The 288358-nt window shown below is 37.4% G+C and overlaps 1 pseudogene across 1 annotated transcript; it reads left to right on the forward strand.

Moving 5' to 3' along the window:
• On the forward strand, positions 151463-154825 carry LOC102174037 (annotated as a pseudogene). Its single transcript, XR_001918745.1, has 3 exons — positions 151463-151468; positions 152037-152872; positions 153102-154825. The product of XR_001918745.1 is annotated as a heat shock 70 kDa protein 4 pseudogene (transcript).

Below are 288358 nucleotides of genomic sequence, written 5' to 3' on the forward strand. Positions count from 1 at the left end.
GAAAAGAGTAAAAAAGCTGGCTTGAAACTCACATTAAAAATTATAAGATTGTGACATTTGGTCCCATCACTTCATTGCAAAACAGAAGTGGAAAAAGTGGAAGCAGTGACAAATTTTATTTTCTTGGGCTCCAGAATCACCATGGACAGTGATTGTACCCAAGAAATTAAAAGATGTTTGCTCCTTGGAAGTAAAAAAAGAATGCGAAAGTCACTCAGTCATATCTGACTCTTTGCTACACTATGGCTTATACAGTCCATTGAATTCTCCACATCAGAATACTGGAGGGGGTAGACTTTCCCTTCTTGAGGCGATCTTCCCAATCAAGGTATCCCACATTGCGGGAGGATTCTTTACCACCTGAGCCACAAGAGAAGTCCAAGGATACTGGTGTGAGTAGCCTATCTTTTCTCCAGCAGATCTTCCAACCTAGGAATCCAACTGGCTTTTCCTGGATTGCAGGCAGATTCTTTACCAACTGAGCTATCAGGGAAGTCCCTTGGAAAGAAAGCTATAACAGATCTAGACAGCATATTAAAAAGCAGAGACATCACTTTCCTGAAAATCTCCATATAGTCAAACTATGTTTTTCCAGTAGTCATGTATGAATGTGAGAGTTGGACCATAAAGAAGGCTAAGTGCCCAAGAATAGATATTCTCAAACTGTGTTACTGGAGGAGACTCTTGAGTCCCTTGGACTACAGGGTGATCAAGCCAGTCAGTCCCAAAGCAACTCAATTCTGAATATGCATGAGAATAACTCATGCTGAATCTGAAGTTCCAATAGTTTGGCCATCTGATGCAGAGAGCCAACTCATTGGGAGAGTCTCTGATGCTGGGAAAGATTGAAGGCAAATAGAGGAGGTGGCAGAGGATGACATGGTTAGATAGCATCACTGACTCAATGGACATGAATTTGAGCAAACTCTGGGAGATAGTGGAAGACAGAGGAGCCTTTAGTGTTGCAGTCCATGGTGTCACAAAGAGTCAGATACTATTTAGAGACTGAACAAGAACAACATATAGGTTCTCCTGTGAAATGTTTGTATTAAGGAAAATTGGATAATAATGTAGAATTTCATAAAAAGGTCACAAAAAAGTAAGCACTAGAAAGACTCCCACTGTATATAAGACTTTGGTCTGTGTTCTTCCTAAATTTAGAATTGGTCACAAAGTTAATATTGCAATAACAATTTTTTAAAAATACAAATTAGAAAAAAAATAATAAAAATATGAATTAGATTACTTTATGCATCTCCCTCCCCACAGTTAATAAAAACTCCCTAATAGTTTTCCATATCTTCTAAGACATTGTCCAAATTCCTTAACTTTACTTATTATGAGGTTTTTCACTGGCTCATCTCTCCAACCTTATTTATCAACACTTGTAAGTAATATGTCTTCTTCTAGTTCTTTCCCTATGTGTAATATTCATCTGTTAATAGTAATATTTCCTCCCCATCCTAGTCTGCCTTAAAAATTCATCCTTTAAACCATACTTGAGAGGATATTTATCTTTAAATCATGTTTTGTATCCTCAGGTCCTACTAGCATTAATTGCACTGTTTTCCTTCCTGCTACCACCTTCTACCCTCATCCCTCTAATTACAATGTATTCATCATTCTTTATATTTGCCATCATAATATACTGCAAACTCTTTAAGAGCATCAATTGTGACTTATTAATCTTTGTATCTACAACATTTAGCATGATCCCTGGCATATAGTAAGCATTTAATATATATTTGTTGAATGAATTAAAAATAAATGAATGAAAAATAAATACATGAGAAAGTAACTGCTCTTAAGGACCTTGAGGAAATAAAATGAGTTTTGAAGTAATGCAAGTTGTATGAATAGCACACACAGTTTGATCTTCAATGTTCCTTTGCCACAAAATTTGATTTAATGTCAGTGAGGAAAGTAGCTATGGTGGCTTATTTCTTTGACTAAGCATTTTGTGGGCCAAAAGAAAGCAGATGTGACCATTTAGGAGGGTATTTATCTTATAAAGGGCATTAAAGCTGTAGAGAAAAGGCTATGAAATTACTCTTTTCAAAGAACACAGAAGTGAATTGATGAGGAGTTTAGTAAGTGGCAATTTTGTAGCTGGCTGTATTCCCCCAGTTTGTCATTGTCACTGGAGAGGTTGCCAAACCACAACTCTATCTCAAGATGAAATTAAATGTGATTTGGATAACTGAAAATATTTAAATTCACAAATGCATAGAGACACATCACTAGCCCAAGTTAAAACACAAGATCAATTGCATCCTAATCATAAATTTAAAAATGTTACTATTAGTTGTTCCAGTAAAACAGAATTTACATCACCCTGCATACCAAGCAATGCTGTCCAAAGAATAAAGTCTAAAGGTAAGAAAGTATTTTTTTTATGCTCTAATCTTATCATCAACAAAAATTTTTAGAGAATCAAGAAGAGTATCATATTTTTAAACAATATTGATATAAAACTAAATGTTTTATGTAAAGTATTACTGTCAATATAGAAATAGAGATATGGATGAGGACTTTTGGTTCTGTTCTCTCTCCCGTTTTTTTTTATCACTCCTAACTAGTTTCCTAACTAGTATTTTTAGCTAGAATCAATAAAGAACTAAAATATAGTAAATGCTGAATCACATTTATCACATTGATTTATCACATTGTTTTATTTTTCTTTTGGTTAAATCTTCTATGATAGACATAAAGTCTCAGCATATTGCATTTTTCCTTTCTCACAAATAAGATCAGGTAAAAGAATGTTGCATTTTCTTGGGACTTCTTGCTGCCTCTTTTCTAGGAAGGGTGAATAATAACCATTCTACCTATCCATATGATAAATTGCAATGTGGAAAGATAATTTACTGAAACATTAATGTGTGTGTATTTTTTCTTGCACTTCTTTTGCCTTCCTATCAAAAAGATTGATGGACCCTTTTGGCACCCTTACCTGTGAGAGTGTGTAGGTCTGACAGGACTCAGGGATTATGCTTATAGATGGAAGGAAATAGACAAAAATGTACTAGTTGGATATTTCAGAGACCAAGTAGGAAATTCTGTCTTCAAATTCTGTGTGCAAAGAGGCCTACATGCCAGGTCCAGGACCTGATGTAAAAGCACAGTTTTAGAAGTGCAAGAAAATTTGTGTGATACGCCCTGGAGGTGACATCATAATTTTTTGCTCAAGCTCATTGTGGAAGCAGCATAGCTCCTTAAACAAATCTTTTTGATGTTTCTATCTTAGACAAGATATCATTAGCAACTGTGGTGAGTTAGGAATGCATGCAGAACTTCAGGAAGGAAGAAAAGTTTCTAAAAGTTATAAAGCACAGATAATCTATTGGAAAGACTATTCAAGTATCGGGTTTCTCAGGTGGTTCAGTGGCAAAGTATCTGCCTATTAATGCAGGAGACTCCAGAAATGTGGGTTCCATCTCTGATTCAGGAAGATACCCTGGAGAAGAAAATGGCAACTCACTCCAGTATTCTTGCCTGAAAAATCCCGTGGAATGAGGAGCTTGTCAGACTACAGTCTATGGGGTCTCAAACAGATGGACATGACTGAGCAAATGGGCACATTCATGTATCAAGAATGCTAGATATTGAGGAGTCATATGCTTGAGGTAACAGGGAGTACTGCGAGGAAGTTTGGAATGTGTCAGGGTAAGAACAAGTTAAATTTTTACATTGGTGTTAATGAAGATGGCAAAAATGCAAAGGAAACTTCTAACACAGACATTCTCCCTTTCCTGTGCCATAGTTCCTATTTTAAGACTTTATACCTATCTGCTTTCTGTGAGTTTAGACTCTTCTGGATTGGGGGATCCACAGTATTTCCTGCGTAACACCAAATAACTTTGTAAAGAACTTAGAAATATGTTAGAACCATGCCCCAGGAACTGTATCCAGAAAACTTGTAGAACTGTCTTTAGGAGGCGTATTGTCTTCTTGTTGCTTTTCAGTCACCCAGTGGTGTGCAACTCTTTGTGATCACATGGATTGCAGCATGTCAGGCCTCCTTGTCCCTCACCATCTCCTGGAGTTTGCCCAAGTTCATGTTCATTGCATCTGTGATGCCATCCAGCCGTATCTTCCTCTGATGCCCTCTTCTCTTTCTGCCCTCAATCTTTCCCAGCATCAGGAACTTTTCCAATGAGTCTTCTGTTCATATCAGATGACCAGAATACTGGAGCTTCAGCTTCAGTATCAGGCCTTCCAACGAATATTCAGGGATGATCTCCCTTAAGATTGACTGATTTGATCTCCTTGCTGCCCAAGGGAATTTCAGGAGTTTTCTCCACATGACAGTTTGAAGGTATCAGTTCTTTGGCATTCTCCCTTCTTTATGGTCCAGCTATCACAACCATACATAACCACTGGGAAGACCATAGCCTTGACAATACAGACTTTTGTTGACAGAGTAATGTCTCTCCTTTTAAACACGCTGCCTAGGATTTTCAAAGCTTTCCTACCAAGAAGCAATTGTCTTCTGATTTCATGGCTGCAGTCACCAACTGCAGTGATTTTGGAGCCCAAGAAAAAGAAATCTTTCTTACCCCCTCTATTTGCCATGCAGTAACGGGGCTGGATGCCATGATATTAGTTTTTTGTTTGTTTGTTTGTTTTAATATTTAGTCTTAAGCTGGCACTTTCATTTTCCTCCTTTACCCTCATCAAGAGGCTTTTCAGTTTATCTTCACTTTCTGCCATTATAGTGGTATCATCTGCATATCTGAGGCTGCTGACGTTTCTCCCACCTGTCTTGATTCCAGCTTGTAGCTCATCCAGCCTAGCATTTCTCATGATGATCTCAGCATATAGGTTAAACAAACAGGGTGACAGCAAACAGCCCTGTCATACTCTTCTTGACCCGATCAGTTGTTCCATACAGGATACTAACTGTTGCTTCTTGACCCACATACAGATTTCTCAGGAGACAGGTAAGATGGTCTGATATTCCCACCTCTCTAAGAGCTTTCTACAGTTTGTCATGATCTACATAGTCTAACCCAGAGTTTTGGAATATGGGTGGGGAACATTTTTACTCTGTTGGCACATATGTGTAAATAAATTTAAGCAGATAAAAATATTGAAAATATGCATATGTTGTTGTGCCTGTGAGTTGTTCTGCATGAAAAACACAATATATACAAATAAAAATGTTTAGTTTATAATTATATAGATATTTTATTATAATTCTTATGATTTGTTGATTTAACTGTTTTTAATGATTTCTGGTCCATTTAAGTAATATAAGGAAATTCAAACGTAAGGCTAAAAATGTAGCACCCCCAAAGATATAGATTTTAATAAGACCAAATTATTTATTTAAGTAATTTTTAAGTCACTGTGTCCATTTGGAGCACCAGAATTTCAGAACTGAAAAAGTCAGGATTCATTTTTTTTCAGACATTGATATTTTCTGAACAACTAAAGAGCCATGTTCTGTTTTAAAGAATGACAAAATTATGTTGTGAAGATAATTGTTAACAAATTCACACTTGGCAAGCCTAATTTTATTCAACATATATTTGTGATCAACTAACCAGGAGAAAGGAATGGAAAACCACTTCAGTATTCTTGCCTTGAGAAACCCATGAACAGTATAAAAAGCCAAAAATATAGGACACTGAAAGATGAACTCCCCAGGTTGGTAAGTGCCCAATATGGTACTGGAAATCAGTGGAGAAATAACTCCAGAAAGAATGAAGAGATGGAGCCAAAGCAAAAACAACACCCATTTGTGGGTGTGACTGGTGATAGAGGCAAGGTCTGATGCTGTAAGAGCAATATTGCATAGGAACCTGGAATGTTAGGTCCATGAATCAAGGCAAATTGGAAGTGGTCAAACAGGAGACGCCAAGAGTGAACATTGACATTTTAGGAATCAATGAACTGAAACGGACCGGAATGGGTGAATTTAACTCAGATGACATTTTATCTACTACTGTGGGCAAAAATCCATTAGAAGAAATGGAGTAGCCATCATAGTCAACAAAAGAGTCCAAAATGCAGTACTTAAAGCAATCTCAAAATGACAGAATGATCTCTGTTCATTTCCAAGGCAAATCATTCAGTAGTACAGTAATCCAAGTCTATGCCCCAAACAATAATGCTGAAGAAGCTGAAGTTGAACGGTTCTATGAAGACCTACAAGACCTTCCAGAACTAACACCCAAAATGGATGTCTTCTTCATTATAGGGAATTGGAATACAAAAGTAGGAAAGCAAGAGCTACCTGAAGTAACAGGCAAATTTGGCCTTGGAGCACAAAACAAAGCAGGGCAAAGGCTAACAGAGTTTAACTAATAGAACACACTGGTCAAGTAAACACCCTCTTCCAACAACACAAGAGAAGACTCTACACATGGACATCACCAGACGGTTAATACCAATATCAGATTGATTATATTCTTTGTAGCCAAAGATGGAGAAGCTCTATGCAGTCAGCAGAAACAAGACCAGGAGCTGACTGTGGCTCAGATCATGAGTTCCTTATTGCCAAATTCAGACTTATATATAAGAAAGTAGGGAAAACCACTAGATCATTCAGGTATGACCTAATTCAAATCCCTTATGATTATACGGTGGACATGAGAAATCGATTCAAGGAATTAAAGCTGATTCACAGAGTGCCTGAAGAACTAGGGACAGAGGTTTATGACATTGTACAGGAGGCAGGTATCAAGACCGTCTCCAAGAAAAAGAAATGCAAAAAGATAAAACCGTTGTCTGAAGAGGTCTTACAAATAGCTGAGAAAAGAAGAACAATGAAAGGCAAAGGAGAAAACAAAAATATACCCATTTGAATACAGAGTTCCAAAGAATAGCAAGGAGAGATAAAGATTCCTCAGTGATCAATGCAAACAAATAAAGAAAAACAATAGAATGGGAAAGACTAGAGATATCTTCAAGAAAAGTAGAGATACCAAGGGAATATTTCATGCAAAGATGAGCACAATAAAGGACAGAAATGGTATGGACCTAACAGAAGTAGAAGACATTAAGAAGAAGTGGCAAGAATCCACAGAACTCTACAAAAACGATCTTCATGACCCAGAAAATCATGACGGTGTGATCACTCACCTAGAACCAGACAACCTGGAATGTGAAGTCAAGTGGGCCTTAGGAAGCATCAACAAACAAAGCTGTTGGAGATGATGGAATTCCAGTTGAGCTATTTCAAATCCTAAAAGATGATGCTGTGAAAGTGCTGCACTCAGTATGCCAGCAGATTTGGAAAACTCAGCAGTGGCCACAGGACTGGAAAAGGTCAGTTTTCATTCCAATCCCAGAGAAAGGCAATGCCAAAGAATGGTCAAATGACCACACAATAGCACTCATCTCACATGCCAGCAAAGTAATGCTCAAATTTTCTAAGATAGGCTTCAACAGTACAGGAACCATGAACTTCCAGATGTTTAAGCTGGATTTAGAAAAGACAAAGCAACCAGAGATCAAATTGCCAACATCTGGATCATCAAAAAAGCAAAGAGTTTCATAAAACAACTACTTCTGTTTTGTTGACTATGCCAAAGCCTTTGACTGTGTGGATCACAACAAACTGTGGAAAATTCTGAAAGAGATGGGAATACTAGACCACCTGACCTACCTCTTGAGAAATGTGTACACAGGTCAAGAAGCAACAGTTAGACCAGAACGTGGATCAACAGACTGGTTCCAAATCGAGAAAGGAGTATGTCAAGGTTGTACATTGTTACCCTGCTTATTTCACTTATATAAGGAGAACATTATGCATAATTCTGGGCTGTATGAAGCGCAAGTTGGAATCAAGATTGTCAGGAGAAATATCAATAACCACATATAAGTAGATGACACCACCCTTATGGAAGAAAATGAAGAAGAACTAAAGAGCCTCTTGATGAGAATGAGAGAGGAGTGTGAAAATGTTGGCTTAAAACTCAATATTCAGAAAACTAAGATCATGGCATATGGTCCCATCACTTCATGCCAAATAGATGGGGAAATAATGGAAAAAGTCAGAGACTTTATATTTGGGGGCTCCAAAATCACTGCAGATGGCACCTGCAACCATGATATTAAAAGACACTTGCTCCTTAGAAGAAAAGCTATGACCAACCTAGACAGCATATTAAAAAGAGACATTACTTTACCAACAAATATCTGTCAAGTCAAAGCTATGGTTTTCCCAGTAGTCACGTATGTATGTGAAAGTTGGACTATAAAGAAAGCTGAGCACTGAAGTATTGATGCTTTTGAACTGTGGTGTTGGAGAAGACTCTTGACAGTCCCTTGGACTGCCAGGAGATCAACCAGTCCATCCTAAAGGAAATCAATCCTGAATATTCACTGGAAGGACTGATGTTGAAACTGAAACTCCAATACTTTGGCCACCTTATGAGAAGAACTGCCCCTCTAGAAAAGACCCTGATGCTGGGAAAGAATGAAGGCAGGAGGGAAAGGGGATGACAGAGGATGAGATGGTTGGATGGCATCACCAACTCATTGAACATGAATATGAGTAGGCTCCAGGAGTTTGTGATGGACAAGGAAGCCTGGTGTACTGTAGTCCAGGGGTCACAAAGATTCGGACATGACTGAGCAACTCAACTGAACTGCACTAGGTGCTAAACTCAAAGCTGGAGTTTCAGTGGTTAACTTACAGATCTTCTGATATGCAGTTGGAAGTTTAATAAGAAGTATAAATGTAACTTTAATCATAAATTTAATAATTATAAATATATATCAATAAAACTCTGGCTGTAATTTTGGCTACAATTATTCCTATAATTATAGCATTTACTATTTAAAACTATTCTTTCAAATCATCCCACCATCGCCTTCTCCCACAGAGTCCAAAAAGCTGTTCTATACATCTATGTCTTTTTTGCTGTCTCACATATAGGGTCATCATTAGCATATTTCTAAATTCCATATACATGCATTAGTTTACTGTATTGGTGATTTTCTTTCTGACTTAGTTCACTCTGTATAATAGGCTCCAGTTTCATTCACCTTGTTAGAACTGATTTAAATGTATTATTTTTAATGGCCGAGTAATAGTCCATTGTGTATATGATTTAATGAGATGAGAGAATGGCATGATTTGAGAGAATAACACTGAAACATGTATACTATCATATGTGAAACAGATTGCCAGTCCAGGATTGATGCATGAGACAGGGTGCTCAGGGCTGGTGCACTGGGATGACCCTGAGGGATGGGATGGGGAGGGAGGTGGGAGGGGGGGTTCAGGATGGGGAACACATGTACACTCATGGCTGATTCATGTCAATGTATGGCAAAAATCACTACAATATTGTAAAGTAATTAGCCTCCAATTAAAATAAATTAATTTTTTTAAAAGAAAAAAAAAAAAAAACTTTACAACTACCAGTAAGGATGACAGAAGATTCTTGCGTCTGTTGTCTCTCAGGAGGAACCAGAGGTAATCATTAATAATGGGGTAAGGGCACATTCTAGTTAGGAAGATTTCTGTTTGAAAAGAATTTTCTCCCAAGGAGGGTTAGTCCTCTTCTATATACTTTATCATCTTATCCCATATGTCGGTGAGTAAATATTGACTTCTTATCCAGAAACCTCATTACTAAGCATGGATGACATTTGAAGTGAAGTGATAGTTGCTCAGTGGTGTCTGACTCTTTGCAACCCCATGGACAATACAGTCCATGGAATTCTCCATGCCAGAATACTAGAGTGGGTAGCCTATCCTTTCTCCAGTGGATCTTCCAAACCCAGGAATTGAACTGAGATTTCTTCCATTGGAGGTGGATACTTTACCAACTGAGCTCTCAGGGAGTCCCTAAGGATGACTTTTAGGCCTTCCTTGTTTAATTCTGTGCATAACTCTATGAGATACTATGTAATAATCACAGATCAGTTCAGTTCAGTTCAGTCACTCAGTCGTGTCCGACTCTTTGCGACCCCATGAATCGCAGCACCCCAGGCCTCCCTGTCCATCACCATATCCCGGAGTTCACTCAAATTCACGCCCATCAAGTTGGTGGTACCATCCAGCCATCTCATCCTCTGTCGTGCCCTTTTCCTCCTGTCTCCAGTCTCTCCCAGCATCAGAGTCTTTTCCAATGAGTAAATTCTTCGCATGAGGTTGCAAAAGTACTGGAGTTTCAGCTTTAGCATCATTCCCTCCAAAGAACACCCAGGACTGATCTCTTTTAGAATGGACTGTTTGGATCTCCTTGCAGTCCAAGGAACTCTCCAGAGTTTTCTCCAACACCACAGTTCAAAAGCATCAATTCTTCAGCACTAAGCTTTCTTCACAGTCCAACTCTCACATCCATACATGACCACTGGTAAAACCATAGCCTTGACTAGACAGACCTTTGTTGGCAAGGTAATGTCTCTGCTTTTCAATATGCTATCTAGGTTGGTCATAACTTTTCTTCTAAGGTGTAAGCGTCTTTTAATTTCATGGCTGCAGTCACCATCTGCAGTGATTTTGGAGCCCCCCCAAAATAAAATTTGACACTGTTTCCCCTGTTTCCCCATCTATTTCCCATGAAGTGATGGGACCAGATGCCATGATCTTTGTTTTCTGAATGTTGAGCTTTAAGCCAATTTTTTCACTCTCCTCTTTCACTTTCATCAAGAGGCTTTTTAGTTATTCTTCACTTTCTGCCATTAGGGTGGTGTCATTTGCATATCTGAGATTATTGATATTTCTCCCAGCAATCAATTCCAGTTTGTGTTTCTTCCAGCCCAGCGTTTCTCATGATGTACTCTGCATAGAAGTTAAATAAGCAGAGTGACAATATACAGACTTGATGTACTCCTTTTCCTACTTGGAACCAGTCTGTTGTTCCATGTGCAGCTGTAACTGTTGCTTGCTACCTGCATATAGGTTTCTCAAGAGGCAGGTCAGGTGGTCTGGTATTCCCATCTCTTTCAGAATTTTCCACAGTTTATTGTGATCCACACAGTCAAAGGCTTTGGCATAGTCAATAAAGCAGAAATAGATATTTTTCTGGAACTCTCTTGCTTTTTTGATGATCCAGTGGATGTTGGCAATTTGATCTCTGGTTCCTCTGGCTTTTCTAAAATCCACTTGAACATCTGGAAGTTCACAGTTCACATATGCTGAAGCCTGGCTTGGAGAATTTTGAGCATTACTTTACTAGTATGTGAGATGAGTTTAACTGTGCAGTAGTTTGAGCATTCTTTGGCATTGCCTTTCTTTTGGATTGGAATGAAAACTGACTTTTTCCAGTCCTGTGGCCACTGCTGAGTTTTCCAAATTTGCTGGCATATTGAGTGCAACACTTTCACAGCATCATCTTTCAGGATTTGAAATACCTCAACTGGAATTCCATCGCCTCCACTACCTTTGTTCGTAGTGATGCTTTCTAAGGCCCACTTAACTTCACATTCCAGAATGTCTGGCTCTAGATGAGTGATCACACCATCGTGATTATCTTGGTCATGAAAATCTTTTCTGTACAGTTCTTCCATGCATTCTTGCCACCTCTTCTTAATATCTTCTGCTTCTGTTAGGTCCATCCATTTCTGTCCTTTATCAAGCCCATCTTTGCATGAAATAGTCTCTTGGTATCACTGATTTTCTTGAGGAGATCTCTAGTCTTTCCCATTCTGTCGTTTTCCTCTATTTCTTAGAATTGATTGGTGAAGAAGGCTTTCTTATCTCTCCTTGCTATTCTTTGGAACTCTGTATTCAGATGCTTATATCTTTCCTTTCTTCCAGTGTTTTTTGCTTCTCTCCTTTTCACAGCTATTTGTAAGGCCTCCCCAGACAGCCATTTTGCTTTTTTGCATTTCTTTTCCATGGGGATGGTCTTGATCCCTGTCTCCTGTAAAATGTCACGAACCTCATTCCACAGTTCATCAGGCACTCTGTGTATCAGTTCTAGGCCCTTAAATCTATGTCTCACTTCCACTGTATAATCATAAGGGATTTGATATAGATCATACCTGAATGGTCTAGTGGTTTTCCCTACTTTCTTCAATTTAAGTCTGATTTGGCAATAAGGAGCACATGATCTGAGCCACCGTCAGCTCCCAGTCTTATTTTTGCTGACTGTATAGGGCTTCTCCATCTTTGGCTGCAAAGAATATAATCAATCTGATTTCTGTGTTGACCATCTGGTGATGTCCATGTGTAGAGTCTTCTCTTGTGTTGTTGGAAGAAGGTGTTTGCTTCAGAGTATATTATGTCTAGGGTCTCTGTGGTAATAACAGTGTGATTTTAGTGTTAACTGGTTCCTGTGTGAATAGGGTATAAAAAACTCCTTTGGAAAGAGAAGAACCATATCCTATCTAAAGGCAGAACTGAAAACTAATTTCCTTGAGTAGCAGAGAGATGCCTCCTGTGTAACACTAATAAAAGGCGTTCAGCAGTATTAATTTGGATGGTATTTTCAATAATGCTGCTGCTGCTAAATCACTTCAGTCGTGTCTGAGTCTGTGAGACCCCATAGATGGCAGCCCACAAGGCTCCCCCATCCCTGGGATTCTCCAGGCAAGAATACTGGAGTGGGTTGCCATTGCCTTCTCCATTTTCAATAATGATTTCATTCCAAACATTACTGAGGGTCACATGTACAGTCTGGGTTTATTTTAGACTTCATAAACACAATTTTACATGCTTACAACCTCTGATAAAGAAGATGGGTTTCAGGTAAATTAACAAAACATTAGTTCATGTATATTTAAAGTAAAAGCTTAATTATCACAGAAGAATACATATTGAAAGATCTATTTGCTTCCAAGACAAAACATCAAATAAAGGAGGAAGCTGATAAATGTAATGACTGAAAGTCATGAGTTGACAGTGATTAAAGTTAGAAAGAGGGAAAAAAAAATCATAATAATTAGTTTCTGTTTAAAGATCTTTTTACATAGCATGCTCTTCAATACAAAGAGCAAGAGAATATGTGAAATGTGGCAATATAAAAATATTATGGAAACACAAGAGAGAGACCACATTGTATGGAGGCAGTCAGGAAAGCTGAGATAAGTTTAGAGGAATGAACCTATCAAGTAAAAGAGAAATGTGAATAAAACCCAAAGCAGGACATTAAGAGTATAAACAGCAGCAGTGAATGGTACAGTTTACATAGGATTTTATAGATTATATAAATAATAGGAAGCTGATATTAAAATTGACACCAGTGAAATATGTCAGGAACATTTACTTCAGATTATTTATAGGCATGAATGTCTGACGGAAGAATTCTCCAGGCCAGAATACTGGAGTGGGTAGCCTTTCCCTTCTCCAGGGTGTCTTCCCAATCCAGGGATCAAACCCAGGTCTCCCTCATTGAAGGTAGATTCTTTACCAGCTGGACCACAAGGAAAGCCCAAGAATGCTGGTGTGGGCTGCCTATCCCTTCTCCATTTGATCTTCCCCACCCAGGAATCAAACCGGGGTCTCCTGGATCGCAGGTGGATTCTCTACCAACTGAGCTAGTGGAGCTTTAACACTGCATAAAACAGTTTGAAAATCACTTCTATAGGTAATCTGAAGTTTTTGCATGGCGTCATGTGCAAGGAAATTTACTACAATTAATGAAATTAAAACATAGATGTTCTAAGGCCAGTAAGAAAAGAGAAATTCCTAGGGGACTTCATATCTTCTTTTCAAATGGACTAATTGTACCTGCTGATGGGCCAGCCACTTCTCAAATATCTGCTTTATAAAGCCACAGCAATGACAAAAGCTCATTCTCTGAGAATTTGATGCTTAATTTTTTTGAGGAAGAGAGTATAATTCAAGAGAAACCCATGCAAATAATGATTTAAAATCTGTATGCTTTCACTTATAATATGACTCTAATTCCATTTGGGCCTTTTCTTTCCTGGCTCCCCATCAGCCTTGCAGTTTATTCCATTTTATACCCTCACAGGATGGCACACATCTGAATATGTCTCCCTCAAAGCGCAGAGAACTCCCAGAGACAGTAAAAGCTCCAGAGAACCAGAAAGTACACTGCTCTTACTTCATACTGCCCACCTTCTCGGTTTCCATTTTATTCTCTCTGAGACATTAGTACTGAGAATTTATTTCACAACTGCAGAAAATTGTTACCGTTAATAAGGGCTATTCATGGCACCATGTTACAGGTTCTTCCGAGGCTAACCATTATCTCAATATGATGAAACATTCCAAAAATTCATTCGGCACACAAAATGCATATAAATTAGAAAATCTTATTATTAAATAGAGGCAGCAGAAGGCAAGGGAACATTGTTACAAAAAAAGACTATAGTCCGAAGAATCAGGAATATAAACCAGGGTTTTGTAGCAGATGTGGGAATAAGAGATTGGGCAGAGTTATACACCCAAGGAAGACAGGACAGATTTAATGACGGATGAGACATAAGATGCAAAAGGAAAATGGATGGCTAAGATAGTGATGTCACCTTTACAAATAAGAAATTCAAGAGGGCAAGAATGTTGATACAAAAGGCAAGTTTAGCTTTAAATATGTAGATGACTTTGAAGTGCTGATGAGAAGTTCAAGCAGATATTTCTTTCAAAAATGGGAAATAGGAATTAGACTTCTTGAGGTAAAGTAAGAATGGAGATTTACCTCCTGAGAATTTCATTTCAGGAAAGACATTGAATGACCTCCATCTGGATCCTCTAAATAAGGACTCTATGACTCATGGCTCTAATCCATTTATATTGCTTAATTCATATTTTCATATCTACTTTCCTTACTAAAACATTCAAATCATCACTTTAAACATAACATAAAAAGAATTTTAATTTAGTGCTTGGAAGGAACAATGTGCATTGACCATTGAAATCTCTCTCAAAAGAGCTATGAGAACTAAGGAAATGCATGATTTGGAGACGCTAGAGAAAATTGATTTTTTTACTTGCTAAGGTGGAGTGCACAGTTTTGCTGAAAACACCCATCAGCTTAGCAGCACAGTGGTAGCAACGCTTTACTCAGACTCCCAGCGCTTTAGTATCCATCAGCCCAGACAGCAAATTTTCAGGAATTTTCAAGATCCTTTCCAATTAAATTTTCCACCTTAATCTAATCAAATGTTTCTCTTTCTGTGCATCTGCAGATTCAGGACTTTTGACTCTTTAATACTAGATCTTGGAGATGGTAGGGAACAAGCAGTCTCTGGCTTAGAAGGCTCTGTGCTGTCATCACATTTCATTTACTGATGCCGATTTTTAGATGGATTCCTGTCCCATTGAGTAATGAAAATGCGTAACTGAGTGCTGGTCTCTTGCTTGCCTCTTAGAATACTGATATCTGTGATTAGTCTTTGACATATTGGATTCTTATAATAGTGGCCTTAATGCCACCTTCTTCAAAAATTTGAGAAAATGAGATTAAATAAGATTTGAGTTTCTATTTAGGTATTTTTTGCAGCCACAGTATATTTCTGAACGCTTTACAGAGAGTTGGCCATGTTTCAGTTTCATCTGGAGAAAAAAAGCCTTGGCAATAACCTGAATCTACTCTGGAACAGTACTTCTCAAATTTCTGTGGTAAGAGATGAGTTTTATTTACTTTCCAACCCATTACAGATTGATACTTTTACAAAATACTCTGTTCAACAAATCCACTAATCACATGCTTGAATGACATGGCAAGGTCAGTTCACAATATACATTTCTAAAAATTAGTCTCAATTTCTAGAGTAATTTCATTGTGTATGAGTAACAAACATTTTTTTGGATTGCACCAGTCCGTGGGCCAACATTTGAGTGGCATTGCTATAATGTATGCAAATATATTGAAGTTCTGGCAATCTCCCTAGTGATTTAAAGGGTGAATAACAATAAATTACATCTAAGATCACTCAGAGCTATTAAGGTTAACCATATGATTAAATGTCATTGTTTAGCCACTCCATTCCTCTTTGCATCCTTAATCCTCAGTATTTTTGAATAAAATAAAATAATAAACAATAATTATACCATACTCTACTTACTGTGTGCTTACTAGACATCAAGGAGCAAGATAAGCACTATTGTATTTAATTCTCACATCAATATGAAGTAAGTAATTTACAGATGAAGACTTGCAGTCCAGTGAGGTTAATTATCTTTTCAAAGTCACATAACCTCACTACTACATGGTAAAAACCAGCCAAAACTGTGGCATCTCCTCAAATAAAAATTAATTAGATCACAACCTTGTATCTCTTCCAACTTGAGAATATACTCTGGGTATTGCACTGGAATCATAGTTCTTAAGTCTCCCATAACAAATTATTGCAGCCTCAAATTCCAACTGTAGGTCATCATACTATATTCTTCTACATACTCATTTTAAGTAGTAGGCTGATAATGACTTTGCAACATAACCAAATACACAAGACTGCAGAAAGTGCAAGAGTCCCATGTGCCCATATCAGTCATGAAAAATCATGGAGCAAGGAAGAAAATATAGTTAAATTAATCTTGCTTAAATTTCCATAATTTCCCTTAAAAAGACAGAAGCAGATTATGCAGTATTTTATAGTAGTCTTAAATTTTGACAATGCATTCTTATTTTCTCAAAATGTGCTGAGCAGGATTATTCCTTTTAATAGTTGATAAAGAGTGGGACCCTTAATTTTGTGAGCTTCTTTCATAGGAAACATTGAATATAGTGAGAATGAGACTGCTTTTTGTTGTGCTTCACTCCTCCCTAACTGTGGGATAAAACTGCAATAGTCTGGACCCCTGTGATAAGTAACAAAGTTTTAGCAGTGAAGTGAAAACGATGAAAACATTTCACTCCCCAAATTCTGTCAGGGAACACTGGGAGGATATTCACAACTAACAAAAAGTGTGTTTTCCAAGGTTGACATTATTCTGCTTGTGTTTTCATAGACTCATAAAATCACATTTTTAACTTGTTGACACTGATTGTCCAGTCTCCTACAGATATTTAATAAAAACAAAATATTTAAAAGCATCAGTGTATTGAGGTAATTCTACACATTGCATTCATCTTTGTTAAGGGTTTCATAGAGTAATTTCAAACTTAAGGTTCATCAAACCAACCATGTGTATTTTAAATGTTTTACAGATAGATGGCCTCCTATATTTATAATAGTTCTTGGCAGACTTGCAGTTCACAACAGATGTGGGTGATAAGTGTTATGCTGACACATGCAATCAATCTGTGAAACAGTGGTGCAAGGACAAAGGGACATGCAGTGTATACTTGGCAATCATGGAAAAACTATTTTATCTATTAATTTTGTCACTTCCTTCTGCTGGGAGGTAAATTGGAGAATAATGATGTGTATGGAATGACCACCAACTTTCACTGAAATCCAGTTATCAAGAATCAGGATAGGAGTCCAGGAAGTTATGCTAAGGTGTACAATTACATGTGCATATATTATTATGCTCATTAATATCGACTCCTCCCTTTTCTCTGCCTTATTGCCAAGCCTCTCCACATTCTTCTCCCTGTGCCAATATTTTCTTTTTTAGTATGCTTGGCATCCTTTCTAGTTTGGGACATCACAGTTGCATTTAGATTTCCAACTACTTCTCATAAAAATGCAAACTATCTTCTTAACAAAGTCCTTAATATAATGTACATGTATATACACATTCATGTATAATACAATGTGAATCACATTTAAAGATTTGCATTCCTTTTTTGGTTGTTTAAAAATATATCCACAGATTCTGTGATGCTCTCCTTTTTAAGCACTCTTCATAATTCCCCTCCCCTTAAATGTAGACTATGTTTAATGATTCTGTCTTAACAAGTAGAATGCAGAAAAGAGACTGTGTGGTGTTCAAGTTTAAGACATAAATGGCACCATGTCTTTCTCCTCACTCTCTTTCTTGGATGCCAGCTGCCATGTCAGGAGGGCACTCAAGTAGGCCTATGGAATAGAGCAGACACAAGTAGCCAGTGGAGCAGGATACTGAGGCCTCAACCTAATACTGAGCAGGGTACTGAGGCCTCAACCTAATAGCCATGTGGATTACTATCTTGGAAACAAATACTCCAGCCCTTGTCAAACTTCAGATTACAGCATCCTTGGCCAAACATAAGAGATTCTGCATTGGAATTACCCAGACAGGCCACTGTTGGATACTTGACTCTCAGACAATTTGTGAGAAAATCATGTTTCTTGTTTTAAGCTGAGATAATTAATTCTGAGGGAATTTGTCTTGCAGTAATAGATAATTAGTGGGACATGCTCTTTACAGAATTGGACTGGACAGTGCCCAAATCTGTTTCATCCAGGGTGGCTAAGCCATTATGATGCACTTAACAGAACAACAAGAAGAGATGTAAAGTGATGGTAAGTGCTGCAGACACTAAGACTTGCCCAGACATATGTCCCAGGTACTGCATTTAGTGACAATTTATTTTTATAAATTATTATACACTTAGTGAGATTCCATGCCTAAGTATGAATACTAGAATATGTGTCATTCTGTACTGTATCTATTGTATCTTGAACATATACTATATGCCAGGTCAGTTCAGTTCACTTCAGTTGCTCAGTCGTGTCCAACTCTTTGCAATGCCATGGACCACAGCACTCCAGAACTTCCCTGTTCACCACCAACTCCTGGAGTTTACTCAAACTCATCTCCACTGAGTCAGTGATGTCATCCAACCATCTCATCCTCTGTTGTCCCCTTCTCCTCCTGCCTTCAATCTTTCCCAGCATCAGGGTTAGTATATATTCTAAATATTGGGGTTTTTCCCAATATTTAGCTAGTAAAGAACTTGCCTGCAAATGCAGGAGATGCGAGATGCTGGTTTTATCCCTGGGTTAGCAAGATCTCCTGGAGAAGGAAATGGCAACTTGCTTCAATATTCTTGCTTGCAGAATCCTGTGGACAGAGGTGCCTGGCAGACTACAGTCCATGGGGACGCAAAGAGTCAGACACAACCTAATGCACAACACGCACATTCTAGATATGATTGCTCCAAAGACAAACAAAACTGAGCCCCTGCATAGAAAGATGGTTTACTTAAGGGATGTGAAAAGCCAGCCAAAGTATTTTTGTTTAGAACATGCAAAATATAATCGGTATGTTGTTGTTCAGTTGCTCAGTCATGACCGACTCTTTGCAACCCCAAGGACTACAGCATACAAAGCGTCCATCGCCAAGTCCTGAAACTTGCTCAAACTCATGTCCATTGACTCAGTGATGCCATCCAATCATCTCATCCTGTATCGTCTCCTTCCCCTTTTATCTTCAATCTTTCCAAGCATCAGGGTCTTTTTCAGTGAGTGAGTTCTCCATATCAGGTGCCCAAAGTATTGGAGTTTCAGCTTCAACACTAGTCTTTCCAATAAATATACAGGACTGATTTCCTTTAGGATGGACTGGTTGGATCTCCTTGCAGTCCAAGGGATTCCCAAGAGTCTTCTCTAACACAACAGTTCAAAAATATCAGTTCTTTGGTGCTCATTCTTCTTTATAGTCCAACTCTGACATCCATACATGACTACTGGAAAAACTATAAATTTAACTAGACAGACTTTTGTCAGCAAAGTGATGTTCTGTTTTTTAGCACACTGTCTAGGTTTGTCAGAGCTTTTCTTCCAACAAGCCAGCGTCTTTTAATTTCATGGCTACAGTCACAGTCCACAGTGATTTTGTAGCCCAAGAAAATAAAGTCTGTCACTATTTCCATTGTTTCCCAATCTATTTGCCATCAAGCTTCCCTGGTGGCTCAGAGGGTAAAGCGTCTGCCTGCAATGCAGGAGACCTGGGTTCGATCCTTGGGTCAGGAAGATCCCCTGGAGAAGGAAATGACAACCCACTCCAGTACTCTTGCCTGGAAAATCCCATGGACAGAGAAGCCTAGTAGACTACAGTCCATGGGATCGTAAAGAGTTGGACACCACTGAGTGACTTCACTTTCACTTTCAATGGGAAAAGATGCCATGATCTTAATTCTTTGAATGTTGAGTTTTAAACCAGCTTTTTCACTCTCCTCTTTCACTTTATTCAAGAGGTTCTTTAGCCTATAAAGAGATGTAAGAGCTATAAGAGCTATAAAACTATAAAACTCTTAGAAGAAAATACAGTCAGAACACTCAATGACATAAATCAAAGTGAGATCCTCTAGGACACACTTTCTAGAGTAATGGAAATAAAAACAAAAGGAAACAAATGGTATCTGATTAAACTTAAAAGCTTTTGCAAAATAAAGGAAACTGTAAGCAAGGTGGAAAGACAACCCTCAGAATGGGAGAAAATAATAGCAAATGAAACAACCGACAAAGGATTACTTTCCAAAATATACAACCAGCTCATAAAACTCAATACCAGAAAAACAAACAGTCCAATCAAAAAGTGAGAAAAAGACCTAAACAGATATTTCTCCAAAGGAGACATACAGATAGCTAACAAACACATGAAAATATGGTCAACATTGCTCATTATTCAGTTCAGTTCAGTTAAGTCACTCAGTCACGTCTGACTCTTTGCGACCCCATGGACTGCAGCATGCCAGGTCTCCCTGTCCATCACTAGCTCCTGAAGTTTACTCAAACTCATGTTCATTGAGTTTTTATTATTAGAGAAATGTAAATCAAAACTATAATGTCATATCTCATCACACCAGTAAAAATGGTCATCATCAAAAAGTCTACAAACAATAAATGCTGGAGAAAGTGTGGAGAAAAGGGAACACTCTTGCACTGTTGATGAAAATGAAAATTGATACAGCCACTATGGAAGACAGTATTGAGATTCCTTAAAAAACTAGGAATAAAACCACCATATGACCCAGCAATCCCACTCCTAGGCATATACCCTGAGGAAACCAAAATTGGGAAAGACACATGTATCCCATTGTTCATTGCAGCACTGTTTACAATAGCTAGAACATGGAAGCAACCTAGATGTCCATTGACAGATAAATGAGTAAAGTTGTAGTACATGTACACCATGGAATATTACTCAGCCATAAAAGGAACACAACTGAGTCAGTTCTAACGAGATGGATGAACCTAGAGCCTCTTATACAGGGTGAAGTTAAGTCAGAAAGAGAAAGATAAATATTGTATTCTAATGCATGTATACGAAATCTAGAAAAATTATACTGCAGAATTTATTTACAGAGCAGCAATGAAGAAACAGACTTAGAAAACAGACCTATGGCCATTGGGAGAGGGGAAGAGAGGGTGAGATGTATGAAAAGAGTAACATGGAAACTTACATGACCATATGTAAAATAAATAGCCAATGGGAATTTGCTGTATGGCTCAGGAAACTCAAACAGGGGCTCTGTATCAACCTAGAGGGATGAGGTGGGGAGGGAGATGTGAGGGAGGTTCAAAAGGTAAGGGATATATGTATACCTATGGCAGATTCATGTTGAGATTTGACAGAAAACAACAAAATTTTGCAAAGCAATTATCCTTCAATTAAAAAATAAATAAAATTTTAAAAAGAGGCTCTTTAGTTCCTCTTTGCTTTCTGCCATAAGGTGTCATCTGTAGATCTGAGTTCTTGATATTTCCCCTGGCAGTCTTTGATTCCTGCTTGTGCTTCATCCAGCCCAGAATTCCTCATGGTGTACTCTGTGTATAAGTTAAATAAGCAGGGTGACAATATAGAGCCTTGACATATACCTTTCCCAATTTGGAACCCATCCATTGTTCCATGTCCAGTTCTAACTGTTGCTTCTTGACCTGCAAACAGGTTCCTCAGGAGGCAGGTCAGGTGGTCTGGTATTCCCATCTTTTGAAGAACTTTCCACAGTTTGTTATGATCTACACAGTCAAAGGCGTTAATGTAGTCAATGAAGCAAAAGTAGATGTTTTTCTGAAATTCTCTTTTTTTTTTTTTCTATGATTCAACAGATGTAGGAAATTTGGTCTCTGGTTCCTCTGTCTTTTCTAAATCCACCCTAACATCTAAAAGTTCTCAGTTCACATACTGTTGAAGCCTAGTAAGGAAAATTTTTAGCATTACTTTGCTAGCATGTGAAATGAGGGCTATTGAGTGCAATAATTTGTATGGAATGTACAATAGCTAGCTAAATTGAAAAATTTAATGAAAACACTGGATCTGTGCATGTGTGTATGGGTATGTGCATGTACAGAATCCTTTATGTACTGTGATCCATCTACTTGTTCTGTCATTTCCTATTGCCTGTGGATGTGATGTTGGATGAACCGACATGAACAAAAGACTAGAGGTTTTATATGCCAACTATTCTCCAATTCTACCCTTGACTAGGTATATATATTTTTGGGAGAATCATGAGTGTGTCTAGGAAATATTTATTCAATAATGCTGTGATCCTCTGGTCTCTCTCTCAAAGTGTTATGGTTAAGCAGGAAAGGGTACAATTACTCATAATTCCACCTAGTGTTCTGATTTCAGGGCTCCTTACTTGCCTAAAACTAAAGTGCAATTGTTCATAAATCTCTATATTTTAAAGTATGCCTCTTATTGTCCCTTGTGTCCAGACTATCTCCATCTTTTCTGTTTATAATGGTGTGTACAGTTTCTTCCCTCTCCTTTTTTCCACTCTCAGGAAGAATCTCATGGGATAGAAAAGTGAACTGAATGGTGCAGATGTGCCCTTCTCTACAACCTTACCCAGTACCACAACAAATGCTGACATTAATCATAAACTGGATTTCTCATCCTCAGTCTTCCATCTTTAAAATGGGGTCATGTTCCCTGTGAGTCAATCATTACTAAAGTTTTATATTCATTGTAAGTTTTCCTTATTCCTAAAACTGTGCTATGATAGTATGAAAAATCCAATTTGTCATTTGTGCAATTGTGTCTCCAGCTGTGTACTATAAGTAATGCTCCTGGTGTCCATCATTCTAATTAATGTGTTCCTGAAAACTGCTCTCAGATTTGCATTTCATGTTTACTATTTACATACACTTATACATTCCCTTGTGGCTCAGTTGGTAAAGAATCTGCCTGCAATGCAAGAGACCTGGGTTTGATCCCTGGGTTGGGAAGATCCCCTGAAGAAGGGAAAGGCTACCACTCCAGTATTCTGGCCTAGAGAATTTCATGGACTTTATAGTCCATGGGGTCACAAAGGGTCAGACATGACTGAGAGACTTGCATTTTCACTTTCATACATATTTTGCATAGTTGCCATCATAATTAGAAAAAAGTTTTGTACACAGTTATGCATCATATTTTCCTCATAGCCCATATTCTCTTAATTATGATTCATTAGATTAACAAGATTTCCGTATTTCACATGAAGTGAATGACACCTCACCAACTAGTGACCCAATTCTCAAGAATAAATAGTCAAGTATTAAAATATAATGAGGCATAACAACTTGAAAATAAGAAATAATAAAGTTTATAACAAAAAATGACTATTGTGATTTCTTTATAAAATAAACTAACAGAGTCTCAAAGAAATCTGCACTGCAGATAATTATATGCACAGAAGTTAAGTAAGGGAATAACAGAGGCCAGGCTGAAGTTGTTGCTCTATCAGGCCAAAAGAGACTAAGGGAATAGTCAGTGTGTAATGGGTAGGAATCAACAAGTTTGTAAATTATGCCTGAATGCCTCACATGCCCGCCTCTGACAAGAGATGACAAATATTCAATGTTGAATTACTTTTTACTATGGAGAAATCATTCATTTGCTTGATATACTCTCCCACAAAGGGGCCTTCTGTTATTTCACCTCTTCAATTTAAAAATTTATAGTGAAGTTAAATTCTATTACTTATTGTGGATGTGCACCAACTTAAATCACAAAGGCAGAAAATACAAAGGAATAATTTCAATGCTAAGTCTTTGGGGATAGAAAGGAAGTAGGAAATCAAATGCAAAACTGGAAACAATAGGGGTGAGACAATGACAAGAACAGTAGAACCATGTATTTTGAGACCTTTTATGTTAAAAGTTTTAATAAATTACTCTGTAATTCAGAGCATATGTAATTGAATTTGTAAAATATTATTTCAGGTAACAAAAGCAGAATTTGATTATGCAATGCTGTGTTAGTTCTACATCTGACACTATTGTTGGCAAATTTTTTTTAACTTAATAAGAAAAATGATCTAATTGGACTTATTACTAAGTGATGTTTTCATTTAGAGTTTTCACTTTGTCTTCTGGTCTTCCTTGATCACATTGAAATGGAAAAGTGCTTGACTGGAAGAAGCCTTGTATTATTGAAGACCTGGGGTTCACCACCTGCTCTCTGCATGTTACACTTTTAAAACATGTCCACAAACTCTTTTATACTCCTCCCATCAGAAAGAGATTTATAACCCCTCCCTTTGAAAATGGACAAGTTTTTTGATGGTTTAGAGAACTAGAGAAAGGCAATGCAGTTTCTTGTTTGTTTATTGAATACTCATTGTTGACAGTTTTCCTGCCATGTAAGCATTTTGTATTGTCATGCTGACATGTTGTGGGGCAGCCAAGCCCAAATTAGCCAACCTTAAGAGAATACATTGAAGAATCACTTATGGAGACTCTTAGCCTGCATGAGGAGAAAGTGGTGCCTGGCCATGCTCTGCTGTGTGAGGAGTCCATCATTCTAGCTGTGGCCGTATTTTATGTGCAATAGAATGAAAGAACCAAGCTGTAACCATCTAATTGAGAGTTCTCAGTTCAGTTCAGTTCAGTCTCTCAGTCGTGCCCAACTCTTTGCAACCCCATGGACCTGCAGCATGCCAGGCTTCCCCATCCATCACCAACTCCTGGAGGTTGCTCAAACTAAAGTCCATCGAGTCCGTGATGCCATCCAGGTATCTCATCCTCTGTCGTCCCCTTCTCCTCCCGCCTTCAATCTTTTCCAGCATCAGGATCTTTTCCAATGAGTCAGCTATTCGCATCAGGTGGCCAAAGTATTGTAGTTTAAGCTTCAGCATCAGTTCTTCAATGAATATTCAGGACTGATTTCCTTTAGGATTGACTGGTTGGATCTTCTTGCAGTCCAAAAGACTCAAGAGTCTTCTCCAACACCACAGTTCAAAAGCATCAATTCTTCAGCACTCAGCTTTCTTTATAGTCCAACTCTCACATCCATACATGACTACTCGAAAAACCATAGCTTTGATTAGATGGAATTTTGTTGGAAAAATAATGTCTCTGCTTTTTAATATGCTGTTTAGGTTGGTCATAACTTTCCTTCCAAGGAGCAAACCTCTTTTAATTTCATGGCTACAGTCACATTCTGCAGTGATTTTGGAGGCCCACCCTCCAAATAAAGTCTCTCACTGTTTCCATTGTTTCCCAATCTATTTGCCATGAAGTGATGGGACCAGATGCCATGATCTTCGTTTTCTGAATGTGGGGTTTTAAGCCAACTTTTTCACTTACCTCTTTCACTCTCATCAAGAAATTCTTTAGATCTCCTTCACTTTCTGCCATAAGAGTGGTGTCATCTGCATATCTGAGGTTATTATTATTTCTCCCAGCAATTTTATTCTAGCTTGTACATCATTCAGCTCAGCATTTCTCATGATGTACTCTTCATATAAGTTAAATAAGCAGTATGACAATATACAGCCTTGAGGTATGCCTTTCCCAACTTGGAACCAGTCTGTTGTTCCATGTCTAGTTCTAACTGTTGCTTCTTGACCTGAATACAGATTTCTCAGGAGGAAGGTCAGGTGGTCTGGTATTCCTATCTCTTTCAGAAGTTTCCATAGTTTGTTGTGATCCACACAATTAAAGGCTTTGCATAGTCAATAAAACAGAAGAAGATGTTTTTCTGAAACTCTCTTGGTGTTTCTATGATTCAGCAGATGTTGGCAATTTGATCTCTGATTCCTCTGCCATTTCTAAATCCAGCTTGAACATTGGGAAATTCACAGCTCACCTAATGTTGAAGCCTGGCTTGGAGAATTTTGGGCACTACTTTGCTAGCGTGTGAGATGAGCGCAATTGTGTGATTATTTGAACACTCTTTGGCATTGCCTTTCTTTGGAATGGGAATGAAAACTGACCTTTTCCAGTCCTTTGGCCACTGCTGAGTTTTCCAAATCTGCCAGAATATTGAGTGCAGCAATTTTATAGCATCATCTTTCAGGATTTGAAATAGCTCAACTGGAATTCCATCACCTCCACTACCTTTGTTTGTAGTGATGCTTCCTAAGGCTCATTTGACTTTGCATTCTAGGATGTCTGGCTCTAGGTGAATGATCACACCATCGTGGTTATCTGGGTCATGAAGATATTTTTTGTATAGTTTTTAAAGCAGTATATAACCAAACACTCTCTAAAACTCAGTATGGCCAAGTTGTCTCCCATATTGTGAGAAGTGTGACAGTTGCAGATATGTGTGTATCAGCTAACACAAAGCAGGTGTTCAGGAAATTAGAGCAATTATACCAGCAGATTTCTATACTGTATGAAATCTTGATAAATACAGGAAAACATTCTGTCAAAATTTCATTCTCCTGGTGCAACCGGAATGGAATTCTCCACAATTGAGTTGTTTCAATTGAATTTGATTTGTCTAAATCAAATTAAATCTATCTCAAACCATAAATGCCTGAATTGGGTAAGTAATTCTGTCTTAATCAATAAGGGCTTTCTCTCTATCTTGGGTAATCCCAGTGTCACAGTGAGAGTGTTTTGTTCTGAAGATTCCCCTCTTCATCAGGAAAGGCCCTTGTCTCTTGATATCCTATTTATTCATATGCTTCCCTGTCTCTTTCTATTGGAGCTACACATGGCAGAATTTTACAACATTTACTTGCAGTGGTAGTTCCCATTCTCCATGGGTCCTCCTTACCCAGAATAGCTGCACAAAGTAGGACCTTTTGTGGAACCCATCATCTTCATTACCTTCTCCAGCATGTCCATGAATACACTTTCACTCAAAGTATCAAATATTCACATTATTCTTTGTTCTCGTGATATATTCTCAAGAGAATCAACTGGAGGGTTATGGCTAACTCTATGGTCAGGCCTTAACATATAGAATAATGGAAGAGCCCCCTTCCAGTAAAATTAATCCTAGTATCATATCTTCTAGTAAAATATAAATTCACTTAAAAATTAATAGTAACAAAAAAGATCTTAATGACCCAGATAACCATGGTGGTGTGATCACTCACCTAGAGCCAGATATCCTGGAATGCAAAATCAAGTGGGCCTTAGGAAGCATTACTAAGGACAAAGCTAATGGGGGTGATGGAACACCAGCTGAGCTATTTCAAGCCCTAAAAGATGGTTCTGATGAAACGCTGTATTCAATAGGCCAGCAAATTTAGAAAAGTCATCAGTGGTCACAGGACTGGAAAAGGTCAATTTTTATCCCAAGTCCAAGGAAGGGCAATGCCAAAGAACATTCAAACTGTCGCATAATTGCACTCATTTCACATGCTAGCAAGGAAATGCTCAAAATCCTTCAACTTAGGCTTCAACAGTACTTGGGCTGAGAACTTCCAGATGTTCAAGCTGGATTTAGAAAAGGCAGAGGAATCAGAGATCAAATTGCCAACATCCATTGGATCACAGAAAAAGCAAGAGAATTACAGAAAAACGTCTACTTCTGGTTCATTGACTATGCTAAAGCCTTTGACTGTGTGGATCACAGAAAACTGTGGAAAATTCTGAAAGAGATAGGAATACCAGACTACCTGACCTGCTTCCTGAGGAACCTGTACGCAGTTCAAAATAACAGGCAGAACCAGACATGGTACAACAGACTGGTCCCAAATTGGGAAAGATGTATGTCAAGGCTGCATATTGTCATACTGGTTATTTAACTTATATGCAAAGTACATCATGAGAAATGCTGGGCTGGAAGAAGCAAGAAATGGAATCAAAGATTTCTCAGAGAAATATCAATAACCACAGTTATGCTGATGACACCACTCTTATGGAAGAAAGGGAAGAGGAACTAAAGCTCCTCTTAATGAAGGTGAAAGAGGAGAGTGAAAAAGCTGACTTAAAACTCAACATTCCAAAAAGTAACATCATGGCATCTGGTCCCTTCATTCCATGGCAAATAAATTGGGAAACAATGGAAATAGTTAGAGACTTTATATTCTTGTGCTCCAAAATCACTTCAGACAATTACTGCAGTCATGAAATCAAAAGACACTTGTTCCTTGGAAGAAAAGCTATGACAAACCTAGAAAGCATGTTAAAAAGCAGAGATACTACTTAGCTGGCAAAGATCAGTGTAGTCAAAGTTATGGTGTTTTCAGTTGTCCTGTATGGATGTGATAGTTGGATCATTAAGAAAGCTGAGAGTCGAAGAATTGATGCCTTTGAACTGTGGTGTTGAAGAAGACTCTTGAGAGTCCCTTGGACAGCAAGGAGATCAAACCAGTCAAACCTAAAGGAAATCAACCTTGAATATCCATTGGAAGGACTGACGCTGAAGCTAAAACTCCAATCCTTTTCATTTGATATGAAGAGTCAACTCATTGGAAAAGATTCTGATTGTGGGAAAGAAGGAAAGTCTGAAGGAAGGAAGAGAAAAACATGACAGAGGATGAGATGGTTGGACGGCATCACCACCTCAAAGGACGAGAGTTTGAGCAAACTCTGGGAGATGGTGATGGGCAGGGAAACCTGACCTGCCACAGTCCATGGGGTTGCAGAGTCAGACACGACTGAGTGACTGAACAACAACAAACTGCTTCATAGTTTACATTTATCTCAAAATAAAAATGTATTCCACTCGTGTTCTAAAATAATTTTCATACATTTTAAGTATACTGGTTTTTATATTTTAATATATAATTACAAAAAATGGATGTATAGAGTTATTTGGGGTGTATTATTGTGGAAAAAGGCAAAAATAAAATATCATTGTGATTCAATGATTTTGATCAACTTACCTAGCTACCATCATTCTTCATTCTATACGCAAACATGTATATTTATATGTCAGTATATTTTATATATGTGTGTATATGTTTATATCTATATAATACTTATATTTGTATATGAATAAAAATTTAGTGTGCTGTATGTTACTGACACCATACAACTTACAATGAATGACTTCAAAAAATCGGAAGTTTCCAGTGAATCTAAGTAGTAGGAAATAATATTATGTTTCATTAATCAGTTGTTCAGCTCCTGGGAAATATTAATTTGGATTTCAATGTTGTGTCATGTGGCAGTTTTACTGCTAAACAGCTATTAACAATAACTTAAACTTCTTTCAAAGATTTGATATGTCAATTCATTATTAAGAAATAATTTCTTGTCATTAAAAACTCAAAGACAAAAGTTCATTATTTCCCCAAAGCAATATAAAAATTTAAGACCTTGTTATGATTTGTTGATTGTTAATTTATTCTGTTTTCTGTTTTAGCCTCAGGAGAAAGATATGGAAACAATTGCTGTTTACTGTTCTTATTCAAATTTGATGTATGTTTATTTAATGTGATTTCAAGAAAAAAAATGATACAAAGTGGGCAATTCTGTTTTCAGAGTCCCTTTGGAAATCAGACATTCACATAAAATATTATTTCTAATTTTAGGGAAAGAAGCCTTTCTTATTTTCCTCAAGTTTCACATTATGCAAAAACACTTCCTTAGAGATACAGAATTTTTGGAAACACTGGCTTAGAATTCAGTCCTGACATTCTGCTGCTGCTGCTAAGTCTCTTCAGTCGTGTCTGATTCTGTGCGACCTCATAGACGGCAGCCCACCAGGCTTCCCCACCCCTGGGATTCTCCAGGCAAGAACACTGGAGTGAGTTGCCATTTCCTTCTCCAATGCATGAAAGTGAAAAGTGAAAGTGAAGAAGCTGCTCAGTTGTGTCAGACTCTTAGTGACCCCATGGACTGCAGCCTACCAGGCTCCTCTGTCCATGGGAGTTTCCAGGCAAGAGTATTGTTGTGGGTTGCCATTGCCTTCTCTGGTCCTGACATTAACTACCTGCAAATAATTTTGTTTGCCATTCTCCTCAATGTTGTACATATCTAATCTCACTTTTAAGCAATGCTTATATTCATCATGACTATGGCCTATTGACTTCTGGTTAGAACAAAAGAGGAAGGGAGTAATGAGATGTGGCAACACAAGCTTATTTTGCAACATATTTTAATGCGACATTTTGTTGTGCCTTTCTTCTCATCCTGATAAGTTCTTCAACTGCATAGAATTGTATGAGGTCTGGCATTCTTTGACTTTAAGATTTTTTAAAATAATATATGCATTTCTTCTTGTCTATTCCCCTGGATAATGCCTGTATCTTTCACTCACAGAAATAGTGAACCATATAAATAATGAAGTAATGTGGCTGCTTTCTAGAGTCACAGAAACATGGAAATGTTATAACATAGCTTCTCATTATATTAGGTGGCAGAAAAATTGTTGCTCACCCACAGGCAAAAGGCTAGTTGGTGGCCAAGCCAGATTTTGAAATTGAATTCTTTTTTCCATAAGATACTGTCTTTCCCATAATATTGGTAATAAATAGGAAAGCTGTCACCTATTTGGCAAAGCATATTAAATTAAGAACAAATAAATAAACTTCCTACATTCTTGAAGTGTGTTCTTTTGTCTGAAACTTTTGTAGTAAAAAAAGAAACTGAAAAATTAACAAGTGGAGACATTGATCCTTACCTAAGCTCAGTTTATTCAATAATTTTTAGCTTCTTTGTATATTTATTGAATTATCATCATTTGTTGTAATAGAAATGCTTAAAATCATAAATTTCCATTTTTATTGATTTTAAAATTGTCTAATATTAGACACACATACACAGACATATATACATATATGCTGTATCATAAATGAATATCTATTGATGGAGATATATGTTCAATGATAAGTAATTTATAGAATTAAATTTCAGTATGTATAATTTGTGCAGCTGGGTTATTTTATGCTTTTTAAAGTTAAATTTTATTTTTTAATCATTCTATATTTTCTTGATTTTTTTCTTTTATTAACAAACATAATGGCACTCTTGTGGATTTTTTATTTCCAGGAGGGAATGAGCTGTATTTCTTTTTCAAACATCCTGTCTCAATGATTAGCTCTGTACTTCCCAAATAGCTATGTACCAAATATTTAAAGCATCAAATTGAATTCTCATACTTTTAAATATTCAGTACACAAGACTACTGATGGTTTTGAGAACTATGACTCCAGAGTATCTCCATAGATTATGGACAATACCAATTTGACATGTTCTTAACACATTTTCCTTATAAACTCATAAGTATTACCCCACACTGGAGTTTAGACATCTGGCCACATGACCTAGGGTGATTCCACAGTGAAAGTCTATGGGATTCTGAATTAATTTTCTAATAGTTCTTCTGGTAACCAAGCATTCCTTGATTGGCCAATTTTGAGAAAATTACACTGAGATGACATGGGATATGAGATTTCTACAGGAGTTGACAGAAATCATGCAAATTCTAAATACTCTGAAACCTTTGAGTAAGCATAGACCCAAGGAAATGCTGCCATTTCAGACAGCAAAATTGCTGCCATGTTGATATGTCAAATATGGAACGATTGCCTCTACTCACAAAAGAATCATCATTGTTGGAAGCTGCTGTTCCTGAGGTTACTATATTGAATTTTCAACTAGAGTTTAACTGCCCTACCTCACTCTTGTCAGAGCTGCCAGATCTCACCAAAGCTGCATTGCTGCTGATTTTTCAACCCAGAGGGTGTACTTTGCCAGTTTCCAGGCCAAATATAACTTTGCAGTATTTCAGCAGTCTCTGCCTCTCATTTATTGGGATTCAGTCCTAAAGGAAATCAACCCTGAATTTTCACTGGAAAGACTGTCACTGACTGAAGCTCCACAGAAGCTGACCATCTGATGTGAAGTGCTGACTCATTGGAAAAGACCCTCAGACTGACTGGGAAACATAGAAGGCAAAAGGAGAAGGGGATGGCAGAGGATCAGATGGTTAGATATTATCACCAACTCAATGGACATGAATTTGAGCAAACTCTAGGATATAGGAGAGGACAGGGGAACCTGGTCTGCTCTAGTTCATGGGGTTGCAGAGAGTTGGGCATGACTTAGCGATGGAACAACACCTTCTCTGTCATTTATCAGAAGACACATTCTGTAATTCACCACGTGAAGCCCCTGGATTGTGATCATTCATCTCTAACCATTGATTCCTTTCATTGGCCCTAATTTTCACACCTGTTTCACATATCACCATCATGTTACAGTTACCTTTTAAACATTCCACACCTACTTGTTACAATAATGGATTCTTCATATCCTAGTACCCAAAATCCCATTATATGTGTTTCAGTTCATCAAGGCTATGGTTTTGTTCATGCCCCTGTTTAACAGAGTAATTCAACTTGCTTTCCTCCTGTTCTGTAATTTTTATAACTGTGAGCCACTTTCTTTTAACCTCTTAGAACATTCATTGATTTACTATATTATATAGAGGCACATCTTTGTGCTATTCTTTGGTCATCATACAAATATATCATTTTACATTGCTGTTGATTGTTAATAGCTTTCACACTATTCTTCACATTTGTTAAAAAGTCTAGTGCTATGTTCTGATCATTCATAATTTATCATCTGCCTTTTTCTGGTGTGCATAATGAGAGACAGGATGCACAAATGACTAGACAATATGTAATTGTCCATGGCCAGACAATATGTAAAAATAAGTCTGCCTCACAACCTGCAGCAATCAGCTCAGGAAGCCTAATTATCTAGGCTAACCACTCTGAAAAGCCAAATGATAACTTCTATAGATACTAGCCATAAATGTCTAGGACTTGATTAATAACTGAGAGCTTTCCTAATTTTTGCACTGCTTCCAATATAAGATCTACAGAAAAAAGCCAAATATGCACTCCTAACCTATCACATTTAATACTCCACATCCAGTTAGCCCATTATAGCATTCCCTTGCCAACAGTCTCTAATCAGAGCATAACCAACATCTTCCTTTTTTTCACTATAAAGCTGTTCCATTCTTCTCACTGTCTTGAGTCTCTGTCAAATTCAATTAATGGAGATTTGTTTCCTTGATATAGCAAGCTTTGAATAAATTGCCTTTGACTGTTTTATTTGGGTGGCCACATTAGGACACATTCTCACATAAGGCAGAGATGAGACCATTTGGAGATGCCTTGAAAACCCAGGCAGATTCCTTTGACTGGGCTCATCACTGTGGGCAATAGGCATGAGTAGGTTTCATCATCCAACACTATACATCACTTTGAGCCTTAAATGTTTCATCTGAAAAAGAAAGATAAAGAAGCTACATTATAAGTCAGTTAAGTAAAATAAGTAAAATGATGATTATAATTAAATACCATGGCGTTCCAAAATATTTCTTTTTTTCTCCACTGAAAGGTTTCTAATGCCTAGCATCACAGAAATACAGTGTTGTACTGTCATTCCTCCAGACGCAATTTCTGCTTGACAAATGTATACCTTTACACTCCTTTTTTCTTCAATATGTTAATTAACTTATTTAGCTCATTTTTTATTGAGTGCTTGCTATATACCTGGAGAAGGCAATGGCACCCCACTCCAGTGTTCTTGCCTGGAGAATCCCAGGGATGGGGGAGCCTGGTGGGCTGCTGTGTATGGGGTCGCACAGAGTCGGACACGACTGAAGTGACTTAGCAATAGCTATATACCAGATTCTTTCTTGAACACGTGCTAGAGAAGATGACATACATGGTTCCTGCCATTGCACAGTAGCAAATTTAGGTGAAAAGCTAATGCACAAACTGATATGAGTACACACAAGGATAAATTCAAGATATTATAAGGCTTTCTATTTGTGACACCCAGTTCAAAGCAGCACACTGAGAATATGTGTCATCTATGATGGAAAAAGCTCTACTATTTCTGGAAAATAATAAAGCATGCCATTTTCTTAAAAAGAAGATTGAGAGTTGAGTAATTTACTGAACAATCGAATAGGTAGGATAAAATTAGTAGAAGTATCAAAAAAAGAAAAGCAGCCCCAAGAGAGCAAATAGTTGTAGTTGTTTGGTACCCTCTACAAGGCTATTTACATGTATGAGGTTGTTTAATCCTCAGTGAAATAGATATAATTATTTTCATCTCATTGTTATAAATGATGAATTGACTCCCAGAGAGATGCTGCCTAATGTCAGACAGCTGAAAGTGGAGAAGGCAGGTTATGACACTGGGTAGTTTGGTTCAAAGCCTGTGCTATTAACCCTTGCATTTTATTGGCTCCTGATGTAAATAAAATACAAGCAGAAATCTAGCCAATTTTCTTCCAAAGAGAAGCACAAATTTCAAAATAAGTAAAGAGTAGGAATTTTCATCAGGCTTCTGCTATGGTAAGTGAATAAGCATTCATGATAAAATTCTGGAAAAGATGTATAGATTAATTTTTTTAGATTAGGAAGAGGTTTAAGTGTTTTATCCTCTATTGTTAAGTCACAGGAAATCATAACAATAATAACGTTAATGCTCATAAGCATTTTATCACAGTAAATGTGTAGTTTTCATTATGCTGAATATCATATCACCTAGGAGCTAATTATCATGGCTGTTAGTGCAGCACTACTTATAATATAACAGATATGAAAAATTTTAGTGGATACTCTCTTAGGAAGAGCCAATAATCATTACATCCAGAATACATGGTGAGGAGAGGGATACAGGTCTCAAAAGATTTATCATTCTACTGACACCTTAGTAAATAATCACAATGTTTCCATTATTTAGGTAGATTATGTTGAATTATATTATACCATCCTTTTTGTCCTATGCAGTATTGGTATTTTAAGAACTCAATAATTTAGAATTAATTATAATCTATATTTATTTAAACAAAAATAAGCAGATACTAGTAACCAGATTTTCTAGTTTCTGTTTTGATCTCTATCTTTTTAGTTTCATGAATTAGATGATATATAGCAGTGTTTTGTTTAAAGTAGACAACTCTACCATTACTGAATTAATCATGTTTCTGAATTATTAGTGACTCTTATGTGCTATTTATTTAACCTTCTGTCAAGTCATTGACAATTTCCAGATAATACTATTCAAAATTGAGGAGCTTTAAAAATTTCAAGGATTCTGGTGGCTTAGAGGGTAAAGCATCTGCCTGCAACGCAGGAGACCAAGGTTCAATCCCTGGGTCGGGAAGATCCCCAGGAGAAGGAAATGGCAACCCACTCCAGTACTCTTGCCTGGAAAATCCTGTGGATGGAGGAGCCTCGAAGGCTACAGTCCATGGGGTCACAAAGAGTCGAACACTACTGAGTGACGACACATACATATATTTATAGACACAAACACAGGCTTATATTTTCTAAACATTTTTAAATGTCATTTTGATACCTTAAATATTATTCTGGAAGTATCAGAAATCTTTTGTTTGCTTGTTCCTTTGTTAAATATACTTTTAGAAATCTGATTGAAATTTTTGTCCGAAGTCTTAAAATAAAGCAAATACAACTAAAGTAAATTGAAACAAGCAGGAAGTATGACAGAAAATTTCTATGATTTTAATTCCCAAATTTTGAAAATATTTGGTTATTTTCTTCATTGCAGAGAAGATGGGAAACATACATTTTTACAAAGAAAATATGCAGACTATTATATTAGAACTGCATTAGTTTTGTTTCCATAAACATCAAGAAAATAATGTGATCCAAACTTAAACAACTTGAATGGAAAATAGGTGGTATTAAATTTTTTTCATTCTTGGACATTGCATATATGGTTTGGAATTATTGAAATATCATTTGTCGGATGATTAAATCAATCTCTATATTCATTCTTGTTGTTTTACTTGAATAAATAGTCTAAAATATTTAGAACTTTCAGAAGTCCTTTTCCTTTGCACACTTTTTACGGAGATTTTCATTTCTCCTTTACCTAATTAAAAGGAAATCAAAGATAGATTGTTTTAATATAATTTTTCTTTGACAGATAATATGAAATATTTCATTACTTTACAAACATGGACAAAAGTATTTATTTCTAAGTAACTAAGAAATATGATTCTTCACAGTTGACATTTATCACAAATAAAGTCAGTCCAGTTTCTTTCCCCTACTAGTGATGGTCCATTGTCTACAGAGCTGCTTATAAAATGAAGGAGACTGATAGTGCTTTATGGTCTATGTTCATTAAAACAGGCCATGAATAACAAATACATATGTATCTATTAAGATATGTTCCCATACAGGAAATGGAGTAAGCAAGGGAAAAAGATTGATAGGGGAAATACAATTACTGATAATTGCTTTTTGGAAAATAGAGAATTTTAAAATTAAAAAGTTGTGTCACTCACTGCTTAAGTGTGTGTATTCAAGAAAATAGTCTATCTTTTAGTTTTGTGGTCTTCTTATAGTCAGCTCATAAAGTTTTAGCTATCAGGACATGTGTCTTGTTTGGTCTTCTGATCTCTTCAAGTAGAATGTGGGGCAAATTGAATTCCTCCCTACCCACTTTCTAGCTCTTTAATATACAGAGTCACTGAAGGATTCTATTTATTTATTATGAAAGTGAAAGTCGCTCATTTGTGTCCAATTCTTTGAGACCCAGTGAACTATATATTCTGCAGAACTCTCTAGGCCATAATCTGGAATGGGTAGCCTTTCCCTTGTCCAGGTGATCTTCCCAATCCAGGTCTCCTGCATTGCAGGCAGATTCTTTACCAGCTGAGCCACAAGGAAAGCCCAAGAATACTGGAGTGGGCAGCCTATTCCTTCTCCAGTGTATCTTCCCAAGGCAGGAATCAAACCAGGGTCTCCTGCACTGCAGGCCAATTCTTTACCAACTGAGCTATCAGGGGAGACCCTTATTTATTATAAATATATATCCTTTTTATGTATCATAATATATTGTTTTATATTATATTATATATTATAATATTATAAATGTAAATACTCACATATATTATATTATTTACTATTATTATTTATTCTTCAATGAGCCACTGTGACCACTGTTAATAATTCAAAAATGATTGACCCATCTTCCCCACCCCATTGAACGCTTTGGCTACAAATACTGTGAACAGAATCTTGTTTTTCATTTTCTCCCTGTAATAAGGAGGTGGCACTCTTCTTTGGCAGAGTCTGTGGGTGGAGATTTGCCTATCATCTTTGCCATGTAATAATGAAGTGGTATTCCTCATACTCCTCATTTCACTATGGCCATGAAGACTGCCTGATGAATCCCAAACAACCATCCTCACTTTGCACCAGCAAGAGCAGAGATCACTTCCACCATCTACTTGCTACTTTAGAGACTGTGTGTGTGTGGGGGGGGGGGAGCTTTGTTCTTGATAATACACAAACAAGGCAGACTAGAGTAGCACTACCAATGGTTTGTAAGCCTAAATTGACAATTGAACTACAGCTTGCAAAACTTGGCTAGGAAATGCAGTTTGACCTTAAATAGGCTAACTATCTTCTTTTTTTTTTTTTTTTTTCACCTTTTAACTATCTTCTAAATGAGAAAATTCAAATAGGAATCAAAGTTTCAAAATATAGTTATAAAGGTATCTAAGATATAGATCCAAATTACGTGTCAAATCAGAAACTGCCCCCCCCCCAAAAAAAAACACCTCAGGTGGAATTATACAAGGAAACTAAGAGAGAGCAAAAGAGATATAATAAAACATGTTAGAATGAACAGGCAACAGTTTTAAAGAATCTATAAAAAATTATCTAGAATGGAATTATAAATACTTCTAAAAAAATTAAAATACAGAAAATCTCAGTAAAGGAACAAATAAATATATGCCAAATCAAAATTTTAAAACTGAAAAAAATGTACAATATATGTATCTGACTCTTTGCAACCCGTGGACTTATCCCACCAGGCTCGTCTGTCCATGGCAATTCTCTGAAAAAGAATACTGGAGTAGGATCCTGTGCTCATCTCCAGGGAACATTCCCAACCCAGGGTTCAAACCCAAGTCTTCCGCATTGCAGGTGGATTCTTTAACATCTGAGCCACCAGGGAAGCTCAAGAATACTGGAGTGGGTAGCCTATCCCTTCTCTAAGGGATCTTCCTAACACAGGAATTGAACTGGGGTCTCCTGCACTGCAGGCAGATTCTTTAAAAACGGAGTTACCAGTGAAGCCTGAATTAATAAATACATGAATGGAAATCATGAAAACTTCAGTTCAGTGAAGTGGAGCAAGTGAAACTCTTTAAAAAGCAGAGTCTCTCTGTTGTGCCCAACTCTTTGCAACCCTATGTACTGCAGCTCACCACGTTCCTCTGTCCATGAGATTTTCCATGCAACAATACTGGAGTGGGTAGCCATTCCCTTCTCAAGGGGATCTTTCTGACTCAGGGATTGAATCTAAGTCTCCCATGTTGCAGACTGATTCCTTACTGTCTGAGCCATAGGTGAAGACCAGGATACATGCTGTTTTACTCTTTTTCTTTAGGAAGGCAGGCCAATAAAAGAAAAACAAATATATTCAAATTTTACTAAAACAAACAAGCAAACAAAACGAGAACAAAACAAAATTGGAAAACCACCCTATGATATGAACAAGTTTAGAAATACACAGTTAATTAAAAAATGATTTTTGTTTTATTTCCACAGGATATTCAATTTTGCTGATCAAATAACGAGTTTGATTAAACACAATTGGTTTTTACTCCATTAAAATAGTCCATTAATTCAAAGAAATACATATTAGTTGCAGAGAATACATTTGAGTTTGAAATGTGTCTTTTTCAGTCATTTTTCCCCTTTTGGAATATACAATTGGATTATGCATGAAGATAATTTCCCTAATGGGTAAGTGTTTATATTAATATTTAATGTATTTTATAAATATGATTTTAGTAATTACAGACTAAAAGTTTGCATAGAAAATAAAAATATCTTGTGTATTTATGATATTTAAACATGATACTTTCATACAATTTCTGTGAATATCCTTCACAGAAATGTGTTCACAAAGTGTACACATTTTTATCACTGCTACCCCACCAGGATGAAGAAAGAGAATGCTACAACATTCACTACAACCACTGTGACCTTGTTATGACTCTTGTGACTACACATTTCTTGGCCAAATGCTATTGCTAGTGCTAAGTTGCTTTGGTCATGTCCGACTCTTTGTGACTCTAAGGACCATAGGCTGCTGGGCACCTCTGTCCAAGGGATTATCCAGGCAAGAATACTGGAGTGGGTTGCCATATCCTCCTCCATGAGATCTTCCTAACCCAGGGATCGAACCCACATTTCTTACCTCTCCTGCATTGGCAGGTGCATTCTTTACCACTAGGGCCAGTTTCTTCACATAAAGTAGCTATTATTCATAGCCCTGCCTTCATAGAAAAATGTTGCTTATTTGTGTATTTACTAAGTGAAATTGCTATGTGTTTAGATCTTTTGGTTCAAGATTATGTTTATGAGATGCAGCTATATTTTTGTTGCCTATAGCAATAATTGTGCCATTGCCAAGTGTATTGTGTTATATACCCAACGTTCAGACATATATACTCTTGAAGGGTATCATTAATGTGACCAAGACTGACCCATGGGCTGGATCTGAGGAATGAGAGAACCTTCATAGCCTTCCTTTGTCCTTGGAATGTATGTTAAACCTCCATTTCTATACTAGAAATTGTTTCAAGGACATAGCCTTGAAACAGTAAGGTGTTGTTGAGACCATCTAAACTGAAAACATGACTAAATCCAGACAAGGCTTCTATGCAGACTTAAAAGATTCTGACAGGAGAGTATGGAGACTTATTTTTCTTGTGGTCATCCAAGACAAAGCTTGTATGTAAATACCCTTTCTTGTTAAATCTGCCTCCCATCAATATAAAGCAGTTTGCCCCTTTCTTCCTTCTCTCCTTGCTCTCCATGTATGAGGATCCATTTCAAATTTCACCCTGTGAATGCCAAAGGTTTCAAACAAATGCATAAATATGTAATGTGATTTTCTATTTTATTGTTAACATACATTTTGTTTGTTTAGAAATACAGTTGCCTGACCATTAAGTCCAGAGCATACTAGGCTTTAAGAGAAAATGCCAAAGGAATTTTTACCAAATGGTCAAATCAATCTCATTTTGAATTTTCATTCAAAAATGAAGATCATGGCATTTGGCCCATCACTTCACACAAATAGATGGGGAAAGAATGGAAACAGTGACTGACTTTATTTTCTTGGGCTCCAAAATCACTGCAGACCATGACTGGAGCCGTAAAATTAAAAGAAGTTTGTTCCTTTGAAGAAAAGCTATGGCAAACCTAGGCAGCATATTAAAAAGCAGAGACATCACTCTGCCAACAAAGGCCCATATACTCAGCTATGGTTTCTCCAGTAGTCATGTGTGGATGTGAGAGTTGGACCATAATGAAGACAGAGTTCCTAAGAATTGATGCTTTTGAACTGTGATGCTGGAGAAGACTTTTGAGGGTCCCTTGGACAGCAAGGACATCAAATCAGTCAGTCCTAAAGGAAATCAACCCTGAATATTCATTGGAAGGACTGATGCTGAAGCTAAAGTTTCAACACTTTGGCCACCTGATGCAAAGAGCTGACTCACTGGAAAAAACCCTCATGCTGGGAAAGAGTAAAGGCAGAAGAAGTGGGTGACATAAAATGAGATTGTTGGATGGCATCACTGATTCAATGGATATTAATTTGAGCAAACTGTGGAGCAGAGTGAAGGACAGGAAAGCCTGGCATGCTGCAGTTCATGCGGTCACAAAGAGTCAGACATGCATGAGCAACTGAACAATAAAACAACAAATAATCAGTTTATATTGCCACTAACAGTTCATACATCAGTTGCGTCATTTCCTTGCCAGTACTTCATATTATCAGCTTTTTTTTTTTTTCAAAGCATAAACATTACAGTGAGTATATAGTTCTTTATTGGTCTTCTCTAGTGGCTCAGCTAATAAAGAACCTGCTTGCCAATGCAGGAGACAAAGAGACCATGGATTCAATCACTGGGTTGAGAAGATCAATGAGGAGGAAAAGGCAACCCTCTTCCGTATTCTTGCCTGGAAAATTCATGGACAGAGAAGCTACAGTCCATTGGTTCACAAAGTGTTGGACACGACAGAGCACATGAACAAACTTGGTGATTTTAATTTAAATCTCCTTGTGATTCTATGATTCTGAGCAATTTGTTGTACACATGTCTTGAGAGTCCTTTGGACGGGAAGGAGATCAAACCAGTCAATACTGAAGGAAATCAATATTCATTGGAAGGACGAATGCTGAAGCTGAATCTCCAATACTTTGGCCACCTGATGCAAAGAGCTAACTCATTGGAAAAGACTCTGATGCTGGGAAAGATTTGAGGGCAAGAGAAGAAGGGGAAAACAGAGGATGAGATAATTGGATGACATCAACAACTCAATGGATATGAGTTTGAGCAAACTTTGGCACATAGTGAAGGACAAGGAAGCCTGGCGTGCTACAATCCATGGGGTCACCAAGAGTTGGACATGACTGAGCTACTGAACAAAAACAACAATTGGCCATTTGAGTGACAATAGCTATTAAAGTAATTAAGTAACTATTAAAGTCTTTTGCATATTTTTCCATTGGACTGCATTTTTATTTTTTATTGAAGTTTTTACTATAACAAGACCCATTATTAAATAAATATTTATTGCTCAAAATTCTCGAAGCCTGGCTTCAGCAATATGTGAACCATGAAATTCAAGATGTTCAATCTGGTTTTAGAAAAGGAAGAGGAACCAGACGTCAAATTGCCAACATCCACTGGATCATCAAGAAAGCAAGAGAATTCCAGGAAAACATCTATTTCTGCTTTATTGACTATGCCAAACCCTTTGACTATGTGGATCACAATAAACTGGAAAATTCTGAAAGAGATGGGAAAAACAGACCACCTGACCTGCCTCTTGAAAAACCTATGTGCAGGTCAGGAAGCAACAGTTAGAACTGGACATGGAACAACAGACTGGTTCCAAATAGGAAAAAGAATACGTCAAGGCTGTATATTGTCACACTGCTTATTTAACTTCTATGAAGACTACATCATGAGAAACGCTGGACTGGAAGAAACACAAGCTGGAATCAAGATTGCTGGGAGAAATATCAATAACCTCAGACATGCAGATGACACCACCCTTACGGCAGAAAGTGAAGAGGAAATAAAAAGCCTCTTGATGAAAGTGAAAGAGGAGAGCGAAAAAGTTGGCTTAAAGCTCAACATTGATGTTGTGGGGAGGGAGGTGGGAGGGGGGTTCATGTTTGGGAACGCATGTAAGAATTTAAGATTTTAAAATTTTAAAAAAAAAATAAATAAATAAAAAATTTAAAAAAAAAATAAAAATAAAGCAACAAGAAGTAAAACATGCTGTGATTACTTTAGGAAGAGAAATTATAGTTTTAGAATATTAATTGAACATGCTATATAATCAAAACTATATATAATCTGAAATAAATGACACATATAATCATCATATATTATTAAATAAAAATTCTATTGAAAAGTCAAAAAAAAAAAAAAAAAAAAGAAAACGAAGATCATGGCATCCGGTCCCATCACTTCATGGCAAATAGATGAGGAAGCCATGGAAACAGTATCAGACTTTACTTTGGGGGGCTCCAGAGTCCCTGCAGATGGTGATTACAGCCATGAAATTAAAAGATGCTTACTCCTTGGATGGAAAGTTATGACTAACCTAGATAGCATATTCAAAAGCAGAGACATTACTTTGCCAACCAAGGTCCGTCTAGTCAAGGCTATTGTTTTCCCAGTGGTCATGTATGGATGCAAGATTTGGACTGTGAAGAAAGCTGAGTGCTGAAGAATTGATGCTTTTGAAGTGTGGTGTTGGAGAAGACTCTTGAGAGTCCCTTGGACTTCAAGGAGATCCAACCAGTCCATTCTGAAGGAGATCAGTCCTGGGTGTTCATTGGAAGGACTGATGCTGAAGCTGAAACTCCAGTACTTTGGCACCTCATGAGAAGAGTTGACTCATTGGAAAGACCCTGATGCTGTAAGGGATTGGGGGCAAGGGGAGAAGGGGACAACAGAGGGTCAGATGGCTGGATGGCATCACCTACTCAATGGACATGAGTTTGGATTAACTCTGGGAGTTGGTGATGGACAGGGAAGCCTGGCGTGCTGTGATTCATGCAGTCACTAAGATTTGGACAAGACTGAGAAACTGAACTTAACTGAACTGACTGATTGCATATATATATATATATATATATATATATATACACACACATATATAGATATATTCTCTCAATCTGTCTTGCCATTTCATTTTCAATGCTATCTTCATTTTAATGCCATTTCTTTTAGGTTTTTAAAATGAAGACTTTTTACAGTGAAGAAAACCAGCCGGACCCACATAAATTAAGTGATACAGATTAAAATCAATAATAAGACCTATTCAGTTTGTTATGCCCAGAGTCCGAGTCCCCAAAACTGAGAGAATAAGATGTCCACAGCAATGCAAAAGCATGAAGGGGTTTTATTTCTAGCTCGAGCTAGGGCTCCTGCCACATCCAATGCAGTGGAGTGGAGCAAGGAACCCGGAGCCCAGATTTACAGCAGTATTTATAGATTTTGAAACAGAGAGTTGGCAAGGGATGATTGGCTGCAGGAGTTTCCTAGTATTTACTAATTGGCTAATCTTTATTGGCTGTGGGGGTTTCCTGGTATTTACTAATTGGCTATTGGCTGCAGGGGGATGTCTTTTACGTCCTGATAAACTCAAACCAGGTTACGGGAAGTATGCTGATTAAATAAGTCCTGGCATCCGCAGGTATGACCTCACTGTGCAGTGACTCAGCCTTTCCCATGAGTCCTACCTTAGTCCCTGAAGCCTATCATGGTGTGTGTTAGGTCCCAACAAGTTCAGTTCAGTTCAGTCGCTCAGTCGTGTCCAACTCGTTGCAGCCCCATGAATCACAGCATGCCTGTCCTCCCTCTCCATCACCAACTCCCAGAGTTCACTCAGATTCACATCCATCGAGTCAGTGATGCCATCCAGCCCTCTTATCCTTGGTTGTCCCCTTCTCCTCCTGCCCAAAATCCCTCCCAGCATCAAAGTCTTTTCCAATGAGTCAACTCTTTGCATGAGGAGTCCAAAGTACTGGAGTTTCAGCTTTAGCATCATTTCTTCCAAATAAATCCCAGGACTGATCTCCTTCAGAATAGACTGGCTGGATCTCCTTGCAGTCCAAGGGACTCTCAAGAGTCTTCTCCAACACCACAGTTGAAAAGCATCAATTCTTTGGTGCTCAGCCTTGTTCACAGTCCAACTCTCACATCCATACATGACTATTGGAAAAACCATAGCCTTGACTAGCCGGACCTTGGTTGGCAAAGTAATGTCTCTGCTTTTGAATATGCTATCTAGGTTAGTCATAATTTTATTCCAAGGAGTAACCGTCTTTTAATTTCATGGCTGCAATCACCATCTGCAGTGATTTTGGAGCCCCAGAAAATAAAGTCTAACACTGTTTCCACTGTTTCCCCATCTATTTGCCATGAAGTGATGGGACCGGATGCCATGATCTTCACTTTCTGAATGTTGAGCTTTAAGCCAACTTTTTCACACTCCTCTTTCACTTTCATCAAGAGGCTTTTTAGTTCCTCTTCACTTTCTGCCATGAGGGTGGTGTTATCTACATATCTGAGGTTATTGATATTTCTCCCGGCAATCTTGATCGCAGCTTGTGTTTCTCCCAGTCCAGCGTTTCTCATGATGTACTCTGCATATAAGTTAAATAAGCAGGATGATGATATACAGCCTTGATGTACTCCTTTTCCTATTTGGAAGCAGTCTGTTGTTCCACGTCCAGTTCTAACTGTTGCTTCCTGACCTGCATATAGGTTTCTCAAGAGGCAGGTCAGGTTGTCTGGTATACCCATCTCTCTCGGAATTTTCCAGTTTATTGTGATCCACACAGTCAAAGGCTTTGGCATAGTCAATAAAGCAAAAATATATGTTTTTCTGGAACTCTCTTGCTTTTTTGATGATCCAGTGGATGTTGGCAATTTGATGTCTGGTTCCTCTGCCTTTTCTAAAACCAGCGTGAACATCTGGAAGTTCACAGTTCACGTATTGCTGAAGCCTGGCTTGGAGAATTTTCACCATGACTTTACTAGCATGTGAGATGAGTGCAACTATGTGGTAGTTTGAGCATTCTTTGGCATTGCCTTTCTTTGGGATTGGAATGAAAACGAACCTTTTCCAGTCCTCTGGCCACTGCTGAGTTTTCCAAATTTGCTAGCGTATTGAGTGCAGCACTTTCACAGCATCATCTTTCAGGATTTGAAATAGCTCAACTGGAATTCCATCACCTCCACTAGCTTTGTTCATGGTGATGCTTTCTAAGGCCCACTGGACTTCACATTCCAAGAGTCTGGCTCTAGATGAGTGATCACACAATCGTGATTATCCGGGTCATGAAGATCTTTTCTGTACAGTTCTTCTGTGTATTCTTGCCACCTCATTTTAATATCTTCTGCATCTGTTACGTCTACACCATTTCTGTCCTTTATCGAGCCCATTTTCTTGAAGAGATTTCTAGTCTTTCCCATTCTGTTCTTTTCCTCTATTTCTTTGCATTGATCGCTGAAGAAGGCTTTCTTATCTCTTCTTGCTATTCTTTGGAACTCTGCATTCAGATGCTTATATCTTTCCTTTCCTCCTTTGCTTTTCGCCTCTCTTCTTTTCACAGCTATTTGTAAGGCCTCCCCAGACAGCCAGTTTGCTTTTTTGCATTTCTTTTCCATGGGGATGGTCTTGATCCCTGTCTCCTGTACAATGTCACGAACTTCATTCCAGAGTTCATCAGGCACTCTATCTATCAGATCTAGGCCCTTAAATCTATTTCTCACTTCCACTGTATAATCATAAGGGATTTGATTTAGCTCATACCTGAATGGTCTAGTGGTTTTCCCTACTTTCTTCAATTTAAGTCTGAATTTGGTGATAAGGCGTTCATGATCTGAGCCACAGTCTGCTCCTGGTCTTGTTTTTATTGACTGTATAGAGCTTCTCCATCTTTTGGTACACCCTAATATGGCTCACTGAATAGGAAACATTCTTGTGTGATATTCTTAAGAAAAGCATGTTCCACAATTTCATTATGAGAAAACAAGTGAACCTAAATTGAGGTAACTTATACAATGTAATTTATAAGTACTCTTCAAAAGGGCCACAAAAAAAAAAAAAAAAAAAAAAGAAAAAAAGAAAAGGAAAAACAGAAATTGTTTAGGTGGGTTTTGCTGGTTCTTTTCACATTAAAGTTACTAGTTTTCCTTTTATACTTAATAGCAATTTTGAAGAAAATACTTCGAGATGATGCAAACATGATGTTCTTTCACTCATCATTTAAACATCCATTATTGGATCTTGTCTGAAAAAAGTGTATTACTGTCAAAAAGGGAATTTCTATTTTTCTTATTTCTTCTACAATTATTAATGATTTAAAATAGTGCTTTTGCAAAGCATATTTTAAAATTATTTGCCTTTCTTAGCTCAAAAATATATTACTCTTTGTCATCTTCAGTAAACCTGATTGTCTTACTTTTCAAATTTTAGCCTATTATTGCTCAGATGGTAAAGAATCCGCCTGCAATGTGGGAGACCCGGGTTTGATCTGTGGGTTGAGAAGATCCCATGGAAGTGGGCATGGCAAACCACTCAGTATTCTTTCCTGGAGAATCTCCATGGATAGAGGAGACTGGTGGGCTACAGAACATGGAGTCACAATGATTCGAACATGACTAAGCAAATAATCACACAGCACACACATATGTTTAAATAATTAATTTTTATTTACAGTATAAAAGATATGAAGTCAGAATTCTTTTCACCCTATGGAGTGAGTTCCAATTGACCCAAAACTGTTAGGAAGTCTATATTCTGTCATTTTTGTCTTAAATTAAGTGAGTGTATGTGCAGGCTTATTTCTGGTCTCTATTCTTTTATCTTTATATATTAGTGCTGAGGTATTTTATTAATACATTTCACTACCTTTATCCCTTGCTATGTAATAATATTGATGTCATTGCAAATGGTATCACCTTTATAATTTTGTACTCTAATTATTTGTTGCTGTTATATATATATATATATATATATATATATACACATATATATATATATATATCACATGTATAATACATAAACCAGAAATACTTTTATGTATATTTTCAAGTTCTAAAATCTCTGAAGATGGTGACTGCAGCCATGAAATTAAAGGACACTCCTGGGTGTTCATTGGAGGGACTGTTGTTGAAGCTGAAACTCCCATACTTTGGCCACCTGATGTGGAGAGCTGACTCATTTGAAAAGACCCTGATGCTGGGAAAGATTGAGGGCAGGAGGAGAAGGGGACAACAAATGATGAGATGGTTGGATGGCATCATCGACACAATGGACATGGGTTTGGGTGGACTCTGGGAGTTGGTGATGGACAGGGCGACTTGGCGTGCTGCTGTTCATGGGGTCGCAGAGTTGGACACGATGGAGCAAGTGAATTGAACTGAACTGAACTCCTTGAAAGAAAAGTTATGATCAACCTAGGCAGCATATTAAAAAGCAGAGACATTATTTTGTCAACAAAGGTCCATCTAGTCAAAGCTATGATTTTGCCAGTAATCATGCATGGATATGAGAACTGGACTATAAACTAAGCTGAGTGCTGAAGAATTAATAATTTTGAACTGTGGTGTTAGAGAGGACTTTTGAGAGTCCCTTGGACTTCAAGGGGATCCATCCAGTCCATCCTAGAGGAAATCAATCCTGAATATTCATCAGAAGGACTGATGCTGAAGCTGAAATTCCAACATTTTGGCCACCTAATGCAAAGAACTGACTCATCTGAAAAGACCCTGATGCTGGGAAAAATTGAAGTCAGGAGGAAAGTTCATGACACAGGATGAAATGGTTGGATGTCATCACCGACTGGAGGGAAATGAGTTTGAGTAAACTGTGGGAGTTGCTGATAGACAGGGAGGCCTGGTGTGCTGCAGTCCATAGGGGTCACAAAGGGTCAGACAGGACTGAGCCACTAAACTAAACTGAACTGAATTGAAATTATATGTGAGACTTAACTAGCAAAAAGTAATTAGGACATAAAATTATAAATGTGGTACCATTTTCAATTGCATCAAAATTATTACATAGCAAGGAATAAACATAGTAGAATATGTAAAATATGTGTATATATACTGATTTTGGAATCTAGCAACTTTCCTAATCTGATTTTCATAGACTTTCTGTAGATATTTCTACATTTTCTTCAGAATAAAATAAAATACGTTTTATTTTCTGTATACAAATCTTGTACATGTTTTTCTTTCAGTTTTTCTTATTTTTTAGAATCTCTAATAAAATATAATAGATGGAATAATATGAATTTTGCCTCATTTCAATTTGCAAGGAAATCTCAGACTGTTCAGTAATGTTTACGCTTAGCTGTAAAGAATTTGGCTGTTAGAATTACATAAGTTTTTGCTTAAGTAATATTCCTTCTTTTCTAGCTTGCTAAGAGGTTGTTTTTTTCTTCATGAATGAATGTTAAATTACATAAATTTTGCTTTGTTTTCATCTACTGAAGTACACATTTATTTTCCTTTTATGAGAATTTAAAGAATTACTTTGGAAGCTTATATGTTAAATCATTCACGTTTTTCAATCAGACCTAATTTTGTTCTTATGTGTGTTTTTAAAATATTTTTTTAACTTTTTTGCATATTTTACATCTATATTGATGAGTGAGATGTCTGTATTTTTTTTTTTCCTTGTAGACTCCTTGAAATCTTTTGATAGCATTTTAGTTATAGAGTAAATTGGAGAATGTTTTTCCTTTCTTTGTTCCCTGAAAAATATATGTAAGATAGATCTACATTCCCACCAACAGTTTATCTCTCCATAGAGATATGAATTCCTCTCTAGCATTTATTATTTGCAGAAGTTTTGACAGTGGCCATTCTGGTTAGTGTGAAGTGACACCTTATTGTAGTTTTGATTTGCATTTCTGTATTAATTTGTGATGCTGGACATATTTTCATTTGCTTTTTAGTCATCTGTATATCTTCTTTGGAAATATGTCTGTTTAATCTCCTCCCTAATTTTTATTTGATTGTTTGCTTTTTTCATATTAAACTGTGTGAGCTACTTGCATAGTTTGGAGATTAACCCCTTGTTGATCTCCTCATTTGCATGTATTTTCTCGCATTTTATGGGTTGTCTTTTCATTTTGTTTATCTTTTCCTTTGCTGTGCGAAAGCTTTTACATTTAATTAGGTCCATGTTTTTAATTTGCATTACTCTAAAAGATGGATCATAAAAGTATTACTGTTATTATACCAGAGAGTATTCTGCGTATGTTTTCCTTTAAGAGATTTATAGTGTCCACTATGGAGAACAAAATGGAGTTTCCTTAAAAAACTAAAAACAGAGCTATGATATGATCCAGCAATTTCACTCCTGGGCATATATTTGTAGAAAACCATAATTCTAAAACATACGTGCACCTCCAGGCTATTTACAGTAGCTTAGAAACAGAAGCAATCTAAATGTCCATCTACAGATGAAGGCATAAAAATCTGAGGCATATATAAATGGAATATTATTAAACCATAAAAAGAATGTAATAACATCGTTTTAAGCCACATACATGGACCTAGAGATTATCATATTAAATAAAGTCATACAAAGGCAAATATCAAAGATATCACTAATATATAGAATCCAAAAATATAACACAAATGAACTTATTTATAAAACAGACTCACAGACTTAGAAACACACTTATGGTTACCAAAAAGGAAATGCAAGGGTAATAAATTCAGAGTTTAGGATTGACGTGTATACACTACTATAAATAAATAATCAACAAACACTTAGTATAAAGCACAAGGAACTCTACTCCATATTCTGTCATAACTTACATGGGAAAATAATCTGTAAATGAATAGATATATGTTTATGTATACCTGAATCACTTTGCTGTACATTGAAAACTAATACAGCATTGTAAGTCAACCATATTACAATATAAAATAAAAATTAAAAATAAATAAATGAGTAAAGAAAATAAAACAAAATATATATAACAGTGGTATTTCTTCCTTATCTGTTTGGAAAGATCCATGCACCAGCTAACCATATTTGATCTCAAGTTTTCCTTATGGAAAGATTTTCAGTTGTAGATTTAACTTTCTAATGAAATATAAGACAATTAAGAGTCTTCATTTTATTTTTATTAGTTGAGATGTTTAATAATAATTCATTAAAATTTATTTTTAATATGAATTTATTTGTTTTAATTGGAGATTAATTACTTTACAATATTGTATTGGTTTTGCCTTACATCAACATGAATCTACCACAGGTATACACGTGTTCCCCATCCTGAACACCCCCCTCCTCCCTCCCTGTACCATCCCTCTGGGTCTTCCCAGCGCACCAGCCCCAAGCATCCAGTATCATGCATTGAACCTGGACTGGAGATTCATTTCATATATGATATTATACATGTTTCAATGCAGTTCTCCCAAATCATCCCACCGTCTCCCTCTCCCACAGAGTCTAAAAGACTGTTCTATACATCTGTGTCCCTTTTGCTGTCTCGCATACAGGGCTATTGTTACCATCTTTCTAAATTCCATATATATGTGTTAGTATACTGTGTTGGTGTTTTTCTTTCTGGCTTATTTCACCCTGTATAATAGGCTCCAGTTTCACCCACCTCATTAGAACTGATTCAAATGTATTGCTTTTAATGGCTGAGTAATACTCCATTGTGTATATGTGCCACAGCTTTCTTATCCATTCATCTGCTGATGGACATCTAGGTTGCTTCCATGTCCTGGCTATGATAAACAGTGCTGTGATGAACATTGGGGTACACGTGTCTCTTTCAGCTCTGGTTTCCTCGGTGTGTATAATTTTTATCTATATCATTCTTCTTATCAGTAAATTATACCTTCTTTATCCTTAGTCTTCACTGAATCAACATAGTATTATTTGCATAAATTAACATTTGGTTATTATATATTTGATTCTAGCACAGTGAATCACTGAACTTTGCTGATATCATTTGAAAAGTTGATTGTCATCTTTTGGTTGCACTATTGAAAATAAGGTCTTAATTTTTTTTTTTTTTTGAGGCTATTTGCTTTAAAATGTTATATTGATTTCTGCCATACAACAACATGAATCAGCCAAAAGTATACATATATCCCCTCCTTCTTGAGCTTCCTTTCACTCCTCCACATCCCACCCCTCTAGGACCTCACAGAGAACCAGGCTGAGCTCCCTTTGTTACATAGCCAACTTCCCACTAGCTATGTACTTTACATGTGATATTATATATATATATATATATATATGTATGTATGTATATTTCAATGCTCCTCACTCAGTTCGTCCACCCTCTCCTTCCCACGTTGTGTCCACAAGTCCATTCTCTACGTCTGCATTTGTATTATTACCTTGCAGATAGGTTCAACAGTACCATATTTCTAGATTCTATATGCACACATGCGTGCTCAGTCACTTCAGTCATATCTGATTCTTTGCACTCCTATGGAATATAGCCCATTAGTGTTTAGCTTTCAGAGGTTCCTCTGTCAATGGGATTCTCCAGGCAAGAAAACTGGAGTGGATTGCTATACCCTCCTCCAGGGGATCTTCCTGTCACAAAGGTTGAACCTGCATCTCCTGCCTTTCAGGTGGATTCTTTACCCACTAAGCACAGATTACATATACATATGTAAATATATGATATTTGTTTTTCTCTTTCTGAGCTACTTCACTCTGTATAGCAGGCTCCAGGTAGGTCTACCTCAGTACAATTGAGTCAAATTTGCTTTGTCCAATAATTGTGTTCAGATTTTCCTGTCTATGCTTTTTTCACTTTTCTGTGTTGTGCCTTGGTTCTGTCCAATTCTCTCCCCTTTCTCCTTTTGCGACTCCAATTTTGAATCCATACATAAACAACTTTATATATAAAAGTGGCATGTATGTAACCTTATTACATGTATAAATATATATATATATACACGTTGCTTATGCTCTTTTGTTTCCATCTGTATATTTTTCCTCACACTTCAGTTTATATATGTCTTACAACATTAGTTTTCAGTTCACTAAAACTTTTCTCAGCAATGTCCAATTGGCTGATAAACATAGGTATTGAATTATTTAATCCAGTACTGTATATTTTACTTTCTGCAATTTCAATTACATTTGTTCCATGATTAATCCTAAGTCTTTAGAATGCTCAATCTCATCATCTCTTTTATTGAATATATTAGCCATTTTATTTTTAAGCAATCTGGTGTATTATATTCATAACTGCTCATCATTACACTGGTTGTTCATTGACATGGTAATAAACCATGCATCACCTTTGCTCTGAATATGTCGTTAAGTAATCCTTATGGCAGAAAGTGAAGAATAAAGAGCCTCTTGATGAAAGTGAAAGAAGAGAGTGAAAAAGTTGACTTAAAGCTCAACATTCAGAAAACTAAGATCATGACTTCCGGACCCATCACCTCATGGAAAATAGATAGGAAACAGTGTAAACAGTGGCTGACTTTATTTTTCTGGGCTCCAAAATCACTGCAGATGGTGATTGCAGCCATGAAATTAAAAGACACTTACTCCTTGGAAGGAAAGTTATGACCAACCTAGACAACATATTAAAAAGCAGAGACATTACTTTGTCAACGAAGGTCTGTCTAGTCAAGGCTATGGTTTTTCCAGTGGTCATGTATGTATGTGAGAGTTGGACTATAAAGAAAGCTGAGTGCCAAAGAACCGATGGTTTTGAACTGTGGTATTGGAGAATACTCTTGAGAATCCCGGCACTGCAAGGAGATCCAACCAGTTCATCCGAAAGGAGATCAGTCCTGGGTGTTCATTGGTAGGACTGATGTTGAAGCTGAAACTTCAATACTTTGGCCACCTGATGCGAAGAGCTGACTTTTTGGAAAAGACTCTGATGCTGGGAGGGATTGGGGGCAGGAGGAGAAGGGGACGATAGAGGATGAGATGGCTGGATGGCATCACTGACTCAATGGACATGGGTTTGAGTGGACTCTGAGAGTTGGTGATGGACAGGGAGGCCTGGCGTGCTGTGATTCATGGGATCACAAAGAGTTGGACGCTACTGAGCAACTAAAGTGAACTGAACTGAATACATTGTCCTCAGACATTTCTGTAAACCAATATACTTTGTACTAATACATGTCCAATATGACACTGGTGAAGAGAAGGAGCTCCAGAAAGAATGAAGAGTCTAGGCCAAAGAGAAAACACTTTTCAGTTGTGGATATGTCTGATGGTGAAAGTAAGTTCTGATGCTGTAAAGAACAATATTGCATAGGAAAGAAGAATGCTAGGTTCTTAAATCAAGGTCAATTGGATGTATTCAAGCAGGAGATGGCAAGAGTGAATATTGGCATTTTAGGAATCAGCGAACTAAATTGGATGAGAATGGACAAATTTAATTCAGATTACCATTATGTCTACTGTTGTGGGCAATAATTCCTAAGAAGAAATGGAGTAGCCCTCATAGTCAACAAAAGAGTCTGAAATGCAGGACTTGGGTGCAATCTCAAAAATGACAGAATGGTCTCAGTTCCTTTTCAAGGCAAACCATTCAGCATCACAGTAATCTAAGTCTACGATCCAACCATTAATGTCAAAGAAGCTGAAGTTGAATGGTTCTATGCAGAACGACAAGACCTTCCAAAACTAACACACACACACACACACACACACACACACACACACACACAAAGATGCCCCCTGCCTTTTTTTTTTTTTTTTTTATAGGGAATTGGAATTGAAAAGTAGGCAGTAAAGAGAAACCTGTAGTGACAGACAAGTTTGGATCAGATAACAAAATAAAGCATAGCAAAAGCTAACAGAGTTTTGACAGGACAGTGCACTGGTCATAGCAAACATGTTCTTCCAACAAACCAAGGGTCAGGTCTACACATGGAAATCACCACATGGTCAACACTGAAATCAGATTGAGTATACTCTTTGCAGCTGAAGAAAGAGAAGCTCTATACAGTCAGCAAAAACAAGACCTGGAACTGATTATGACTCAAATCATCAGCTCCTTATTGCAAAATTCAGGCATAAGTTGAAGGAAGTAGGGAAAGCTTTAAACCATCCAGATATGGCCTAAATCCCTTATTATTATGCAGTTGAGGTGATGAATAGATTTAAGAGATTAGATCTGAGAGAATGCCTGAAGAACTATGGACAGAAGTTCATAACATTGTACAGGAGGTAATGACCAAAACCATCCTCAAGGGGAAAAAAAAAAAAAAATGCAAGAAGACAAGGTGGTTGTCTGAGGAGGCTTATAAAAGAAGAGGAGCCTAAGGCAAAGGAGAAAGGGAAAGACATACCCAACTGGATGCGGAGTACCAGAGTAAAGCAAAGGTAGATGAGAAAGCTTTCTTAAGCAAATAATGAAGAGAATTATAGGAAAACAATAGAATGAAAGAAATAGAGATTTCTTCAAGAAAATTGGAGATATCAAGGGAATATTTGATGCAAAGATGGGCACAATAAAGCAAAGAAATGGCAAGGACCTAACAGAAGCAGAAGAGATTAGGAAGTGGCAAGAATACACAGAAGAACTATAGAAAAAAGTTTTTAATGACCCAGATAACCCTGACAATGTGGTCACTCACCTAGAGCCAGACATCCTAGAGTGTGAAGTCAAGTGGATCAAAGGAAAACATTACTAAGGATAAAACTAATGATGGAATTCCCACTGAGCTTTTTCAAATCCTAAAAGTGATGCTGTTTTATGTTAATATGCTATAAAAATTAACATTTTAACATAATGCTGCAGTTAATATGTTAGAAAAATTGGAAAATTCAGCAATGGTCACAGGACTGGAAAAGGTCAGTTTTCATTCCAATCTCAAAGAAGGGCCATGCCAAAGAATGTTCAAAATACCATAAAATTGCACTCATTTCACGTGCTAGCAAGATAATGCTCAAAATCCTTTAAGCTATCCTCTAGCAGTACATGAACTGAGAACTTCCCAATGTACAAGCTGGATTTAGAAAAGGCACAGGAACCAGACATCAAATTCCCTACATCCATTGGGTCAAAGAAAAAGTGAAGTAATTCAAAAAAAATCTGCTTCATTGATGATGCAAAAGTCTTTGAATATGTGGATCACAACAAACTGTAAACAATTCTTAAAGAGATGGGAATACCAGACCACCTTACCTGACTCCTGAGAAGCCTGTGGGCAGGACAAGAATTAACAGTTAGAACTGGAAACAACAGAATGCTTCAAACTTGGGAATAGAGTATATCGAGTCAATTTATATTTTCATCCTGCTTATTTAATTTATATGCAGAGTACATCATGCAAAATCCTGGGCTGGATGACTCACAAGTTGGAATCAAGATTTCCAGGAAACTATCAACAACCTCAGATATGCAGATAATACAACTTCAATGGCAGAAAGTGAAGAGGAACTAAAGAATCTTTTGATGAGGGCGAAAAGGGGAATGAGAAAGCTGGCTTAAAATTGAACATTCAAAAAACAAAGATCGTGGCATTTGGTTCCATCATTTCATGACAAATAGATGGTGAAAAACTGAAAACAGTGATAGATTTTATTTTCGTGGGCTCCAAAATCACCGGGGACAGTGAAAGCAGCATGAAATTAAAAGGACAGTTGCTCCTTGGAAGAAAAGCTATGACAAACCTAGACAGCATATTAAAAAGTAGAGACATCACTTTACCGACAAAGCAAAGGTTCATGTAATTAAAGCTATGGCTTTTCCAATAATCACATATGGATGTGAGAGCTGAACCCTAAAGCAGGCTGAGCACTGAAGAACTGATGCTTTCAAGCTGGTGCTGGATAAGACTCTTTAGAGTCCCTTGGACAGCAAGGCAATGCAACCAGTCAATCTTTAAGGAAACCAAAACTCAATACTCATAGGAAAGATTGATGCTGAAAATGAAGCTTCAGTACTTTGGATACCTGATGTGAGGAGCCAACTCTTTGGAAAAGACCCTAATGTTGAGAAAGTTTGAGAGCAAGTGGAAAAGAGAGCAACTGAAGATAATATGGTTGAATGGCATTATTGATTCAATGGACATGAGTTTGAGCAGACTCTGGGGGATAATCAAGGACAGGGAACCCTGGTATACTCTAGTCCATGGGGTATCAAAGAGCTGGACACGACTTAGGGACTGAACAACAACAATATTTTGAATAATTTTATAGTTTGAAAGGGAGGCAAATTATAAAATATTTAAAAATGCTAATGGCTCACTAAATATATAAATGTTGGGGTCCACTTAACTTTTATCTCACATGGAATTATGACTTTTGAAGTAAAGATATAGCTAATAAAAATATTATAGTAGTAATAGGTATAAATTGCTTTTACAGGCTTTATATCACACTCAAGTAATTAAAGCATCTTAATTTCTGACTTTGTAATTCTCCAAGTCACTTAGAACAGAGTGTATTATTCAATGGAAATAAATATGAATTTGTCATTAAAATTAGATAAGCAGCATCAACCTTAAACCCAGACAGAGAAAGTTATGTGTGATTTTAGTGGTACCAGACACAGGTTTATAATTTATTACCAAAAAAATACCCCAAAATTCTTAACTCCCTCCTCAACAGGTGGTAGTGTTGAGCAATTTGATTATATTTTATTTAAAAGAGGACAATCCTTTAATTGCATGACTAGAAATAGGGAGAACTGTTTTAGGAGCTATGAAAGTGACTTTAAATTTATGATGAAATAACTGACAGAGACATATTCAAAAGCAGATTTCAATCTAAGTTATATTACGAGGAGACTTTAATAGATAAATTTTTCTTCATAAATGCCCCTGGTAGGTAGCATCTCTATTAGGTCTTAAATTCGATTTAGATGTGTGAACTGTTTTCTTGGAAACAGTATTAAGGACACTGAAAATTGCTGCCCATGTATTAGCAACCTAGATAGCAAATTTGAAATGAAGAACAGGGTTTTCATCTTGGCCTGTCTATATTAATAATACTTAATATTTATCAGACCTTGATATTAATTAAATAATATTTATACAACCTCTGTATTATACAGCCTAATGATATGCATATTTTAGCCTCAATGTTCAGAAATTATCTGTGTTGTTCTTGCTGGTTATCTGTGTAATGCTTCTGCATTTCCAACTTATCAAATAGAATTAGTGACTAAGCCCAGAATGATGACATATTCTTATATCTAGGACTCTCTTAGTTATCAGTACGGAAATTGATTGACTTTCAGGAATTCACTTGATGTTTTGTGTTGATAATACAAAGTAAGTGGGATGCATGATACATGTTTTTTAATTTCATTAAGAATGAGAGTATATTCAGTTGATGTAACTCTTTCAAATCTCATTTATTTGACTCTTCTTTATGGCATTTGATAGGAAAAAGTAAGAGAAAATTGAATGCAATAAGTACAGTTTCTCATCTCTTTGAAAGGCAACTTTGGCACATTATCAGGAAAGTTAAAGGGTTTTATTTTCTTTGTTTTTCCTCTGAGAGGAATGAAAAAATTATATGGACTGAAGGAAAAAATACTTAGTGTTTTTTTTTCAAATTCTTTAATTATTAAATATACCAATAATTAACCTTTCTTAATACCATATACTGTAAAATGTCAATATCAAATGTCAATTTCCTACTCTGACACAAACATATTTTGTAACTATATTTTTAATATGTATTTAAGGCATTTGCCAAGGTCTTGGCTACATTATCATCCCTTTCCTCTAATGGTAATTGATATTCATATTTTCTCAATCTACTGAAGCAATACATCATTTTAATGGGTCATTCATCTTTAAATTGTGAAATGCCAATTTAAAATGCAAATATGCATTTAATGCATATACAGAAACACCAACACTACACATTTGTGTTTTGTAGCTTGCACATTCATAGACATTTTTTTTCCTATCCAAACTGTATAACAATATTGCACAATACTAATACAATAGTGTTCATTTCATTTCTTGATAACACAGTCTACCAATACTCTTTACCTTTGGCTTATTGATCCTTGGATAGTGAAGAATCCGGGTGCAATGCAGGAGACATGGGTTCGATCCCTGGGTCAGGAAGATCCCCTGGAGAAGGGAATGACATCCCTGTCCAGTGTTCTTGCCTGGAGAATCCCAGGGATGGGGGAGCCTGGGGGGCTGCTTTCTATGGGGTCGCACAGAGTTGGACACGACTAAAGCGACTTAGCAGCAGCAGCAACAGTACATCAATTATAACTCAATAAAAATAATAATAATAAATAAATTATCAGGCATTTCAATGTATTGACAGGAAGATTCTAAAAACAACTTAGGCCTCTTTTGAACAGGGGACCATGTGCAAATGCCTAGGTCATATGCTTATGGATTGGCTTTGTCTACATCATAGCTCAGATCTCTCTTAGTACTTACAGACCATACAGATAGCCCCAGAGCAATTTAAAGTTTCTCCCTTCCTTCCTTTTTCTATCCATTCCTCCTTCCTTCTTCCTTTCTGTAATTATGTCATAAATACAGACTATCTTCTTAAATGTACTGCCTTCACCCTCTTTGCTCCTGACTTCTCTGGTCCTTCCTCATATGTTATAGGTGTCAGTTCATCTTTCTATCTTGCCTTTAACCTCCAGATCTGGCACATTTCAACAGCATATGCTACTATACTTATCATATTCCATTTTATATAGTACTGGACTTTTTGTCTGGAAAACCACCAGTGGGTCTACCTCTGAAAAAGTCCCTTGGCCTATTATGTCCACCATTAATTTTTCATTACTTAAGAGAGAATGTGACATACTGTACATTTTCAATAAAATATGATGAAAGAATGACTTTATTTTGTGCCTTTATTTTTAAAAATAGTATATCAGGAAATGCTATTTCAGGGAAAATTAACAATATAATTTGAAAGGGGAAAGCATTGTACTATTTTAGATACTCAGTTCTCTCTTTTCTTTTGAAACCAATCCATGGGTTTTTAAATAGCCTTTAGCTATTCAAAATGTATTGGTTGTTTTGGAACATATGTGGAGTAATAAACTCTTAGAAGATTATTTTCAGGATAAACTCTTATTGCATTATTTTTATTATTGATCGTGTATGTTTAGCATTTTAACTTATAATCTATAGCTTTAAACTATCAGCAAATTGTTTCTTTTTTTTTCAGTTCAGTTTAGTTCAGTTCAGTCACTAAGTTGTGTTCAACTCTTTGTGACCCTATGAATCGCAGCATGCCAGGCCTCCCTGTCCATCACCAACTGCCGGAGTTCACTCAAACTCACGTCCATGGAGCTGGTGATGCCATCCAGCCATCTCATCCTCTGTCACCCCCTTCTCTTCCTGCCTCCAATCCCTCCCAGCATCAGAGTCTATTCCAATGAGTCAACTCTTTACATGAGGTGGCCAAAGTACTAGAATTTCCGCTACAACATCAGTCCTTCCAATGAACACCCAGGACTGATCTCCTTCAGAATGGACTGGTTGAATCTCCTTGCAGTCCAAGGGACTCTCAAGAGTCTTCTCCAACACCACACTTCCAAAGCATCAATTCTTCAGCATTCAGCTTTCTTCACAGTCCAACTCTCACATCCATGCATGACCACTGGAAAAACAATAGCCTTGACTGGATGGACCTTTGTTGGCAAAGTAATGTCTCTGCTTTTCAATATGCTATCTAGGTTGGTCATTAACTTTCCTTCCAAGGAGTAAGCGTCTTTTAATTTCATGGCTGCAATCACCATCTGCAGTGATTTTGGAGCCCCAAAAGATAAAGTCTGACAGGATTTCCGCTGTTTCCCCATCTATTTCCCATGAAGTGATGGGACCAGATGCCATGATCTTCGTTTTCTGAATGTTGAACTTTAAGCCCACTTTTTCACTCTCCTCTTTCACTTTCATCAAGAGGCTTTTTAGCTCCTCTTCACTTTCTGCCATAAAGGTGGTGTCATCCAGATATCTGAGGTTCTTGATATTTCTCCCAGCAGTTGTGATTCCACTTTGTGCTTCTTCCAGCCCAGCGTTTCTCATGATATACTCTGCATAGAAGTTAAGTAAGTAGGGTGATAATATACAGCCTTGATGTACCCCTTTTCTTATTTGGAACCAATCTGTTGTTCCATGTCCAGTTCTAACTGTTGCTTCCTGACCTGCATATAGGTTTCTTAAGAGGCAGGTCAGGTGGTCTGGTATTCTAACCTCTTTCAGAATTTTCCACAGTTTATTGTGGAAGTCACTAAAAATAGTATTTAATGCTTTCTTCATGTTTCACTCTATAAGAATGCAAACATTATTGAAGGAAAATTATAAACATTTTTAAAAGATGTACAATGGGAAAATTGGCAGTATGCTTTGATAATAGCATAATAAATTTTCCAGCTAAGATCTTTATAATTTTGTAAAACAAAAGTTTTGTAAGAGTACAAAGATGGTTTTTCCTCTTTTTGACAGTCTGTTAGAGCAGTTTAAGGTTCACAGTGAAATTTATTAGTAATAAATTTTTTTTCTAAAATTATTAAAAATTTTTATTCATTGAACCTGCCTTTTTTCCTAAAACCAAAGATTATATTTAGTTATATCAATAAAGTAAAATCTAGAGGTAGGAATATATATACTCATAAAGCTGAAGAGAACTTTCAAAAGTAATTATGATTTTGAACTAATTTTCAATATTTAAAATTTACTACTATATTTAACAAGAAAGTATCCAGCATTGATACTATCCTTCATTCTCATTAATTGGAACTTGTAATGACACAGAAGTTGATTCATTATTCATTTTAGTTTTATATCAATTTAGGTTTCAGACACTTTATTCCAAATTGGAAGCTCATAGGGTAGTCTGCCTAAATCCTATTAACAATGTATACTTTGGCATTTAAAATTGATATAATATTTCAGCAGCTTGAAAATTTTAATATACTTCCATATGAAATGGTATATAAAATGTTCATGTACTTCAAAATACAGATGAGCTAATATTGCTTAATTAGCATCAATTCAATTGCTTTAAGGAGCAAAACATTCTTTTCCTTTGATTTAATTGTATTAGAACAGATGGGTGGCACATGGCCATTCAATGTGTAATTTTTTTTTAACATTTAATTACCAAAGCCATACTAGGCTAAAGTCATGCATACTAGAAAAGATGGCAGTCATGTATCATATTTCTGATCTTCTTATCTCTCTATTAACCTTTCTCCCCATCTTCTCCCAAACTTTGCTCTTTCAAAGGAAGAGAGTCTTTGATTGCATGTACCATACGATCCTGCAATCACATTCCTTGTTTTTTACCCAAAAAATCTAAACTCTTATGTCCACACAAAAACCAGCACATGGATGTTTTGAGCAGTTTTATTCATAGTTGCTAAAACATGGAACAAACCACGTCCTTCCAAAGGTGAATAAATAAACTGTGGTACATCCAGACAGTGAAATACCATTCAGTGTTAAAAAAAGAAATGATGTATTAAGACATAAAATGAAATAAAGGTAACCAAAATACAATTATAAGTGAAAGAAGACAATCTGTAAAGGCTACATACTGTATGATTCCAAGTACAATTGGCCCTTGAACAACACAGGAGTTATGGGCTCCCACCTTCTGCTCAGTCAAAAATTTGTGTATGAATATTGTCCTTGTTATTTCTCCATATCCTCAGATCCACTTCCTCTGATTCAACCAACTATAAATTTTGTAGTGTTGCAATGTAGTATTTACCATTGGAAAAAAAAAGAAAAGAAGCCTATGTAACTAGACACTTGCAGTTCAAATTCATGTTATTCAAGGGTCAACTGTATACAACATTCTAAGAAAGGTAAAACCAAGAGACAGTAAAAAGATCAATGGTTGCTAGGGGACATGGGGTAGGCAGGGAAGAATTGAAGGAACACAGTTTTAGAGGAGTGAAACTACTCTATATGATACAATAAAGTTGGGTTCATATCATTGTACATTTGTCCAAACCCTCTATAGAGCTTCAAAAATGAAGACTAAGTCCTAGTATAGTCTTTGAGTTATAACAATGTGTCTATGCAGGTTTATTATGATTCTGGTGGAGGACACTGATAATAGGGAAGGCTATGCATGTGTGGTACATGGGTGTATATGGGAAATATTTGTATCTTCCACTTCATATTTTAATAAGCATAAAAGTGCACTAAAAATTAAAGTTTACTTTTACAAAGTTGTGAATTGAAATAAATCCAGTTTTTTTCCATCTATTTGTCATTGTAAGGGGGTGCTAATGCTACATCCAGCTCTCTACAACCTGGGATTGACAACGAGGGTCTCCAGCTCTCTACATCCTGGGACTGACAACGAATGTCTCTTAGAAAATTAATTTCTCTGTAGAAGTTTCCCAATTGATAATTTAAAAGCTGAATTATAGAGTCTCACTTATTTTGCATTATTTTAAAGAATTTTTCAAAGATAACTGTGCTTTTATATTGAGTTCACAATACAGAGTGATTCTGCATCAGTTCAGTTCAGTACAATTCAGTTGCTCAGTCATGTCCAACTCTTTGCGACCCCATAGACTGCACCACACCAGGCATCCCTGTCCATCACCAACTCCCAAAGTTTGCTCAAACTCATGTCCATTGAGTCAGTGATACCATCCAACCATCTCATCCTCTGTCATCCCCTTCACCTCCAGCCTTCAATCTTTCCCAGCATCAGGGTCTTTTCAAATGAGTCAGCTCTTCGCATCAGGTGGCCAAGTATTGGAATTATAGCTTCAGCATTAGTCCTTCCAAAGAACACCCAGGACTGATCTCCTTTAGAATGGACTGGTTGGATCTCCTTGCAGTCCAAGGGACTCTCAAGAGTCTTCTCCAACACCATGGTTCAAAAGCATCAATTCTTCGGTGCTCAGCTTTCTTTACAGTCCAAGTCTTATATCCATACATGACTACTGGAAAAACCATAGCCTTGACTAGATGGACCTTTGTTGGCAAAGTAATGTCTCCGCTTTTTAATATGCTCTCTAGGTTGGTCATACATTTCCTTCCAAGGAGTTAGCATCTTTTAATTTCATGGCTGCAGTCATAATCTGCAGTGATTTTGTAGCCCCCCCAAAATAAAGGCTGTCACTGTTTTCACTGTTTCCTCATCTATTTGACATGAAGTGATGGGACCAGATGCTATGATTTTAATTCCCTGAATGCTGTGTTTTAAGCCAACATTTTCACCCTCCTCTTTCACTTTCATCAAGAGCTCTTCTTGCTTTCTGCCATAAGGATGGGGTCTTCTGCATATATGAGCTTATTGATATTTCTCCCAGCAATCTTGATTCCAGCTTGTGCTTCATCCAGCCCAGTGTGTCTCATGATGTAGTCTGCATATAAGTTAAATAAGCAGAGTGACAATATACAGACTTGATGTACTCCTTTCCCTTTTTGAAACCAGTCTGTTGTTCCATGCCCTGTTCTAACTTTTGCTTGCTGACCTGCATACAGATTTCTCAAGAGGCAGGTCAGGTGGTCTGGTATTACCATCTTTCAGAATTTTCCACAGTTTATTGTGATCCACACAGTCAAAGGCTTTGGCATAGTCAATAAAACAGAAATACATGTTTTTCTGGAACTCTTGGTTTTTCAGTGATTCAATGGATGTTAGCAATTTGATCTCTGGTTCCTCTGCCTTTTCTAAAACCAGCTTGACATCTGAAAGTTCATAGTTCATGTACTATTGAAGCCTGGCTTGGAGAATTTTGAACATTACTTTTCTAGCGTGTGAGATGATTGCAATTGTGTGATAGTCTGAGCATTTGTTGGCATTGCCTTTCTTTGGGATTGGAATGAAAACTGACCTTTTCCAGTCCTGTGGCCACTGCTGAGCTTTCCAAATTTGCTGGCATATTGAGTGCAATACTTTCACAGCATCATCTTTTAGGATTTTTAGGACTTGAAATAGCTCAACTGGAACCCCATTACCTCCACTAGCTTTTTTCAAGTGATGCTTCCTAAGGCTCACTTGACTTCACATTCCAGGATGTCTGGCTCTAGGTTAGTGATCACACCATCGTGATGATATAGGTCATGAAGATATTTTTTGTACAGTTCTTCTGTGTATTCTTGACACCTCTTCTTGGTATCTTCTGCTTCTGTTAGGTCCATACCATTTCTGTCTTTTATTGTGCCAGTCTTTACATGAAATGTTCCCTTGGTATCTCTAATTTTCTTGAAGAGATCTCTAGTCTTTCTCATTCTATTGTTTTCCTCTATTTCTTTGCATTGATCACTGAGAAAGTCTTTCTTGTCTCTCCTTGCTATTCTTTGGAACTCTGCATTCAAATGGGAATATCTTTCCTTTTCTCCTTTGTTTTTCTCTTCTCTTCTCACAGCTATTTGTAAGGCCTCCTCAGACAGCCATTTTGACTTTTTTTCATTTCTTTTCCATAAGGATGGTCTTGATCCCTTTCTCCTGTACAATATCATGAACCTCCATCCAGAGTTCATCAGGGACTCTATCAGATCTAGTCCTTTAAATCTATTTCTCACTTCCACTGTATAATCATAAGGGATTTGATTTAGGTCATACCTGAATGGTCTAGCGGCTTTCCCTAAATTCTTCAGGTCTGAATTTGGCAGTAAGGACTTAACAATCTGAGCCACAGTCAGCTCCTAGTCTTGTTTTTGCTGACTGTATAGAGCTTCTCCATCTTTGGCTGCAAAGAATATAATCAATCTGATTTCAGTGTTGACCATCTGGTGATGTCCATGTGTAGAGTCTTCTCTTGTGTTGTTGGAAGAGGGTGTTTGTAATGAACAGTGCATTCTCTTGGCAAAACTCTATTAACCTTTGCCCTGCTTCATTCTGTACTCACTCCAAGGCCAAAATTGCCTTTTATGCCAGGTGTTTCTTGACTTCTTACTTTTGCATACCAGTGTTCGGGCGCCACTTGCTGGGGTCCAGCCCCGGTGGATCCAGGGTGATTCGAAGGTGGGGATGGAGTCGGTGTCCTAGGAAAAAGCTTATTTAATTACAGATATAGAGATAGAGATGGATAATGTAGTAGGAAAATTAGTGGAGTTAAAAGGAGTCTGAATAACTTGGTTTATGTGGAATACCAATCACCACCTACGTAGGCCATAGGTGTCTTTCCATTCTCCTGAAGGAGAGGAAGCACTGAGGCCTCCCCGGTCCCATCTTAGAAGCCCAGGCAAAATTAGCAGGCTTGGTGGGTACCCATGCACCAGATGGGAATTCCGCCAGAAGAATGGAGAGCAAGAAAGAAGCAACATGGGGGAATCAGTCTTTCCAGAAACTGATCCCGATTTCTTTATTTTGGGGTTTGCTTATATACTTTTTGTTACACATAGGGATGAATACAGAGTCATGCAGGGGTCAGCAGTCCTGACCTTTATTAAAATCAGGTGCTTTACATAAAAAAAGATCTTAGGGGTTTTACATCATCTTCTGGCCATGAGGCCTGCTGACATTTTATGACCCTTTCTTTCTGATAACCAAAAAACTTATCTTTCCCAAGGGTGTTTTTTCTTAAACCAGGCACCACCCTCCAAATAAAGTTGAATTCCTATTGGGTGAGGTTGTAGTGAGTTACAATCAAGAAAGGAATTTATTTAACCCAAGGTTAAAATGATTAATCTTAAAGGTTAATACTTATTTCTCCTATATGCTTAAAGATTAATGCTTATTTCTCCTTTATGCTAGTTATATTCATTATAAGATCAGGGAATATGGAGGTTTAGCAGCAAACATCAGCCTAACAAATGAAAATCCTTTCACCAATGTTCCCCTTAAGATCTATTTAGTCTTAAGATAGTGATAAAGTTACATTTTTACATGGCAAGGACACAGTGATTTATAACAAAGTACATTAATCTATTACAAAAGAGAAAATTCATTAATTCAAAAAGTCTAGTATTGTTAACCTTAAAAACTACTATATTTCCTTTTCTATATTCTAAATACATTGATTAATATATTCCCGGGTACCTAAGGATATGGAGGCCTGGCGGCAATCATTGACTCAACAATGAGAAAAGCCCTATGCTAATTAAGACTCTCAAAATACTCCAAAACTCTCTGCAATGTTTATGGTTAAGAAGTAGTAAACAAGCATGTGCATATTGGCAGGAGTATGGAAAATCCTGTCACACAAGCTAATTTGCCAGCAGAGAGGTTTGACCTGAGACACCCTTGTCACACCCAGGGCAGGGAATTAGCAGCAATTATTGGCACAACAAATGAAAAAAACCTTCACCAATATAATTTCTAACCAACCCACTATACTAATAATCTCTAACTTCCCAAAAGAATTTGCCTTTAGTAAGTCTAAAACATCTTGTGCCTCTCACGTTGGGAGGCTGGAAACAATCACATGTGGCCGGACGAACCTATACAGGCGGGCTAGATAACCTTCAGAGGAGTTCGTAAGTTGAAACACTCTTGTCACACCCAGGATTTTTTATTGACTTGGAGCTGCACATTTACTCCTTCTTTGAGAGAACCGGTGGGGAACAGCCCCTCATAAAGTCAGAGGTGTAGGCGAGAGCATGAAACAGTAAAGTAGATAGACTCTGGTTTTGGGGGTAGATGCGCGGGAACAGGGGGTTTCCTGAGGCTTGATCACTCCTTTGTGTATGCCAAGCCTCCTTCCTCATGAGCTTTGCCATTGGCGGAGTTCCTCACACTGGCCCCCAGCAGAAAAGGACACTTTTTTTTTTTTTTTTTTAGTGTCTTGTAGGTCTTCATAGAACTGTTCAACTTCAGCTTCTTCAGCATTATTGGTTGGCACATAGACTTAGAATACCATGATAGTGAATCGTTTGCCTTGGAAATGAACAGAGATCATTTCTGTCATTTTTGAGACTGCATACAAGAGTAAAAAAGTTGGCTTAAAGCTCAACATTCAGAAAACGAAGATCATGGCATCTAGTCCCATCACTTCATGGGAAATAGATGGGGAAACAGTGGATACAGTGTCAGACTTTATTTTGGGGGGCTCCAAAATCACTGCAGATGGTGATTGCAGCCATGAAATTAAAAGATGCTTACTCTTTGGAAGGAAAGTTAATGACCAACCTAGATAGCATACTCAAAAGCAGAGACATTACTTTGCCAACAAAGGGCTGTCTAGCCAAGGCTATGGTTTTCCCAGTGTTTATGTATGGATGTGAGAGTTGGACTGTGAAGAAAGCTGAGTACCGAAGAATTGATGCTTCTGAAGTGTGGTGTTGGAGAAGACTCTTGAGAGTCCCTTGGACTGTGAGGAGATCCAACCAGTCCATTCTGAAGGAGATCAGCCCTGGGTACTCATTGGAAGGACTGATGTTGAAGCTGAAACTCCAGTTCTTTGGCCACCTCACATGAAGAGTTGACTCATTGAAAAAGACTCTGATGCTGGGAGGGATTGGGGGCAGGAGGAGAAGGGGAGGATAGAGGATGAGATGGCTGGATGGCATAACTCGATGGACATGAGTTTAAGTGAACTCCGGGAGTTGGTGATGGGCAGGGAGGCCCAATGTGCTGCGATTCACAGTGTAGCAAAAAAGTCGGACACGACTGAGCGACTGAATTGAACTGAACAACATTTTGGACTCTTTTGTCGACTATGATGGCTACTCCATTTCTTCTAAGGGATTCTTGCCCACTGTAGTAGATATCACAGTCATCTGAGTTAAATTCACCCATTCCAGCCCATTTTAGTTCGCTGATTCTTAAAATGTCAATGTTCACTCTTGCTATATCCTGTTTGACCACTTCCTATTTGCCTTGATTCAAGTACCTAACATTCCAGGTTCCTCTGCAATATTGCTCTTTCAGCATCAGACCTTGTTTCCATCATGAGTCACATCTGCAACTGGGTTTTATTTTGCTTTGGCTCCATCTCTTCATTCTTTCTGGAGTTATTTCTCCACTGGTCTCCAGTATCATATTGAGCACCTACTGACCTGGGGAGTTCATCTTTCAGTGTTCTATCTTTTGCCTTTTTATACTGTTCATGGGGTTTTCAAGGCAAGAAACTGAAGTGGTTTGCCATTCCCTTCTGCAGTGGACCACATTTTGTCAGAACTCTTCACCATGACTCATACATCTTGGGTGTCCCTACATGGCATGGCTCATAGTTTCTTTGAGTTAGACAAGGCTGTGGAGTGGCAAGCAGCTGAGAGGAGACACCCCACATCCTAGATCAGGAATGGCAGCTGCACTTCGCTGCAGCAGCCTTGAAGAAATTTTGTATAACCTTCAAAAAGTTTCCCCAGTGGCAGTATCTTGCATAATCACAATACAAAATTACAATCATAATATTTTTGTTAATAAACCCGGTGATTTCACAAGTTTTCCATGTACTCATTTCTTTTTGTATACATGTGTATATTTTTTATATAATATTATTACTTGTGTAGATTGTGTGACCACCAATGTCAAGATAAAGAAAAGACAATTTCATCATAAAGATCCCATATTCTATATTTTATAGAGACCATTACCTATTTTCCATCATCCCTCTCCTGTACCTATAACCCCTGGAAATCACTAACTACTCTAATTTTGTAAATTCAGCAATGTTTTGTGTTTGGTTCATAAGTTTTGTAATTTTATGCCTGATTTTTTTTTTTTTTACTCAGCTCAATTATTTTGAGATCCATCTAAATTAATTTTTGTATCAGTAGTCTACTTTTATTTTTGTTTAGTGTTCTATGGAATAAGTGTACCACAATTGGTAATCACTGGCCTGATGGTGGACATTTGGTTTTCGTCTGTACTTTCCAGTGTGTCTGTAGGATTTTACTTCCTTACCAGCAATGCATCTGTAATTTAGTTGCCTCATATGTTCATCACATTTGATGTTACTGCTATTTTAAATTTATTGTAACTACTTTTATTTTGGCTATTCTGATATATGTGCTATATCAATATTTCATTTTGATTATGATTTGTATTTCTTTGAAGTCAATAGTGCCAAACATCTTTTCTTGTTATTTACCACCATTTACATTTCTGAATAAACATCTGTTTCTGTCTTTTGCTCATTTTAAATTGGACTTTTTTTAAATTGTTGAGTTTTGACAGCTTTTTTGTATGCTATGTGTAAGTACTTTATAGGATATTTACAAATATTTTCACATAGTTGGTACTTTAACCTTTCATCTTCTTCACAACAACTTTTGTAGAGGTAATGGTCTTAATATTCATGAGATTGTTAAATTGTCCTTTTATGGATCATGCTTTTGGTGTCAAGTCTAAGTATTTTTTTTGCCTTTTTACTGAGGGAAAAAAAAATTGGTCATCTGATGTAAATGGCTGACTCATTGGAAAAGTCCCCGGTGCTGAGATGATTGAGGGCAGAAGAAGAAGAGGGCATCAGAGGATGAGAGGCTGGATGGCATCACTGATGCAATGGACATGACCTTTGGCAAACTTCAGGAAACCGTGAGAGACAGAGGGATCTACGGTGCAGTCACAAAAAGTCGGACACGTCTGAGCAACTGAACTGAACTGATTTGTTGGTTTTCCATTCTGTTCGTTTGTTTCCTGTCAGTCTTTCTCCACCAATAAGAAACTACTGTGGTTAGAGTAGCTATATAGTAACACTTATCATTTGATTGTGCGAATCCTTACAACATATTATTCTTTGTTAGAATAATTTTAGTTATTCCAGGTCACTCCATACACATTTTAGAATAAATTTACCTATATCTTCCTAAGATTTTGATAAGAATTGCATTGAACCTACCCATCAATTTGAAGATAATTGACATTTTTACTATGTTGAATCTTGTAATATATAAACATAATATGCCTCTCAACTTATTTAGGTTTTTCACTTCTTTCATCAGATAGTTATAATTTTTAGAACAAAGATATTGTACATTTTTAAAAGTTTATGTACAAGTATTTCATTTGTTGAATAAATTATAAATGGTATTATGCTTATATTTTGTTTTCTATATATATATCTTTGTATTATATAGAAAGCTATTGAATTTTGTCACTTTGCTGAATTTATTAGTCCTAGGAACTGATTTCTATAGATTCTTGAGATTTTCTAAGTAGAAAAATCACATAATCTGCAAATAGAGACAATTTTATTTCTTTCTTACGAATCTGTGTTCTTTTAATTTTTTTCTTCCCTTAATATGGCTAGAATTTGCAGTACTATGTTGAATGAGAGTGATGCCTGGATGGTTTTTTTATCTTGTTCCTGATCTTAGAGGGAAAGCATCCATTCTTTTACTGTTAAATATAATGTTAGCTGTGAAATTTTTGGTAGATACTTTTCATTATAATGTAGATGTTGCTCTTTCTTTCTAGTTTGTTAGTTTTTTTGTTTTTTTTTTTTTTTTTTTAATCATAAATAAGTGTTGCTAAGTCACTTCAGTCAGGTCCAACTCTGTAAGACGCCATAGACGGCAGCCCACCAGGCTCCCCCATCCCTGGGATTCTCCAGGCAAGAACACTGGAGTGGGTTGCCATTTCCTTCTCCAATGCATGAAAGTGAAAAGTGAAAGTGAAGTCACTCAGTCATATCCAACTCTTAGTGACCCCATGGACTGCAGCCTACCAGGCTCCTCCATCCACGGGATTTTCCAGGTGAGAGTACTGGAGTAGGGTTAGATTTTACCAAAATTCTTTCTAATTTATCTTGCCATGGAGTAACAAACTGATAGCTTCCCATCTGATTTGTGGTCTCTGAAGGAGAAGATTTAACTCTGAGACCAAAGAGAGTCTCAGTCACTCAGAGTTTTGTGTAGATTTTTATTTAAAGTGATAGAAAATGCTTCTGACATAGACATCAGAAGGGGACAGGAGAGTAGCCCCCTCACTAGTTTAAGAGGGGCATTGTATACTTTTCGACTGGATGCTGAGAATAGATAAAAAGAATACCTCAAGGTTGTAAGAGTGCCATCAGACCCTTTCCCAAGGCATACATCCTGAGATAACTTCAGTACAAGATTAGCCAGGGAGAACAGGTTCTGAGCAACCTCTCTGGATGAGATATACTGTTGCTGTGTAATCAGGGGTACAAGTCTTGAGGAACAGATTTCCAGGCAAGATTTGTTACAGTTATAATCATTATCATACAGCCTAAGAAAGCATAACGGCGTCTGAGAAAAGCATTTTCCTTAAGTAAGATCTATTACTGCTATGTAGTCCCTTGGACTGCAAGGAGATCCAACCAGTCCATTCTGAAGGAGATCAGTCTTGGGTGTTCTTTGGAAAGAACGATGCTAAAGCTGAAACTCCAGTACTTTGGCCACCTCATGTAAAGAGTTGACTCATTGGAAAAGACTCTGATTCTCGGAGGGGTTGGGGGCAGGAGGAGAAGGGGATGACAGAGGATGAGATGGCTGGATGGCATCACCAACTCGATGGACGTGAGTTTGAGTGAACTCCAGGAGTTGGTGTTGGACAGGGAGACCTGGCGTGCTGCAGTTCATGGGGTCGCAAAGAGTCGGACAAGACTGAGAGACTGAACTGAACTGAACTGAAATGATTCATTACTTCCAGACCTAAAGAAAGGCCAGTTCTCTGGCAAGATACTTTGTTGCACAGGGCTTAAGGAAAGCTTGAGGGAGAAGGTTCATCTCCCCTTAAAGGGGCCTGGACTGCCTCAGCTTTAACTCTCTCAAAACATCATGGATAACTATCTTAGGTGAAAAATGTAACCTCATATTACTATGGGGAAACTCTGTCCTATGTCCTTCAGCCTTGTTTCTTGATTTGGAAAAAAGAGGAATTTAGAAAATCTTTTCTCAGTCAGATAACCACAATGGCAGACTCTAGTCTTGAAATAAAATTGTATGCTAAGTTTGCTGCAAAATTTTATGTTATATTTTTAGTCAGAAACTTAAATTTATTCTTTCATTCTCACATTCCTTAATGATCCTTTTTCAATTTTTCAGATTAATGTCTTGAGCTAAATGGGGAGCCGGTTACACACTGAGAAAAGATAAAGAGAATATGTTCATATTTTCCAAAATATTAATCCTTCCCACTCAAATAGCTACTTTAGGGAGATTAAGTTTTGAATTAAAGGTATAAGAGATTATATGAAAATTTACATATTTCTTAAGATTTTTTGATATTTGGTTTTCAAGTAACCATTAAAGAGAATTGACTTATTGGCCACAAGTGGATTTTTCTCTGCCTCCTTCTCAGTATAATCTATCACACAAGAAAAATAATAACTTTGAACTGTTTCTAGAAATGTCTTCTAGATATAGTGATGGAAAAACAAAGTTCTCTGAATAAGCACCTGCACCATACTTATTTGGGAAGGTTTTTTTTTTTTTTTTTTTTTTGAAATTTAGCTGCAATTTAGAAAAAGGCCAAGTTTCTAAAACTCAATTTTCCTATTGGATAAGTTTTATAAGTACTATGTGTGACTAAAACCTACCCATAAATATTTTTAGTTATTAAAACAGAGAAAAGTATTTAGCCATTCTGTTTTGGAAGCTTATTATTTCTCTATTATCTATTTCTTAAAAGGAGTTACAGTTAATGATTTTAAAATTATAAAAATGTATTGTCTGTATTTGGAAGGACAATAGAGATAATCTAGTGCAGGGATCAGTGAAATATAGCCTGTGTTGAAAACACATTTTTGCAAATAAAGTTTTATTGGAATACAATAAATCATTTATATATTGCCCATGGCTTCTTTCATTCCACAGCAGCAAAGTTGAGTAGTAGAGGCAAAGACCATAGGCCTCATAAAACAAAACAAAAAATGTACTATGTGGTCTTTAGCAATGTTTGCCAACCTTAGATCTTGTTGAAACTTTTATATTTATAGATAAGGACTGGCCTTACAAACTAACTTTCAAAACATAAAATTAGTGAATTCCTGAGTTTAAAATACAGCATTAGATATCCATATTTATATTTCTATATAGAGTGCAGAGTACAGTAATTGGTTTAAGTGTTTTTTTCTAAAAAAAACCTAAAGTTTAAATTATATAGTATATTGTAGATATACATTATATATAAATTTATAATTATACATAATTTATATATAATGTGTGTGTGTGTATATATATATATACACATATACATATTATTATATGTTACATAAAGACTTTGATGTATGATGCATGCTGAGATGCTCAACTCAAACTATCCTTCAAAAGTGAAAGACAGATAAGACTGATTTGTCCAGCTTCTGGATACCTTACAAGAAGAAAACCCTTATTTATCAGATACCTTCAGGAACTAACTGAGCTGAACAGAGTTACCTATCCAAGGTCAAGTCTGCTTCCTGGGTGGCTGGGATCAAGCAGAGAGGTAGTATAAAAGCCTGATCCCAATTAAACCAACTCGGGAAAATGCCACAGGAATATTCCTGCTTCCCAGCTCCTCATCAAGTGGGGTCGATGAAGGAGGCTTTTACCGAGGGAGCTCTGCAGCTCAGTTTCTCCCAGGGCCCAGCTGTGCTTCCCTCTTTCCTTCTTCTTCCCTTCTATAGGTACTGATATTAAGCAGTCTCTAGTAAGCCTCTTGCTGGCTAATTTCTATCTCAGAATCTATTTCCCTTGAAACCTTTGCTGGTAAGTTGCCATTAATACAATAAAGAGCAAGAGCATTTCCAAATCAGTTTGTGAGATTGAACTATCAGACACTTATTTGATGTTTTTATTCAACAACACCTATTTAGTAAGAAAACACTGCCTTTCATGAATGTAGTTTTTCCTACTTCTTTGTAAAAGAGTTTCATCAGTTACCAGGTGGAGCTCGTTTTCTGCTGTAAGTTAGTAATGCAATTATTGGCATTCATGCCTTTGGTAAGTGAACTCTAGGATGCTGCAAATTGTTCAGCATCTCTCTGCCTCTTATACTGTCAAGCAAACAGGATGTGCTGGCCCCTTTTAACTACCATGTTGCTAACAATACAGTGATTAATGAAAACTGAGAACAGATAATGGTAATGATAGGGAAGGAATTCAATAATACCTGACTGCCTATCAGCATTTCTCCTTTGAATTTAAAGGTTTTTTTTTTTTGCTTTTTCTATTGTAAGTCTTACCCATACAGAGAGAAAAAAGTAGATGGCTAGCCTAAATTCAGCTGAAATTATGGTTTTGCTTATATATTAATGATTACTGCATTTAATTTAACTGAGAATTGAAGTGTTTGAGCTGCTAAAGTGTGCAATAGGAATGGAAAGGCTGCTTGGGAGAAAAAAACACAGGCTATAATTTATTTTTTTCTGCTATCTTCTGACATTTTTAGTAGTTTATGCCAACTGAATGGCTTTACAAAATAGAGCTAAACGAATAAAAGTGAATGGGGTATAGAAAGAAATGCTTAAGTGGCCCTGTCAAAGATAGAGTGACAAAGTATTGTAAATATTTGGCATGTTCTGTAAGTATGTGGCACTCAACCAAAAGCTATTTAAACTTTGAAAGGACTAGAAACACAATAAAATTGAATGGAGCTACTTCTGTTTTATCTGTTTTCTTAAAGTGTTTTATTGTACTTTTTTCAGATGTGGATTTTTAACTTTGAAATCCACATATAAGCATTAACTTTAAATGTGTCATCAAAATTTGTACCACTAGTACGCACACAAAGTTTAATAGTATTTAGATTTATTATGGCTCATACAATTTACACTGAAAGTTTCTTGGAAAATCACTGCTCTTTCTTACTCCTGTAAATAAGTAGAAATTCTCTATAATCTACTAATTGAGGTTAAATTATATCTCTTAAAATATATAAGCAACTATCTTAGAAAATTAAAACAATGTTATGAAGTGCATAGGCAGATTGGTGTCATCAAAGGTTTTGGTTTGTTCAGTTCAGTTCAATTCAGTTGCTCAGTCTTGTCCGACTCTTTGAGACCCCATGAATCGCAGCACACCAGTCCTCCCTGTCCATCACCAACTCCCAGAGTTCACTCAGACTCGCATCCATCGAGTCAGTGATGCCATCCAGCCATCTCATCCTCATTTGTCCCCTTCTCCTCCTGCCCTCAATCCCTCCAGGCATCAAAGTCTTTTCCAGTGAGTCAACTCTTCGCATGAGGTAGCCAAAGTACTGGAGTTTCAGCTTTAGCGGTACTACTTAATTTTTATAAAAGTTGTATATGAAAGTTTTCCATTCCCATTCAAAATCAGAAAAGTAAACTTGAAGAGGGTTAAGGAAAAGAAATGAGTAGTCTTGTCTAGACTTCAGAAAGAAAGCAGAGCAGCCTCTGACCTTGCATCTAACCTGCCTGGACACTGCCCTGACTGGGAGTGACTGCCTGCTGTGAGTAAAAGACTTGCAGCACCACTGTATTGTAACATAATTAGCCTTCAATTAAATTTACTTAATTAAAAAAAAAAGGAAGGGGGAAGAATTTTTAGATTGTTGAGACCCTGCAGAGGGTCTGGCCAACCAAGCCCCAGGCTTAACCACATTCCAAGTTTTATACAATAAAACAAACAACATTAACATGAAACCAGAGCTGCAGTTTGGTCACAGATTGATGATGATACCAATTTGTGACCATCCTGGGATTATAAACTGGAAACCTGAACTGCAATCTTTGAAGTCACCCATGGAAAAGGAAATGGTAGCCCCTTCCAGTATTCTTGTCTAGAAAATCCCATGGACGGCGGAGCCTACCAGGGCTCCAGGCTCCGCCATCCATGGGGTCGCAAAGAGTTGGACACGACTGAGCGACTTCACTCACTGACTCACTCACTCATGGAGTGGACTCACTGACTGTGACCCTTTCCCAACTGGGCCTCCAGATGTGCTGTGGCATGGGTCTTCCCACCACTGTCTGAGTCTGGATATTGGTCAAAACCCAATTTAGTGATGTATCCTCTGCTCTATTTTTTTTTTCTTTTAAGGTTACTATGGTGAAAATAAGCTAGATAATTCTGTAATAAATATCTGTTCTATTTATTTGTATATAACAAGTGGCTTATTAATAAATCCTTTGAACCTGAGACAAAAGTGAAAACTTTGAGCAAAACAAAGAGACACTACTAAAATTTGTTGAGACAAAGGCAGTCTTATCAGAAGGTAGCTATTTTAGCTGACCAGGTTGTGGTATTCCTATTAAATTATTTTTTAGAGATGAAGTTTCAGAAAATAGCACTGGGAAAATTTCTTCCATAATAGCTGCTCCAGGATGATTAGACCAACATTGTTTGAATAGCTAATGCAGAAAGAAGAGGTTGAGTGACTTCAGGCCTGAATGACCGAGAAAATGGAAAACATTATATTTAATATGCTTACACATTTTATTTAAAAACACAAATTTATATGTTTATTAGGCCAATAGTAGCCCAAGATGATATCCATAGCCCAGTTTTATATTACAACAGACAAATTATTTTCAATTGCTGGCGGAAAGTGAGGAAAAGTAAAATGCTTCCAGGACAGTATTTCTCAAAATATGGTTTCTATATAACAGCTACATCAATGCTGCTGTAGTCGGCTAAAAATGCTGGTTATTGGACTATACTTCAGACTGCTGAATAAGAATCTCTGGGGGTGAGGCCCTGAAAAGTACATCTCTTTGAAATGAAATAAATCATTCTTTTTTGAATTACCTATTTCAATTTTATATGCTAAAGTCTGGTGGAAATGATGATGGGGCTAGAAGGGAAATTATTCACTCTAATGTAGTCTGTGATTTCTAAGTACCAAGATGTGACCTCCCAAAGTTCTGGAAACAGAGGGCAGGAGAGCATTGGCCATGGTGACTGACTGACCAAGCAGTCACCACTGATGCCATTTTAGGGCAAAAGTGACCAAGAACATTCCAGTCCAATAGATAGGAAGTTATGACACATGGCAAAGGATAAATGGGTCCTTTTTAATCCTGTCCATGGCATCAAAATGTCCAATATTTGGCTTATGGTAGATTCCCAGAATGTTTCACATTTCTGATGTTTGACATAGTACTTTTTGTGCCAGTACTATGCTGTTTTGATTACTGCAACATCATAGTATAGTCTGAAGTCAGGAAGTATGATATCTCCAGCTTTGTTCTATTTTCTCAAGGTTGCTTTGGCAATTCAGGTTGTGCTGTAAAGGTATAGCTATAATGCTTTACTTGAATTTTCACTTAGATATATGTATAATTTCAAACTTGTGAAAACAAATCTATATGTATTTCAGTTCAGTTCAGTCGCTCAGTCGTGTCCAATTCTTTGCGACCCCATGAATCACAGCACACCAGTCCTCCCTGTACATTACCATCTCCCGGAGTTCACTCAGACTCACGTCCATCGAGTCAGTGATGCCATCCAGCCATCTCATCCTCTCGTCTATTTCTCCTCCTGCCTCCAATCCCTCCCAGCATCAGAGTCTTTTCCAGTGAGCCAACTCTTCACATGAGGTGGCCAAAGTACTAGAGTTTCAGCTTTAACATCATTCCTTCCAAAGAAATCCCAGGACTGATCTTCAGAATGAACTGGTTGGATCTCCTTGCAGTCCAAGGGACTCTCAAGAGTCTTCTCCAACACCACAGTTCAAAAGCATCAATTTTTCAGCACTCAGCTTTCTTCACAGTCCAACTCTCACATCCATACATGACCACTGGAAAAACCATAGCCTTGACTAGATGGACCTTAGTCGGCAAAGTAATGTCTCTGCTTTTGAATATACTATCTAGGTTGATCATAACTTTTCTTCCAAGGAGTAAGCGTCTTTTAATTTCATGGCTGCAGTCACCATCTGCAGTGATTTTGGAGTCCTCAAAAAATAAAGTCTGACACTGTTTCCACTGTTTCCCCATCTATTTCCCATGAAGTGATAGGACCAGATGCCATGATCTTCGTTTTCTAAATGTTGAGCTTTAAGCCAACTTTTTCACTCTCCTCTTTCACTTTCATCAAGAGGCTTTTTAGTTCTTCTTCACTTTCTGCCATATGGGTGGTGTCATCTCCATATCTGAGGTGATTGATATTTCTCCCGGCAATCTTGATTCCAGCTTGTGTTTCTTCCAGTCCAGCGTTTCTCATGATGTACTCTGCATAGAAGTTAAATAAGCAGGGTGACAATATACAGCCTTGATGTACTTCTTTTCCTATTTGGAAGCAGTCTGTTGTTCCATGTCCAGTTCTAACTGTTGCTTCCTGACATGCATACAGATTTCTGAAGAGGCAGGTCAGGTGGTCTGGTATTCCCATCACTTTCAGAATTTTCCACAGTTTCTTGTGATCCACACAGTCAAAGGCTTTGGCATAGTCAATAAAGCAGAAATATATTTTTTTCTGGAACTCTCTTGCTTTCTCAATGATCCAGCAGATGTTGGCAATTTGACCGCTGGTTCCTCTGCCTGTTCTAGAACCAGCTTGAACATTATGAAGTTCACGGTTCACATTTTGCTGAAGCCTGGCTTGGAGAATTTTGAGTGTTACTTTACTAGCATGTGAGATGAGTGCAATTGTGTGGTAGTTTGAGCACTCTTTGGCATTGGCTTTCTTTGGGATTGGAATGAAAACTGAACTGTTCCAGTCCTGTGGCCACTGCTAAGTTTTCCAAATTTGCTGGCATATTGAGTGTAGCACTTTCGCAGCATCATCTTTCAGGATTTGAAATAGCTCAACTGGAATGCCATCACCTCCACTAGCTTTGTTCGTAGTGATGCTTTCTAAACTAAAATATTTTAATTTCTCTCTGAAGAAAGTCCATTTACAAATAGCTCTGCACCCCCCATTCTTCCTTTTCTGTTGAATATTATTTCTTTGTATTGATACACCTCGTTTTTCCTTTTACTAGATGAAAGACATTTGAATTTCTTTCGTTTTTAGAAATCAAGGGAAAAATTAAAAAAAAAAAACTTCTATACCCATTTACATAAACACTTTAGTGTGAAAATTAGTTATCCCTTCTCAAAAAAAAAAGAAAAATAAAGTTTTTCTTCCAAAATCTGGGAATCTGGAAGAGTTCATCAACGGCATCTACTTTACTGTCTGAATTTTGACCTTGTGCATATACTGAATTTTAAATTTAAAAAACTTTTAAAATGGCCAATAACTTAGGTCAGTGTATGGCTGATAAGTCTTTTTAATTCTACATTTCTTTTCTCCTTTTCTGCATCTTATCCTTCTATTTTATCTCTCTAAATTTTGAAAAGACCCTTCATACAAGTTCTTCACTCTATTTGAAATCATATTCTCTAAGCCTGCTTCTTCCCTTTGACCTAGTTTATTCTTACACAACTTATAATCTCAATTTAGATATTACTTCTTGGAGGTAGCTAATCTTCCTTAAATCTTCAGGCCAAGTTGAGGTCATTGAGCACATACTCTCATCAAAGCTGTGGCATTTGCTTAGCAGCAGTAATGGATTATTTAGAAAACTTCCTGCTATAAGTAAAAACTACAATTCAATAAGAAAAAAAAGAAAGCAAACTGAATGTCCTATCTAATAGATGAGTCCAAGTTTGCGGCATGATTCAGGTATAGCTGTATGTAGAAGGATGTCTCCATTAGGAATCTGCCTCCTGTTTTTCTTTTTTTTTTTTTTTTTTTGTCTTCTTTCCGATTTCACATAGCAACCTTCAGCAGCCCTAGGTCTCCATCCTCCCAAATTCAAATTTAGTGTTAATAGGACATGCCTGTCTTCATACATGCAATGAAAGTCTCATTATGACTCTTTGACTCTAATCATGCCACATACTTACCTCAAAATTAATTGGTGAAATCGGGAGAGTGCAATATTGTGAGAAGGCTCACCTGAAAGTAGTATTTAATACACAATTGCAACAAGAGTTAGGAAACTTTCATAAAAAGCAGGAAAATGGACAGACATTTCATCATTCGGGCCTGTGAGTGCTTTTATAGTTAGCTGCTCCAGGAAATGTGTGAGTAGACTTAGAGCCAAAATATTACTGAGAAAACAAACTCACTAAGTAAGGTAGAAGGTGAGGTGAGGTGAACTCGCTCAGTCGTGTCCGAGCCTTTGCGACCTCATGGACTTCTCCGTCCATGGGGTTCTCCAGGCAAGAATACTGGAGTGGATTGCCATAAAGTCTTCAATAAATGTAACAGGGAAATGCACCAAAGCAAACAAACAAAACAAAACAAAAAATTAAAAAACAGGAGCTATAAAAACATGAAGGCTTTATAATCTAGCATTCTTTTAAAGAATGGATCAGCAGTGCTAAATTAGGACAAGCAAGTTGACCCTGTAACAAAACCTTTACATATCTTTTATGAAAAAATAAAAGCAAATTTTACCTTATGTAACATATTCATTCTAATATAACTTAATAAACTCAATACAATTTAGTTACTTGTTCTATTGTTAAAAAAGAACAAAAAAAAGCAGCAAACTCAATATTCCTGGGAAAAAAATAAAGAGGCCCAATAAATGGATTCTTGAGAAAGCAGTTTACAGATACCTACAACTAAGTGCAGACACAGAATATGGAGATTCTTAGAAAAGCTTTCCCTGTCCAAACTTTATGTACCATATTAAATTCAAAATTGGTGACTAAAGCTAATGTTTCACAGAGATTCATTGATAACTTTATGAAAAATCATCAAGCCAAAGCTCAAAAATAGATTTAATATTTATAAACCTTGATGTCTGTTACCTATCAGTATCACATTATATATTAACATAGTTTTATATGACTACTAATTATTCTCACATCCTTGTCTATAGTAGCTCTATAAAAACAACTGGCCTTGAAGAAGTATATACAGTGTTTCCAATAGCAAAATATATATGAATTTATAGATTAACTTTATATAGCCTGGAAGAAATTCTAGTCTGGCTCCTTTACATCAAGCTGAAGTGAGCATGTGGATACCTAGTATATGCTTGGGTGATTTTGATGAGAAAATAAAGATGCCCAAAGAGTTTGTTATGACTGGAGATACCACTGTGCATGAAATTGTCAATACGTTGAGTTTTCCAGAGCATGAGAAATGAACATGTCTGAAGTTAGCCTGTGTGTCTGTAATAATTCATATCCAGAGATTTCTGTAGGTTTACAATGGTCCATTTGTCTGGAGTACTCACTTTTTCCAAAATGTTGTTCGTCTGGCACAGCAGTGTATTCAGAGGGGATAAATCTGTCATAGTTATTAATATGTATAGAGCAGTATATTTGTTTGAGCTCATTTTGGTGATGGTCACAGCATTCAAATTACCATCACTTTCCACATCCTCAGAAGTTTCAATCACGGTCTGTTCTCCCAGCTGGTAATCTAAGCCACAGCAGATGTAGTGGTGAATCATGCAGGCATCTGTATCTCCATGTTCAGTGTTATTCCTTGTTCAGATAGTCAGTTTACCAGAAGCATCTCTGCTCCATGATCTGGGGAGTCCGTAAACACCTGTCATTACTATACCTTACTCTCCACAATTCTGAATCCTGTATTCAGTATTCCCATAAGGAGAGACAGCTGTTAATTTTGCCCTTGGGAGTTGCACTTTCCAAAGACTTTTCTTCTCATAAAACCTCTAGCAAACAAGAATTCTCAACAGCTGTCATTTGAATGCTCCCTTCTTGCCTTTGAATTTACATACACTGAGGGCTTGTATGAAGCTGAAAACTGGCTTATCTGGAGGGGGCATAGAACCAGCATTAGAAAACTTGGACTTCAGCCTAGGCTTTATCATCCAAAGGCTGTCTGACCTAAAAACAGCCATTTAACCTCTCTGAACTTTAGGGATAATAATAATTATTCTAATACTAACCAACAGAGTATTGCAAAGATGCAATTAGTCCTGAGTTCAATTCAATTAGTAACAAAGCACAGTTCCTGCAATACAGTAAGGATTAAAAAAAAAAAAATTGTAGCTATTACCTAAGGCTTATTTCCCTAAATTTCAGTCATGTATGAACCTCATGCAATCAATGAAAGATTATGGTCTTATTGATTGATTAAACAGGTATGGTAAGCAGAATTCTAAAATGACCCTCAAATCCTGCCTCTGGAATGAATGTGTGTGGGTGTGCATGCACGCTCAGTCATGTCTGACTCTTTGAGACCCTGTGGACTGTAGCCCGCCAGACTCCTCTCTCCATGGAATTTTTAGACGAGAGCACGAGCAGGTTGCCATTTCCTTCTCCTGGAGATCTTATGAATATGCCTTGAATATTATTATGATAATACTATTATGTACAATAATATAATACTAAGTTATTGTAAAATATTATTATATAATTACTTGTCTGGGTGAATATGCCTTGAATAATCCTCTTCCTTTATATATGAATGAGATTTGTAAATACAATGAGGTTTTATTTATTTGATCATTTTACCTTGTATGGCAAAACAGATTTATAGCTATGAACTCCCTAATAAGTTGACTAGGATTTAAACAAAAATGAGACTATCCGGATGTACACAATAACCAACTAAACAAATGAATCCTGTGAAATTTTCAGAAGCCAAAGAGATTAGAAGACATAGAAACAATCTTCTGCTGTTGTGAGCAGAAGCAAACTGCTATGTTTTTGAGATGGCCACAAGGCAGGGAATGGCAGGAAGTCTTTAGGGGCTGAATGTCTCAGTCCTACAGATGCAAGGAACCAAATTATGCAAAAAATTAGTGGGTAAATATAAATTCTGAGCCATAGATGGGGTTGCAGTCCTGGGCCAACATTGATTTCAGCCAGGCAAGACCCAGAGCAGAGGACCCAGCTAATTGGTATCCAGATACTTAACCCATAGAAACTGGAAACTCATTAGAATTGTTTTAAGCCACTAAGTTTGCCATAATTTGTTATGCAGCAATAGGAAACTAATTTAGGAGGTTTCCTGAAAACTTTGCTGTGCTGAATTTTATCTATTGTATGGATAAAATTATTTCAGTACAAATAACACTGAAACCTACTGGTTTTAATTGGAGAAGAAAGTAAAAAGAGAAAAATTGTACCATATATAAGAAGAAAAGCTCAATATTAATTGCATTTCCTGTAATAATTGCTAAGATTTAATTAGCCACTGTGATATTTGTGGCCACTATTTCAAAGGCAGAAATTGTTTTGTGATGCAATGTAAACCATAAGATAGTTCTTACTGATTTTCCAGGGTCAAATATATGTTAAGAACTGATTTGCAGTTGTTATAAAGGAGAGAATTTACAAAGCATTTAGCTGTTTTGCTATTGCTTTATTGTTTAGAACATCATTGGGAAAAGAATATAAATTGGGAGTATTTTCATTCTGTTTATGATCTTCTTTTTGTATGGAAGATAAAAGTCATCAGTGTGTCTGTTCCCATAGTTAAATCTTAGAGGCTTTACTGAAAATCGAAGAGCAGTAAAAGCAGATGTAGTTTTACCTGAGAAATGTTTATCTTAGCTCCACTTCTTAGGTTGTGTAGACATATAAGGGTATAAAATAACCTAGGGCAACACAGAATTGTCTCACTTTATTTAAATGGTGGCAATATTGGGGAAAAAAATGATGGCTATGTACATAATCATGATTTGCACCCATTTGTTTCATTTTCCATTCTGGTCAAACTTTTATGTAAATATCAAAGAAATATAAATCATCAAGAAAGATTTATATCTTCCAATCAGGAGAGTAAAAGTTTAAATCCAAAGGAGAGAAAATTAAAAAACAAAACAAAACAAAATCTTCAGGCTATAAGAGAAAATAATTGAAGGATGGAGGAAATCATTAATTTGACTCTTGACTTGTGAAAAATAAATACTACAGGATGTATACAGATGGAATTTCCAATATATTGTTATTGTTAATGAACCTGGGACTGTGGAGGTCACATACACCAGTCATATTGTAACAAACTTCACTGACGGGAATATTTTAAGAAAGAAAGCAAAAGCGTCTTTGTAGAAATCCAGCTTGTGCTTGCCTGAGACAGATTTCTAAATAAAGTGGCAGCTCCATCACAATTCCAGTAAGATCAGTTGTTACCTACTGCAGACTGAAGCCCTGGATAAACTTAAGCTATCCCAACAAACACAGAAAAGTTAGCTTTTAGTAGCAGAGTAGCAAAGTTTCTGGCCACAAAATTATCTATTAGAACAAATAAATAAGAGATAAACAAATATCAACAAATATATTCTAAAAATCTAGTAAAAGGATAATTAAAAGTGATTAGTGAAGGTATATTATTGCAATGGTTACATATTTCCAAAGTATATATCCTCAACACAATTTACTTCACCAATGCAAAACTGTAACTAGTAAAACTGAGATACATATCTGCTGCAGCTGTTTTACCTGGTTTCAATTCGTCACCTGCAAAACAAATCAGAAATTGTAAAGTAATCGAACTTGCCATATTTCCAATGCTCTGAATTCTTGTCTCAGCTTTAGCACAGTATCAAGTAACTGAAAATATGCATGAAATTTTTATTTAGTGTTTATGTGAATAATTTTAAGCTTTGATGAAATTGTTGCAATTCTTTTAGAGAGAAAAACACATCGTATCTGATTAAGAAGTATTTAAAAAGACTGCTTTATGACAAGTCTTGGTCTAAACCATCCTGGTCTCGCTGACAAATCTCCCAGGAAGAAGAAGAGGTCTATAAGGCTTGTAGGTCCTTGGGCAGAATGACCAGTGTCATTTTACAATACCAAAATTGACTCCAATGCCAAAATTGATCACATTTATGGAATTAAGAAGAGTGTTTTAAAAAATTATCAGACTGTCTTAAGTTAAAAGATATAGCTACCATAATTCTATAGGTAGGATGATTAAAATTAAGTAAAAATCATTTTAAAATTATATTTTCATTTGAAAGGGAAAACAACATGATTGTAAAAATAAGATCCTACACCCAACCAAAATCACCAAACCTAGTGTTTCAGTACCAAAAATGCATTTGCACTTGGTACATAAACACTCTTACCCATGGATGTTGGTTTAGGATGGTGGTAGCTGGAACATCTAAGTTTTATTTACATTGTATAAATTTAAATTCATCAGGAAATGTAATCTGTCTCTTCTTGTAAAAATTGAGCCACTTTTGGATACAATGTTGTCTTTTTACATTCTGCTCTCCTCTTCATCCTCTCCAATTTTCTCCTCTAAGGTTTTGACTATGTGCTTAGAGAAGGCTTGTGATCTTGAATCAACATAAAAAAGCTTGAAATATTTGTATGAACAAGATTTCCTTTGCAGACTCGCTCATCCTACTTGCAGACCTACTCTGAGGTGTCTGGTCTAGGTTCCTCCTGAGTTGATATCTTCTAGTGTAAGACATCTTAAAATCTAGCTTTTGGGGCTTCACTGGTGGCTCATATGGTAAAGAATCTGCCTGTAATACAGGACTACTGAGTTTGATCACTTGGTTGGGAATATCCCATGAAGAAAGAAATGGACAACCTTTTCAGTATTCTTGCTTAGGAAATCCCATGGATGGAGGATCCTGGCAGGCTATGATCCAAGCGGTCTCAAAAGAGTTGGATGTAACTTAGTGACTAAACAACAATAAAATTAATTTCTACCCCTGCCCATATGTTCATCCTTCTGGGCAGCTTTTGAGGCACAACTCATATGTGTCTGATGCCTTAGATCTATATAATCTTTCTTCTCCTCCCTCGATATAGTAGAACTAAAAGGATTAAGCTTTGCCTGAATCCTTTCAGCCTGGCAAAGATTCTCCTCCCCACTTTTGTAATATTTTATAGTTACATTAGCCAGGGCTAACTCTTTCTTTTATGCTTAAAGGTAGAACAAAGGATTTCAGCAAATCTTTTTTCTCTGTACTACTCTCTGCCTTCAGAAATACTGTTTTGCTTAAAGAGGTCATGCAAGTCAGCTTTAAGATTCAAAGCTGATCAATGGCCTCTTTCTTCTAGGAAACAAGCAAAGATCTCAGAAAACACAGATTTTTCTGTGAAAATTAAATGATAAGAAGCAGGCCAAGTCCTTAGCACAGTGCCCACCATATAGTGACCATTCAGTGTATGTTGATTGCTATGGTTGTTGTGGTCATTTCTTCAACATCCAGGTGGAAGTTTCTAGTTGTTTCTTAAAAATCAACTTCTCTGTTCCAAAGAGCATGCCTTTGGATGTTATTCTGTATGTGGTCTTCCTAGGCAATGTTTTCTCTCAGACTTTCCCTTTCCCTTGTTTATAAAGCCTCTGGATTCCAGTGAACTCCTGCGCATGTTTCCTCTGCCCATTCACCCTTCCTACTCTCCCTGCAGCTTCTTCTGCCTCCCCACAACCTCAGTCCCCAGATATGCCCTCTGCACAACCTCACCAGATAGTCCTTCGGGGTATCTTTCCTCCTTTCTAACACTTTCCTAGCCTGAATGATCAGAAACAGTTAAATTTCTCTATGCTCTTTTGGATAAATCTTTTTTCCTCCTTCAGTCAATTCCAACCTCCTCTGTAAGAGTTAAACATTTCTCCTAATAAGTGCTTCTAATTCTTTAGCTACTTATGTGTTCTTAGTACGCTTTCTGCCACCATCAAAGGCTTTTTTTTTTTTTTTCACTTAAAATATCTGCTTTTTGCATGGAATTCAGTAGCAATTTGTTTCTCAGACACAAAGGATTCTGAGTGACACATTTCTTCTAATATCATTTACCTTTGTATTTGAAAGTTTTCTTCTTAGATATGCAAAGCTGGGAAGTTGGGAGATATGTCTGTAAGTCAGACCGCTCAGGTCACCATTAGGTCTCTCCTTTGACACTTTAGGCAATCCCAATTTATTAACTTTCATAGATCATTGTTTATTAAAAACATAAATCATGGGAAATTATAGCAAGCATTTCCTTAAAGAGATCCAGATAATCCAAATGATTTTTTCCTAACAAATGAAATTACCCACTACTCTTAAGTTACCTTTAAAACAAAAGTGGAATATCATCATCAGGAGAGAGTTGCCTGTTATGAGATGAGACTGTCCTCATTCAAGGAGTAAACACTCACCATAAAAAATGGTTTTGCTGTTGGATATGGACCATTAATTTTCTTCTAACTTGAAAGTAGTAGTACCTTTTAGGTGTATGTGACAGTGTGTATATGAAGTGGGTGAAATCACAGGAAAATCAAGTCATATTGTCCTGAAGCATCAATTTGTTCTATGCTGTTCACTTAAGATGCCTTAAATTTTTTTTTTTTTTAATTTATTTAGTTTTACTTGAAGGATAGTTTCTTTACAATGTTGTATTAGTTTCTGCCATAAATCAACAGGAATGAGACACAGGTATACACATATCCCCTCACTCTTGAATCTTCTTCCTACCTCCCACCCCATCCACCCCTTTCTGTTGTTACAGAGCTCCAGTTTGAGTTCCCTGATTCATACATCAAATTCCCAGTGGCTATCTATTTTAGATATGGTAGTGTGTATGTCTCCATGTTACTCTTGCCATTCATCCCACCCTCTCCTTCCCGCCTCCCATGTCCGTAAATCTATTCTCTATGTCTACATTTTCATTGCTGCCCTGCAAAGGGGTTGATCAATGCTATTTCCTAGCTATTGTAAATAGTACTGCAATGATGTGTTTTAAAGTACTGAAAGAAAAAAAAAAAAAAGTCTACAGCTAAAATTACTCTACTCTGCCAGTATCACATTCAAAATTGATGGAGAATTCAGAAGCTTTACAGAATTTAAAATGCCTTTTTAAAACAAGTGAAACAAACCACATTTTCATGGATTTGATCAGAAGATTTGAAAGTAAGACACAAAAAGGTAGAGATTTTTCCTTTTCCTTTATAAGACATTAGCCTTACTTTAACATCACTCAGAAGTTTGTGTTTCCTTGCCTGCCTTGTTACTTTAAAGTGTTAAGTATGCTTAGTCAATGGAAAAGGAAATGGCAACCCTCTCCAGTGTTCTTGACTGGAGAATCCCAGGGACGGGGGAGCCTGGTAGGCTGCTGTCTCTGGGGTCACACAGAGTTGGACACGACTGAAGCAACTTAGCAGCAGCAGCAGCAGTCAGTAGATTTGAAGAAAACTCCGTAAGCTAGAGGAAGTTTAAGCTTTTCTCTACTAGTTACTTGACATTATTTCAAAAGTAAAATGTTTATTCAAAGTCCGTATATTTGTACTTATATTTGTAAAGTGAACTTTATGTAATTCTCTAGTACTAACTGAGAGTCTGAAGATATTGCCATTCTATTCCAGGAAATTGTTTGCCTTTGGTCAGCCATGGCCATCAGATGCACAAGATTATGAATTACAGCATAAAAATGTATTTTTCCTATTTATTATGTACAACCTAGTCATTTTAGGATTTTTGAAATCATACATGACTTATTTGGAATTTCAGAGGATAATAATATGTTCCTAAAAGTTAACATCAAAGACCTTTCTCAGTGTCCTTTTTTAAGTAGTTATGGTTACCTCATGGCAGGCTCTAAATGTGTTAGAATGGGCTATGTTTCCCATGTGTCTTCTCTAAGAGAAATAAATCAGATAATGCTTGACTTCCATGTCTTGACTGTTGTGGAATCAATAGAATTCTAAATGTTGAGACTCAGTTGCATGATTATCCTTTCATCATATCCAGACCCCAAGGCTCATGAATAACACACTTGGGAGTGGGAAATGAATCAAGTTGCCATTTATATTTTTTTGCAATTTGGCAAAACTGGAAAAAATGGAAGAAAATTGATAAAAAATTAAACCTGAAGATATTAATAGCATTAGAGTTGCCTGTGGCTATGGCTTACAATGTATATTTGGCATCTGGTCCCAGTGAGTTTGAAAGTTATTTTATTGGAATGTAAATGATTTCAGCTAAAGAAGTTGTGGATAGTGGACAAAGTTCAAGAAATTCAGGTTGAATTTATGAGAAGTCAGGAAACTTCTAATGCAGTATTCTCTAAAGCTGTCTCATATATGTTCTCAATGCAAATATGAGGTGACTATCTTGGCCTTGGAGATGAAGGCAAACAGACAATGAATGCTGGGAAGGTGTAGTATGGAAAAAAAAATACACTTGAGTTTTATCTCATAAAGGCTCAGAACTTCAAAAATTCTAAGTATCTCCTGAGTGAGAAGAGTTTTATTGTGAAACTGCAATGAGGTGACTCATGCTGAGTCCATTAGTAGTTTCTGGATGGGAGCTGGTCACCAGAATAATCAAGAAAGTGATTAGAGGACTGAGGCTTTTGACTGCTAGACCTCTGGGGAAGGGAGAGGGCTGGAGATTGAGTTTAATCCTGTGGCCAAGGATTCAATAAATCATGCCTGCTAATAAAACTCCAATAAAAACTATGGACACTAAAACTTAATAAAGCTTCCTGATTTTTGAACACATTCAACTAGTTGGTAAATATTGATGTCTGGGAAGGGAAAATGCCTTGACTCTGTATGGTGATGGCACAGAAGGTCTGTGTGGAACCCTCTCAGACCTTGCCATATGTGTATCCTTTAGCTCAGCTGGTAAAGAATCCACCTGCAATGCAGGAGACCTGGGTTTGATTCCTGGGTTGGGAAGATCCCCTGAAGAAGGGAAAGACTACCTACTCCAGTATTCTGGCCTGGAGAATTCCAGGACTGTACAGTCCATGAGTCTCAAAGAGTTGGATACAGCTGAGTGACTTTCACTTTCATCTGTATCCTTTATGATACACTCTGATCTTTAGTATAGCACTTTCAGTGAGTTCTGTGAGTTGTTCTAGTGAAATATCAGATTTGTAGGGATTGTGGAATATTGAAATTTGTAGCTAGTCATTCAGACACCAGCTCAGCCTGATTAGCAGCAAAACTGTATTTTAGTACCTCCATTTGATATTACAGCAGTTGAAATGGAAACAGAATGGAAGAGAAGGGGTTTAGCACCCTGATGATTATATTTTGCATTGGAAGCTACACAGATAATATCTTTGAATATAAATAGATATTTCTCATATTTATTTTCTGGCAAAGTCACACTTTCCATAAGTGTTAAGATATTAACTTCCCATAATTAGTAAGAGGTACTCATTCTGGAAGTCTTTTTCTTTCTTTTTTTATTTGGGTGCAGTTTATTTTTGGGCTCCTTGAATGGCTCAAGTGGGTAAAAGTCCACCTGCCACTGCAGGACATACAAGAGATGAGGATTTGAGCTCAGTGTCTAGTAGATCCCCTGGAGGAAGAAATGGCAACACACGCCAGTATTCTTGCCTGGAGAATCCCATGGACAGAGGAGCCTGGTGGGTTATAGGTCTACAGTTCACAGTATTGCAGAGTTGGAGATGACTCAGCACTCTTCGCATAGTTGCTTTACAATGTCGTGCAGTGAAAGTGAACTCTTCATGACTCCATAGTCTGTAGCGGCCAGGCTCCTCTGTCCATGGGTTTCTCCAGGCAAGAATACTGGAGTGGGTAGCCATTCCCTTCTCCAGGATATTTTCTGAAACTAGGGATAAAACCCAGGTTTCCTGCATTGCAGGTAGATTCTTTGCCATCTGAGCCACCAGGGAAGCACAAAGTAAATTAGCTGTATGTATACAAATATCCCCTCCCTCTTGGGTCTCCCTTCCACCCCAGATCCCACCCATCTAGGTCACCACAGAACAATGAGCTAAGCTCTCTGTGCTATACAGCAATCAGTTTTACACATGGCAGTGCATGTATATCAACCCCAATATCCCTAATTATTCCACCCTCAACTCTTCCCTCTCTCCACGTCCACCCATCTATCCTCTATGCCTGCATTTCTACCCTGCCCTGCAGACGTCTTTACCATTTTCCAGATCCCACATAAATGTGTTAAATACAGTATTTGTTTTTCTTTTTCTGACTTACTTCGCTAGGTATGACAGTCTCTAGGTCCATCTATGTCTCTACAAGTGACCCAGTTTTGTTCCTTTCTGTTGCTGAGTAATAGTCCATTGCATACATGTGCTCCATCCTTTATATCCATTCATCCACTTATGGCCATCTAGATTGCTTCCATGTTCGGTTATTTTAAATGGTGTTTCAGTGAACATTGGAATACACGTGACTTTTTGAATTATGGTTTTCTCAGGGTATATGTCCAGTAGTAAGATTGCTGGGTTATAGAGGAGTTCTATTTTTAGTTTTTAAGGAATCTCCATACTCTTCTCCAAGTGGCTATATTAATTTACATTCCCATTAACAGTGCAAGAGGGTTCCCTTTTCTCCATACCCTCTCCAGTTGTAGATTATAGACTTTTTGATGATGACCATTCTGAGGTGAGGACAACTTGGTAACAGGTTTTTCTGAAAGCTTACAAAGTCTGCAGTGAAGGACGTTGTGTTCTTGGGATGGAATTTGAAAGTCCTCACTTGTGAGTGTAAATAAAGCCTGAAGCATTGAACAGGACCTTTGCTCTGATATCAGTTGGACACCACTGAGTGACTTTGAAGGAAAATAACATTTGTAAAGGATTATTCCTCCTGCCTTGAGAAAGATTAAGAAGAGGGATGGCAAGAGTGAATGTAGATGACCAGTACAGAGACTGATGAATAATCTGGGGCAGGAGATGATTAGACCAGGGAGGAACAAGTTGCTAAAGTGGCTAAGCTAAAAAAGGAAGGTTCAAATGTGAAGTTTTAAATGAAATTGTTTGATAACTGTCCATATAAGAAAATGCAACCCTATAGTAAAAGATAAACAATAAGGACAATATTTGGAAAGATGTGAGTTAATAGAATTAGACAAAAGCTACTTCTTATCAATTAATAAATATAGAACAAGTGTAATTATTAAAAGAAATAGAGTTATAAGTTCTGACAAGAACCTTACACTGAGTTTACCAGAAAATGGTATAACTAAAATGAAAATGACACAGAAATGTCCCTGAGATTTTTAAAGCCTGCAGAAATGCTTGGGACTACCCTGGTGGTCCAGTGGTTAAGACTCCACGCTTCCACTGCAGGCAGTAAAGGTTTGGTTCCTGGTCTGGGACCTAAGATCCTGCATACCACGAGGCCAAAAAAAAAAAAAAAATGCTTAACAGATAGCTGCTTAAAAAAGTTAAAGGAATCTGTAATATTATTTTCAAGCATTTTGTAATGAAGTTAAAAGCATTCACTAAGAAAAAGATGAACTTTGAATTATAGAAAATAAATATACAATGAGGTTATAACCATCATATATTTTTACATATCAAATAACACACAAGAAGAAAGTAAGAGAGAGAGATGGTGACGGGAGAAGGAAGAACAAACAAAGAAAGGAAGAGATGAAGAGAGGATGGGAGAGTCAGTTCATTTCAGTCGCTCAGTTGTGTCCGACTCTTTGCAACCCCATGAATCACAGCACGCCAGGCCTCACTGTCCATCACCAACTCCCAGAGTTCACTCAGACTCATGCCCATCGAGTCAGTGATGCCATCCAGCCATCTCATCCTCTGTCGTCCCCTTCTCCTCCTGCCGCCAATCCCTCCCAGCATCAGAGTCTTTTCCAGTGAGTCAACTCTTTGCATGAGGTGGCCAAAGTACTGGAGTTTCAGCTTTAGCATCATTCCTTCCAAAGAAATCCCAGGGCTGATCTCCTTCAGAATGGACTGGTTGGATCTCCTTGCAGTCCAAGGGACTCTCAAGAGTCTTCTCCAACACCACAATTCAAAAGCATCAATTCTTCAGTGCACAGCCTTCTTCACAGTACAACTCTCACATCCAACATGACCACTGGGAAAACCATAGCCTTGGGAGAGTAGGATACATAAAAGTGTAAAATAAAACACAGAGAGCCCAGAAAAACAGGGTGAGCAAAGAGAGCTGATGTAAGATACAAAGAAATAGAGAAATTAAATTCATGTCTTTAAGATCTTCCTAATCAAATACCCTAAAAATAATGAAATAGGCAATATGTTCAGGTAGTCTGTGAGTGTAAACAAAGGAACACATAAAAGTTTTATTTTATTAATAAGAAATGACACTTTTAGCATACCTCCACACCTATGTTCTCAATAATCCTCTCCTCCACAAACAATTAATTGCTCAATTCATTATTTAGATTAGTAAGAATATAGATCATTTTCTCTGAATAACACTAGATATTGAGCAAGAGAGATTGAGAGAGGAAAGAAAAACTTCAGAATATTAAATATTTATCTCATAAATAACTGTGGGGAAAAAATAGAAGATGAAAAAGATCTAGAAAAGAGTGGCAGTGAAAACACAACATACCAAATTAATGATCTATGCCTAAAATGATGTTGAGAAAAATTAATAGACAAATGTTCACATATATTAACACATAATGACCAACCCCCAAAATATATTTACTGTCTCACATTTTATATTCAATTTCAGTGACTAGAAAAAATGTTTAGAGCGGAATTTTTGACACTTCTGAAGCTGCTCATTGACTTTATGTCCTTTAATTATTATGTTACATCTGTAGGGCTTCAGTTTGAGATGGTCCAAGGGGGTCTTCGCTACTAGCTCAGTTGGTAAAGAATCCACCTGCAATTCAGGAGAACCCGGTTCAATTTCTGGGTTGAGAGGATCCACTGGAGAAGGGAGAGGCTACTCACTCCAGTATTGTTGGGCTTCCTTCATGGTTCAGCTGGTGAAGAATCACTTGCAGTGTAGGATACTTGGTTTGATCGCTGGTTTGGGAAGATTCCCTGGAGAAAGGAACATCCCCTGGAGAAGGAAAGGGCTACCAACTCCAGTATTCTAGCTTGGAAAATTCCATTGACTGTAAAGCCCATGGGGTTGCAAAGAGTCAGACATGACTGAGTGACTTTCAATTTCAAGTTTTTATTTTCCACTGTTGCTCTCAGTGGGAGGTTGTCCTTTCTTCTCTTTTCCTCCTCTTATTTCAGATGTGAGAAGTTCATTTTATGGGTAGTTTCTAGGACACTTGTAATACATACCATGAAACAAAGAATTCTTAAATCCCAGTGTAGGGCAAAAGTTGGCTGAAAGATTGGTTTTCTTATAAATTTTACACAATAATAAAAGATGAAAAATGTGAGTTTTTATAACAAAAGAAAATGAGAGCCAATTTGGTGAATCATTAGTTAGGATATAAAGATCTAAATTACAGTGTCCTATTATAAGTCATAAGGAACTCTAATATGTAAAAGAACATAGTAAACTCGACTGCTAAAGAAATTCCCACTCCCTTCTCATCTGGACGCAGCTAGTTATAGTAACTGCATTGATTAAATAGTGGGCATCTTGTCCTGTTTTTTTAAAGTTACTGTGAGAATATCCCTGTAAAATCTTGAAATATGTTTGTATAAGAAAGCCTCTGTGTATGGGGGAAGGTGAAGAATGTATGCTTTTCCTATCTAGCATGTAAAATGCAGATAATTAAGGATTTTTGATGTACACTAATGAGCATTCAGATATATATGTCCATGGTCTACTGGGGTTATAAAGAAACATGACAAGGTCACAGAAAAGATAGAATAATAAGCCTCTCACTGTGCCCATTTCTTATGAAGATGACTTGAAACATGTTTTTGATATTGGAGCTGTAACAACTTTGAGCAAATGACTTTCAGTATCAAGCTACTAAATGGGTCATTGACTGACTCAAAATGTATGAACAATGCCAAGGGATCAATATAATCTCCCACATGCCTGCAGCCAACTGAGGTTTCTGTTGTTTAATTGATACCTTAGACCCTTATCCACTGTACACACTTTGAATAGAATAAGTGGCCTTTTTGATCCCATTAACAAGTGTTCTTTGATGGATATTTATTTTAGTTGTTTTTTATGTTACTTTGTAAGTAGAGATGAATACATGAAAATGATATCTTGATACATAATTCTGATTATGCTTTTGTACCACTGACAAAAAGGTGAACAAGAGCTACAGTAAAAAAAAAAAAAAAAAAAAAACACATACACAAAAATAAGTGCTTGCCTCCAAACAGTATAATGCATACTCTTCCCACTAAAACCACCACAAATATTGTGGCATAGCTATATTTCTGAATAATCCTTTTATTATTATTTATTTTGTGGCCTCAGGTCTTGGATGTGGCATGTGGGATCTTCCTTGTGTCATGTGCCAACTTTCCTTCTAGTACATGGACTTTCTAGTCTTTTTGTGCACAAGTTCCAGAGTGCAGTCACAGTAGTTATGATGTGTGGGCATCATTGCTCCACAGCATATAGAAACTTAGTTTCAGAACCTAAGATTGAACCCATGTCCCCTGTATTGATCCCATGGTTCTATGAAGACCTACAAGACATGCTAGAACTAACACCCAGAAAGATTACATTTTCACCATAAGGGACTGAAATGCAAAATTAGGAAGTCAAGAGATACCTGAAGTAATAGGAAAGTTTAACCTTGGAGTACAAAATGAAGCAGGACAAAGTCTAACAAAGTTTTGCCAACAGAACTCACTGGTCATAGCAAACATTTTCTACCAACAAACAAGAGATGACTCTACATGTGGACACAACCAGATGGTCATACCAAAATCATGTTGATTATATTTTTTATTCCCAAAGATGGAAAAGTTCTATACAGTAAGCAAAAGCAAGATTGAGAGCTGACTGTAGCTCAGATCATGAACTACTTATTGCAAAATTCAGACTTAAGTTGAAGAACATAGGGAAAATCACTTGGCCACTCAGGTATGACCTAAATAAAATCCCTTATGATTATACAGTGGAGGTGACAAGTAGATTCAAGGGATTAGATCTGATGGAGTGCCTGAGAAGTATGGACAGAGGTTTGTAACAATGTACAGGAGGCAGTGATCAAAACCATCCCCAAGAAAAAGAAATGCAAAAAGTTAAATGGTTGTTTCAGGAGGCTTTACAAATAGCTGAGGAAGGAAGAGAAGCAAAAGGAAAAGGGATAAAGGAAGATATATCCATTTGAATGCAGATTTCCAAAGAGTAGCAAGGAGAGATAAGAAAGGCTTCCTAAGGGAACAATGTTAAGAAATAGAGGAAAACAATAGAATGGGAAAGACTAGAGATCTCTTCGAGAAAATTAGAGATACCAAGGGAACATTTCATGTAAACATGGGCACAATAAAGGACAAAAACAGTATGGACCTAACAGATGCAGAAGATATTAAGAAGAGGTGAAGGAACACACAGAAGAACTATACAATAAAGATCTTAATGACCCAGATAACCAGGATGGTGTGATCACTCACCTAGCCAGATATCCTGGACTATTAATTCAAGTGGGCCTTAGGAAGCATCATTATGAACAAAGCTAGTGGAGGAGACGGAATTCCAGCTGAGCTATTTCAAATTCTAAATGATGATGCTGTTAAAGTGCTGCACTCAATATGCCAGCAAATTTGGAAAATTTAGCAGTGACCACAGAGCTGGAGAAGGTCAGTTTTCATTCCAATCCCAAAGAAGGCCAACGCCAAAGAATGTTAAAACTATTGTATGATTTCATTCTCTTCACATGCTAGAAGATAATGTTCAAAATCTTTCAATCTAGACTTCAACAGACTTCCAGATGTACAAACTGGATTTAGAAAAGGCAGAGGAACCAGAGATAAAATTTCCAACATCCACTGGACCATAGAAAAAGCTAGAGAATTTCAGAAAAAGATCTACTTCTGCTTCATTGACTACACTAAAGCCTTTGTGTAGATCACAACTAACTGTGGAAAATTCTTAAAGAGATGGAAACACCAGACCACCTTACCCGCCTCCTGAGAAACCTGTATGTGTATCAAGAAGCAACATTTAGAACTGGACATGGAACAACAGACTGGTTCCAAACTGGGAAAGGAATACTTCAAGGCTGTATATTGTCACCCTGCTTATTTAAGAGCAGAGTACATCATGTTAAATGCCAGGCTGGATGAAGCACAAGCTGGAATTAAGATTGCATGGAGAAATATCAATAACATCAGATATGTGTATGACACCACCCTTATGGCAGAAAGCAAAGAGGAATTAAAGAGCCTCTTGTTGAATGAAAAGCATTCAGCAAAAACTCTGGCTTAAAGCTCAACATTCAAAAAATGAAGATTATAGCATCCAGTCCCATTACTTCGTGGCATAGATGGGGAAACAATGGAAATAGTGACAGACCTTATTTTCCTGGGCTCCAAAATCACTGTGGATGGTGACTGCACCCATGGAATTAAAAGACACTTGCTCCTTGGAAGAAGAGATATGACAAAGTTAGACAGGTAATTAAAAAGCAGAGACATTACTTTGCCAACAAAGGTCTGTATAGTCAAAGCTGTGATTTTTCCAGTACTCATGTACAAATGTGAGAGCTAGGCAATAAAAAAAACTGAGCATCAAATAATTGATTCCTTTCAACTGTGGTGCTTGAGAAGACTCTTGAGAGTCCCTTGGACAGTAAGGACATCAAACAAGTCAATCCTAAAGAAAATCAGTCTTGAATTTTCATTGGAAGGACTGACACTGAAGTTAAAGATCCAATACTTTGGCCACCTGGTGCGAAGGGTTGATTCACTGAAAAAGACACTGATGCTAGGAAAGATTGAAAGAGGGAGGAGAAGGGGATGACAGAGGATGAAATGGTTGGATGGCATCACTGAGTCAATGGACATGAGTTGGACACACTCCTGAAAATAATGAAGGATAGGGAAGCCCATTGTGCTACAGTCCATGGGATCACAAAGAATCAGACATGACTGAAGGACTGAACAACAACCCCAGTATGGAAAGGTGGAGTCTTAACCACTGGACCACCAGTGAAGTCTCTGGCTATTCTTTAACAGTATATACTATTGTAGACCATAAGACCACCAGAGGCAAATATTTAACAGATTTGTATAATATGCAGGTAATTAGTTATTTTACACATTGCTTGAGAGATATTTTCTGTAAGTAAATACATGAATGTTTACCTGTTATTTCTATCTGAAAAACTAATTGAGATTAGCCAGATCTAACTGCATTGGAAAAAAAGCTATGATCAACCTAGACAACAAATTAAAAAGCAGAGGCCTTACTTTGCCAACAATGGTCCACCTCGTCAAGGCTATGGTTTTTCTAGTAGTCACGTATGGATGTGAGAGTTGGACTATAAGGAAAGCTGAGCGCCAAAGGATTGATGCTTTTGAACTGTGGTGTTGGAGAAGACTCTTGAGAGTCCCTTGGATGGCAAGGGGATCCAACCAGTTCATCCTAAAAGAAATCAATCTTGAATATTCACTGGAAGAACTGATGCTGAAGCTGAAATTCCAATACTTTGGCCACCTGATGTGAAGAACTGACTCATTTGCAAAGACCCTTATGCTGGGAAAAATTGAAGGCAAGAATAGAAGGGGGCAACAGAAGATGAGATGGTTGGATGGCATCACTGACTCAATGGACATGAGTTTGAGTAAAATCCAGGAGTTGGTGATGGACAGGGAGGCCTAGCATGCTGCCATCCGTGGGGTCACAATGGGTTGGACATGACTGAGCAACTGAACTGAACTGAAATAGCAAATTAGTTGAAACATGGACAAAAATGTTTTTGCAGATATTATCTCAATGTATGTATCTCAGTTTCTCATACAATACTGAATAATTGCAAGATTATCCATCAACAGACCACGGTTAAATTAATCTCTAAAAAAGAAATGTAATGGAACTAATAAATAGACAACATGAATCTTTTGCTCTCTTGCTGTCTAACTCAAGTTCATGATGCACAAAGTGGAAAACAAACTAAAACTTCAGAGCCTGGAGTAAAGTCTACTGCAAGGGTCAAGTAAGTAGTACTGTAGGCCGGATGGTTTTCAGGAAAGAATTTCTAAGGGCAAATTTTTGTGTGAGGTCTGCAGGATGCAGAATTGAATTGTCTTCTGATTGGCTGGTGGTGAGATAACAGTAGTGATTAAGGAATTTTAATAATCAGCCTTCTAGTTCCAACCAGTCTGTGATCTATGAACTTGTGCTTAACCTGACGTTACCATCCTCCTCTTGCGTAGAGGTCTTCAGTTCAGTTCAGTTCAGTCACTCAGTTGTGTCCGACTCTTTGCGATCCCATGAATTGCAGCACGCCAGGCCTCCCTGTCCATCACCATCTCCCGGAGTTCACTCAGATTCACGTCCATCGAGTCTGTGATGCCATCCAGCCATCTGATCCTCGGTCGTCCTCTTCTCCTCCTGCCCCCAATCCCTCCCAGCATCAAAATCTTTTCCAGTGGGTCAGCTCTTCACATGAGGTGGCCAAAGTACTGGAGCTTCAGCTTTAGCATCATTCCTTCCAATGAAATTCCAGGGTTGATCTCCTTCAGAATGGACTGTTTGGATCTCCTTGCAGTCCAAGGGACTCTCAAGAGTCTTCTCCAACACCACAGTTCCTGTTAAAGAACTCAGAGACATGTATCAGCTTTATCACTACACTATTGTTTTTCTACTGCCTTTCCTTCCTTTCCACATCCCCTCACTTCCTTAATTAGCAGCTATTTCAATCTGCCCTTTAGAACTCAAGGAGAAGGAAATGGCAACCCACTCCAGTATTCTCGCCTGAAGAATCCCATGGATGGAGAAGCCTGGTAGGCTACAGTCCATGGGGTTGCAAAGAGTCGGACATGACTGAGCGACTTCACTTCACTTTAGAACTCAGAGAAGGCTTACAAATGAGAAACAAGGGACACAGAGTGACCTTGTACCCAGAAGAGCCCCACAGTTTAATTTTTTCTCACTCTTTTGCTTCTTCATGTTCATCAAAATAAGTTATGTTCCAAAGGTTGGATTTAAGAATATTCATTTTCATTAATTTTTATAATTTAATGATACATCTGTTACAAGTTTTTTCTTTTAATTGATAAAGAAACCATCTTTAAAATTGAGTATGTTTAGCTCTTTGCAAAAATCTCCCAGTTTCTATGTTTATGCTCATTCAAACCTTATGTCAGGTACATAAACATATAATATTTATTGCAATTGTTTTATTTTATGTTTGTAAACACAAAATACAATTTTAGATGAAATTCATATTTTATGGCAAGATAAGAAAAAAATAAAAATGTCTTCTGCCCTTTGGCTTCTCTATTGTTAAATAGAATTTAACAATAAAATTCATATTTTATGAAGACAAAAAATTAAGCATAAAGAAGTTTTCTCTGCCCTTTGGCCTTCTTTCTCTCTGCTAGTGTGCAATGTGTATCTGCAATATGCATCAACCAAACTTCCCCAATTGGCAGAAATATCTGATCATCCATGAAGAGCAATAGTCTTCTAGCATCACAAGACAACTTCTTAAAAGATAACATTCCTTCTTGATCTTGTAAGGAGTTACAATGATGCTTTGTTCTGCATTGTATAAACTGTCAATAATATGTCATAAATATGTAGTCTTATGTCTCAAAAAGCTTATATAACTGTGTCTTGATTTCTAATAGTTTAAACAGTTCTGAGTCTTTTAATATGTTCTTTCCAGGTTATAATCTCTAACTTTGGCTTGAATAAAGTTTTCCATGTCTTTATTAGATTGACTGATTATTTTTTCATCAACACTACTTACTTTACTCTTACTTATATAACTTAAGGTTACAAACGAAAATTAACTTAATATGGACCATAGAATATCAAAATATGTTTAAAAACCAATTTGTTAAAATCAATAAGTCCTTTATAAGAAGCATGTAAAGACATTTTCATAAGATGCATTTAAAGCAACCTAAAATGTTAAATGGTTCACAAAAATCAGTCCTTTGAACTAATCAAAGCATTGCTTTTATTTATACCATAAAACTAACAAAATTCAATGACAGTGTTTAAGAGTTATTTTTTCTTTTTATTGTTGCAGTTAACAGGTAAAAATGTATTTTGTATATGAATTCAAATGTCAATTTTTATAGTAGTACCAGGGATTGAAGACCCTGCCTTATGTATTTTTCTATACGTCAAGGAGTTTCAATTTATTCATACTTATAGCTAATGTTATGACTTTCTCTATGAGAGTAAAAATGATCTTTTTTCCAGAGGCTAGGAAATTTTTCAGTGATGGCTTTCTGGGGATAAGAATCTTGAAGCTCATTTCTGCTAGGGAGCATCTCAGCCACACAGAGACTGCCACAAACTGCACTGTATCATATTCTATTGTAAGAAACCATTCATACTTGAACATTTGCTGCTGTTTAGAAGCTTTCATTTTCCCAAGAGCATGTACCTTTTATAGTTCCATTTTAGCTATTAATTTTCCAAGTGTTTTCTTTTCCAATCTTAAGTAGGAATACTTAACAAAATATTTTGGGGTAAAAACTCAGTTTTTATTTTTAATTTGTTTTGTATCTTTTTTGAAGATGTGAACCTTTGGTTTCATTACTGATAATTTGTCTATTAAGAGAAAATGGACACATACAAAGATATAATGATCAATTGCTATGGAGATAAGCATATTACCATAGCAACTTGTATCATGCACACGTGTGTGGAAAATTCTGAGCGATAGGAAAGAAAGATATTGTGTACGTGTGTGTATGTATTTTAATATTTTCAAAGTTTGAAGAAATTAATGATCATCTTTTAATGCTAATTAATGATCATCTTTTCAGTTTATTGAAGAAATAGATTCGGTGTCACTTTGCCAATTCTGGTCTTTTGCTTTGTGCCTATCACATACTCATTCTATATGTGTGGTGAATTAGCTGTTCCCTTACTGATTCACTTATGGGTTTATAAATAACATTTCAACTATTTGAACATAGGGTCAGCTTAACTAATAACAATAAACATGCATGGATTTCAGAATACTGTAGGACATAAAGAGATGATAGTAAAGAATAGGCATTTAAGTTTCTAAGATAAAATAGAGTCAGGGCTAGTGATATAGGTAAATATAAACTAAAAAAAAATAAGATCAAGCTTTCCATTATATTTAATTGCTCTATTTTATTAGCAAAAGAATTAGAGTTATATCAAGGAATCCAAAAGTGGTAGCTTTTATAATTATAAATGCCCTCCTTTCCTGTAAGAAGATTAATTATGCATTCCAACCAATTGTCATGTGATTTCATTACAGGGAAACACACATCCAACCACTTTGACTTTGGGCTAGACCCTATTAGCCTGTTTGACCAGTGGAAAGTGAAAAAAGTTCACACAACTGTGTGCCAGCAAGAGTCTTCAGAGATATTGTGAATCTTTGTGGTTCTTTTGCTCTCTTCTCCCTTACGGGAAACAACATGTTGGAAACAGAGGCTGGCTTCTCCTCAGTCTGAGTCCTAGAAGGAAAGGATACTTGGATCATAGCAGCTACAGCTGACTCTCAGGTATCATAATGTAATGTAAGTCAATGGCTTCTTTCTAATCTTTAAAAATCTGCAAGTATACCAATTAAAATGAAGATTTTTGTTTGATTTTGGTTATATATTCATCTGTCATCCCTCTCCATTCTCTCTAAAATCATTTTAATTTTTAAATTTCAGTAAGAACAAAACACAAGATGTATCCACAACAAATTTTTAAATGCACATAATACTTAAGAGCCCTATAGTATTGCTAACTATAGGCACAACGCTATACAGCAAATCTCTGGAATTTATTCAGCTTACATAACTAAAACTGTACAGTCACTGAACTGGAAGTGGAGCTGAGTCCAGGGATGATTTCCAGTGGCTCATAGCGAGATCTCCATTCAAGTCTTACAAATTCTAGGCCCTGGCGTGTCCTTCCCAACAGTGGACACCTGCACACTTTGTTCAAGTACACAGCCAGCTCTGGAAGATCTTTTTGGAGTTGTAGTTCATAGGGATGGCAACTGATAACCTCTGTGAATGCTTCTGGTACTTTTGACTCCCTTTTACCGTCCCAGGAGTATTCACGACTCAACCAGCATCACATCTTCCTAGGATAGCCAGACGAGGCCCTGCAGCTTCCAAAGGACTGTGTTCAACAGGTCAAGGCCCACTCTCTCTCAGGGGGCTTCTGCTGCAAGGAGCAGGAGGTGGTGGGGAAAGCCCACTGTGTACACATGCGCACCCCCACTGTGTACACACGCACACCCTACACCCCATCAGACGCCTCTCTGCTGTCCTGTCCAAATAAGCCTTTCGCGCCCCCAAAGTACCACACTGTCTACCGTGCATTCTGGAGGGAGATCCTGGAAGCTTTGCTTCTGGTAGAGTTCCACCAGATCAAGGGCCATATGGCTGACCAGCGCCTCACTCAGGGCCATCTCCTGAGTGTCAAGAGGGACACTTCACCAAGCCGGTATCACCCAGCTCACTTCCAGGCAACCTACAATCTTGCACAGAGCCCCTCAAGGAGGCTTTTGCTACAATCAAGTCCCAAAGAAATGGGTAGAGGCTGCGAGCTCTAGGCTCTTCTGTCTCAAACGCCTCTGCCCCTGGGGCTCCCTGGAAACAGATGGGTTGTTGCCTAGGGCCTCTACCTAGAGTACCTGACCATGATCAGTGGTAGCATCAACATTATCTGGGAGCTGGTGGGCCTGGGATAAACTGCAGGTGGGATAAGACAGCCCTGTTGCACTGCCTGAACACCAAAACTGATTCAGGTATAGTGAAGTCGCTTAGTTGTGTTGGACTCTGCGACCCCGTGGACTGTAGCCTACCAGGCTCCTCCCGCTATGGGATTCTCCAGGCAAGAGTATTGGAGTGGGTTGACATTTCCTTCTCCAGGGGATCTTCCCAACCCAGGGATCAAGTCCAGGTCTCCCACATTGAAGGTGGATTCTTTACCAACTGAGCTATCAGGAAAGCCCAATCTTTGGGAATACTTCTCCCTTATTTGAAGCCTTCATAATCACATCAGTTTTTTGTTTTTTTTTTTTAGTTGCAGCCAGTGTAATCTCATTTGGTCATATTTATTTACACTGTCTCTTTGCAAGAACACATTTTTATCTTAATTTAATCCTTCCTTTTCATCTTCCAAAAAGCATCTCACCAACAAATTTTTCTGGAAATACAATCTACTCAAAAGAGATCATCTGTGTCTCACAGAAAATTCTCTAAGAATTCTTTACAGAATCACTCCTTTGATACCTCTCCAGAGCATTCTCACACTATTAGTCATGCCATTTTCACATCTACATGTCAGTTTTTAAAGTTTTGTTGACTAATCTCCCAAGATGTCACTGATATAAAAAATACTTCCATTCTTGACTTTTACTCAAATATTTACATATTTTCTCTTACATTATACCTAGGAAAAAAGAGATTGTGCACCACCAGCACCAAATCTCCATGATTTATAGACTTGCATACATTACAAGTAGGGCAACAATATTATCTAATTTCTGAAATTAGGGTTTAAAACAATAAAAATAGTCTTGATTTGCATTAAAAGAGAATATATCATTTTGGCAATATATATTTGAAAAGGAGTCATGTTGGAAATTTGGTAACTAACGAATGAATTGCCATTTCCTTCTCCAATGCATGACAGTGAAAAGTGAAAGTGAAGTGCTCAGTCGTGTCCTACTCTTTGTGACCCGGTGGACTGCAGCCTACCAGGCTCCTCCATCCATGGGATTTTCCAAGCAAGAGTACTGGAGTGGGGGTGCTATTGCCTTCTCCAAACAAATGAATAGGGACATGCAAACTGTGTAAAAAAACTAGGAAAATATATTAAAAATATTTATAAAACCTCCCCACTTTTCCCCTTTTCCTGATATTGGTTCAGTTCAGTTAAGTTCAGTCACTCAGTCATGTTTGACTCTTTGCAACACCATGAATCACAGCACGCCAGGGCTCCCTGTCCATGACCAACTCCTGGAGTTCACTCAGACTCACATCCATTGAGTTGGTGAGGCCATCCAGCCATTTCATCCTCTGTCATCCCCTTCTCCTCCTGCCTCCAGTCCCTCCCAGCATCAGAGTCTTTTCCAATGAGTCAACTCTTCACATGAGGTGGCCAAAGTACTGGAGCTTCAGCTTTAGCATCATTCCCTCCAAAGAACACCCAGGACTGATATCCTTTAGAATGGACTTGTTGGATCTCATTGCAGTCCAAGGGACTCTCAAGAGTCTTCTCCAACACCACAGTTCAAAAGCATCAATTCTTCAGGGCTCAGCTTTCTTCACAGTCCAACTCTCACAACCATACATGACCACTGGAAAAACCATAGCCTTGACTAGACAGACTTTTGTTGGCGAAGTAATGTCTCTGCTTTTCAATATGCTATCTAGGTTGGTCATAACTTTCCTTAATCACATATTAATATTTAGGCTGATGTTTAGAAACTTGGTTTCATTTAGAATTCATTTCTGCTGATTGAAGTCTTTGCTACTCATTTAATGTATGTTTCTACAAATATTAAATGACATTTTAAAATATCAATAAGATGCAGGCTTCAGGCAAATTTAATTTTAATCTGTACTTCAATTCAGAAGAACATCGTTAAATTATAGTAAGCCATGACTGTCTATTTTTATTTTTTAAACAACGAATATATAAGGTAAATGCATCTACAAAGTGTATAAACAAAAAAGACTTAGTATTTGTTATCTAAATGTAATGTATCAAATATATATATTAATATGATATAATCATATCTTAATACTGATAATAAAATCCACAAAGAAATATTCCTCTCTTTAAAAGATACATATTTAAAATATACCTTTTTCAAATATCCAGTTAATGATAACACATACACAAACTCATTGTCTCTCTCTCTCTCACACCCACACACACATAAAATTATCTATATGAGAATTGCAAAACAGGATTGCTTATCACTAAGAGGCCAGAAAGTTTGAAGATTAACATGAGGGTACAGTAAACAGGACTAAATTGATTAAATATTAGCCAAGTTAGTATAAAAATCATGCAGATAAAATATTATTTTTAGGCAAATACTTTAAAGCTCTTCACCTTGAAATGAAATTGATTGGAGCTCATCTATATCAGAACATTGAACAACAAGCTGCAGGGTACTCATTGTTCATGCCCATCTCAGGCCAATTTCATATGTGTAAGAAAGAATTTCTGCTATATCATTGATTATAAAAAGGAGTACATCTAATTATGAGAAAGGCAGGCTAGCTAACCTGTGGCTGTCCATTTTGTACAGGGAGGTTCATCTCTGGGCTGAAACTAATACTCTCAAGCTCAGGAAGACATGAAATGGAAGAGAGAACCAGGTGTGTAGTAATCAGTGCTAGTGAAGGTGAGAGTTCAACTGAAATCCATAAGTGAATTCACATTGTTGACCAATGAAATGACTATCCTTGGCATTCACTGGAGCATATCATATAGCCAGGGCTGCAGGCTAGCTTAAGCAGAATATATTGAAATTGGTGATCAATTCTTGGTATTCCCTCAGCTAACTTAAGGCTTAAACACACAAGATGAAAGAGAAAGCTTGTATCTGATAGAGAGTCCTTTCTATCCTTCAAAATTAATACTATATATATTTTAATGATAAATACAAATGGAATATATGTATGTACACATTTGTTGCCAAAATGCCTGAAAATTAACCACAAAATTTTAATCTCTATCAGTTCCCAGTGAAGGGAAAACAGTTTGATGTTCATCTAAAATTATAGAGAGAAATGAAAAATGTTAATAGAAATAAAAAGAGATGGAGTTCTTAAAAGTAGATAACCCTTATAGGATAATTTAAAATAAATACTTTCTTATATAACAAATTCAATCTAAAACTTATAAGAGGCATTGTATACTCTGAATTTGAGCAAACTCTGGGAGACAGTGGAAGACAGAGGAGCCCAATGTGCTTCAGTCCATGGAGTCACAAAGACTTAGTGACTGAATAGGAGCAGTTGTTGTTAACAACTGCATAATATGATATTATTATTGTGGGAGATGATTGCATATTATTGATATTTTCCTATTATCAGAAATGTGGTGGCTTAAAATAGTACCCATTTAATATCTCACAGTTCTATATGTCAGAAGTCCAGCAGGCTTAACTTAGTTCTCTGCTTATAGTCTCACAAGACTGAAGTCAGGGTCTTGAATGGGATGGACTATTATCTGAAGGTTCTAGGGATTAATAGCTTCTAAGATCATTTGAGTGTTTTAAGAATTCAAGTGTTTAACTCTGTGAGTCTGTTTCAGTTTTCCTTGATGGCTGTTACACCAAGGGCCCACTCTCTGCTTTGTAGTGCTTGCTTACAATTCCTTCTAATGTGGTTTCCTCCGTGTTTAAACATTTCAATAGCCTACTCATTCCTTCTCATGCTTTGAATATCTCTCACTTTTCCTTTGTCACCAGTCAGAGGAAATTCTCTGCTTTTAAAGGACTCTTGCAGTTAGCTTGTGCCCATTTGATAATCTTCCTCTACTCAAAACATGTAACATTGTCCCTTAAAACTTCACTTACAAGTGAAGTTAAAGTAGTAAGGTAAAATTATTAAGAGAATAGAGAAGGTGAAAGCAGAACATCAGACCAAACATAAGACTTTTCTGTACATGCTGTCCTGTGCTACTGCACAGGCTACACTCCTATGAAGCTGGAATTAAGCAGTAGAAACAGAGTTATGTGAGAATATTGAATATTTTAGGGTGACAAGCAAAATTATAGAACATTGAGCTATATATTTCAAACGGTTCCAATAAATGGGGACTGAAAGGGTAAATAACAGTATATCAAAATAATAATGAGGCAGTAATTGACTTAAATGATTTACTTCACGTCTATGGTAATGCTTATCTTTAAAGAGGTTCAAGGGCAGAGTTGATGACACAATCATAAGAAGGTAAATCTAAAGTTTGTTATTTTTTCCCTTTGATTTAACACTATCTGAACAAAAACTGACAAAATAAAAATACTTGTTAATGGAGGTGGGTGAATACCTGCATATTAACAGTAGTCTATATAACTGTACATAACTGTGAGTGTTAAATAAAACAACTCTAAATGCACTTATATGCAGAGTACATCATGAGAAATGCTGGACTGGAAGAAACACAAGCTGAAATCAAGATTGCTGGGAGAAATATCAATAACCTCAGATAATGCAGATGACACCACCCTTATGGCAGATAGTGAAGAGGAACTAAAAAGCCTCTTGATGAAAGTGAAAGAGGAGAGCGAAAAAGTTGGCTTAAAGCTCAACATTCAGAAAACGAAGATCATGGCATCGGGTCTCATCACTTCATGGGAAATAGATGGGGAAACAGTGGAAACAGTGTCAGACTTTATTTTTTGAGGACTTCAAAATAACAGCAGATGGTGACTGCAACCATGAAATTAAAAGATGCTTATGCCTTGGAAGCAAAGTTATGACCAACCCAGATAGCATATTGAAAAGCAGAGACATTACTTTGCCGACTAAGGTCCGTCTAGTCAAGGCTATGGTTTTTCCAGTAGTCATGTATGGATGTAAGAGTTGGACTGTGAAGAAGGGTGAGCGCCGAAGAATTGATGCTTTTGAATTGTGGTGTTGGAGAAGACTGTTGAGTGTCCCTTGGACTGCAAGGAGATCCAACCAGTCCATTCTGAAGGAGATCAACCCTGGGATTTCTTTGGAAGGAATGATGCTAAAGCTGAAACACCAGTACTTTGGCCAACTCATGAGAAGAGTTGACTCATTGAAAAGACTCTGATGCTGGGAGGGATTGGGGGCAGGAGGAGAAGGGGATGACAGAGGATGAGATGGCTGGACGGCATCACTGACTCGATGGACATGAATCTGAGTGAACTCCGGGAGTTGGTGATGGACAGGGAGGCCTGGCGTGCTGCGATTCATGGGGTCTCAAAGAGTTGGACATGACTGAGTGACTGAAATGAACTGAACTGAACTGAAATATATTGATGTTTACTAAAAAAAGATATAAGAAAGATCTCAAATATGGAACCAAAACTAAATATTAATATCAATTAATTTTACAACATAAGTGCATGTTATCAAGTTCTTGAAACATTACAAATATGGCAGGTAAAGTCTGGAAGTTCATATGTACAATGCAACAAACAATGTGTGTTAGTCACTCAGTCATGTCCAACCCTTTGTGACCCCATGGACTGCAGCATGCCTGGCTCCCCTGTCCATGGGATTTCTCAAGCAATGTAATATGAGGTAATTAAACTCTGCATTTTTCAACATTTCTAAACTATAACATTCCTGACATAATAAGTGATTATAAGATAGTTTTGAAAAAATTTAAGAATTATATAAGATACTGACAGAATGAAAAGAGGAAAACTGTTTTTCCAATTATTGAGATATAATTAACATGTAATACAATGTTAGTTAATACAGCTATATATTGCTAACCAAGTACTGCAGTGGGATTAGTTAATACCTGTATTACCTCATATAACTACCAAGGTTCTTTAAAGTGAGAACACTTAAGATCTATACTCTTAGCAACTTGCAGTTACATAACACAGCATTGTTAACAATAATCATAATGTTGTATATTAGATCCACATAATTTATTCATCCCATAACTGCAAGTTTTTACACTTTAAGCAATATCTCCCCATTTCAGTAATCCCCCAGAGCCTGGCAGTCACCATTATACCCTGTTTCTGTGAGATCAATTTTTTTAGATTATATATTTTAGTGAGAGTATAGTATTTGTCTTTCCATGTCTCACTTAATTTCATTTAGCCTAGTGCCCTCAGGCCATCCATGCTGGGGACAGTGGCAGATTTCATTATTTTTGTGGCTTAATAATATTCCATTACATAGCTGCATGTCCTTTAGATTCATCTTCAGATGGACAATCAGATTGTTTCCATATCTCGACTACTGGAAATAATACTGCAATGAACATAAACATGTGATACCTCCTTTGGATACTTGATTGTATTTCCTTGCATATTTATCTAGAAGTGGGGTTGATGGATCATATAGTAGTTATATTTTTAATTTTTTGAGGAACATTCATACCATTTTCCTTAATAGCTGTATCAATTAACATTCCTACAAATAGTGCACAAGGGTTCTTTTTTTTTCCTGTACATCCTTGCCAGTACTTATTATTTCTTGTCTTTTGGTAATAACTATATAACATGTGTGAGGTAATATCTCATTGTGGTTTTGAATTGCATTTTGCTGAAGATTACTGATATTGGACATCTTTTCAGATATTGATGCTCATTTTTATATGTTTTTGGAAAAGCCCATTTCTTTTCCAATTTTTAAAATTGCAACTTTTTTTTTATATTGAGTTGTGTGAGGCTTTACATATTTAAAATATTAACTCTGTGTCAGATATATGTTTTGCAAATAATATATACCACTCTGCCTGTAGGTTGCCTTTTTGTTTTGTTAATTGTTACTTTTGCTGTTCAGGAGCTTTTGAGTTTGATATAGTCTCAGTCATTAACATTTATTTTTTTCTTGCTTGTACTTTCGGTGTTATAACCATGAAATCATTGTCAAAACAAATGCCAATGAATTTTTTCATATGTTTTCTTCTAGGAGTTTTATAGATTTAATTCTTATGTTAAGTCTTTTGATCTAGTACAAGTTAATTTTTATTGGTTTTTAAAGACAAGAGTCCAGTATTTATTATGCTTTTATTCATTTTCTTCAATGATGTTTATGATTATTATATTATTGTTTATTTTTCCCCTCAGATATGTTAGTAGTTGGTTAATATATTTAACTGTTCTGATGTGTGAGTATATATATTTATACATATACATATATATATTTATGATTACTATATCTTCTTAATAGGATTTCCCTGGTGGCTCAGAGGGTAAAGCGTCTGTTTGCAATGCAGGAGACCCGGGTTCAATCCCTGGGTTGGGAAGATCCCCTGAAGAAGGAAATGGCAGCCCACTCTAGTGTTCTTGCCTGGAAAATCCCATGGATGGCAGAGCCTGGTAGGCTACCGTTCATGGGGTTGCAAAGAGTCGGACACGACTTCACTTTCACTTATCTTCTTGATAAATTGACCCCTTTATCATCATATAATAATCTTATTGATCTGTTCCTACTTTTTTGACTTAAGGTCAGTTTTATCTGATGTAAGTATGATTACGAATACCCTCTTTTGGTTTCCAATTGCATGGAATATCTTTTGCCATTCTGACACTTTGAGTCTATTTATGCCCCTACATACATAACTTAATTGAGTCTCTTATAGGCAGCACATCATTGGGTCTTTTATTTTAATCTATCCATCTCTACTTGACTGGAGAACTTAGTCCACTTACAATGAAAACTTATTAATAGGTTAAGACTTACTAATACAGTCTCAATTATTTCCTGGATGTTTTGTAGGTCTTTTATTTTCTCCCTTGTTGCTGCTGTTCTTTGTGAATTATTTTCCACAGTAGTCTGCTTTGAATCTGTTTTCTTTATCTTTTGTAGATCTACTGTAGGTTTTACACTGTGATTATTATGAAGCATACATAAATCATCCTATAGATATAATGGTCTCATTTACACTAACATCTGAACTTCAGTTGCATACCAGTGAGCCCTCCCTCCATAAAGTTATCATTGGCTTTCTCAGCCATAATCTTATAGTCCAGGAGAGAGTGGGATGATTTATTCAAAGTACTGAAAAGAGAGAGAGAAAAAAAAGAAACACAAAACAAAAATTTCATACATGAACTCTACCTTTTTATTCCATTTTCTATTTTGATGTTATAATTTTCCTCTTTTTTATTGTGCATTGATTAAAAAATGATTGGTGATGGTGGTTTAGTTGCTAAGTCATGTTTGAGTCTTGTGACCCCATGGGATGTAACCTACCAGGCTCCTCTGTCCCTGGAATTTCCCAGGCAAGACTACTGGAGGGGTTTGCCATTTCTTTCTCCAAGGTATCTTCCTAACCCAGAGATCAAACCCAAGTCTCTGGTATTGCAGGTGGATTTTTTTACCAACTGATCTGCCATGGGTATAGTTATTTTTGGTATTCACTGCCTTTAAAATTTGGGTTAAGTTGTTAGCACATCACTGTATTATAATATGAGAGTATTCTGAATTTGACTGTATACTCACCTTTACAAAAAAAGGGAACCCTGGTGGCTCAGCTGGTAAAGAATCTGCTGGCAATGTGGGAGACCTGGGTTTGATTCCTAGGTTGAGGAGATCCCCTGAAGAAGGGAATGGCTACCCACTCCAGTATTCTGGCTAGGAGAATTCCATGGACTGTACAGGTCATGGGGTCACAAAGAGTTGGACACCATAGAGCAACTTTCCCTTTCACTTTACCTTTAACAGTGCATTATCTATTTTTATATGTTTTGATGTTACCAGTTAGAGTCTTTTCATTTCAGCTTAAAGATTTCTTGTAAACCAGGCCTTGTGTTGATGAAAGCCTTGAGCTTTTATTTGTCTGGAAAAATCTTCATTTTATTAAGCATAATCAGCCTGACAGATTATTTTTGACGGTTGGGGCTTCTTGTTTTCTTTTCTTTTTTCCTTCTAGCACTTTAAATTTTTTTTCTTACTCTCTCTTGGCCTGCAAGTTATGGTCGAGAAGTCCAACGATAGCTTTATGGGGGAGGGGCTACTTGTAAGTTAATCAGTTATTTTTTTCTAGCTATTTTTTAAGATTCTCTTTTTGTTTTTGACAATTTTATTATTATGTCTTGGAGACAATTTTTGAGTGTGTTTTTTTTTAATATATAAAGTATGATCTTAATGAACTTGGAAATTCAAATCTCTTTCTGCATGTGGGATATTCTCAGCTGTTATTTCTTTAAATAACTTTTCTACCATCTTCCCTTTCTCTTCTTCTTCTGAATTCCAATAATCTACAGTTTGATCATTTTTATGGTATCCCAGAGATCACATAGGCTTGTCACTCTTTTTTATTCTTTTTCCTTTGTTCTCTTCTGACTGGATAATTTCTAACATTTGTTTTCTGATTCACAGATTCTTTCTCATGATCATTCAAGTCTGTAGTTGGTGCTCCTTACTGCAATTTTCATTTAACTCATTGTATTACTCAACTCTAGAATTTCTGTCTTCCTATCATATGATACCTCTGTTAAACTTTTCACTTTGTGTATTATTTTCCTGACTGTATACATCAGGAAATCCTGATTATCTTTCTGTGTTTTCTTTATAGCTCTTTTGCTGTTTTTGATCAGGCACTGTATCATGTCCAACTACTTGTAACCCCATAGACTAAAGCATGCCAGGCTCCATTGTCCTCCACTATCTCCTGGAGTTCGTTCAGATTTATGTCCATTGAGTCAGTCATGCTATCAAACCATCTCATCCTCTATCATCCCCTTCTCCTTTTGCCTTCAGTCTTTCCTAGCACCAGAGTCTTTTCCAGTGAGTCAGTTCTTCACATCAGGTGGCCAAAGTATTGGAGTTTCATCATCAGCATCAGTCCTTCCAATGAATAGTTAGGGCTGATTTCCTTTGGGTCGACTTATTTGGCCTCCTTGCAGCTCAAGGGAATCTCAAGAGTTTTCTCCTGTACCACAATTCAAGAGCATCAATTCGTCAGCACACAGCCTTCTTTATGGCTTCTGTATAGCTCTTTCAGTTTTCTTAAAGCAGCTATTTGAATTTTTTACAGATAAGAGTTCTGTGTATTTGTGATCAATTACTAAAAAATTACTGTGATATTTTGGTAGTTTCTTGTTTCCTTGATTTTTCATGTTTCTCAAGGTCTTCCACTGCAGCCTTTGCATTTGAAGTAGCACTCACTTCTCCAGTTTTACTAATTGCTTTTGGAAGAGAAACGCCTTCTGTTAGTCCTGCTAGGTATTGTAAAGGCTTGCTCAGACCTTCTGTAGACATATCAGTTCTATATTTCTTCCTCTCTCTTGTGTTGGAATTGTTAGCGTCCATATAATAATGCAATCCTACTCCTGGGCATATATCTGGAGAAAAGCATGATCTGAAAGAATAAATGCACCCTGATACTCATTGCAGCACTGTTTGTAACAGGCAAAGCATGGAAGCAACCTAAATGCCCATTGACAGAGAATTGATAAAAGAGATATACAATGGAATAAAAAGAATGAAATAATGGATAAATAAATGAAAAGAATGAAATAATGTCATTTAAAGCAACATGGATGGATTTAGAGAGTATCTTACTAAGTGAAGTAAGACAGAGGAAGAGAAAGATCATATAATATCACTTATATGAGGAAAGCAAAAAAAAAGAGAAATGATATAAATGAATTTATTTATAAAACAGAAACATACAGATTTAAAGAATGAACTTATGATTATGGGGAAGGAAGGGGGCAAGGGATTGTTAAGGAGTTTGGAATTGAATGAACACACTGCTATATTTAAAAATGGATAACCAACAAATATCTACTATATAGCACAGAGAACTCTGCTCAATATTGTATAATAACCTAAATTGGAAAAGAATTTGAAAAAGAATAGATGTATGTGTATATATATATATATGTATTATATATGTATGTATGTATAACTGAATGTCTTTGCTGTACACCTGAAATTATCACAACATTGTAAATAAACTATATTATAATACAAAATTACAAAATTAAAAACAAATAGAAACAACATAGTAAAAAAAAATATGCCTACTTTCAGTCTTGCAGCACACCAGGCAGGAGTCGATGGGCTTCCTTTTCTTTCTAAAGGCAAAGCTAATGGTTAGGTTTGTGATCTCTCACTGATCTGCAGATCTGTGCCATCCTTCTGAGTATGCTCACCAGCTATCTGCCAAAGCTCGATATCACCGTTGTCAGGAACATGCAGAGGGTAGGGCCACTGGGTGTGTGTATGTTGTTGGGGAGGGAGGAGGTGCGTAATGTGCAGAGCACCAGAGACATCTGTGTACTATTTAGGGATTGACAAGTGAGCCATCCTTTGTGGCTCCTGTGTAGGCTTTTTGATGGAGTCTGCAACACAGTTAGTAGGATCCTTATGCCTTTAATGCTTCTAAAAATCTTATCTGATTCTTCCAGACTCTTACCTCATGCATCTCATGACTCAGTCCCCTGGATGAGGAGAGAGAGAAGTGGTACCCTCTGACAAGGTCCCACACATCTGGGAAAACCCCATTCTCACTTTCATGTTCTCTTTTCCTTTGTGGGAGAAATTATGGGCTGGCACTGAGCTGTGCTGTCTTGAAGAAGAAACGATTTGGGTAAAATCAAATTGTTCCTCCTATTTTCTCCAGTACATCCAATCTACATTTCAGCCTAAGATTTGTTTGTTTGTTTTACTTTAATATTGTGTAGGAACTTCCCTGCTGAAAACCTGGACTTCCACAAAGGCTCTTGTGTATGTGATGATTATCAGTGCTCAGTAGGGGCCCCAGGACTATAGCCAAGAGTACCTGGAGTTGGTTCACAGTCTACTGCAGGGTCCCCAACTGGGACCAAGTTCCGAATGCCATTATCCAATGAGTTTACAGGATTTCTCCTGGATCCCTTGGTGTGTGTTGCTGGATCCCACAGCTACCACATAGCTACTTTTGTCTACAGAAGGATGCCAGATAGTTGTTGGTGAAGGGATATAATGAGGGATATCTTATTAAGCCATGTACTGGCATTATTGTGAGGGGAACTTTAACGTGTTAATTTTCATATTCTTAGCAAATGGTATACATGAAGGCAATTTTTACAGTTAGAATAAGAGAATGGTGTCTCTTATCTCACTTTAACTTAATATGTGGTCAGTTCTGTCTAGTGATTATGAAAGAAAAACAAAAGTCAGAATTGAAAAAAAATCTGTGATTAGCTTTATTAATAATATATTTATCTCCTAGATGAAAAACAGGATCAGCAAATCATTAGCACTTATAAAAGATTTTGTTTGCAGATAAAAGATATATTTTAAAAAATAAATTAGAACAAACCACAATTGAAAATCAAGATATTTGCAATAGCAACAAAAACCATAAAACCTTTAAAATAGTACAGAAAACCTCTTTGAATAATAAACACAAAAGCAGTTCTGAAACAAAATTAATAGCTTTATACTTTTATGAGATAGATTAATACTGTAAAATACATTTTACTTCCAATTTTAAAAAGGAGAACTGAATAAAGAGATGGGGAATTTGCCTACCTTTGGTCACCTCATTCGAAGAGTTGACTCATTGGAAAAGACTCTGTTGCTGGGAGAGACTGGGGGCAGGAGGAGAAGGGGACGACAGAGAATGAGATGGTTGGGTGGCATCACTGACTCTATGCACATGAGTTTGGGTGAACTCCGGGAGTTGATGATGGACAGGGAGGCCTGGCGTGCTGCGATTCATGGGGTCACAGAGAGTTGGACACGACTGAGAGACTGAACTGATCTGAAGTGCAGATTGCAAAACCAGTAATAGATCTATGTATGTATTACACTTCGGTTGATAATGAAGCTGAGAAAGAGGAAAAAAATATCTGTGGGGAAACATGAATACTTTAGTAGAGGGTTATATTCATCTTCCAAAGATGGCCTCAATAATATCTCCCATCCTACAAGTTCTTTCACAGTGTGACCTGTGAATGAACAGGTAATTAAAAGAGAGAAACCCCAAAGGAACTTCAGGCACATGAAAAGTTGTTCAAACTCATTGGTAATTAGAATCAAGTAAATTAAAATAATAATGAATTATCACATTGTACTTATGAGATTGGCCTTGAGGGAAAAGTTACTCATCATCAGTTGTGGGGCTGTACGCATAAAGGAGCACTCATGCAAGATGGGAGGCTGGTGTATCCAGAGTATATGTTAGTCCAGAGTCAAATTAATTGCACTGATACTCTGCGATCCAATAATCTCACCCTTGCACATAAATCTCAGAAGAAACATTTGCAAAGATGTTTACTGCAGTTTTGTTTGTGGAAATAAGAATTTGGAGGCAGTTGTTGAAGCATCATTATGGCTATATTAAGTAAAACAGAGAGGAAGTACTCTATAGAGTATTATATAGCATTAGATCCATGGTGATGTGAAGATCTAAAAATAATTCTGATTTTTAAGAAACAAGGTGAGATATTAGGCTAATAATATTCATGTAAAGTAAAAATCCATGCATATAAAGATCTAAGGTATATTTTACAAAGCTCAGTCTAAAATTAATTATGTTGAATAGATTATGGAGTAGGCAGTGAGGATATTGACAATTCGTAAAATTGGTGATATAATTGTCATATGAAGTGAGAAAATAGGTTAAATAGATTAAAAAGAAATTTATGTACTTTCTTAGGGATAAACAGAAATATTAATTGAGAGAGGATACATACCCAAGTATCTCTTTGTTGCTTCACCTTACTGTTGCAATCAATAACTCAGGGGAAAAGTATATTTGTGTTTGAGATCGACTTAAAATGACCGACACTGGTCAAGACAAATATTCACAAGTTTCTCTGTTACCCAGATCATGCCCTGTTTCTTTGGTGCTTTTTTCCCTCTAGAGCTAGAAATTGCATTTGATCCAGCACCTAGAGTAGAATACAACCCATTATTCCTGTTCAATTTTTATTTGTTTTCATTGTATTTTTAAGGATGAGACTATCACTAGCATGCTAGAAAAATTGATTCTAGTTTCCTTCATAGAATGCTAAAGTTGGAAGAACCATCACTGAACATCAAAAACAGAAGCAAAGCTTTTCAAACTGTGGCTCAGTAGGCAGAACAGGGAATTCAGGAACCCTCCTATCCCAGCTATGTGGAAGTCCAGACAGGTAGATTTTTCACATCAGGGTCTTGATACTACTCAGTTCTTATCATTAATAAATATATCAATATTCTCATAGGTTTTCTAACAAAGTGACTAGGATTTTTAAAAGAGAAGGAGAGAAAGAGGGAGGAAAGGAAGAAAGGAAGGAAAAGAGGGAAGGAGAGAAAAGAAAGGCAACATTTTAAAATGCCCGCCTCATTTCTGTTACCATCTAAGATCTATTTAGTTATCTCTTTTTAAAGAAATGAGGAAATCTTTGAGACTCTAAGGTGTTCAGCAACTTTCTCAGAGTTTAAAAGCATGTGAGTAGAACAATGAGATTGAAAGCTACTCAAAACATAGCTCATGGAAATCATCAGCATCATCATCTGGGAGGTTGGTAGAATGGAGACATTTCAGGCCTCACCTTTGAGTCTGAATCTGTGGGTTTGGGACCCTAAAGTCTGTGTTTTAACAAGTTTTCTATAAGCTTCCCATGCACATTAAATTTTGATATCCTCTCCTACACCTATGTGCTTTCTCCATTATGCTAAGAAAATATTCTAGAAACTGTCTTTGTGCTCTTTCTAGTTTATTAAAAACTTTCTGTCCTCTGAACCAATATGAGGAAACAGCAGACTAAGGAAGGCTAGAAATATTTCATATGGCTTTTTTTTTTTTTTTTTTTTTGTCTTCCTAAAGAGAGAAAAAAAGCGCTGCTAGAATAACTTACTTTTTTATGCAGGCAAACTTCAATGCATACTTGTATTAGAAAGCATAGAATAGTATATCTTCTAAATGATTGTCATTTAAGGAGAAATATCTTGAATCTGCTTAAGCCAAAGTTAGGAATGAAAATGAAGTATGATTCTCATATGAAATGATGTGGTTGCCCCCCTCTCATTAGTCCATTAGTTCAGAGATTAATACTGCTTTAATTTAATGGCTATAGTCAATGTTCAGTGTTTGGCTGCATGTGAAATGTGTGAAGTATAAGTTCATTTGCAGCATTTGGCAGTATAAATCAGTCTTCTTGTTCATGAATTTCCCTTCAGCTAGGATCATATTTTCAGTGTGGCACATTGAATTTTTAATCTATCATATAGGATTCAGAAATCCTTAATAGCAGATTACTAAGAATTTGCTAAAAGTGATTGCAAGTTACACATTGGCTTCAAATTAGTGAGGGTGAGTTTCCAGCAAATATGGGAGACTGATTAAGATTTGTTAAGAGCTCTCTCTCAGGGTATCATTAGATAAACAGAAAAGAAGATATTGCAATTTGAAACCATTGAAGATGACAACTTAGTATAAAGTGAATACTCTCTTTTTAAATCAGCTCTTGAATTAAGTCTGTAGTTCTCTGTAAAGTCTTAGATGATTTTTTCATTTGTACCACTCCCATTTGTTAATGAATTTGAAATATAGTAAGTAGTCTTTAGAAAATGTTTATTCTCCAGGATCAGAGTCTTTAGAATTCACTCCTCCAGTGAATATACTCTAGGTCTTCTTTCCAAAGTGCCTCAGTGCATGATCATCCAGTACATACAGCATACTGGCTTTTACTCCACTCAGATTGAGCCAGCCCACAAATCATTGTTATAAAGTTTTAATTGGTGCATTCCATGGGGTTGCAAAGAATTTTAAATGCTGAGAGGTTACAGTCATTAAAATCCTAGTAAGTGATTCAGTTCAGTTCAGTCTCTCAGTCATGTCTGACTCTTTGCGACCCCCAAAATCACAGCACTCTGGGGCTCCCTGTCCATCACAAACTCCCGGAGTTCACTCAGACTCGCATCCATCGAGTCAGTGATGCCATCCAGACATCTCATCCTCTGTCGTACCCTTCTACTCTTGCCCCCAGTCCCTCCCAACATCAGAGTCTATACCGATGAGTCAACTTTTCGCATGAGGTGGCCAAAGTACTGGAGTTTCAGCTTTAACATCATTCCAAAAAAACTCCCAGGGCTGATCTCCTTTAGAATATACTGGCTGGATCTCCTGGCATTCCAAGGGACTCTCAAGAGTCTTCTGCAACACCACACTTCAAACGCATCAATTCTTCAGTGCTCAGCCTTCTTCACAGTCCAACTCTCACATCCATACATGACCACAGGAAAAACCATAGCCTTGACTAGACGGAACTTAGTCAGCAAAGTAATGTCTCTGCTTTTGAATATGCTATCTAGGATGGTCATGACTTTTCTTCCAAGAAGGAAGCGTCTTTTATTTTCATGGCTGCAGTCACCATCTCCAGTGATATTGGAGCCCCCCAAAATAAAGTCTGACACTGTTTCCACTGTTTCCCCATCTACTTCCCATGAAGTGATCGGACTGGATACCCATCACTTCCCATCACTTCACCCGGATACAAAGATACCATGATCTTCGTTTTCTGAATGTTGAGCGTTAAGCTAACTTTTTCATTCTCCACTTTCACTTTCATCAAGAGGCTTTTTAGTTCTTCTTCACTTTCTGACATAAGGGTGGTGTCATCTACATATCTGACGTTATTGGTATTTCTCCCGGCAATCTTGATTCCAGCTTGTGTTTCTTCCAGTCCAGCGTTTCTCATGATGTACTCTGCATATCAGTTAAATAAGCAGGGTGACAATATACAGCCTTGACGTATTCCTTTTCCTATTTGGAATCAGTCTGTTTTTCAATGTCCAGTTCTAACTGTTACTTCCTGACCTGCATACAGATTTCTCAAGAGGCAGGTCAGGTGGTCTGGTATTCCCATCTCTTTCAGAATTTTCCACAGTTTATTATGATCCACCCAGTCAAATGCTTTGGCATAGTCAATGAAGCAGAAATAGATGTTTTTCTGGAACTCTCTTGCTTTTTTGATGATTCAGCGGATGTTGGCAATTTGATCTCTGGTTCCTCTGCCTTTTCTAAAACCAGCTTGAACATCTGGAAGTTCACGGTTCACGTATTGCTAAAGCCTGGCTTGGAGAATTGTTAGCATTAACTTACAAGCATGTGTCTCAGAGGGTAAAGTGTCTGCCTGCAATGTGGGAGATCTGGGTTCGATCCCTGGGTCGGAAAGATCCCCTGGAGAAGGAAATGGCAATTCACTCCAGTATTCTTGCCTGGAAAATCTCATGGACAGGGAAGCCTGGTAGGCTACACTCTATGGAGTTGCAAAGAGTTGGACAGGACTAAGCAACTTCACTTTCACTTACTAACATGTAAGATGAGTGCAATTGTGTGGTAGTTTGAGCATTCTTTGGCATTGCCTTTCTTTGGGATTGGAATGAAAACTGACCTTTTCCAGTCCTGTGGCCACTGCTGAGGTTTCCAAATTCGCTGGCATAGTGAGTGTAGCATTTTCACAGCATCATCTTTCAGGATTTGAAATAGCTCCACTGGAATTCCATCACCTCCACTAGCTTTGTTCGTAGTGATGCGTTCTAAGGCCCACTTGACTTCACATTCCAGGATGTCTGGCACTAGATTAGTGATCTCACCATCATGATTATCTGGGTCATGAAGGTCTTTTTTGTACAGTTCTTCCATGTATTCTTGCCACCCCTTCTTAATATTTCTGCTTCTGTTAGGTCCAGACAATTACTGTCCTTTATAAAGCCCATCTTTGTATGAAATGTTCCCTTGGTATCTCTAATTTTCTTGAAGAGGTCTCTAGTCTTTCCCATTCTGTTCTTCTCCTCTATTTCTTTGTATTGATTGCTGAGGAAGGCTTTCATATCTCTTCTTTCTATTCTCTGGAGCTCTGCATTCAGATGCTTTTATCTTTCCTTTTCTCCTTGGCTTTTCCCCTCTCTTCTTTTCACAGCTATTTGTAAGACCTCCCCAGACAGCCATTTTGCTTTTTGCATTTCTTTTCCATGGGGATGGTCTTGATCCCTGGCTCCTGTACAATGTCACGAACCTCATTCGATAGTTCATCATGCACTCTATCTATCAGATCTAGGCCCTTAAATCTATTTCTCACTTCTCGTGTATAATCATAAGGGATTTGATCTAGGTCATACCTGAATGGTCCAGCGGTTTTCCCTACTTTCTTCAATTTGAGTCTGAATTTGGTAATAAGGGGCTCATGATCTGAGCCACAGTCAGCTCCTGGTCTTCTTTTTGCTGACTGTATAGACCTTCTCCATCTTTGGCTGCAAAGAATATAATCAATCTGATTTCGGTGTTGACCATCTGGTGATGTCCATGTGTAGAGTCTTCTCTTGCGTTGTTGGAAGAGGGTGTTTGCTATGACCAGTGCATTTTCTTGGCAAAAATCTATTAGTCTTTCCCCTGCTTCATTCTACATTCCAAGGCCAAATTTGCCTGTTACTCCAGGTGTTTCTTGACTTCCTACTTTTGCATTCTAGTTCCCTATAATGAAAAGGACATCTTTTTTGGGTGGTAGTTCCACAAGGTCTTGTAGGTCTTCATAGAACCATTCAACTTCAGCTTCTTCACATTACTGGTTGGGGCATAGACTTGGATTACAGTGATACTGAATGGTTTGCCTTGGAAACGAACAGAGATCATTCTGTTGTTTTTGAGATTGCATCCAAGGACTGCATCTTTTGGACTCTTTTGTTGACCATCCTGGCTACTCAATTTCTTCTGAGAGATTCCTGCCCACAGTAGTAGATATAATGGTCATCTGAGTTAAATTCACCCATTCCAGTCCATTTTAGTTCGCTGATTCCTAGAATGTTGACATTCACTCTTGCCATCTCTTGTTTGACCACTTCCAATATGTCTTGATTCATGGACCTGACATTCCAGGTTCCTATGCAATATTGCTCTTTACAGTATGAGACCTTGCTTATATCAACAGTCACATCCACAGCTGGGTGTTAGTTTTGCTTTGACTCCATTCCCTCATTCTTTTTGGAGTTATTTCTCCACTGACCTCCAGTAACATATTGGGCACCTACTGACCTGCAGAGTTCCTCTTTCAGTATCCTATCATTTTGTCTTGCCATACTGTTCATGGGCTTCTCAAAGCAAGAATACTGAAGTGGTTTGCCATTCCCTTCTCCAGTGGACCACATTCTGTCAGACTTCTCCACCATTACCCACCCATCTTAGGTTGCCCCACGGGCATGGATTAGTTTCATTGAGTTAGACAAGGCTGTGGTCCTAGTGTGATTAGATTGACTAGTTTTCTATGAGTATGGTTTCAGTGTGTCTTCCCTCTGATGCCCTCTTGCAACACCAAACATCTTACTTGGGTTTCTCTTACCTTGGGCTTGGGGTATCTCTTCACGGCTACTCCAGCAAAGCGCAGCTGCTGCTCTTTACCTTGGATGAGGGGTATCTCTTCACTGCTGCCCTTCCTGACCTTCAATGTGTGATAGCTCCTCTAGGCCTTCCTGCGCCCCTGCAGCCACCTCTCCTAGGATGTCGGGTTGTTCCTCCAGGCCACTGCCCCTGACCTCAGACACAGGATATCTCCTCTTTGCCACTTCCCTTCGGGCATGGGGTCCTCCCAGCTTCTGCCCCTGACCTTGGACATAAGTAGCTCTTCTCTGCCACTCTTAGTGGGCCAGTTGCAGCTGCCCGCGCTTAGTAAGTGATTCAGTTCAGTTCAGTTCAGTCGCTCAGTCGTGTCCGACTCTTTGTGACCCCATGAATCTCAGCACACCAGGCCTCTCTGTCCATCACCAACTCCCAGAGTTCACTCAGACTCACATCCATCAAGTCAGTGATGCCATCCAGCCATCTCATCCTGGGTCGTCCCCTTGTCCTCCTGTCCCCAATCTCTCCCAGCATCAGAGTCTTTTCCAGTGAGTCAACTCTTGGCATCAGGTGGCCAAAGTACTGGAGTTTCAGCTTTAGCATCATTCTTTCCAAAGTAATCTCAGGGCTGATCTCCTTCAGAATGGACTGATTGGATCTCCTTGCAGTCCAAGGGACTCTCAAGAGTCTTCTCCAACACCACACAGTTCAAAAGCATCAATTCTTGCACATTTGACATTATCATAAATCAATTAATTTGTATATATATATAAATGTATAACATACATATATATAATTTCTTTGTATACTTTTAGATATCAAAGTCAAGTTCCATGGTGGAAAAAATGTCAAATGAATGTTGCTGTAGTAACACATATATATGATTCCATTAAAAAAAGAAGAAAAACAGTTCTACTTTAACTTGTAAAAATTATATATATAATTAAATATATATAAATATGCATATATATATTCCTATAGAAAAAAAGCAGAGGTTATGCTTTGATTTTGTTTTTCTTATTACTTAACTGTAGAGGCTGTAATTAAAAACATAGAAGTAGTTCTATCCATTTTTTTTAAAATTAGATGTTTCTATCGTATTTATCACCTTGAAAAAATTCAGGATAACATTTAAGTGTTTAGAATTTTACATTGTGCAAAATTTCATTAAAAATACGTCATGAATTGAAAGATATTTGAAAGGGTCAACATTACTTACTTAGAATATGTTATGACTTATAGTGGTCTCACTATGATACTTTCAATGAGTTAATTGTAACTAGACACTCTCCTTTCCCCTTTGTATAGTAAATAAAAGATAATTCTTCTCATGTTATCACTAGGAAGGGACAGACTAATTAGAATCTGTGTATATGAGCTGAATGGATAACATTTGGATATAAGGTACTTGAAAGTATCTGCGTTCTGATAAGCAAATACAGCACATTTGACATTATCATAAACCTATTAATTTGTGTTATTCTGAACCTCATAATCTTTTTCTTCAGCTCCCCATGAAGTCCAGTGTATAAAACTGACAGATCTATGCTGGGGTTCAGAGGGAGTCATTGACACAGTAGTTGACATTAGCCTTATCAATCAAAGAGGAAAGCGAACAGACTTGGGCAAGTACTGTATGCTGGGACCAAGTTAAAATCAGCTAAACCACCTCCAGCTCATTGTCAACATCAATGGGGAAGTCATCATGCCATTTCTGTGTGACAACTTTTGGGCACTGACAACCAGCTGGGAGACTCCCTTGGAAAAGATATCATCTAAAATCTAATGTGCTAAGTGTGGTCTGCAGCGCTGGAGCAGAGTCTGCACAGTGCTGGAGCAACTATGAGGATATACCCCACAGGCAAGGGCAGAGAAGCCCCAGCAAGACAGTAGGTGCTAGAGCAGCAGGCAGGGCACTGGTGCGACTTTGAGGAGATAACCCATGTCCAAAGGCAAAGGAGACGCTCAAGCAAGATGTTAGAAGGTGTGAAATAGCATTAAGAATCAAACCCCATACCTGCCAGAGTTGCTCAGAGGGCTCAAACATAGCTTGTGCACACCAGGACCCAGGAGAAAAAAGCAGTGACCCTACAGTAGACTGATCCAGATTTGCCAGTGAGAATCCAGGAGTCTCCAGCAGAGGCATGAGTCGCGGTGGGCTACTGCAGTGGGCAGTGAGTGCTGCCGTGCAGGCATGAGACGTTTTGAAGGAGGACTCCATTATCTTCAATGCCTCCATCATAGTTTGGTCTCAGATAAATAACAGGGAAGGAAGACAGCCCCACCCATGAACAGAAAATTGTATTACAGATTTATGGAGCATATCCCTGCCATCAGAGCAAGACCCAGTTTCCCCCTCAGTCAGTCTCTCCCATCAGGAAGTTTCCATAGGCCTCTTATCCTTCTTCACCAAAGGGCAGACAGACTGAAAACCACAATCACAGAAAACTGAACAATCTGATACATGGACCACAGCCTTGTATTAACTCAAGGAAACTCAGCCATACTGTGTAGGGCCACCCAAGATGGATGAGTCATGGTGGAGAGTTCTGACCAAACGTGGTCCACTGATGAAGGGAATGGCAAACCACTTCAGTATTCCTGCATTAAGAACCGCATGAACAGTATGAAAGGCAAAAAGTTAGGACACTGAAAGATGAAATCCCCAGGTCAATAGGTGATCAATATGCTACTGGAGATCAGTGGAGAAATAACTCCAGAAATAATGAAGCAATGGAGCCAAAGCAAAACCAACACCCATCTGTGGATGTGACTGGTGATGGAAGTAAAGTCCAATGCTGTAAAGAGCAATATTGAATAGGAACCTGGAATGTTAGGTCCATGAATCAAGGGAAATTGGAAGTGGTCAAACAGGAGATAGCAAGAGTGAATGTCGACATCCTAGAAATCAGTGAACTAAAATGGACTGGAATGGGTGAATTTAACTCATATGACAAGAATCGTGAATCATGAACTTCCAGACGTTTAAGCAGGTTTTAGAAAAGGCAGAAGAACCAGAGATCAAATTGCCAACATTCGCTAGATCATCGAAAAACAAGAGTTCCAGAAAAACATCTATCTTTGCTTTATTGACTATGCCAAAGCATTTGACTGTGTGGATCACAATAAACTGTGGAGAATTTGAGATGGGAATACCAGACCACCTGACCTGCCTCTTGAGAAACCTATATGCAGGTAAGGAAGCAACAGTTAGAACTGGACATGCAACAACCGACTGGTTCCAAATAGGAAAAGGAGTATGTCAAGGATGTATATTGTCACCCTGCTTATTTAACTTCTATGCACAGCGCATCATGACAAATGCTGGCCTGGAGGAAGCACAAGCTAGAATCAAGATTGCCAGGAGAAATATCAATAACCTCAGAAATGCAGATGACACCACCCTGATGGCAGAAAGTGAAGAAGAACTAAAGAGCCTCTTGATGAAAGTGAAAGAAGAGAGTGAAAAAGTTGGCTTAAAGCTCGACATTCAGAAAATGAAGATCATGGCATCCGGTCCCATCACTTCATGGCAAATAGATGGGGAAACAGTGGAAACAGTGACTGACTATTTTTCTGGGCTCCAAAATCATTGCAGATGATGATTGCAGTCATGAAATTAAAAGACGCTTACTCCTTGGAGGAGTTATGACCAACCTAGACAGCATATTAAAAAGCAGAGACATTACTTTGTCAACAAAGATCTGGCCATGTCAAGGCTATAGTTTTTCCAGTGGTCATGTATGGATGTGAGAGTTGGACTATAAAGAAATCTGAGCACCTAAGAATTGATGTTTTTGAACTGTGGAGTTGGAGAAGACTCTTGAGAGTCTCTTGGACTCCCAGGATATCCAACCAGTCCATCCTAAAGGAAATCAGTCCTGGGTGTTCATTGGAAGGGCTGATGCTGAAACTGAAACTCCAATATTTTGGCCACCTGATGAGACGAGCTGACTCATTTGAAAAGGCCCTGATGTTGGGAAAGACTGAGGCAGGAGGAGAAGGGGACGACAGAGGATAAGATGGTTAAATGGAATCACCGACTCAATGGACATAAGTTTAGATTAACTCCAGTAGCTGGTAATGGACAGGGAGGCCTAGTGTGCATGGTTCATAGGGTCACAAAGAGTCAGACACGACTGAGTGACTGAATGAACTGAACTAACCTTAAAGAGTACCAATACATTCTTAATAAGAACTATGTTTAATCCAAATTAATGTAATTAATTATAATATCATCATATGTGTCCTTATTTTATTTTGATTATGAAAAATAAAATCTGTGACATATAAATAATTGGCAATATTAATTATAAGTATTACAAAGATATATCTGGTTATAAATAAAATACAATATTTATTTTCCATTATCATCTATTATAAACTATTGAATATAGTTCAATATCCTCAATAAGATATATTTAGGACCTTGTTTATTTATTTCTATGCATAGTAGTTTTAAGGAAAAAGTTCTGGAGGAAAATTTGGGATACAAATAGAATGATTCTTGTTTAGAAAATAAAATGTCATTTATCCAACAGTATGCATGTAGTATTATTCCATTTTTGATGTTACATATGTATGTCAATATGTATATGAATATATATAATTAAGAGGGAAGACAGAAACATATACTGTATATAGAGCTATAGGTGGAAAATGTGTCTATTTGAAATAGTACAAAAATATTATGTTTTTCTAAGTAATATTCAGAAAGTTTTTAAGCAGTTTAAAAGTTGTTGAAGAGCTTCATATTATAGACATTGGGAGATTGTATTCATATATCCCATACCTACTACTCTCTGTAATCAGTATCTTCACCAGTGTAGTACATTTGTTATAAATAAGAGTACAAATCAAACCAATATTGACTTATTACTGTTAACACAAGTCAATCTTTGATTCATATTTTCCAAGATTCTGCCTAAATCTCTTTTTTATTGTTTTTACAGGATCCAATTCCTGTGTACCATATCATATTCAATCCCCTCAAGCTATTACTAGACTTTTCTTATTTTGATGACTTTGACAGGTTTAATACTGGTCATATATTTTTCTAGAATGACTACAGATTTGAGTCTGTCTGATTTTGTTTTCCATGATTAGACTGAGGTTAGGAAAGATTTTTTAAAGTAAGACCACAGAGGTAAACTACAATTCTCATTACATCATATCTTGGGTACATGCTATCAGCATGACTCTTCACTTTTAATGACTTTGATTACCTGGCTGAGGTAGGGTTTGTCAGATTTCTGTGTAATATTGTAAAATTATCTACCCTGTCCCCCTCCCCCCCAACACACACACATTCTATGCTGTGCTTTCTCTGGAGGAAAGTAATTGCATGAAGATCAAACTGTTTAAGTGCAAGTTTTCCCTATCTCTTCTAGGAAAGATTATCTTCATAAATCATTTAGAGTTCTTCTGAATGAGAATCTTGTCCAGTCTCTTTCATTTATTTATTCATGTATTGTTCTTGTCAATTTAGATTCCTGGGTGTTTATTTTGTCATTTAGATTATAATCAAATGCTACTTCATTTTTTTTTTTTTTGCTCAATTTTTTAATCTTTCATTTGAATCTAGTTTTTCTTTGACACACCCCCTTTGAAACTGAGCAGAATCTTTCAGGTCCCTCCCATGTACAAAGGCCCCTCTGTATTCCCTGCCTTCTATTTATAGAAGAAAAAAAAAAAAAAAACAAAAACAAGCTCAAACAGTTAATGATCAGGACAGCCAAGTCACAGAATCTTGTTTCTCCCTAAAGAACAAAGATAACAATGTCTGATGCATGTCCCTGAGTGGTTTTACAGATACTGTAACAGCCACCAGAGGAGAAAAGAAACTAACTTCATGATGACCAGACTGCAACCATGAAATAAGCTGGAGTATTAATGTATAATACCCTGAATCTATGGCAAGTACGATTCCCAGAACTGACTTAAAGAGTATGAGATTAATATTAATGCTCATACTGTTCTGCACCTGTATGGTTATAAAAATAACAGTGACTTAATCTGCCTATATATGTAAATAAACAACTAAAATTATCAGCAAAGAGATGTTACAGACATATTTCAACATCTGTCACTCTAAGACCTCAACACCCCTTCTCAGCATAAAGCTGGGGACCGACATTCACCCCTAATGCCATAGAAATGTCTGACAGTGAAGATTTGTATGTAGCTCTTTTCAGGAAGCAGTTCTTTGCTGAAAGCAGCTTTTTTTCAGCAAGGAACTTTTGCAGGAGACCCTTTGTTTTGTCACTTTAGCAGCAATGTTTTAACTTAACCTTTATACCAGATTTCCCCATGCTTCACTAACTTCTAGCCCAAGCACATCATTCAGATGCTTTGATCACACGATGCTTTGCCTAACCTGTTGAATTTTTTCTTAGATTAAATAAGTAGAAATGAAGGTGAAATAATTAATGGATGACTAAATTGTTTCTACAGCTTGAGAAAACTATGAATAAGATAGCAACGAAAGAAAGATCACAAGGAGTCAGTGAACCACACATAGTGAAAGACCATGAAGACTCTGATCCATTCCCCAGATGGTTAACTGAGAGTGGCTTCCACTTTTTCCTTTCAAATGTTTTCATGGCCGAGAAGAATCCTTGGAGATGTTTCTGGGACATGAATCTGTCTTCTCCCCAGGTTCCTGGCACCTTAATAAAGCAATCTTTTCTTTTCCAGGCAACACTTGTCTCTCAAGAATTGACTGGAGGAGTGAGCAACTGAATCTGAGTTCAATAGCACCTTTATTGTTGTTGATGGTGGTGGTGGTGGTGACATGGATGAGACTTTTGTTAGTTTATATACTTTGTATTACACTTCTGTTTTGTTGGCAAGGTAAGACATTACAGGCTCATTTTGTGTGTTTCCTGTACAAATCTTTAAATCAGTTATTTCTCCAAGGTATCCTAGTTCCCTTTTTTAGACAATGGTATTAGAAACTAAAAGTTGAGCAAAGAACATGCTCATTTCTTGGGGGAATCATTTTGCAATTTATTTACCCAACATAACATATACTTTTCTTAAATTTTTTCATTCTTGAACCCATTCTCCCAATTGCTCCAAAATTCAAGTTATAGTTAGACTTAATTTTCTTCTACCTTACAATGTCTAGGCTGAAAATAGAGGGTATATTCACAGTTGGGCTTTTTGGTGGCTTGATGGTAGGGAATCACCTGCCAGTGCAGGAGATGCAAATTTCATCCTTGGGTAGAGAAGATTCCCTGGAGAAGGAAATGACAACCCCCTTCAATATTCTTGTCTGGGAAATCTCATCAACAGAGGAGTCTGTTGGGCTATAGTCCATGGGGTCACAAAAAGACTAAGACGTGACTAAACAATATTCATACTAATCATATTGAAATGTTTGTCCACTTATGTACATGGATTTGACATTTTCCCTCCCCAGTCCAAAGTTGTTTTGAGTATATATATACTTAGTGTGGTTGGATTCTTTACCAGTTGAGCCACATGGGAAGCCACAAGTTTGCAACACCAAGACGGCAGAGTAGAAGGATGTGTTTCATCTTCTCCTCTGAGAACTCCAAACTTATAACTCGCTACTGAACAACCATCAACAGGAGAATGTTGAATCCCACCAAAAAAAGATACCCCACATGCAAGGGCAAAGGAGAAGCCCCAGCAAGATGATATGAAGGACAAAATCACATTTAGAATCAAACCTCATACTCACCAGAGCTGATTGGAGAGTTCAAACAAAACTTACGTGCACCAGGAAACCCCACATAGACTGAGTCAGACCTGCCTATGAGTGTTTGAGTGTCTCCAGTTGAAGTACAGGTCAGCAGTGGCCTGACGCAGGAGCAGGGGCTTTGGGTACAGCAAACTTGGTTATGGCATAAGCCCTCTTGGAAGAGGTCATCATTACCCACACCACAGAGCCACCAGAACAGACTCTTGGAGGGCACAAACAAAACCTGTGTTCACCAGGATCCAGGAGAAAGGGACGCCATAAGGGACAGACCCAGAGTTGTCCATGAGTGTCCAGGAATCTCTGGTGGAGTCAAGGGACTGTGGCACTATGGTGGCCTGCTGCAGCGTTGAGGGCACTGAGAACTGCAATGAGTGCACAGGACCTTTTGAAGAAGGTAGCCATTATCTTCATTATCTCCACCATAGTTTGGCCCCTAAAATGAAAATGACATCTTTTTTGGGTGTTATTTCTAAAAGATCTTGTAGGTCTTCATAGAACCATTTAACTTCATCTTCTTCAGCATTACTGGTTGGGGCATAGATTTGGATTACTGTGATATTGAATGGTTTGCCTTGGAAAGAACAGAGATCATTCTGTCATTTTGAGATTGCATCCAAGTACTGCATTCCAGACTCTTTTGTTGACCATGATGGCTACTGTATTTCTTCTAAGGGATTCCTGCCCACAGTAGGAGATATAATGGTCATCTGAGTTAAATTCACATATTCCGATCCATTTCAGTTCACTGATTCCTAGAATGTTGACGTTCACTCTTATCATCTCCTGTTTGACCACTTCCAATTTGCCTTGATTCATGGACCTAACATTTCAGGTTCCTATGCAATATTGCTCTTTACAGCATCAGACCTTGCTTTTATCACCAGTCACATCCACAGCTGTGTATGGTTTTTGCTTTGGTTCCATCCCTTCATTCTTTCTGGAGTTATTTCTCCACTGATCTCCAGTAGCATATCAGGCACCAACCGACCTGGGGAGTTCCTCTTTCAGTATCCTATCATTTTACCTTTTAAATACTGCAGATGGAGTTCGCAAGGGAAGAATACTGAAGTGGTTTGCCATTCCCTTCTCCAGTGGACTACATTCTGTCAGACCTCTCCACCATGACCCACCCATCTTGGGTGGCCCACATGGCATGGCTTAGTTTCACTGAGTTAGACGAGGCTGTGTTCCATGTAATCAGACTGATTAGTTTTCTGTGATTATGGTTTCAGTGTGTCTGCGCTCTGATGCGCTCTTGCAACACCTACCATCTTACTTGGGTTTCTCTTACCTTGGATGAGGAGTATCTCTTCATGGCTGCCCCAGTAAAGCGCAGCCGCTGCTCCTTACCTTGGACCAGGGGTATCTCCTCACGGCTGCCCCTCCTGACCTTGAATGTGGAGTAGCTCCTCTCAGCCCTCAAGCGCCTGTGCAGCCGCCTCTCCTTGGACATGGGGTAGCTCCTCTCAGCAGTCGCCTCTGAACTTGGAAGTAGGGGACTGGAATGCAAAAGTAGGAAGTCAAGAAACACCTGGAGTAACAGGCAAATTTGGCCTTGGAATAAGGAATAAAGCAGGGCAAAGGCTAAAAGAGTTTTGCCAAGAGAATGTACTGGTCATAGCAAACACCCTCTCCCAAAAACACAAGAGAAGACTCTACACATGGACATCACCAGATGGTCAACACCGAAATCAGATTGATTATATTTTTTGCAGCCAAAGATGGAGAAACTCTATACAGTCAACAAAAACAAGACGAGCGCTGACTGTGGCTCAGATCATGAACTCTTTATTGCAAATTCAGACTGAAATTGAAGAAAGTGGGGAAAACCACTAGACCATTTAGGTATGACCTAAATCAAATCCTTTATGATTATACAGTGGAAGTGAGAAATAGATTTAAGGGACTAGATCTCATACAGTACCTCTTGAACTATGGAGGCAGGTTCATGACATTGTACAGGAGATAAGAATCAAGACCATCCCCATGGAAAAGAAATGCAAAGAAAACCAAAATGGCTATCTGGGGAGGCCTTACAAATAGCTGGAAAAAGAAGAGAAGCAAAAAGCAAAGGAGAAAAGGAAAGATATAAGCATCTGAATGCAAAATTCCAAAGAATAGCACGAAGAGATAAGAAAGTCTTCTTCAGCGATCAATGCAAAGAAATAGAGGGAAAAACAGAATGGGAAAGACTAGAGATCTCTTCAAGAAAATTAGAGATACCAAGGGAACATTTCATGCAAAGATGGGCTCGATAAAGGACAGAAATGGTATGGACCTAACAGAAGCAGAAGATATTAAGAAGAGGCGGTAAGAGTACACAGAAGAACTGTACAAAAAAGATCCTCACTACCAAGATATTCACGGTGGTGTGATCACTCACCTAGCGCCAGACATCCTGGAATGTGAAGTCAAGAGGGCCTTAGAAAGCATCACTATGAACAAAGCTAGTGGAGGTGATGGAATTCCAGTTGAGCTATTTCAAATCCTGAAAGATGATGCTGTGAAAGTGCTGCAGTCACTATGTCAGCAAATTTGGAAAACTCAGCAGTGGCCACAAGACTGGAAAAGGTCAGTTTTCATTCCAATCCCAAAGAAAGGCAATGCCAAAGAATGCTCAAAATATTGCACAATTGCTCTCATCTCACACGCTAGTAAATTAACACTCAAAATTCTCCAAGCCAGGCTTTAGCAATACGTGAAGCATGAACTTCCAAATGTTCAAGCTGGTTTTAGAAAAGGCAAAGGAACCAGAGATCAAATTTCCAACATCTGCTGGATCATGGAAAAAGCAAACGAGTTCCAGAAAAACATCTATTTCTGCTTTATTGACTATGCCAAAGCCTTTGACTGTGTGGATCACAATAAACTGTGGAAAATTCTGAGAGAGATGGGAATACCAGACCACCTGATCTGCCTCTTGAGAAATCTGTATGCAGGTCAGGAAGCAACAGTTAGAAGTGGACATGGAACAACAGACTGGTTCCAAATAGGAAAAGGAGTACGTCAAGGCTGTATATTGTCACCCTGCTTATTTAACTTCTATGCAGAGAACATCATGAGAAATGCTGGGCTGTAAGAAGCACAAGTTGGAATCAAGATTGCCAGGAGAAATATCAATAGCCTCAGATATGCAGATAACACCACCCTTATAGCAGAAAGTGAAGAGGAACTAAAAAGCCTCTTGATGAAAGTGAAAGTGGAGAGTGGAAAAGTTGGCTTAAAGCTCAACATTCAGAAAATGAAGACCATGGAATCTGGTCCCATCTCTTCATGGGAAATAGATGGGGAAACAATGTAAACAATGAAAGACTTAATTATTTTGTGCTTCAAAAGCAATGCAGATGGTGACTTTAGCTATGAAATTAAAAGACGCTTTCTCCTTGGAAGATAAGTTATAACTAACCTAGACGGCAAATTAAAAAGGAGAGACATTCTTTTGCCAATAAAAGCCCATCTAGTCAAAGCTATGGTTTTTCCAGCAGTCATGTATGGATGTGAGTATTGAAATATAAAGAAAGCTGAGCACTAAAAAATTGATGTATTTGAACTGTGTTGTTGGAGAAGACTCTTGAGGGTCCCTTGCACTGCAAGGAATTCCAACCACTCTATCTTACAGGAAATCAGTCCTGAATATTCATGGGAAGGACTTATGCTAAAGCTAAAACTCCAGTACTTTGGCCATCTGATGCAAAGAACTGACTCACTAGAAAAGACCCAGATGCTGGGAAAGATTGAAGGTGGGAGGAGAAGGGGACAACAGAGGATAAGATGGGTGGATGGCATCACCGACTTGATGGACATGAGTTTGAGCAAGCTCCAGGTGTTAGTGATGAACAGGGAGTCCTAGCATGCTGCAGTCCATGGAGTCGAAAAGAGTCAGACACGACCAAGTGACTGAACCAAACTGGTACTAAGTGCCCTTTTAGAATCCAAAGTCTTGGGGGAAAGTAATTGTTCACTTGAATATTTTGACAATGCAGTGTAAATTTGTGCTCAAAACCAGCATGAATGAAGGAGGTAGGTTTTCCATTCCTCACAGCATATATGGCCACTATACTTTATTACTTTTATCTCTGATTTTAATTCCTAGACCCACTGAACTGGTTTGTCTCCTTTAACTGTCCCTCTTATCATTTCATCTCTACATTTGCCCCTTTTTTGTTTAAGAACAATACATTCTTTTTACTATTCCCTCCACACCAGCAAAACATACAATTTGTTATAAGAAGAGTCTAGAGTTATTTTACTTTGCTCTATTAGAACCATAAGTCTCCAATCTAATAATTTACAGAGTTTTATTGTGAGTAATTCTGTAAATTGATGTTTCTGCTGGTGACAGAGAAAAGGAAAAAAATCTACCTGATGTAATAAAATATAGAAAAGTAAGGTAATTGTGAATTTCTTTTGGCTAAAAATTTCTAGAGATAGAAGAATAGGAACCTTTTTTTTTTTTTCTGCTCCATATAAACTCTCTAAGATATTCAATTATGTTTATATACTTGATCTTGATGTCTTTTGATTATATTCAGATATAGAAAAAATGTAGTAAAATATACATCTGACAGACTACAATATCATTTATAACTATAGGTGAGATAACCAAATTAATTTTCAAACTGGATATTTTTAAAATTAAAATGGAACAATGTTGTTCAGTCACTAAGACATGTCCAACTCTTTGTGGCCCCATGAAGTGCAGCACTCCAGACTTCCCTGTCCTTCACTATCTCCCAGGCCTTGTTCAAGTTCATGTCCATTGACTCAGTGATGCCATCCTGCCATCTCATCCTCTGTGATCCTTTCCTCCTCCTACCCTCAATCTATCCCAGCATCAGGGTTTTTCCCAATGAGTCAGCTTTTCACATCAATTGATCAAAGTTTTGGAGCTTCAGCTTCAGCATTAGTACCTCCAATGAATATTCAAGAGTTGATTTCTTTTAGGATTCACTGGTTGGATCTCCTTGCAGTCCAAGGGACTCTCAAGAGTCTTTCCAGGACCACAATTCAAAAGCATGTATTCTTCAATGCTTAGCCTTGTTTATGATTGAACTCTTACATCCATACACGACTACTGGGAAAACAATAGCTTTGATTAGATGGACCTTTATCAACAAAGTGAAGTCTTTGATTTTTAATGTGCTGTCTAGATTTGTCATTGCTTTTCTTCTAAGGAGAAAGCCTCTTTTAATTTCATGGCTGCAGTTTCAGTCTGCAGTGATTTGAGAGCCCAATAAAATAAAATTTGTCATGTTTCCAATGACAATTTGATTTCTGGTTTCTGGGTCTTTCTTGAATCTAGCTTGTACATTTGGAACTTCTCAGTTCAGGTACTGTTGAAGCCTAACTTGAAAGCATTTGAGCATTATTTTGCTACCATGTGAAATGAGTCCAATTGTGTGGTAGTTTGAACATTCTTTGACTTTGTCCTTCTTTGGATTGGAATGAAAACTGACCTTTTCTGGTTCTGTGGCAACTGCTAAGTTTTCCAATGTTGCTGGAATATTGAGTGCAGCGCTTTAAAAACACCATCTTTTAGGATTCGAAATAGCTCAGCTGGAATTCCATAACCTCCACTAGTTTTGCTCATAGTAATGCTTCTTAATGCTCACTAGACTTCACACTCCAAGATATCTGGCTCTAAGTGAGTGACCACAATACCATGGTTATCCAGGCCATTAAGACCTTTTTTGTATAGTTCTTCTGGGTATATTTGCCACCTCCTATTAATCTCTTCTTCTGTTAGGTCCTTGCTGTTTCTGCCCTTTATTGTGCCCATCTTTGCATGAAATATTCCCTTGGTATCTCTAATTTTCTTGGAAAGATCTCTAGTCTTTCTCATTCTATTGTTTTCTTTTATTTCTTTGCATTGATTACTGAGGAAGGGTTTCTTATCTCTCCTTGCTATTCTCCAAAACTCTGCCTTCAGATGGGTGTAACTTTCCTTTTTCCTTTGCCTTTCACTTCTCTTCTTTTCTCAGTTGTTTGTAAGGCCTCCTCAGACAACCATTTTGCCGTTTTTCATTTCTTTTTCTTTGGGATAATTTTGATCACCACCTCCTGTACAATATTATGAACATCTGTACATATTTTCTTCAAGCCTTCTGTCTATTAGATCTAAACACTTGAATCTATTTGGCACCTCTATAATCATAAAGGATTTGATCTAGGTCTTACTTGAATGGCATTTCTGCTTTATTGACTATGCCAAAGCCTCTGACTGAGTGGATCACAATAAACTGTGGAAAATTCTGAAAGAGATGGGAATACCAGACCACCTGACCTGCCTCTTGAGAAATCTGTATGCAGGTCAGGAAGCAACAGTTAGAACTGGACGTGGAACAACAGACTGCTTCCAAATAGGAAACGGAGTATGTCAAGGCTGTATATTGTCACCTTGCTTATTTAACTTATATGCAGAATACATCATGAGAAACGCTATACTGGAAGAAACACAAGTTGGAATCAAGATTGCCAGGAGAAATATCAATAACCTCAGATATGCAGATGACACCACTCTTATGGCAGAAAGTGAAGAGGAACTAAAAATCCTCTTGATGAAAGTGAAAGAGGAGAGCGAAAAAGTTGGCTTAAAGCTCAACATTCAGAAAACGAAGATCATGGCATCCGGTCTCATCACTTCATGGGAAATAGATGGGGAAACAGTGGAAACAGTGTCAGACTATATTTTTGGGGGGCTCCAAAATCATTGCAGATGGTGACTGCAGCCATGAAATTAAAAGATGCTTACTCCTTGGAAGAAAAGTTATGACCAACCTGGATAGCATATTCAAAAGCAGAGACATTACTTTGCCGACTAAGGTCCATCTAGTCCAGGCTATGGTTTTTCCAGTACTCATGTATGGATGTGAGAGTTGGACTGTGAAGAAGGCTGAGCACTGAAGAATTGATGCTTTTGAACTGTGGTGTTGGAGAAGACTCTTGAGAATCCCTTGAACTGCAAGGATATCCAACCAGTCCATTATGAAGGAGATCAGCCCTGGGATTTCTTTGGAAGGAATGATGCTAAAGCTGAAACTCCAGTACTCCACCTCATGAGAAGAGTTGACTCATTGGAAAAGACCCTGATGCTGGGAGGGATTGGGGGCAGGAGGAGAAGGGGACAACAGAGGATGAGATGTCTGGATGGCATCACTGACTCGATGGACATGAGTCTGAGTGAACTCCGGGAGTTGGTGATGGACAGAGAGGCCTGGTGTGCTGCGATTCATGGGGTCGCAAAGAGTTGGACACGACTAAGTGACTGAACTAAACTGAACTGAATGGTCTATATGTTTTCCCTACTTCACCCAATTTAAGTCTGAATTTTGCAATAGGCAGCTCATGATCTAAGCCACAGTCAGCTCCAGGTCTTGTTTTTGCTGACTGTGTAGAGGTTCTCCAACTTTGGATGCAAAGAATATAATCAATCTGATTTCTGGTTGACCATCTGGTGATGTCCATGTGCTGAGTGGTCTCTTATTTTGAGAGGAAAAGGTTGCTTGTTATGACACAGTGTGTTCAGGATCGGGGGGACATATGTATACCTGTGTGGCAAATTATGTTGTTACTGTTGTTCAGTCACCCAGTCCTGTCTGACTCTGTGACCCCATGAACTGCAGCATGCCAGGCTTCCCTGTCCATCACCACCCCCCAGAACTTGCTCAAACTCATGTCCATGGAGTCAGTGATGCCATCTAACAATCTCATCCTCTGTCGACCCCTTCTCCTCCTGCCTTCAATCTTTCCCAGCATCAAGATCTTTTCTAATGAGTCAGCTTTTCACATCAAGTGGCCAAAGTATTCGAGATTCAGCTTTAGCATCAGTCCTTCTAATGTTTATTCAGGATTGATTTCCTTTAGGATTGATCTCCTTCCAGTTGATGTATTGCGAAACTATTGCAATATTGTAAAATAATTATTCTCCAATCCAAATAAGTAAATGGATTAAAAAATAAAAGACGATAATAAGGAGTCAGACTGGCCTGAATAAAGTGAATTCTATTGAGTTACAATGTTGTGACAGACTTTTTAAATTAAAATAATTTTACTCAAGGTAATTCAATATTTTTAAAGAAATTCTATATTTATGATATGTTACTTGGGAAATTCTAAGTATAAAAGGAAGAAATTTCAATTGTTCTAAAGGCAATTAAAATAAGTTGCTTATAACATAATTTATTTTAAATGTATTTCAAATTATTTGCACAGAGAATTTGCCCTCTTTCAGATGATTTTATAATATCAGAGCCAAACATGACACATTCAGTTGAAAGGTTGATTTTTTAATTAACTATAGGTAGTTATACTAGTAAGCATTTTTCTCAATTTATCATTGGTGCCTTGGGAACTTTTTGATCTTTATATGACTTATAATTGAGGCTTTGTATTCCATGGGGGCAATTATGTTTCTTCATAACAAGGTTCCTTTTTAAATTTTTAACAAAATTACTATCAAAGACACTAATGGGATATTATCTTCTCTTTTTAAACTAGTTATGGGATTTCAATAGTGTATACTCCTTTGACATTATCTTTTTTTTTTTTTTTCACCGACAAGGAAAATAGTCAACCAATTATTTGCAGAGACATTTCTCTCTCTCCTTTTAAAAGTTTCCTATTTAGAATGTCCTCTAAATTTAGTTAAAGGACAATCTTCTTTAAGTTTGAATTGGTTCTCAAAATTGATTTATTTCCCTGCTCCCCTGCTTTTATTATTGCTCCCATTCCCTGAGCTCAAAAATTCTTTATAAATATTTTCATTTTAATTGCCTTAAAAAATCAAGTGTACAGGGTGTTGCTTCTGGGACAAGACACTTGACTTCCTTGGATATATAAATTTCATTTTGAAATAACTCAATCGATATAAAATGGAGTTTATATCATCCCTGGAAATTAGAAAAAGTCCTTCCACCTGTCTGAAATTTAAAGAAATATTTTCAAAACAAAATATGAAGGATGAATTGAGTACAATGGAGCACCAAAGGAAAGTCGAGTGGGTTAATAAGGAAAGGCACCCTATCTTCTCTCATAGCTCCATTATTCACCTGCATTCTATCAGAGCAAAAAACAGAGATAAGGACAGACTAAAAGTTATGACCAACCTAGATAGCATATTCAAAAGCAGATACATTACTTTGCTGAATAAGGTCCGTCTAGTCAAGGCTATGGTTTTGCCAGCGGACATCTATGGATGTGAGTGTTGGACTGTGAAGAAAGCTGAGCACTGAAGAATTGATGCTTTTGAACTGTGGTGTTGGAGAACACTCCTGAGAGTCCCTTGGACTGCAAGGAAATCCAACCAGTCCATTCTGAAGGAGATCAGCCCTGGTATTTCTTTGGGAGGAATGATGCTAAAGCTGAAACTCTAGGACTTTGGCTACCTCATGTGAAGAGTTGACTCATTGGAAAAGACTGAGATGCTGGGAGGGATTAGGGGCAGAAGGAGAAGGGGATGACCGAGGATGAGATGGCTGGATGGCATCGCTGACTCGATGGACGTGAGTCTGAGTGAACTCCAGGAGTTGGTGATGGACAGTGAGGCCTGTTGTGCTGCAATTCATGGGGTCGCAAAGAGTCGGACACAACTTAGCGACTAAACTGAACTTTTAGTGTGCTCAGTGGGGAGAAGATCTTATGACAGACAGAATCCACAGTCTGCTCTAGTGACATAGCAAGTGACAATCCTAACAATTGCCATACAGCTTGTTACTACCCACTTTACAAGATACCCTGTATTTCCCCTACATTACATCACCTCTGTCTGAAAAACCGGACTTCATCCTTCTTCCTCAAAACTAGTACTTCACTTCAGTTCAGGCACTCAATTGTGTCCGACTCTTTGGGAAACTATGAATCACAGCACGCCAGGCCTCCCTGTCCATCATCTTTACCCGGAGTTGAATCAAACTCACGACCATTGAGTTGGTGATATCATCCAGCCATTTCACCCTCTGTCAATCCCTTTTCCTCCTGCCCCCAATCCCTCCCAGATTCAAGGCCTTTTCCAATGAGTCAACTCTTTGCATGAGGTGGCTGAAGTACCTGAGTTTCAGGTTTAGCATCAGTCCTTCCAAAGAACACTCAGGGCTGATCTCCTTTAGAATGGACTATTTGCATCTCCTGGCAGTCCAAGGGACTCTCAAGCGTCTTCTCCAACAACATAGTTCAAAAGCATCAATTCTTTGGTGCTCAGCCTTCTTCATAGTCCAACTCTCAAACCCATACATGACCACTGGAAAAATCATAGCCTTGAGTAGATGGACATTTGTTGGCAAAGTAATGTCTCTGCTTTTCAATATGGTATCTAGGTTGGTCAAAACTTTCCTTCCAAGGATTAAGCGTCTTTTAATTTCATGGGTGAAATCACCATCTGCAGTGATTTTCAGTTCTATTCAGTTCAGTTGCTCCGTCGTGTCCGACTCTTTGCGACCCCATGAATCGCAGCACACCAGGCCTTCCTATCCATCACCATCTCCTGGAGTTCACTCAGACTCACGTCCATCAAGTCCGTGATGCCATCCAGCCATCTCATGCTCGGTCGTCCCCTTCTTCTCCTGCCCTCAATCCCTCCCAGCATCAGAGTCTTTTCCAATGAGTCAAGTCTTCACATGAGGTGGTCAAAGTACTGGAGCTTCAGCCTTAGCATCATTCCTTCCAAAGCAATCCCAGGGTTGATCTGCTTCAGAATGGACTGGTTGGATCTCCTTGCAGTCCAGGGGATTCTCAAGAGTCTTCTCCAACACCACAGTTCAAAAGCATCAGTTCTTTGGCACTCAGGCTTCTTCACAGTCCAACTCTCACATCCATACATGACTTCTGGAAAAACCATAGCCTTGACTAGACAGACTTTAGTCAGCTAAGTAATGTCTCTGCTTTTGAATATACTATCTCGGTTGATCATAACTTTTCTTCCAAGGAGTAAGCGTCTTTTAATTTCATGGCTGCAGTCACCATCTGCAGTCATTTTGGAACCCAGAAAAATAAAGTCTGACATTGTTTCCACTGTTTCCCCATCTATTTCCCATGAAGTGATGAGACCGGATGCCATGATCTTTGTTTTCTGAATGTTGATCTTTAAGCCAATGTTTTCACTCTCCTCTTTCACTTTCATCAAGAGGCTTTTTAGCTCCTCTTCACTTTCTGCCATAAGGCTGGTGTCATCTGCATATCTGAGGTTATTGATATTTTTCCCAGCAATCTTGATTCCAGCTTGTGCTTCTTCCAGACCAGCGTTTCTCATGATGTAATCTGCATATAATTTAAATAAGCAGGGTGACAATATACAGCCTTGACGTACTCATTCTCCTATTTGGAACCAGTCTGTTGTTCCATGTCCAGTTCTAAATGTTGCTTCCTGACCTGCACACAGACTTCCCAAGAGGCAGGTCAGGTGGTTTGGTATTACCATCTCTTTCAGAATTTTCCACAGTTTATTGTGATCCACATAGTCAAAGGCTTTGGCATAATCAATAGAGCAGAAATAGATATTTTTCTGGAACTCTCTTGCTTTTTCCATGATCCAGCGGATGTTGGCAATTTGATCTCTGGTTCCTCTGCCTTTTCTAAAACCAGCTTGAACATCTAGAAGTTCACGGTTCACGTATTGCTGAAGCCTGGCTTGGAGAATTTTGAGCATTACTTTACTAGCGTGTGAGATGAGTGCAATTGTGTGGTAAAGTCTGATACTGTTTCCACTGTTTCCCCATCTATTTCCCATGAAGTGATGGGACCAGATGCCATGATCTTCATTTTCTGAATGTTGTGCTCTCAGCCAACATTTTTAGTCTCCTCTTTCACTTTCATCAAGAGGCTTTTTAGTTCCTCTTCAATTTCTGACATAATGATGGTGCCATCTGCATATCTGAGGTTACTGATGTTTCTCCTGGCAACCTTGATTCTAGCTTGTGCTCCTTCCAGCCCAGCGTTTCTCATGATGTACTCTGCATAGAAGTTAATAAGCAGGGTGACAATATACAGCCTTGTCGTACTACTTTTCCTATTTGGAAGTAGTCTGTTGTTCCAGGTGTACTTCTACCAGTTGCTTCTTGACCTGCATATAGGTTTTTCAAGAGGCAAGTCAATAGCGGACTTTTGGACTCAGAGGGAGAGGGAGAGGGTGGGATGATTTTGGAGAATGGCATTGAAACATGTATACTATCAAGTAAGAATCGAATCGCCAGTCTATGTCCGCCGCAGGATACAGCATGCTTGGGGCTGGTGCACGGTGATGACCCAGAGAGATGTTATTGGGAGGGAGGTGGGTGGGGGGTTCATGTTTGGGAATGCATGTACACCCGTGGTGGATTCAAGACAATGCATGGCAAAACCAATACAGTATTGGAAAGTAAACTAAAGTAAAAATAAAAATTAAAAAATAAATAAATAAATAAATAACTAAGTCCAACCAACAACAACAACAACAAAAAAAGAGGCAAGTCAAGTGGTCTGGTATTCACATCTCTTGAAGAATTCTCCACAGTTTATTGTGATCCACACATTCAAAGACTTTGGCATAGTCAATAAAGCAGAAATAGATGTTTTTCTGGAATCTCTTGCTTTCTTGATGATCCAGTAGATGTTGGCCATTTGATCTCTGGTTCCTCTGCCTTTTCTAAAACCTGCTTGAACATCTGGAAGTTCACACTTCATGTATTGCTGAAGCCTGGCTTGGAGAATTTTGAGCATTAATTTACTAGCGTTTGAGATGAGTGCAATTGTGCAGTAGTTTTAGTATTCTTTGGCATTGCTATTCTTTAGGATTGGAATGAAAACTGACCTTTTCCAGTCCTGTTGCCACTGCTGAGTTTTCCAATTTTTTTGGCATATTGAGTGTAGCACTTTCACAGCATCATCTTTCATGATTTGAAACAGCTCCATTGGAATTCCATTACCTCTACTAGCTTTGTTCATAGAGATGCTTTCTAAGGCCCACTTAACTTCACATTCCAGGATGTCTGGCTCTAGGTGAGTGACCACACAACCGTGATTATCTTGGTCGTGAAGATCTTTTTTGTACAATTCTTCTGTGTATTCTTTTTTTTCTTTTTTTTCAGAGAAAAGGTATACTTCTTTTATTTCTTTTTTTTTTTTAGTTTTTTTTATTTTTAAATTTTAAAATCTTTAATTCTTACATGCGTTCCCAAAGATGAACCCCCCTCCCACCTCCCTCCCCATAACATCTCTCTGGGTTATCCCCATGCACCAGCCCCAGGCATGCTGTATCCTGCGTCAGACATAGACTGGCGATTCAATTCTTACATGATAGTATACATGTTAGAATGCCATTCTCCCAAATCATCCCACCCTCTCCCTCTCCCTCTGAGTCCAAAAGTCCGTTATACACAGCTGTGTCTTTTTTGCTGTCTTGCATACAGGGTCGTCATTGCCATCTTTCTAAATTCCATATATATGTGTTAGTATACTGTATTGGTGTTTTTCTTTCTGGCTTACTTCACTCTGTATAATCGGCTTCAGTTTCATCCATCTCATCAGAACTGATTCCAAATGAATTTTTTTTTAATGGCTGAGTAATACTCCATTGTGTATATGTACCACAGCTTTCTTATCCATTCATCTGCTGATGGACATCTAGGTTGTTTCCATGTCCTGGCTATTATAAACAGTGCTGTGATGAACATTGGGGTACATGTGTCTCTTTCAATTCTGGTTTCCTTGGTGTGTATGCCCAGCGGTGGGATTGCTGGGTCATAAGGTAGTTCTATTTGCAATTTTTTAAGGAATCTCCACACTGTTCTCCATAGTGACTGTACTAGTTTGCATTCCCACCAACAGTGTAGGAGGGTTCCCTTTTCTCCACACCCTCTCCAGCATTTATTGCTTGCAGATTTTTGGATCGCAGACATTCTGACTGGTGTGAAGTGGTACCTCATTGTGGTTTTGATTTGCATTTCTCTAATAATGAGTGATGTTGAGCATCTTTTCATGTGTTTGTTAGCCATCTGTATGTCTTCTTTGGAGAAATGTCTATTTAGTTCTTTGGCCCATTTTTTGATTGAGTCGTTTATTTTTCTGGAATTGAGCTGCATAAGTTGCTTGTATATTTTTGAGATTAGTTGTTTGTCAGTTGCTTCATTTGCTATTATTTTCTCCCATTCAGAAGGCTGTCTTTTCACCTTGCTTATATTTTCCTTTGTTGTGCAGAAGCTTTTAATTTTAATTAGATCCCATTTGTTTATTTTTGCTTTTATTTCCAGAATTCTGGGAAGTGGATCATAGAGGATCCTGTTGTGATTTATGTCGGAGAGTGTTTTGCCTATGTTCTCCTCTAGGAGTTTTATAGTTTCTGATCTTACATTTGGATCTTTAATCCATTTTGAGTTTGTTTTTGTGTGCGATGTTAGAAAGTGATCTAATTGTAGGATATAAAATCAATACACAGAAATCCCTTGCATTCCTATACACGAATAATGAGAAAGTAGAAAAAGAAATTAAGGAAACAATTCCATTCACCATTGCAACAAAAAGAATAAAATACTTAGGAATATATCTACCTAAAGAAACTAAAGACCTATATATAGAAAACTATAAAACACTGATGAAAGAAATCAAAGAGGACACTAATAGATGAAGAAATATACCATGTTCATGGATCGGAAGAATCAATATAGTGAAAATGAGTATACTACCCAAAGCAATTTACAAATTCAATGCAATCCCTATCAAGCTACCAGCCATATTTTTCACAGAACTAGAACAAATAATTTCAAGATTTGTATGGAAATACAAAAAACCTCGAATAGCCAAAGCAATCTTGAGAAAGAATAATGGAACTGGAGGAATCAACTTGCCTGACTTCAGGCTCTACTACAAAGCCACAGTCATCAAGACAGTACGGTACTGGCACAAAGACAGACATATAGATCAATGGAACAAAATAGAAAGCCCAGAGATAAATCTACACACATATGGACACCTTATCTTTGACAAAGGAGGCAAGAATATACAATGGAGTAAAGACAATCTCTTTAACAAGTGGTGCTGGGAAAACTGGTCAACCACTTGTAAAAGAATGAAACTTCTGTGTATTCTTGTCACCTCTTGTTAATATCTTCTTCTGTTAGGTCCATACCATTTCTGTCCTTTATCGAGCCCATCTTTGCATGAAATGTTCCCTTGGTATCTCTAATTTTCTTGAAGAGATCTCTAGTCTTTCCCATTCTGTTGTTTTCCTCTATTTCTTTGCATTGATCGCTGAAGAAGACTTTCTTATCTCTTCTTACTATTCTTTGGAACTCTGCATTCAGATTCTTGTATCTTTTCTTTTCTGCTTTGCTTTTCTCTTCTCTTCTTTTCACAGCTATTTGTTAGGCCTCCTCAGACAGCCATTTTTCTTGTTTACATTTCTTTTCCATGGGGATGGTCTTGATCCCTGTCTTTGTGTAGAATGTCATGAACCTCCATCCATAGTTCATCAGGCACTCTGTGTATAAGATCTAGTCCTTTAAATCTATTTCTCACTTCCACTGTATAAGCATAAGGTATTTGATTTAGGTCATACCTGAATAGTCTAGTGGTTTTCCCCACTTTCTTCAATTGAAGTGTATTGGCAATAAGGAGCTCATGATCTGAGCCACAGTCAGTTCGTGGCCTTGATTTTGCCTACTCTAAAGAGCTTCTCCATCTTTGGCTGCAAAGAATATAATCAATCTGATTTCAGTGTTGACCATCTGGTGATGTCCATGTGTAGAGTATTCTCTTGTGTTGTTGAAAGAGGGTGTTTGCTATGACCAGTGTGTTCTCTTTGCAAAATTCTATTAGCCTTTACCTTGCTTCATTCTGTATTCCAAGGCCAAATGTACCTGTTACTCCAGGTGTTTCTTGACTTCCTACTTTTGCATTCCAGTCTCCTATAATGAAAAGGAAATATTTTTTGGGTGTTAATTCTAAAAGGTCTTGTTCAGTTCAGCTCAGTCGCTCAGTCGTGTCTGACTCTTTATGACCCCATGAATCACAGCATGCCAGGCCTTCCTGTTCATCACCAACTCCTGAAGTTCACTCAGATTCACATCCATCGAGTCAGTGATGCCATCCAGCCATCTCATCCTGTCTTGGAGGTCTTCATAGAACCGTTCAATATCAGCTTCTTCAGCACTACTGTTTGGGGCATAGACTTGGATTTCCGTGATATTGAATGGTTTGCCTTGGAAATGAACAGAAATCATTCTGTTGTTTATTAAATTGCATCCAAGTGCTGCATTTTGAACTCCTTTGTTGACCATGATGGCTGCTCTGTTTCTTCTAAGGGACTCCTGCCCACAGTAGTAGATATAATGCTCATCTGAGTTAAATTCACCCATTCTGGTCCATTTTAGTTTGCTAATTCACTATAGATCAAATCGTCTGTCACACGGTCTCAGAACTATTCTGTCTTCCCATTGAAACATAGGGTTTTCCTCGTAGCTCAGTTGGTAAAGAATCTACGTGCAATGCAGGACTTCGATTATTGGGTTCACTTTCATGGTCGGGAAGATCCCCTGGAGAAGGAAATGGCAATCCACTCCAGTATTCTTGCCTGGAAAATCCCATGGACAGAGGAGCCTGGCAGGCTACAGTCCATGGGGTCCCAAGAGTCAGACATGATTTAGCAACTAAATCACCATCACTTTGCAATATTGCTGGGATTTATTGTTTGCTTGGATAATACTATGGTTAATGTCAGTCTTACATTAGAATGAAACCATGAAAGTAGGGCTTTCATGTACTTTTGCTTATCGTTTTATAGCTAATACAAGTTGAGTATATCATTGATGATCAATAAATACATGTTGAAGGAATTATTTATCAGTGGTGCTGAGATAACAAGGATTGAATGTACCATAAGAAACAACCTTAAACTGAGTAGTAGAAACCACTGCCCTAAAGTCCTTTAGTAATTCCTTGCCATAGGCAATGTTTTCTTTGTCTGTCATTCTAAGACTGCAGATTATCCCAAGATTGTTTATTTTCTTTTTCCAGTGCTACCTCAGGTTTTAGTCTATCAAATCTTATTCTTGTAGATTAAATAATAGGGATTTTTTTTCTTTATTTTTGCTTTTCCATATTTTTAATATGACCTAGCTGTTAGATGAAAATTCTTCCATTTACATCCAAGGCCTCAGAAAGCTATTTCCTAAATTTAGTTCCACATTCTTCTGATATAAGTAAAGCTGGCAAAATGTGAAGTCAGAGCAATAAATATTTTTTTCTGAATATATATTTAAATTTTATATAAATACATGTATGTATGAAATTAAGAGCAGTTACCACAGAATGGTGATTATTTTATTATTGCAGACATCTATAGTTCCTAAAGACATACCAAAGAAAGGCAATGCCAAATAATGCTTAAACTACTGCACAGTTACACTCATCTCACATGCTAGTAAAGTAATGCTCAAAATTTTCCAAGCCAGGCTTCAGCAATACGTGAACCGTGAACTTCCAGATGTTCAAGCTGATTTTAGAAAAGGCAGAGGAACCAGAGATCAAATTGCCAACATCTGCTGGATCATGGAAAAAGCAAGAGAGTTCCAGAAAAACATCTATTTCTGCTTTATTGACTATGACAAAGCCTTTGACTGGGTGGACCACAATAAACTGTGGAGAATCTTCAAGAGGTGGGAATACCAGACCACCTGACTTCTCTCTTGAGAAATCTGTATGCAGGTCAAGAAGCAACATTTAGAACTAGACCTGGAACAACAGACTGCTTCCAAATAGGAAAAGGATTACATTAATCTGTATATTGTCACCCTGCTTATTTAACTTCTATGCAGAGTACATCATGAGAAACGCTGGGCTGGAAGAAACACAAGCTGGAATCAAGATTGCTGGGAGAAATATCAATAACCTCAGATATGCAGAAATATCAATAGCCTCAGATATGCAGATTACACACTTATGTCAGAAAGTGAAGAGGAACTAAAAAAGAGTCTTGATGAAAGTGAAAGTGGAGAGTGAAAAAGTTGACTTAAAGCTCAACATTCAGAAAATGATGATCATGGCATCCGGTCCCATCACTTCATGGGAAAAAGATGGGGAACTTGTGGAAACAGAGTCAGACTTTATTTTTTTTTGGGGGGGGGGCTCCAAAATCACTGAACATGGTGACTTCAGCCCTGAAATTAAAAGATGCTTGCTCCTTGGAAGGAAAGTTATGACCAACCTACATAGCATATTGAAAAGCAGAGACATTACTTTGCCAGCTAAGGTCCGTCTAGTCAAGGCTATGGTTTTTCCAGTGGTCATGTATGGATGTGAGAGTTGGACTGTGAAGAAAGCTGAGCACCAAAGAACTGATGCTTTTGAACTGTGGTGTTGGAGAAGACTCTTGAGAGTCCCTTGGACTGCAAGGAGATCCAACCAGTCCATTCTGAAGGAGATCAGCCCTGGGATTTCTTTGGAAAGAATGATGCTAAAGCTGACACTCCAGTGCTTTGACCACCTCATGCGAAGAGTTGACTCATTGGAAAAGACTCTGATGCTGGGAGGGATTGGGGAGGAAAAGAGGATGACGGAGGATGAGATGGCTGGATGGCATCACCAACTCGATGGATGTGAGTTTGAGTGAACTCTGGGAGTTGGTGATGGACAGGGAGGCTTGGCCTGGTGCGATTCATGGGGTCGCAAAGAGTCAGACAAGACGGAGTGACTGGGAGGAACTGAACTGAACTGAATGATAATGACGTATCCTGAAAATTGATTCACACTATTATATTAAAATGCTTAAAACACAGCAGGCATTATATTTTATCTATTTTCTCCTATCCAGCTTTAATTTACTATCTCTCCACTGGTCTCCCTGGTGGCTCAGAGGTTAAAGCGCCTGCCTCCAATGCAGGAGACCTGGGTTAGATCCCTGGGTCTGGAAGACCCCCTGGAGAAGGAAATGGCAACCCACTCCAGTATTCATGCCTGGAGAATCCCATGGACTGAGGAACCTTGTAGGCTCCAGCCCACGGGGTCGCAAAGAGTTGGGCATGACTGAGCGACTTCACTTAAACTTAAACCACTGAATATATGATTAGAAAAAATAAGACCCTGATATTCCTATGCCACTTTAACTTTTCTACTGAGGAAATCAAACACTGAAGTAGGCAAGACAATTTTTCATCCCAAGATAAATTTCTTCTGTACTGATGAAGCCATTCAATTTAGTTAAGGTCATGCTAACTGGAACCTCCATACACATCTTTGCCCTCCACTGAGCTCCACTGATTACAAACAGGGAAAGGAGCACATCAAGGCTACATACTGTCACCTTGTTTATGTAACTTATATGCAGAGCATGTCATGTAAAATGGGGGCTGGATGAAACACAAGCTGGAATCAAGATTGCCGGGAGAAATATCAATAACCTCAGATATGCAGATGACACCAGCCTTATGGCAGAAAGTGAAGATTAATTAAAGAGCCTTTTGATAATAGTGAAAGAGGAGAGTGAAAACATTGGCTTAATACTCAATATTTAGAAAACTAAGATCATGGCATCTGGTCTCATCTCTTCATGGCAAATAAATGGGGAAACAATGGAACCAGTGAAAGATTGTATTTTGGGGGGCTCCCAAAATCATTGCAGATAGTGACTGCAGTCATGAAATCAAAAGACACTTGCTCCTTGGAAGAAAAGCTATTATGACCTAGATGACATATTAAAAAGCAGAGACATTAGTTTACCAAGAAAGGTCCATCTAGTCAAAGCTATGGTTTTTCCAGTAGTCATGTATGGATGTGAGAGTTGGACTATAAAGAAAGCTGAGCACCAAAGTATTGATGCTTTTGAACTGTGGTGTTGGAGAAGACTCTTGAGAGTCCCTTGGATGGCAAGGGGATCAAACCAGTCCATCCTAAAGGAAATCAATCCTGAATTTTCATTGGAAGGACTAATGCTGAAACTGAAACTCCAATACTTTGGCCACCTGGCTTGAAGAACTGACTCGTTTGCAAAGATCCTGATGCTGGGAAAAATTGAAGGCAGGAGAAGGGGACAAAAAAGAGTGAGATGGTTGGATGGCAACACCAACTCGATGGACATGAGTTTGAGCAAGCTCCAGGAGTTGGCAATGGATAGGTAAGCCTGAAGTGCTGCAGTTCATGGGGTTGCAGAGTCTGACACTACTTAGCAACTAACTGAACTGAGCTCCACTTCTGTGCCATTTCTTATCTACAAAAGGGAGGTATTTTCCAGTATAGATGCTGTGTAAAGCAATTGGCTCTCCACTCTTTGCTGTGTCATTCACTGAATCTGCACCAGACCTTTCTTATAGCTGTGGCATTAACTAGACTTTTCTAATTCTGTGACTGACTTTCCCTGAAGGCTGAGAGTTGGGGCAAGGGGGGTTGCCTTTCTGCTTCAAAGATAGATTGCAGTGAATAAAAGTACCATGAGGTGAAAGTCAATGTTCTAAACTAGGTGTTATAAACAACTGATTAATTTCCAGCCTAATAAATTGAAATCCATATAGTTCAGAGCAAAAATAAAAGGAAAGAAAACTAAAGAAAATAGAAAGCAGAAACCAAAATAAAAAACAGACCCTAAAATGTATCTTGAATTTTAATGACCATTAGAGAAACAGGAGACAGGATCTGCAAGGTAAGTTTAGGTTTCAAATTAGTATTACCCATACACTCTAAAAAACCCCAGATTGTGACATTTAGTTTAGAACACCTTTGAGTAGTAATTCTCCATGTTGCATACATATATGAAAAAACTAAACAATGAATGTTTAGGAGTAAAAATATAAAAAAAAAATTTCAGGAGTATCTACTTTTGGGTTTAAGAAAGAGGAATGCAATTGATAACATATTGGTAATATTTTATTGTTTACATAGAATAAGCATACTGAGGTTTTTAGATTTAAAATATTTTTTGAATTGTCTGTTAATCCCTTCTCCAAGTGATCATCCCAACACAGGAATTGAACCTAGGTTTCCCACATTGCAGGCAGGGTCTTTACCAGCTGTGCCACAGGGAAGCCCAAGACTACTGGAGTGGGTAGCCTATCCCTTCTCCAAGGGATCTTCCTGACCCAGGGATCAAATATGGGGTCTCTGCATGGCAGGTGGATTCTTTATCAACTGAGCTATGAGGGAAGCCAGGAAACAGCTAATACTCATTATTTTATTTTAAAATTTATTTATATTTATATTTTATTTTTTGAATAGTTATCTTAAAAGACTATGAAAATACTGGCGCCCACTGTGCGGCCGCTGAGCCGGAGCCGGCCTGAGCAGTGCCCTCAGCACGGCCCTCTTTCCAAGACCCTAGGCACTCGTGTGGATCTTCGCACGTCCCCCACTATCCCAGGTTCCCCTACCCCACGCGGCCAGCTTTCTGCGCACCAGCCCCGCTGAGGTCCGTGTCTTGTCTTGCCCGCGGGACTTGGGCTGGAGCCTGAGCTGTAGCCGGCGCCATGTCGGTGATGGGCATCAGTTAAGTTCAGTTCAGTTCAGTCGCTCAGTCGTGTCCGACTCTTTGCGACCCCATGAATTGCAGCATGCCAGGCCTCCCTGTCCATCACCATCTCCTGGAGTTCACTCAGACGCATGTCCATCTAGTCCGTGATGCCATCCAGCCATCTCATCCTCTGTCGTCCCCTTCTCCTCCTGCCCCCAATCCCTCCCAGCATCAGAGTCTTTTCCAATGAGTCAACTCTTTGCATGAGGTGGCCAAAGTACTGGAGCTTCAGCTTTAGCATTATTTCTCTACTGATCTCCAGTAGTATATTGGGCACCTAATGACCTGGGGAGTTCCTCTTTCAGTATCCTATCATTTTGCCTTTTCATACTGTTCATAGGGTTCTCAAGGCAAGAATACTGAAGTGGCTTGTCATTCCCTTCTCCAGTGGACCACATTCTGTCAGATCCCTCCACCATGACCCACCCATCTTGAGTTGCCCTGCAGGCATGGCTTGGTTTCATTGAGTTAGACAAGGCTGTGGTCCTAGTGTGATTAGATTGACTAGTTTTCTGTGAGTATGGTTTCAGTGTGTCTGCCCTCTGATGTCCTTTTTCAACACCTACCATCTGGGCATAGACCAGAGCTGCTGCGTCACTGTAGCCCATGCTGGCGGCATCAAAATAATTGCTAATGAGTACACTGACTGCTGCACGCCGGCTTGCATTTCTTTTGGACCTAAGAATCGCTCAATTGGAGCAGCAGCTAAAAGCCAGGTAATTTTCAATGCAAAGAACACAGTCCAAAGATTAAAAGATTCCATGGCCGAGAATTCTCTGATCCATTTGTGGAGGGAGAAAAATCCAAACTTGCATATGATATTGTGCAGTTGCCCACTGGGTTAACAGGTATAAAGGTGAAATATATGGAGGAGGAACATAGTTTTACCACGGGGCAGGTGACTGCCATGCTTTTATCCAAACTGAAGGAGACAGCAGAAAGTGTTCTTAAGAAGCCTGTTGTGGACTGTGTTATTTCAGTTCCTTGTTTCTATACTGATGCAGAAAGACGATCAGTGATGGATGCAACACAGACTGCTGGTCTCTGTTGTCTGCGATTAATGAATGAAACTACTGCAGTTGCTCTTGCATATGGAATCTATAAACAAGATCTTCCTGCCTTAGAAGAGAAACCAAGAAATGTAGTTTTTGTAGACATGGGAGATTCTTCTTATCACGTTTCTGTATGTGCATTTAATAGAGGAAAACATAAAGTTCTGGCCACTGCATTTGACACAACACTGGGAGGCAGAAAATTTGATGAGGTACTAGTAAATCATTTTTGTGAAGAATTTGGAAAGAAATACAAGCTAGACATAAAGTCCAAAATCCGTGCATTATTACGACTGTCTCGGGAGTGTGAGAAAAAAGGTGGGATGATTTGGGAGAATGACATTCTAACATGTATACTATCATGTAAGAATTGAATCGCCAGTCTATGTCTGATGCAGGATACAGCATGCTTGGAGCTGGTGCATGGGGATGACCCAGAGAGATGTTATGTGGAGGGAGGTGGGAGGGGGGTTCATGTTTGGGAACACATGTAAGAATTAAAGATTTTAAAATTTAAAAAATAAAAAATAATAAATAAAATTTAAAAAAAAATTGATGAGCGCAAATGCTTCAGACCTTCCTTTGAGCATCGAATGTTTTATGAATGATGTTGATGTTTCTGGAACTATGAATAGAGGCAAATTTCTGGAGATGTGTGATGATCTCTTAGCTAGAGTGGAGCCACCACTTCATAGTGTTTTGAAACAGGCAAACTTAAAGAAAGAAGATATTTATGCAGTGGAGATAGTTGGTGGTGCAACACGAATCCCTGCAGTGAAAGAGAAGATCAGCAAATTTTTTGGTAAAGAAATTAGTACAACACTAAATGCCAATGAAGCTGTTACTCGAGGCTGTGCATTGCAGTGTGCAATCTTATCGCCTGCTTTCAAAGTCAGAGAACTTTCTATCACTGATGTAGTGCCATATCCAATATCTCTGAGATGGAATTCTCCAGCTGAAGAAGGGTCAAGTGACTGTGAAGTCTTTTCGAAAAATCATGCTGCTCCTTTCTCTAAAGTACTCACATTTTACAGAAAGGAACCTTTCACTCTTGAGGCTTATTATAGCTCTCCTCAAGATTTGCCTTATCCAGATCCTGCTATAGCTCAGTTCTCAGTTCAGAAAGTCACTCCTCAGTCTAATGGCTCCAGTTCAAAAGTGAAAGTCAAGGTTCGAGTAAATGTCCATGGCATTTTCAGTGTGTCCAGTGCATCTCTAGTGGAAGCGCATAAGTTTGAGGAAAATGAGGAACCAATGGAAACAGATCAGAATGCAAAGGAGGAAGAGAAGATGCAATTGGACCAGGAGGAGCCACATGTTGAAGAGCAACAGCAGCAGACACCAGCAGAAAATAGGTTGGAGTCTGAAGAAATGGAGACCTCTCAAGCTGGATCAAAAGACAAAAACATGGACCAACCACCTCAAGCCAAGAAGGCAAAAGTGAAGAGCAATACTGTGGACCTGCCAATTGAGAATCAACTCTTATGGCAGATAAACAGAGAGATGCTCAACTTATACATTGGAAACGAGGGTAAGATGATCATGCAGGATAAACTAGAGAAAGAGAGGGATGATGCTAAGAATGCAGTAGAAGAATATGTGTACAAAATGAGAGACAAGCTGAGTGGTGAATATCAGAAGTTTGTGAGTGAAGATGACCATAACAATTTTACCTTGAAATTAGAAGATACAGAAAATTGGTTGTATGAGGATGGAGAAGACCAGCCAAAGCAAGTTTACGTTGATAAATCGGCTGAATTAAAAATCTAGATCAGCCTATCAAGATGCGATTCCAGGAATCTGAAGAAAGACCAAAATTATTTGACAATCTAGGGAAACAAATTCAACAGTATATGAAAGTAATCAGCTCTTTCAAAAACAAGGAGGACCAGTATGATCATTTGGGTACTGCTGACATGCTAAAAGTGGAAAAAAGCACGAATGAGGCCATGGAGTGGATGAATAACAAGCTGAATCTGCAGAACAAGCAGTGTCTGACCATGGATCCAGTTGTCAAGGCAAAAGAGATTGAAGCTAACATTAAAGAGCTGATGAGTATCTGAAGCCCTATAATTTCAAAGCCCAAACCCAAAGTGGAACCTCCAAAACAGGAGCAAAAAAATACAGAACAGAATGGACCAGTGGATGGAAAAGGAGACAACCTGGGCCCTCAGGCTTCTGAGCAGGGTACAGACACAGCTGTGCCTTTGGATTCAGACAAGAAGCTTCCTGAAATGAACATTGATTCCAACAATTGTTTATATTAAAACAGACTATTATATATACAAAAAAAGACTATGAAAAGCATCACTGATTTATGAAACTGCCAGTAATGAATGGAGAGAAGAAATGAATGAACAATTTGCAAAAGAATCTGTAATGTCTGATAAATTCATAAAAATGACATTCAGACTAGGTTTTAAATAGGTAAACCTTTTGCTTCTCTAGTGAATTTTGAAATTTGTCCTCATAATGAATTACAGAAATTATTACAAATGCTTAACATTCAAATTAGTATTCAGTTTTCAGCATTGTGAATTCAGGACATGCTGAAGTTCTATTTCAGTTCAGTTCAGTCGCTCGGTCGTGTCTGGCTCTTTGCGAACCCATAAATCACAGCACACCAGGGCTCCCTGTCCATCACCAACTCTCGGAGTTCACTCAAACTCACGTCCATCGACTTGGTGATGCCATCCAGCCATCTCATCCTCTGTCGTCCCCTTCTCCTCCTGCCCCCAATCCCTCCCAGCATCAGAATCTTTTCCAATGAGTTAACTCTTTGCACGAGGTGGCTAAAGTATTGGAGTTTCAGATTCAGCATCAGTCCTTCCAACGAACACCCAGGACTGAACTCCTTTAGGATGGACTGGTTGGATCTCCTTGCAGTCCAAGGGAATCTCAAGAGCCTTCTCCAACACCACAGTTCAAAAGCATCAATTCTTTAGTGCTCAGCTTTCTTCACAGTCCAACTCTCACATCCATACATGACCACAGGAAAAAACATAGCCTTAACTAGATGGACCTTTTTTGGCAAAGTAATATCTCTGTTTTGCAATATACTATCTAGGATGGTCATATCTTTCCTTCTAAGGAGTAAGCATCTTTTAATTTAATGGCTGCAATCACCATCTGCAGTGATTTTGAAGCCCCCCAAAATAAAGTCTGCCACTGTTTCCACTGTTTCCCCATCTATTTCCCAAGAAGTGATGGGACCAGATCCCATGATCTTCGTTTTCTGAATGTTGAGCTTTAAGCCAACTTTTTCACTCTCTTGTTTCACTTTCATCAAGAGGCTTTTTAGTTCTTCTTCACTTTCTGCTATAAAGGTGGTGTCATCTGCATACCTGAGGTTACTGATATTTCTCCCAGCAATCTTGATTCCAGCTTGTGCTTCTTCCAGTCCAGCCTTTCTCATGATGTACTCTGCATAGAAGTTAAATAAGCAGGGTGACAATATACAGCCTTGACATACTTCTTTTCCTAAATGAAACCAGTCTGTTGTTCCATGTTCAGTTCATAACTGTTGCTTCCTGACATGCATACAAGTTTCTCAAGAGGCAGGTCAGGTGGTCTGGTATTCCCATCTCTTTTAGAATTTTCCACAGTTTATTGTGATACACACAGTCAAAGGCTTTGTCAGTCAATAAAGCAGAAATAGATGTTTTTCTGAAACTCTCTTGCTTTTTTGATGATTCAGCAGATGTTGGCAATTTGATATCTGGTTCTTCTGCCTCTTCCAGACAGAGAGCCTGATGAACTATGGACTGAGGTTCATGACATTGTACAGGAGACAGGGATTAAAACCATCCCCATGGAAAAGAAATGTAAAAAGCAAAATGGCTGTCTGAGGAGGCCTTACAAATAGCTGTGAATAGAAGAGAAGTGAAAAGCAAAGGAGAAAAGGAAAGATATAAGCATCTGAATGCAGAGTTCCAAAGAATAGCAAAAAGAGATAAGAAAGTCTTCCTGAGTGATCAATGCAAAGAAATAGAGGAAAAGAACAGAATTGTAAAGACTAGGATCTCTTCAAGAAAATTAGAGATACCAAGGGAATGTTTCATGCAAAGATGGGCTCGATAAAGGACAGAAATGGTATGGACTTAACAGAAGCAGAAGATATTAAGAAGAGGTGAAAGGAATACACAGAAGAACTGTACAAAAAAGATCTTCATGACCAAGATAATCACGGTGTTGTGGTCACTCACCTAGAGCCAGACATCCTGGAATGTGAAGTCAAGTGGGCCTTAGAAAATATCACTACGAACAAACCTAGTGGAGGTGATGGAATTCCAGTAGAGCTATTTCAAATCCTGAAAAATGATGCTGTGAAAGTGCTGCACTCAATGTGCCAGCAAATTTGGAAAACTCAGCAGTGGCCACAGGACTGAAGAAGGTCAGTTTTCATTCCAATCCCAAAGAAAGGCAATGCCAAAGCATGCTCAAACTACTGCACAATTGCACTCATCTCAAACACTAGTAAAGTAATGCTCAAAATTCTGCAAGCCAGGCTTCAGCAGTACGTGAACTGTTAACTTCCAGATGTTCAAGCTGGTTTTAGAAGTTCTATTAGGCAGGAGCAAAAAGAGTCATAGTTGTGACTTACCTAGTCCTCTTTGACCTCTGTCATATATTCTGTCCCAAAAGAGTATTCACATCTCATATCACTCTTGGTCTCTCGTTATTTGTTTACAGGTTTTTCTGAGTCCTTTTCATTTCTACTTCAGTAGAGTTTGAACAAATATATGATTGTTCTTCTGGTACTGCAGAGGCTACTCTGGCTATTCTTGTGGGTTCTCTCTAGATTCTTGAAAACTAACACACCTTATCTTTCACTTTGAAGCAGACTTCCTCATTCTTCCTTTATTATGTTCTCCTTTGCTATTTCCATTTGTCATTCTCTACAAGACTCCTTCCTGGCTGCATGAGCAGGGAGCAGCAGGGGAAGAGCACAGTGGGCGGAAGTGTGAATGCTGGGGCCATTTTGCTACAAATGAGCTCCATCTGTGCCTCCATGTCCTTATACATAAAAAGCATATAAATTAACACTCACCTCATAGTGTGGTTTTCAGATTAAATTTGTTTGCCCACAGAAGAGTTAGCTAGTAACAGTAGCAAAAAGTGTACTAACAGTATTTTGTATGGGTGTAATAAACTCTTCAGATCCCACTTCTACCTCTTCTCCTGATTACTTAGGGTATACTAGTTACATGTTGCAATGAATGCCCTCTCAAGAAACAAATCTCTGTGTCACAATGGCCCTTTCACTGATTTCAAATGATTCCTGCTCATATTTCACTCAAAGAAAATATTGTTTTGTTAGGGGAAGCACACTGATTGAAACTGTCCACCCTGGCCAGGCACCATAGTAACCATTTGCATGAGTTGCTTTATGACAGGAGATCCTGATAAGGAATATGAAACTAATAAGCCACCAACAACCGGAAGAGTTCGGGAAAGGTCTAAAGGAGACACTGCGTGTCAGTCCACTTCCCAGAATCCCTCTCATTAGCATCCACCTTGGCTGAGCGATGCATGTGCCACCAGGAAAGACTCTGAATTAGAATGATTGGCCAAAGACCAGCCAGAAACTAATCCCATCACCATAAAACCCAACATTGTGAGCCACGCAGCAGAGGAGTTCTCCTGGGTTCCCTTACGCTACTGCTCTTCACCCAGGTGCCCTTTCCCAATAAAATCTCTTGCTTTGTCAGCACATGTGTCTCCTCGGACAATTCATTTCCAAGTGTTAGACAAGAGCCCAGTTTCGGGCCCTGGAAGGGGTCTCCCTTCCCACAACAGTTTTATCATTTTAAATATAAAAACAAATGGACTTTGCTAAAAACAAAACTTTGGGATTGTAAAAGTACATTTATATTTTATTGTGGCTAATTAAAAACAAATGGTATGTTTTTAACTCAAGTGATTTTTTAAAAGATTAGCATGTTGAAGATTTTGCTTAATAAGGATGCTTTATTTATTAAGATTTTGCTTAAAAAGGATGCTTTATAGAGTTTGGGAGAATCAACTACTAACATTTTTCATAACTAGTAATTTGTAGAACATTTGTCAGATGTTTCTCCAGCTCACATAATCCTAAACCTATTTCTTAATTCTGTAAGAATTCAGAATATGTTTATACAAATAATATTGAAGAAATGGAAATGTGTACAACCAGTTCATTTAAGGTCAAATGAAACAGCCAGATTTAGAATATAGGAAATTAGATACATATACATACACACGTGCTTTCATTAGTTCTCCATTGTGAATAGCAGATATATACTTATATTTTATATTAATACATAAGAACATAACCAATTTAATTATATTATAGGTAGCATTATATTTCCTAAAATGTAACATGTGCAACAACATTATGTTTTGAAACACAAAAAAATAATATACTATGCCTTTTTCCTTAAGGCCGCTTAGATGATCAAGATGTTTTATTTCCATTTTCACCTAGTTTCTGATTCTTTGTGCTCAAATTACTTTCTCACTAAAAGCAAAGTAATTCATAATTTCTCTGAGGCAAAACCACATATTCACATAAACAAGTGTGATATGCATTACAATTAGAATTCTTCCTACAGTTGTTCAATGAAAATGAGAGTTAAAGAATTTGCATACTTGAGTAATATTTGAAATCACAATTCAAAATATAAATCAATATAGCAGAATATTAAAATTTTATTTTAAATATCAACTCAAACTGTCAGGTAATTAAACTACAATTTTATTACATGGTATAATGATAGAGATCTGTGCATTCTGTTTTCCTGAGAGTAATAAAATGCCTTGAAAATATGTTTATTTAAAGTAATTACCAGGAGAAGAAGAGTTAAAATTTTTTCCTATTAAAATTTTGTTAAATTTTATTAACTTCATAATTTAAAAACAATTATAAATTTCCTATTTGTGTGATGCTGTACAGTTCTAAAAATATTTTATATGTATCAATTGATTTGATCAGTCTGGGGATCATAGTAACAATACGACCATCATTATTTCCAGGAAGATGAATAAGCAGATAGTTAATCAGTATTATTAGATAAAAAATTAGATAATTAAATACTCTCTTCAGTTCTATTCAATGGCTCAGTTGTGTCTGACTCCTTGCTACCCCACGAATCCCAGCACGCCAGGCCTCCCTGTTCATCACCAACTCCTGCAGTTCACTCAAACTCATTTACATCAAGTTGGTGATGCCATCCAGCCATCTCACCCTCTGTCATCCCCTTCTCCTCCTGCCTCCAATCCCTCCCAGCTTCAGAGTCTTTTCCAATGAGTCAACTCTTTGCATGAGGTGGACAAAGTATTGGAATTTCAGCTTTAACATCAGTCCTTCAAAAGAACATCCAGGACTAATCTCCTTTAGAATGGACTGGTTGGATCTCTTTGCAGTCCAAGAGACTCTCAAGAGTATAACAATTGGAAAAAAAAAAAAAAAGAAGTGAACATGGAGCTCAATAATTCTGATATAAAATCATTTACCATGAGTCTTTTTTAATGTATAGTAAAAGATTCATTTGAAGGGCTAAAGTGAAAGTGAAAGAAAGTGAAGTCACTCAGTCATGTCCAACTCTTTGAGATCCAGTGGACTGTCACCTACCAGGCTCCTCTGTCCATGGGATTCTCCAGGCAAGAATACTGGAGTGGGTTGACATTTCCTTCTCTAGAGGGTCTTCCCGACCCAGGAATCAAACCCAGGTCTCCCACATTGGAGGCAGACACACCTCTGAGCCATCGGGGAAGCCTGACCCATTGGAAGGCTAAGGGTGCTGATAAATAGAAAAGAAGTAGGCAATCTTGCAGGGCTTCCCAGGTGGAGCTAGTGGTAAAGATTCTGCCTGCCAATTCAGGAGACACTAGAGGTGCAAGTTTGATCCCTGGGCTGGGAAGATTCCCTGGAGGAGGGCATGGCAATCCACTCCAGTATTCTTGCCTGGAGAATCCTATGCATAGAGAAGCCTGGCGAGCTACAGTCCACAGGGTTGCAAGCAGCTGGACACGAATGAAGCGACTTAGCAGTGGACAATCTTGCATTGAGCCTAACTTTGCTTTTTACTGGGTTAATATGTAGACGATACTTAAATCATTCTGAACCCATCATCAGTGCATGTTTTAGATTTTAATTAATAAAAAAAAACACAAATTAGTTTTTAAATAAATTTTAAAGGTCAAGGGAGATTTATTGGATTTTGATATTTGGAAGGCCAAGTGAATGCTAATTTGAGAAACAACCTGATTTGGAAATCAATAACTCACCTACCCTGGGTCTTTCTCTTTGTCTCTTGATTTGTCCTCCCATTGAAATCAACTTCATTTTCAGAAAAACTCTTCTACATAATGAATGTAATCATCACTTGCACTTGTGTCTCTTACAATAAAAATTAAAGTATGTTTTATACTATAAGATACTCAAATTCTTCCAATAATCCTTGAAAATCACAAGAAGATTCTGCTTGCCACTGCTATGCCTTGATCATCTTTGGATTAATTATTAGGCCATGAACTCAAATATTCCTATTGATCAGCTTGAGTCAAATTTTTTCTCCATGTGGTTGCAGTAGCAGGAATTTCTGTATGTTGACAGTGTGACTGAATCAAAATTTGGTTCATTCATTTGATGGGCAGCAAAGTCAATATACTGACACTGGGTTGTGGTGAAGGAAAGTACATTTTAAAGGACCAAGAAAGGAATACTGACAGCGCACGTTCAAAAGATCCTAACTACCCAGTGGCTTTCAGGGAAGGGTTTATTAAAAAAGTATGAGGGAGGAGGTCACAGCGTGTGCTATCAACTCGTGTGTAATTATATCTTTAGTTGATGTTAAGGTAACAGGTGATGTTTCAGGAATTTCAGTGAATTGTGGTTTTGGAGAAGACTCTTGAGAGTCCCTTGGGCTTCAAGGAGATCAAAGCAGTCAATCCGAAAGGAAATCAGTCCTGAATATTCATTGGAATGACTAATGCTGAAGCTGAAACTCCAATACTTTAGCCACCTGATGTGACTGACTCTTTGGAAAAGACCCTGATGCTGGGAAGGATTGAAGGCAGGAGGAGAAGGGGATGACAGAGGAAGAGATGGTTGGATGGCATCACTGACTTGATGGACATGAGTTTGAGCAAGCTCTTGGAGTTAGCGATGGACAGGGAAGCCTAGTGTGCTGCAGTCCATGGGGTCACAAAGAATCTGACATGATTGAGCGACTGAACTGAACTAAAAGATAAGAGCAGTTAAAAGGACGTGGACATGTATTTTAACTTAAAAACTTGGGTATGCAAGAAAAAAATCACATTCCTGTGTTTTCTGTAAATCAACTTAATTTTTACTTCAAGATCCCTAAATTGCAAGATAATTTCAGCTGTAGGCAGGATTTCCCCCCATCTTCTACTAGGTGTGGCAAACACAGAGTGTTAAGATATTGGAGATGAGTAAAGGGAAGTGCACGTTATAGAAAAGATACCTCCACTGGTGATTATGGAGAAATGCTGTATTCTTTGCCTCCACCCCCCAACCCAGAAGTTACACATTTATCTTCTAACTACTCATTTTATCCTCCAAATGGTGATATGGATAACATTTTTATATGCATCAAAAATGTAATTATTTTTATGATAATTCCCCTAAGATATTCAAATTGCAGGTAGCTGTATCTGTACACAGTCTACTTTGTGAAATGAAAGGTGGGACATTTATCATTATTGGAGAACTTTCTCTACTGTTTCTTGTGACATATTTCTGAAAGCTTCATTTCTTTATTACACTTTGGAAGGGCTATCTTAAGATAGGCTAATTTTCAATGTACCTGAAGAATGCACAAACTACACTGTTTCTTATAAGTACTTTAAAAGAAACAATAATTATTCAAGTTAAAACATATATGCAATTTGGGGCTTGTACCTTCATTTCCACATTTCTTTGATTATTGCCCCCAAATTCTGAACCCTAATTTTAGAATTTTACAACATTGAACCTATAAAGTCTACCTTCAGTAAAAGTCAGTCCCTAATGTGTGGTGAGATGAGGGGTTAAGTCAGCAAACAAAAATGTTAGTTTAATATCAATGTGTTGCAATTTAGAATTCTTTGAGTACTCTCCAATTCAGACTTTGTTTAAAGAAGGTCAAATGAATTGCAAAAAGAACTTGTTTTTAAGAACTAATTAGAATTTACATCCTATATTGTTATACTTGTTACCTAATCTGTGAATAATTGCATGCTTAATAAAGTTTGTGCAGAGGGTATGTTGCACCTCACATTAGCAGTTGAATTATTATTTCTGTCAAAGCCACACCTTCTCATACCCTTATCCACTACTTTTGTTTGATATTGAAGTCCCTGATGAACACCTGCTGCCTGGAGAAATAAAGTGACATTATTCTCCATCCCATTCATAGCATATACCACTTCATTGTGACCATTGGAATAATTTTTCAACTATCAGGGGAAATTTTTGTAGATATTAAAAAAAAAACACACACACATATTAGCTTTTTGTCAGAGTTAAGGAATGGGAAATACTTGAGAGAGATTTGCCACATGAGATTTATGGTTTCAAAATGTTTTGTTGATGATAATGGGAATTACGCATAGTTATTCTGAACAGGTTCTTTCCTGTTGTAATTTTCAAAGTTTTTAGTATGCTAAGGTGCCACTTGAATTTCCTAGAGGAACAGATGAAATTCTATGAGTCTTGGACTATTTGATAACAAACCATTTTTGATGATATACTTCATTGCACACTTTTGGGAATTTAAAATAGATTTGGATTATATTAGAGTTGTAGGTATCCTCACAAAGTACCTTGCTAGAATACATATATTTTATGGATGAGGAAATTGAAATGCCAAAAGAATCATTTCTAAATATTCCTAATTGTTCTTGATGTTAAAATAAGAAATTTGTGTCAGTATTTCAAGTTAGAGAATTTTTCCAATTCACTCATTTTAGAAGTTGATTTCATAGTGATAGTGCTTAGAATATTCAAGTATTAGCTTACAGTAAATTTGATATAAATTAAACTTTGGTATGAAAGTTAGAGTAAGAAATGAAACAAAACATTGAAGACCCTATTGTCAAAAATTAAAGGTTGCATGTATATTAGGAAATGATTCCAAAGTTTGAAATATTTTCAGCAAAACATGTAACAGATGAAATAAGACTAGAAGATACTTTTTATACTATATGTGGCCTTTGGGTAAAATAATAGAGTAGAACGTTAGCAGAACTCTAACAACAAGTAGACGAGAAAAATTCCTAAAAGGCATACAAAAAGCAGTTTAAAAGGGAAGTGACTCCTCTCAATTCTGAATGATATGTTACCAAGGAAAACATTCATTGTTGTGAAAGGGTAGAAGTAAGTACTATTCTGGCTAATTCTTAATGAGGGCCACCTTAGCAGTAATAGTGTTAGTATTAGGTAAAATAACTCTTTGGGATTTATGTCTTTTTCTAGAAAGAATTTGCAGGAAATCTGGAATGCAGAATCCAAAATCTCATCCCCCTGTAACTGAGATAGAGTAATGATGAGAAATTAGATGTTTTAGCTTTTAGTTTGCTTTTGTTTAATGAGGATGAGCATGAAGAAGAGGAAGTGTGGGTTAACTGTCTTTTCTTTTATTGCTGCTGCTGCTAAGTCACGTCAGTCATGTCCAGCTCTGTGCGACCCCAGAGACAGCAGCTCACCAGGGTCCCACATCCCTGGGATTCTCCAGGCAAGAACACTGGAGTGGGTTGCCATGTCCTTCTCCAATGCATGAAAGTGAAAAGCGAAAGTGAAGTCACTCAGTCATGTCTGACTCTTAGCGACCCCATGGTCTGCAGCCCACCAGGCTCCTCCATCCATGGGATTTTCCAGGCAAGAGTGCTGGAGTGGGGTGCCATTGTCTCCTCTGTTTCTTTATTGACACAGTATGTTTGTTACTCAGGACTAGAGATATTTCTGTAATCTCCTGTGTTGTTGTTGTTGTTGTTTTTTTTTTTCTTTTCCCTATGGAACATCTTCCTAAATATGTGCCTGAAAGTAAAACTGTTAGTCACTCAGTCATGTGCAGCTCTTTGAGACCTCAAGAACTGTAACCTTCCAGGCTTTTCTGTCCATGGAATTCTCCAGGCAAGAATACCAGAGTGGATAGCCATCTCCTTCTCCTGACTCAGGGATCGAGCATGGGTCTCCTGCATTAAAGGCAGATTGCTTACTATCTGAGCTACCAGGAAAGCCCATATATGTGCCTGTGCTGTGTTTAGTCACTCAATCGTGTCGGGCTCTTTGCGACCCCATGGACTGTAGCCCTCCAGTATCCTCTGTCCATGGGGATTCTCCAGGCAAGAATATTGGAGTGGATTTCCATGCCCTCCTCCAGGGGATCTTCCCAACCCAGGGGTCAAACCCAGGTCTCCCACATTGTAGGCAGATTCTTCACCAACTGAGCAGGGAAGCCAAGTATAAATTAAATGGGGAATTCAAGTCTCTCAAGATCATTTCGAAGTCTCTTTCATTTTTCCTTCAGAAAAATGTATTGCTTCTGAAATGTATTACTTGAATTCTCTTCAATCCAAAGCCACACTTTACACTAAGTCAATAAAGCACTCACCTTATCCTTTTTTAAGCTGTCAACCAGGCTTACAATGCACATTAACATAATATACTGTATGTGATTTAACCACAATATCAGTGCAAAAATTCCATAAATTTGCTGTCATCCTTTATAAAAGAAGTCCCTTGCTCCCACAGATAATAGCCCTTTCCTCAAGTAAATCTGTGATTCTTTTTCTCAAGGATAAATTGGTATTTTTATTTTTTTTAAATCTCATTCTCTTCTTTTTTTTTCTCATTGTCTATCTCTCATTATTTCTAGTCAGAGGTCCTTATTTGGATCTCTCGTCAGTGGGAACTAATGGAACTTCTTTGGCATATTTCTTTCTCAAAACCAAAGCATCTTTCCTTTCATGACTTTCAAAGTTCTAGAATATCAAGGTAATGACTAACAAAGTCGCAAGGCTGATTCCATAGATGCATTTTTTAGAAAACACAAGAAAACCCTTAACAGTTATCTTGTTGATCCTACTCACAGTGCCAATTGTCTCACCATGTCTCGCTGTGCACACTGTTCACTGAATCCATGGTAGGCAAGGTGCAAGCTAAGAGGCTGGGAAGAAAATGTGAGGAGCCGTAGGAACTGCAGACACATTTATTCTCTCCTGGCTGACACAGCAGCCGTAGCAGCAGACAAAGCATAAGATAACCACACACAAACCTTCAGGGCTTTTTCAGGTGAAGCTTACAAATACTTATAGAACAAAAGTAGCCCATGGCCAAGCGAGTACCTTGTGACGCACATGCAGCGTGCTAGAAGTGATCACAGCTATTACACAGTCATTATTTACAAAATGTGGGGCAAGAATGAGAGGCCTTGGGGTACAAGAGACTGACCACACCATCTTGGCTAATTTGCTCTTTCCCTACCCTCCACCCCTTCAGGGTTTCTCACCTCACAATCTATGCGCAGTCCATCTCCTGCTGATATTTCCTTGGTGAGTAATGCTAACACTTTACATCTTGCAACAGCAGTAGATACAACAGCAATTACATCCCCAATACGTAGCAATACTCACTACCAGGTATCTCCTGGAACTCATGTTGCAGTCCTTATCCTCATGGGGCTAGAAGAGCCACCTTTTGCATGTGCAGTGCCTTTATTGTGGGAACCATGTTTTAATGCTTTCTCAGAAATGTCTTCTGGAATTTAATCCTACTCATTCCCTCTTCCTTGCTTGCTCTCCCCTACCCTTGAGTTAGATGTTCTATCTGGCATGTCAGCATTAGCTAGATGCTGTTCTGCATGCAGAACAAATCCCCTTATCTTCAAAGGCCTTTCTTTACCACTCACATGCAATTACCTCCAGACTTCCAGGAGGAAGCTTCTTTAATCCATGAGTTCTGGTCTCTGTCTTGCTTTACTGCTCTTAAGATTACAAGATAACTTACCAATAAAATATGCACTCAGTGTTTTCTCAGGAGCTGCTTCTCCTCGAGCTCTCCCTGTATTGTCTCTCATAATCTTGTGTGTTTATGAGAATTATTCAGTGTGAAATCACCACACTTTATCTTCCACAGCTAAGTCCAGTCCACTGTTTGTCCTTGTGAAATTGCAGGAAAGCCTCCAGAGGGGCAACTCTACTCCTGCAGGGTTTTTTATTAAGGACCCACAAAAGCCCCCATAGGCACCAGATTCACCCTTCAAAGAGGGGAACTTCGCAACATTCACAGCCCACCCACGTGATCCCAAATGCTTTCACACTGTTCTAAATTTACAAGAAAAACAAAGGTTAGTAGCTCATCATAAGACATAACCTTTACAGTAACTGTTCTACTAAATCTACACCACAGGACACAGCCTTTACAGTACACTGTTCTACATCTAGGACACAGCTTCTGGCTCGCTGTAAACAAGGTTACATTCATCACCAGTGTCAGCTAGGGCCACTCCTTTATACATTAGCTGGTGACAAGAGAATTGTAAGTTCTATATGGGGTCTCCCGTCCCTGCTTGGGCTCTTCAGGAGGGCACCTTGGGCTGAGCCCTATTCAAAGTGGAAAAGGACATCACTGAAAGAAACATCCATGGGTGCCATGTAATCTTTGAACTGAACCACCCATTTCTCTTGCTGTGGGTGCTTCCCAAACTTGATAAACTGCTCTGATCTCAGTTGCCTCTGCAGCTCTAGGAGCAGACCACTGGGCTATCAATTTTAAATCTGTCAAGTCCTGCTGCCAGCAAACCACCCCATATTTTCATTCTTGTCACCCAGATAGGGCCTTTACCAGCTTAGTTTCTCTTCAGCATCTTCACATTTCTAGTCCACTTTCCCTGCCACTAACTCTCAGTTCTACCAAGCTAGCCATTTTGAGTTCGCCTCATAGATGGGGCACCCGACATAGGGTGCAAGAATAACAGTCAGGGATCCAAAACAGGTAGATGGGGCATTGTTCAAAATGGTGTCTAAAATGCTGCCAGTAAAACACTCATCATCATCGTATGGATGGCAGAGTTAATCTGTTCCATGAGGGCGTGTGTTTGGTTAGGCACACCCTGCATGAGCTGCCTAACATCCTGCAACCTTTGTCTCAATGAGGGGTGAGTGGTTATAGATACCAGCCATCCTACCTCATTCCTAAAACACATGATGCTGTACACCTGTGTTTCCCAAAGTTGCAAGAGCCATACTGCCAAGGGCTCCCCTAGATTTTGCTGAAATTGCATACCCAAGTCAACCAACTCCACCTGAGCATATAAATCGTGACCCAGTCATGATGGGAGCCCATCGAGGATGCCCCCCTGGGGCCATAAGCTGCTCATATGTCACTTTCTGCTGCACATTGGGCCTCACTGCCAAGCAGGGACCCACAGTCCCATAACATTTATCTTCACCATCACTTACAGGCTCACTGTGAGAGATGGGTTCTTCAGGGCCACGAGGTTCTTGCTCTAACCCTAATATATGTTGCTGTAGTTCTTCCAAGTATCTCTGCACATTGCACACCAGTGTGGCATCACAGAGACAACTATCCATACTCGCCTTCAGGGCATCATAAAAATCCACACCACAGTGCCAGCAGCAGTCCATGCAACCTTGTTCGGCAAATGGGAACTCCGTGTCTGTAATGCCTTTTCAATGCTATCTGCTGAACTGTCCACTGCCTCCCAGTCTTCCGCTGGAGCCTACCATGAGAAAATCACAGCCACATGGTACCACATGCTATAGGGTGGCCACTGACTTCCTCCATCCAGCGGAGCCCCAGGCTCTTCTACCTGCTTCCGACCACCACATCAATTGTCTTGTTGATTCTGCTCACAGTACCAATTTTCTTGCTGTATCCCACTGTCTGCACTGTTCCCTGAACCCATGGTAGGCAAGGCACAAGCAAAGAGGCTGGAAGAAAATGTGAGGAGCTGTAGGAACTGCAGACCCAATTATTCTCTCCTGGCTGGCATTGCAGCTGTAGCAGCAGACATAGCACAACATAACCTCACATGACCCTTCTGGGCCTTTACAGGTGAAGCTTACATATACTCATAGAACAAAAGTAGCTTGTGGCCAAGAAAGCACCTTGTGATGCTCTGTACGTGCACTGTACTATAACTGATCTCAGCTGTTACATAATCATTATTTACAAAATGTGGGGCAAGAGTGAGAGCAAGGGATGAGAGACTGACCACGCCATGTTGGCTAAATTGCTCTTTCCCTACAGTACCAAATGAGAACATCACAGCAATTGAGGTTCTGTGTAATCATACACAATAACATTATTCTGAAAGCAAAGTGATGCCTTGAGAATCTTTAGTATAGTAAAGACTCACAATGCTCCTAGTCTAGACATAGTGTAATCTGGGCAGAAAAGGGGAAGAGAAAGATAAAGTTTATATTTTCAGGCAATGTATACAAATTACCTGAAGTCCCAGTAGTGAGAACATTCTTCAGGGTGTTAATTTTAACACTAATATTTCCTTATAGTAGGCAAATTTTATAATAATTATGCACTTTCTCTTTCTGTAACCACATCTCACATAATTTAGAAATTTAAAAAATGTCAGCAATAGTTCACTGATCTTTTAAGAGACTTCCCTTTTTCATTAATATTTAGATCTCTGAATATTCCTTTCATGTCCACTTTGAGAAGCCCTCTTCCATTAATGAACTAAGAGAAGGGTCCCTTTCATTCAGATAGATGAAATTAAAAATTCATTTCATCTTGTTAATTAAAAATCTGATGTCGATTCAAATCCTTTAATCTCATTTTTCTCTTTAAACGGTTCTATGAACGATCTATTTAACCTTGCTATTCTGTCCCTTACAAAGTTGTTTATGTTTATTTTTTTGCATATTTGTGCATCTCTCATCTTCTCTAGCATGTTTGATTGTGTTGTTTCTTTAAGAATTTCCTCTTCTTTGTTTTCTCTGTGATCTGTTTCTAAACTCCTAATAGTTCAATATTAGATGTTTCTCTACATCATTTGTCTTTTATTCAGAAATTTATCTCTCAATCTTCTGTTCTTTTTTAAATTTTAACAATTTATATAAGTAATGGAAATTATATTTTTAATTTACAATAATACCTCATTATTTTTAACTCTTTTTGAATATCATGTGGTCATGTTCTACTAATGCAATAACTTTAGCTGCCCTTTAGTTAACAACATGCATGCTTTGTCTTAGTTTTTTCACCTTTAGCCATTTTTTATCTTTATTAGGTATTTGCCATGGTTTAGGCTTTTCAGAAAAATGTGACAATTCATGATTTTTCACTTTTTTTTTTTTTTAATGTGAGAGAAGAATACTGAAATTTTCATGTCCATGGGCAAAAATCCTAATGTCTATAGGCAGAAAAATTATTTTCTGCCTGAAATTCTACATTTTCATGTGCTATATATATTGCATTTTAAAACTTTTCGTCTAACGTGGATTTTTAGGTTTCTTGCTTTTTGTTCTGTTTCTGTAGCTCTCTCTCTGTTTCTCTTGCACAAACACACTTGATTATAGTGTTTCCTTTCAACTATGGCTAATGTGGTTATATCACAAACGTACATTTATTTTATTCTGGTGTAAAGTGATTTTTATCTTTTTGCCTCCTTTTGAGCTTCACTATAATGACTGGGTGTTGTAGAATCTACTTTTTCTTTGCCTGAATCAGTAAGGCTTGTGAGTGGGAAAGTAGACCTATAAATGATGGCCCTGAAGGATTTTTACTGAAATTCACTTAGTAGGGTTCATTCCACGTTGGTGGGATGCATTCTATGAGATACAATCTTATTTGGAACTATTCACAGGAAATGGTTTATTTTTCATATCTTATTTGGTTTTACTTGAAATCATTTGTGCCTTTATTGGAAAAAAAAATCACTTTTCTGGGGTGGAGTGGGGAGTTGACTCTGACATTATTAATGAAAAGATATAAATGGCATTATAAACAAGTAAGGGAAGAATTTCTTTGGGGGTTCTGTCTTTGCCTTTTTCAAATATATACCAATATTTCACTAAATTTTACTTAATTTATATGCATTTTTGCCATTGGCTGTTAATTCATTTATTATTAAAATTATCTCTGAGTTAATACACTCATTCTGCTTTTCATTTATATTTTTTATTATCTCTTTAATTTTCATTTATTTCTTTTTTTGGTGAACTATTGAGGGAAAAAAAATGTGATTTTACTCCATGGGAAAAAGTTATCCATATTTTTTTCTAGATTTAGACAGTTGCATTTATTTCCCATTACCTGTCTCATGCAGAACTCCTTATTGCCAAATTCAGACTTATATTGAAGAAAGTAGGGAAACCCACTAGGCCACTCAGGTGTGAGTTAAATCAAATCCCTTATGCAGTAGAAATGACAAATAGATCCAAGGGATTAGATCTGATAAACAGAATGCCTCAACTATGGATGGAGGTTTGCAACATTGTACAGAAGGCGGTAACCAAAACCATCTCAAGAAAAAGAAATGCAAAAAGGCAAAATGGTTATCTGAGGAGACCTTACAAATAGCTGAAGATAAAAATAATAATAATAATAATATGTCAGAGACGAAGGAGAAAAAGAAAGATATACACATCTGAATGCAGAGTTCCAAAGAATAGCAAGGAGAGAGAAGAAAGCCTTCTTAAGTAAACAGTGAAAAGAAATGGAGGAAAACAACAGAATGGAAAAGACTGGAGATTTCTTCAAGAAAACTAGAGATACAAAGGGAATATTTCATTCAAAGACGGGCACAATAAAGGATAGAACTATAATAGCCTAAAAGAAGCAGATGATATTAAGAAGAGGTGGCAAGAATACACAGAACTAAACACAAAAAGATCTTATTGACATAGATAACCACAATGGTGTGATCGCTCACCTAGAGCTAGACATCCTGGAATGTGAAGTCAAGTGGTCCTTAGGAAGCATCACTATGGACAAAGCTAGTGGAGGTGATGGAATTCCAGTTGAGCTATTTCAAATCCTAAAAGATGATGCTATGAAAGCGCTGCACTCAATATGGCAGCACATTTGGATAACTCAGCAGTGGCTACAGGACTGGAAAAGGTCAGTTTTCATTTCAATCACAAAAAAGGGCAATGCTAAAGAATGTTCAAACTACTGCACAACTGCACTTATTTCACATGCTAGCAAGCTAATGTTCAGAATGCTACAAGCTAGGCTTTAGCAGTACATGAACTGAGAACTTCAAAATGTACAAGCTGGGTTCAGAAAAGGCTGAGGAACTAGATATCAAATTGTCAACTTTTGTTGGATCATGGAGAAAGCAAGGAAATTCCAGAAGAACATCTACTTCTGCATCAGTAACTATACTAAAGCCTTTGACTGTGTGGATAACAACAAACTGTGGAAAATTCTTAAAGAGATGGGAATACCAGACCACCTTGCCTGTTTCCTGTGAAACCTTGTGTGGGTCAAGAAGCAAAGTTAGAACTGGATTTGGAACAATGGAGTGGTTCAAATTTGGGAAAGGAGTACATCAAGGCTGCATATCGTCACCCTGCTTATTTAACTTCTATACACAGAACAACATGGGAAATATTGGGCTCAATGAATCACAAGCTAGAATCAAGATTGTTGGGAGAAACATCAACAGCCTCAGATATGAAGAGGATACCACTCTAATGGAGGAATGTGAAGAGGAACTAAAGAGCTTCCTGAGGAGGATGAAAGAGGATAGTGAAAAAGCTAACTTGAAACTCGACATTAGAAAAGTGAAGACTCAGATGACCATTATATCTACTACTGTGGGCAGGAATCCCTCAGAAGAAATGGAGTAGCTGTCATTGTCAACAAAAGAGTCAAAAATGCAGTACTTGGATGCAATCTCATAAACAACAGAATGATCTCTGTTCGTTTCATGGCAAATCACTCAATATCACAGTAATCCAAGTCTATGCCCCAACCAGTAACGCTGAAGAAGCTGAAGTTGAATGGTTCTATGAAGACCTAAAAGACCTTTTAGAACTAACACCCAAAAAAGATGTCTTTTTCATTATGGGGGACTGGAATGCAAAAGTAAGAAGTCAAGAAACACCTGGAGTAACAGGAAAATTTGGCCTTGGAATGCAGAATGAAGCAGGGCAAAGACTAATAGAGTTTTGCCAAGAAAATGCACTGGTCATAGCAAACAGCCTCTTCCAACAACACAAGAGAAGACTCTACACATGGACATCACCAGATGGTCAACACCTAAATCACATTGATTATATTACTTGGAGCCAAAGATGGAGACGCTCTATACAGTAAACAAAAAACAAGACCAGGAGCAGACTGTGGCTTAGATCATGAACTCCTTATTACCAAATTCAGACTGAAATTGAAGAAAGCAGGGAAAACTGCTATTCCATTCAGGTATGACCTAAATCAAATCCTTTATGATTATAGAGTGGAAGTGAGAAATAGATTTAAGGGCCTAGATCTGATAGATAGAGTGCCTGATGAACTCTGGAATGAGGTTTCTGACATTGTACAGGAGACAGGGATCAAGATCATCCCCATGGAAAAGAAATGCAATAAAGCAAAATGGCTGTCTGGGGAGGCCTTACAAATAGCTGTGAAAAGAAGAGAAGCAAAAAACCAAGGAGAAAAGGAAAGATATAAGCATCTGAATGCAGAGTTCCAAAGAATAGCAAGAAGAAATAAGAAATCCTTCTCAGCGATCAATGTAAAGAAATAGAGAAGAACAGATGGGAAAGAATAGAGATCTCTTCAAGAAAATTAGAGATACCAAGGGAACATTTCATGCAAAGATGGGCTCGATAAAGGACAGAAATGGTATGGACCTAACAGAAGCAGAAGATATTAAGAAGAGGTGGCAAGAATATACAGAAGAACTGTACAAAAAAGATCTACACCACACAGATAATCACGATGGCGTGATCACTCATCTAGAGCCAGACTCCTGGAATGTGAAGTCAAGTGGGCCTTAGAAAGCATCACTATGAACAAAGCTAGTGGAGGCAATGGAATTCCAGTTGAGCTATTTCAAATCTTGAGGGATGATGCTGTGAAAGTGCTGCACTCAATATGCCATCAAATTTGGAAACCTCAGCAGTGGCCAGAGGACTGGAAAAGGTCAGTTTTCATTCCAATTCCAAAGAAAGGCAATGCCAAAGAATGCTCAAACTACTGCACAATTGCACTCATCTCACACACTAGTAAAGTAATGCTCAAAATTCTCCAAGCCAGGCTTCTGCAATACATGAACCGTGAACTCCCTGATGTTCAAGCTGGTTTTAGAAAAGGCAGAGGAACCAGAGATCAAATTGCCAACATCTGCTGGATCATGGAAACAGCAAGAGAGTTCCAGAAAAACATCTATTTCTGCTTTATTGACTATGCCAAAGCCTTTGACTGGGTGGATCACAATAAACTGTGGAAAATTCTGAAAGAGATGGGAATACCAGACCACCTAACGTGCCTCTTGAGAAATCTGTATGCAGATCAGGAAGCAACAGTTAGAACTGGACATGGAACAACAGACTGGTTCCGATAGGAAAAAGAATACGTCAAGGCTGTACATTGTCACTCTGCTTTTTTAAATTCTATGCAGAGTACATCATGAGAAATGCTGGACTGGAAGAAACACAAGCTGGAATCAAGATTGCTTGGAGAAATATCAATAACTTCAGATATGCAGATGACACCACCCTTATGGCAGAAAGTGAAGAGGAACTAAAAAGCCTCTTGATGAAAGTGAAAGAGGAGTGTGAAAAAGTTGGCTTAAAGCTCAACATTCAGAAAACAAAGATCATGGCATCCGGTCCCATCACTTCATGGGAAATAGATGGGGAAACAGTGGAAACAGTGTTAGACTTTATTTTTAGGGGCTCCAAAATCACTGCAGATTGTGATTGCAGCTTTGAAATTAAAAGACACTTACTCCTTGGAAGAAAAGCAATTAGCAACCTAGATAGTATATTCAAAAGCAGAGACATTACTTGCTGACTAAGGTCCGTCTAGTCAAGGCTATGGTTTTTCCAGCAGTCATGTATGGATGTGAGAGTTGGACTGTGAAGAAAGATGAGTGCCGAAGAATTGCTCCTTTTGAACTGTGGTGTTGGAGAAGACTCTTGAGAGTCCCTTGGACTGCAAGGAGATGCAACCAGTCCATTCTGAAGGAAATCAACCCTGGAATTTCTTTGGAAGGAATGATGTTAAAGCTAAAACTCTAGTACTTTGGCCACCTCATGGGAAGAGTTGACTCATTGGAAAAGATTTTGATGTTGAGAGGGATTGGGGGCAGGAGGAGAAGGGGACGACAGAGGGTGAGATGACTGGATGGCATCACTGACTCAATGGTCGTGAGTCTGAGTGAACTCCGGGAGATGGTGATGGACAGGCAAGCCTGGCGTGCTGCGATTCCTGAACTGAACTGAGTCCCATTTTGTGTGTACTAAATCAGTTCAGTCATGTCCGACTTTGTGACCCTATGGACTGTTGCCTTTAAGGCTTCTCTGTCCCTGGGATTCTCCAGGCAAGAATACTGGAGTGGGTTGCCATGACCTCCTCCAGGGTATCTTCCTGACCCAGGGATTGAACCCGCATCTCCTACATCTGGAAAGCTCCATCAGATCCAATTGGTAGTAGTGTTAGTCTCAGTCACATCTGAATTTTTTTCTGACCCATTGTAGCCTGCTAGGCTCCTCTGTCCATGGAATTCTCCAGGCAAAAATACTGGAGTGGGTTGCCATTCCCTCCTCCAAGGGATTTTCATGACACTGCGATCAAACTAGGGTCTCCCGCATTGTAGGCAGATTCTTTACCACTGTGCCACCTGAGCAGCCCCTCCGATCCCATTACATGACAATTCATGACAAATAGAAGGGGAAAAACTAGAAGCAGTAACAGGTTATTTTCTTGTGTTCCAAAATCAGTGCAGACAATGATTGTAGTCTTTAATTAAAAGAGGCTTTCTCCTTCAATGGAAAGTATGTCAAACCTAGTAGCATGTTAAAAGCAGAGACATCATTTTGCCAATAAAGGCCCATATAGTCAAAGCTATGGTTTCTCCCATAGTCACCTACATATGTGAGAGTTGGAATATAAAGAATTGCTGAGCACCGAAAAACTGATGATTTTGAATTGTGGTGCTAGAAAAGACTCTTGAGGTTCTTGGACTACAAGGAGATAAAACCAGTAAATCCTAAAGAAAATCAACTTTTAATATTCATTGGAAAGATTGATGCTGAATTTGAAGCCTCACTACATTGGCCAAGTGATATGAAGAGCTGATTGATTGGAAAAGACCCTGATAATGGGGAAGCTTGAAAGCAAAATTAGAAAGGGGAAGCAGAGGATGAGATGCTTAGATAGCATCACTAATTCAATGGACATGAATCTGAACAAACTCTGGGAGATAATGGATGACAGAGGAGCCTGGAGTGCTGCAATCCATGGAGTCGCAAAGAGTGGGCCACTAGTAACTGAACAATAACAACATCTGAGTCAAGTTTTAAATTAAAGAGAATTTCCTTGAATAGGTAATATCATATATTTTAAGATGTAGATAATGAGGACATGCATTAAGGGCATATCTCTTTTAAAAATAAAGAAAATTAAAAACTGAAATTATTTCAAATGAAATGCTAGATTTCACTCCATAACTAAAATTCCACCACCCACACGTTTCATAATTTTGTTCAGACCATTCTAGAAATAATTTAAAAGAAGCATCTTAAATTATTTTCCAACTCTACCTCATTTTTAGTAAGGTTTTATAAATGCATTCACTTCCATTTATGCATGAAATTATTTTATTGACTTTTCTTATATTCTATAAAAAGTCAATAGGACATATTATTACTAAATAAATCTTTAAGTGGAAAAAAGAGTAAGAAAAAGTTTTAATCTTTGTTTGTTCTGACAGGGACATACAGGAAGATCCCAGAGAATATGTTCAATTTTATTTTAAAGATTCCTGATCTTCCTTCTGAATATCACTCTATAACTAAAACTGAACATCTACTAGAATAGTTCTCTGCTATGCTGCATGACATAAAGGTTAGCCTACGTTATTATTTACTCTATCCTCACCTTTTCAGGAAGCTTTTTTATTATCCCGGTGTAACAAAGGAAAAAGCGGTAGTTTGAGTACTTAATTAAATTACCCAAGAAATTATAGTGCAAAAGTGTTAACCGGAGAATGTCACCTGATACCACATTCTAAGATCCCAAGATTGGTGCTGGTTTTATTACACCTGATACTTCTAATTTTGTAATTCATGCTCAAGAGAGATAATTGGCTTGCCAAAACTGATTTTTAGAAAGGGCAAGTGAGATTAAAAGAGGTGCTTTCTCACTCCCACACCAAGTTTATTTCACTTTATATCAAATAACTTTGAATAACTCAGATACCAATTGAGGCAGGTGACTGGTAAAGCAGGCTGGCAGTGAAAATCAAACTACAGAAAATCAGATCATGTCTCTTTTCACTTTGGAGTTAAGTAAGGTTTAAATGCTTGGTCACAAAGCCAAATATTTTCAGTTCTATACATATCAAGCCAGTCTGCTTATGGTATTTTACTGCAACTATAATAGGAACTGTAACAGATGGGAAGGAAAGTTGATAACCAAGCATGGCAGATCCAGTTATCCCTAAGGAAATGTGATTTAAAATGCATCTTGATAAATACAGGGAGACTCGCTGAACTAAAACAGCTGCAAATAAAAGCAAAGTAACAACTCAAATGTGTCCTCTATTTAATGTGCATTCTCTTGACAATGTAACTGTCCACAGAAGGGACAGAACAAAGTGTGTATGTGTGTATATGTGTATGTGTGTGTGTGTGTGTGTGTGTGTGTATCATTCTATAGATGTTAGGCAGTGTTTGCACCAAAAAAATCAGCAGCAGCTACTGTTCCTAAGAAAATGAATAGTAAAGGTTTTTCATTGTTCTTAATTCTTCAAGTCCCCCAGCCATTCATGTAACAAATTGGCTAACTTTATTGTGAACATATGGTTAAAGAGTGACTCTTCATGAGGAAAAATTAATTTATTCCTGCACCTGGAAAGAACAGCTAGACAATCTTCTGATGAACAAAGCTGTCTAGGCTAATAGAAATGGAGATGGAAAATAATGTTCAATATTGTTTTATACAGCAAGACTGATTTCAATCAGAACCTTAGAACAGAAGCAAAATTTTAACTACTTAAATATTGTGCATAAGGAAAATTTTTTTCTTCATTGCCAACTTTTGGCTGAATAAAATGGCCAAATGTCGGCAAGGAAATTTGCCAGATTTCAAGTTCCGACTTCATCAAAGACACATCAGTGTCACTTTATTTGATATCCCTCATAAACAGATAGTAGAGAATCACCTTTTTTTTTCTGTATTTTTTTATAAGCCAATGTATCTGACATTAGATCAAGCACACTATATGAGAGTTCTGAGAAATAAGGATAAACTTGCAAGGTAATCCTGTCAGTAAACTAGTCACAGATCTTTGGAGGTATATTATCATTGAGCTTCTGGATCCCTTTATATATTAATTTGCATTTAAAGTCTGTGTTGTGATTAGAAAGCCCAATAAAAGACACAGTGGCATTGTAATGGCTAATCATGTGGATGAAAATAGTTTCATTTTGAGGAATCTTAGCCTAGTCAACAACTGTCAAAAAATTTCTATCCAAAGATATAATGTAAAGTTGAAGTGTAAGGATAAAATGAATAGAAAATTTAAGAAATGCTGTGCCCACACATTCCCCAGGAGACAAGAAGTCTTGAGAAAGTTTTTTATCTGTCTGAAATGTAGAAAATGCTAAGGATATTTTGCTCAGCACTCTTACAGCCTCTGTAGTGTCACTATCCAAGTCAACATTTCAGATCTCTCTATGGAATTATACTGTGGAGTTTTATATTTGGTGTTATCTTCGCTAAATTATTTAAAAGTTTGGAAAAGTTACTCTATATCATTAAAGAACATTGTAAGTAGAAGGAACATTCTATACTTTTCTGCTTTTGATGCTGAAGATGAATTCAAGGCTAGAGATGGAAAGTGATATTCAAATATGTCCCTAATAAGTATATGGTGGCATTTTCATAATTCATTTACTTTTATAACTATTTCTTCAACCTATGGAAACAAAATAATAACTCTAAGTTTGTTACTAAACTATTTGTTTCTTCATGCAAATCTGTGCTATTTAAAAATTTTTGTTTTTAGACAACAAAGTCCTAAAGTATAGCACAGGAAACTATATTCACTATCCTGTGATAAACCATATCTGAAAACAATATAAAAAAATAATGTATATATATGTATAACTGAGTCCCTTAGCTGAAAAGTACAACAATGTAAATAAATTATACTTCAATTGAAAAAATATTTTAAAATACTTCTGATTTTCATGAAAGATATATTTGCACATTATTCTCTAGCTTAATAACTTGAAGCACTGAAGCTTTCTTGGAATATTGGTTTTAGTTGATATATTTAAGTAGTTGGAAGAAAATACACACATATGTTCATGATGTGTCCTAGGTATTTCACACATTAAATATGTTATCAACCTGAAAACATGCTATCATACTTTGTGTTTGATGTATGAAATAAAAATAAAATAAAATTGATGTCATATATTTGTTGATAAAGTAATAATATAACATAAAGTAATAATAGAACATATTACACAAATCATTGGAGTTGCAATGCTTGGAGAAGAAAGTAATAGTAGTAATAATGATTTGTCTTCATTCCTCCCTCACACTATAGTGTTTTAAAAATACAAAAATATACATTATTTTTTTGTACAAAACACTTAAAAGATTAAAAAAAAAAACTATTATTTTCTTGTTGTTATTAGTTATAGTATAAGTTAAAGTTACTTAATCATTTGTGTCTGACTCTTTGTGAGCCCATGAACTGTAACCTGCCAGGCTCCTCTGTCTATGTAATTCTCCAGGCAAGAGTACTGGAGTGGGTTGACAATTCCTTCTCCAGGAGATCTTTCTGACCCAGGGATAGAAACTGGGTCTTCTGCATCACAGGCAGATTCTTTACCATGTGTGTCACCAGTAGTATGCTTCTCAGTTAAACAAAATTGAACGTATTTTCTTTTAAATGCCAAAGGGAACACATTGAAAAATCAAAATAGCATACATGGCTAATACCAGACAAACATGACTGATATTAAAAAGCATTGAGCTTTTTCTACACTGTATTCGGCAGACATAATGACTTAAAATTTAGAATCGACACCTCTTAGGATTGACATGTAAACGGAAATATAACATATGAGGTAAGTGGAATGACCTCGCCTTAAGACTCAATGAAAATAGAAGTTGTAAGCTCAGACAGTTGATGGATCAGGAAGCAACAGGGAGATATGAGATGTGCACAAATGAATATATTCTAACAAAGGGGGGTCACAAAATGGTGGGGCCTGACCTTTCAGTTGCATGCTTATGAATCCAAGGTGACATTGGGAAAGAGATTTTCACTTACAACTGTTAAGCTTTTATTTTTGAAGATGAAAAGCTGGGAGGAGGCCCAATAAAAAGCCTCTAGTGCTGCACAAATAATTGCATAATTATTATAGGGAGGAAAAAAAGTTTACAAAACATGAAGTTACTAGTTATAAGGACTGAATTTCAGGAAAGAAGTCAATAGCCAGGGCTTTAGGTCCAGCACATCACAGTTTATTATCCTAATAAAATGGCAGGTTTTAATTTACAGAAGAATATACTCAAAATCTTCTTTATAATTTTTTCCTCATGGTTGGCAGGGATGGAGAGGCCTGCTGAATTCCAGATGAGGAGTACAAGATACTGTACTGCTCATCAGGAAAGAAAGATATCAACACTAAAAGTTGTTATCAAAATGAAGTTATTTTTGATGTTTTATTCCCTTTAACAAGCTTCATGACACCTTTGAAGATCTTCAATGCCATACCCTATTTGTTCTTAAGAACATATGCTGTAAATTCCTTTGTTTTCACATACAAATCTGACCTTTTCTAAAACATAGAGCTGACCCTTCCAAAATACATTATCAGTATACCTTTAAAGCAGAGTCTTTAAAGTTTTATAACTTATGACTTTAAGGCCTATTTCCCACTCACCCTGGAAAAGTACACATTATGTACAAGTGAATAGCACAATCTGTAACTTCTTAAACTAAAATAATTGGAAATATAAAATCACCATTCTTCTTTCATCTAAGCTGAAAGATTTGAAAAGGATGCTTAAAGTATCTGAGCAAATCCATAACAACTCATAATGCTGGTGATTATGTTCATTCCCCTTAGATAGAATAAGTAAAGAGAAAAATAGCACTAGAAATATGAATATGAATATACTAAGCAGTTAAATATAAGTAGAATAAATTGAAAAGTTAGAGCAAATATATCTCCATAAAACATTTTGCAAAGTATGAGCTAAATCTTTTGAAAATGCTTAACTTCTGTTTCCAGTTGGGATCTTGAGAATACTTACTTTACATATGATGCAAAATTAAAACAATTATGATGTAGCAAAAGTGATTGTCAGAATAGAAACTATAGAAAGTATTAAAAAAAAAACAACCTCAAAAATTTGACAAGTTGGAAATATTTTTTCAAGAAATCCTGTGACAAAAATGCAAAAAAAAAAAAGCATTGAAAATTTAATCTGAGAACAAGCAAATGTAAAACTGGGGCTAGAGGAGGAAACAGAACTACAGGTTCAGATGCTCATATTTGGATATATAAATTTTAAATTAACATGTGAAGACTGAGAGGACAAATAGATGATTAAGATCAAAACTGTAAGAGGAAAATACTGACCTTGAACTAATACATGAAGTATGGGTAAAGGAAAAAAGAAAAGATTTTTATGTTCATACACTTACACAAAAAATATATTACACAGTTGGACACATACTGATAAAATCTTAAATGTTCTTGCATGGGATAAGGAGTAAGATCAACAGTAAGGCAGATTATATGAAAATAAATGAAGCAGATTATCTAACCCCTTTCTTCTTATACATCAACATCCCCCAAATTAAAGTCTGTGGGCAGCAGAATTTCTGCATTTCTAAACATATTATAATTCATTTAGCCCATTTAGGTTACCACAGACAGGTTCTGATCCAAGACAGTGACATAGGAGTAATGGAACTCACCTCCTTTCATGGATACATCAAATCCACACCTACACACAGAGCAATTCTCTTTGAAAGAAATCCAGAATCTAGCTGAATAACTCCTACACATCAGGTAAACAAGTAAATATCCACATCACCCATTTGAAATAGTGGAAAAGGCTGAGACACACTCTTGATATTAACCCCACTCCCAGCATTGTCTCAAAGTATCTGGAAGGAATTAAAAAATCTCAACCTCTCCCTGAGTAATGAAGTGTTTGAATTCAACAACTAGTGACCCAACGTTAAAGACTTCCCCCTAAACAATGGGATATTAAAACATCTGGATTTAAAAGTCAACAAGAACCATAAGACTATAGAAAACATGGAAGCATTTTAAGGGCTTCTGAGGGCTATCCTTGCAGGGTTTGACAAGGAAAGAGCAAGAAGAAAATGGCTACATCTCAGTTTTACCCTGAAAGAGGCTTGTTTTTATTCTTTAAAAGCTGCCACCTGAGGGCTAGGCTGATTTAGCAGGCACAAAGGGACTGACTGTGATTGACTGGAGAGTGAGGAAGCCAGATGATAACCATGTTTATCTTCTCACAGGAACCCTATAAAAATTGCCTAAAAGGAATTATGTATACGTATGGCAATCAATGCAAAGAAATAGAGGAAAAAACAGAATGGGAAAGACTAGAGATCTCTTCAAGAAAATTAGAGACGCCAAGGGAATATTTCATGCAAAGATAGGCTTGATAAAGGACAGAAACGGTATGGACCTAACAGAAGCAGAAGATATTAAGAAGAGGTGGCAAGAATACACAGAAGAACTGTACAAAAAAGATCTTCGTGACCAAGATAACCACGATGGTGTGATCACTCATCTAGAGCCAGACATCCTGGAATGTGAAGTCAAGTGGGCCTTAGGAAGCATCACTACGAACAAAGCTAGTGGAGGTGATGGAATTCCAGTGGAGCTATTTAAAATCCTGAAGGATGTTGCTGTAAAAGTGCTGTACTCAATATGCTAGCAAATTTGGAAACCTCAGCAGTGGCCGCAGGACTGGAGAAGGTTAGTTTTCATTTCAATCCTAAAGAAAGGCAATTCCAAAAAATGCTCAAACTACCACACAGTGGCACTTATCTCACACCCTAGTAAAGTAATGCTCAAAATTCTCCAAGCCAGGCTTCAGCAATACATGAACCATGAACTTTCAGATGTTCAAGCTGGTTTTAGAAAAGGCAGAGGAACCAGACATCAAATTGCCAACATCTGCTGGATTATCAGAAAAGCAAAAGAGTTTCAGAAAAACATCTATTTCTGCTTTATTGACTATGACAAAGCCTTTGACTGGGTGGATCACAATAAACTATAGAGAATTCTGTAAGAGATGGGAATACCAGACCACCTGACCTGCCTTTTGAGACACCTGTATGCAGGTCAGGAAGCAACAGTTAGAACTGGACATGGAACAACAGACTGGTTCCAAATAGGAAAAGGAGTATGTCAAGGCTGTATGTTGTCACCCTACTTATTTAACTTCTATGCAGAGTACATCATGAGAAATGCTGGACTGGAAGAAACACAGCTGGAATCAAGACTGCTGGGAGAAATATCAATAACCTCAGATATGCAGATGACACCACCCTTATGGCAGAGTACATCATGAGAAATGCTGGGCTGGAAGAAGCACAAGCTGGAATCAAGATTGACAGCAGAAATATCAATAACCTCAGATTTACAGATGACACCACCCTTATGGCAGAAAGTGAAGAAGAACTAAAGAGCCTCTTGATGAAAGTGAAAGAGGAGAGTGAAAAAATTGACTTAAAGCTCCACATTCAGAAAACTAAGATCATGGCATCTGGCCCCATCACTTCATGGGAAATAGATGTGGAAACTGGAAACAGTGTCAGACTTTATTTTTTGGGCTCCAAAATCACTGCAGATGGTGATTGCAGCTATGAAATTAAAAGACACTTACTTCTTGGAAGGAAAGTTATGACCAACCTAGATAGCATATTCAAAAGTAGAGACATTCCTTTGCCAACAAAGGTCCGTCTAGTCAAGGCTATGTTTTTTTTCCTGTAGTCATGTATGACTGTGAGAGTTGGACTGTGAAGAAGGCTGAGTGCTGAAGAATTGATGCTTTTGAACTGTGGTGTTGGAGAAGCCTCTTCAGAGTCCCTTGGACTGCAAGGAGATCCAACCAGTCCATCCTAAAAGAGATCAGTCCTGGGTGTTCTTTGAAAGGAATGATGCTAAAGATGAAACTCTAATACTTTGGCCACCTCATAGGAAGAGTTGACTCATTGGAACGACTCTGATGCTGAGAAGGATTGGGGGCAGGAGGAGGAGGGGACGACAGAGGATGAGATGGCTAGATGGCATCACCAACTCCATGGACATGAGTTTGAGTGAACTCCTGGTGTTGGTGATGAAAAGAGAGGCCTGGCATGCTGCAATTGATGGGGTCGCAAGGAGTCAGACACGACTGAGTGACTGAATGGAACTGAACTGATACATGTGGCACTACACCATTTATGACTGGCAATCAAGGAGTGAGCCCCTGAATTGTTTGGCCGTGATAGCTGAAGGGCCTTGTATTTATGATTTCCACAAGACTGTAACAGAAAAATAGACAGTAATTACTGAGTGCAGGACTGCTACACATCCAGCTGAAGCTATAGACATAGGCTCACTGCTTACTAAACTTATTAAAAATGAGCAGAACAAATTTCTTCTCTCAGTTTTCCTTGGATGAGCCCAAACGACATATTTTGACACCCAAGCAGCTGAAGCTGATCCTCCCTTTGGGGATATAGATAGGTCTTTGTACATGTTCGGCTACTAGAAGCCACTGAGAACACAGAGGACAGGTTGGACAAATCCGAAGATTTGAAAGACAACCAAGAGTTTCAATAATGCTGGAAAATAAATGTTATTGCCAACATGAAGCAATTTTATCAAGACTAGGAAACTTGGCTCTTTTATCTAATGCATAGAAAAAGGAAGAGGCATGAAAAATGAAGAAATAGAAGGGTATGTTCCAAACAAAAGAACAAGATAATAAGTGACTTACCTGTTTAATAATTCAAAATAATGGTGATAAAGATGCTCACTGAAGCCAAGAAAACAGTGTGTGAACCATGTAAAATCTTCAACAAAAAGAAAATATAAAAAAGTACCAAACAAATCATAGAGCTGAAGAATATAATAAGTGAAAGTAAAAATTCAATAGAGAGCATCAACAGACTAAATCAAGTGGAAGAAAGGATCAGCAATCTGAAGATCAAGAAAGTGGAATTCATTCACTTAGAGGAGCAAAAATAAAGAGAAAAAGAAAACAATGCAAGCAAGTGAAATTGTGGGATACACCAAGTCAGCCAACGTATATGTAAGTCGTCTCTAGGAAGAGGAGAGAGAGAGAAAGTGATAGAAAGTTTATTCAAAGAGATAGTGGTTGAAAGCATCCCTGACCTGGAGAAAGATACAGACATTCAGAACCTGGAAACCCAGAATGTTCCAAAAAAGATCAGTTCAAAGTGATCTACAACATGATACATTATGATTAAACTGTCAAAATTAAGACAAGAGACAATTTTAAGAAAATCCTAAGTTATAAGGAAAAAAAAAATTGTCATGTACAAGGGCCCCCTCTCCATAGTATTATTAGTGGATTTTTCAGAAGAAATTCTGCAGCCCAGAAGGGAGTGACAATATATTCAAAATACTGAAGGAAAACAAAGTAGTAACTAAAATACTCCTTGGGGTAAAGCTGCCTTTCACAATTGAATAAAAAATAGTTTTCCAGACAAGTAAAATTAATGGAGTTCACCACCACTAGACAATCATTACATGTTAAAAGAAATTCTTCAAACTGAAATAAAAGGGCTCTAGTTAGTAACTGAAAAATATACAAAAGTAAATATATATGCACAAAATTCAGAATGAAGCTATAATGATGGAAAGTAATTCAATTATAAATCCAGTATGAAGATTGAAAGATGAAAGTGTTAAATAAAATAATGATAATTTGCTAATTGATGTACAAGGTAAAAACACATGTAAATTGTGAAATCAAAGACATTAATTGTGCAGACAGAATACAAAAGTATTGCTTAGTATGTGTTAAAAGTATTTGTTTAAAATAGACTTATAAATATGATTTTTTGTAAACTGCATGATAAAATAAAGCAAAAATTTATTATATATACACAAAGAATAAAGAAAAAGAAATCTAAGAATAACACAACAACAACAAAAATCATCTCATAAGAGAAAGAAAAAAAGAAAACCATGAAAGGATTACAAAACACCCATAAACAGTTAAAAAAAAATAGACATAAAAGTCCATATCCATTCAGTTCAGTTCAGTTCAGTCGCTCAGTCATGTCTGACTCTTTGCGACCCCATGAATTGCACCATGCCAGGCCTCCCTGTCCATCACCAACTCCCAGAGTTCAGTCAGACTCATGTCCATTGAGTCAGTGATGCCATCCAGCCATCTCATCCTCTGTTGTCCCCTTCTCCTCCTGCCCCCAATCCCTCCCAGCATCAGAGTCTTTTCCAATGAGTCAACTCTTCCCATGAGGTGGCCAAAGTACTGGAGTTTCAGCTTTAGCATCATTCCTTCCAAAGGACACCCAGGGCTGATCTCCTTTAGAATGGACTGGTTGGATCTCTTTGCAGTCCAAGGGACTCTCAAGAGTCTTCTCCAACACCACAGTTCAAAAGCATCAATTCTTTGGCGCTCAACCTTCTTCACAGTTACATCCATACATGACTACTGAAAAAACAATAGCCTTGACTAGACGGACCTTAGTTGGCAAAGAAATATCTCTGCTTTTGAATATGCTATCTAGGTTGGTCATAACTTTTCTTCCAAGGAGTAATGAAAATGGACTATGTTCTCCAATCAAAAGGCTTAGAATGGTTGAATGGATTTAAAAAAAAAAAAAATTATGCCCAATTCTGTGCTGCCAAAGAAACTCACTTCAGCTTTAAGGACATACATAGATGGAAAGTGAATATATGTAAAAAGATAGTCAGTGAAAATGGAAACCAAAAGAATGAAAGAGTAGCTATACTTATATCTGCAAAAATTGAATTAAAACCAGTCACTAGGATAAGAGTTGAAGGTCATTACAAAATGATAAATGGGTCAGTCCAACAACAGGACATACCATTTATAAGCATAAATAAACTTGAATCTTGTCAAGCATATCCCCTGACCACAACCACATGGAACTAGAAATCAATTATAAGAAGAAAACTGGAAAATTGGTAATTATGCAAATTAAACAACATGCGCCTGAGCAAGCAAATGGTCATCAAAGAAATCAAAATGGAAATAAAAATGTATTTGAAATAAGAAAAATAGAAACACAACATACCAATTGTATGGAAGGCAGCAAATGCAATTGTAAAACTGAAGATTATACTGATAATTGCATTAAAAAAAGACCTCAAATAACCTAACTTTACACCTCCATGGCAGAGAAGGCAATGGCATCCCACTCCAGTACTCTTGCCTGGAAAATCCCATGGTTGGACAAGCCTGGTAGTCTGCAGTCCATGAAGTCGTTGAGGGTCAGACACGACTGAGCAACTTCACTTTCACTTTTCACTTTCACTTATTGCAGAAGGAAATGGCAACACACTCCAGTGTTCTTGCCTGGAGAATCCCAGGGATGGGGTAGCCTGGTGGGCTGCCGTCTATGGGGTCTCACAGAGTCAGACACAACTAAAGTGATGTAGCAGCAGCAGCACACCTCCATAAACCAGAAAAACAAAACAAAACAAAAAAACAACTAAGCCTAAATTTAGAAGAAGGAAGAAAATAACAAAGGCCAGAGTAGAACTAGGTGAAATAGAGACTAAAGAGACAATAGAAAAAAAATGAATGAATCTAAGAACTGGTATTTTGAAAAAAATAAATAAATAAACTTGACAAACCTAACCAAGAGAAAAAGAGGATTCCAGTAAACAAAATTAAAAGTGAAAGGAGAGATATTACATCTGATAATACACAAATACAAAGGATCATAGGTGACTACTACGAAGAATTATGTGCCAAAAAATTTAAAAACCTAGAAAAATGTATAAGTTGCTAAAACTAAAGCCTACCAAGACTGAATCTTGAAGAAATAGAAAATCTGAACAGATAAACTACAATTAAGGACATTGAATCATTAATTAAAACCTCCCAACAAATATGTCCAGGACCCAATGGCTTTGTTGGTAAATTGTATTAAACATTTAAGGAATTAATAGCAACTCTTTCAGCTCTCCAAATAAAAGGAGAAGTAAACATCTCCAAAATTAATTTACAAGGTTAGCATGACTCTAATATAAAAAATGGACAGGGACACTACAAGAAAAGAAAATACATGCTAATATATCTGTAAATATAGATGTAAATACATCAAAAATTGTAAAATACTTAGGAATGAATATGTTCAAGGAGGCTGAATATTTTACACTGAAAAGCTATGAGACACAGATGAAAGAAATTGAAAAAATACATAAATACCTGAAAAAATATTTCATATTCATCAATCAGAATAATTAATATTGTTTAAATAAAATTCCAACCAAAGGCAACATATAGATTCAATGCAATCCCTATCAAAATGCCAATGACATGTTTTGCAGATATAGAAAGTAATCCTAAAATTTGTGTGAAACCACAAAATACCCAGAATAGCCCAAACAATATTGAGGAAGGAAAACAAAACAGGAGGAATCACACTTTCCAATTTTCAATTGTATTACAATTCTATAGTAATCAGAATACCATGGTATTGACATAAAACAAACATATGTTACTATAACATAACAGAAAGTCCAGAAATAAAATCAATGCATATATGTTCAATTAATTCATGACAAGCCAAGAATATGCAACAGGAAAAGGACACTCTCTTTGACAAATGGTATTCAGAAAAGTGGACAGCCACAAGCAAAATAAAAAAATGGGATTCCCCATCTTACACCACCCACAAAAGTTAACTGGAAAGAGATAACAGGCATCAGGTTAAGACTCGAAACAATAAAACTCCTGAAAGAAATCATAAGAAGCAAATTCCTAGACAATTATGTTTTTGGTCTTGACACCAAAAGCAAAGGCAAAAAAACAAGCAAGTTGGGCAACATCAAACTTAAAAGCTTCTGCGCAAGAAAGGAAACTAACAAAATGAAAAGACAACATACAGAGTGGAAGAAAGTATTTTCAAATTATATATCTGATAATGGACTGGTATCAAAAATATGAAAACATTCACAATTTAAGATAAACAATCTGATATACAGGCAGAATAAATGAATATATATATATTTTCAAAGACATACAAATGGCTCACAGGCACATGAAAAGATGCTCAACATCACTAATCATTAGGGAAATGCCAATCAATACCACAATCACTTCATGCCTATTACAATGATAATCATCAAAAAAGAAAAAATAAAAACAACAAGATATTGCAAGTATTTACATAGGTATGAACAAAAAGGAATTCTTGTGTATTGTTGTTACAAAGTTATATTTGTAGTGCTGCTATTGAAAACAATATGGAGTTATCTCAAAAATATTAAAAGTAGAACTACCATATGATCCAGTGATTCCACTCTGGGTATATATATCCGAAGGAAATGAAAACAATATATAAAGAGATATTTATTCCATGTTCACTGCATTATTATTCACAAAAGTCAAGTTATTGGAATGACTTAAGTGTCCACCTACCAATGAATGGATAAAGAAGGTATAGTATATCTTTACAGTGGACTATTATCCAATCCTGCCATGTTCAGCAACATTGATGTTCTTTGACAGCATTATATTAAGTGAAATAATATAGAAAGGGAAATACAAATATTGATGGTATCATTTATAAGTGGAATCTAAAAAAGTAAAGGTCACACTCATAGAAACAGAGAGTAAAATAGTGGTTTCTGGGGGCTGAGGTTTGGGAAAATAGAGGGATTTTGCAGACAGAGTACAAACTTTCAGCTGTAAGATAAATAAATTCTGAGTATTTAATGTATAATATGTTGACTATATTTGACAACACCAGTTGTATAACTGAAATTGGCTGAAAGTCAAACCTAACATTTTCATATACACAGAAAAAGAGATAAATATATGAGGTGATGGAGGTGCTAATAGACCAGCTGGGAGAAAACTTTTTACAATTAAATAATCATATAAAAGTGAAAGTGAAAGTCGCTCAGTTGTTTCCAACTCTTTGCGATCCCACAGACTATAGAGCCCATGGAATTCTCTAGGACAGAATACTGGAGTGGGTAGCCTTTCCCTTCTCCAGGGGATCTTCCCAGCCCGGGAACTTAACCCAAACATAGCCTATGCTTAAAAACATACAACTGTGTTTTCAATTATACCTCAGTAAAGTTGGAAAAAATAAATACTATAAGCTTAGTGGTTTATTAAAAACAGTTATAAAGTCTGGAAGTCCAGTTCAGGATACCAGTGTGTTTTGGCTCTGGTGAAAACCTTCTCCGAGGTTGCAAATTGCCAATTCCTTTCTGTGTTCTCAAATGGCAGAAACATTAGGGAGCTCTGTAGGGTCACTTTTTACTGGTGTATGAATTCTATTCATTATTACTCTATCCCTATGACCTAACCGACTCTCTGAGTTCTACTGTCTAATACAGTTACCTGGAGCATTAGGATGTCAACCTACAAATTTTGGGCAGAGACATTCACACAGCAATAATGGCATGCATTCTGAATTTTCTAATTAGCACAACATTGTAAATTTACTATGCTTGAATAAACAATTTTTTAAATTAAAGATTTGTTGTTACAGAATAGAAGACTGTAACTTTAACATTAATGTTTATGTAAAATAAAGTTGTTAAATAAATGATAAATGTGCCATTGATATACATATATTTTTAAATAATTTTGCATTATAGAACATATAATAAAATTCAACAAAGTTCCATCATTTATCATAAAATTATTTATCCTCTATGAATATAGGAATTCTATATTGTCCACCTTCTTAAGCTTTCTTTCCACATCAACCTGATCACTGTCCTCTCTATTTTCATTGGAGAACAGTATTATAATTAAAAAAAATAATTAAGTAATTACTTCTTTTCTTTTAGAGTTTTACTACTTATGGTCATACTTCTTATTTGCATTTCAAAACATAGTTTCCATTTTTTTTTTTTTTCTGTTTTTGAACCCTCAGTAAAGGAATCATGGAATAAATACCATTGTATTTACAAATATATATTAATATATTTTGTTTTGTTTCAGTATAATTTGTGTATTGTGTACCAGTATTTAATATGAAAAAATTTACTTATTTGTTTGCCTGTCTATGAATATTTGAGTTACTTCCTTTTTGTAGCTATTGTGAATAATATAATTCCACAACCTCTCCCAGTGAGCTCAAGTAAATAATTCTATAAGGAAAATAACAAGTGGATGTCATGGGATACAATCGTCTAAATTTCATTAGATGATTTTAAATTATTTCGGAGAAAGTTGAATGCCTTTTTATATTTTTCAAGGTCACTTAGATTTTTGCATTTTAAGAGCCTTTTCAAATCTTTTCTGCATATTTCCATTGTATTGTATGCATTTTACTTAAGGAGTTACAGTTGTTGTTGTTTTTAAGTCCATTCAAATTAAGAACATTAGTCGATTTCTTGTGTTATAAATAGTTTCTCCCACTCTATAGTTTGCTGGTTTTCTCCATTAATAGAGTTTATGATCATTGTTGTTCAGTTGCAAAGTCGTGTCCAAGTATTTGCAACTCCATGTATAGCATGCCAGACTTTCCTATCTGCACTATCTCCTGGAGTTTGCTCAAAGTCATTTTCATCAAGTCAGTGATGTCATCCAATCATCTCATCCTCTGTTGCCCTGTTCTCCTCCTGCCCTTATCTTTTCCAGCATCATGGTCTTTTCCAATGAGCTGGCTCTTCACATCCTGTGGCCAAAGTATTGGAGCTTTAGCATCAGTCCTTTCAACGAATAGTCAGGGTTGATTTCCTTAAGAATTGACTGGCTTTATCTCCTTGCTGTCCAAGGGTCTTTCAAGAGTCTTCTCCAGAGTCATAATTCAATAGCATCAGTTCTTCAGTGCTCAGCCTTCTTTACAGTCCAACTCTCACATCCATACTTGACCACTGGAAAAACATAGCTTTGACTATGATCATTAGAAGTTGTTAATTTTAATATTATTTAATTTACCTGAAAGGTTGATGCTACGAGCCGTGAACAATGCCAGGACTCTTGGCCTCCAGAGGAGAGGAATTCTATCCAGGGTGAGTAATGAGGCTTGATCACTCAGAGGTTTTGTGTGTGTGTGTGTGTGTGTGTGTGTGTGTGTGTGTGTGTGTGTGTGCGTGTGTAATAAAGTTTTATGAAGATATAAAAGAGATAGAGAAAGTATCTGACATAGACATCAGAAGGGGACAAAGAGAGTGCCCCCTTGCTAGTTTTTAGTAAGGAGTTATGTACCTATTAGAAAGGAAGAAAAAAAGTTAACTTGCTCAGTTGTGTACAACTCTTTGTGACCTCATGGGCTGTAGCCTACCAGGTTCTTCTGTCCATGAAATTTTCCAGGCAAGACTACTGGAGTGGTTTGCCATTTCCTTCTCTGATAATTACAGAAAGGAAATGCCTCCAAACTGAGAGAGTTGCACTAAGCCCTTCACCCACAACATGAATTTTGAGATAGTATTGGCACAAGGTGAGTCATCCTGGGCCATAAAAACAATTCACATAAATCTTGAAGAACGGCAGATTTCCAAGCAAATATGTAGTTCATTAACACAACTTAAGGAAGTCATTTCCATGAGAAAAATGCATTGGTTAGCTCAAGGTTTGAGATAAAGTCTGGTTCAGCTGGAACCAGGTGTCACCATGAAAACACAGGATTAGCAAAGGGGGAAAAAAAAAAAAAAAAAGTCTGCCACTTGCAGTTTTACTTCCTCCTGCCACTTGGGGCAGAGAAGGCAATGGCACCCCCCTCCAGTACTCTTGCCTGGAAAATCCCATGGACGGAGGAGCCTGGTGGGCAGGGTCTCTAAGAGTCAGACATGACTGAGTGACTTCACTTTCACTTTTCACTTTCATGTATTGAAGAAGGAAATGGCAACTCACTCCAGTGTTCTTGCCTGGAAAATCCCAGGGACAGGGGAGTCTGATGGGCTGCCGTTTATGGGATCGCACAGAGTCGGACACGACTGAAGCAACTTAGCAGCAGCAGCAGCAGCCACTTCAGGACTTCTGGCCTCCCTACTGAAGCTATTAATACCCTCATACCAATATTTACCAATATTTTCCTATAAGAATCTGTATTTCTTATGTTTCAATATTTTCCTGTATACCAATTTCAAGAAGATATTTTTGTATTAATGTCTGTAATTCAACTGGAATAGATTTGATATAGTATACTCCCAATTTTATTCTTTTCCATGGGTACACCAATTGTCCAAATGCGATCTGTTGAAAACTGGTCCTTTAGCTGCTGCTTCAGTGCCATCTTTTAAATTAATGAATATTTCTATATATGTTGATCTGTTTCTAGTATATACTGTTCATCTAGTTTTAATCTAGGCTTTCAAACTTATCACAATATTTCAGTAAATTTATCTTAAGAAATCATCTCTAAAAACCTATTTCTTAATCTTCAAGAATATATTGGATATTCCCTTCATGTTCCTGAGTAGGAAGAATCAATATTGTGAAAATAAATATACTACCAAACACAGTCTACAGATTCATTGTGATCCCTATTAAATTACCAGTGGCATTTTTCACTGAACTAGAACAAAAAATTTCACAATTCATATGCAAACACAAAAGACCCAGAATAGCCAAAGGAGGCTTGAGAAAGAAGAATGGAACTGGAAGAATCAATCTTCCTGACTTCAGATTATACTACAAAGCTACAGTCTTCAATACAATATGGTAGTGGCACAAAAAAAGAAATATAGACCAGTGGAACAAGATAGAAAAGGCCAGGAATAAACTCATGCACCTATGAGTATCTTATTTTTAACAAAGGAAGCAAGAATATACAATGCGGCAAAGACAGCCTCTTCAATAAATGGTGCTGGGAAAACTGAACAGCTACATACATGCAAAATAATGAAATTAGAACACTTCCTAACACCATACGCAAAGATAAACTAAAAATGGATTAAAGACCTAAATGTAAGACCAGAGACTATAAAACTCTTAGAGGAAAACATAGGCAGAACACTCAATGACATAAATCAAACCAAGATCCTCTATGACCCACCTCCTAGAGTAATGGAAATAAAAACAAAAGTAAACAAGTGGGGCCTGATTAAACTTAAAAACTTTTGCACAGCAAAGGAAACTATAAGCAAGGTGAAAAGACAACCTTCAGAATAGGAGAAAACAATAGCAAATGAAACAACTAACAAAGGATTACTTTCCAAAATATACAGCAGCTTATGCACTCAATACCAGAAAGGCAAACAACCCAATTAAAAAGTGGGAAAAAGACCTAAACAGACATTTCTCCAAAAAAGACATAGAGATGTCTAACAAGTATATGAAATGATGCTCAACATCACTCATTATTAGAGAAATGCAAATTATAACTACAATGAGATATCACTTCACATCATCAAAAAGTCTACAAACAATAAATGCTGGGGACGGTGCTGGAGACCAACAATGCTTTTGCACTGTTGGTGGGAATGTAAATTGATAAAGCCACTATGGAAGATGGTATGGGGATTCCTTAAAAAACTAGGAATAAAACAACTGTATGACCCAGCAATCCCAAACTTAGGTATATACTCTGAGGAAACCAAAATTGAAAAAGACACATGTATCCCATTGTTCATTGCAGCACTATTTACAATAGCAACATGGAAGCAACCTAGATGTCCATTGACAGATGAATGGATAAAAAAGTTGTGGTAAATATACACAATAGAATGTTACTCAGCCATAAAAAGAACACATTTGAGTCAGTTCTAATGAGGTGGATGAAGCTAGAACCTATCATACAGAGTGCTATAAGTCAGAAAGAGAAAGATAAAAATCGTATTCAAATGCATATATATATAATCTAGAAAAAATGATACTGAAGAATTTATTTACAAGGCAGCAAATTTGGAAAACTTAGCAGTGGCCACAGGAATAGAAAAGGTCAGTTTTGATTCCAATCCCAAAGAAAGGAAATGCCAAAGAATGTTCAAACTACCACACAATTGCACTCATCCCACGCGATAGTAAAGTAATGCTCAACATTCTTCAAGCCAGGCTTCAGGAATTCATGAACCGTGAACTTCCTGATGTTCAAGCTGGTTTTAGAAAAGGCAGAGGAACCAGAGACCAAATTGCCAACATCCACTGAATCATCGAAAAAGCAAGAGAGTTCCAGAAAAACATCTATTTCTGCTTTTTGACTATGCCAAAGCCTTTGACTGTGTGGATCACAATAAACTGTGGAAGATTCTGAAAGAGATGGGAATACCAGACCACCTGACCTGCCTCTTGAGAAACCTATATGCAGGTTAGGAAGCAAGAGTTAGAACTGGACATGGAACAACAGACTGCTTCCAAATAGAAAAAGGAGTACGTCAAGGCTGTATTTTGTCACCCTGTGTATTTAATTTATATGCAGAGTACATCATGAGAAATGCTGGACTGGAAGAAGCACAAGCTGGAATCAAGATTGCCGGGAGAAATATCAAGAACCTCAGATATGCAGATGACACCACCCTTATGGCAGAAAGTGAAGAGGAACTAAAAAGCCTCTTGATGAAAGTGAAAGAGGAGAGTGAAAAAGTTGGCTTAAAGCTCAACATTCAGAAAACGAAGATCATGGCATCTGGTCCCATCACTTCATGGGAAATAGATCGGGAAACAGTGGAAACAGCATCAGACTTTATTTTTTTGGGATCTAAGATCACTGCAGATGGTGATTGCAGCCATGAAATTAAAAGACACTTAATCCTTGGAAGGAAAGTTATGACCAAACTAGATAGCATATTCAAAAGCAAAGACATTACTTTGCCAACAAGGTCCGTCTAGTAGAGGCTACGGTTTTTCTAGTGGTCATATATGACTGTGAGAGTTGGACTATGAAGAGAGCTGAGCACCAATGAATTGATATTTTTGAACTGTGGTGTTGGAGAAGACTCTTGAGAGCTCCTTGGACTGCAAGGAGATCCAGCCAGTCCATCCTAAAGATCAGTCCTGGGTGTTCTTTGGAAGGATTGTTGCTAAAGCTGAAACTCCAAAACTTTGGCCACCCCATGCAAAAAGTTGACTCATTGGAAAAGACTCTGATGCTGGGAGGGATTGGGGGCAGGAAGAGAAGGGGACAACAGAGGATGAGATGGCTGGATGGTATCACTGACTCGATGGACACGAGTTTGGGTGAACTCCGGGTGTTGGTGATGGACAGGGAGGCCTGGCATGCTGCAATTCATGGGGTCACAAAGAGTTGGACATGACTGAGCGACTGACCTGAACTGAACTGAATGGGGAAACAGACATAGAGATTAGATTTATGGACATGGGGAGAGAGGAGGAGAGGATGAGATGTATGGAAAGATTGACATGGAAATTTACATTAACATATATAAAATAGCCAATGGGAATTTGCTGTATGGCTCAGGAAACTAACAGGGTCTCTGTATCAACCTAGAGGGGTGGGATGGAGAGGGAGATGGGAGATAGTTTCAAAAGGGAGGGGATATATGTATCAGTTCAGTTCAGCCAGTCATTTGTGTCCGAATCTTTGTGAGCCCATGAATCACAGCACGCCAGACCTCCCTTTTCATCACCAACCCCCGGACTTCACTCAGACTCACGTCCGTCGAGTCAGTGATGCCATCCAGCCATCTCATCCTCTGTCGTCCCCTTCTCCTCCTGCCCCCAATCCCTCCCAGCATCAGAGTCTTTTCCAAGGGTCAACTCTTCACTTGAGGTGGCCGAAGTACTGGAGTTTCAGGTTTAGCATCATTCCCTCCAAAGAAATCCCAGGGTTGATTTCCTTTAGAATGGACTGGTTTGATCTCCTTGCAGTCCAAGGGACTCTCAAGAGTCTTCTCCAACACCACAGTTCAAAAGCATCAATTGTTTGGCGCTCAGCTTTCTTCACAGTCCGACTCACATCCATACATGACCGCTGGAAAAAAACAGCCTTGACTAGACAGACCTTTGTTGGCAAAGTAATGTCTCTGCTTTTGTATATGCTATCTGGGTTGGTCATAACTTTTCTTCCAAGGAGTAAGCATCTTTTAATTTCATGGCTGCAGTTACTATCTGCAGTGATTTTGGAACCCCCCCCAAAATAAAGTCTGACATGGTTTCCCCATCTATTTCCCATGAAATAATGGGACCAGATGCCATGATCTTCATTTTCTGATTGTTAAGTTTTAAGGCAACTTTTTCACTCTCCACTTTCACTTTCATCTAGAGGCTTTTTACTTCCTCTTCTCTTTCTGCCATAAGGGTTAGTCCATGCTGAGGTTGACAGAAAACAAAATTCTTTAAAGCAATTATCCTTCAATTAAAAAAACAAATAATTAAAAAAGAATATATTGAATATTCTTAACCTATATATGGTTCAGATTTAATTGGTCATCTTTAAAGGAAGATTAAATTCAGCCTTTTGCTGAGTTTAAAATATGAAATACTATATGTTGGTGCTAAATAGCAGCAAGCATCAGCGTTAAGAGTTCAGTTTTCTTTTGTCTTTTCCTTTTTTATTTTTTGGCTGGGTCACTTTCTATAGGAATGCAGTTTGGTATAAGTATTTGAGTAATTTATTTTATTTTGTTATTTTTAAATGCAAGTGAGTTCAGTTCAGTCGGTCAGTCGTGTCTGACTCTTTGCGACCCCATGAATTGCAGCACGCCAGGCCTCCCTGTCCATCACCAGCTCCGGGAGTTCACTCAAACTCACGTCCATCGAGTTGGTGATGCCATCCAGCCATCTCATCCTCTGTCATCCCCTTTTCCTCCTGCCTCCAATCCCTCCCAGCATCAGAGTCTTTTCCAATGATTCAGCTCTTCGCATGAGGTGGCCAAAGTACTAGAGCTTCAGCTTTAGCATCATTCCTTCCAAAGAACAACCAGGAGTGATCTCCTTTAGAATTTTATTTTGTTATTTTTAAATGCAAGTGAGGAGTTAAAACTAAATATTTATAATATAGATTTTATAAGCCAAATCTTTTTACCTGCCTGTTTATCTTATCTTTTCATCCACCATCCATACATGTACACATATATGCATACATTTATATGCCTTGTGTAAGTATGTAACATATTTAACTATAATTATATCACATGTGTTTACACCCAGTTATAGCTTAGAGCTGCTGATGGGTTTTTTTAAGAAAGGATATGGCCTATAAATTTATTAACAACTCCAAATTGTAGTTGTATTCACATGTCAATTTATCCTGAACACTGTACACCCTTTTTGTATCATTTTTTCTATCCTTTCTTTCTCTTTCCTCTGTATTTGTTCTCTGCATCTTGTAGGATAATAAGAGTAAAATTTCTTCTCTATCATGTGCTTAGCATATTTCTTCCTCTATTCTGAAGCCAGGCATTAAGTGAAATAATTGTGTGAATTTTAAATGCAGGCACACTTTTTAATCCTCAAAATTTTTGTAGCAGTTTTTCAAACAAAAGCAGTTCTAAGTTATCTGATAAATATAGTTGTTTCCACATAGTTATCATAGGAAAAAATATTCTAATTCAAGTATTAGCAAATATCATCAGCTGTATAGGGAAAGAATTTGTAACATCATAGGGATGTTAAAGAAATGTTAAGACATTCAAACTATAAGTACATGTAATACTGTAATTTTTTAAATAGTATAACATTTTAAATACTTCAAGTTAAAAATTTTAAATACTAAAAGATAAAGAAAAAACATGATTTTAACTGAACTGAAACAAATTTCATTAAATTTAAATATATTTAATACACAAGACAGATAGGGGTTCATATCCTATTAATTTGATTTTTAAAACCTATCAAAATCAGTAGCCAGTATTTTGCTTTATATGCAAAACCAAAGTCCTTCCCACTAAATTGGAGCAAAACTGAAGTGACTGCTTTCATTGATATTATTTTAACTTTTCAAGAAATCTAGTCAATTTATTATGACAGTTTAGCAATATAAAGTCATAGATATTTGAATGGAGGTGTGAACTTATTATTTTGAAATAATTTATCTGTTAAATTCAAGAAAAACAGATAAACAACTAGCTTATTATCCAGTTCTAAAGAAATAGCAGTGATTTTTTTTTGTATATTAAATCATATTTTCCAGAATTCAAGGCTAATGTTGTTTATTTTTTCATAATTTGCACAAGTCTTTGTCCCTTTTAGAGCAACATAATACTTAACATTATTAAATATTTAGTATGTTAGGGATTATGCTAAATATTTCTCAAATTATTTCATAAGTAGATACTGTTATCAACATTTTATTTATTAATTATTTTTCAGAAAGTTTAAGAAAATTACATGTCACACACATAGTTTTCTATCCATATTACAAGGATGCCAAATATTTTTTTCCTGATTAATTCTCTTTTTCTCCTCATGTCCAAATTGATAAGTAAAATTATTTCTAGTATGTTAAATTTAGAGCCCTCAATTGATTAAATGACAGTAAAACTAAAGATAAATATGGAATTATTCTTAGCTTTGTTAAAATATGACTGGCTTAACAATTCTGCACATTTATCTCAGTTCTATTTCTTAGCATGGGCTTAACCAGGAAACTAAAGCTTTCAAGTTTTAGTTTTGATAATAGTCCAAACCATTTATTCAAGAAATAATAGATTTGGCCTTAATTGTTTTAATCAAATGGATGGTAGTACCCTTGAGGCTAACTCCAACCTTTTGCATAGATCAGTGTGATGTTATAATAAGATGATAATCTGATACTAATCCTCAAAGCTTCTGGCTACTTGTTGCATCCAGGATAGTTCCAAAGCCTTTAATTGCAGAATACAAAGACAATTACAGCTTGGAAGAAAAGAGGAATGAGCTTTATATGCAAGTTGAATTTTGATGGTATTTACTGAATCTGTTATGCAAGGGCATTATTTTTTAACTCCAAAGTTATTCTCCACTTCAGAGCACTCTTTCAGTTGAATGTGAATTTTCCCTTCTTCTTTCTATTTACTTTTTTCTTTGTAAGTGGTGACACGTGTGTGTGTGTGTCTGTGGGTATGTGTGTGTGAGAATCACTCAGTTGTGTCCTACTCTTTGCAACCCTATGGACTGTTGCCTGACAGGCTCCTCTGTCCATGGAATTCTTCAGGCAAGAATACTGGAGAGGGTTGCCATTTCTGTCTCCAGGGGCTCTTCCCAAACCAGGGATTGAACCCAAGTCTCCTGCATTGCACGCAAATGCTTTACCATCTGAATTACAGGGAAACCCTAAATTAAAGTTGCTCAGTCATGTCTGACTCTTTGCAACCTCATGGACTATATACAGTCCATGAAATTCTTCAGGTGAAAATACTGGAGTGGGTAGCCTACCCCTTCTCCAGGGTATCTTCCCAACCCAGGGATCAAACCCAGGTCTCCCATATTTCAGGTGGATTTTTCACCAGCTGAGCTACAAGGGAAGCCCAAATTTGTTGAAGTTCAGTGAGTGAAAGTTGCTCAGTGGTGTCTCACTCTTAGCAACCACATGGTGTATACAGTCAGTGGAATTCTCTAGGCCAGAATACTGGAGTGGGTAGCCTTTCCCTTCTCCAGGGGATCTTCCCAACCCAGGAATTGAACCGGGGTCTCCTGCATTGCAGGTCAATTTTTTACCAACTGAGCTATCAGGAAAGCCTTATATTTTCTTAATTCAGAAATTCCTACATTGACAATAGTAGTTCTATTGTAGACCAATAGTGCTAATGTAGCTCAATAGTTCTATTGCAGACCAAAGGTCTCTGATGGGTTTTTCTATATACTGCTGAGTAATTCACATACAGTCTTCAAAGTACAGTTGGACCTTGAACAATATGAATACAGACTTTCCCTATAGGGAGAAATCTGCATACAACTTATAGTTAGCTCTTCCTGCACACAGTTTCTCCATAGTTCAGCATCTGAAGATAAAACCAAAGGAGAGTTGAGTTGTGCTGTAATATTTACTATTGAAAAAAATCTATGTATAAGTGGACAAGTGAGGATGATTCAAGGGTCAGTTCTACTGCGTACTTTGAATTCAGTTCAAGTCACTCTGTGACATGCTGAATAAGGCCTGCTATTGAGGAAAATACTGTCATAATACTAATGGCATTGGTATTACATATACTACACAATACATACATGATACATAATACAGTACAGTATAGTAGTATATGGTACTGTCAGTGGAAGTAATCAATAAACTAATATAAAATAGAAATATAACAAAGTTTTCCTATGATCTAAGCTGAGGGTTTTACCCTCGGAGACACAGATTCAAGAATCAGTTGAACTGTGTCCCACTGAACTATGAAATGGGGGAGGCTTATGAAGGCAAATTCTGTAATTTGTCTGTCAAGAATTATACTTGGAGTTGGCAAGAAGCAATGGTGCTTGTTAAGCAAGGATTGGTGGATTCTGAAATGGTTGTATAGTTACAAGGGGAGAAATTGAGACTGTAAGTTTGTTGCTGACAGCTATTAACATATAGTTTTGAGAAAGGCTGGTGCATCTTAAATATAGTTCACTAAATTCAGTTCAGTTCAGTTCAGTACAGTTGCTCAGTCATGTCCTACTCTTTGCAACCCCATGAATTGCAGCACGCCAGGCCTCCCTGTTCATCACCAACTCCCGGAGTTCACTCAGACCCACGTCCATCGAGTCCGTGATGCCATCCAGCCATCTCATCCTTGGTCGTCCCCTTCTCCTCCTGCCCCCAATCCCTCCCAGCCTCAGAGTCTTTTCCAATGATTCAACTCTTCTCATGAGGTGGCCAAAGTACTGGACTTTCAGCTTTAGCATCATTCCTTCCAAAGAAATCCCAGGGCTGATCTCCTTCAGAATGGACTGGTTGGATCTCCTTGCAGTCCAAGGGACTCTCAAGAGTCTTCTCCAACACCACAGTTCAAAATCAGCAATTCTTTGGCACTCAGCTTTCTTCACAGTCCAGATCTCACATCTATACATGACCACAGGAAAAACCATAGCCTTGACTAGACGGACCTTAGTCGGCAAAGTAATGTCTCTGCTTTTCAATCTGCTATCTAGGATGCTCATAACTTTTCTTCCAAGGAGTGAGTGTCTTTTAATTTCATGGCTACAATCACAATCTGCAGTGATTTTTGGAGCCCAAAAAAATAAAGTCTGACACTGTTTCCACTGTTTTACCATCTATTTCCCATGAAGTGATGGGACCAGATGCCATGATCTTCATTTTCTGAATGTTGAGCTTTAAGCCAACGTTTTTGCTCTCCTCTTTCACTTTCATCAAGAGGCTTTTTAGTTCCTCTTCACTTTCTGCCATAAGGGTGGTGTCATCTGCATATCTGAGGTTATTGATATTTCTCCCAGCAATCTTGATTCCAGCTTGTGTTTCTTCCAGTCCAGCGTTTCTCATGATGTACTCTGCATATAAGTTAAATAAGCAGGGTGACAAAATACAGCCTTGACGTACTCCTTTTCCTATTCGGAACCAGTCTGTTGTTCCATGTCTAGTTCTAACTGTTGCTTCCTGACCTGCATACAGATTTCTCAAGAGGCAGGTCAGGTAGTCTGGTATTCCCATCTCTTTCAGAATTTTCCACTGTTGATTGTGATCCACACAGTCAAAGGCTTTGGCATAGTCAATAAAGCAGAAATAGATGTTTTTCTGGAACTCTCTTACTTTTTCCAGGATCCAGCGGATGTTGGCAATTTGATCTCTGGTTCCTCTGCCTGTTCTAGAACCAGCTTGAACATCAGGGAGTTCACGGTTCACGTGTTGATGAAGCCTGGCTTGGAGAATTTTGAGCATGACTTTACTAGAATGTGAGATGAGTGCAATTGTGTGGTAGTTTGAGCATTCTTTTGCATTTCCTTTCTTTGAAATTGGAATGAAAACTGGCCTTTTCCAGTCCTGTGGTCACTGCTGAGTTTTCCAGATTTGCTGGCATATTGAGTGCAGTACTTTCACAGCATCATCTTTCAGGATTTGAAACAGCTCAACTGAAATTCCATCACCTCCACTAGCTTTGTTCGTAGTGTTGCTTTCCAAGGCCCACTTGCCTTCACATTCCAAGGTGTGTGGCTTTAGATTAGTGATGACATCATCATGATTATCTGGGTCGTGAAGATCTTTTTTGTACAGTTCTTCCGTGTATTCTTGCCACATTGCAGACTGACGCTTTACCATTTGAGCCACCAGGGAAGCCCTCACTAAATTCAGTTATCTGAAATTCAGAAACATGTCTGAAACCATATCCACACTGTCCACCTAGCTCCATCCTTGAAGACTGAATCAGTTACCCCATTTTAACTTTTAAATTCATTCTTTTCTTTAAAGCTTAATGTGGATGCATACTACATATTTGACATTGCACAAGATGGACTGTTCTAGTCAGCATAAATTAAAATCATGTGTAAGCCAGAATGACGACCCCATATTTCAATATTTGACAGTTTCTTCCATCAAGGTGGTGTTATGTTAGTTACTCGCTATTTACAGAAATCAACACAAGTAATTGTTCGAAACATTTTAAGATTTCTGACTTCCACATATCATAACAGTAATTTTTTAATGCTCTTGATACTTTTTTCAAGTGGCAATATTTACTTTAGCTGGAGCCCTTCTACTTTTTCTCAAATTGTTTGATGTTTCCAATTCAAATACTTTTCATTTTTTTTCCTCCTCTTTTTGAGTTTGTTTTAGTAATTGAAAGCACCAAGTGAACACATACTATGTTTATTTTACCAACAGGTACCATTTCTCTGCATTGCAAATAGAAATTATTTTTTGGAATATGTACTCATGTATGTTATGGTAATTTCAATAATGCTTGATGAAAACCTCCATCTATAATCCAGAAATGATGAAATGCCTGGCAGAGTATCAACCGTATCTACTTTATGCACAGAGACTCAATGTTGTGTTTTTTATGTTATAATTGGCATTTTGGAATAAATTGGCAAACACAGGTGAAATATCTTCACCTGTATATTAAATCTGAATTAAGGCAGTACTTTGTAAGAAAAGACAATGAAAATACCTAAAGACATATAGAGTTTGAGCCAACAGGGTTTTAGCTGACCTAGTTACAAACAGCAAATTATTATTTTCAAGATTTATGTCAAAATGGGAAGAATTTTCAACTTCACTTATCATGTCTCCTGTTTGTTGATTTATCTGTTGTTATATTAATGTTTCTAAAACATTACCATGTGGCCTAATTCCAACATTTTTTTGAAGATGTTAACATAAATTTATTTACTTATTTATTTATTTATATTTTAGCCATAAGGTATGCAAGATCTTAGTGTGCCAATCAGGGATTGAACACCTGGTCAGCAGATTAAGATTGTGCCCACTGCAATGGAAGCAAGGATTCTTAACCACTAGGTCACCAGGAAAGCTCTCTAGTTGCAACAATTTTAAGCAATTTTTAAAACTTGAACTCCTTGTCCTATTTCTAACAATTTATTAGTAACTGCTTATTTGGGAAGATCCCCTGGAGAAGGGAAAGGCAACTTACTCCAGTATACTTGCCTGGAGAATCCCATGGACAGAAGAGCCTGGCTGGCTAAAGTCCTTAGGGTCTCAAAGAGTTGGACGCAACTGAGCAACTAACACACACACACATACTCACAATTATATCTTGCTATCTTGGGTTAGCTGGGCCATTATTATATACTGTTTAGTAACAATTATACATAGTAATTAAAATTTCACTGATCGCCAAATTACTGATTATCAACATGCTTGTCTGTGTGTGCATGTTAAGTCGCTTCATTCCTGTCTGACTCTTTGTGTCCCTATAGACGGTAGCCCACCAGGCTCCTCTGTCCATGGGGATTCTCCAAGCAAGAGCACTGGAGTGGGTTGCCATGTGCTCCTCCAGGGGAATCTTCCTGACCCAGGAATTGAACCCACATTTCTTACATCTCCTGCATTGGCTGGTGGGTTATTTACTACTAGCATCACCTGATCATCAAATTGCTGATTAACAACATACTTGCCTAATTAGTTTCAAATCACCCAATGTTTTTAAAGGAGTCTTTGACAGTAAGGAATCTGCCTGCAGTTTGGAGACCTGGGTTCTATCCTTGGGTTGGGAACATCTCTTGGAGGAGGACATGGCAACCCACCAGTATTCTTGCCTGGAGAATCCTCATGGACAGAGGAGCCTGGTGGGCTACTGTCCATGAGGTCCCCAGAGTCGGACATGACTGAGAAAATAAGAACATTACTGTGCTATTCCCAATTAGTGTAAAATCACCCAAAGTTTTTAAAGGAGTCTTTGCAAAATTTGAGTTTCGAAGATCTCATAGCTTCCGACAATCTGTTAGGACATGAGGGAATGAGAGTGATATTGGTCACCTGTAGGTATAAAAATCTGCAGACTAGATATTTTGATAAGCCAGGATTAAGACTTTAGGTCCACACCAAGACAAGGAGGACAGGCCATCTTAACTTAATACTGAGCCTTTGTTGGCTTGGGCTTAATTCTCTTTATACCTCACTTCCATTTTCCTGAGTATTCACCCCAGCTTTCCTACTCTCCCTGTTTTCAAACTGCCTCTGCAAAATATCTTGTAACGTTTTGAAGTTTAAAGATCCATCTAAGAATCAGTTTTCCCCTACGTTTGTTCTGCTTATGCTTCAGTAAAACTTTTTCAATCTAAAAATTTGTGTTCTTTCTCTCTGAGAAATTCTCATATTATTTATTTAATAACTTTTTTCTATTGATTTTCCCCCTTCTTTTTTTCTGGATCATTGTTTTAGTTCATTTGAGCTTTTATAACAAAATGCCACAGAATGAATAGCTTATAAACAACAAAAATTTATTTATCATAGTTCTAGAGCATAGGAATTCCAAGATAAAGGTGCTGACATGGGTGGTTTCTGGTGAGAGAACGTTCTGCTTCACAGCGAGCATCTTCTTGCTGTGTCTTCACATGGCAGATGGGGAAGCTCATTCTCTTTGCTCTTCTCTAAGGTCACTAACCTTATTTATAAGGGCTCCGCCTTCAAGAGCTAAGTACCTCACAACAGCCGCACCTCATAATGTTGCCACTTTAAGTGCTAGATTCAACATATGAATCTGGAGGACACAGATATTTAAACCATAGAAATTGCCTATAATTCCATGGAATAATCTTTATGTCTTATTTTTCCTTATATAAATTTTGGCTCTAAATTCTTCAAAGTATTGTCAAAAGAATCATCTGGCTCTTGTTATTGAAATTTTTAAAATTTTAAAAGTATGTCTTTTCTCTCATGCAATTTTTCATTGTTTCATGCAAGCCATAATGTCAAGTATCTTAGAATGCATTAGTTGTTAAAATTAGTGTTTTTGTCCATTCTTACATGTCTGTCAGTTCAGTTCACTTCAATTCAGTTCAGTTGCTCAGTAGTGTCCCACTATTTGCGACCCCATGAATCACAGCATGCCAGACCTCCCTGTCTATCACCAAATCCCGGAATTCACCCAAACTCATGTCCATCGAGTCAGTGATGCCCTCCAGACATCTCATTCTCTGTCGTCCCCTTCTCCTCCTGCCCTCAATCCCTCTGATCATCATGGTCTTTTCCAATGAGTCAACACTTCGCATAAGGTGACCAAAGTATTGGAGTTTCAGCTTCAGCATCAGTCCTTCCAATGAACACCCAGAACTGATCTCCTTTAGAATGTACTGGTTGGATCTCCTTGCAGTCCAAGGGACTCTCAAGAGTCTTCTCCAACATGGCAGGTCAAAAGCATCATAATTTCGGTGCTCAGATTTCTTTACAGTCCAACTCTCACATCCATACATCACCACTGGAAAAAACCATAGCCTTGACTAGACAAACCTTTGTTGGCAAAGTAATGTCTTTGCTTTTGAATATGCTATCTAGGTTGGTCATAACTTTCCTTCCAAGGAGTAAGCGTCTTTTAATTTCATAGCTGCAATCACCACCTGCAGTGATTTTGGAGCCCCCCAAAATAAAGTCTGACACTGTTTCCACTGTTTCCCCATCTATTTGCCATGAAGTGATGGGACCGGATGCCATGATCTTCGTTTTCTGAAGGTTGAGCTTTAAGCCAACATTTTTCACACTCCTCTTTCACTTTCATCAAGAGGCTTTTTAGTTCCTTTTCACTTTCTGCCATAAGGGTGGTGTCATCTGCATATGTGAGGTTATTGATATTTCTCCTGGCAATCTTGATTCCAGCTTGTGCTTCTTCCAGTCCAGCGTTTCTCATGATGTACTCTGAATAGAAATTAAATAAGCAGGGTGACAATATACAACCTTGACGTACTCCTTTTCCTATTTGGAACCAGTCTGTTGTTCCATGTCCAGTTCTAACTGTTGCTTCCTGACCTGCATACAGGTTTCCCAAGAGGTAGGTCAGGTGGTCTGGTATTCACATCTCTTGAAGAATTCTCCATAGTTTATTGTGATCCACACAGTCAAAGGCTTTGGCATAGTCAATAAAGCAGAAATAGAAGTCTTTCTGGAACTCTCTTGCTTTTTTGTTGATCCAGAGAATTTTGGCAATTTGATCTCTGGTTACTTTGCCTTTTCTAAAACCAGCTTGAACATCTGGAATTTCATGGTTTATGTACTGCTGAAGCGTGACTTGGAGAATTTTGAGCATCACTTTACTAGTGTGTGAGATGAGTGCAATTGTGTGGTAGTTTGAGCATTATTTGGCATTGCTTTTCTTTGGGATTTGAATGAAAACTGACCTTCTCCAGTCTTGTGGCCACTGCTGAGTTTTCCAAATTTACTGGCAAATTGAGTGCAGCACTTTCACAGCATCATCTTTCAGGATTTGAAATAGCTCAACTGGAATTCCATCACCTCCACTAGCTTTGTCCGTAGTGATGCTTTCTAAGGCCCATTTGACTTCACATTCCAGGATGTCTGGCTCCAGGTGAGTGATCACACAATCGTGATTATCTTGGTTGTGAAGCTCTTTTTTGTACAGTTTTTCTGTGTATTCTTGCCACCTTTTCTTAATATCTTCTGCTTCTGTTAGGTCCATACCATTTCTGTCCTTTATCGAGCCCATCTTTGCATGAAATATTCCTTTGGTAACTCGAATTTTCTTGAAGAGATCTCTAGTCTTTCCCATTCTGTTGTTTTCCTCTATTTCTTTGCATTGATCACTGAGGAAGGCTTTCTTATCTCTTCCTGCTATTCTTTGGAATTCTGCATTCAGATGCTTATATCTTCCCTTCACTTCCTTTGCTTTTCGTTTCTCTTCTTTTTACAGCTATTTGTATTCATGTCCAACATAAGAGAAACGCAAGTAAGATGGTAGGTGTTATGAGAGGGCATCAGAAGGCAGACACACTGAAACCATACTGACAGAAAACTATCCAATCTGAACACACGGACCACAGCCTTGTCTAACTCAATGAAACTAAGCCATGTCATATGGGGCCACTTAGGATGGGTGGGTCATGGTGGAGAGGTCTGACAGAATGTGGTGCACTGGAGAAAGGAATGGCAAACCACTTCAGTATTCTTGTCTTAAGAAGCCCATGAACAGTATGAAAAGGCAAAATGATAGGATACTGAAAGAGGAACTCCCTGTGTCGGTAGGTACCCATTATGCTACTGCAGCTCAGTGGAGAAAATACTCCAGAAAGAATGAAGGGATGGAGCCAAAGGAAAAACAATACCCAGCTGTGGATGTGGTGATAGAATGCTGTAAAGCATAATATTGCATAGGAACCTGGAATGTCAGGTCCATGAATAAGGCAAATTGGAAGTGGTCAAACAGGAGTTGGCAAGAGTAAACGTCAACATTCTAGGAATCAGTGAACTAAAATGGACTGGAATGGGTGAATTTAACTCAGATGACCATTATATCTACCACTCTGGGCTGGAATCTCTTAGAAGAAATGGAGTAGCCATCATGGTCAACAAGAGAGTCCAAAATGCAGTACTTGGGTGCAATCTCAAAAACGACAGAATGATCTCTGTTCATTTCCAAGGCAAACCATTCAATATCACAGTAATCCAAGTCTATGCCCCAACCAGTAATGCTGAAGAAGCTGAAGTTGAAGGGTTCTATGAAGACCTACAAGACCTTTTAGAACTAACACCCAAAAAAGATGTCCTTTTGATTATAGGGGACTGGAATGCAAAAGTAGGAAGTCAAGAAACACCTGGAGTAACAGGCTAATTTGGCCTTGGAGTACAGAATGAAGTAGGGCAAAGACTAATAGAATTTTCTGAAGAGAACTCACTGGTCATAGCAAAAACCCTCTTCCAACAACACAAGAGAAGACTCTACATATGGACATCACCAGATGGTTCACACCGAAATCAGGTTGATTCTATTCTTTGCAGCCAAACATGGAGAAGCTCTATACAGTCAGCAAAAACAAGACCAGGAACTGACTGTGGCTCAGATCATGAACTCCTTATTGCTAAATTCAGACTTGAATTGAAGAAAGTAGGGAAAACCACTAGCCCATTCAGGTATGACCTAAATAAATCCCTTATAATTATACAGTGGAAGTGAGAAATAGACTTAAGGGACTAGATCTGATAGACAGAGTGCCTGATGAGCTATTGACGGAGGTTCATGACATTATGCAGGAGACAGGAAGCAAGACCATCCTCATGGAAAAGAAATGCAAAAAAGCAAAATGGCTGTCTGAAGAGGCCTTACATGTCAGTACTTGAGTTCAATTTTTAAAATTCTACAAAGGTTTTAGATTTACAGAATTATTACAATGATAGAGATTTCTGTTATACCCACAGCCTATTTCCCTATTTTTGATATTTTACATTAATATGCATTTATCACACTAAATCTATATTGATACATTATTATTTATGCAAGTATTTACATTATTTTTATATCCTCAATACTTTCATAATGTTCTTTTTCCTTTCCAAAATCCCACTCAGGATACCAAATTACACTTAGTCCTTCTCTGTTTCCTATGATCACTAAAACAAATTAACAAAAACTCGCTGGCTTAGAAACAACCAAGACATTCTATCACCGTTCTAGAGGATAGAAGTCAGAAATCAAGGTTTTAGCAGTGCCAAGATCTCTCTAAAGTCTCTGAAGAAGAATCTGTTTCTTGTCTTCCTGTTTGCCTTGGATGTTGCCAACAATTCTTGATATTCCTTGGTTGGTGAACACTCCAGTTTCTGCCTCCATTGTAATTTTCTTCCTTGTGTGTCTGTATCTGTCTCTTCTCTTAAAAGGATACTGTGCATGTGGACTAAGTTGCTTCAGTTTTTTCCAAATCTTTGCAACCCTGCGGAGTGTAGCACATCAGTCTCCTTTGTCCATGGGTTTCTCCAGGCAAGAATTCTGGAGTGGGTACCATTTTCTTCTCCAGGGGATCTTCCCGACCCAAGGATCTAACCCATATCTCTTACATTTCCTTCATTGTCAAGAGGGTTCTTTACCACTAGTGTCACCTGGGAAGCCCATATAAAAACACAGATCTTATTGAATTTTTCTCTAGTATAGTAAGTTGGAAGCTTAGACTCTTTCATAACTTTGGTCTTTTTAAAGATATGACTTTAATGCTATAAGAATAACTCTAAGTACTGTGTTCTCTGCACCTCACCAATTCTGATAAGTTGTATTTTATTTTATTCATTCCAGACAATTTCAAATTTCTCTTGGGACTTTTCCTTGACCTATGTGCTGTTTATGTTGAATCTACAAATATTTGTGTATTTTATAGTTATCTATTATTGATAACTAGTTTAACTCTATTGTGATCTGAGAACATATCTTGTGTGATGTCTATCCTTTTAAATTTGTTCAGGTGTGTATTATGACCCGAGGCTTCCCAGATGGCACTACTGGGAAAGAACCTACTTGCCAATGCAGGAAACTTAAGAGATGTGAGCTTGGTCCCTGAGTTGGGAAGATCTCCTGGAGGAGGGCATGGCAGCCTACTGCAGTATTCATGCCTGAAGAATCCCATGGGCCAGAGGAGCCTGGCAGGCTATAGACAAACAGTTGGACACAACTGAGGTGATTTGGCATGCATGGATGTATTATGACTGGGAACTGATCTTCATTTTGGAATGTGAATAATAAGTTTTATATGGTTGCATGCAGTAGTCTATAGGTGTCAATTATATGCAACAGATTAATAATTTTTTTTCATGTCAAATATATGCTGCAGATTTTACTTGATTTAGTTTGTCAATTACTAAAAGAGGAGTGTTGAAGTTTCAACTATAACCATAGATTTTACTATTTATTTATTCAATTTTATATCATCTATTTAAGTCTCTTTTTAGATTCCTGAAGTGAAGTGAAGTGAAAGTTGTGCCTGACTCAGTCAGATACAGTAGTGTCTGACTCTTTGTGGTCCCTTGGACTATACGTTCAATGGAATTCTCTACAACAGAATACTGGAGGGGGTAGCCTTCCTCGTCTCCAGGGTATTTTCCCAACCCAGGGATTTTCAGATGTGTACACATTGGTGCTGGGCTTCCCTGGTGGCTCAGGAGTAAAGAATCCACCTGCCAATGCAGGAGATGAGGGTTTGATTCCTGGTTCAAGAAGATCCCTTGGAAAAGGAAATGAAAACCCACTCTAGTATTCTTTCCTGGGAAATCCCATGGACAGGGGAGCCTGTTGGACTACAGTCCATCGGGTCACAAAAAGTTGGACATGACTTAGGAACTAAAATAACAACACTTCTGTTCAGTACAGCCACTTAGTCGTGTCCAGCTCTTTGCAACCCCATGGACTGCAGCACACTAGGCCTACCATCCTTCACTATCTCCCTAAGTATGCTCAAACTCATGTCCATTGAGTCACTGATGCCATCCAACCATCTCATCCTCTGTTGTCCCCTTCTCCTCTTGCCTTCAGTCTTTTCCAGCGTCAGGGTCTTTTCAAATGAGTCAGCTCCTTGGATCAGGTAGCCAAAGTATTGGAGTTTCAGCTTCAACATCAGTCCTTTCAATGAACATTCAGGACTGATTTCCTTTAGCATGGAGTAGTTGGATCTCCTTCCAGCCCAAGAGACTCTCAAGAGTCTTCTCCAACACCACAGTTCAAAAGCATCAATTCTTCAGCACTCAGCTTTTTTTATAATCCAACTCTCATATCCATACATGACTGCTGGAAAAACCATAGCCGTGACTAGACAGACATTTGTTGGCAAAGTAATGTCTCTACCTTTTAATATGCTATCTAGATTGGTCATAACTTTTCTTCCAAGGAGTAAGCATCTTTTAATTTCATGGCTGCAGTCACCATCTGCAGTGATTTTGGAGCCCCCAAAAAATAAAGTCCGTCACTGTTTCTCCGTCTATTTGCCATGAAGTGATGGAAATGAATGCCATGATCTTTGTTTTCTTAATGTTGAGCTTTAAGCCAAATGTTTCACTCTCCTCTTTCACTTTCATCAAGAGGCTCTTCTTCACTTTCTGCCGTAAGGGTAATGTGATCTGTTTATCTGAGGTTATTGATATATCTCCCAGCAATCTTGATTCCAGCTTGTGCTTCTTCCAGCCCAGCGTTTCTCATGATGTACTCTGCATATAAGTTAAGCAGAGTGACAATATACAGCCTTGACATACTCTTTTTCCTCTTTGGAACCAGTCTGTTGTTCCATGTCCAGTTCTAACTGTTGCTCCCTGATCTGCAAATAGGTTTCTCAAGAGGCAGATGAGGTGGTCTGGTATTCCCATCTCTTTCAGAATTTCAGTTTATTGTGATCCACACAGTCAAAGGCTTTGGCATAGTCAAGAAAGCAGAAATAGATGTTTTTCTGGAACTGTTTTGTTTTTTCGATAGTCCAGTGGATGTTGAAACAAGATGAAACAACAACAGCATTATAATTATTCCATCTTATTGGAAAGTTGATCCTTTATTATTATAATACCAGTGTCCCTGATGATTTTTGTTGATAAGAATCTGCCTTGTCAAAATTTATCACAGATAACAGAACTTTTTTGATTAGTGATTGCATCATACACTTTTCTCCATCCTTTACATTTTCACTTTTATTATGTGTTAACATTTAAAGTGGGTTTGGTAGAAAACATAGTTTTTAAATTTTTTTTAAGTCCTTGTTTTTTAATGTTTTTCTACTCTGTCAATCTCTATCTTTTAATTAATACATTTAGATTATTTACATTTAAAATAATTATATAAATAGATTCATATGTTTGTTTTAATTTCCTATTAGTTGATTGTACTATTTTTCTCCATTGTCAAGTATTTCATGCTTTTAATTGAGAATTTTGTATGATTCTATTCTCTGTCTCATATCAATTATACTTTTAAGATAATTGTTAGTGATTATTCTTTGCAAGGTCTTCCCAGGCGGCTCAGTGGTAAAGAATCTGCCTGAATGCAGGAGACTCAAGAGATACAGGTTTGATTTCTGGGTCAGGAAGATCTCCTGGGGAAAGAAATGATAACCCACTCCAGTATTCTTGTCTGGAAAATTCCATGGACAGAGGAGACTGTCATGCTACAGTCCATGGTGTCAGAAAACTGACACGACTGTGCAGTGCAGGAGTCTGTGTGTAGGAATGTGCATGTGCACGCAAGCATATGCACATTCACACGCTCTTTGCAATAAATATCCCCCAGTTCTATTGGAATATTATGAACATACATCACTATGTAAGTTTAAGGTGCACAGCATAATGGTTTGAATTACATATATCGTGAAATGATTATTGCTGTTAAGTTTAGTTACTAAGTTAATCTTCAAATAACTCTATAGCATTTAGCAAAGTATAGTTACCTTATATAATTTCCAGTTTTCACCACTTGCCTCATAATTCACTATTAATCATTTCACGTATCCATTTTTTACTTATCCTAATACATCAATGCTATTATTACCTTAATAGATAATACTCTGTTTCCGTCACAACTTCCTAACTTAATAAACTGTTATCTTTATTAAATGTTAATAAAATGTTGTTAAATGTTAATTAAAACAATTTTACTTTACTTTTCAATTTATTTGACTTTACTCCATTTTATTATTTTTTATTTTGTTCCAGTTATTTAATATTACTCCTTCCCCTATGTTCTTTCTTCCTTTATTTAAATCTAAGTTTCTTATCTATGTCAGTTTCCTTCTATTAAAAATAATTGTCCTTACCACTTCTCACAAGACAGATAAGATCAGAGTATACTTTTGTTTGTTGCAAGCTTTTTCCACATTGAAGCTGAAATAGAAATGAGTACATTAATTTTTAAGCAGATTATTTCAGGCATTTCTTTTGTTTCCTTCAGAGACTATTTTTCTAGCTTGCTTCAGTGCTTCTCTGTCTTGGCATATGTGTTTCCTATGTGATCCTTTAATATTTATATATGTTTTTATTTAAGAAGCTATAACTCTACTGGTTACTTTATCTATTAATGTGCATTTTGTCTACCATTGTATATGTAGTTTGTTTCCCAAGAAAGTTTTCTCCTTAAATTAAAATACTTCACTGGCACTCCATGGATGGGGTCAGTGTCACGGTGCCTCACATGCTTTCATTTCATGAGAAGGCTGGCCCTTGCAGGGATTACTTTCAAGAGCTAGAATAAAAAGATAAGTATTCTAGAGGTTCCAATACCATATCAACAGTATTATTTTTGAAGGTGGTTTTCTTTATTTAAAGAAATGCTTTTTGATATTTCTCTAGTGATGAATGACATGTGGTAAAAATCTTTTGACAGACTCTCAATTAGTGGAACAATTTTCACAACCTTTTTTCACTCTATGCTTTTATATATCCAGTCAAAGTTTCCCTGAGGTTTCCCCTTCTCCAATATTATATCTTGGCTTTGAATAAAACACACACACACACACACTATTTTCTTGCTTACTTAAAATAGCTTATCTTAGCTAAAACATTTTCTATGAATGAAAGAGTATAAATATATGTTTATATGATTATAGTTCTCCTCTTGGGCTTCCCAGGCAGTGATATTGGTAAAGAATTTGACTAGCAATGCAGGGGATGCTAGAGACATGGGTTAGCTCCCTAGGTTGGGAAGATCCCCTGGAGGAGGAAATAGCAACTCATTCCAATCTTCTTATGAACAAAATCCCATAGATAGAGGAACCTTGTGGGTTACAGTCCATAGAATTGCAAAGTTGTACATGACTGAGCACAGACACAATTATTCAATTTCCTCTTGACAGTTATCAGAGACAATATTAATTAAAATGTCTCATATTCTTTCAGGTGAACAGTGAAGGGATTCAGCCATACATATACATGTATCCATTCTCCTCCAAACTCACCTCCCATCCAGGCTTGCACATAACATTGAGCAGAATTCCATGTGTTATACAGTAGGATTTTGTTGGTTATCCATTTTAAATATAATAGTGTGTACATGAGCTTTTCAGTCAACTATCACAGCCCTGTTAATTGGCTATACCCTAATGTAAAATGTTTTTGGTATTAAAAAATAAAATAATAATAAAATTTTAAAAATAAATAAATAAAAAGGCACACAACATAACATGTAAAAAAGAAAAGGTCTCAATTCTTATAGTCATTAACAAAAGTTAATAAATCAGAAATGATTTTTAAATACTTTTGTGTACACACACCAGTGTCTAAGAAAAGCCTGATTACACACACACAAACACATACCTTTCAAAACAAGCCAAGGACAGAAAATTAAGTCATGGTGCTCAGCAGCTAACAAAAGATAAAAATGATAAGCATTGTTGCATGCATAAGGAAGATTTTTGTTTTTTCTTCTTTCCTCTTTCAGGTATAGTGATTTCAATCTCTTGGAAATATTTGTATGCCTGGAATGATTGTTAAAACATTGACGTATCCTTTGGATGAAGTCAGTGCCACTGTGGATCTGTAGTTTTGATGAAAAGAGCCTTCCAGAGCCTGTATTTCCCAGTCCAGTTCTCCAGAGGGAGGCCATCAGAGGATTAAAGCCAAATAAGGAAGTCTGTAATGATCTCTCAGCAACATTATATTCTCAGGAATATGTAGCAAAGAGATTTTTTTTCTATTACTGTGTAACAAATTACTACAAATGAATTAGTGTAAGATATTATCCATTTATTATTTCACACAGTTTCTATGAGTGATGTGTCTGGGCACAACTTATCTGGGTCCTCAGCTCAGATGTCTGTCATAGAACTGCAGTCAAGGTTTTGATTGGGCAGTTTTCTCATCTGGAGACTTGATTAGGGAAGAATCCTATCCCAAGCTTATGTAGGTTGTTGGCAGAATGCTCTTAACAGCCACATAACTGTGGTATCCAGTGTTTTTCTGATTTGCTGAAGAGTGCATGGAAGTCCTAGGAGCCACCCCCAGTTCCTAGAGGCTTCCTTCAGTTCCTTGTCATGAGGGCTTCCTTAACATAAAACATATTTTGTCAAGCCAAGAAGGAGATTCTTCTCTTTAGTCAGCTTTAGATTCTTATAAACATAATACAGTCAATGACCTCTAAGGACCTTTGCCATATAAGCTAATCATGAAGATGACATTCCATCACCTGTGCAATTTTCAGTAGATTGGAAGCAAAATACAGGTCCCACCTGCACTCAAAGGGAAGGATTATACACAGTGGAACAGTGACTTGCCAAACATCTGTCCATCACAGCTTGGTTGGGTTGTAGTCATTATCTTTCATTCTGACCATCTCCATCTTTCCGTCAGAGGTATAGCTAACTTTGGTTGTATGCTATCAATTTGTGAAAAGTATACACACAAATCATTATAATTTATGGGATTGAGATCTCCAAGAGCAAGAAAAATTACTTTGGCAAAGTCAAACTTGAAATTTTCAAACTGATTTGCTTTTTAAAATATTCAAAAATTTCAGATTTTGAAACTAGGGCAAAACCAGTGATTGGGATCAATCATTGGAAGGGAATCCACACTGAACACTAGTAAGAATCCTGTTTGGGAGAGAATTGAACTGACTTAACTATCAGAGCATGAAGACTTTATATGCACAAGCATATAAATAATGAGTGATATATCAGTCAGACTGTGTTTGATTTCTTCTTATTTTACATAGTGACAGCAAAGAAGCTGGAATGACACCAAATCTTCACTATGTTCATGAAAATTAGAATTCAAAATATGACTTCAAACATAATGTATATTAGAAGGAATATATTTAATAAATAAACAAGTAAAATAAGTGTGAAAAAATAATGTGCATTCCCCTGATATTGAGAAGAAGATAAAAACTGGAATTATCACAAAGAAAAGCACCAAGGAAGAAGCTTGAAAATCTGTTTTTGGAACACTTTTCCTCAAAGAATTAGATTTGTCAGAGGCAAAAGGAAAACCACAGTTAGCAAGTTAAAAAAAAGTCAGAATTTGGTACGTGAACAAAAAGTAAAACTCAGACTTTGAAATAAGAACATCAGAAACTCAGGAAGATATAGGATCAACTTAAAAACAAATTTTGATCTTGTGGTCAAGAAAAAAAAATTCTGGGCTAGACAGAGAAAAGAGGATCCAACAAATTCTTTTAACCTACATGTGGTAAAAGAAGAAAGGGACCAAGTTAAGCAAGAGGTAAAATTTTTAAAACAGATAAACTTTCATAAAGAAGGTAGATACACACCATGCAGAAATAAAATGTAAGAGAAAGCTTTTGCTTTTATTTGAAAAGAGAGTGTGCCTAGGAGTATTTATGCAGTTTCATTGTGAAGAATTTTTAACAAGGTCTTGGATATTCATGTTCAGAAATGTGTATCGAAGTACAGGGTAAGCATGCTATTCCTTACAGCTTTAGGTTGCATATCCTCAATTCAATAATTTATTATTGTGAATTCTAGACAGGAAGAGTTGGAGATTAAAAGTTGGGGATCTGTCTCTCATAGATCAAATTTAAAGGCTGAAGGAACTTAGAACCAAAGAAGGAAGGCTCGCAAAAGTGTTCGTGGATGAAATAAATTCAGATTTAAAGAAAACTTATTTAAAAAGTTGGTAAAATAAGTTGCAGATGACTACTATGGGAAAATTCAAGACAGTGACAGACAAAGACAATCTCTGGGCAGAAACTATATCCAAAATTCAGTTTTGAAATTTGAAAATGTAAAGAAGAAAATTGGCAAAGAAAGGGAAATAAGAAGTTTTTATATTTAAGATAATACTGAAGAAAATGTTGGGAAATAACCTCAACATCAAATGCAGTTACATTCTGTCAAAGAAATAATCTATATCGATAGTAAATTTCATCTTTGGATATGGAAAACATAGTGTCACATTTTTAAGTATTTGATGATAAATGGCTCCAAATTAAAATTGGGTAAATAAAGAACCTAAACTTCTGACCTCTTTCTTGGTCTGCCTTCCCTATATATTTCTCCTCGCTTATCTTCTTTTTTTCTTTTGTTTTTCTTCTCTTCATTGCATATCCCATTTATCTGAAAGAACATTTATGGTATGTGATTAACAGATACAAATTTAATAGCAACATGTACTAAATTATAATAAACATATTTTGCCTGGAAATGATATTTTATATATACTATCAGGTCAGTTCAGTTCAGTCGCTCAGTCATGTTCAACTCTTTGCAACCCCATGAACCGTAGCACACCAGACCTCCCGGTCCATCACCAACTCCCAGAGATTACCTAAACTCATGTCCATCGAGTTGATGATGCCATCCAGCCATCTCATCCTCTGTCATACCCTTCTCCTCCTGCCCTCAATCTTTCCCAGCATCAGGGTCTTTTCAAATGAGTCAGCTCTTCTCATCAGATGGCCAAAGTATTGGAGTTTCAGCTTCAACGTCAGTCCTTCCAATGAACACCAAGGACTGATCTCCTTTAGGATGGACTGGTTGGATTTCCTTGCAGTCCAAGGGACTCTCAAGAGTCTTCTCCAATACCACAGTTCAAAAGCATCAATTCTTTGGTTCTCAGCTTTCTTCATAAGTATATGAAATTGTTTGATTGACTCTTGGATATTTCCAATAAAATATTTTTGATTTATTAGTCACTCAGTCATGTCATACTCTTCGGGACTGCATGGACTATAGCTCACCAGGTTCCTCTGGCATGGAATTCTCAAGGCAAGAAAACTGGAATAGGTAGCTATTCCCTTATCTGGGGATATTTCTAATCCAGAGATTGACATGGGTCTCCCTTATTACAGATGAACTCTTTACTGTTGGAGCCATCAGGGAAGCCCACATTTTTAAACAGATTAATTAATTAATTAATTTTAAAAGTGATTTCTTGCCATCTACAATGGGACTTTTATATAGACACTGATATGATTAAATTCCATACAAACATTGATTTTTGTCACTCCTTCACTAGGAAGAAATCTGGTTAAATTATTAATCCAAATCTGTGGTGATTTTTCTAATAGTATGGTAGAGGACTATGAATGGTGGTATATTATATTATTTGGATTCCCTTATAAATTTCAATGAATATGTTTTAAAGTGCAGAATTACATTTTGGTCCCTGTTGCAAGAGAACTGTCAAAAGAAGAAAACCAATAAATAAATAAATAAATAAAAGACAATTAAGCATTAGCAAGACAAGATGTCATTTTCATTATAGGGGACTGGAATACCAAGGGAACATTTCCTTCAAAGATGGGCAAAATAAAGGACAGAAATGGTATGGACCTAACAGAAGCAGAAGATATTAAGAAGAGGTGGCAAGAATACATAGAACTATACAGAAAAGATCTTGATGACCCAGATAATCTCGATGGTGTGATCACTCAAGAGCCAGCTATTCTGGAATGCAAAGTCATGTCGCCTTAAGAAGCATCACTACTAACAAAGCTAGTGGAGGTGATGGAATTCCAATTGAGCTATTTCAAATCCTAAAAGATGATGCTGTGAAAAAGTGCTGCACTCTATATACCAGCAAATTTGGAAAATTCAACAGTGGCCACAGGACTGGAAAAGGTCAGTTTTCATACCAATCCCAAAGAAAGGCAATGCCAAAGAATGCTCAGACTATCACACAATTGCACTCATCTCAACACTAGTAAAGTAATGTTCAAAATTCTCCAAGCCAGGCTTCAACAGTACATGAACAGTGAACTTCCAGATGTCAAGCTGGATTTAGAAAAGGCAAGGAACCAGAGATCCAATTGCCAACATCTGTTGAATCATCGAAAAACCAAGAGTTCCATATAAACATCTACTTCTGTTTTATTCACTATGCCAAAGTCTTTGACTGTGTAGATCACAGAAACTTATGGAAAATTCTTAAAAAGATGGGAATACCAGACCACCTGACCTGTCTCCTGAAAAATCTGTATGCAAGTCAGGAAGCAACAGTTAGAACTGGACAGGGAACAACAGACTGGTTTCAAATCAAGAAAGGAGTACATCAAGACTGTTTATTGTCACCCTCATTATTTAACTTATATGCAGAGTACATCATGAGAAATGCTGGGCTGGATGAAGCACAAGCCAGCCAGCATTAAGGTTGCCGGGAGAAATATCAATAACTTCAGATATGTGGATGACAGCACCCTTATGGCAGAAAGTGAAGAACTAAAGAGCCTCTTGATGAAAGTGAAAGAGGAGAGTGAAAAGTTGGCTTAAAGCTCAACATTCAGAAAACTAACGTCATGGCATTTCGTCCGATCACTTCATGGCAAATAGATGGGGAAACAATGGAAACAGTAACAGACTTGATTTTCTTTTGCTGCAAAGTCACTACAGATGGTAACTGCAGCCATGAAATTAAAAGGTGCTTACTGCTTGGAAGAAAAGCTATGACCAACATAGCATATTAAAAAACAGAGACATTTCCAACGAAGGTCCATCTTGTCAAAGCTATGAGTTTTACAGTAGTCATGTATGGATTTCAGAGTTAGACTGTAAAGAAGGTTGAATGCCGAAGAATTGATGCTTTTGAACTGTGGTGTTGGAGAAGACTCTTGAGAGTACCTTGGACTGAAGGAGTTCGAACCAGTCTATCCTAGAGCAATTCAGTCCTGAATATTCATTGGAAGGACTGATTCTGAAGCTGAAACTCCAATACTTTGGCCACCTGATGTGAAGAGCTGACTCAGTAGAAAGGACCCTGATGCTGGCAAAGATTGAAGGCATAGGAGAAGGCGACAACAGGGTGAGATGGTTGGATGGCATCACCAACTTGATGAACTTGAGTCTGAGGAAGCTCCAGGAATTAGAGAAGGATAGGAAAGCCTTAGTCTGATATGACTTAAGCAACTGAACCGAACTGAATCAACCAACCTTTCCTTTAGTTCCTAGTAGATCTTACCATCATGTATTTGAGTGAATTTCTCAGTTAACTTTTACATAAAACATTGGCCATATTTCATTTTGCTAGTGTAGTACTCTTGCCTGGAGAATCCCATGGACAGAGGAGCCTGGTAGGCTGCAGTCCATGGGGTTGCAAAGAGTCGGACACACCTGAGCGACTTCACTTTCTGTTTTCATTTTCATACACTGGAGAAGGAAATGGCAGCCCACTCCAGTGTTCTTGCCTGGAGAATCCCAGGGACGGGGGAGCCTGGTGGGCTGCCGTCTATGGGGTCGCACAGAGTCGGACACGACTGAAGCGACTTAGCAGCAGCAGCAGCAGTGCTACTTCACATGCGTAATCATCTATGGAAAATATTTGTGTCCCTTGTTCTATGCAAAGAACAATAAGTAAAAATATCATACTGGAATTTTATTTCCTGTTAATATTTGGAGAAAAAATAACAGTTACAGCTAACTATAATTAAGTACAAGTATAATTAAGCCCATTGTATAGTGTGTGTATTCATTTTTTAAGAGCTTCTGTCAACCTCTACCCTATTGACATTTTGGATTAAATAATTCTTTCTGTGGAGGACTGCTCTGTGCATTGAGAAAGATCATCCCCATACTGGACTCTGTTATTGATGCAAATAACACTTCAATTTATGACAACAACAACAACAACAAATAATGTCTCTAGAAGTTTAAATGTTCCCTTGGGGACAGGATAACCCCTTTGCATTGATAACTACTGCTTTAAATTGACTGTGCAAATATCAGTTTTAAGTTTATAACATATTTGAAATAATAATGTGAGAGTTTCATTAAAATAGTTATTTGATTTAGAATAAACATGTCTGAAGTCTATAAGTCTAAATTACTCTTCTAAAATTCTAATGAAAGAAGAAACCAAAAAATAAGAAAATTCATGTCAGCTCTTGAAAAACAGGGAATATCATTATCTGTTAGAATCTTTGGTGGTTGTTTTGTTTGCTAGTTTTTGCTTTTATCTAGTAGAGGTTATGGGGCTCTCCCAGTACTCTTGTCTGGAAAATCTCATGGACCAAGGAGCCTAGTAGGCTGCAGTCCATGGGGTCACGAAAAGTTGGACACGACTGAGAGACTTCACTTTCACTTTTCACTTTCATGCCCTGGAGAGGGAAATGGCAACCCACTCCAGTATGCTTGCCTGGAGAATCCCAGGGATGGCGGAGGCTGGTGGGCTGCCGTCTATGGGGTTGCACAGAGTCAGACATGACTGAAGCTACTTTGCAGCAGCAGTAGCATGAGGCTCTCAGTGGTGCTAGTGGTAAAGAATCCACCTGCCAATGCAGGAGATTCAAGAGACAGGGGTTCGATTTCTGAGTTGGGAATATCCCCTGGAGTAGAAAGTGGCAATCCACTGTAACATTATGGCCTGGAAAATTCCAAGGACAGAGGAGCCTCACGACTAAAGTCCATGGAGCCACAAATAGTCAGGCATGACTGAGTGACAGAGGACACACGCAGATACACACACACACACACTGGGTTCTTGTCTATTCTGAAAGTAGATTAAAGAAATCTTTTATGTGATATCTATTTGAGGTAAAAGTGAAAGAGATACCTAGCAGAATTTCACCAATACTATTTAGAATAGAAGACCAGGAAATAAAAGCTGTCATAAACTAGCTGGTGGTCATAAAAAAGACAGCTATTGATATATGAGGGATTTCAAATTACATGACAAGTTTCACCCTGCAGGAGTTTATTCTTAGTTTGTGTTCCACAAAAACAGCAAGAGAAATAAGCAGATAACTTTATTATATGGCATGTATCAAATTGAGCAGGGTGTCAAATAGGGAGATAACATGTATCATCATACACACACACACACACACACACACACACAAGTCAAACTTAGACAAAGATGAACTTACCTGAGTAATAGGCTTTTGTCCTACTCTTCCATTAGCCACTTGACCTCTTTTCTTGGAGTGAATTATGCTAATTCCATACTTCTCTTAATCCTTATATAAGATTGGTGTGTTTAAATAGAGAATGAAAAATATCACACAAGCTGTACATTAGTTCTTGACATTGTACAAGCTTAGATCCTCATTGTAGGAAACTCAAAAAGAGAAAAATGACCATAAAAGAAAAGATGAAGTTATTTAAGTTGATATGAGGAATTGGAGAAAACATTCCTTGCAAAACAGACATACTATAAGAAAGAGTTCCAAAATCTGCATAATAATTTTAAAACTTCTAACCTTCATTTGCTAATGAGATTTGAAGGACATATTATTTATGAAATGAGAAAAATCTGGAATCAGAAAAGATGGTATTTTTGCTAAAACTCATGACTTCAGTATCAGAAGGCATATTAGAGAAAATAGCACACTATGCTTCAGAAATTCACATCCTATAAATCCAGTGGAATTGTAGCATATTAAAGTATAGTCTAGTCTAATGTTTCTCATTTGTCTCCATTCTCATATGCCTACCTTCCAGGGTAAGATCACCTTGTAGGTGAGCAGGTGTGTATTGATAGACTATAATTCAACTTTATCTCATTGGTTATTTACTTAAGTTGTTTAAAAGGGACTGGTGCTAAGAGCTCACTTTCAGGATAAAAGTTTTCACAAACTGTTTGATTTTACTGCTTTTATATTGAGAAACTACTATATTTCATATATGTTGCTAGGAAGTGAGGATAGAAGAGCAAACAGCATATAAAATCTCTGTTCTTTTGCATTAATGTGTCATTGGGGGAAACAGAAAATAAAATTAATATAGACTACAGTAAGTCCCCTACATATGGAAAAGTTCCATTCCAAGAGTGCATTTGTTAAGTCTACTTGGTTCAAAAATCCAACAGAGTTAGCCTAGGTATCTGACTAACACATTTGGCTATGTACTACAGTACTCTATTGTAATAGGTATAATATTTTTCACATTTAATAATATATAAAAACAGAAAGATAAAGATAACATTTTTAGGCTTATAGGACAACAGCTGGCATTAAGTGAACAGGAAAGAAGAGTTTTTGACTGGAGGGAGGAGAGGAGATGGGAGATGGTAGAGCTGAAGGATTATCAGCAATAGATGGAAGGCAAGTGCAGTTTCACTCACACCTGACATTGATGGCACGGGTTCTTTTCCTTGCTGCTTTCAATTCTATTTTTCCTCTTGCTAAAACAATCCAAAGATGGCTGGGTAGTGGCTCTCTTTTGCTCATCATAGATGACTCAGTGGCACTGGATTGCACTTGGAATGGCTGTCGTAACCTTCGTGTACCATTCTAAGCTTTGGGTCTTGTGCCTCAAAAACAAACAGTGCCTCCTCAAATAAAGAACATTGCCTTGCCATTTCATGCACTGTGAATCTCCTGGTTCTTCAGTTACTTCTTCTTCCCTTTTTCTCCCTTGGTCTTTTCCCTGGGCATGTTCACATATTTGAAAGTTTGAAACTTAAAAGGTTTTTATGTAGGGGACTTACTGTATATTTATACCAATGTGGAAGGCTGAATAACATTTCCCCTCCCATCAAAAAAGATGTCCTCATGCTAATCTCTGGAACTTGTGAGTATGCTATCTTAAATCATAAAAGGAAATTTTCACGTATGACTAAATAAAGGATTTGAGATGGTGATATTAACCTAGATTATACAGACGGTCCCAGTTAAACCACTGAGATCTTTAGAGAAGGAAGCAGGAAGGTCAGATATACAGAAACAGAAGCAAGCAGCTTGAGATAAAGAAGATGCTATATAAATGGCTTTGAAGATGGAAGAAAAAAAGGCCATGAGACAAGAACTGTAGTCAACGTCTATTAGCTGGGGTGAAAGGTGTGGAATGGCTTCTCTCCTGGAGTCCCAGAAGGAATACAGACCTGACCATGACTAGCTTTCAACCCAGGAATACTAGTTTATGTATCTGACTTCTGGAACTGTAAGATAATAAATTTATGTTGTTTTGATCCACTAAGTTTTTGGTGATTCATTATAGCAATAACAGGAAAGAGCAAAATTGCTTTAAATGTTGTTAAGAAAAAGTAAACATAAAAAGGGAATAGTGATAACTATTTAAATAAAATGAGTAAGCAAAAAATAACTTCCTGATGAGGTATTATTTGTAAACAGGCAAGAATGTAGTGAAATAAAGAAATAAATAGCTAAGACAGTACAAGGCCAAGAAAGTGTAAAGTCTGTGACCAGAGTATGTATTGGTTGAATTCAAAGAAGAGTAACAGTACTGTGAACATCAAGGAATCTAGAAGAGGTACAATGGAAAAGGTGAGTGATCTGGATTGTTCAGGAAATCTGTGGACCAGAGCAAACTTACGGCTTTTATTTTATGGATGATAAGAAGAGTTGGGAAATTTTGAGAAGAGCAGTAACATATTACAAAAAGGCTACAGCAACTTCTCTGTAAAGAAGAGACCTTTATGTCCAAGAAGCCTATTACTCTTGTCTAGACCGAGATTATAGAACATGGTTTTAACATATGCAAAAGCACCTTTATTATGCTTTTAATCATATCCTGATTTAACAGCAAACTGAAATCTTGCATTAATAAAGGAAATATTTAATTTAGTAAGTAGAGTACAAAGTAAAATTCTGCTCTGCATATTTTTGTTGAGTTGTGTTTGAAAATATATCTTCCACATAGAGCAGAAATTTCATCAGTACATTAGATTTAGTGAAAGAGTTGATACATAAACAGAAACAAAAGAGAATAAACAGATATCACACAAAACATCCACTTCATGTACAGTAATTATTTTAGTGTGTAGTGAAGTATTTCTACTTTTAAAAGACAGAAATAAAAAGAAACATTAAAAGATACTAAAATACTTACTTTTCTAAAATGCTGAAATGTTATAATCCTCTGAAAAATTATTTTACTCTGCATGCTTAATTTTTGAAATAATGTTCAAAGATCTCTCATTCAAGATGAATATGCAAAAAAAAACTTTTCAAATTTCATGTATAATTCCTTCACATTCTTTTTAAAATATATGGATATGGAAATAACTATACAAGTAAAGAAAAAGATTTCTCCTCAAAAGAGGATAACAGATTAGAAATGAAAATAGTTTGTACTCCAGGTAGATAAGCATAAACTTTTACCCATTGCTGTGGAGAATGGGCTTCCCAGGTGGTGCTAGCGGTTAAGAACCCGCCTGCTGATGTAGGACCATAGAGACACAGATTCGATACCCAGGTCGGGAAGATCCCCTGGAGGAGGGCATGGCAACCCACTCTAATATTCTTGCCTGGAAAATCCCCATGGGCTACAGTCCATAGGTCACAAAGAGTTGGACAGGACTGAAGCAATTTAGTAAGCATGCACAGATAATGGGATGTCTAATGAGACGGATACAGTATAAAGGATTATATTTGGCAAAAAAAAAAAAAAAAAAGTAAAAAATGTAGGGCTTACCTAGCTTGCACTGATTAGGATAACTATGGTAGTTAAAGAATAATATTTTGTTCCAGTTGTGTTCTAGTTTCTAATATTAACCCAGAAATCAGCAAATATGCATAAGGGAGGTAAAACTCTCTGCAAAATCTATTTAGCCATTTCTCTAATATATGTGTCCTCCAAGACCTTCAGATGTATATAACACAACTGTTTCTGGATATCTCATAGGCTTCTAAAAACTTGGTATCACCAAAAGAGTTATCTTGAATTCCCTCACAGCCTAAATATGCTCAAGCACTCCACTCCTGGGAGTTGGTACCAGTATTCCTTTTAAGTGCTAGTTGCTCAGTCGTGTCTGACTCTTTGAGACCCTGTGGACTGTAGCCTGACAGGCTCCCCAGTCCATGGAATTCTCCAGGCAAGAATATTTGAGTGGTTAGCCATCTCCTTCTCCAGGGGATCTTCCTGACCCAGGAATCAAACCCAGGTCTCTTGCATTGCAGGCAGAATTTTTTGCCATCTGAGTATCCCTTTTAAATACCCCCATTATTGTGTATGTGTGTGTGTATGTGTGTGTGTGAGAGAGAGAGATTGTTGTCCCATTCTTCCAACAGAGCAGTGAGGCAATCTTTCAACTTGGAACCCTAATGGGATCCATAGAGGTAAGACTCACAGAAATGTGGGAGACGCTTATGAGTATGACTCCCGAGAGTTTCTCACTGCTAAGTAAGTTGTCATTCAGTCAGCAGACATTCCTCAAAATTACCATTTTTTTTTTCCTACTCAGCTCTCAGCTGTGTCTCTCTGGATATGCCTGCTTCTACAAATTTCTGCAAACTTACTTCTCTGTGATGGTTCTAAGAAAAATATATTAATTTCTATTATGTTTAATTTTTTCTTGTTGTAAAGACAAGAGTGACAATTTCACATTTCCTATTTCCAGCTTTAAAATAGAAGTTTCTCATGTATTTTTTTTAAACATCATTTCCCTGATGTTAAAGATATAGAGCATATTTTGTATGGTTAGACAATTGGCCATGATTGTGTACCTGTTTGTGTGTGAAGAAAAGAAGGCCAAAGGAAGATAAATAATATTTACTATACATATTAATAATTTGTATATAGAAAAAAGAAACTTTATAACTCCATGAGAGTAAGAAAAATCCAATAAATAATATATTCTGATGTCATTCCTCTATCAATATTATTGACCATATATACAAAAGATCCCCTAAATCTATCCAGTTATCTTATTCTAAACCCTTACCATCATAATCCAAAATACCATCATCCTTTACTTGAACATGGTAATTACATTTGTATTTAGTGTTTCTTCCAAAATATGATATCCAGTGGTCATCCATAATCAAAGTGATTTTAAAGCATAAATATTTCACTTTCCAGCTTAGAACTTCCCAGTAGCTTCTAATTGCACACAGGATAATATCCATGTCCCTATCATAGTCTCCGAAGAATGTTGTCACTCATCACTTCAACTTCTTATCTCATATCCTCATGTATTATGCTCAATCAGTTCTGACCTTCACTTTCTTTCTTATTGAGAGTGTGTCTGCCTTACATCATTTCCTCTGCCTGAAATTATCTCTGCATTGTGAGCACCTGCTTGTCTTTCAGGTTTCAGTCTAAATGTCATCTACTAAAAGAAGTCTCTTTTTAACCATCAAATTTAATATAAGCTTCTATATCAATATAAATGTTTATAGCTATAAGAGAAAGGCTTATCAATGGCTTAAATCATAAAAAGATGTGTAACTTCACTTGATAGCAAATTCTGAGTTAGGGTTAGCCCTGGATGTGATTTCTGAAATGACTCTGTGCCCAGGTTTTCATAGTAAAATAAGAATGACTATAATAATATGTATATCAGGGAAATATTATATTTATTGAATTAGTTATATTTAAAACACTCAGGAGAGTACAGGGAATATATTAAGTACTGTATCAGAATTTACAACATTTTTAATTTAATTGAATGTTTCTTTTGCTTCATCCTCCACACCCATACATATACTTACCAGAAAAGAAATCCCAATAGAACAAGGATTTTATGTGCTTTTGTGTGGAGAAAGCATAGCAGGCCTGGAACTACTACACACGGAGAGTCTGTTTGCAATTAAGATCTTCTCTATTATTAGTAAACTTGGATATCAGGAGGGTTCCAATGATTTCCTAACTGATAAGAATAACTCAGACATCCTAAACTATGTGAACAATATGGCTTATGCTGGACACCAGCTTTCTTACATGGAATCTGAAATTTTTGTACAAGTTAGATATTGCTTTAGTGAGTAACACTCATTCATTAACATCTTTGTTATTGAATCTTTAATGAGCTTCCCTGTTGGACAAAGTTTCACACATATTGTAAAAACTAATCACGTGGAAGCAGTGTGTACTGTGTGACTCTGTTCTGAGAGTGTGACTCTCAGACTCACTCTGTGCCTTAGACTCCTCTATCTGAGATTTTCCAGGCAAGAATATTGGAGTGGGTTGCTATGCCTTCCTCCAGGGGATCTTCTCCATCCAAGGATCAAACCCATATCTCTTATGTCTCCTGCATTGGCAGGCATAATCTTTACCACTAGTGCCACAAAATCTAGACTGGTGACATACTCAGAGTGGATTCTCAAAGAAAGTTGAATAAATGGATTCAGTAATAAATGAATAATTATAATTTTCTATACATTAAAGAAAAGAGAAACTTCAGCACAGAGAAGAGGCTTCTTTCCAACTGAAGAGACTATGTTCTTCGATGTCTTTGTACCTAACACAATTTGTCATAAATAACTCAAATGTCAGAATGATGGGTCATAAGAAAACTGTGGGAAGGCATGACCAGTAAACCTACAAAATGTGCCATTTTGCCCACCAGCTGTGTGGCTTAGTACCGCAGGCATCAGCCTAAAATTGGTGCAGATATAAAGGCTGCAATGTTATAAGAGAAGGCTACTAATAAAGACCTGAGACATTATGGTTAAATTTGAACCTTATTTCAACTCCAGGAGAGTGGGGTGAGATAAGTAAGATAAACGGGAAAGTTTAGATAGTTTTGAATGTACAGAGTGAAGGAACAGAAAAATAAAACCTGTATATTTTTCACATGCAAACAGCAGGGATTCTAGGAAGACCCATTGGAGCAGTATTAATGCTCCATGCCTGAGTCCTGCACACTCTCTCCTTTCCTTTCCACTTTGGAACAATCAGACTGTGCTGAATTTATATTTTATGTATTTTTTTTTGGGGGGGGAAAGGTCTGGACTTGTAAACTTTTGAGAGCTACCCATGAAATACTGTTTTATAATAAGTAATTTGTTTTTCATTTCCATTCTTATTCCCTAACAAAATGCTTGACATCTAGTAAGTGTTCACTAGAAGAGCATTCAGAATTGTGTTGGCCATCTTGGAGGTTAGGTCTCTTTACAGAAAATTTCCAGGGCAAAGAACACAAGCAGAAGAAATATAAGTATTTCTGGAGACTTACCATCATCTTTCTATTACTTTGTTTCCCAAGCACCTACTGTAGTGTATTGAACAAGTCAGAAAAGAAGAAGTATACCCTGTAAAAATTTTAGATTGTCTAGTTTGGAAAACATAGAGACAGCAATGCATTGCCTGCTAAAAAAACGTTACTAGGCTGGGGTCAGAAGATGTCAATTCAGGTCCTGACACATTTTTGTGGTATTAATGAATAATTTATTTTCTCTTTATCTGTAAATTAGAACAAATAGAGTATTTAAAAGGATTAAATGAAATAGTCTAACTTAGGAAAGCAATTTTACAAGCATTTTAGAAATGCTAGGCATTATTATTATAATCTAAAAAAGTGATAAAAGTTGAAAAGTAATACTTTGTCAGATTTTGCAAGGCCTCAAATGTTTATATGGCAGTAATGAAATTTTTAGCAGAAGAGTGGGATAATTATTTTTTGTGACTGAAATGTAGAAGATTCTATTTTTTGTGACTTAATATTATCTAAGCCACTATAGTCTAGAAAAAAGCTACAAGTTTATGGCAGAAATTTAAATTAAAGGAAATAAACACTGTTGATGATTATGAGTGGAAACAGAAAATTATGAGCAGAGAGCTTTAATTGGTCTATGTTTCTTCATAATTCTTACTAAGTTAGCCTTTCATTTTCAACTAAATGGGGCCTCACAAATTTATCAATGGTAAATAACCTACCTGCAATGCAGGAGACCCAGGAGACACAAGTTCAATCCCTGAGTCAGAAAGATCCCCTGGAGTAGGAAATGGCAACCTGCTCCAGTATTCTTGCCTCAAAATTCCATGGACAGAGGGGTCTGGTGGGCTATAGTCGATGGGGCTGCAAAGAGTCGGACGTGACTGAGCACATGCATTTCAACTAAATATTCTGATAATTAGTGTGTAGCCTACATTGCCTAGCATAATTGTACGATTTTTAAAATATTTTAAATTTGCAATTTAGGCAATTTCATCTACCATGTTTCAAGAATCTCTGGTAATGATAGCTATCTGGTTGTATACCATTTGCTTCTTTAAATAATCTACAGTTTTCCAGACTTTTCTGAGAATTACATTCAACAAAGTATTGTTAAAAGCAGTTAGAAAATGAATAAATGAAAAACTGAATCACTCATGTTCTAACATTATCTAAGGGAGACAATCGATAACAATCACATTTTATCACTCCAGTATGTTTTTGTCTAAGTGATTTTTAACTCTTTTTTTCCCCCCTAGGGAAAAGCTATATTGAAAAGTCTTGAGAAAAAATATGTGAATGATTTTTATAAAGGACTTTTATTTAAAATGTTATTTGAACTTTGATTATGTGTCACTATTGTTGTTGATTTTTCTGCACATTCAACTGCTTGAAAAAACATTTCTTTCACTTAATTCAAATGGCCTGTGAAAAGCAATGAGATTTATTTGTGAATTACTTTATAATTGTCCTTTAACTACATTATAATATTTGATAATGTCAGAATGATTTTGCTTTAGGGAAAGTGAGGTTTTAGCACCTGAAGAAAATGCATTACCTTTTCCTAAACAGCATTTTATATATTTTATATGAACTAATAAAATATTTTTAAGGTTAAATAGTTTGTATTCTGACAACTGCAGAGAAATTTTGAAGAAAATTACTTATGTATTCAGGACAGTTTGCTTATTCTAATATAGACACACAAGGAAAATATCAGATTCTTTAAATTGTACTTGAAGAAAAAGACATGATTATTTTTGAATCTAAAATATCGGAGTGGAGTGATATCAGCTCTATTTTGTGACCCAATATTTAATTTTCTTTCTTCAAAACCTTGTGCCAGGAATTGTGTTAGTCAATTTATCAGATGCTTAATTTACTCTCAAAAATAATAAATCTGTTTCTTCCTATGCTTTTAATTTCTAATGATCTTTTTCACATTAAACTCTCCAAGTTCTTGTAGATATATGCATTAATAGATTTGTAGTCAGTAGGAAAAAATTAAGAGGAGTGATACAAACCTGTTCATGGTGGTTTAGTTACTTTTTGGGGAAAGCAATGGAATGCAGGATGAGTAAGGTGAATATATATAAGCTTCTATATTTTTTACTTTATTTTTACACTTAAATTACTTATCTCTAATTTCTCAGTAGTTCATGTTATTCTAAGTAATTTGATGATTTGAAAAATCATTTTGCATTTATGATTTATTTACAGTCTTTGAACAATGAAAATAAGAAAACTTCTTTCCCAGGTCCTCCAAAAAAAGCTACCCATGGCAAACAAAAGTCATAACATAAGTACATAAAAAATTATGGAATAATTAAATATGTAATTCTAGATTTACAGTTTAATATCTAAATTCTAGATTTAGATGACATTCATGAAACACTATTACTTATATAATTTAAGGTTTTGTATCTATGTTTTCAACAAATAATTGTTGAGTGTATTTATGTGCCACATACCATGCTAGGTACCCAAGATGCCACAGTGAAGAGAACAGAACAGACACTTCAGGTTGGAGTTTCTTTTGTTAGTGGAGGATGACCTTAGAGAAAAAAATGTATGAATAAATCATTGAACAAGATAATTGCAGACAATGATGAATTTCATGCAGGAAATAAAACAGTGATGAGAGGGATAGTGACAGACAGATTTACATCATAGGATAAGGAGAGTCCTTTGAAGAAATAACTCTTGTGAATCTTGAATGACAAGATGAAAATGCTGAAGAGTTAGAGGCCAATCATTTTGGCCTGAGGAAATAACCAAGTACATTTGTTGTGAGACATAGTTCTAGGACATAGATATAAATAAACTGTAAATCAACTTGACTATTCTGGAAATGGACTGAAGACCTCTGAATATGAGGAAGCAGAGGAGAAGCTGTAAGAGAAGACACTGAAGTGAGAAAAGCTCATGAAAAATCTGGAATCCATGATAAAACTTTGAACTTTATTCTGCTCACTACCAACCTAGATAGCATATTCAAAGCAGAGACTTTGCTGACTAAGGTCCGTCTAGTCAAGGCTATGGTTTTTCCAGTAGTCATGTATGGATGTGAGAGTTGGACTGTGAAGAAGGCTAAGAGCTGAACAATTGATGCTTTTGAACTGTGGTGCTGGAGAAGACTCTTGAGAGTCCCTTGGACTGCAAGGAGATCCAACCAGTCCATTCTGAAGGAGATCAACCCTGGGATTTCTTTTGAAGGAATGATGCTAAAGCTGAAACTCCAGTACTTTGGCCACCTCATGCAAAGAGTTGACTCACTGGAAAAGACTTTGATGCTGGGAGGGATTGGGGGCAGGAGGAGAAGGGGACGACAGAGAATGAGATGGCTGGATAGCATCACTGACTCGATGGACATGAGTCTGAGTGAACTCCGGGAGTTGGGGATGGACAGGGAGGCCTGACGTGCTGCGATTCATGGGGTTGCAAAGAGTCGGACATGACTGAGCGACTGAACTGAACTGAACTGATTGGGATGGGATGTGGAGACACTAGTGGTTTTTAAATTAAGACAGTGATATAAGAAGTTTGCCTTAAACAATTAATTTGAGATTCTCTGAAGAAGAGAGTAGAGCTGGGAAATCGTGGACACAGGGATGCCAGTTATGAGGTCATTGTAATCATCCAGATAAAAGATAATGATGGTAGCTGAGAACAAAAAATCAGATGGATTTGAAGTATTAGGTTTACTCAAATGAAATTGTCACTTTTCAACTTCAAAAAACATGGACCATCAGTTGCTTTACTGTAGTTCAGACTGATATATTTAATGATCTGCTGCTGTTGCTGCTGCTGCTAAGTCATATCAGTCGTGTCCGACTCTGTGCGACCCCATAAGACAGAAGCCCACCAGACTCCTCCGTCCCTGGGATTCTCCAGGCAAGAACACTGTAGTGGGCTGCCATTTCCTTCTCCAGTGCATGAAAGTGAAAAGTGAAAGTGAAGTCGTTCAGTTGAGTCTGACTCTTCAGCCACCTCATGGACTGCACAGCCTACCAGGCTCCTCTGTCCATGGGATTTTCCAGGCAAGAGTATTGGAGTGGGTTGCTATTGCTTTCTCCGATTTAATGATCTAGCAAAGGTAATTATGGACAGACATGGTAGGTAAGACATATTGAAAGAGAGTGATGGTGCTAAACTAAAAAGAATTTGGGTTCAATGGATTGGAGTGTGAAAGACCAGGGGCTCTATTTGTACACAATAATTGGGAATTATTCATTCAACTGAGATGTCAGGTAGGCCATTAGAAAATGTTATGTAGTACAGTAAAGAATGGAAACTGCAGAATGATGTCATCTCAGGGCTTTTCACCTTGTGTGATAATGGAAAATTCTTGTTTAATTTCACAATTTTTACCAGGTTTTTCCCCCTTGCTTCAGTAGTGGAAGTTGATTATAATTTATTTACATTTTATGTTCTTTTTCATTCCTTAAAAAATAAAGCCAAAATTTTATATTCTTAAGTTATTTCCTTTAAAAACATGAAATATCAAAACCAGATTCACTATCAGGTTAATTCATGTTTACATTTGTGCTTCTTAACAGATGCCCATATTTATTTCTCACTGTTACTCTTCTAGGTAACAGAATTGTCTATAGCGTTATTCAACCAACTACAACAACATACTACAGTATTACAAATTAAATAGCAAATATTTCAGATATTCATAATTTTAAGTCACAAAATTATGTTTAAAATTCTAACCAAGAAGTCTTCCACTGTAAAAATGCAGGAAAAATATTGAATTTGGATAGTTTAAAAGATAGTTTTTTTGTTTATGTGCTTATTCTCTTTAAATGTAAGGCAATCAGAATAAAATTCTAGTTGAATTGCTAAAATTTTTAAATTATTGGTCATTGAAAATTATTAAAGGTCTTTTAGAAGCATTAAATATTTGAGATAGCCAGGAGATTTATTTGTTTTTTAATGAAAGAATACTTGTTCTTTTAGCATGTTACATTTACAGTTTTTAGAATGGTTCAGTTATTAAATCAGAATGGTATTGTGATAGAAATAAAAACATTAATCAAAAAAGAAGTATGTAGACAAATTTTATGATAAAGCTGAGATTTCAAATCATTAAAGGAAAAAGATGAATTATTCATTAAATTGTTTTGGATAAGAAATGAATCTCAACCTCATGCTTTATTTTAAATTAAATTACATGTAGAAGAAAGCTTTAATGTTTAAGAAAGTAATTATAGAATTTGTTGTCAGATTGTCTCACAGATTAAGCCTGATAATCTCCCAAATACTCACTCTGCATTTATTCCAAACATATAGCTATCCTGGTTGGGTTGCAGCAAAAACATCAAAAAGCAGATAACTCCATAGATCTATCTCCCCACTGGGGCGAGGGAGTTGGGGTGGAAATATATATAACAATTAGATTTGAATCTGGGACAAATTGAATTAGAGTTATGTTGAGGCAGTCCTGAGTTATTTTTATCCTAGGCCCTTTGTGGAGAGGACATGAGTCAGTTTCCATATAAACTCGGGACTTGGGTGAAGCTCAGTGTCCTGTGACAGAAAACAAGGGGGAAAAACACACACACAGTACATTCTCTCTGTCAAATATCATAATTGGTGCTCTCACATCATTCTGAAGGCTGAAACCCTGAATCACTAATGTAAGATCTGTTTGTGAACTAATAAGAACAAGAATTAGATGAGAAGAATTTAAAAACATAGCAGCAAAAAAAAAAAAAAAAAAAATCCCTGTAGCATTGACAATTAGTTATGCATTTTAAAGTAAGGTTTCACTTTTAAATATGTAGCCCTAACATTGGTGTGTATTCCCTTTTTGTTCTATTTACTAAAATCTGTGCTGCCTTCTCCCAGTCTTTCATGAACCCTCATGCTTCAGTTTACTGATTCATCCAGGTAGAGTTTATGTGTGTTAAGTTCCTTCAGCGTGTCTGACTCTTTGGAACCCTATGGACCATAACCCTCAAGGCCTTCTGTCCATGGGATTCTCCAGTCAAGAATACTGGAGTGGGTTGCCATTCCCTTCTCCAGGGGATCTTCCTGACCCAGGAATAAACCCACGTCTTATGTCTCCTGCATGGCAGTCGAGTTCTTTACCACTTGGGCCACCTGGGAAGTGGAGACAAAACAGACTATTTTGAGGCAGAATAAAATAACAAGCTTTTTTTTTTCCAGTATTCATGTATGAGTGTGAAAGTTAGACTATAAAGAAGACTGAGCACAGAAGAACTGATGCTTTTGAACTGTGGTGTTGGAGAATATTCTTGAATAATATTAGTCCAAGGGACTAAACAGAGATTAAACTAGTCAGTTCTAAAGGAAATCAGTCCTAAATATTCATTGGAAGAAGAAGCAAAAAGCAAAGGAGAAGAGTAAAGATATAAGCATCTGAATACAGAGTTCCAAAGAATAGAAGGAGCTATAAGAAAGCCTCCTTCAGTGATCAATGCAAAGAAGTAGAGGAAATCAACAGAATAGGGAAGACTAGAGATCTCTTCAAGAAAATTAGAATACAAAGGGAACATTTCATGCAAAGATGGGCATGATAAAGGACAGAAATGGTACGGACCTAACAGGAGTAGAAGATATTAAGAAAAGGTGGCAAGAATACACAGAAAAAGATCTTCATGACCCAGATAATCATGATGGTGTGATGACTCACATAGAGCCAGACATCCTGGAATGTGAAGTCAAGTGGGCCTTAGAAAGCATCACTATGAACAAAGCTAGTGGAGGTGATGGAATTCCAGTGTAGCTATTTCAAATCCTAAAAGATGATGCTGTGAAAGTGTAATCTCTTAGCTCAGGAAACTCTTATGAGAAGGAACAGTCTTCTGAAGGCAGTACGAGACTAATGCTTTGAGAACTAAAGCTTTAATACAACTCACTGAGCCTTAATCATACTTAAGCCATCATACTCTCTTCACCTTGGCTATTTTTCTGTACTGTTCGCAGATTCTACATAATAGCTGCACTCTATATGCCAGTGTATTTGGAAAACTCAGCAGTGGCCACAGGACTGGAAAAGGTCAGTTTTCATTCCAATCCCAAAGTAAGGCAATGTCAAAGAATGCTCAAACTACCGCACAATTGCACTCATCTCACACACTAGCAAAGTAATGCTCAAAATTCTCCAAGCCAGGCCTCAGCAATACATGAACCGTGAACTTCCAGATGTTCAAGCTGGTTTTAGAAAAGGCAGAGGAACCAGAGATCAAATTGCCAACATCCGCTGGATCATGGAAAAAGCAAGAGAGTTCCAGAAAGACTTCAATTTCTGCTTTATTGACTATGCCAAAGCCTTTGGCTGTGTGGATCACAATAAACTGAAGATTCTGAAAGGGATGGGGATATCAGAATACCTGACCTTCCTCTTGAGAAACCTGTGTGCAGGTCAGGAAGCAACAGTTAGAACTGGATATGGAACAACAGACTGGTTCCAAATAGGAAAAGGAGTATGTCAAGGCAGTATAATGTCACTCTGCTTATTTAACTTCTATGCAGAATACATCATGAGAAACGCTGGGCTGGATGAAGCAGAAGCTGGAATCAAGATTGCCAGGAGAAATACCAATAATGTCAGATATGCAGATGACACCACCCTTATGGCAAAAATTAACGAGGAACTAAAAAGCCTCTTGATGAAAGTGAAAGAGGAGAGTGAAACAGTTGGCTTAAAGCTCAACATTCAGAAAACGAAGATAATGGCATCTGGTCCCATCACTTCTTGGGAAATAAATGGGAAAACAGTGGAAACAGTGTCAGACTTTATTTTTGGGGCTTCAAAATCACTGCAGATGATGATTGCAGCTATGAAATTAAAAGATGCTTACTCCTTGGAAGGTAAGTTATGACTAACCTAGACAGCATATTAAAAAGCAGAGATTTACCTTGCCAACAAAGGTCTGTCTAGTCAAGGCTATGGTTTTTCCAGTGGTCATGTATGGATGTGAGAGTTGAGACTGTGAAGAAAGCTGAGCCCCAAAGAATTGATGCTTTTGAACTGTGGTGCTGGAGAAAACTCTTGTGAGTCTCTTGAACTGCATAGAGATCCAACCAGTCCATCCTAAAGGGGATCAGTCCTGCGTGTTCATTGGAAGGACTGATGTTGAAGCTGAAACTTCAATACTTTGGCCACCTCATGCAAAGAGTTGACTCATTGGAAAAATCCCTGATGCTGGGAGGGATTGAAGGCAGGAGAAGGGGACGACAGAGGATTACATGGCTGGATGGCATCACCAAGTCAATGGACATGAGTTTGAGTGAACTCTGGGAGTTGGTAATGGATAGGGAGGCCTGGCGTGCTGCAATCATGGGGTCACAAAGAGTTGGGCACAACTGAGTGGCTGAACTGATCTAAACTGAAAGGAAATCAGTCCTGAATATTCATTGGAAGAACTGATGTTGAAGCTGAAACTCCAATAATTTGGCCACATGATATGAAGAACTGACTCATCTGAAAAGACTCTGATGCTGGGAAAAATTGAAGGCAGAAGAAGGAGACAACAGAGGATGAGATTGTTGGATGGCATCACCAACTCAATGGACATGAGTTTGAGCAAGCTCCAGGAGTTGGTGATAGACAGGGAAGCCAGGCGTGCTGCAGTCCATGGGGTCACAAAGAGTTGGACACGGCTGAGCGACTGAACTGAAGTGAAAATAACAAGAATCTTTCACCATTTGGAAAAGTTTGAGTGTAATGAATTTCTCAAAGCTTCCTACCTATATCATCCTTAGAAAGCAGAAATTACTGTTTACAAGTATATATATTTTTATTACTTTTTAATTGAAGTTGCTAATTATGATGTGTTAGTTTCTGGTATACAGCAAGGTGATTCAGACCTATTTATCTATCTATATAGATAGATAATATATATGCTAATACTTTTTAATGTATTTGCTAATTCTTTTACTGTTTTTGTAATTGTTGACCCCAAACTCTTAATTTATCCTACCTCCCGTGAATAACTTTTAATGAATGTTCCATTGTGTTGTACTCAAATAACATAATCATGTACCTGGAAAAAAAAAAAAAAAGACACATCTCATTCAAGATAACTTATAAATACCTTCCACAGCAGAGGTGAAAAATAAATTACAGGAAAATAGCATAAAATTTCAGTAAGTTAAAAACACTATACAGAGTGAAGTAAGCCAGAAAGAAAAACACCAATACAGTATACTAACACATATATATGGAATTTAGGAAGATGGCAATGATGACCCTGTATGCAAGACAGGGAAAGAGACACAGATGTGTATAATGGACTTTTGGACTCAGAGGGAGGGAGAGGGTGGGATGATTTGGGAGAATGACATTCTAACATGTATACTATCATGTAAGAATTGAATCGCCAGTCTATGTCTGATGCAGGATACAGCATGCTTGGAGCTGGTGCACGGGGATGACCCAGAGGGATGTTGTGGGGAGGGAGGTGGGAGGGGGGTTCATGTTTGGGAACGCATGTAAGAATTAAAGATTTTAAAATTTAAAAAATAAAAAAATAAATAAACAAATTAAAAAAGAGAAAAAAAGAAGAAATATGTGAAATATATAAATACAGACACGGATTATTGATTAAAAAAAAAAAACACTATGCCAATGCATAGAAATAAAAGAGAAATCTAAAACTGACTTTGTAATAATTATTTTTCAAATTCCTCAAAGAGATAAATGACAGAATTGCAGTTAGAAAACAAGACCAATAGATTATCATAAAAAAAAACAAAAAAGCAAATGTGAAGATAAAATAGTGCAAATTATAAAGTACAAGTACAATAGCACACGCTTCATTCTCCATGCCCTGGTCCTGCTCTGGGAGAGTGTACTCCAGCCACCACTTGGCCAGTTCCCACCTGAATAGGCTCATGTGCTTAAGCTGCAGTGTAGGTGGGCTCTCACACCAAATGCTGCCTCAGGAGGCCCTTGGAGCAGATGTCAGTGGAATTCCCATGTGCACAGGTAGGGCTGAAACCACAACTGAGTCCCAGGGACTGCATGACTTAGAAAGCAGGGCTGAAATATTTCTCTGCTGCTGCATGAGCCTTGGATTTACACCTCTAACACAGACTTTATAAATTCACTGCCTGTGGGACATCTGAATAGACAACAGCCTATTCAGGACAGACCTGCCTTAGCAGCTGTGGGTTTTGTAGGTGTGTGCATGTAGGGACTAAGCTGGGCCAGGGTCTGAGATGCCTTCGCAGCTCCCACAAAAATTTTGCAGATGTGATTACTGCAGTCCTGGGACCTGACTTCAGTGGATCTGTGCTAGTGATCTTGTGAAAATAACACTTGAAGAGATGCCAGGGCCAATTGCTGCCATTCCCAAGATTGAACAAGAGGGTTGAGTCAGTACCAGCAACAGTTTACTTCATGAGCCCACACAGTGGATGAAAGGTGACATAGCAGAGCACTTTTATTGGTGAATAGCTCTGAAAGAGGAATACTCAGTGGCTCCTCTCACAATGGGAGCACTCCAATCCTGTCTACCTCTCAAACCACAGCTCAGAAACACAGCTCAGAAACAGATCTGGGGGCTTCTACTCCAAAAACTAGGGAGGAGACCCTGCCCCAGATAGGACAGTGACAACCAGAGCGTAGAGGAGGCACTGCACACCATCCAGCGATGACTCTGATAACCACAACATCAGTCACACCTCCTAATAAGGGAATAATGTTCAGCAAACATTGAGGAAAAAGGTGGCAGACATCTATACTAAAAACTTCCCTTTTATCAAAAGAATTAAACCCACGCAGGCTACATGGGGATGCTACATAGGGATGAACCCACATAAAAATAGCTCTCCCAAACCAAAGTGGTAATTGCTTCTTCTACTCATGGGGCAAGAGAAATATAAGTTAAATGAAGAAGAAGAGGAACCACTCTTAATTAAATGATCAAGAGAGTTCCCACAAATGAACAATGAAACAGACCTCTTCAGTCCTATAGACAAAAAGTTCAAAAAAGGAGATAATGAAAAAAACTGAAAGATTAAGGAGACTATTGACAGACGTGTGGATTACTGTGAAGAGGAACCAGAAAGTATGGAGGAACCACGAAAATTTTAAAAATTCATTTGCAGAAATAAAGTGGAAGTAAAGGCAATGAATAGCAAAAATGAAGTATTTGGGAAAATAAATGACCTAGAAGATAGAATAATGTAAATCATCCAAGCAGAACTCCAGACAGAAGTTTAGTTCAGTTCAATCACTCAGTGGTGTCTGACTCTTTGCGACCCCATGAACCGCAGCACAACAGGCCTCCCTGTCCATCACCAACTCCTGGAGTCCACTCAAACCCATGTCCATTGAGTTGGTGATGTTATCCAACCATTTATTCTCTGTTGTCCCCTTCTCCTCCAGCCCTCAATCTTTCCCAGCATCAGGGTCTTTTCCAATGAGTCAGCTCTTTGCATCAGGTGGCCAAACTATGGGAGTTTCAGCTTCAACACCAGAGAGAAAACCAAATGGAAAAAAAAAAAAAAAGAAAAGAAAGTGAAAACAATATAAAAGACCTATTGGGTTACATAAACTATGACAATATGCACATAATGGGGATCCTGAAAGAAGAAGAAAGAGAAAAGGGGACTAAAAAGGTATTTGAAGAAATTATGGCTGAAAACTTGCCAAACCTAGAGAAGGAAACAGAGATCTAGGTAGAGGGAACACTGAGGGTCCCAAAGAATATAGACCCAAACAGAATTACACCAAGATATAAAAAATGGCAGAAGTTAAAGACAAAGAGAGAATTCTAAAGGTAGCAAGAGAAAAACAAAAAATATTATACAAGGGAATACTCATCAGTTCAGCTCAGTACAGTCACTCAGTCATGTCCGAATCTTTGTGACCTCATGGACTGCAGCACGCCTGGCTTCCCTGTCCATCACCAACTCCTGGCCTACTCAAACTCAAGTCAGTCGAGTCAATGACGCCATCCATCCATCTCATCCTCTGTCATCCCCTTCTCTTCCCACCTTCAATCTTTCCCAGCATCAGGGTCTTTACCAATGAGTCAGTTCTGCACATCAGGTGGCCAAAGTATTGGAGCATCAGCTTCAGCATCAGTCCTTCAATGAATATTCAGGACTAATTTCTTTTAGTATTGACTGGTTTGATCTCTTTGCAGTCCAAAGAACTCTCAAGAGTCTTCTCCAGCAACACAATTCAAAAGCATCAATTCTCGGGGACTCAATTTTCTTTATGGTACAACTCTCAAACCCATACATGACTACTGGATAAACCATAGCTTTGACTAGACAGATCTTTGTCGGCAAAGTAACATCTCTTCTTTTTAATATACTGTCAATGTTGGTCATAGCTTTTCTTCCAAGGAGCAAGCCTCTTTTAATTTCATGGCTGCAGTCAGCATCTGCAGTGATTTTGGAGCACAAGAAAATAAAGTCTGTCACTGCTTCCATTGTTCCCCCATCTATTTGCCATTAAGTGATGGGACCAGATGCCATGATCTTCACTTTTTGAATATTGAGTTTTACCTTTTTTTCCCTCTCCTCTTTCACTTTCATCAAGAGTCTCTTCAGTTCCTCTTCATTTTCTGCCATTAGGGTGGTGTTATCTGTATATCTGAGGTTATTGATATCTCTCCCAGCAATCTTGATTCCAGCTTGTGCTTCATCCAGTCCAGCATTTCGCATGATGTACTCTGCATATAAGTTAAATAAGCAGGCTGACAATATACATGTTTGATGTACTCCTTTCTCAACTTGGAATGAGTCCATTGTTCCATCTGTGGTTCTAACTATTGTTTCTTGACCTGCATACAGATTTCTCAGGAGGCAGATCAAGTGGTCTGGTATTTCCATCTCTTTAAGAATTTTCCACAGTTTGTTGTGATCCACATGGGTCAAAGGCTTCAGTGCAGTCAATGAAGCAGAAGTGTATACTTTTCTGGAATTCCCTTGCTTTTACTATGATCCAATGGATTTTGTCACTTTGATATCTGGTTCCTCTGCCTTTTCTAAATCCAGCTTGTACATCTGGATGTCCTCATTTTATGTACTGTTGAAGCCTAGCCTAAAGGATTTTGAATGTTACTTTGCTAGCATGTGAAATGAGGATAATAGTGTGGTAGCTTGAACATTCTTTGTCATTGCCTTTCTTTGATATAGGAAAGAAAACTGACCTTTTCCTGTCTTATAGCCACTGCTGAGTTTTCTAAATCTGTTGGTATATCAAGTGTAGCACTTTAACAGTATCATCTTTTAGGGTTTGAAATAGTTCAACTGAAATTCCATCACCTCCTCTAGCTTTGGTTGTAGTAATTAATGCTAAGAACCATTTGACTGCATACTCCAGGATGCCTGACTCTAGGTGAGTGACCACAACATCATGGTTATCTTGGTCACTGAGACTTCTTTTGTACAGTTCTTTCATGTATTCTTGTCACCTCTTATTCTCTTTTGCTTCTGTTGCATCCCTGCCATTTCTATCCTTTATTGTGACCATCTTTGCATGAAATGTTCCCTTGATATCTCTCATTTCTTTAAGAAATCTCTAATCTTTCCCATTCTATTGTTTGCCTCTATTTCTTTGCAATGATCACTTAGGAAGGCTATCTTTTCTCTCTTTGCTCTTCTCTGGAACTCTGCATTCAGATGGGTATATCTTTCCCTTTCTCCTTTGCTGTTCACTTCTTTTCTCAGCTATTTGTAAAGCCTCCTCAGATAGTCACTTTGCCTTCTTGGATTTCACTTTCTTGGGAATTGTTTTGGTCACCACTTCCTATAGAGTGTTATGAATCTCCAGACATAGTTCTTCAGGCATTCTATCTGCCAGATCTCATCCCTTGAATCTATCCATCACCTACACTGTATCATCATAAGGGATTTTATTTAGGTCATGTCTGAATGACCCAATGGTTCCCCTTACCTTCTTCAATTTGAACCTGGATTTTGCAATAAGGGGATTTCCCTTTTGGCTGGTAAAGAATCTGCCTGCAATGCAGGAGACCTCCAAGATACCCTGAAGAAGGGAAAGACTATCCACTCCAGTATTCTGTCCTGGAGAATTCCATGGACTGTATAGTCCAAGCAGTCGCAAAGAGTCAGACACAACTGAATGACTTGCATTCACTTTGTAACAAGGAGCTGATGATCTGAGTCACAGTCAGCTCCAGATCTTGCTTTTTCTGATTGATTAGATCATCTCCATCTTTGGCTTCAAAGATTATAGTCAATCTGATTTTGGTATTGACCATCTGGTGATATCCATCTGTAGAGTTGTCTCTTGTGTTACTGGAAGAGGGTATTTGCTATGACCAGTACATTCTCTTGTCAAAACTATAGCCTTTGCCCTACTTCATTTTATACTCTAAGGCCAAACTTGCTAGTTACTCCAGGTACCTCTTGACTTTCTACTTTTGTATTCCAATCCCTTATGATGAAAAATACATCTTTTTTCTGGTGTTAGTTCCAGAAGTTCTTTTAGGTCTCCCTAGAACCATTCAACTTCAGCCTCTTCAGCATTAATGGCTATGGCATAGATATTGATTACTGCAATGTTAAATGGCTTGCCTTGGAAATGAACCAAGATACTCTGTCATTTTTGAAATTGCACCCAATTACTGCATTTCACACTCTTTTTTGGACTATGAGGGCTGTTCCATTCCTTCTAAGGGATTCTTGCCACACGGGTTGATATAACAGCCAACTGAATTAAATTCACCCATTCCCATGCATTTTATTTCACTGATTCCTAAAATGTTGATGTCACTCTTGCCATATCCTATTTGACCACTTCCTATTTATGCCTTGATTCATGAACTTAACATTCCAGATTCCTATGCAATATTATTCTTTACAGCATCAAACTTTACTTTCATCACCAGACATATCTACAACTGGGCATCATTCCCACTTTTGTGCAGCCTCTTTATTATTTATGGAGTTATTTCTCCACTCTTCCACAGTAGCATATTGAACAGCTACTAAGCTAGAGGCCATATTTTCCAGTTTCATATTTTTTTAATGTTTTCATACTGTTCATGGGGTTCTCAAAGCAAGAATATTGAAGTGGTTTGCAATTCCCTTCTCAAGTGGACCACATTTTGTCTCGCCCAGACTAGCAGAGATGTGCCCTTCAGCTGCTCCATGTAGCCAGAGGACATGGCCGGTGCCCTGGTTGTGCCACTGCTGGTTCTCTTGAGTGTGTAAACCTTCACTGGCTTCTGGGTGCTGGTCAACATGCCACTTGGGGGCCTGGACAAAGGCCCTGCTGTAATTGTTGGCTGTAGCTGATAGATGATGGAGAATGCCCAGGAGCAGAATGTTCCCTGGTCTCTCTGCTGCCACTGGCTGTCCTGGGGTCTTATGCATCACCCTAGGGTCTCGAGGAGCAGAGGGTTCTCCAGCCTCACTGTTGCCTTTAGCCACTCTGGGGCCATACTTCAATGAAATTTAAATATAAATTAGTGCACAACCAGAAACTTGGTAGCATTGCTGAAAAATATAAAGATATGAGGGAAAACCTACTAAGTATTCACAGGACAAATATTATGAATGAAAGAAATGAAGATGACTGCAGGCTTCTTGCAGTAACTACTGATGTCAGGTGTTAACAAAAATTTCTATACTTGACACCCAAAAAGTCCATTGAATTTCTACAACAGTACACCAGCATTTATGGGAGGAGTGAATTTACTATTAAAAATTGCTACCCAATGACACTATCAGAAATGAATTCAAAGAATATCAAGATAATGGAAAAAAAATAACAAGACAAAATGGTGGGAAGAAAGGACAATAATGAGCTATCTAATTAGGAAATTAGGTTGGTAAATCCAACTTTATAAGGCAACTAAGAAATTTTTTCTGTCTGAAAATGAAATCAATATTCTAACTTTCAATAACAAGAAAGATAGGGTAGACAAGAAAGGGGAGAGACTCTTAAAGATGTTGGCATGTTAATTTGGGTGATCTGGCAAAAGGAAAGATGTGCTGAATAAAATTAGAATGCATTTGCAAAAACATAAGTAAGCATTTTCAAAATTTATGGTTAAATTCTCAGGAAATATATGCTTTCTTTAATTTCTAAAACATCAGCTGTAAAAAACAGAAAAAATAACTCTTTTGAATTGGGTACATTAAATATGTGTTTATAATACATCAATAAAACACTTTTAAAGGTAATTAGACAGAAAAAGCTAATGGAGGACAAAATAATTGTGGGTGTGTGCACATGTGTGTGTAACATTTATAACATCAGAAAGGATTAAAAGATGTGTAACCAAATGTAAGAACAGCAATTAATAATAAAATGTGAATAATTTTCAAAATGATAAAATATGCATCAACAAGATTAAGGGATATTAAACAGTAACAAAAGAAAATACTATACTAAACTCTCATTAGATTGGCAAAAATTTAAATATTGATAATAGGAAGTGCTAGCAAGGACCCCAGGAAAGGAAAGCATCTTAAATATTGATGGGTGGAATATACCTTTGTGAAGCATTTTCAAAAAATCCTGTGTCATTATCTAATGAAGCTAACAGGCAATCAATAATTACTGAATCTGTTATAAAACATGGTTGTTAAATACTGGAGTTAAGTGAAATCAAGGTAAGAGTGAAGGAGGGGAGGTGCAGTCTCCTTGCTTTGTTTCACTGGTGGGGTTAGAATGAGGACAGAAGTGACTTTAAGTGTGGCTAAATTTCCAAGTTTCTCATATTTTCTATCAACCAGGCTAATAAGGAGCCTAAATCAAAAGGTCAGAGATGCACCTCCAATCATGGACTGAGAAGGAGCCCCACTTTTGCAGATATACTAGAAAAGAATGACCTGTGAAAAGATGGCATTTAGACAATTAATTTACATGTGTAATCCTTGGAAGTTTATTCCATAAAACACCGAAAACATGTATTTCTACTACTATTCTCCTCCCACTTTCCATTTTGAATATTTGGCAGTTTTATTTATTTATTTTTCTTGAGTATGAGTGCTTTTATTTCCAAGTATAATAATGTTTGATAGTCTAAATATTGCATTGTTAGCTCCCCCAGTCTTGCTTAATTTGAGAGTTATAATTAGCCTCAATTTTCTTGAACAGAGTGAATGCAAGTGCATTGGATTTTAATTTAAAATGCTATTTCATAGTTGATTTAAGTACTAAAATGTAATACACAAATTGCACTTTTAGTCGAATGACTCTGAAGTATTTTTTGAAGTGTATAATTAAAATATTCAAATGTGTACTGATAAGCCACTTTCAGAAGCTCTGAAGTACTCTTGAAGGTGACTTGGAAGAAACCCAAAACCAAACTTCATCTGTTCCTGTTTTCCACACCACAAGATAGACACTTTGAATAATTTGTTTTTGAAGTGTTTTTCAATAAGATGCTTTTCACTTGTTAACATAACTCAGTAGGGTTAGTTTAGTTTGCATTTTATAGGCATTAGAAGTAGGACACATTTTTAAATGACTGCACCTCATTACCTATAATAAGAGCAGCCTCATGTTACTGCTATGGAAGCTATTCACAACTTCATTGGCATGTGTGATCTAAGAAATGTGTTTATCTTATGCATATGATCATTGCCATCTCATCATAATGAAACCTTTTAAGCCCTTGACTTCTCTTCAGTACAGCCTATTCTTAAATATATATATATGCAAAATTCTTAAATATATATATATAAATAACTTGGATAACTTGGACAATTTGCTGTGCTTACTTTCTGCGAGTTCTTAAAGAACTCAAATTGCCTGCAAGATACTGTTTTTTTCATCTAAACTACATACCCAGAGCTGAAAAAGGGAAATAGACATTTCACTTTGTCGCATGATAACAGTAAGTTTGAAAAATAGTGGTGGCATTTCCTTTCCTCTCTCAGGAAAGTAGTTTGCTATGTTATATGCTATATGTTATATGTTATATGCTGTGCTGGATCAGTGACTTCTTTTACAGTATATACTAACTGCAATATTTCACTCTGTGGATTGAAGTTTCTCATACATCTGTAGAAGCTCATAAATCATAGCCTGTTTCCCTGATGCCAACACAATTTGAACATCCAAATTCTATTTATTAATGTGAAAGCATTAATCTCTTTACTGTCAAATGCAATGTAAACATTTTCCTCTTTTAGAACAGAGAAGAGCACACTTGGCATACTATGAGACTTTATTCCACAGGAACACTATGCACACCAGTCTTAACTCTGACTCTCACTGTTGCTTCCAAACGTACTACCAAGATCCAGAACAAGATTGAAACTTATAAAACAATGCCCCCTTCCCTACCAAAGGAAAATCCTTGTTTATAAATGAAGTTTAGATCAAGCATAATAATATTTAGAGGGAAAAAATTAATTATACAATTGACAAAATGAGTTAAAAAATTGTAAGTTATGGACATTCTGTATGGTTTCACCAAAATATAAAATGGGCAGAGTTAGATGTCAATGCAGCATCACCTATGAGTCCTTACAGCTTTGTGCAAACTTCAGAAATAGGCAGCTAATACTCAAAAGTGATGAGTTTTCAAATTGTGATCACTGGTCACTTTGAATCAGGATCTCCTGGGAAATTCAATAAAAATGCCAGTGCGAGTTTGATGTATGGTGCAGGGAACCCAAAGCCAGTGCTCTGTGACAACTTACAAGTGCAGGATGGGGAGGAAAGCAGGAAGGGGGTTAGAGAGAGGGGACATATGTATATGTATGAATGTGAGAGTTGGACCTTAAAAAAGGCTGAAAGCCAAAGATTTGATGCTTTCAAATTGTGGTGTTGAAGAAAACTCTTGAGAGTCCCTTGGGCATCAAGATCAAACCAGTCAATCCTAAAGGAAATCAACCCTGAATATTCTTTGAAAGGACTGATGCTGAAACTGAAGCTCCAAAACTTTGGCCACCTGATGCAAAGAGACAAGTCGTTAGAAAAGACCCTGATACTGGAAAGGATTGAAGGCAGCAGAAGGGAGTGACAGAGGATGAGATGGTTGGATGGTATCACCAACTCAATGGACATGAGTTTGAGCAAGCTCTGGGAGATGGTGAAGGACACGTAATTCTGGAGTGCTGCAGTCCATGGTGTCACAAAGAGTCGGACACACCTGAGCAACTGAGAAACAAGAGCAAAATGCCGATTCATGTTGATGTGTGGCAGAAACCATCGTAATATTTTAATTATCCTCCAACTAAGAAAAATAAATGCAAACTAGTTGGATACTCTTCAGGGCTATAAAGTCAAATATCTGTAAGGAAAACTCTTTTAGCTAACTAGCTTGGTGATATCGATGTGCAGTGAGGTCTGAAGATGACTCTGTTCTGTTGACTCTGCTTTGTGAGTGGTTTTCTTTCTTTCATTGCTGTCTCCCTTACTCTGCTTTCTGAAAAACATCTGGTGGGATGTGGGTGATTGACGATGAATGAGAAGCTTGAGTCCTGAAAGAATAAGGCCATAGACAGGGCAGAGGGAGAAAGACACAGCAACCAGGGGATTCTAGTGAGTGATTTTTCATGGACTCCATCTGCCAGAAGTGTCAGAGAGCCAGATTGCAGGGCTTAGATGAGAATTTCTCTTGGACCAGCAGTCTTCACTGTGTGAAAGCTGCAGCATCTGAATAAGAGCTTTGTACATTAATCTGCCATCCAGCAGCAGGTTTGTAAAGATTTGCACATCATTTAAGTGAATAGAAAGTAAGGTAGGAAAAAAAAAAAACAACACCTATCAAAAAACACAAGGTGAAGGACTTTTCTATTTCTAATACATTTGAAGATATGTTAGAAACATCACTGCAAGTAAGTAAGTAAATAATTATATAGGACAGGCTTGAAAACTAAAATACTGCAGAGCAAAGAAAGGAGCACCATGCTGAAAACGGCCAGGACAGTGAGGCTTTGGAAAATCACTTCTACAGAAATTGAATCATCTGACATCTTCTCTGAGATAGGAATCCACCACTGCCAGGTAGGGAGAAGAAAGGCTTGGAGGACACACATGTAACACTCCTTGCCTTCAGTGAGTCTCTTGGACATGCTCCCCTAATGATGGGTGCTAGGGTTTAAGAAGGAAGCCAACCAGACATAAATGCTGACTCTAATGCTTCGGTAACAAATGGCATTCTTGGGGGCAGATTGGACTTGATGAAACCCCACAGCATGAAGCATCTCGTGCAGGCAAGCATATCTTTATTGGGTTCCTCAACACTAAAGCAGGCACAACAAATAAAACAGGTTTTGAGAGGTTTCTAAATTAGGTAACTATGAAACACACTGTATCTCAATAAATAGAACCACTCTGAAACATCATTAGAAATAAATATCTATTTCTGTTACATAAAGAGATGCATTGTGCTGTGTTTAGTCACATCAGACTCTTTGTGACCCGATGAACTCTAGCCCACCAGGTTCCTCTGTCCTTGGGATTTTCCAGAGAAGAATACTGCAGCAAGTTGCCATGCCCTTCTCCAGGGGATCTTCCTGACTCAGGGATCAAACCAAGGTCTCCTGAATCAGCTTTATCTGCTGTGCTACCAGGGAAGCACACATAGAAAAGGAGAGCCTTTCAGAAGTGTACAATTTCCGTTTTACAAGATTTATAAGCCCTTTTATTTATTAAACTATAACAATTTCCAGGAAGAAAAGACTCAAATTGAAAAATATGTGATTTGAAGATATAGCTACAGATCTCTAATTTTGTATCAAGATAGAATGACTTTCAAGTGTGATATAGAATTTGATAAGAAAAAAAAACAGAAAGAGTATAAGATAAGCAGATAAGTGAATAGATTTTTGTTAATAAGAATGATGTCCATTTGTGTACTTATTGGTCATTTTATTTTCTGTTAAAATTTTCATTTCCTCAGTCTATATATGTTTACATTCACCTTTTAAATGTGTTCATTTTATTTGTAAAATAAATAAATCTTTTATTTATAAAGGATCCAGTGGAAAATGTCTCTCTCCTGTGTTTCCCAGTGATCCAGTTCCATTTCTCAGAGCAAACACTGTTGCCAAATTCTTAAGTAACTTGACAGGAAAGTAATATGTTTATAGAATAAATTCTATGAGTTAATGTGTATATATGTGTATGTGTATCCATATCTATGTCTATGTCTACTTTCGATTTTCCCAACACAGATTGCACCATTCAGCAGCAATTGCTTTATAAAATTTGTTTATATTTATTGGATTTGCTCCATATCAACAAGTCAATATATTTTAAGATCAACATATTTCCCTAAATAAATACATCAGAACTCATTTAACTAACTTCCTACTAGAAGACATTGAAGCCGTTACCCATATTTTGATGTTACAATTACTGCAATAATATCTGTGTACATAAGACATTTTGCATATTTATGAGTGCATCAATAGTATATGTTTGTTAATTCGTTTATAATGTCAATTCCTAGAAGTGAAGGTTTTGTTATTTTATAACCCCAATAGCAAAAATATTTATGCCCTCATCCTTTGATGTATATGTATTTATTTTTTTGATGTACAATATATTTAAAAACTTGAATTCTGCTAATATGACAGATAAATGATTTCTAAGTGTATGTTAGTCTTTTGTTCTTATTTTAAGTTTGCTTAAGCATATTTTCACATGTGTAAGAGCTATTTTTTTTTCTTTTCTTTGTGCAAATTGTTAAAATTAAACAAAAGTTCACAAGTATTTTTATAGTTTATAATTTATAGTTTGCCTTTGGCTATTATTTATTCTATTTTATTCTGTGTAATCTTTCCTTTGTACTTCTAATGTTAAAACAAACAAGTGGTTGGTTGCTGCTCTAGCCAAAGTGTACGCTACAAAACAACTTTGGTTTCCCCCCAATCCCTCCTCCTTTCATAGTAATGTTGTCTTAGCCATTTTCGTAGCTCTATAATCAGTAGTCTATCTGATACACAGGATGTGTAAAGTAAGAGGTTCATAAAAGTGTGTTAGTCTAATCATTAAGATTCTCAGTAATTGAATGATTTGATAATTTTTAAGCTCATGGTGAAGTTGATGGAATAATACACCAAATATTTAAATACTCTTACTCCGTATGGTGGAGAAGGCAATGGCACCCCACTCCAGTACTCTTGCCTGGAAAATCCCATGGATGGAGGAGCCTGTTGGGCTGCAGTCCGTGGGGTCGCTAAGAGTCAGACACGACTGAGCTACTTCACTTTCACTTTTCACTTTCATGTATCGGAGAAGGAAATGGCAACTCACTCCAGAATCCCAGGGACGGGGGAGCCTGGTGGGCTGCCATCTCTGGGGTCGCACAGAATCGGACACGACTAAAGCGACTTAGCAGCAGCAGCAGCAGCAGCAGCAGAACTCCATAAGGACAGGGGGGCCTGGCATGCTGGGATTCATGGGGTTGCAAAGAGTCCAACACGACTGAGCAACTGAACTGACTGACTCCATATTCACTAACTTTGACATTTTGCCACATTCTTTCCATTTCTATGAAAGTGAAAAAAACAGAAAGTGTTAGTTACTCAGCTGTGTCTGACTCTTTGTGATGCCATGCACTGTAGGCTGCCAGGCTCCTCCATATGTCGTTATCTATATGTACTTTGATGTTTATCTCTATAGTCATACACAGACACTTCCCTTTTATTAATTTATCTTAAGGTAATGTGAACATACCATAACAATTTAGCTCTGTTTCCCAAAATCATGGCATTCTTCCTTAAAACCAACATCATCATTCATCGTCTAAGATAATCAATATTATTTCAATGCCATGATCTAAGAAAATGCTTATATTCTGGTTTTGCCAAATAATTTCAATATAATTCCCAGTTGTTGTTTTTTTTCAATCTAGAATTCATTTAATATTCACGCATTTCTTTTAGTGTAATGCTTTATCTCTTAAGATCGAGAACACTCTCATTTCTATTTTTGAGAAGTTCAGACCAGATTTCTTCAGAACATGTACTTCTGGATTCAATGGACTGCTTCTACTTGATTGTTGTTCTTGTTCAGTCTCTCAGTCCTGTCTGACTCTTTGTGACCCCAAGGAATGCAGCATGCCAGGCTTCCCTGTCCTTCACCATTTCCCTGAGCTCGCTCAAACTCATATCCATTGAGTCAGTGATGCCATCCAATGATTTCATCCCCTGTCATTCCCTTTTCCTCCTTCCTTCGATGTTTCCCAGCATCAGGGTCTTTCCTAATGACTCAGTTCTTCGCATAAGTTGGCCAAATTATTGGAGCCTCAGCTTCAACATCAGTCTTTCCATTGAACATTCAGAGTTGATTTCCTTTAGGATTGACTGATTGATCACCTTGACATCCAGGGGATTCTCAAGAGTCTTCTCCAACACCGCAGTTCAAAATCAATTCTTCTGCACTCAACCTTCTTTATGATCCAAATCTCACATCTATATATAACTACTGGAAAAACCATAGCTTTGACTAGAAGGGACTTTGTAAGCAAAGTAACATCTCTGGTTTTTAATATGCTGTCTAGGTTGGTCATAGTTTTTCCTCCAAGGAGCAAGTGTCTTTTCATTTCATGGCTGTAGTCACCATCTACAATGATTTTGGAGGTCATGAAAATAAAGTCTCTCACTTTTTCCATTGTTTCCCCATTTATTTGTCATGAGGTGATGGGAGTGGATATCATGATCTTAGTTTTTTAAATGCCGAGTTTTAAGTCAACTTTTTCACTCTTTTCTTTCACCTTCATCAAGAGGTTCTTTAGTTCCTCTTTGCTTCCTGCCATAAGGTGGTGTCATCTGCATATCTGAGGTTGTTTCTATTTCTCCCAGCAATCTTGATTCTAGCTCAGGGTTCATTCAGTACTCTGCATGTATGTTAAATAAGTAGAGCAACAGTATACACCTTTGACCTACTCCTTTCCCAATTGTGAACCAGTTTGTTGTCCTAAGTTCAATATTATTGCTTCTTGACCTGCACACAGGTTTCTACTTGATTAGATCAACCTAAATAATTTCCAGCAAAAGCACTACATGTGATGCATGCCTCCTACTGCATTACATTACAAAAGCAATGCTAAATGTCACTACTTAATTAAGACCATGACATGAAATCTCCACATTGTAAATACACATTTCTTCTGTATAATTGAGATGCAATCAGTGCAGTGATGCTTTAAGATGGTGAGAATAGTGTTTTCCAACTTTTGCCCATTAGTGCTAGCATCCATTGGTTAAATTGCCTGATACAATTATTACATGGATTATTACAAAAAGGAGATTTAGTTTTAATGAGCTAAAAATGTCTTTATGTGGGCTTCAATTCATTTAATAAAAGATGCAAAGTTTGGATGATATCTATATCATTAACAATGACAAATCATAATAAAACTTGAAGCCTTTGTATTAAAACTCATGTAAGCCTCAAACCACCAAAATCTACGTCCAATAAATGTATTCATTTAAAGTTCTTAAGTTTGTTTTAATATAAACTACTGGTGTTTGTTCTAATTATATAGATTTTATTTTTTACTTTGAAACTAAACTACAGAATTAAGTGCAATATCTTCTTAGATTCAGACTTAACTAAGACAATTCACAGCATTGATAATGCCATGTGAATGTTCTATTACTTTCAGTCATAATCAGAAAAGAGTAACATCATGGCAGTAGAAGGAGAGTCATGAGAATTTTCCCAGGGATAGGCATCATTGATAAATGTTTCAGAAATGGAGAACAGCTTTAGGAAAACAGAACATTAAGGTATCAGATTTAGAGGTGAAGAAAGAGGGATGGATCAATGTGGATACAAGATGTTAATTAGTCATGTTTCTATGGGATGTAAATAGTCTTTGCAGTTCTGTAACTGAATAAGCAGAGATAGGACGATTTGACATCATTCACTTCTTAGACATTGATTTATTCCATTTTGCTAAAATTGAATGGCCAGAACATAATTCTTAGCTTGATCTTCTCTTGTTTAACAAATTGAAATACTTAAGTTAGTAAGTAGCCATGTGAAAAGCTCATAAATATTAATGCAATGTTCTGAAAGGTTATGTTTATTGTCCATGAATAGTAGTGAAACATAGTGAAATAAGTTGATTGAAAATAAGCCTTAAACCTCTATAATAAAGACACACTTCACTGGAAATATTCCTGTAATGTCATGGTTTTATCTTTTGTTATTCTTTTTCATCAGTAATATAGAGAATTGCAGGTAGGGTGACTGAAAAATAAAGGTCTGAGACTACCAAGCATAGCAAAATTCATTGCTTACATGATGTTTAATGATCCCTACATTTGTTAAGTGTTTGAGTGTATATACAATTCTTTATCATATTAAGAAAAATATAATATTCTTTTAGATTCACAAAGCGTTTTTAAACTTGGGGAAAAATTGCAATTGCTGATATAAACTTATTTATCTAATATCTGGAATTTTCATATTAATTAAATTTCTACAAGTTAGTGATCTATAAACATGGTATAGAAAGAATTAAGGTTTTAAAGAAAATCATGTAGAAGAAGGCAAATGTGGATATATTAAATAGTCATACTTATTTTGATATAGTTTTCCCCTATATGCCACAGTTCTATGCCTTTTGTGAAAATGAGGGTCCAAATAAGATATGATTGGGGCTTTCCTGGTGGTCCACTGGTTAAGAATCCACCTTGGAATGCAGAGGGCATGGGTTCAATCTTTGGTTGGGAAACTAAGATCCCACATTCTGTGAGACAACTAAGCCTGTGCACTGCAACTACTGAGCACAAGCATTCTGGAGTCCATGTGCCCCAACTAATGAAGCCCTTGTGCTCTGGAGCCCATACAACACAACTAGAGTGCCTATGTGTTGCAATGAAAGATCCTACATGCCACAATTAAGAACCTATGCAGCAAAAATTAAATATATATATATGTATATATATATATATGATTTTAAAAATAAAGATATGACTGAGGTAGAAGCTATAATTTTGATCAGTGTTACCATTATCAGAATAACACTGTTTAAATGTCTAACACATGAGCTTGATCTTACAGGGTGTCATTTTCACAGCAATCTATCACAAAAAATGCTCTTGCCATCATAAGTAGGAGTGTCTGAGCAATGATTATACCCATGAATATTATCAGGAACATTCGAATTTCATCCTTCCTCAAACTGTTTGTTAGTCATAGATGTAATAACTGTGGACTGTACCATAAAACTCAAAGCACAAATCTCATAGTACAATAATTAAAATTCTTGAGTTAATAAAACATTGTTCTCAATCCACAGTTTAAAATAATTAAGAATGTCATTATCCCCTTAGGAGATATTTCACTTTTCTCTTCCTGAAAAATGCAAGGACCTTATGCTATCCAAAAGAGGTTTCAATCTCATTCCCAAAAACAAAATGGGAAAGCTCTCAGGTCTAAAACAGAAGATTCTGCTACATATTGTGATACATACTATCAGTGCTAGGTCCAGATAAACACTGAGATGAGATTTTTCAAAAGCAGTATTTTATTCTAGTGAAATGAAGGAAAATTGCTGTGACCTTGAATTTGATAGAGATCTCTCAGAAGAGCTAGCAAAATAAAATTCACTATATACATATACATACATATATATATGAAGTAAAAACCATACCCAGTTGTGGATGTGACCAGTAATGGAAGCAAGGTCTGATGCTGTAAAGAGCAATATTGCATAGGAACCTGGAATGTTAGGTCCATGAATCAAGGCAAATTGGAAGCAGTCAAACAGGAGATGGCAAGAGAAACATTGACATTTTAGGAATTAGTGAATTAAAATGGACTGGATTGGGTGAATTTAACTCAGGTACCATTATATCTACTGCTATGGGCAAGAATACCTTAGAAGAAATGGAGTAGCCATCATATTCAACAAAAGAGTCCAAAATACAGTACTTGGATGCAATCTCAAAAATGACAGAATGAACTCTGTTCGTTTCCAAGGCAAACAATTCAATATCACGGTAATACAAGTCTATGCCCCGAGCAGTAACGCTGAGAAACTTGAAGTTGAATGGTTCTATGAAGACCTACAGACCTTCTAGAATACCCAAAAAAGATGTCCTTTCACTATAAGGGACTGGAATGCAAAAGTAGGAAGTAAAGAAACACCTGGAGTAATAGGCAAATTTGGCCTTGGAGTATAGAATGATGCAGGGCAAAGGCTAATAGAGTTTTGCCAAGAGAACGCACTGGTCATAGCAAACACCCTCTTCCAACAACACAAGAGAAGACTCTACACATGGACATCACCAGATGGTCAACACTGAAATCAGATTGATTATATTCTTTGCAGCCAAGGATGGAGAAGTTCTATACAGTCAGCAAAAACAAGACTAGGAGCTGACTCTGGCTCAGATCATGAACTCCTTATTGCTAAATTCAGACTTAAAATGAAGAAAGTGGGAAAAACCACTAGACCATTCAGTTCAGCTCAGTTCAGTTGCTCAGTCGTGTCTGACTCTGCGACCCCATGAAGTGATTATGATTTTATTATGATTATATTATTTGCAGCCAAGGATGGAGAAGCTCTATAGAGTCAGGAAAAATAAGACTGGGAGCTGATGGTGGCTCAGATCATGAACTCCATGTGGGCAAATTAAGACTTAAATTGAAGAAAGTAGGGAAAACCACTAGATCATTCAGGTATGACACAAATCAAATCCCTTATGATTATACAGTGGAAGTGAGAAATAGATTTACAGCACTTGATCTGATAGACAGAGTGCCTGATGAATTATGGACAGAGGTTCATGACATTGTACAGGAGACAGGGATCAAGACCATCCACAAGAAAAAGAAATGCAATAAAGCAAAATGGCTGTCTGAGGAGGCTTTACAAATAGCTGTGAAAAGAAGAGAAGAAAAACAAAGGATAAAATAAAGATATATCCATTTGAATGCAGAGTTCCAAAGAATAGCAAGGAGAGATAAGAAAGCCTTTGTCAATGATCAGTTGAAAGAAATAGAGGAAAACAATAGAATGGGAAAGACTAGAGATCTCTTCAAGAAAATTAGACATACCAAGGGAACATTTCATGTAAAGATGGGCTCAATAAAGGAAAGAAATGGCATGGACCTAACAGAGGCAGAAGAAATTAAGAAAAGGTGGCAAGAATACACAGAAGAACTATACAAAAAAGATCTTCATGACCCAGATAACCATGATGGTGTGATCACTCACCTAGAGCCAGACATCTTGGAATGTAAAGTCAAGCGGTCCTTAAGAAGCATCACTACAAACAAAGCTAGTAGAGGTGATGGAATTCCAGTTGAGCTCTTTCAAATCCTAAAGATGATGCTGTGAATGTGCTGCACTCAATATGCGAGCCAATTTGGAAACCTCAGCAGTAGCCACAGACTGGAAAAGGTCAGTTTTCATTTAAATCTCAAAGAAAGGCAATGCCAAAGAATGCTCAAACTACCGCACAATTACACTCATCTCACATGCTAGTAAATAATGCTCAAAATTCTCCAAGACAGGCTTCACAATACATGAACCATGAACTTCCTGATGTTCAAGCTGGTTTGAGAAAAGGCAGAGGAACTAGAGATCAAATTGCCAACATCTGTTGGATCATCGAGAAAGTAGGAGAGTTCCAGAAAAACATTTATTTCTGCTTTATTGACTAAGCCAAAGCCTTTGACTGTGTGGAGCACCACAAACTTTGGAAAATTCTTCAAGAGAAGGGAATACCAGACCACCTGACCTTCCACTTGAGAAATTTCTATGCAGGTCAGAAAGCAACAGTTAGAACTGGACATGGAACAACAGACTGGTTCCAAATCAGGAAAGGAATATGTCAAGACTTTATATTGCCACCCTGCTTATATAACTTATATGCAGAGTACATCATGAGAAACACTGTCCTGGATGAAGCATAAGCTGGAATCAAAAATCCCGAGAGAAATATCAATAACCTCAGATATGCAGATGACTTCACACTTATAGCAGAAAGTGAAGAAGAAGTAAACAGCCTCTTGATGAAAGTGAAAGTGAAGTTGCTCACTCGTGTCCGACTCTTTGTGACCTCATGGACAGTAAACTACCAGGCTACTTCGTCCATGGGATTTTCCAGGCAAGAATACTGGAGTAGGTTGCCATTTCCTTCTCCAGGAGATCTTTCTGACCTAGGGATTGAACCTGGGTCTCCCACATTGTAGGCAGATACTTTACCGTCTGAGCCACTAGGGAAGTCAGGAGAGTGAAAAAGTTAGCTTAAAGCTCAACATTCAGAAAACTAAGATCATGGCATCTGATCCCATCACTTCATGGGAGATAGATGGGGAAACAGTGGAAGACTTTATTTTGGGGTGTTCCAAAATCATTGCAAATGGTGACTGCAACCATGAAATTAAAAGACGCTTATCCCTTGGAAGGAATGTTATGACTAACCTAGACAGCATATTAAAAACAAGAGACATTACACTGCCAACAAAGGTCCATCTAGTCAAGGCTATGGTTTTTCCAGTAGTCTTGTATGCATATGAGAGTTGGACTATAAAGAAAGATGAGCACTGAAGTATTGATGCTTTTGAACTGTGGTGTTCGAGACGGCAGTTGAGAGTCCCTTGGACTGCAAGGAGATCCAATCAGTTCATCCTAAAGGAGATCAGTCCTGGGTGGTCATTGGAAAGACTGATGATGAAGCTGAAACTCCAATACTTTGGCCACCTGATGTGAATAACTGTCTCATTTGAAAAGACTCTGATGCTGGGAAAGATTGAAGGCATGAGGATAAGAGGATGACAATGGTAAGGTGGTTGAATGGCATTACTGACTCCATGGACATGAGTTTAAGTAAACTCTGGTATTGGTGATGGACAGGGAGGCCCAGCGTGCTGCACTCCATGGGTTGCAAAGGGTCAGACACAACTGAGCAACTTAACTGAACTGATAAATATATATGGGGAAGGAAATGGAGCCTACTATAGTATTCTTGCCTGGAGAATTCAATGGACACGGGCACCTGGTGTGCTGCAGTCCCTGGAGTCAGAAAGAATCAGTCATGACTGAGTGACTAACACACACTCACACACACACACACACACAAGCATATATATATATATATATATATATATAATACATATATATACATTATATCATCAATATCAAAATCTCTATTGCTTGAAGGACACAGTAAAAATTGATAAATAAGCTAAAACCTGGGTAAAATATTTGCAAACTATATATCTGATGAAATGACCTCTAGCCAAAATACATGAAGAGAAGTCACAACCCCTTAGCAAAGCAAGTAGTACAATGAAAAACCAAAATACTGAAGTATCCTAAGGATTTAAACAAAAGATATATTGGAAAATAGACAGCCAACACAAACACGAAAAGCTGGAAACTTTTCTGCTAAATTCTGGAACAAGATAAAAATGCCCACTCTCACCACTTCTATTTAATATAGTATTGGAAATGCTGGCCACATCACAGCAATGAGAAAATAAGAAGAAATACAATGTATCCAAATCATAAGGAAAGTGGTAGAATTGTTACTCTATGCAGACAACATGATATTCTATATACAAGTCCCCAGAATTCTACATAAATATATTTGAACTGATAAATGAAGTCTTCAAAATAGCATAATACAAGATTAATATATCAAAGTCTCTTGCATTTCTTTACATTAGCAAAGAAATATCAGAAACAGAAAGTTTAAAAAATCCTGTTTAAAAATCTCATTAAAAATGCATAAAATACTTAGGAATAAAGCTAACCAAGGAGGTGAATTCTTAAACACTGAGAATAATAAAATATTAATAAAAGAAACTGAACATGATTCAAGGAAAGAGGACGATTTTTCATGGTATTTGGGTATGAAGACTTAATATCATTAAAGTATACTACTACTACTACTATACTACTATAAATACTATACTACTACCACTAAAAAGTAGTATATACTACTACTGCTCTACTACTAAAAACAATCTACAGATTTAACATGATTCCTATCAAATTTCCTATGACAGTTTTCATAGTGCTAGAGTAAATAACCCTAAAATTTACATGGAACCTCAGCAATCCAGAATTGCCAAAGCAATCCTGAGGAAAAAGAACAAAGCAGGAGGTATAAACCTCTCAGACTTCAGACAATACCACAAAGCTACAGTAAGTAAAACAGCATGATATTTGCACACAAATAAATAAATAAATAAAATAAAAAGCCTTATGAATCAATGGGACAGAATAGAGAGCTCAGAAATAAACCTGCACATCTACAGTCAATTAATCTTTGATAAAATCAAGAATATACAATGGAAAAAAATACAGTCTTTTTAGCAAGTTGTTTTGCAAAACTGAACAGCTGCTTGTAAATCAATGAAGTTTGAATACTCCACATCATAAATAAAAATAAAATCAAAATGACTTAAATACTTAAATATAAGACATGATACCATACAACCCCTGGAAGAAATCATAGGTAAAACATTCTCTAATGTAAATCATAGCACCATTTTCTTAGGTCAGTCTTTCAAGACAAATAATAGCAAAAATAAACAAGTGGAACCTAATCAAGCTTATAAGCTTTTGCATAGCAACAGAAACCATAAAATAAAACAGAACAAAAAATAGCCTATAGACTAGTATAAAGTATTTGCAAATGATGTGATTGACAAGGCTTCAGTTTCCAAAGTATACAAACAACTCAACTGTAAAAAAAAAAAAAAAAATCAAAAAATAAGCAGAAGAATTAAATGGACATTGCTCCAAAGAAATGAGCATTAAGCATATGGAAAAATGTTTAACATCACTAATTGTTAGAGAACTGCATCAAAACTATAATGAAGTATCACCTCCCACTGGTTAAATTGGCCATGATACAAAAGTCTACAAATAGTAAACGCTGGAGAGGATTTAGAAGAAAGGGAACACTTCTGCACTGTTGGTGGAAATGTACATTGGTGCAGCCACTAGCAGAACAGTATGCATGCTCCTTAAAGACTAAAAGTAAAACTACCATATGATCTAGCAGTTCCACTGTTGTTCATATATCTGGAATATATGAAAACTATAACTCAAAAAGATGCATGCACTCCTATATTCATCACAGCATTATTAATTAATACAATATCCAAGACATGGAAGCAACCTAAGTGTTCATTGGCTGATGAATGAATAAATAAGATATGATATACATACATATATATATGTATATACATATACAATGTCATATTACTCAGCAATAAGAAAGAATAAAATTGCCATTTGTAGCGACATAGATAGACCTAGAGAGCATCATACTAAATTAAGTATCAGACAGAGAATGTCAAATATTTTATAGATGGATTCTAAAAAGCACATAAATCACCTATATGTGGAATCTAAAAGTAGCACAAATGTACTTATTTACAAAATAGAAACAGACTCACAGACATAGAAAACTAACTTATGGTTACCAAAGGGGAAGGAGGGTGAAGGTTAAATTATGAGTATGTGATTAACAAATAAGCACTATCAAACAATATGTATAAAATAGATATACAATAGGATTTTCTGTATAGCACAGAGAACTGTATTCAACATCTTAAATTATAATGGCTAATAATCCAAAAAAGAGTATATATATATATATATACTTATGTAGATATTACCTATTTACATATCTCTAATTCACTTTCCTGAACACCTAAAACTGACATAACACTGTAAATCAACTATACTTCAACATTTAAAAATGTATATATACATGTGACAATGTAACATATTTAAAATGTTCAATATCATTATTCATGATGAAAATGTAAATTTAAATCAAAATGAGATAACATTAATACTATGCACATTAAAATGAATTAAAACAAATACATAAACAAAAATTTGGCAATATCAAGTGCTGGTGAGGTTGAAGAACAATTAGAATTCTTGTATATTGTTGCTGGGAATGGAAAATGGGAAAGTCACTTTGGAAAATATTGTGTCAGCTTTTTACAACGTAAAATATGCTTAAGAAACAAGAAGGAGGCCCATGCAATTTCTAAATATTTTAAATAAAAGACTAGTAGGAATATGAAGACAATGTCCTCCAGTAATTCTAAGCAAGGTAGATGCGTATATTGAAGGAAACGGAAAAAATTCTAGATGTGCTTTGCAAAAACAAGATATAAGATTGTTTAATTTACTGCCCTATGGACAACGATCAGGAAAGGTGGTGGTAAGGAGATACCCTTCTTCCAAGGTAAGAAGCAGCAGCTGTGCTTTGCTGGAGCAGCCGTGAAGACATACTCCATGCCCAAGGTAAGAGAAATCCAAGTAAGACGGTAGGTGTTGCAAGAGGGAATCAGAAGGCAGACACACTGAAACCATACTCACACAAAACTAGTCAATCTAATCATGCTAGGACCACAGCCTTGTCTAACTCAATGAAACTAAGCCATGCCTGCGAGGAAACCCAAGAGAGTCAGGTCATAGTGGAGAGGTCTGACAGAATGTGGTCCACTGGAGAAGGGAACGGCAAACCACTTCAGTATTCTTGCCTTGAGGACCCCATGAACAGTATGAAAAGGCAAAATGATAGGACACTGAAAGAGGAACTCCCCAGGTCAGTAGGTACCCAACACGCTACTGGAGATCAGTGGAGAAACAACTGCTGAAAGAATGAAGGGATGGAGCCAAAGCAAAAACAATACCCAGCTGTGGATGTGACTGGTGATAGAAGCAAGGTCTGATGCTGTAAAGAGCAATATTGCATAGGAACCTGAAATGTCAGGTCCATGAATCAAGGCAAATTGGAAGTGGTCAAACAAGAGATGGCAAGAGTGAACGTCGAAATTCTAGGAATCAGTGTAATGGACTGGAAGAGGTGAATTTAACTCAGATGACCATTATATCTACTACTGCAGGTAGGAATCCCTCAGAAGAAATGGAGTAGCCATCATGGTCAACAAAAGAGTCCGAAATGCAGTACTTTGATGCAATCTCAAAAACAACAAAATGATCTCTGTGCATCTCCAAGGCAAACCATTCAATATCACAGTAATCCAAGTCCAAGCCCCAACAAGTAACACTGAAGAAGCTGAAGTTGAAAGGTTCTATGAAGACCTATAAAACCTTTTAGAACTAACACCCCCAAAAGATGTCCTTTTCATTATAGGGGACTGGAATGCAAAAGTAGGAAGTCAAGAAACACATGGAGTAATAGGTAAATTTGGCCTTGGAATGCAGAATGAAGCAGGGCAAAGACTAATAGAATTTTGCCAAGAAAATGCACCAGACGGTCAACACTGAAATCACATTGATTCTATTCTTTGCAGCCAAAGATGGAGAAGCTCTATACAGTCAACAAAAACAAGACCAGGAGCTGACTGTGGCTCAGATCATGAACATCTTATTACCAAAATCAGACTTGAAGAAAGTAGGGAAAACCACTAGAACATTTAGGTATGAACAAAATCAAATCCCTTATGATTATACAGTGGAAGTGAGAAATAGATTTAAGGGCCTAAATCTGAGAGACAGAGTGCCTGATGAACTATGGAATGAGGTTTGTGACATTGTACTGGAGCCAGGGATGAAGGCCATCCCCATGGAAAAGAAATGCAGAAAAGCAAAACGGCTGTCTGGGGAGGCCTTACAAATAGCTGTGAAAAAGAGAGAGGCTAAAAGCAAAGGAGAAAAGGAAAGATATATGCATCTGAATGCAGAGATCCAAAGAATAGCAAGAAGAGATATGAAAGCCTTCTTCAGTGATCAATGCAAAGAAATAGAGGAGAAGAACAGAATGGGAAAGACCAGAGATCTCTTAAAAAATTAGAGATTGATAAAGGACAGAAATTGTATGCACCTAACAGAAGCAGAAGATATTAAGAAGAGGTGGCAAGAATACACAGAAGAACTGTACAAAAAAGATCTTCACAACACAGATAATCACGATGGTGTGATCACTCATCTAGAGCCAGACATCCTGGAATGCGAAGTCAAGTGGGCCTTAGAAAGCATGACTATGAACAAAGCTAGTGGAGGGGGATGGCATTCCAGTTGAGCTATTTCAAATCCTGAAAGACGATGTTGTGAAAGTGCTGCACTCAATATACCAGCAAATTTGGAAAACACAGCAGTGGCCACAAGACTGGAAAAGGTCAGTTTTCATTCCAATCCCAAAGAAAGGCAGTGCCAAAGAATGCTCAAACTACCGCACAATTGCACTCATCTCACATGCTATTAAAGTAATACTCAAAATTCTCCAAGCCAGGCTTCAGCAATATGTGAACCATGAACTTCCTGATGTTCAAGCTGGTTTTACAAAAGGCAGAGGAACCAGAGATCAAATTGCCAGTATCCACTGGATAATGGAAAAATAAAGAGTTCCAGAAAAACATCTATTTCTGCTTTATTGACTATGCCAAAGCCTTTGACTGTGTGGATCACAATAAACTGTGGAAAATTCTGAAAGAGATGGAAATACCAGACCACCTAACCTGCCTCTTGAGAAATCTGTATGCAGGTCAGGAAGCAACAGTTAGAACTGGGCATAGAACAACAGACTGGTTCCATATAGGAAAAGGGGTACGTCAAGGCTGTATATTGTCACCCTGCTTATTTAACTTCTATGCAGAGTACATCATGAGAAACGCTGGACTGGAAGAAACACAAGCTGGAATCAAGATTGCCGGGAGAAATATCAATAACCTCAGATATGCAGATGACACCACCCTTATGGCAGAAAGTGAAGAGGAAATAAAAAGCTTCTTGATGAAAGTGAAAGAGGAGAGTGAAAAAGTTGGCTTAAAGCTCAACATTCAGAAGACAAAGATCATGGCATCCGGTCCCATCACTTCATGGGAAATATTTGGGGAAACAGTGGAAACAGTGTCAGACTTCATTTTGGGGGGCTCTAAAATCACTGCAGATGGTGACTGCAGCCATGAAATTAAAAGACGCTTACTCCTTGGAAGAAAAGTTATGACCAACCTAGATAGCATATTCAAGAGCAGAGACATTACTTTGCCAACTAAGGTCCGTCTAGTCAAGGCTATGGTTTTTCCAGTAGTCCTGTATGGATGTGAGAGTTGGACTGTGAAGAAGGATGAGCGACAAAGAATTGATGCTTTTGAACTGTAGTGTTAGAGAAGACTCTTGAGAGTCCCTTGGACTGCAAGGAGATCCAACCAGTCCATTCTGAAGGAGATCAACCCTGGGATTTCTTTGGAAGGAATGATGCTACAGCTGAAACTTCAGTACTTTGTCCACCTCATGTGAAGAGTTGACTCATTGGAAAAGACTCTGATGCTAGGAGGGATTGGGGGCAGGAGGAGAAGGGGACGACAGAGGATGAGATGTCTGGATGGCATCACTGACTCGATGGACGTGAATCTGAGTGAACTCTGGGAGTTTGTGCTGGACAGGGAGGCCTGGCGTGCTGTGATTCATGGGTCGCAAAGAGTCAGACACGACTGAGCGACTGAACTGAACTGAACTGATGGACGATGATCAGATTTTGTATTGTGAAAATAGATAGGAGTCAAGGTATGCTGGCAAGTGAGTGAAGAGAAAGTTTCTCAGTCAGATCCAACTCTTTCAGACCCCGTGGATTTTACATGGAATTCTCTAGGCCAGAACACTAGAGTGGGTAGTCTTTCCCTTTTCTAGGGGATCTTCTCAACCCAGGGATTGAACCCAGGTTTCCCGCATTGCAGGTGGATTCTTTACCATCTGAGCCACAAGAAAGCCCAAGAATACTGGAGTGGGTAACCTCTTCCTTCCCTTCTCCAGTGGATCTTCCCTGCACAGGAATTGAACCGAGGTCTCTTGAATTGCAGGCCAATTATTTACCAATTGAGCTATCAGGGAAGGAGGGTACATTTAAAGTTTTTCCAACTATAATAAAGTACTAACTTTGCAAAAATTACCACTGTAACATAAAATGCTCAGAGAACTGGAACTGTTACAAACTTTAGAGGCCTAAACTTTACTGTTTGCCACTGCTGGCTCTGTCTCCTATTTTAAAAGAATATTGGGTGTTGCAAACATAACTGAAAGGGTAAAACTTTCAAACGCTCAAACTCAAGCTGTGATTGGTTAAAAAACAACAACAAAAAAAATGAAAAGTTCAATGGGATATGCTTCATTAGATACTGAGTTTATTTGATATTATAAAGTAATCTTACCAAGTAAATTTAAAACTGAAAAATCACATGTAATAGTCCTGTGATTTTTGATATCAGTGTGTTATAAGGCTTCTGTTCACATAAAAGAAGATAGTCTGTACTAGATTATTTTTCTATAATAACTTGAAATTTGGATTTGTTTATATTTTAGTTTCCCCCTAACCAGTAAGTAGCCTTCCATTAATGAGGCTAAAAAGATACAATACTAGATAGCCCCCTTACTAATTCCTTTAAAAATACCTTTTTTATTTTATGTGTAATTAATTGCCCTTTTAAATACAGATTAAGGTTTGTGAACACACTTATTCTGAGAATCTGGAATATAGAAATATGCTTGCATGATTTCTAGTGATACTTTGGGTCTGTTAGGAGGAAAGGGAGGTGGTCTGCATTAGTTAGTTGGTGTAAACATAGGCCACTATCCACATATTTATTTTAGGAAAATTGGGAAGGCGTGAGGTACAAGGGTTTTACCTTTTTTTTTTTTAAGTGTATCTTGTCTTGATATCTTCTTATAATTCTGCACACAAGATGTATAATCTCATTTAAACTGTATGTAAAGGAATGAGAAATCCATGGACAGCTGGTTTTCAAAATTATCTGTGCTGAAATTGATCACCTCTCATTTGACAAAATAATTTAATATATTGATAACTGCTGCTAAGTGATTTAAACATTCTAAGACAAGGGCCATGCAGACAGTAAGGCATACAATCCTAACTCTCCATGTTTTCAGTTAATAAATAGAAGGAAAATATTACACTTCATGTGTCCCTGACACTCACTGCATTACAGAAATTTCTAAATTAGAAGAGAATTAAACCCTCATTCCCTTCACATTCCCCCCACCAAAGTAGTTTATTTTTCTTTACTTTGGAGAAAAGTTTGTGATGCCCATTAAAACAGCATTTGAATAAGCATGGTACTAACAGAGTGCTCAAGAACAAACAATGGTGAACTAGCCCCTTACCTTCTGCCAGTGACCCATGAAATGTTATTGCTTATAGAATCAGAGAACAGATGACATTTCACAATTTCTAAGACACTATGGTGTATAATTTTCAAGGAAATGAATAACTAATATGATGACCTTTTATTGCCAACCTAGATGGCATATTAAAAAGCAGAGACATTACTCTTCAACAAAGGTATGTCTAGTCAAGGCTACAGTTTTTCCAGTGGTCATGTATGGATGTTAGAGTTGGATTATAAAGAAAGCTGAGTGCCAAATAATCGATGCTTTTGAACTGTGGTGTTGGAGAAGACTCTTGAGAGTCCCTTGGACTGCAAGGAGATCCAACAAGTCCATCCTAAAGGAGATCATTCCTGGGTGTTCATTGGTAAGACTGATATTGAAGCTGAAAATCCAATACTTTGGCCACCTGATGTGAAGAGCTCACTCATTTGAAAAGACTCTGATGCTGGGAAAGATTGAGGGCAAGAGGAGAGGATGACGACAGAAGAAGAGATGGCTGGATGGCATCACTGACTCAATGGACTTGGGTTTGGGTGGACTCCGGGATTTGGTGATGGACAGGGAGGCCTGGGGTGCTGTGGTTCATGGGGTCACAGAGTCTGAGTGACTGAACTGAACTGAAAAGGAAAATGATATAGCTCAGTTGTTACTTTCCTGGCACTCAGGATGGACAAGAAACATTGGCTTATTGCAAGTGACTGTAGAGCTAAGAAGAAAATACTTGAATCAGCCCTTTAAAAAGTGAATCAAATTTTCCAGTAATACCAGTTATGAAGCCATAGCAACTCTGCTTAATATCCCTTTGCATGTGGCTTTTTTTTCTTAACTCAAAGAGTTAGAATCTCTTTATTTCCCGATGTCCTAAAGTTTCATAGTATTAATTTCAGTGTAGACCTTATATTTTCATTAGATCAAGTGTTTGGGAGGATTTTCTAATCTGAACATATCAGATTAGAAAATTTCTAAACTGATATAAAATTATCCATCCTTATAATTTTTTTGGTATGATTTATATTTTTTCTTCAAAGAAGGCAATGGCACCCCACTCCAGTACTCTTGCCTGGAAAATCCCATGGATGGAGGAGCCTGGTAGGCTGCAGTCCATGGGGTCACTAAGGGTCAGATGCGACTGAACGACTTCACTTTAACTTTTCACTTTCATGCATTGGAGAAGGACATGGCAACCCACTCCAGTGTTCTTGCCTGGAGAATCCCAGGGACGGGGGAGCCTGGTGGACTGTCGTCTATGGGGTAGCACAGAGTCAGACATGAGTGAAGTGACTTAGCAGCATTTTTTTTCTTGTCTAACTTCTGCCTAGAAAACTTCTGTTTTCTCTGCTGTCTCTTTCAGGGACCCCTTTTAGATAGACTTCTAGACTAAACCTCTAATTTTCATATATTTCATATATTTTTTCTTTCTTTCTATGTGTTCTTTAATTTTTAATTTCTGAAAGATTTCTCTTTCAAAACTCTATTGATTTAATTAATGTAAGGTATCATATTTTCAAATAGCTTTTTTGATGATTTTCTGATTTTACCTTTATTATTATGTTAGACAAGTCTCTCTTCTGTATTATATGTCTATCTTTGTCTTCCCTCAAATAAATCTAACAATATCAGAAAATGTACATGGACCATAACTTATAGGAAGCACCATTATTGTATCTTAACTTTTAGTTGATAGTTTACAGTTATTTTTCCAAATCCCTCTGCTTACAACCTTCTACTGTGTCACATCTATAAAAACCAGAATAATTTCACTGATTAGCCTATGCAGATTGAGTCATCTTCACCAGTGACTTCTATTGCATGTCTTCTGCTTAAGATTTGGCATTATTAATTCTCATTCTTTTATTCTACTGTTCTTTAAACTAGTGACTATTAAAGAATGCCGATTGCCTACTCAAAATATTTTCTCACCGCTGCTTCTAAAAGCAGATATTGGGATAGGAGCAGTATTAAGAACCATTATGAGTGGTTTACTTTTTTTTTTCTGTCTTCACCATATCATTTTGCAAACATTATGCATTTTTACAACGGTGTTTCTGCTAATATTTTTTCTGTATTCTACTATTTCTAATGCAACTTATTAAACTTGTATTAGTACAGATATTCTGAGATTATCATTTCTCCATCTTTGGTTAAATAGAAGTTTGTGTTTAACCAGAAAACCCTAAACTAGACATTTTATCCACGCTCTAAACCTAACCAAAGATGATGACATAAACCCACTTCCAAATAGGAACTGTTAACAAATTTCCTTAGACTTTGTCAGATTTAAATAATCACACTATGTGTCAATAGCAATTATCAGCAAAACAACTCATAAAAGTTTAAAATTTATCTGTAACCTTGAAAAAATAAGAACACAGGACATTATTATTGCTAAAAATCATACTGCATAACAATTGGAATTATTACAGAAGCTTATTACATTTTTTCCACTCTTAAACATTTGCCAAAGCTTACAGTAATCACACCTACAAAGAGAGAAGTACCACCATATTAAAATCTTAAAAAATATAATTAAACACATCACATTCAGACTGATAAGGCAATACTAACAATGCATTCTGAAGAGAAAAAAAGTCTTACTATATATACAGATTAAAAGAAAAATTAATTATCTACTTTGAAGATGTTATCATAAGCAATTATGTTTGAACTTCTGAACTCTTTTATCTTTGTTATTGTCATTTCAGAGTCAAATTTATGTCTAATTAATTCACACAATTATAGAAAATTTTGATATTACAAACATCCAGTTAGAATTGAACTTCCTATACAGAGAAAGAGAAAAATAGGATACATGCCTATAAAGAGTGATTCTCCATCACTGATATTGAAAAATTTGTAAGTCTTCATAGATAGCTATATGTTGTTATATATGTCTTAGTGTCTAACAACGGCAGGCCAGTGAGGGAGATGTATACAAAGTTGTAAGAAGACAAAGAAAACTCCCCTCTTTTCCTTGACTGATCTGTGCGTGTTAGTTGCTCAGTCATGTCTGACTCTTTGTGACCCCATGGACTGTAGCCAGCAAGGTTCCTATGTCCATGGAATTCTCCAGGTAAGAATACTGGAGTGAGTAGCCATTCCCTTCCCCAGGGAATCTTCCTGACTCAGGGATCAAACCCAGGTCTCCCACATTGCAAGCAGATTCTTTACCCTCTGAGCCACTAGGACAGCCCCAGATTGACTTATCCTGTAGCAATTTTTCAAGTAGCATTCTGCCTCCTTGTACTTTTTTCAAGTTTACTAGCTTATATGCTGATTAGGACACATAGAAATACAATTCTATGTATTTATTCATAAATTTTAGTGAGATAATATGCACAAACTAGAAAAATTATTCTACATGATGAAAGGAATGTGATTGATAATTATACATTGCTTGAATTATTGATCAGTTTTGATATCCAACTGTTTTCTTTTCTTATTCCTTTCAAATAATAAATTACATAACCTTAGCTCCACTTTTGGAGAAGGCAATGGCACCCTACTCCAGTACTCTTGCTTGGAAAATCCCATGGATGGAGGAGCCTGGTGCACTGCAGTCCATGGGGTCGCTAGGAGTCGGACACCACTGAGCGACTTCACTTTCACTTTTCACTTTCATGCGTTGGAGAAGGAAATGGCAACCCACTCCAGTATTCTTGCCTTGAGAATCCCAGGGACGGGGGAGCCTGGTGGGCTGCCATCTATGGGGTCGCACAGAGTTGGACACGACTGAAGCGAATTAGCAGCAGCTCCACTTCATGAGTCATTATAACAAATGTATGTTTGATAGTTATTGATTTTCTAATTGAACACAAAACCAGAAAGTAACATGTATTCTCTAGTGAAAAGAAATGTCTTCTCTTTTAAAAGATGTGTCCTTTGCTATATGATATTTAATAACTGGAGCGGTAGGGGAGATGCAGGCAGCAAGGAGGTTGACTTTTTCCATTTGGGAGAGAGCATGGTTTGTCACTTTATCATTTTATATAGGATGGGAGACCATTTCATTTTTTATGGTATTTGAATGTTTCTTAAAATATGCCAAATATATATTTTGTATCTTTCACAGCCAGCAAAGAAAATCCTGTGTCAAGAATAATATAAATTCAACTAGTAAATCACTTTCAGCATCAAGTCAGTCAGTCAGTTCAGTCACTCAGTCGTGTCCGACTCTTTGCGACCCCATGAATCGCAGCACGCCAGGCCTCCCTGTCCGTCACCAACTCCTGGAGTTCACTCAGACTCGCGTCCATCAAGTCAGTGATGCCATCTAGCCATCTCATCCTCGGTCGTCCCCTTCTTCGCCTGCCCTCAATCCCTCCCAGCATCAAAGTCTTTTCCAATGAGTCAACTCTTCCCATGAGGTGGCCAAAGTACTGGAGTTTCAGCTTTAGCATCATTCCCTCCAAAGAAATCCCAGGGCTGATCTCCTTCAGAATGGACTGGTTGGATCTCCTTGTAGTCCAAGGGACTCTCAAGAGTCTTCTCCAACACCACAATTCAAAAGCATCAGTTCTTTGGCGCTCAGCCTTATTCACAGTCCAATTCTCACATCCATACAGGACTACTGGAAAAACCATAGCCTTGACTAGACGGACCTTAGTCGGCAAAGTAATGTCTCTGCTCTTGAATATGCTATCTAGGTTGGTCATAATTTTCCTTCCAAGGAGTAAGCGTCTTTTAATTTCATGGCTGCAGTCACCATCTGCAGTGATTTTAGAGCCCCCCAAAATAAAGTCTGACACTGTTTCTACTGTTTCCCCATCTATTTCCCATGAAGTGATGGGACTGGATGCCATGATCTTCATTTTTTGAATGTTGAGCTTTAAGCCAACTTTTCCACTCTCCTCTTTCACTTTCATCAAGAGACTTTTTAGTTCCTCTTCACTTTCTGCCATAAGGGTGTTGTCATCTGCATATCTGAGGTTATTGATATTTCTCCCGGCAATCTTGATTCCAGCTTGTGTTTCTTCCAGTCCAGCGTTTCTCTTGATGTACTCTGCATATAAGTTAAATAAGCAGGGTGACTTTCAGCATAGTTTGCTTTAACAAGAAAGTTTCAATATTAACATCTTGGTGTCTGGGCTAAAGTAATGTCAGTGCATTCAAGAAATTCAGTGCATTTTTGAGATATGCCCTTTGAGTAAACAACTTGAAATAATAGAAATGATCTTTGGAAGAGCAATCAAAAAGCCATTTGTGGTCTCATTTTTTTTTTCTGTTTTTTTTTTTTTCTATATTTTTCCCCATTTTAAAGTGTGAACCCCTTTTCTCTGAAAATCAACTGCCCATCCATGTGAATTTAAAACAATCACCTCTTTTCTCTTTCACTGCACAAATCATGAGAGACAATTTCTTCATATACAAATTATCTGACATTTCCGTCAATACTGAAACAAAATATGGAAAAATGAAAATTGTTTTCTGTTTTGAATAAATATTGTTTAGTAGTCATTTTATTGCATTTTTATTTTCATGGCAACATTTTTTCTGCTTTCTACATTGTTAAATCTCTAGTAGTACTAACTTCAATTGTCTATTAAAATCAAGATAAATGGAAATTTCCCTCAATGTAATGAAGCTCCACAGAGACAAAGACATTCTTAAACACATTTACCTTGTGTATTTATCACTTCTATCCAAGGAACTGTATTGTACTTTGCATACCAGAGGTTTAATCTGACTCTAAAGCAAAATATTTACTACAAATGCATCAATAACTGTTCTTACAGATTGTATGTCAGTAAAATTATAGAATGTAAAATAATGCCATTTGATAAGCAGATGTTTTTCCCAATAAAACGTTATGTTTCTTTTTCAAACAAAAAGTATGATACTTTTTTATCAAGTTTGTGTTCAGTGTTCAAGCATCTCAAAAAGAGCTTAAGAGTTATGCATTTCTATGTCTTTTATTTTCCCTTGGAAAATATTCAAATTTTATATGGAAAATAATTCATGGTTGTTCTGGAAACAAGTTGTATCACCAGAGAGATCTTTTACATAAAGAAAAAAAATTTAGTATTTCTCCTTTTTCTGGAAAGAAGGATTGTTTAATTAAAACAATAACATGGATTCAATTCTGCAGGCCAAACAAAGTCATAGAATCATTTAATATGTATATTTATCAAGTTATTCTAAATTGAATGCTTATAGTAATATTTACATCTTTAGTTTCCTGTTTATAATTTTTTTTTAGAAAATTGGAAAAGTACGTTAATCAAAGTGCATATAGACAGTTTTAAAGAGAAACACTTTTATAGCAGCCAGATATAAAAATATGTTATATATAAATGAATAAGGTTTATAACTGACAACAACAGAATATATGTAAGCTAGAGATGATGGAAAAGCACTTTTAGAACACAAAGAAAAACAAGAAAATCCATCAACTTGGAATTCCAAACACAAAAATGTCTTTCAAAAATGAAAGATATTTTTCTGCAAACATAAGGTGAGAAGTAAAACAGAGCTTTTTCCTGACAACAAAAGCTACATAACTTCACTACTAAAGGAAATTCTGTAAGCAAAGGAAAAAAAAGATAACAGATCAAAATTTGAATTTATATAAAGAAGAGAGAGTGCCAGAAATGTCAAATATTTAAGTAAGTATAAGAAATACTTTATTTTGTGTAAAAATCATTTTAGAAGTTAGTGGGAGGTATTCTGACCATCTAAAGAAATGGCAGAAATGTAAATCTGATGTTTTCAAATTTTGTCCCCCAAAAAACAATGAAAACAATTTTAACATTGCCATAAAACAGAGTTCAGAAGCAAGATCACATATATACAGTAAATTTTTTTTTAACAAAGGTACCCAGATAGCTAAATTGAGCAGCCATTTAACAAAGAATGCTAGATAAAAATCAGAATGCAAGATAAAAATGTCTCTTATCAGAAAGAGAAATTAAGTTTTAATACCCTACCTAATGTAGAAAAATAAAAATTGAATAGACCTAAATGAAAGCCAAAGCTATAAAACTTTTGAAAGAGAACAAAAGAAAATCTTTGTAACATCATGAGAGACATAAATGTACCAGTTAGCACAAACAGGACAAACAATCAATGAACTCTTAAGGAAATATATTTTGTAAAACAAGTTCTCACAGAAAATCAAAGTACTCTTCAGACAATTCATTTAGCAAAAATAAAAATTAATTCACAAATGTGAAAAGCATATTTGTCATGCATATATATGATAAAAGATTTATAACCAAATTATATCAGAAAATTTTGCAATTCAATAATAATACAAAAAAAAAAACTGATCCAAAAGTGATTAATATATTTGAGTAGAGTTCTGATTATAGTAGAGTGATTATATGCCTTCTATAATCACTGTGAATGCTAATAAATCATATAGGATCACAAGTACTTCAAATGAGTCTTCTGGAACTGTTTCTTCTTTCACACTATGATTCCATAGCTGCAAGATAAATGTGTATAAAATAATGTGTGTGTGTGTGTGTGTGTGTTAGTCGCTCAGTCATGTCTAACTCTTTGCAACCCCATGGACTGTAGTATGCCAGGCTTCTCTGTCCACAGAATTCTCCAGGCAAGATACTGAACTGAAAAGCCATTCCCTTCTCCAGGGGATCTTCCTAATCCAGGGATCGCAACGGGGTCTGCTACATTGCAAGCAGATTCTTTACTGTTTTAGCCACCAGGGAAGCCCACAAAAATACATATCTCACATTATATATACATCATGCTTGGACTACATAAACAGTTGAACCTTGAACAGCATGGCTTTGAGCTACGCAGTTTCACTTATATATGTCAATTTTTTTTCAATAAATATGTACTACATGCTTGCATGCTCAGTCATGTCTGACTCTTTGTGACCCTTTGGACTGTAGCTTGCCAGGCTCCTACGTCCGCGGGATTCCCCAGGCAAGAATACTGGAATGCGTTGCCATTTCCTACTTCAGGGGATCTTGTTGAACCAGGGACTGAACCTGCATGCCCTGTTTCTCGTCCATTGGCAGGCAGAGTCTTTACCACTGAGCTACTTGGGAATGGTGCCATATGTGTGCCTCTGTCCATGGGATTCTCCATGTAAGAATACTGGAATGAGTAGCTATTCCATTCTCCATGAGATCTTCCCAACTTAGGGATTAAACTCAGGGCTCCTGAGCTGCAAGAAGATTCTTTACCATCTGAGCCACCAGGTAAGCCCTATTATAGTACTACACAATTCAAGATTGGTTGAATCTAAAAACGCAAGACCTTGGATAGAGGATTCCAAATGTAGTTATGTTTGACATTTGACTGTGCAGGGGTCAACATACCAAACCCTCTTGTTGTTCAAGATTCAAATATATATATATATATATCATAAGGTTATATTTATATATTGGGAAATTATTAAGGAAACTGTATACTGTATGCCATACTAGCTATACAAATTTACATTCATATCAGCTTGTATAACGATTCCCTTTATTCCACATCCTCACTGACACTTGCTTCTCTTTTAGATAATAGCTATCCTAACAGATTTGACTATGGAAAATTCTGAGAGAGATGGGAATACCAGACCACCTGACATGCCTCTTGAGAAATCTGTATGCAGGTCAGGAAGCAACAGTTAGAACTGGACATGGAACAACAGACTGGTTCCGAATAGGAAAAGGAGTACATCAAGGCTGTATATTGTCACCCTGCTTATTTAACTTCTATGCAGAGTACATCATGAGAAACGCTGGACTGGAAGAAACACAAGCTGGAATCAAGATTGCCGGGAGAAATATCAATAACCTCAGATATGCAGATGATACCACCCTTATGGGAGAAAGTGAAGAGGAACTAAAAACCTCTTGATGAAAGTGAAAGAGGAGAGTGAAGCAGTTGGCTTAAAGCTCAACATTCAGAAAACGAAGATCATGGCATCCGGTCCCATCACATCATGGGAAATAGATAGGGAAACAGTAGAAATAGTGTCAGACTTTATTTTTTGGGGCTCCAAAATCACTGCAGATGGTGATAGCAGCCATGAAATTAAAAGACGCTTACTCCTTGGAAGAAAAGTTATGACCAACCTAGATAGCATATTGAAAAGCAGAGACATTACTTTACCAACTAAGGTCCATCTAGTCAAGGCTATGGTTTTTCCTGTGGTCATGTATGGATGTGAGAGTTGGACTGTGAAGAAGGCTGAGTGATGAAGAATTGATGATTTTGAATTGTGGTGTTGGAGAAGACTCTTGAGAGTCCCTTGGACTGCAAGGAGATCCAACCAGTCCATTCTGAAGGAGATCAGCCCTGGGATTTCTTTGGAAGGAATGATGCTAAAGCTGAAACTCCAGTACTTTGGCCACCTTATGGGAAGAGTTGACTCATTGGAAAAGACTCAGATGCTGGGAGGGATTGGGGGCAGGAGGAGAAGGGGATGACAGAGGATGAGATGGCTGGATGGCATCACGGACTTGATGGACGTGAATCTGAGTGAACTCTGGGAGTTGGTGATGGACAGGGAGGCCTGGCGTGCTGTGATTCATGGGGTCGCAAAGAGTCACACACGACTGAGTGACTGAACTGAACTGAACTGAACTGAACAGACTTGAAGTGATTGTCATTTTTAAGTCTTCTTTGAAAAGAAAAAGGGTTGGGATATGTGGCATTTTTAGTTTTAAGTTCTCAACCTGCACAGAATTTTCATCTGTAGCACATTTAGATAAAATTTATAACATAAAAATGTTGAGGAAAAAGAACTGGCAGCAAGAGAACATAGATCAGTAGAGTCTCAAGGAAACAATAAGTTCAATGACATTTGAATTCCTTATTGTGGCTGGCAAACACTATAGATGTAAAAATCACATTTCTATATAACAACTGACATATAATATGTGAGCACTTAAAAACCTTTGTAGGATTGTGTATAAATGAAAACGTAGCACATGGATAGAGTTTCACCCAAGGCCACAGATAGCCTTTTGAAGCCAAAATATTCAGCTCAAAACGCATTTTTAAAAATAATGCCTGCATTCACCTAACTAGTAAATGAATAGTATTTCTCTAAAATCATTTCCTCTCTTACAAATTGCCCACATCTGACTTACTCCCCTAAAATATATGTGTATATATATAATATATATATATATATTTGGTATTAAAATTTTCCAAGTTTAAAAACAAGCAGTCCTTAAAAATCTCTCCATTTCATGATCATTTATATAATTCTTATTTTTTTCTTTTTGAACTTCATCACCTGTTTCTCTCACTCCCTACCCCTATCTCTGATAACCATCAATCTGTTCTCAGTACATATGAGAGATCATACAATATATGACTTTATGTATGTGGCTCAAATGCTAAAGAATCTATCTGCAGATCAGAAGACCCAGGTTCGATTCCTGGGTCAGGAAGATCCCCTGGGAAGGGGGATATATATATATATATATATATATATATGTGTGTGTGTGTGTGTGTGTATATATATATGTATGTATATATATCCATATATATATACGTATGTATATATATCCATATATATATATGTATGTATATATATCCATATATATATATGTATATATAATTTCATTACCCATTCATCCATCAGTGAACACTTAGGTTGTTTCCATATTGTGGCTATTGTAAATACAATGAATGTGGAAGAGCATATATCTGTTTGAGTTACTATTTTTGTTTTCTTCAGATAGAAATGTAGAAGTGGAATTAATGGACTGTGTGATAGTTCTAGATCTTCCCTGGTGGCTCAGTGTGGATAAAGAATCTGCCTGCAATACAGGAGATATAGGTTTGATTCCTGGGTTAGGAAGATCCCCTGGAGGAGGGCACGGCAATTATGCTCCTGTTACTGATTTCAATTTTTATAAAATTTGGTCAGATTGTGGTCAGAAAATATACTTAATATGATTTTTGATATCCTAAAATTTTTAAGTTTTACTTTACAGCCTAAAATATGATACATCTTAAGAAATATTTTTTGTGCTCTTGAGAAGAATATGTATTCTGGTGCTATTGGATTGGAGGTTCTCTATAATCTTTAATGTCCTTTCTGCCTATAATTTCACTGTTTTCTCATTGATTTTTTTGTTTAGGTAATCTATCCAGTTAGAAAGTGAGATATTGATGTCTTCTACTATTATCGTATTTCTGTTTCTTTCTTCCTTCAATTTTGCTAATCATTCCTTTAAAGAAGGAGGTGATACAATGTTGGTCAGATATATATTTACAATTGCTGTATTCTCTTGATGAATTCACTCCTATATCACTATATAGTGACCTTTATCCCTTTATAGTGACCTTTATCCCTTGTGACCAATTTTGACTATAAACCTATTTAATCTAAGTGTAGCTGCTTATGTTCTTTTGATTACTATTGCATCAGTTCAGTCACTCAGTCGTGTCAGACTCTTTGTGACCCCATAAACTGCAGCATTCCAGGCCTCCCTTTCCATCACAAACTCCTGGAGCTTACTCAAACTCATGTCTATCGAGTAGGTGATGCCATCCAAACATCTCATCTTCTATCATCCCCTTCTCCTCCTGCCTTCAATCTTTCCCAACATTATTCCCAGCATATATTTTCCATTACTTCATTTTCAATCTGTAAGTGTCTTCAAAACTAAAGTGAGTCTCTTGTAGTGTTAGATCATGGTTTTTTGTGGGTTTTTTTTTTTTTCCATTTAGCCACTCTGCATATTTTGATTGCACAATTTAATCAATTTACATTTAACATAATTATTATTGATATTGTCATTTTTAAATTGCCATTTAAAAATTGTTTTCTGATTTTTAAGTTCCTTTGCTCATTTTTTCCACTTTTGACATTTTCCTGTTATATATTTATTTATTTTAGTTGCATGATTTAGTTACTTTCTCGATAACTTTTTTGTATTTACCAGACATTTTTCTTTCTAGTTATCATGGGGCTTACACAAAGCACATTATAGATATGACAGCTTTTTTAAAACTGATAATAACTTATATTCAACTCATAAAAAAATCTCTAGATTTAACTTTTCATACCCACACATCTTATGCTATTGATGTCATAATTTTCATCTATCATGAAATTACTGTAGCTATACCTACATTTAAAGCTATTGTCTTTTAACTTTTATGCCAAAGATAAGAGAGATTTATGCACCATCATTACAGTATTAAAGTAGTCTGAATTCAACCATATTTTACCTGTACCAGTGAGTTTTATACTTCTATGTTTTCATATTGTTACATGGCATCCTTTTATTTCAACTTGAAGAGCTACTTTTAGAATTTCTTGTAAGTCAATTCCTGTTGTGATGAACTCCCTTAACTTTTGTTTATCTGGGAATGTCTTGAATGTCTTAGTATCTCCTTTATTTCTGAAGGATAATTTTCCTGGTGTGGTATTCTTTGTTGTCTTTTTCTTAGCACTTTGTATATATCATCCCACTCTCTCTTGGCCTGAAATGCTTTTCCAGAGAAACTTGCTGATAGATTTTTATGGGGGTAGGAAGGTTGCTTTGTACGTAATGAATCATTTTTCTCTTATTGCTTCCAAACTTTCGCTTTTATCTTTGACTTTTAATATCCTGATTACAATGTTTCTTGGGTTAATCTTTTTGAGATAACTTTTTTTGGGATCTTTTGAGCTTTCTACTAAAATTTAATATCTAAGTTTTCAGCTGTTAGTTCTTCAAATAAAAAAATGTTCCCCTTTCTCTCTCTCTTCTCCTGAGATTTCCATGATGTGAATGTTCATTTACTTGATAGCCCTATTACTCATGGAAACTTTCTTCAACTATTTTTCATTTTTTCTCATTTTTTTCCTCTTCTGTTAGTTTCAAATAATCTGTCCATGAGTTTGAAGATTTTTTTCTCTTCTGTGTGATAGAGTCAGTTGTTGAAGATCTCTATTGAGTTTTTCCATTCTGTCCTTGTATCTTCTGCCCAGGATTTCTGTTTTGTTCTTTGTATGGTTTATATTTACTTATTACTTTTCTCACCTTGTTCATGCATTGTTTTCCCTGCTTTCTTTAGTTGTTTTCCTGTATTCTCTTGCATTTCATTGGCTTACTTTAAGATGATTGTTTTCTATCTCAGGTAAAATTCATATATTCAATTCTTTCTTGGTTGGCTATCAGAGCTTTATTAGTTTCCTTTGGTGCATTATATTTCCCTGATTTTGTGTGTGTATCTGATTCATTTAGCCTTGCAATAATAAAGATCTCTTCAGTCTTTACAGATTGATTTTGATAAGTAAACACCTTCTGTCAGTTCCCTGGGCTATTGAGATTACTTTCAAAATTACAGTTATGCTGGACTGAAACCAGGCTCTGAAATTGTTACTGAATTTTCAGTAGGAGGTACAGTTTGTAGGTCTGTTATCAAAGAATTGAATCTGTCTGGTCCCCATGTGAATAGGACTTCCTTTAAGACCTTGTTGAGCAGAGTAATGCTTTGTCTCAAGGCCCACTGTTGAATCTGCAGCCAGAGTGTGTTGTCAAGTGCACAGATATGTGTGAATCCCCACTAGTTCCCTGGGAGGGCTCCGAATGGTTGGTTCCTTATCCATGCTAGACTGGAACCAAGACTGGACCAGAACCAAATCCCAGGCATGCTTCAAGGACTTTATTGGGTCTGAGGTATGCAGCTCTGTTTCTGGGAAATGGGTGGATATGTCTCTAATCAGGTCTTGAGTGGCCAGAATTGATCCCTGACGGATAGGAGGGATTAAAGCTGTTATATTGTTGTTTTAGGATAAACAGTCAGACTGTGGTCGGCAGGCTTACCTCCAGGTACATGAACACATGTGTTTTCTGGTCTCTGGGTAAGCAGGACTATGTGTGGACCAGAGCTGGGAAGTGTTGGAGCTGAGCACTTAATCATGTCCATACCTGCTCTTGGACCAATGCGAACTGGTCTGTCTCCAAGTGCTCTGATAGGTCTGTCTCCCTGCAGAACTTTGGACTATCAAGACTGCTTAAGGACTGCAGTTGGGAGGAGATGGAACCAACTATAGGTCTATTTTAGGATGTTTGGGATATAGGCATGAGTGTTTATGGTCAGGTCCCTAGGCCAGCAGGACAATTCACATACTGCATATAGAAGAAGTTATAATACAGTTACAAGGCGTTTAAGAATCTACTGTAAGAACAACTTCCACAGTTGCCTCCAGGGGCTCCTAGACTGTACCAAGAGGGGCTAAAGCTTGGTCATAGGCCTACTTCAATGTCAATAGCTGGGATCAAAGTCTGCAAGCCTGTCGCCTGAAGCTGACTCTTCCAAGGTCCTTTGATATATTGTTCTGATGGCAGGACAAAGGCCAAGTAGCTGAGTTCACAAAAGCATGAAGCTCTTTCTGAGTCTGCAGCTGTGAATATGGTTTGTGAGTCAGCCAACTGAACACAGCCTGCATTCTCAAAGTGATGCTCTCTGGTCCTGGACTCCACCGCAGTTTTATCATCTTCTATCTGGATCCCAAAGCTCCCACAAATGCACTTTTGTCTGAGGATAATTGCCAAATTACAGTTACTTAGGGGGAATAAAGTCAGAAACCTTCTATTCTGCCATCTTGCTGTATCACCTTAATTTCAGTTTTCAACTTTTAATAGTGTTTCCTTCCACCAATGTAATTGCTTGATGCTGGTTTGTATGATATTTGAATACATAATTTTTCCATAAGTTTGAATATATTTCCTCAGCAATTTCACATTTTAATCACTGACATGAATTATAAATGTATAGTACAATAAAGTAGAATAAGATGAATCTTGACAACTAAAAAAATTATCACTGTAACATTACATTCAAAGAGACCATAAAGTTTCTTAGAGAAATGAACAGGCTGGTATACTCATTAAAACCTCTTAATTAACTAGCTTCCTTCAGGTGACATTCTTGCACACTAATTTAAGACAGTGTACAAATGACAAAGATGCCACTGGAACATTGGGAAGGTTATTTGATGAATGCCCAACCAAATAAAGTACTGTATGAATCATTTAATTGGATATGTTGCATAAACAACTAAGGTTTGTTTTTTTTTTTTTCCCACTTTTTTTTGTCAGGTGCAGAGGTGACTTTCATTGCTTTTCTGTTATTATTTTAATAGTGTATGGAAGGATCGATTTAAAATTGAACAGTCACCTCTAAAATGCTAATTCCCCTTAGTCCTCAAAGTAGTTTTGAATGTGAGAAAGTACATTATTTTTCTCTATTTGTCATTTATTTTATTCATTGCTTTTCACCTCATTTTTTAAAAATAATGTATCTAGTCATTAAATCTTGCTTCTGAAATATAATTGTTTACAAATCTGATTAATTTCAAAAATATTATAGAAAAGAGGATGAAAAATATGATGATAATTGGCAGAAATTTCTTTTTAAGTGGCAATAGCTGATTTGAGATGATAGTATAGTGTGCAGGGATAAGATTTATTTGTTCTGAATATGATTTCCATCAAGTTACTAAGATAACTAAGTTGGTAACATCTACTTTATCAGTCCCAGCAAGGATAAAATTTGTGTCTAAAAGGTTTTTTTTTTCCTACAGAACAACATTTTCAATCAAATTACATTAAAAATCAGTCCTTTCACTCCAAGTAACTGTCTCTGATAGACTGAATTAAATATTATGATATTAAAAATCAGTATCATGTTATGTTAGATTTGGAAAAAGTAAATAAAATACATAGTTTCCCTTTATTTAAAAGATAAACATGCTACAGTAAGTATCCCTGATGATTTTTAGACAGGAGATTTGGGGCCCCAGGTTAAGCAGCTGGAGTTTGTTCCCAATGGACAGAAACTTCAAAATATCAATATCAGGATAACTGGGAGAAGAGTCTGGGCCTGCCAGAAAAGAGATAAGAGACCACATATTTCTCAGTCTTGAAATCAAGGAAACCTTTCTCACTTGAAAGCTCAGACCAAAAGGGGAGTCAAGTTTACCTTTAGGCCTCTTTGGTGCAATCCTTCTTGACTGAGAAATACACGAGCATATTGGAGGATCCTGAGATATACCAAATAAAGATTCAGAACTAAGCAAATAAAAATGATTGGTCAAAAGAAATCCAGAAGAAAATGCCCTATGTAAGTGATTTAAACTACCACAAGGGCACAACTCCCTCTCTGAGTCCATCTGTGTGTCTAACCACTAGTACTGTTCTCTTTTTAACTCTACTCTTTATGTTATGCAGAAACCCTGTAAGTAACAATTTGCCCCGCACTCTCCCCTGTTCCAGATCCTAGATGTAGCCCAAAGGGTGATTAACAGTCAAGAACAAACTGAGGAGGAAGAGAGAAAACAATGTGAGAAAAGACAGGCTGGGGTCTTATGGAACTGACAGTTGCTGTCAGTCATGTGTTGCAACCTCAGAATAACAAAATGGGGCCAAGAAAGTACAACAATCCATCTAGAAGTAAGATTAATAATGGGGGAATGCTAAAAATGCAAGTAAATTGATTACTGGGCCTGAATTGCCAGCAAGAGCCCCTGGGGCTAAGCCCAGTCTGCAAACAAACAGGTCATCAGAAGAGGGACTGTCCTCAGTCCTAAGGGAGAAAGGAAGCTCCCACCTCTGAAATGGCCCTACTGGATGACTGAGATGGCCCAGGGATTCTGGAAGCTCCCTCTCTCCTCACCCCCACTCCAACAAGATATCTATCTCCATTGAGGAGCCCTAGATGGTCATGCACTTGGCAGATAAGAAGATTGATTTTTTAATTGATATTGAGAGCCATTTAATTTGTCTTTAATTTCTCACACTGGACATCTTTCCTCCAAAAGCTGTACTGTGATTGGTGTCACTAAAAAGCCTTGTACCATTATTTTACTGGACCTCTCACTTGCCAATTTGAGCAGCAGTTGATTTCACTTGCTTTTTTTAGTTGTACCTGACTGTCCCATCCCACTTCTGGGGAGAGACCTTCTGAGCTCCCTCGGGGCCATACTCTGACTAGGAGATCCCAAGCAACACTGATTTTGACTCTAAGACAAACCAGCCAGAAGAGCAGAGTCCTATTTCCAGCCATATTCTAAAAGCAGTGGATCCTTTAGTATGGGACAAAGGAATTCCTCGAAAGGCCATAAATTCCCAATCTCTAAGAATTAGCCTTAGGCCAGAAACTCCCAACACTTATAAGAGACAATATCCCATAAAGTTGGAAGCTAAGAACGGTTTACAATACTTCTTAGATAAATTCTTAAGACAGGGCCTGTTGATGCTTTGCCAGTCTTCATGCAATATTCCTATTCTGCCAGTTGTTAAGCCAAATGGGGAATATAGGATGGCACAAGGCCTTAGAGCAGTAAACAATGTGCTGGTCCCTATACATACCCTTGTGTCCAATCCTTAAAGAACATTAGCCCAGATCCCTGAGGATGCTAAATGGTTTATTGTGCTTGATCTCAAGAATGTCTATTTTGTGTTTTTTTTTTTTTTTCATCTCAGGTCATCCTTAATCACAATATCTGTTTATCTTTGAGTGGACTGATCCCAACTCAGGCCATATGTGACAATACACCCTACTTCAGATATTTCAGGATAGCCCACACTTGTTTGCATAGGTCCTAGGAAAGGAACTAAAGGAAAAACACCTAAAAGACGGTGTTATCCTATAGTATGTAGATGACATATTAATATGTATTCCCCCATGGTGGCCTCAGATCAAAATACCATTGAAGTTTTTCATTTCCTTGGGGCCCAACATTACAGAGTCTCTCAGACAAAGGTACAAATCTCAAAGCAACAAGTTAAATATCGGGGAGATATTGCAAACCCCACTTCGAGCTAAGGACACAAGATATTAGTTTATTCTAGTTCTACAGCAAATTATTTTAAATATGTTTTTATGTGTTATAATAGCATTAATTTGGGGAACAGAGGAATTTTTTATCACTTTTATTTTTCTTTAGTTGCTTTTTTCTCTGTTCTGCTTTACTCCCACAAATGCGAAATTCAACTCTTCTTCATTCAATAGTGCAATGCAATTATATATTCTTTCATTTTGCCTCCCTGTGTTTCAGGGTGTATGTTTCCTTCTGCCCTATCTCTAGTTCATTGATTACTCTTTTCATTCTAAAGGCAAATAACTGCAGCATTTTTGATAGGCAAATATAATCATCCTACATATATTACAACCACTTAACATATACTTTTGTCATTTCTTGCATTTCCTATACATGAGGTTTTCTTATTTCTTCCATTCTAAACAATATGATCCTTCCATATTTTGGTAGATAATTTTCCAAGAACTCTAGGTTGCTTCTTTCTATTTCTATCATACTCATGAGACAAAATGATTTGGTACAGAAATTAACATCTCTAGTAGAGTGGTTCTTCTACACTGCTTCCTGAGTTGGGGACATCTGCTCAGCCTACTTTGTTAAAGAGAGTTCTCCAATTGCAATTTTATTTTTTGTTGTCATTGGTAGTTAATATTTACCTTAGTATGTTTCCCAGGAATCTTTTCTCTTTTAATCCTTAATTTGAATATTTTTTTAAAGAAGAAAAACAAATACTCTCCCATTTGTAATTGCCTTCTCTGATGTGTGCTATGTGTTGTTTATTTGTTTCTGATATATCTTATTTTTGGATTGGTTCTTTCTCTTCTCCATTTTATCTGTCAATTTTGTTTTTTATGCTGTTTATTTTTCCAAAACGTCATTAGTGTCCTTTTTTTTTTTTTTTTTTTCTCTTGCCCAGGTTTGTGAGTTTATTATACTTGTTCACATCTTTCTACCATTTCAATCGACCTTGGAGTAAATGGGAGATAGAGGAATCTTTTCTCTTATTCATTCTAATAAATAATGACTGTGATCTATTCCATGTCAGACATTATTCTAAGTGCTGGAGATATAATAATGAATAAAACTAATTCCCTGATATGATTTCCCTTAACAATGGATGCATGTGTGTGAGAGATACATGTAACTATGTAGATAAATATTTAATATTTCAAATACTGTGTGATTATTTTACAAAACATAAAACACTATATCAAAAATTTGCAGAGATGTAAAGCAGGGAGATGTTAGTTCAGATAAGGCAATCTGAATCAGGGAAAATTTTTCTGATAGGCATGATTTTCTCAAGTACTAGAAGTAGGTGCATGTGTTTAATGTTTTGTTTTTGAACCTTCCAATGGACAATAAATACAGCTGACTAAGGCTCATCCATTAATTCAAAAAACTGAGGAAATTCAAATAAGATATATTAACAAAGCACATATAGATCACACAATTTATTTTGTCTTTAATACAGAATATTTTCACCTTAAGTATTTCCATAATGTCTCTGACACATAGTTCTATCTATATTCCTATGAATAAAATTAATATTTGAAAGGAATAATTCAAGAGATGTTTTTCCCTGAGGTCAGGGGAGGAGGCCTAGAGAAGCTACCCCATGTCCAAGGAGTGGTGGCTGTGTGGGTGCAGGAGGGTGGAGAGGAGCTACTCCACATTCAAGATCAAGAGGGGTGGCCATGAGGAGATATGCCTCATCAAAGGTAAGGAGCACCAGCTGTGCTTTGCTGGAGCAGCTGTGAAGAGATAAACCATGTCCAAGGTAAGAAAAAGCCAAGTAGATGTTGTGACAGGGCATCAGAGGGCAGACACACTGAAACCATAATCAAAGAAAACTAGCCAATTAGATCACACGGACCACAGCCTGGTGTAACTCAATGAAACTAAGCCATGCCATGTGGGGCCACCCAAGCAGGAGGGTCATGGTGGAGAGGTCTGACAGAATGTGGTCCACTGGAGAAGGGAACGGCAAACCACTTCAGTATTCTTGCCTTGAAAAGGCAAAATGATAGGATGCTGAAAGGGGAACTCCCTGGGTCAGTAGATGCCCAATATGCTACAGGAGATCAGTGGATAAATAACTCTAGAAAGAATGAAGGGATGGAGCCAAAGCAAAAACCATACACAGTTGTGTATGTGACTGGTGATAGAAGCAAGGTCCGATGCAATAAAGAGCAATATTACAAAGGAGGCTGGAATGTCAGGTCCATGAATCAAGGCAAATTGGAAGTGGTCAAACAGGAGTTGGCAAGAGTGAATGTCGACATTCTAGGAATCAGCAAACTAAAATGGACTGGATGGGTGAATTTAGCTAGATGACTGTTATATCTACAACTGTGGACAGGAATCCCTTAGCATGGTCAACAAAAGAGTCCAAAATGCCATACCTGGATGCAATCTCAAAAACGACAGAATGATCTTGTTCATTTCCAAGAAAACCATTCAGTATTATGGTAATCCAAGCCTATGCCCCAACAAGTAATGCTGAAGAAGCTGAAGTTGAATGGTTCTATGAAGACCTACAAGACCTTTTAGAACTAAAACCCAAAAAAGATGTCCTTTTCATTATAGGGGATTAGAATGCAAAAGTAGGAAGTTAAGAAACACCTGGAATAACAGGCAAATTTGGCATTGGAGTACAGAATGAAG

This window comes from Capra hircus, chromosome 11, assembly GCF_001704415.2.
Source record: "Capra hircus breed San Clemente chromosome 11, ASM170441v1, whole genome shotgun sequence".
In the NCBI taxonomy this organism is placed as follows: Eukaryota; Metazoa; Chordata; class Mammalia; order Artiodactyla; family Bovidae; genus Capra; species Capra hircus.